Below are 230,406 nucleotides of genomic sequence, written 5' to 3' on the forward strand. Positions count from 1 at the left end.
CTCAGCCGTGCAATTACTTTCTAATCTAGAAGGTGTGATTATAAATGCCCAATATCCAAGAAAATAACTGGAAACATCAGGTAAAGGACGAATTGATCGCCTGTCAAATGAGGCACTTCCAGGATACAAAGCTCAGTTAATCTGCTTTATCTGAGATCGGGTGGGAGGTGTGTATGTGTGACTGGCCTACTTACTTACCACACATAAGTCACATAGAGGCGACTTGAACCAGGGTCTCCTGAGGCCCAGTGTGACACTGCAACCACTATACTATGCTAACTCTGATGGAAAGTGTCTCTGCTGTAACCAAGTCTTTTCCAGGCATATTTGAAGTTCTAGATCACATATATTGCTTCTACACGGAGCTCTTGCTCCATATCCCTACCCCACCAACCGCAGCAGTTTGAGAAGGTGTTTCCATAAGAACATAAGAACTAGCCTGCTGGATCAGACCAGAGTCCATCTAGTCCAGCATTCTGCTACTTGCAGTGGCCCATCAGGTGCCTTTGGGAGCTCACATGCAGGATGTGAAAGCAATGGCCTTCTGCTGCTGCTGCTGCTCCTGAGCACCTGGTCTGCTAAGGCATTTGCAATCTGAGATCAAGGAGGATCAAGATTGGTAGCCATAGATCGACTTCTCCTCCATAAATCTGTCCAAGCCCCTTTTAAAGCCATCCAGGTTAGTGGCCATCACCACCTCCTGTGGCAGCATATTCCAAACACCAATCACATGTTGCGTGAAGAAGTGTTTCCTTTTACTAGTCCTAATTCTTCCCCCCAGCATTTTCAATGCATGCCCCCTGGTTCTAGTATTGTGAAAAAGAGAGAAAAATTTCTCTCTGCCAACATTTTCTACCCCATGCATAATTTTATAGACTTCAATCATATCCCCCCTCAGTCGTCTCCTCTCCAAACTAAAGAGTCCCAAACGCTGCAGCCTCTCCTCATAAGGAACCACTGCAACCACTATACTATGCTGGCTCTGATGGAAAGTGTCTCTGCTGTAACCAAGTCTTTTTCAGGCATATTTGAAGTTCTAGATCACGTATATTGCTTCTACACAGAGCTCCTGCTCCATATCCCTACCCCACCAACCACAGCAGTTTCCATACGGCATTGCTGGATGGCAAGTCATGTTCCAGGGGTCCTGCCCCTAGAGCAGTGGTTCTCAACCTTCCTAATGCCGCAACCCTTTAATACAGTTCCTCATGTTGTGGTGACCCCCAACCCTAACATTTATCCATTTTACAGATGGAGAATACTGAGGCAGAGAGTCTTAGGCGACCCCTGTGAAAGGGTCGTTCGACCCCCAAAGGGGTCCTGACCGCCAGGTTGAGAACCACTGCCCTAGAGAACACCCTCACTATTTTTCTTTGTTTGGGTCTCAGTTATGCCCTTAGGTAGAATGGGCTTAACTGTTTTTGTATAGTATTCCTTTTGGGAAAGGAAAGGACCTCAGCCCAGTATAACAACCTACAGTCTACCCTTAAAATCAGCCATTCTTCTCCAGGGGAACAGATTTCTGGCATTTGGAAATCAACTGGAATTCTGGGACATCTCCAGTTACCACTTGATGTTTGGTGGCCCTTTGGCTAATGCTTCTTCCCCAGCACCCAACAAGCCACACTCACACCTGTGTTACACAAACAGCCCAGGAGCAAGCAAAAGAGGCTTGGCCCTGCTCAGAAGCAAAGCAGGAAGACTGGGTGGGAACTAAAGTGCAGGCTAATAAAAGAAATTGAACAGAGAGATTGCTAGCCTAGCTTTGTCAGAACCTCCGTGAACCAAAAAAATTGAAACAGTTGTGATGAACAATGATTTCTTTATTGTAGGTCAGATAAGTCCCGAACACGGTCCAAGACGTCTTGGCTTGTTCAGCCGAGGCGTCTTGATCCTAAGCACCCGGACAGTACTCCCCCCGCCCCCATACAGTTTCTCAGTGGCACTACTAAGAACCAAACTATTTGGCCTTCACTAGGAGCAAGAAGAGATAAACAGAGATTGAGAGCAGCAGTAACGTAGTTTCACACAGCAAAAGTACACCAGACAGGAATCCGATCCCCCAACAAGTCAGCCATCCCGACAAATTTACAATACCTTGGCATGAGATTCCACACACTGTTGGGAGTTTTAGGCTGGTATACGTGTAGATGCTCACCAACCATTTCCCTAAAGACCAAGCTCTGCCTATTCACCTCCATTATGATCCTGACAGCCATTTATGCTAGCAAGACCTGGAAAGCATTAACAAGTATTAACAAGAAGCTTGATGTCTTCCAACAGAAGTGCCTATGCTGAATCCTGAAGATCTAATATTATGACCACATCACTTATGAAGAGGTGCTCCAAAGGAGCAACATGTGCAAACTCCATACTGTTGTTGCACACAGAAGACTTCGACTGGCTGGCCATGTCTTTCGCATGGAGAACAGACGTCCCAAAGAAGGCAATGAGGGTAGATTTCCTTGGTAGTTTCCCATCCAAGTACTTACCTTCTGAGATCTATAAAGATCAAGCTAGCCTGGGCCATCCAGATCAAAGCAACAAAATAGCCTGGGATATGTTCTAGGTCTCTTACAGTGCTACTGGACTAAAATTTTCTCCTGCAGTTTGTACACACACCCACAATCAAATTGTTCCACTTGATTTTTTATTAATACATGCAATACGTTGTTCTGTATGTTATAGTAAATGTCAGAAACTTGGTGAATGTTGACATTTACCACTAACTCTGTGTGGGAAGCCCTGCCGAAAATGCCAGAAAACATTTGCATCACAAGCCTACGTTTACCACCATATCATGATGAACATACTTTAACAAAAATTGATGGAATGAGGATAGATGATGGCATTTGGACATTTACTGAAGGATGTCCAGCTGGTGCTGACATTTACTGGGAAATATAATAATTTGTGGACATTACTCTTGGTCCCATTCAAACGCTAAATGTCAACATTCTCTAAATTTCTGACACTTACAATAAAACATTTTTTCCAGGCTTGTGGTTGGTTGGTTTCTTTTAAAAAAAATAAAATGCAGCCAAAGCCACAAGGCCCGTCTTCTTGCTTTGCAAATATCTTATGTTAATTAAATGTCTACAGTTTGAAAAAGTAGAAATATAGCAGTTTTTGCTATTCAATGGTTACTTGTTTGAGCATATAACCTCATTCATGATTTCCCAGTTCTCTAAAGATACCAAAAAGGAAAAATGTTAGAGAACTGGGAAATTATGAATAAGGTTATATGCTGTTTTCCTCAAACAAGTAACCGTTGAATAGCAAGAACTGCTATATTTCTACTTTTCAAACTGTAGTTGGTGGAGACCCTTTTCAGACTGATATTTATTGATAGTCAACTGAAGTGCTGTGATCCCTGACACCCACAAAACCAGCCAGAGTTTGACTGAAATAAATGAATGAGGCCAAAGTTTATAGGAACTCTGTACAGTGGAACCTGGGTTAACGTTGCCCTCAGAGATCACCAGTTTCAGTGTTCGCTGGTTGCCCCCGGCCATTTTGTTGCCTCGGTGATCTTCAGTCGCCTCAGATTCCATCGGCTTCTGAGGCGACTTTTGTGTAAATCTGGTGCGCCATTTGAGTTGCACATGTGCATGCGCAAACGGCATTGTGCATGCGCAAACAGCGTAACTCGGACTACGCCGATTTCGGTTTTTGTCGCGTGATTCCGAACGAATCATGGATGAAAACCAAGGTTCCACTGTTTGAGCACTGAAGTACACACAGAATGCTGGAACGGAGCACAACATTTATGCAAATGTCTCAGATCTAAGATTCTATACGGCAGCTCCCTTATTTAACCTTGTCCTTCCATACCATTTGCCTTCAAGGCTGCTTGCTCTTTTCGGTTCCCATATGTTATCTGAGAGCCTGTGTTTGCAGGAATCCCAGCGTCATGACTCTTGAGTTTGCCCATAAGAAAGTGTCCCCTTGAGCAGGGTTCAATGCTAAAATGTACACAACTTCATAACACTGTACCTTAGAGATATGGACTGGATCCAGCTGATCAGTTTGATACATTTAAATAGCCTTAAGTTACCTTAGGAAAGAGTGGCAAATTGCACTAATTCCTCCCTCTTCTTGTCGACCACTTAGCCACTAAAGATGGGGGAGGGGGGTTGCATGGGCAAATTAGGGAGAAAAATCAAACCTTCTGTGGAAAGATTTGTTAATGTGGTTGAATCTTGGTCAATGGACCCAGAAGTCCTCTGTTTATAGTGAATTGATTCAAAAGATCAAGAGGGTAGATTATTTTTGTACATGATTTTTTACTGCAGACTACATAAAGCGAGTTTCAAATTCATATTTGTGCTATAACAATCCATTATTGACTTCCCTTCCCTTTGGGTTTCAATGGAACAAAACCACAACAGAGCTTTCCCATTCCATAGTTCTGCAGTAACTCTGATAATGTTCCCAGTGTTTCATTTCTGGATAGATTTGCTTCCCTTATTTACGACTTATTGGCCACAGATGTGTTAAGAAAAAGAGAGAGAGAGAGAAAGACTGTGTGGATCGAGAGTTCTTGTATGACAAAACTGATATGCGTCCAAACCCGCTGCCTCTGGGTGCCAGCACGCTTTCTGATGACCTTCGTAAAAACCCTCTTTAATCCCACATTCATCCTACGCCTTCTCCGCTCCCTTTCTTATTTTGAATAAACACCTTTGCCTTCTGGTACCTCTTGAAGGGAGGAAAGTTGTTTTGCAAAAAATCAACCCACAATATTTCCCTTGCTTGGTATTCCCTGAACAGAGCATTAGAGGCCCGGTGATGGATTCCTTTGCAGAGGCCAAAGACCATGACAGACGTAATCTATTCCCTTCATAGTCCCGGCCCTAGTTACCGCAAATGACTTGGCAACCAGTCGAAAGGCGGCTGATGAGAGACTACAAAGCCAGACGGTTACCACAGCCCAAATGGTATCCAGTTACACCGCTACAAAGGGGCAATGAGAGAGAAGCCTCTGTGCGAGATTATAAAACGAGCACTTCAAATGGGAGAACTCCAAGGACCCAGAGGAGATCAAAGGGAATCAGCCTGAGGGAAAGAGGAAGCCCAGAAAAGCAACAGTAAAAAACCCCGGAGAGAATAACTGAAGCCGCTTCCCAAGGGAAAGTCATTTCGCTGCAAAAAAAAAAAGAGAAGAAGAAGAATCTCATAGCTCCTGACTTTTAACTCTCTGAAGCGATCCATTATTTTAAAAACGGGGCAATTTAAAAGCAATGAATCAGAAAAAGAATCATACAGATGTGTACACAAAGAAATGTTTCCAAAATGCTGTTTGGATGAATAAGGGGCAAATGTAGGCATAGTCCTGGCAAAGGGGAATAGTGGTTTTAAAGTAATGGCGGGTGATTCATCACTGAAGGTCGCTTCCCAGTCTGTGTGTAAGACAAAAAACAAGGGGGGGGGGGGAGGATAGAAAGAGAAGGAATGCAAGAGAAAAGAAGACCAAAGCAGAGTGAAATATTATTTAAAAATCGCGAACTGGTCCTGTGTCCCTGATTAGGGTTAAAAATGAATCCTGCTGAGATCTTCAAAGGGGCAAACTACACTTGATATTGGAGATTTGTGACTGGATTGCACAGATGTAATTTAACCTCAACATTTAACTGGAGTGTGCGTGTGTGTGTGTGAAATGCTGTCAAGTTGCTTCCGATTCATGGCAACTCAATGTCCTCCCAAATAACTTATTGTTATTTGGATTGGGGCCACAGTACTAAGAAAGGGGAGGCTCTGTTTACCTGAGAGCTATTAGATCTAGTAGAGGGGAAACACAGACATCCTGAGATGATATTGGTCACCATACTATGTGTGCTGTAGACCATTTTTTGTGTTTTGGGTTAGGAGAAGGATAAAGATGGTAGATGAAAGAGACAAAGATGGCAAAAAATACAAAGAAGAGGAGAAAAAGAGAAATAAAAGGGTGAACATGTATAGTCAAAAATACAAATGCTGCCCATGTTGCAGGTTGGAAGATAATTCAAAAACATTCAAAGACAGTTTTACAATGACATCTGAGGCTTATCTGCTGGAATTTATGGATAGATCTCTAGAAAAAAAATATGGAACTTAGTTTTTATATAGCAGCAGGAATTATATGTGCAGAAATGGAAAACTCCACCTATACCTTCAATTTAAAAATGGTGGGTGAAGGGATTAGAGTTGGCAGACAAGGCCAACTTAACTTCTGTACTCAAAGAAAATAACTTAATTAGCTTTATGGGCTATTGGGAATCCTTAATAGAGTATTTAGTTAAAACGGAAAAAAAAATGATGATTAGTGGTTTTGAAAGTTGAGAATTGTTTAAAATAAGAACCAATAGAGAAAAGTTAGACTTTTATCAGTAACTGCACTAAAGATCTAGTTTTATCTAGATAGTTAATGGCAGTGGTGGGATCCAAAAATTTTAGTAACAAACAGGTTCCCATGGTGGTGGGATTCAAACTATGGCATAGCGCCAATGGGGCTGGGTGGGGCATGACAGGGGCGTGGCCGGGCATTCCGGGGGTGGGGCATTCCTGGGCGGGGCTGTGGCAAGGACGCAGCCGCTGCACCGGTCCTTGGGCGGGAAACGAATGCACGCAGGCGCAGGCTGCCACGCACACCGGTGCACCTCCTGCTAGACTGCTTCAAGTTCTGTGCGCTACTGCTGAGAGGAGGGGCGTAACTAAGGCAAAAATCACGTGGCAAAATCACCGATTAGTAACCCCCTCTCGGCACACACAAATAATTAGTAACCTACTCTCAGGAACCTGTGAGAACCTGCTGGATCCCACCTCTGGTTAGTGGTCAAGTGCAGAAGAAACTGGGAGTATTTATAGAATAAGTACTTTGTAAATTGGTGAATTTTTTCTTTGAGTGTGTTTTGGTATTGGAAAGGTTTTGAAGTACTAATTAAAAAAATTAAAGGAAAATAATTCAAGGCTGTATAAGGCCTTGTCACATGTGTGCTATCATTGTCATTTTTTGTTTAGAATTTGCATTAGAGTGTGTGTGTGTATGTGAGAGAGAGAGAGAGGAAGAAACAAAAGAAGTTAATAGATGAAGGGAAATCGGGAGCATACACACACACACACACACACACACACACACACAGAGAGAGAGAGAACAGACACATACAGTAAAGGAAATTGTGATCCCATTTTGCAAGCTGAGATTCCAATTACGTAATGAAGGGGCTGAAAAACCAAAGTTGGTTTCTGGAAACCAGGGACACAAGTAAGACAGTCTAGTTCTATCCAGAATGCTTGTAAGACAGTGGCCAAATAGTACGTCCCATCTTCTGCCTTGACCCCTCCTCATGTGAGAAAATCCTGGTAAGAAATGTAAATCATTTTCACCTTTGCTGAGAATGGAATAATTTCATCTGTAGCCATCATTGTGTATTAATTTATGGACTTGATCAACAGAGACATGGAAGGGGTATGATATACCATCAGCACTAAACGGTTCCAATGGAGCTTTACACACTGTTGTACTTGATTTGGTACAGAGCACTGTTATGGCAGCTGGTCCAAAAGAATGCACATTCTAAAATAAATAAGACTACAGTTATTGGCAAAGGAACGTGTAAGGAAGAATACCACACTTCTGCACCACATCTTTGCAATAAAAGAAGCCTTTAAGCTACAATCTCAACAACACACAGGTCAGACCTAAGACCCAGAAACATTGCAGACTTTGGTCAGTATCGAAAGAAAATGGGAGGGATCAATTAAAAACTAAAGCCCCAACTCCAAGATGCTGGCAGGACAGCAATTGTACTAGAGTCTGTAGCTACACCACCAACACCCACCAATCACTGAATGGCTTGCTGATAAATGCCCCCCTGCCAGCCATGTGTTTCCACCTGCAGGCAGCCATTTCAATGATACTGGCAGAGCATTGCGATGTTATCTGGTCACAGAACACAATGAGGGAAGGAGCAAAGATAACAGCACCAGCTGTTGCAGAGAGGATTTTGGTGTAGCCAGCAGCAGCCCTCCCCTCCTGCAAACAGGTGCCCATTTAACAGTCAGACCACTCGTACTGTATTATTCAGGAATCTCTACAGCCCATCTGGGAGAGGAAGCCCAGACAGAAATGCCACCAACCCACAGGAAAGAAAACTGGAAATAGGGCAAGACTCATCCTTTGGCCAACAAGAATTCAATCAGCGGCAACACAGACAGAAGAAACAGTAGAAGAATTCTCACCTCGCAAACTGCACAGCAGGCCTGTAACCACACACCCTGTTTGACCTGTGTGGGAAAAGACACATAATGGAGCACATGGAATTCACTACTGGCACTGGAGCCAAAACCAACAATATGGATGAAGGCAGAAGAGAACGCAGAGAAAGGTAACTGGGTCCGTCCTCATCAGACTAGCTACCAGAAAGCCCTGAAAGGAATCTCAGGGCGTTTCCCCACTCTAAAAATAACGTGGAGACTTACCGGTTTCGTCTGCTGCGGGACCTTTTCAGCGCGGGGTCATGTTCCCCACTGCAGCTTCCGCCCCTTCCTAAATGAGCGCAGGCAGCCGTGCAGCAGCCAGGCAGGACTCCCCACGATCCGTTCAGGGGGTGTCCTGATTGGCTGCTGCGTTCACAATTTTCCTGCCGCCTGATGACATGGACCCTCCCGTCCAATCAAGGCATGGCGGGGCGTTCGCAATGCAGCGGGAATTTTTTTAAATTTTCAACTGGACGAATCCACGACTATTTGTGGACACATCTTGTCGACATCTTGTGTCCACAAATAGTCAAGGATTTGTCCAGTTGAAAATTTAAAAAAATTCCCACCACATCGCGAACACCCCATCATGCCCTGATTGGACGGGAGGGTCCACGTCATCAGGTGGCGGGAAAATGGAAACCCGGGGTAACCACCCGGGCTTCCCCACTGCTGCACGCTCCGTGCAGGGTCATTCAAAAGGCGCTGTTCCAAACAGCGCCAGAAATGACCCGCGCTGAGGGGGCGCGAGAGCGGCAGAGTCAGGGCGGCTGCGTTGTCGCCGCCCCTGTCGTGGGGAGTGCCGCTCAGTCACTGCTGAAACTGCACTTCAATCATTAGGGATAGACCATTCATGCTACTTGGCTGCGGTAGCTAAGCAGGGTCAGTAACTGGAAGGGAGGCCACCAAGGAAGACTCTGTAGAGAAAGGCAATGGCAAACCACCTCTGCTTCTCACTTGCCTTGAAAGCCCCTTGTTGGGCCATAAGTCAGCTGTGACTCAATATCACTTTACACATAAAGTTGTAGAATCCTCTCACTCACAACATTTATTGATTCCACCCCCACCTTCGGCTGTTGTTTGCCTATAATTAAATTGTGCTCCTTCTTTCACTATCTCAGACTGGAAAAGATTAATTCGAAACTAAAAACTGTGCAGCTCAAGAGAATGGAGGTGAGGTTATCACAAACAATGGAAAGAAATCTATATGTGTGTTCCCCACCACCACCACCCTTAAAAAAAGAATCATTACATGAAAGTATGGTTTTAACTCTTGCTTCTCGACAGCCTTGCAAACAACTTGCTATGCTCTTTGCTTAGTAGTTTAGAATAACACAAATTATGTTGTGATTCCATTGAGACAAAAACTGTCGTGCTTTTAACAATTGTTTCCTTGCAGAAATCATGATACAAGCATCCTCACATGCTAATATCTACAGTTCCAGAGTTGATGTTAAAGGAACTTATATACTCTCTCTCTCTCTCTCTCTCTCTCTCTCTCTCTCACACACACACACACACACACACACACACACACACACACACACACACACACACACACCATTTATATCCCACCTTTCTGCCCAATCAAGGGCACCTTGGATGCTAACAGGAACCAAACATTATAAAAACAGACCATAAAACCAACTAAAAACAAAGCTAAAAATATACATAAAAACACAAAAAAGCTACTAAAACACAAGGCAGGAAGGAAGGATCGTTGCAGGAATACCAGACAAAACAAAACAAAACAAGTCTTCATCAGTGACAGAAGTAACAGGCAAATATCTCCAGAGAAGGAGTTCCATAATTCCAGAAGAACAAAGTCAAGTTGGCCAATATTCCTCTGGTCTTCACAATAAACCCTCAAATGGTTGAGGAACATATAAAATCTATTGCAAGAAGGTCACCTTGCACTGAGCCCCTTTAAGAACTATGCTAATTTAGATTGGACTAGGTAAAACTAGATTAGATCACATTTTGGGGTGGGGGCGGGATACAGCCAATTTCAGATTGTTGGCAACTTTAGTATCTACAGGACAATTTTTTCTGCCATCAATTCTTTAATCAATGAATGTTTTCTTAATGAAGCTGGCAATCAACTTTTTCCAACACATTGCATTAACGTATTGTCAAAGGCTTTCACTGCCAAAATTAACTGGCTGTTGTGGGTTTTTTGGGCGTGTAGGTGTGTACCGGTAGTTTTTGCTCCTAATGTTTCACCCAATCTATGGCTGGCATCTTCAGGGGCATGTCATCAAGTTCCATCAACTATCAATAGATGGTATTTTGGTGCACTTGTGAACATACTCTACAGTGGAAATAGCATATAATGCAGAGGTGGGATCCAGCAGGTTCTCACAGGTTCCCGAGAGTAGGTTACTAATTATTTGTGTGTGCCGAGAGGGGGTTGCTAATTGATTTTGCCACGTGATTTTTGCCTTAGTTACGCCCCTCCTCTCAGCAGTAGCGCACAGAACTTGAAGCAGTCTAGCAGGAGGTGCACCGGCGTGCGTAGCAGCCTGCGCCTGTGTGCATTGGTTTCCCGCCCAAGGACCGGTGCAGCGGCTGCGTCCTTGCCACAGCCCCGCCCAGGAATGCCCCTGCATCCCTCGGGAATGCCTGGCCGCGCCTTCCACGGGTCGTGCCCCAACAGCCCAGCCCCATGTGGCTGCTACGCCACAGTTTGAATCCCACCACCATGGGAACCTGTTACTAAAATTTTTGCATCCCACCACTGAATAATGGTTTTCCAAAACAAGAGTTATTAAAGAAGCTTAGTCCAACTTTATATTGTGTGGATGCATTGGATGTGTGAGACAGGATGCTAGACTCAGAGGCGCAGGGAGAGAAAATGGCGCCCAGGGCAACACCCCAGGAGCAATGCAGGAAGAGACTATATGCTAGTTTACAGCAAAGGAGATGCAGCAGCAGGTTAGCAGCTATGGGGCGAGCTAGAGTAGATGTAGAGTCTTTTCAAGAGCCAGACTAGAGAGCCCTTATTTCACAAGGGAATGGGAGGCTGGCTATAAAAGAGAGGTTGCAGCTAAGCTAGCTTGTGGCAGCAACTTTGTGGTTTAGTTTGCAGGTTTCTTGTCTTGTCTGGAGTCCTTGCTCTGTTCACATAAAACGTCTGAACCTATGTGAGGACTATCCTTGGTTCCTGAGGGCCTGTCTACAACAGCAGCCTGGTGGGGCTGCCTGGGTCATTTGTCCCTGGGTGGCCCGAACGGCGGCCACCTGGGTCATTTGTTCCTGGGTGGCCCCGTTGAAGCTCCGCCTCTGGGTGGACTAGATGAACCACCACTCTGAACTGGCAGGGCCCTCCTTATACTCTTAGATTTGTCATTGAGGGGAAAATCTTCAGGCTTCTGTGGACTGTGAAAGAATTTGAACCCAATGATTTTTCCCCGCATATCTTCATGCTATGCAGATTCAATGAAACCCTAAGCCAAGTCTCTGTATCTCTAGTAAAGGTCTTAACAGCACTGGCAGGTACATTGTGACTCCCTTGTGTATAGAGCATGAGGACATGGCATGTGTGCATTTGAATGCCCGAACAGTGCTAGAGATACAGCAATTATTTCCCTCGGAAAGGGGGTCATTAGAGGGTGAAGTCCCCTTCCCAGATATCCATATAATGTGCAGTTTCATTTCAACTATGAAACAAGCCCATGAGACTTCAGTGTCTCTGTAGACCATGGATACAAAGTCTGAGCAGTGTGCATTATTAAACATCTTTGCTGAAATTCCTTAAAAAAAAAACCCCATCAGGAGCAGTTCAAAGGACAATAAGTTCAGTACTCCATAATTTTGAAACACATTCATTTGCAAATATTGTTTTGCTTGTTACTCTTTGCACCCGTCTCTCACGTTTCAATTCCTTCGCAGGCCGCAACATTCCCCTGGGTAGTGCACCCATTAGACTCCGCTTCTCTAAGGAATGGCAAGAAGAGTGCAACCTTTTAATCAGACTATTGGCACATTTTAAAGGGCAAGAGCTAATACATGCAAGATTTATTCTGAAACTTTTTCACTGGGAGTGGGGGTGGGGGTGGGAAAGAAAGTGGCAACAATTTGTTTCTTCAAAACAGAGAGTGCCAAAAGCGAAAGGAAAAAATACTGACATCTTTAAAGCCTCGAGTCCTGCTTTTCATTTCAAATAGTCAATACGGCTTCCCTCTGTTATCTGGACTTCTTTTGCCTCTCAAACATTCCAGCCGTTGAACAGCGGTCCCGCTACTGACACCGCGTCAGAGTCTCATTAATAAGTCATTCAAAGAATGTGTCTCACTAACGTCCAATTCCTCATTAGTAAATCAAAATCTGCTGTTCTGTCTGGATGTGGGAAGGGGAGGGGGATGCTTGCCTCAGATGAAGAGGCCTTTGGAACATAAATCAGGACGGGTCTTCAAAATGAAACCTAGAACAGCTGCCATTTACATGATTAACATCCCCGGCATTGCTGAAGCCACAGGGAGAAAGCCTCTATCAGGAAAGTCAGTATTAACCACAATACAGATGTGCAATTTGAAAAAGTGGGCGAGTCACTGGAGGAAACCAACAGAGTTGTTGAGAGACCATATTTGATAAAGAATGTAGGAAGAAAAGCACAGAGCTACAGGAATTGTGCTGGGGTTTCCACACACAAACTCACACATAGACTCTAGGAATAATGATTATTTTTTCACTATTGAAGGCCAATCATTGGGATGTTGTTTGGGGGGGAAATGGGCATATATGAAAAACGCCCTTCCTCTTTTTCAGTTTTGCTTTGGATCAAAACAGGACTCCTGAAAAGAGGAAAGAAATAGGTTATTGAATTTCTGGGAGAAAATGGGTGAACAAGAATTGAGAACTAGTGGAAGTGGGGGGGAGGTGAGAAAAAGAACCGTTTAGGCCCATGGTGGCGAACCTTTGGCACTCCAGATGTTATGGACTGCAATTCCCATCAGCCCCTTCCAGCATGGCCAATTGGCCATGCTGGAAGGGGCTGATGGGAATTGTGGTCCATAACATCTGGAGTGCCAAAGGTTCGCTACCACTGGTTTAGGCTGTCAAAGCTTTATTTCTCCTATGCTGTGCAGAAGAAAAAAAGCCAAAACGGTTCTTTTCAAAATGTCTGCAAGACATTCAAATTCCTTTGTGCGGAATGGACCATATATTTGACTTCACTGAGTTTGAGACTAGTTGAAAGATCTTGGGGGGCTAATTGTGTATCCTACAATTAAAAATCTCAATTGCTTATGCTCTTGTCACATCCTGGAGCACCTCAGCCCTGGGAAAAAAGGCGTGGAACATGGGCCTTGTTCTAAGCAGGTCAGCAGCACAGTAACAGGGCAGAAGGTGGAACCAGGAGGGTTGATAAGGGCCTGGCAGGAGCAAATAGGAGGAAGGAGAACCAGGGCCAGTTCCTGAGGGAGAAAAGATTTACTCGGGAGTAAGCACAGGGCAGAAAGAACTGGGCAGGTACAGGAGAGAGGAAATAAAAAGGGCTCAGCTGAAGGGAGTGAGGAGTAGGAACAGAAAGGGAGAGTAACCACTTGACCTGAGCTCTTTATACTTAGCAAAAACTCAGGACTCCCCTAGACTGAGAAGGCAGCATTCCTGGCCAAAAGGTCACAACTACTATCGGCTTGGGCCTGGTGTGCTTAGCTACTGCCAGTGTTAACCCTCCCAGAAGCTGAGGTGGCCAGTGCTAGGTGTTGCCTGGACCATGTAAAAGATCTCATCAAGGGGAGCAGACCTATGGCAATTCTGCACATGAGTAAAATAGGTTCAACCCAGTTCCCTGAGAAGGGTACTGACCTAGGTCGAAGCCATTGTTGTTCCCCACTGCAACCAGCTTGATCCCAGTTCGGAGGGCGGAATCATCCTGTGCCTCTTCGCCGCTCCATTCCGATTGGCTACTGTTCTACGGCCATGTTCCGTCCATCCCCACTGCAGCTAATGACAAAAAACTGCCAGAGGAATGGAGAGGGGCGAAGGTGGCGGCCATTTTGATTGGCCAGCTGCATCGCATGCCGAAACACTTCAGCTGTGATTGGCTGTGGCACCAGAGATTCCAGCACTTTACTGGAATCGAGCTGGAGTCTAAGTGTGGTTCCCTGAAAAAAGTAGTAGTTCCACTAACTGGAGTCGGAATTTGTTGACCGTTACCGCGAGCTGAAGCTGTTACAAAACCGCCGATCCTGCGAGTGGTTTGTCGAACGCAGGTTGAAGCAGCTCGGCCTTAACTTTCGGGCAGGTGCGATAACTCAAGTGCGAAATCGACCCTAGAGTCTGAACGGCGGAACAAGGAATAACCTGGCCCGGCTCAGGGTGGCCGTTAGTCTTGGGAACTGGTGATTACAATGATCCTAAGCAATAAAAAGGGAAACCTTGATGTGATGTTTTTGGCAGCTCTGCTCCTTTATTCCAGGCCAGTATTTCAAACTGCCAAAATCCACCTCAGGACTCGGTGAGGGCAGCAACAGGGAGAAAGGAAGTTCTTGTCACTGCAGCTCCACAGGGGGGAAGAACCTGAGTTATGAAACTGTGCTGTGCTCCTGTTTTAAAACTATGCTGCTTCCTTATTCTGATGGATAGCATTAAGGACAGAGCTCTGGTGACACAGGAGTAATAAAGAACCTCAACAAACAGAGATATATTTGGGAGTTAGACTCTCTCTGCACAGTTCCATTGACTCATTTGGGCAGTTTATTCTCTTTTTTCAAACGTGTGTATGTGCAGGCATTTGTTACTAAGGCTTTTATATGTGTTAGGATGTTTTAAGCTTCTGAATTTGTGGTTGTGGAAAAAAAGGAGGGACACTGCTTTTGTCAACTGCTGTCTTTTGTTGGGACCAGTCTGGTAGACTGCCTCAGTCCACTTCAGCCCTTTCTGCACAACTAAAATAAAATGTCTTGATGATGGAAATCAAAACGGTTTGGGGGAGGAGTTCCACACAGTTCCCCCTGAAATATTTTGAAAATGTTTTATTTCTACTTTAGAACATTTTATATTGCTCTAAACGAGCAATCTTTTCCCCAAAAATGTTTTCAAAACATTTCCTGCTTGCTGTGCAAAGATTAGGAAACATTTTATTTCTCCCACCTGACTTTGAAGCTCTCACTTTAATTTCTCTGCCACCAGCCATTTTTTGCCGCTTCAGTGACTCTTTGTGCTGTTCAGTGTTCACCATTTGCTAAATTCAGTTTTGCCTGCCAATTACATAAACATGCAGTTTCTCTTTTTAACTTGGGTGATTCGATGCTACATAACTGAGATGTCTGAATAGACAAGGCTATTATTATTATTATTATTATACACATAACAACACAGCACAAGTGTCTGGAATTCATCTCTGAATATCGAGTCCTTCCCAAGGACCTAGGATATTAGAGGTATTTGCGTAGAATGTGTGCAGTTCCTAGAAGTGCTGCTTTCTGCAGCATATGGACTGATGTTCTGTCCAAGTTTAGGCTTTCCAGATGTTTTTCAAGATTTCTTGGGATTCCTCCTAGAGCACCGACTACTAGTGGGATTACTGTTGTTCTTTTCTGCCACAATCGTTCAACTTCTATTATTATTATTATTATTATTATTATTATTATTATTATTATTATTATTATTATTATTATTATTATTATTATTATTATTATTATTGATACAAAACAGTTATACACAGCAAACAAGATCAATATGCTGGATTTTTATTATTATCCTGCGTCGGACACTTCCAAGCATCTAGGACTGTGTGATGTATCGTGTAATAATCGTGCAGAGCCAGTAGGGTGGCCTTTTGCAGCTGACATATGGTGATTTTGTCAGCGTAATTGTTACAAGGTGCCGTTCAAGATCTTTAGGCACTGCACCCAGTGTGCCGATCACCACTGGGACCACCTGTACTGGTTTGTGCCAGAGTCTTTGCTATTATTATTATTATTATTATTATTATTATTATTATTATTATTATTATTATTATTATTATTATTATTATTATTATTGTAGATTTCACAGCTGCCAGATCTTTAGCTAGTTGTTGGCCTTCATTACAATTCGAGACTTACCCAGAGGCCTAGGAAGTTGTAATGTATTGGCATAGTATTCGTGCGGATCCCAGCAGGGCTGCCTTCTGAATTTGACAGATGTTAATTTTGTCAATTCAAAGATGTTTCAAGTGCTCCCCTAGTGTTTATTATTATTATTATTATTATTATTATTATTATTATTATTATTATTATTATTACTATTACTACTACTACTACTACTACTACTACTACTACTACTACTACTACTAAGAAGTTTCCTAGATCGCCCAATCCCTGAAGGGCTCTGGGCACAATAAGCAATCAATAAGCAATAAATGTACAAGTGTACAATAAGCAATCAATGTGCAATAAAATACAAATCATGAATAAACATTAAAATCCCTTAAAACACACTAGCAGCATTATCATAAAACCTATAATAATTAATATTAATCATTAATAATAATAGTAATCGATCAATAGTGTCCGGTCCTAAGGTTGGGAGGGGACCAGCAATGCCAGCAACAAAGATGGAATATAAGGCAGTGCCAGATATAGTATATGGTGCAATATAGGGCCTCAGGAGGGGGCAGGCAATCCGCGGTCAGCCTCCCCCAAAGCCCGGTGGAATAATTCAGTTTTACAGGCCCTGCGGAACTCACCAAGGTCCCATAGGGCCCTAACAGCTGATGGAAGAGCGTTCTACCAGACAGGGGCCAGGGCGGTAAAAGCCCTGGCCCGGGTAGAGGGTAGAGGCCAGCCGCATCATTGAGGGGCAGGGGACTGTTGGTAGATTAGCCTCTGCAGATTGCAGATTTCAAGTCTCCATAGCTTCAAAGATATGTTTGTGTTCTTTTTTTTACGAGGGCTGTGTGAAATACTGGCTTAGATTCAACTAACAGAGTCATCAAAACCACCATGTCCTGCAGCTCCACACTTGACATTTGTTTGTTTGTTTGTGTTATTATACTTATATGCCACCCTTCCACTTGTGAGCTCCAGGCAGCCTTCAACATTTAAAATACAAACAGAAAACTATAAATAACAACAATTAAAACCCAGATGAAGAAAAAAAAACCAATTTCCATTAAAATAACCCTCCCAATATAAACAATAAAGGAGAGGAGAAAATGGAGGCCATTTGAATGGTATAGCCATAGCTGCCTCAACCATAAGCCTGGTAGAACAGCTCTGACTTACAGGCTCTGCAGAATCTCATGACGATCCACAGGGCCCAGGTCTTGCTAGACAGAATGTTCCACCAGGTAGAAGCCAGGGCCAAGAATGCCCCAGCCCTGGTAAAAACTAGTCAGACATCTTTTGGGCCAGGGACCCCCAGTAGCTTGTTATTTGCTGATTGCAGCATTTGTTTGGGGACATCTTAGGAGAGGCTGTCCTGTAGATATGAGGGTCGTAGACCGTTTAGGACTTTGAAGACCTACACTGAGTGTTGACTTTAGCGTTGACTCAGTTTTGACAACAAGGATACACTATGCTACAGAGGATGTGGCCCCCGGCCCAGAGGACATCACAGCTCTTTGCATCACCCTCTGCCACTATCCTCAGCAAGCAAGACTAAGGCCACTCAGATCAGGCCTATAAATGAATGGATGCCAGGGGAGAGAGCAGGTAAGCAGATTTGACAGCAGGGGAGAAACTGTGACTCCTGCAAAATAAGAGGGCTTGTCCGCAAGTAAACAGTATTGCTGTGCCAGCTGCAGAATGCCTTCATTTATCATGACTTGCGTGCCCTTCCTTTGGACTTCTTGGCAATGTGACTTACATGGGTTTGTGCTCTGCTATTTTTGCATACCTTTCTGCTTTCAACTAATTTGTGTGTGCGTGTGTGTGTGACTCACGACTAAAATGAAAGAGAAGACCAGGAGCAAAAGGAGGAGGGAAACAAAGGAAATGGGAGAGGAGAGGGCCAGAAAGGGAGAACAGCTGAACAGGGAAGATCCCGAGCCACCCCCCACCCCACCCCCATAACTCTAAACCTTTTTGTGAAATTTCATGGGTCTTTAACTCATGAGTATGTGCATGTGCGTGTTTTTAAAGCCACAGTTTAGACTCACAGTCAGTTGAAAACAGTGATTTCAGAATGCCATTCAAAATCACTGTTTTTAAAACAGATTGCCAGGAAGCTTATCACCTGCTTCCAAGAACGGCAGGAAGTCAAGCCAAGAAACAGAGCTTATTTCAGCCATTACAGGCCTGTAACTGTTAGAGGTCCAGTCCTCACCCAACTGGAGTTGATTGAAAGAGAGAAGCTCCCACAGTTTTCAATCAACGTGTCTTTGACCCTACGAGGGGGCCATTGCTGAAGCCAAGGTTTGAAGAAATGTTACATAATTGACCATAGTTATCTCGGTATGTATTGGAGAGGGAAAGAAACATGGGAAAGCATTATTGCACCAGGTCATTTGTTGCTCTTGCCTCCATGCAACAACCCTGGACTAGCCCAATCTCACCTGCTCTCAGAAGATAAGCAGGGTCAGCCTTGGTTTGTACTTGGATGGGAGACCACCAAGGAACTCCAGAGTCACTACTCAGAGACAGGCAATGGCAGGCCACCTCTGAACATCTCTTGACCTGAAAACCCTATGGGAGTCATTGTAAAACAGCTGCAACTTGACAACTTGTAGATACAGCCAGCCAAAAAACCTTGCTTGCTTAACTACCATGATTGGAAGTTGGGAAGTTCAACTACAGCATTTTTTCCCTAAATGTTCTTTGGGGAAGGGTTGTGTGGCTCAGTGGATAGAGAACCACTTTGGCAAGCCAGAGTCTACCAGTCAATCTTTGCCATCTCTGCTTCAAGAATCTTAGGTAGCAAGAACCAAGAACCTTTATTTGCCTGAGACTTTGGAGAGATGCTAGAAGTCAGAATAATGCTGACTTAGAAAAGCTAATGATCTGACCTGGGGTAGGGTAAGGCTGTTTCCCTTTCTAACTTAAAAGCGTTAAGAATGGAATAAAGTGACAACTTAGTCTTATCTTGGGGAGTATTTTCAATCCTGTGCTTATGCCTCTAGGACAGTGGTGGCGAACCTTTGGCACTCCAGATGTTATGAACTACAATTCCCATCAGCCCCTGCCAGCATGGCCAATTGACCATGCTGGCAGGGGCTGATGGGAATTGTAGTCAAGATTGGGAACTACCACCACTGAGAGACACCCACAGTTTCCACACACTGAATAACCAAGGTTTCAAATTGCCATGGAGGGGACTCTTACAGACCTGGCCGCCCAGAACCAGTCACTCGCCAACTAGGTGCAGCAACTTACAGCCACGGTGGCTGCCCTTCAACAATGTGTGACCTCCGCTGCCCCACTTCCAGCTCCTCCGCCCAAGTGCCAGTTTGCTCCTCCCAATATGTCTAGATAGGCTTTTAGACAGTGCTGGGGTGGAGTCAGCAGTTGTGGTCCACATTGGCACCAACGACATTGGGAAATGTATGAGGAGGTTCTGGAAATAGAATTTAGGCTGCTTAGGAAACAGGTTGAAGTCCAGGACCTCAAGGTGGCATTCTCAGAAATGCTACCATTCCGCAGCGCCCAGAGGCGAGGAGCTAGGTAGCCAGATACAGGAGTCTCTCAATGCGTGGATGAGAAAGGTGGTGTAAAGGCAGAGGGTTTCAGATTTGTCAGGAACTGGGAAACCTTTTGGGACAAGGTAGGCCTGTACAAACGGGATGGGCTTCATCTTAACCAAAGAGGAACCAGGCTGCTGCCGCTCAACATTAAAAAGGTATGGGAACAGCTTTTAAACTTCACTGGGGAAAGCCGACAGAACTGGGGTGACTTCGGTTCGAGGAATACAGTATCTATGGGGATGCAGACAGAGAGGAGGTTTTCTAAATCCAACCACATACAAGCGAGGAACATAGCAATGTGCATGTGACAAGGGATAATGTCTACAAAAGACTTGAGGGTAAAAACACATAGGAAATCCCAGGTTAAGGACAGAGACAAGGGTATACAGGTGTCTCTATGCTAATAGTAGAAACGTACCGACCCACAAAATGGGAAGCTAGAATACAGGTTTTGAAGGAGGGACTTTGATATAGTGGGCATTACAGAGACATGGTGGAATGAGGAGAACCAGTGGGATGCTGTTATACCAGGCTACAGGCTCTATAGGAAGGATAGGACAGAGGCGCGTGGGGTGGAGTTGCCCTTTACATCAAAGAGAGCATAGTATCACATAAAATAGACAATGCAAGGGGAGCTGGTTCCTACAGAATCACTGTGGATATCAATACCAGGTGTGAGAAGGACAGTTTAATAATAGGAATATATTATAAGCCCCTGACCAAAGTGCACAAAGAGGGATTCTGAGATGGAAAAAGAAATTAGAGACCAACAAAACAAAAAATGCAGTGGTAATGGGTGATTTTAACTATCCCCATATAAACTGGGAAAATGCATGTTCGAAAGGTCATTAGTAAGGAGAGGAGAGCATTCCCTGGATATGCTAAATGACTGTGGCAGAGCAGATGGTTGTGGAACCAACCAGGGGAGAGGTGATCCTAGATCTAATTCTATGTGGGACCCAGGACCTGGTGCAGGAAGTCCAGTGTTGTTGAGCGATAGGGAACAGCGACCACAATGCTGTCAGATTCAGTATCTCAGCATGCGAACAAGTGGCAACTACTAATGTAGTTACATTAAGCCTTCAGAAGGGGAAATTTCTCAAAAGATATGAGGGGGATAGTGCATGGAATCTGAAAAGGAAATCAAAGAGAGTCAAAACTATCCAGGATGCTTGGAGGTTATTTAAAAACACAGTAATAAAAGCTCAGCTGGAATGTGTGTTCCACAGGTTAGAAAAGGCAGCACACCCAGTCAAAAAGAAAGCCACCATGGTCCCAAGAGAGGTTGAGGAAATTATCAGAAAAAAAAAATGTCACTAGAAAATGGAAGTCCAGTTTGGCTGATATGAAGAATATGAGAGGGGAACACAAATGGTGGCAAAAAGAGAAGCAAGTTAGCTGTAAGGGAGGCAAAAAAAAAAGAGTTATGAGGAACGATGGCTATGAACATCAAGACCAGCAACAAACAGTTCTTCAAAGTACATCAAAAGCAGGAAGCCAGCAAGAGCCCGGTAGGCCGTTAGATGACAAAGGAACAAAGAGATTGTGCTAAAGATGGCAGGAGATTGCAGAGAAGCTGAATGAATTCCTTTGCATCTGTCTTCACCCAAGAGGAGGTGAGGAACATTCCTGCACCTGAACCAAGAAGCTGTAGGAAGCTGATCCGGGGGAACTAGCAAAGATAGTGGTAGACAAAGGGAAGAAGTTCTGGCAGCCATTGATAAACTAAATGTTGCAAATCCCTGGCCCCTGAATTGCATTCACCCAAGAGTTCTTAAGAGCTCAAGCATGGGGAATTGCTGATCTTCTCACTTTAATATGCAACTTATCCCTGAAATCAGGCTCCATCCCTGAAGACTGGAAGATGGCCAATGTCACACCAATCTTTAAGAAGATCTAGGGGACCGAGGGAAATTACAGGCCAGTCAGTTTGACATCTGTTCCTAGTAAATTAGTAGAGATCTATCATTAAAGATAAAATTACTTATAAAAAACATGTAGAAAGCAAGACCTGCTGAGAAAGAGTCAGCATGGCTTTTGCAGAGGTAGAAATCCTGTGCTACAAACTTACTAGAGTTCTTTGAGGGGTGTAAAGCAGGCATGTGGACAGGGGTGAACCGGTGGACATTGTCTACTTGGATTTCCAAAGGCTTTTGACAAAGTTCCTCACCAGAGACTGTTGAGAAAACTCAGCAATGAAGGAATAAGAGGGGAAGTCCTCCTATGGATTAAAAACTGGTTGGAGAAACAGGAAGCAAAGTGGGTGTAAAATGGGAAGTTCTCACAATGGAGAGATGTCGGGGAGTGGTGTCCCCAAGGATCCGCTTTGGGACCGAAGTGCTCTCTTTAACCTATGCATAAAAGCCAATGAAGCCTGGAAGTGGGTGGCTGATGGTGGCCAAGTTTGCAGATGATACCAAATTATGTAGGGTGGTAAGAACCACAAAGGATTGCTAAGAGCTCCAAAGGACCTTGATAAATTAGATGAGTGGGCTCAGGAAATGGCAAAATGCAGTTCAATGTAGCAAAATGTAAAGAGTGATGCACATAGGGGCAAAAGTCCAAAACTTCACATACACATACACACTACAGGGGTCAGTGCTATCAGTCACAGACCAGGAAAGGGATTTGAAGCGTCTTAGTTGATAGTTCCATGGGAATGTCAAATCAATGCATGGCAGCTGTGAAAAAGGCAAACTCTATGCTGGGGATCATTAGAAAAGGAATTGATAATAAAACTGCAAAGATTGTCATGCCCTTATATAAAGCAGTGAGATGCGACGCGACTTGGAGTACTGTGTCCAGTTCTGGTCGCCGCATCTCGCAAAGGATATTGAGGAGATAGAAAAAGTGCGAGAGAAGGGCAACAAGGATGATTGAGGGACTGGAGCACCTTCCTATGAGGGAGACTTGCAGCGTTTGGGACTCTTTAGTTTGGAGAGGAGGCGGCTGAGGGGGGATATGATTGAAGTCTACAAAATTATGCATGGGGTAGAGAATGTTGACAGAGAGAAATTTTTCTCTCTTTCTCACAATACTAGAACCAGGGGGCATTCATTGAAAATGCTGGGGGGAAGAATTAGGACTAATAAAAGGAAACACTTCCTTCCACTTAGCGTGTGATTGGTGTTTGGAATATGCTGCCACAGGAGAGGTGGTGATAGCCTACAAACCTTTATAGCTTTAAAAGGGGCTTGGACAGATTTATGGAGGAGAAGTCGTTATGGCTACCAATCTTGATCCTCTTTGATCTGAGGATTGCAAATGCCTTAACAGACCAGGTGATGGGAGCAAGCGGCCACAGAAGGCCATTGCGTTCACATCCTACATGTGAGCTCCCAAAGGCACCTGGTGGGCCACTGCGAGTAGCAGAGAGCTGGACTAGATGGACTTCGGTCTGATCCAGCTGGCTTGTTCTTATGTTCTTATGTTCCTAAGTTTGATGGGAAGTGGAGAAACTACTCCATGTTCCTGGCTCACTGCACACTATTTATCATTGCAAGAGCCAGAGAGTTCCCCAATGACCAAGCCAAAGTGAGTTTTGTCAACAGCCTGATGAAAGATCGAGCCACTTGGCAGACCACGCCCCTGCTACTTGTTGGGGTGCCGCCGGCAGAACTAACTTATTTCAATGCTTTCACGGCCAAGATGGACAGTGCTTTGGGGGGTTCTCATAAGGCCGTGGTGGCGAACCTTTGGCACTCCAGATGTTATGGACTACAATTCCCATCAGCCCCTTCCAGCATGGCCAATTGGCCATGCTGGAAGGGGCTGATGGGAATTGTAGTCCATAACATCTGGAGTGCCAAAGGTTCGCCACCACTGTCATAAGGTGAGCCATGCCAGCCAACACATTTGAGCCCTGAGGCAAGGAAGAATGTCTGTTACCGACTATCTTGCCGAGTTCCAGTTCATTTCCCAAGACCTGAACTGGAATGAGCTGGCTTTGGTGGACCAGTTCACAGTGGACTACTGGATAAAATCCTGGATGGGCTAAGCTGAGCTGGATGGCCTTGTACCCTCAATGGGTTATCTCAGCTCTGCCAGTCCATTGAGGACAGTCTAGAACAGCAGTTCTCAACCTGTGGGTCATGACCCCTTTGGGGGTCGAATGACCCTTTCACAGTCGCCTAAGACTCTGCATCAGTTTTCTCCATCTGTAAAATGGATAAATGTTAGAGTTGGGGGTCACCACAACATGAGGAACTGTATTAAAGGGTCATGGCATTAGGAAGGTTGAGAACCACTGGTCTAGAAGAACATAAGCAGGTTGGTTGGTTTTCACTGCTAATTCCATGCATGTATATTTTCCCTTTTTTGTTTGTTTGTTTTCAGTTGGGTGTCTTTGAAGTTACAAAGACTCAATATGATAATTGCAGTCGAAAAACGACATGTGCGCAGAATTGACAGTGAAAACTAACCTCATTAATCTACTTTACCAATGGAAACTGCAGATGGATGAGCTGCAAGCACAGCAAAGATCTATTGGAACTTTCTGCAAATGGCGGGTGGCACGGGGAAGTCTGAAGTGGCACAAAATGGTGAGCACAAGGTGCACAAACCAGAGGCGTAGCTGGACCAAACTGCGCCCAGTGCGCAGTATATATTTTCCGCCCCATGCAGCGCCCTCCCCGCGGTGCCCCCCTTTCCCCCTTCTCACACTTACCTTAGTTCCTTTCCTTTTCCTAGAACTTTTTTCAGGCTGAAAAAAAGGCCTATTCACAGTTCAGGCTTAAAAACGGCCTGATGGGAACTATACTTCCCAGGAGACCTTGTGAGCCCCAAGGTCTCCTGGAAACTGTAGTTCTTCAGGCCGTTTTAGCCTGTACTGTGAACAGGCCTTTTTTCAGCCTGAAAAAGTTCTAGGAAAAGGAAAGGAACTAAGGTAAGTGTGGGAAGAGAAATGGGGGGAGCCACAAGGGGGTGCTGCGGAGGGAGTGGGCGGAGCCTGGGGAGATTTTCCGCCCCGCAGGCGTGCGTTCGGTGCACGGCACCCCCGTCCCCTTGTAGCTCCGCCACTGGCACAAACTGAAAGTGAGAGCTGGCGGTAGGGGGTGGACAAAAGAACCATTATCCCCCGGAATCTTTTTTTCCTGCAGTATGCAGACAAAAAAAAGCCAACAGATTCTATTTAAAACATCTGCAAGACATTTTATTTGGGTTGTACAGGTTAGGCCTTTATGTGAAACTGATTTTTTTTAAGGGGTGTTGCTAGAAATGTCACTGGATAAATGTGACATCACTTCACTGGAAGTGATGTCATGGGATGCACACTTGCACCCCCAGAGAAGCACCCTAAAGTTGCTAGTCTTCAGCCGACAACCCTACTCAGTAATATCCAGTTGCTAGACCTTGGCCTTGGCTGAATCCTGACTCCCACTAGACAACATACGGGAATCTCTTCGTCCCGTTTTCTGTTGATATCGGAAACAATGCCTCTCAGTTATTGTTATTTTTAAAGACAGTTCAGAGCAGATTCCTTTCAGGCCTTGTCTTTCAGGGAGGTCTGTTTTCGCCTGAACATCATCCTCAACAGACATTTGACTAGTGTCAAAGCACATAAAAAGCAAACAGCCGTTGCCTTCACTACCAGCCCACCAACAGCCGCTCCTTGTCTGACTGACAGAATTTGCTCTCTGTGACTACCTTCTTCACCAAACTCACTCTGCGTGTCACAGGAGGGGTGGTGGTATCTGCTCATCCATGACATCTCCTGAGCAGCCAAGCAAGGAGACAAATGAAACTGTTCAGATGATGCCTCAGGGATGGCTAGAATTTTGGTTGTGTGCTTTTCACTCAGTAGATTATGCTGTCAGTACTGGCAATCTCTCTCGATCAAGATAGCTAAGCATCGTCTACCAGTATGCACAATTACAAGCAGGAAAAAACAAACAAACCTGTAGGTAATTTTAGGTGTCTTCGAGGTAAAAAGGGCAATTCCACCAACAGTATAAATAATATTATAGGAAACTTGAATATTAGCTTGTTTATTAAAACGCTTAAACCCTGCTTTTTGATTTGATAATATCCACATGGCTTAAAAGAAACAATACTGATTAAAAGCCAAACCAACAACTGCAATGCTTTTTTTTTAATTTTGGAAGTAGAAAAAAAGAAAATGAAAATGAAGTTCAAAATACAGCAAGACCAGCACAGTGTGGTGGTTAACAATGGCAGACTCTACTCTGGGGAACCGGGTTTTGTTTCCCCACTCCTACACATGAAGTCCGCTGGGTGACTTTGGGTCAGTCACAGTTCTCTCAGCACTGTCTCAGACCCACCAACCTCACATGTGTCCGTTGTGGGCAGGGGAAGGTGATTGTTAGCTTCTTTGATACTCCTTAAAGGTAGAGAAAACCAGAATATAACCCCCCCCCCTTCTTCTAAATAGAATTTAAAGAAGAGAAGAAGAAGAGTTTGGATTTATATTCCCCCCCCCCTTTCTCTCCTGTAGGAGACTCAAAGGGGCTTACAATCTCCTTGCCCTTCCCCCCTCACAACAAACACCCTGTGAGGTGGGTGTTTAAAAACATATACATAGAGACAAAAATACAGTGATGGCAGATTTACACCTGAGTTTCTATAGATGTTTTCCAAACATCTAAAAAGAGGGCCATCTGCAATTGTCCCGCAATTGTCATCTACATACATGCAATGTTTTAAATACTGCTAGCTTTTTAAGATCCTCAATTTGTCGATTTACCAGAAGTGAGCATTTACCTTTCCATGACTGGTGACGCACAAAGTCTTTGCTGCGTAGTGGAAGCCAGTGTTCACCGCAGCAAGATTTCTTGAACGGACCTATTCTCTGGAGCCCCACTTTCACTTCCCACTCTGTTCGCAGCAAGCGAAACCACTTATAGCACAATTGAAATCTTGCTTTGCTGCCGGAGTGGGACAGATTTGCCAGTGGGCACAGCTTTGCCCTGGACCTCTTCTCTCCACCCATGGGCAGTCTTCCCACTCCCCCACAGTGCTTTGCATGTCTTCCCCCTCACCCCCTTCATGCTGCCGACTTCTTCCTGTTTCTCTAAGTTCACTGATCAAACGATTGATAGATCAATCTCTCATATGTATAGTGGGGGGAGAACCCCGCTCCATCTCTGTGTAATGTTTGTGTTCAGTCCCTCCTCCACCAGCCCAACCTCAACACAACCCAACCTCAGTTGTCAGGTGCCCTGGAGCCTTCCCCCTCACTGCCCCTCTCCAAGGTGCCGGCTCTCCAGTGGGTGGAGGCTGGGGCAAGAAAAATTGAACGGTTGGTGGGTCCTGCAAAAATAATCACTTACTCATCCATACTGTGTATAATAAAGATGCTACAACTGTGATCTTTCCCAAAAGATCACATCAAATGAGGTGTGGGAAGGATTGCACCAAAATGGCGGCAAGCTCAAAAAGTTCAAGTTCAGTAAATGCACCAAGTAGATGTTCCAAACAGCAGCTCTATTCCAATTTAGACACAAAACAAGACCAAAGTTTCACACAGAAGCAGCCAGTGTGGTCTTAGGTGGTTTTATTCTTCCCCAGGCAAATCCTTCCAAGCAGTGGCATAAATGTTAGTAAACAGATCCCTGTTTCACCCTGTATTAAATCTTGAATCACAATTAGATATATATTTTTATGTAATGATAATAATGTTGAGATAAGGGAGAAATTCAACGATGAAAGGTAGAGTGTCCCAAAATGCCAAGAAATCTTCCAGCTTATGGGTAAGCACAGGCTGCTCTTAAAATAAATTGGTTTTATGACTGGCAATACACTATTTCAATATTTGGGCTATCATTTGCAGTAATGAGAAAGGACAAGCACTAATAAAACGTAGCGTACATCATAAATACTGATTAGCTTTTGGATGCATTATTAGCCGTGGCATTACGACGTTACCTCTGGCACCATCACAAGCTTGTTCAAACAAAGGTCTTCATTGAGACGCACAAAGGGCTGCAGAGTTTCAAAAGATGCTATCACCACTCTGTGAAAAGGAGACTGAAAACTGATGGCATTTCCTGGGGCGGCATGCTTTATGGGGTAGATTAATCAACTCAAATTTTAGTTGATTAATTGGCGAGGGTCCAGTTGATTAATTGGCGAGGGTCCGTTTTGGTGAGAGTCCATTGGCGAGGAGTAGCAGTGGTGTAGGAGGTTAAGAGCAGGTGCTTTCTGATCTTGAGGAACTGGTTTTGATTCCCCTCTCTGCCGCTGAGCTGTGGAGGCTTATCTGGGGAATTCAGATTAGCCTATGCACTCCCACATACGCCAGTGGGGGACCTTGGGCTAGTCACAGCTTTTCAGAGCTCTCTCAGCCCCACCCAGGTTGTTTGTTGTGAAGGGGGAAGGGCAAGGAGATTGTAAGCCCTTTTGAGTCTCCTACAGGAGAGAAAGGGGGGATATAAATCCAAACTCTTCTTCTTAATCAACAGAGCAGACAGTTCAGAGCATTTGTTTTCACTCTTTGGGCTACTTTTAATTGGTTACACGGCTCCAAATAAGGAATGTGAAGGAAAGCATTTGACATGTGTTTCTCTGTCAAACAATTGGCAGCTGTTTCTCTGTGAAACTGCATGCCATTTTATCTTTACGTTGTTGAGTATGTGTGTAAGTGCCATCAAGTTGTTTCTGGCTCATGGCGACCCCATGAATTTGTCAGCTCTTGCAAACTGAAGACCAAGGGTTCCTCTATGGAGTCAGCCCATCCCATGTTGGGTCTTCCTCTTTTCCTGCTTCGTTCAATTTTTCCTAGCATTATTGTCTTTTCCAGTGATTCTTGTCTTCTCACAATGTGATCAAAGTTTGACAGCCTTGGCCATTGTAGATTCCAGGGACGGTTCAGTCTTGATTTGATCTAGAACACACTTGTTTGTTTTGGCAGTCTGTGGTATCCATGCTATTAGTTGCATATAAATTGTGCATTATCTCATGCTTGTCAATTGCTTTTGGGTGGATTTAAAATAAATATTTCTGTCAGCAGTGGTAGCCTAAAGGGTCTTTATCACTCCACACTCTCCATACATTCTGGTACATGCATGCAATGGTCAATGGTCTACATGAGGAAAGATCACAGTTATCTTAGCTCAGATCAGTGACTATTAGTCATGGCTAATAATGCTGTCACTGTCCTAAGCAGGGTCACATTCTTCCAAGTCCACTGAAGTATATGGAGTTAAAATGGTATAGTCTGTTTAAGATTCCAGTGTGTCAACCGAAAGGTACTGAATATGTGTTAGTCATTGGCTAACTTCTCATTGACTTCAGTGGCTAGCCCAAGGTCACCCAGCTGGTGTGTGTTTTTTTGAGTGTACCAAATCATCCCTTCCTTGTTCCAAGATTTTATTTCTTTTGGGGGGGGGCAGGGATGACCTTGGCCCAGACTTGCTAGCCCCCCTTTAGAATCGCCTGCACTTATCTCCAACGATGCCATCATGTAGCCAAAACTGACTGGCTGTGCCAACTTGCGAGGTCATATTTACTGATGTCTGACATTGTCATGCTTTCAGACCCAGAGTTGTGATTGTGTTACGTTTGCAACCTGACATTTCCCCCCTTCACTGGGATTTATAAAAAAATTGGAGAAGTGTAATTTCTATCGGTGAAACAACCTGGCCCAAATCTTTACCTCTTCCCCCACTCCAGTGTCATGGTTCTAATCCTACACACACACCCTGACACTTTTTAAATAAAAGTAAAAACATTAGGAAATCTGATCACATGTGCATCTGTTGTTTAGTTACCCACTTATTCTGCCAGTGTCGAATTCTATTACTGTCCTTCTTAATGTGAGAGACTAACTGGATTTATAGCTGGCATTGTGACTGCGCAGTTCTCTCTCTTGAGTCAGTGTGGTTCCTTTCTCTGACACTCCTCCCTATTGGTTTCCTCCCTACTTCTTTGACAAAGAGAAAACCTTTCAGCAAAATCCCACGATGATTATTGTTCATCCCTCCTCTGCTGCTCACTCCTATCAGGTGACCCACTTGGTGGGACCGCCACTCCACGTGCCTGACAATACCGCACAATTTATCGATTGATGAACAATTGTTTCTTTGCTTTCTCTGTTCCCTTTTTTTTATCAGCATGTCTCATCTCCATTTCCACTTGAATAGTTCACTTTGGCTTCTGAACAAAAAGAGAAAGAGGGGGTTTTTTGAACACGCACAAACACACACAATCACTTTCCCCCATTGTATGCAGAGGTAGGTTTTTTGGTTTGTTGCATGGGGGATGTTTTGATCACCACAATTGCCACAAGACCCGTGATGCTATTTTAGATGAAAATATAGTTGCCTTTATGCTCAGGGCCCACCCCTGGGCCAAGAAACCCCCCAGATCTGTGGGACCTCCATTTCCATTTGTTCAGCTTTTGAAAACTTCATTTTTTTAAAAGTTCTCAAAGCAGCCACACTGGTGGTGGAAATGCCATTAATTACAGCCACTAATTACAGGAGCAGCAGTGGCGTAGGAGGTTAAGAGCTCGTATATCTAATCTGGAGGAACGTTTGATTCCCAGCTCTGCCGCCTGAGCTGTGGAGGCTTATCTGGGGAATTCAGATTAGCCTGTACACTCCCACACATGCCAGCTGGGTGACCTTGAGCTAGTCACAGCTTCTCGGAGCTCTCTCAGCCCCACCTGCCTCACAGGGTGTTTGTTGTGAGGGGGAAAGGGCAAGGAGATTGTAAGCCCCTTTGAGTCTCCTGCAGGAGAGAAAGGGGGCATATAAGTCCAAACTCCTCCTCCTCCTCCTCCTCCTCTTCTTCTTCTTCTTCTTGGCAGCTCCATGGGGTTTTCAAGGCAACAGACTCTCAGAAGTGATTGCCTCTGCCTGTCTCTGAGTAGGGACCGAGGACTTCCTTGGAGGGCTTATTAGTCCACAGCATAGCCAAGAACAAAAGCCACGTCCCTTCCCAATGTAATTTCTACTGCCTTTGTACCAGATGCACCAACTAAAAATTAATCTCCACGATTGTACAAGAACCACAATGTGCTCAGGAGGCAAAGCAGCGTGGCATGCCCGCAATCTAAGCTAAACAAGGGTGGGGGATCATTAAGGCTGACTCTGCAGAGGGAGGTAATGGCAAACCACCTCTGCTTTGTATGCACGTTGAGTAATTCTCATTTGACAGTCAATGCATGTCTAGCCGCATGTGTAGTATAAGCCACACATTTATCCAAGTGTTGGCTCCTGATTTCATTCGCAAAGTGAGTGCACCTTGATTTCTTCTTACAAACAGACGTGCACATGGACAGACAGGATGTTCACGTGTTCTCTGTTATATGCAAACAGGACTATTGTTTCCCCACATTCCTTTCCATTCCAGTAGCTCCTTCCAACCTCTAGAAAGGTCATTCCTGGGATCAGAGGAGCCATTCAGAGGAGTAAGTGCATGGGTCGGCAGCTGAAGCAAGGGGGAGAAAGCGTTTAAGTTGGCCTCTTTCTTCAATGGAGGTGGACTTGTAGAAAAGGAAGCAGGAGAAATTTTACCCTCTCGTCTTCCCTTGCTCTACCCCTTTCCACTCCTCTCCTACCAGTACATTTGGCCATACAGCTCTGGGAATGGTTTTCTGCAATCAGAAGGGGTTGCAAGAACAGAGAGGAATGTAAGAAAACTCCAATAGCCCTTGTGCAATGTAAAGGAATGTATCTAGACCAAGGGGAGTCTGCAACCCTACGCGTGCTCCCTCCAGGGGATGTTCATGGACTACAGATCCCACTTCAGTCTCTCAAGCCAAGTCACTCTGCCAGCATGACTAGACCCACACTGTTTAAAACAACCTCAGGAGTAAAGGGGAAACCACTTGGGACAATGTGACCAACTTCTGTTTGAAGCCCATTGGAGGGGATGGTCTTGTTATGCTGCAATTCTCAGGGGCCTCAGAAGGTGGAGTGTGTTCTGGTAGTTGAGCGGGATGAATGGGATGACACCACACAACGTTGGGGGACTGAGGAACATGTAAATGAAGTGACTGACTTTCTCATAGAAGTAAGAGAATCCCCCAATCTGTTCTCAGGCACCTGAACCACATGATCAAGACTCTGGGGAACCACAATATTCTGTTATTAAAAAAACAACAACCCAGCAGGCAAGGGTGGAGTGGCCATTGCGGCTACAGGGAACTTTCCTTTAAAAAAATTTTTTTAATTGTATCATTTGAATATTCCATTTTATATTAATATTCTTCTTCATTCGTTTTCAAACAATACATTTTCCCTTCCCCCCTCCCCCCTGTATTTTCTTTATAATTTTATCAAACAGCAGTAAGTTCATTCTTTGTAATCTCTTCTCCCATATCTCCTCATTGACTCCAGCTTCTTTCATCCAGTCCACATATATTGACCATATCTTCAAAATTTCGCTCTACTTATCTTGCCACAGTTTATTTTTTTGTTATTATATCGAAAATGTCCAGTGTCACTTGTTCCCAAATATATTCCAACCATTTCTGGATTGTCCATTTTTTCTTTTCTTTCCAGCCTAAAGCTATTGTTGCATGTGCTGCTTTGATCATTATTTTATACATATAGCTATATTTTTTATCTATACTCCCTTCTATCTCTCCCATTACAATCTCCATGAACATTAAATCTCATTATTTCATCCCCTAATGTTAAATCCTCTTCTACCAGTTTTCTGATATATATAACATTACAGTTGTCCAAAATTTTCACTTCTATACATTCCGTCCACATATAGCGACTCATAATATGCCCTCCCTGAATTCTCCGCAGTGCCAGCATTTAGGACCCTAGAGATCGCTTTAATCATATATGCTATTTGTTTTGGTGTTCTATACCATTACTCTAATGTCACTTCTTCCAACCTCGCCATATATTTCTCAATCTTTATATTTTTCCAACTGTCTATTAAATTTTCAGTTTTCCCAGTATCTAGAACACCTTCCTTCTCCCATTTTTGATTCAATGTTCTTATAATAAAGTCTTTGTCATCAACCATATACTTATACAAATATATGTCCCAAAATTTTCCCTTTACATTTTTCATATAGTTCAAAACATTTAGCCATTATACATTCTCCTCTTATTTGTGACAGGGAAATTTCCTGATGGGCCATTGCCCTGAGGGCTGTTGGGGGCCAGAAGCAAGCAGAACTAAGCCCCAGTAACTCTGCCAGCACATCGGGAGCCACTCGGCTCAAGGCCTTCATTGGCTATGGTATTCATTCATTCATTCATTCTCTACATTCCGTTTCATTTGCATTTGTTGTTTCCATTCGTTTCAATTCTTATTCATTCCATCTATCGATTCATTCATTCATTTTAAATATACAGCCCCTATCCTCAGAGGGATCTGGAAGCGATTATGTACAACATAAAACCGTACATAAAATCATCATAATACAACTTCCATAAATATAATAAAAACAGCAGTTGCGTCCTAAGATAGGCATCCCACCCAAGCCTAATTCTCCTAGAAGGAGGAGGGAGAGTTGGTGGGTCCTGATGGTATTAAGGACCCATAGGTCCCAATAATGGGTCCCGATAATATTGGGGACCCATGAACTGGGGGGGAGGGGCACACTCAGCGGCTGGTTTCTCCAAAGGCCCGGTGGAACAACTCAGTCTTACAGGCCCTGCGGAAATCGCCAAGGTCCCGCAGGGCCCGGACAGCTGGAGGGAGAGTGTTGGTACTAGGTCATAATCATCTTTTCCCTCAATAGTGCCAGTTTTTAGGAGGAAGCAATGGATGCGCTAATACATGTTGTTTGGACCACTGAGTGGAGCGGCCCCTGCTTGTAGCACCATAGGGCTGCTTGGCTTTGCTTGCTACATGGCCATTTTCACTTCCCATTATGTCCCTGGAAACTGTCAGGCCTCGCCATTCTCAGCCTGGCACATAGCACATCCGCATCAAGACCACAGCTGGGCCAGCCATTATCATCGCTCAAGGCTAAGGAGCACCCACCCACCCACCCTCTTTGCATGTAACTAAATAGAGCTTAACTGTCCACTCTTATCACTGCCTTTCTTCAAAGGAGTGAACTGCCTGTCCTTAATGTCTCTGTTCACACCAGTCGTCATTATGCTGATATTATGGGAATGTGAGGGTGGGGGGATTTTGGGATGAGCCATGTGGTAACTTGCAGGTATATACCAGGGTCAGAGTACCAAACTTCAGTTTCGGCTATCTGAGCCTTGGGCTGACATGGTTCCAATAAAGCTCTTGAAACTTTCTTGAGTCGTTTGATGACCGGAGTAACAGACCCTTACATGTAAGCTTGAAGTCTATCTTGATACTAGCTCACTGCCGCACTGAAAATAAGATCAGATTAAACCAAAGGGGAGCATGCACTTGAGCATCATCACGTAGCACATTCAGTGTGGAGCTGCATGTTAGTCTTTTACCTGGGAACACTAAGGAGACTACTTGTGACTTAGCAATAACCATTATGGAGTCACATAGAGTTGCCAACTCTGGGTTGTGACATTCCTGGAGGTTTTGGAGGTGGAACTTGGTGAGGGTGGGGTTTTGTAAGTCCCGCAGGGCTCTGATCTCACCTGGAAGCCTGTTCCGCCAGGTAGGGACCAGAGCCGTAAAAGCCCTGGCCCTTGTAGAGGCCTTTTTCAAGTAGCCCGAGGCGGATCGCGCTGTATGGGGCCAGTGGGATCACCAGTAAGGGTCTCCGCCTCCGATGAGTGGAAGGGGCCTAGGGGAGGCGGTATAGGGGAGAGACGGTCCCTCAGAATGTAAGCAGGGCTACAAGAAAAGGCCAGCGAATGGCTTTGAAAGGTCCAATGCACCATTGTAACTTTCAAACATGACCGATTGCTTCGCATTGGCAGGTACAGTGCGAAGTTGGTATAGGACCGCCGTAATCCGGTCCCTAGCTGTTGCCCAGAGAGGAGCCTGGCTGCTGCATTTTGTACGAGTTTCAATTTCCGGATCATGGCTAAAGGTAAGCCCGCGTAGAGCGAGTTACAGTAGTCTAATCTAGAGGTGACCGTGGCATGGATCACCATGGCCAGATCGTTATCATGGATACCAGCCTCCAAATCAATCTATGTCATTTGGAGACCAGATATAATTTCAGGATATCTTCAGTTTCCTCCTGGAGGTTGGCAACTCTCAGTACACGGGTTGTGTCCTTGTGTCAGGTAAGTTTTTCTCTGTTCTAGCCTGCATGGTGCCCAGTCAGGATCAGGACTATGGCCCGGTTGGGATCTGGGCAAGAGACTTTAGCCTTCACCCTCTGCACCATTTTGCCAGGCTGAAAGTTTTCAGAGGGCACTTTTATTGGGCCTGTTGGGAAAAACCACCTGTATCCCAGCATGGATATCCACAAATTTTGTCTTGGGACTGTAAGATGTTGGGGAAATGGTGCAGGGAGGAAAGCTGAACCTATACTCAAAATGAATCATGTTAATCAATTAATCAAACTCCTCATCCCTCCATCATGTTAATCAATTAATCAAGCTCCTCATCCATATATACCACTGTCCCATTTGGCGCCTGAACCTTAGGTTGCATTCAGACATCACTTTAAAGATAAACTAAAATTAAACTAAGTTATGCATGTGTAACCTCAGCTTGTGGGTTCTGTGGGGCAGAACGTGGAATGAGTTTGCAACAACAAATTTTTAAAAAACAAAATGGTTTACTTTCTTAACATATAACATATAACATCAACATTTAACATCACATTTCAAGGTCCTGTTCAGGTTGCATTTTCAAGTCCTTATATTTACAGTCTACTGATACTGCCAAGTCCAATTCTTCTTTGTAAGTGGGTTGGCTCCTGAAGACTCCAAGGGCTTGATGAACAGGATTCAACATGATGAAGGTTTCCAGGAGAACTCTCACCCATTACAATCACAAAAAGAAACCCTTAACAAGGTGTTAAGGGCTTAAAAAACCAAGGTCCGAGTCTGGTAGCCTTGTCTCCTCCAACTACATGAGGTCTGCAGCCCACTCCTGCTTTGGGTCTCCACCCCTTTCTGGGTCAACCCATTCTGAGCATGGGGGTTACACATGGATCTCGCATGTTGTCAGGCTGTACTTCTGAGAGTGGACATGGAAGGATAGGGTTGCCAACTTCGTTGGGAAATTCCTGGAGCTTTTGGGAATAAAGCTCAGGGTTGGCAGGGAGCGGGAAAGGGAACGGACTCCGTTGGGTACAAAGTCAATGAGTCCACTCTCCATAACAACGACCTTCTCCAGGGAACTAATCTCTGTAGACTGGAGTTCAAGTGTAATTCTGATTCTATAAGGAGATATCTGTACTATCTATCCCATACTGTTAAAAGGAAAAATTGGGTGCTTTGATAGATCTGATTCAGTTTTCCGAGTTTTTGTTTATTACTTGGGAGACTTCAGAAAAAATTTTTTTAAATGGCAGGCCTAAGCTATGTAACTCAAGACTACGGCTTCTCCCATTCCAAAATCAGCAGGCCGTGCTCTAGCACAAAACAGTAGCAGCAACGTCACCCACAATCCACTGTGCTCCTTGTTCTCTTTGCCCTTCAGAATTGTGCTGTAACGCATCCCTCCTCCACATTCTCACCTGCTTTGCTGGCATGGCTGTTATTGCCGTGGGTGTCGGGAAGGAGAGCAGCTAATCTGTTCGCCATGAGTCACCCGTCATGGGGCAACGAACTGAATCAACTCGATTCTTTCTCCAGTTAACTTTGTTGTGAAAGGTTCGGTTTCTGCTCTCAGGTTTGTGCAGCAGAGACAGAGATGCTCAAAACGCATCTATTTATCAACAAGAAGACACAGGGATGGGAGCAACTGGTTTCAGCACAAGAGAGTTCATGGGGTTTCTAGCTAACAAACGGAACTGTCCACGCAGGGCTTCACCCTTTGAGACTAAACTATCAGTAGGAGGAAGGTAAACTTCCATTGTAAAGTGTACAATAAATGTCCCACACTGGGCTTCTGAATACTTAGAGGGCTTGCTAAGTTTTTTTTTAAGTCCAGAATTGAAAAAGACTCCCCCCCCAAAAAAAATTACCTGATAAGTGAGTGTGTTTTATTGCCTTTGAAATGTTGAGAGTTTTTGAGAATACAGGAGGGTGCCCAGGTTGACCCTTTGGGAGTCAATCTCCCACTCGCAGCCTAGGCCCAGTGCTGCCATTTGATCGGGCAACAGGGATGAAAAGGAGGAGGGACAGCATCCTGTGATGCTGCACCACTCCCAGCTGTGTAAACGGATGTGATGCCCCCAAACGCTATGGTTTTTACTATAGAGTTTTGGTGAACTCCTAGAGACCCTTGTGGTGCAGCGATGTAACTCCAGTTTAAACAGCCAGAAGAGATATTGCAACATCTTGGGACATCATTTGGTTAAGTCTTCCTACTCTCTCGGTTTCACTGGGGTTGCCTGCCAAGGATTGGCAACTCTACAATACAGTTGCCAATAACCTGAAGGGGGGAAATGTCCTGTCCATTTAATAAAGGCTTAATGGATTGTTATTTACCATGTAGTGTCATATAGCTTCATGCCCTGAAAATCATAGCTGCCCATTTCTAAACATCTGGCAGTTTCTCCAGGTTGCTGGCAATTCTAGTTGAGAAGTTTTAAAAAAGAAAAACAGGAACATGCGGGAAACAATCAACTCAAGTCCCTGTGCTTCTGCATATCCCACAGTGTGAATGCGACAAACAGATGTTAACATATGTATCATACAGAAGCGTTTAAAGCAGTAGGACTTGCTGTGGCTTCCCCTGGGGTGATGTCACATCACAGTGTTTACGGAGTGGTTTGTCATTGCCTTCCTCAGATGTCTACACTTTACCCCAGCAAACTGGGTATTCACTTTACCAACCTTGGAAGGATGGAAGGCTGAGTCAACCTTGAGTCGGCTACAGCGGTGAGATCCAAAAATTTTAGTAACAGGTTCCCATGGTGGTGGGATTTAAACAGTGGTGTAGCGTCAATGGGGCTGGGCAGGGCACAACAGGGGCGTGGCCAGGCATTCCAGGGGTCCTTGGGCGGGAAACAAATGCACGCAGGCACAGGCTGCCACGCATGCTGGTGCACCTCCTGCTAGACTGCTTCAAGTTCTGCGTGCTACTGCTGAGAGGAGGGGCATAACTTAGGCAAAAATCACGTGGCAAAATCACCAATTAGTAACCCCCTCTCGGCACACACAAATAATTAGTAACCTACTCTCGGGAACCTGTGAGAACCTGCTGGATCCCACCTCTGGTCGGCTACCTGAAACCAACTTCTGCTGGGATTGAACTCAGGTCGTGAGCAGAGCTTTTGACTGCAGTGCTGCGGCTTACCGCTTTGTGCCAGGGGGCTCGTCCATAGCTGCTCCAGAAGATAAACCAAGAGAGTGATGCTAAGCGGGTCCTCTCTGAAACCTCCTCTGGTCTATTCAGTGGACTTGCTTACTCCCAAGAAATTGTTCTTAGCACTGCAGTGCCTGAGGCAACCCCTTGTTCTCTGCATGAGGACATATAAAGTGACTGGCTAATGGGAGAGCCACTGAGTAATCAGAAGTAATACAGAACTTCAAGCAGGCCTGCCGTGGGGAGACAGGAGACCCCGCTTATATGAATAAGTAATAGGTGGTTAAAGTTAATGGCAAGTAAAAAGAACACACAGAGGACTTTAAATATGATCAGGAGCAATTGGTGTATAGGGAGAACAATTACAGTAAGGAAGAGCAACCAGAAGGACTCAAAAAGAACAGGAAGGAAAAGGTTGAGGTTACTGTACTATAAGATTCATATTTAAATTACAGAAACCACACACACACACACACACACACACACAGAGAGAGAGAGAGAGAGAGAGAGAGAGAGAGAGAGAGAAATCTCTTGGATAGTAAATGAAATGAAATGGGTTGAGACAGAAAACCAAATGGGGTTCTCTGGACTGGAGTATTAATTGCTCTTGAGAGAAGACAATTAAGAGGTGTCACAAACAAAGTCTTAAAATTAGCAAGTGGTTATGCATTGTGAAAATGTACTTGGTGATCTGTGTCAGGGCACTGGGAAGGTCAATCTTGGAGAAGTGAGAACTACACAAAGAAATATTTTATAGAGTGGGAATGAGTAAAGAGATTGTTTATTTAGCTCTTTATACCAGGCATTTCTCCCAACAGGGACCCAAAGCAGTGCACAACGTTGTTCTGTCCTCCATTTTATACTCACACCTGGCCTATCAGGTAGGTTAGACTGAGGGTGCATGAGTGGCCCAAGATCACCAAGCAAGCTTCCACAGGTGTGGGAGAATTCAAACCTGGCTCTCCCAGATCTTAGCCTGACTGGCAGAAGCTCTCCCAGTCTTTCCCATCAACGATTACCTGGTCCTTTAGACTGGAGTAACTGAGGGTCAGGTCTGGGGCCCTCTGAATGCAAGGCAGATGCTAAACCTTTGAGCCACCCCCATCCCCATCACTGTTTCAGCATGATAGTATTTGCCTGCAGGGAAAAGTGTTTCTTTTGGGGGGGTGGGGTGGGGGGTTTAGAAAATAGACAGATGGTCTGCCACTGAGCCATTCCCCTCCCCCCTGTGTTTAGCTGAGGGTAAGGGGAAAGACTGACAGGAGACGAGACATGATTACACCCTATAAAAGCAACCACTTAGAGGGCAGAGACTTGTACTCTGGCTCCTGGAGAGGACAGGACTAGATTTAACGGCTGAAAGTTAAAGGAGGGTAGACTTCAAGTGGTACGTTAAGAGAAACTTGCTAGCAGTCACAGCTGCTCAGCAATGGAAGCGGTTATCTAAGAGCACGGTGGATTCTCTCAGTGAAAGCATTCAAGAAGAAGCGGGACAACTATCTAACTTTGGATTTCCTGCACTGAGGAGGTGGTTGGAATAGCTGATGCCTTCCACCGTAGGAAGCGATTACCCTCCCACCGCTAGGATAATGGGTATAATAATATTGACAAACCTCAGCAGAGAGCTTGTAATAAAAAGTGAAGTAATGAAATATAATGTCTATGATGATATCATTGTGAACTTACTCACTTCTGTGGGGCGAACTAGCTGCTTTCCTGCCCTTCCTTTTTCAGTCACTACTGTGCCACCCCCACCCCCACCCCCCCTCTCTCTCTCTCTGTCTCCTTTTTCAGTCACTGCTGTGCCACCCTCTCTCTCTGTATCTCTGTCTCTCTCTGTCTCTGTCTCTCTCTGTCTCTCTCTCTCTCTGTCTCCTTTTTCAGTCACTGCTGTGCCACCCTCTCTCTCTCTCTCTCTCTCTCTCTCTCTCTCTCTCTCTCGGGTTGCCTGAGGTTGACACCACAGGGGTTTATTACTGTAATATGCCAAATAGCGCAAAGGCAGGTGGGTGCAAACTCTCTCTAATTAAACAACTTTATTTCTACAAGGTAAAAAGAGTACTACAAGAACAGCAAGTTACTAGACAATCTATGACCTATCTGGTCTTTGTTAGCTGCATGATGCCCCCCCACCCGCCCAAGTATCTGCAACCATCCTAAGATATAATTCAGTAAGAATGGAATACATGGTGGCAATACACTCCTAGCCAATTCTCATGTGTCTAGGACAGAAGAGGCAGGGAAAGAGGGTGCGCAATCTTGCATGCCAGGCTTCTCAGCCCCATGTGCAAGACTGCCCACCCCCTCTCTTGGACTGAGCGTGCTCAGTACAGCAGTACAGCACGCAAGATTGTTCCCCACCCCTCACTTTGAGGGTCTTGGAAAGTGAGGTGGTTGGGAGGATCGTTCCCTTCTTTAATTTTAGAGGATGTGTCTTCGAAGCTTCACAGATTTGTGAATCGGCATAGATTCTCGTATCGAGACTGTGAAGCTCTGAGGACACGTCCTCTAAAATAAAAGGGGGAAACTATGTATTGCCTCACTGCTGTGCCTGCCAAGAACAGCTGTCTAGAGCCCACTGTATTGTTTACCACAGCGGGCTTTACCGTTAGTCTTTAGGATAATCCCCCTCTGTCATCCTTCATGGCAAAATACACAGGAAAGACATCCCTAATGAACTCCAAAATGAACCCTCAGCCAAAGGACCGGATCTCCTTTTCAGATCCTATAACCACGTGGACTCAAAGGTCCTTAGTCAATCCAGGTGCAAGGTCTTGGGCTTAAGCCCACCAAAACGTGGACCCCCCCCCCCCCAATCAATGCTCTCTACCTGGAGAACAGCATCTTCCTCACATTTTCCTAGTCACAGAAATGCTACTGAGCCCTCCCCTCCTGCCTTTTTATTATTCCCTCCTAATCCTCCTGCCACTACTCCCCACTTTCCTTTGTGTGGGGAGAAAGTTGTATTGACGTGTTTCTGAAGAAAAAGATCAAGGTAGTCTCTTGTCGAGCACTGAGTCATTACTGACCTATGGGGTAACATCACATCTATATCTACAATTTATTTTTATGGCCCACACGACCAGAACAAAAAACAAAGCACATTCAAAACTGCCATGTCAGAGAAACCAAAATTATGCACGGATCAAAGCTATACATAACCTTGCCTATGTATAAATATGTTAAAACAAATCGGCTATAAAAACACAAACCTAGCTATGGATGCGTGACAGCAAAATTTTGCAATACTAGCTTAACTTATAACCCATCAATTTAAATATCAAATCATTTAAAATATACTATGCCTTTGGCAAAGTGCTTTGGCTAAAATCTCCACAACCTAAAGTCCAGCGGCCTCCCAGCTTTTCCTATATTTTCATAAAAGTGAAGAGAACTGAGCAACTATATATGTGTCATTTGGTGGCCCCTGCCCAAAAAACAAAGCCAAATTTAGAATTATTCTCTCTTCAGGGCACTCCAGCCTATGGTTTCTGTGCAGATCTTATCATAAAAAGGACAATTTAAAAAATGCTCGGTTGAATCATTTTGTTAGGTGACATCACATCATAGCACTATGATTATGGGTTGGTATGGTGTTTCTAGACATCCCAAAAATACTGAAGGAGATTTTATGAGGAAGAAGAATTGGGTTTTAGAAGAAGAAGAAAAAGAGTTTGGATTTATACCCCACCTTTCTCTCCAGTAAGGAGACTGAAGATGGTTTACAAGGTCCTTTCCCTTCCTCTCCCCACAACAGACACCTTGCGAGGTAGGTGGGGCTGAGAGAGTTTCGAAGCACTGTGACTAGACCAAAGTCACCCAGCAGGAATGTAGGAGTGCGGAAACACATCTGGTTCACCAGATAAGCCTCCACCACTCAGGTGGAAGAGTGGGGAATCAAACCCGGTTCTCCAGATTAGAATCCACCTGCTCTTAACCACTACACCAAGCTGTAGAAGAAGAGGAGTTGACTTTTATATACTACTTTTCTTTACCTTTAAGGAGTCTCAAAATGGCTTACCATTGCCTTCCCTTCCCCTCCTCACAGCAGACACTTTTGTGAGGTAGGGGGGACTGAGAGAGCTCTGAAAGGACTGTGACTAGCCCAAGGTCCCCCAGTAGACTTCATGTGAAGGTGGCGGGAATCAAACCTGGTTCTCCAGATTAGAGTCTACCACTCTTTACCCCTACATCATGCTGGCTGTCAGTCAGCATTTTTTTTAAAAAGCTGTGATAGCTTCTCAGTTTAACCTCCCCCATTTTCTTTAACTTGGGGGATTTTGTTGAAAACCTGAAAGTTTCCCCTCCAACCCCATATTCATAGAAACATTTTCCTTTCTGTCTTAGCCCCATGTGTGGGTTTTTTTAATTATTTAAATTAAATTATTTTAAATTATTAAATTAATTATTTTAAATTATTAAATTGATTATTTTAAATTATTAAATTAGTTTTTTAAATTATCAAATTAATTATTTTAAATTATTTAAATTAAATTATTATTCCTTAGAAAATTTCTACCTTACCTTCTCCAGGCAAAGTTGGCCTCAAAGCAGCCAACATCTAATAAATACAATTTAATAAATTCATTAACAGCATCAAATCAAAATTTAAAATGAATTCCAATGGTATATTTAAACATTCAAGTGGCACCCCTGCTAGTAATTGGAGAACAACAAAGAATGAGAGGAGGGAGAGAAAAGGAATGGGAAAGGGAAAGAATACAGGGGAAGGGAGAAGGGAGAAGGGCAGGGTAAGGCAAGGAGGCCTCCTGTAGTGAAACCTTCACTGTCTTCAACTGTAGACCTGGTGGAATATCTCAGCCTTTTTTGACCCCACTCTTGAGGCCAAATTCAACATTAACAATGTGTAGGGGGTGGGGGGAACTTGATGTGGAAGCAGCAGGGCCTGCACCGAAACTGTGCTGAGAGCAGGCAGGAGCTAGAGTGTGGCCAGGCAAGCCAGAGTCAAGGTGGGGAGCATATGAGGCATGGTCAACCACTCCGGTATCAAGGCAGGCAGCAAGCAAATGCGTGGCTGAAACCAGTCCAGAGTCAGGGCAGGCACAGGCATGGTCAAGGCAGTTTGAAGTCAAGGTACAGGCAGGAAGGCTGAGAGATCGGCGGGAGACCAGGCACATGGGGAAGGACACTTGTCACACCCAGGCAGACTGGCAGAGCCAAATCCAAGGCAGGGTTTATATGGGAAAGTGTGGGTTACTGAGGCTGGAATCCTGCAAGGACTCAGTCCTCCTCCTCAGATGCTGATGATGCCTCCATTTCACAGAGCCTTCTGCCATACCTAGCATCAAAGCAAGCACTTCTCCTTTTACTCTGTAACTGTAGCCTCTGCCTCCTTTGCTCAGCTCCTCTGAGTTGCCCGATGGCTCTCCCAGTTGCTGTGGTATAAGTCTCTTTTTGGCTATGGGGGATTCTCCAAGTTCGTTGTTTCTTTCTTCTCACCTTCCCGTCACCTGGATCCCCTTTGGAGGCAGCATGGCAGCACAGCTATAGCAGCATCCCCAGCTTCTGCAGCCCTCTGTATTGGGCTGATGGAAATATATACCAGTATCTCTTTTTAGGGATTCTCTGGTAACTTCTTAGGGTTTTAAAATGTAAACCCTGAGGCCACATTCAAAATTAGATGTATGGTGTATTCAGAGGTGGGATCCAGCAGGTTCTCACAGGTTCCCGAGAGTAGGTTACTAATTATTTGTGTTTGCCGAGAGGGGGTTACTAATTGGTAATTTTGCCACGTGGTTTTTGCCTTAGTTACGCCCCTCCTCCGCTCCTCAGCAGTATCGCACAGAACTTGAAGCAGTCTAGCAGGAGATGCACTGGCGTGCGTGGCAGCCTGCGCCTGTGTGCATTCGTTTCCCGCCGAAGGACCGGCACAGCGGCTGTGTTTTTGCCACAGCCCCGCCCAGGAATGCCACGCCCCTGAAATGCCCTGCCACGCCCCTTTGTGCCCCGCCCAGCCCCATTGGCGCTACGCCACTGTTTGGATCCCACCACCATGGGAACCTGTTACTAAAATTTTTGGATCCCACCACTGGGTGTAATGTCCTACAAAAATGGGCTAAACACACACGACCGTTCACATGTGTATTTCCAGAATCATAAACAATACATCTTTCCATTGGGACACTCCTATTTCCAACAAGAATTTGTGCATCAGTCAAATGAAGACCGTGCCTGCAGCAATTAATCTGATAGGAAGATAATGGATTCCATCACTTGAAGAAAAATTATGCCTTTTTAATCAGCTCTGTCAAATCACAGTTAGCATAATCACTTGAACAGCGGCACTTCAGATATTGAACAGCAGCACTTCAGGTTATGTAGGGGAAGAGTTTCATATCGAAGCGCTTTCCTGTATCAAATCCCTGCACACTGAAAACGATCAAGTCAGAAAGACGACTTGGCAAAATATATTTCCTGTGACATGCTAGTTGTCTGCATTCAAATGATTTCCCCACCTGGTGTGGTCTGGTACAATGCAATCCAGGATAACTCTGCGGATTTTGCCAGCCCAAGCAAGGTACGGTTTTGTACACACACTAGTTAGTTCCTGAGCAGTACAACATAGATTTGTGGGAAAATAACATAAAATAACATAATTACCTGGGATACAATGTTCTTTTATCTACAATTTCTTTAACATTAAATATATAATACTTGGCATACTTGGCATCCCTCTATATAATTTACTGGTGAAGAGCGAAAAGGACTACATTAATTTCCTTGATATGACAATTATTATCAATGAATATCATAAATTGGAGTTCAAGCGATTCCATAAGCCCACCAAAAAAAATCGGGCACTACACTATTCATCCTTTCATCCACACCGTTTAAGACAAAATCTTCCGTTTAGCCAGCTGATCAGAGCAAAAAGAAATTCCACTAGGGAGGAGGACTTCTTAAAGGAATCACAACAAATTATGAATAATTATTCGGCCAGGGGATACCCTAAAGAAGTACTAGAAATCGCTTGGAAAAAAGCCACACAACTCAAAATTCACTGCGAGGGATCATAGCTCCATGGAGCAATGTGTTTTAGTTCCATGTTAACAATTGCTGCTCTTCCTGAAAACAAAAAAAAATGCCCTTCTCTTTAAGCTGTCGAGCGGCAGGTGAAGAGAGCAGGCACTGAAGGAAGAGCTGCATTTGCAATTCTGCAGCTTGTGCAGTGTGGCTCAGCAGCAGTAAAAAAAGCAAGCGGGAGAGAAATTTACACCTTGTTCAGGGATCTCCGAGTGCATGCCAGCCGGTTTCTTGTGGATTTCGGTGGATTCCTTCCATGACGAGGATGCAACTAAAATGCAAGTTCTTGGGAGATTTAATTGCAATGGAAAAGCACTAATCAGGCACTTGGGGACTGCTGAAAAACAAGGTGAATGCTTCTTGGAGGGCAGGGAATAATTGCCTGGATTACCAGTGGATTCATTGCATACTATACTTGGCTTTTATCAGCTGCAGCATTTCAAATGATCTGTCAGATGGCTGTGGTGTCAGGATGCACTGTTTCCTCCATTTTTTGTGGGCCCTTAGTAAGAAAGCTCCAATATGCCCTCCTTTAGGGTTGCCAGCCCCCAGGTGATGGCTGGAGAAACCGCGCTGTTACAACTGGAGTGATCCCCAAGCCACAAAGATCCGTTCATCTGGAGAAAATGGCTGCTTTGGAAGGTGGACTCGATGGCATCAAAGTCCCTCCCCTCCCACACCCCACGCTCTTCAGGCTCCACCCCTAACATCTCCAACCGGGGACAGACAACTCTATCCTCCATACAGACAGACACAAGGAACATGTGTATAAAAACAAAATGGAGGCAAGAAACCTACAGATTAATATGCACTCTCACTCATAAAGGTTTATGGACCCATGGTCTCTTTCTTGGTTTTCCTGCCTTCTGTCATGTCCATTCCTTTCTGGAAAGATCCAAGTCCCAGTTTGCTGGTCTGGCTGTGCTCTGAGCTGGCAGCTAGTTGACCCAGAAAGGTGTGTAAACTAGTGGGAAACACACCTAAGCTTGGAGCCCAGTCCACCTAGGCCAACATGGACTGTGGCCCAGGAGATACTGATTCAAATCCCCTTTCTGCCATGAAGCTTTCTAGGTAAACTTTGCCTCGTTGCTCTCAGCTAAAGCTACCATTCAGGGCAGTGGCGTAGTGCCAAGGGGACGGTGTGTGTGTGATGCACCGGGCGCGCACCGGTGACAGGGTGTTCCGGAATGTGGTGGAGGCGGGTGGGGGTGTGACAGGGACGCAGGGTGTACGCTTGTCCTGGGTGCTGTTTCTCCTCGCTCTGGCCCTGATTCAGGGTTGTTGGGGAATAAAATGGAGAAGGGGAGAATGACATCCACTGCCCTCAGATCCTTGAATTGAGAATGGGACTTTAAAGTGTTCTAAATAGATAAACCTGTATTGCTGGACAAGTTGTTACTTTTTGCAGTGTTCTTTGATATAGAAAATGCAGTGGAGTCCTGTTGTTTGCATGTTGTGATCAATGGGTCTTGCTTTCAAAGAAATGTACAACTTTTGAATCTTTCCATCTGTCTGCACAACATTTCTGGGAAGTAGTTGGCTTCCTAATTTCTTCCCATATTATGGATGGGAAAGTAATGCAAAGAGATGCTGACTTGCCCAAGATCTTATTGTGAGCCCACTGCTAAGCAGTGGAGCTGACTCAGATGCGATGATGACGCCTGTCAAATCTACAGTTGGTGGAAGAGGCAAGTGTTAACACTGTAGAAAAATATCAGGCTTGCACACTTTGTGACCCAAGGCAAACACAGTCACTAACAGTCCTGCGAGGGACATGGTGAAACTTCACTTTTCGGCTGCCATGCCTGCCTGGGATCAAGTCCAATGTTCAGCCGACAGGAGAGGCATAAATATGCAGTATGCACTACATCAGGCACCCTCAGTCTTCTTGAACCATTGGCCATTTTTAGAGTTTTTGAGAACAGATGTTGGGCATGACAACAAAATGGCTGCTTTTAAGGGTTCTGTCACAAACTGTTGGAAAACAACACAGTGGAGGAAGCTGTTTCCAAATTGGTTGCCCCACCCACCAACAAAGAAGGAATGCCGGAGGGGCTCTTCGGAAGCACATTCTACTCTTGTGAAGTGGAGAAAAGTCAGGATTGACTCTTCTGTTTAGGGAAAAGATGCTCTGAGGATAGAGTTGTCAGATTGGGCTATAGACCACAAGGGGTGGGGAATTTTTGGTTGTTTTGGGTGAATGCTAGAGAGTTGCCCCAGCACTATGATGTCATTTCCGGGTTGTGCCAGAAGTGACATCCTAGTGTTGGGTGGTGCTGATCCTCTTTCCATTTCCTCTGGTATCTCCCTGCACTGCCTTCATTTGGCTGAGCAGTGGGGAATCAGTAAGGGAGATGTCCTGGTGGGGAGGTCTTCCTAATTGAGAAGGAAGCAACTGGGCACTAGGAAAGACATCTGTGGGCACCAAAGGTGCTGTGTTGGGGCTACACAGCTTAATTACTACAGCACTGCACTACACATAACCAAAATACAAGGCCTTTAGAATTTAGGAAGAGAAAGATCAGCAAAAAAGATAAAGGGAATAGGCAGGGGTGTCCAACTCTGGTGCTTCAGATGTTCATGTTCATGACATGCCAGCAGGGGCTGTTGGGACTTGTAGTCCATCAACATCTGAAGCATCAGAGTTGGACACCCCTGGAATAAGGGATGGCTGTGATCTAAAGCCTTCAGGTTATAAGTATTTAAATTCATTAAAAGACTAAACATTATTAAATTAGCTTGGGGGGGGGGAGGTAATGCTATGGGCCAAATTTGACGTAAGATCTCTTACTCCAGTTCTGTTGTAGGCTTAATTTCAATAAGGGATTGGGTGTTATCCAAGTGACTTCAACATGAAAAGGGGACGTTTCATAAATCAAGAAATCAAGGGTCACAAATTCCAGATGCCGGGGGAACCAAGGGTAGAACAAAACCCCAAATTCCTACAACGCAAGGCTCCACATTGGTTACAATGGAGAAATTGTCCTGATGTGGAGACATCGCTGTAAGGAATATAAATGCACAAAAGAGTTCAAATGAAGGGCCTGAGGCAGGAAGAGGGGGACCTGGGAAGCTGATAATGAAATAAGTGACCTTACACCTCTGGGTCACTGCCTTGAGCACAATCCTGATGGGAAGGGAGATGCTCAGTGACCTGTGCTTCATTAATGTATGACCTTAAGCCATGACCTTGCATGACTCAAGTCGACAGATCTGCTGTTGACCTCAGTGCCTAAAGGAATTGACCCCTGGTGGGGCTGACATCCACATCATGAACATGACCATCATCATTTGTGCTCATACGGATGGGTGCAGGAGATGACGTTCCCCCACCATGAGCATCACTGGAAAAATTAGATCAGCGGTTAGGTAAAACTCAAATTAGACCAATAGAGCATCAGACAATAATTTTTAGTCCTCGGCAGATGTTATAGCAAATGCTACATCCAGGCATACTGGGAGTCCAGCAACAGCAGGGATCTGGAGAGTGTACTAACCGAAATGCTCCCAATATGCACTGTTGGTGTGTAGTTTGATGAAGGGTGATGCATGTATTTTTCATGCACAAACCAGAAACCTAAAAAACCCAGTGGGCAGTTTGCATGTACCAAATGTGTGTTCCTGTAAAATATGCACATTGCCTCAGTTCAGACAACATGGCCACTCTGCTTATCAGAAGGATCTACACAGCACTCAGCTCTGTGTCATGCTCCCAAGCTGCTTTGGTGTGGCAGGGGCACGGTGCTGGCCTTAGTTGGCTTCCAGTACCCGTTCATCTCCCTTGCAGCGGTGGAACGGGCCTTGGAGATATACCACATTTTCTGTGGTCCCTCCTGCATATGCAGAATAACACACTTTCTTTTTTTTATATGAGTTTATTAATTAACTTTTTTTTAAAAAACTTACAGTTACAAAAATATGCAAGATACAGTTACAAATATAACAAGTTACAATACATATCTTCAACAATTAACTTATCTTCTTTCGTTATTTGACTTCTCATTCAGACCTTCTGAATCAGTATTACCGTCAAACCCGACGTTGTTTGACTAACCTCTCACTCATACCCAGATTTGAATGAAAAATGTAATATGTCTCAAGACCTTGCATTACTTCAACTAAATTATCTTCAGGTGATCCAGTTTTTATCTGTCCATTATGTATTATCTCCTTAGGAGATAATTACCGAAAATTGAAAGGTCTTAACTTTTAATAAACAAAATTTCCAAGTTAGTGTAAACAATACCCCTCAAGAGAAAAGAAACCTTACAATTTCCCCTTTCCTGCCTCAATTCACTTTCACAATTGTTTGCAAGTGGATTTTGCTATTCCAGCTGCAAAGTGCATTGAAAGTGGATTGAAAGTGCATTATTCTGCATGTGCGGAAGGGACCTGTGGCATATCTCCGCTTTTTCCTAGGGGAGATTCTGGTGTTTTGTTTTTGCTTTCTGGGCTTCCCTTGCCCCAGGAAAGCCCTTTGGAGGGGGCAGGGTGGCGCCAGAGCAGCACAGTTGCTGCATGCCAGCACAGTCTGGATTGGGCTATTCACCTTACCTTTTGGTCACAATGACCCTCAAAACCACTTAAAGTGATAAAAAGCTCATGAAATACTCACTCACGAACAACAACAAAAATGTTTCCAAATCTCTTTAAAATGGCACAGTAAGAAAAACTGAAAGTTTAGATGACGGTTAGATTAACCTGTTTGTGCATTCATTCATTATAATATTTATACCCCGCCATAGCTCTGCAAACTCAAGGAGGCTAACAAAACAAGAAATCTTCAAGGATACAAATATCATACATGAGAAGTTAAAAATCAATTCACACAGTATCGGAGAACAGTGGGCCTTTCCCCACTTACCGTAAGCCCCGCGCTACTTGCGGAGAGTAACGTGGGGTTCCTCCTCCCTCCCCATGGCAGAGCCATTGAAAGCGCAGCCGCCTGATGCTGTCAGCTTGCTGCGCCCCCTTAGCGCTGGGCTGACATCCCAGGCGCTCTTCTGAACGGGCGCAGCTCTTTGATCTACCTCGGGCGACAGAGCGCGGAGTCGTGGGGACACCTGGGCGCGTGCGGCATAGGGGGGATGGAAGGGAGTGGGGAAAGGCCCAGTAAGGAAAGCCAAGCCATTGAGTATCATTTTCTTAAAATAACTTTAATATAAGGAGAAATTAAAACACCCTGTACAGCCTGTTCTAAAACAAATTAAGATTATGCGACCTTCAGGCATGTTCACAAATTATTAGCTTCTCAATACTGTAAAATATAAGGGGAAGTGTATAAATAGGATAGTCTATCCCGACAGATAGATAACTGCAATACATAAATATCACAAAGCTTGTCCGCTTTTGTGTATGTGCAGAATACATACGTATCAAGCTGCATTTTGATGTTGATCACTGAATTGTGATTTTCTTCTTGTTTTCACTCTTGTCATTGCAATAAAGACTTCTTCATAATGCTATTTTCTTTTTCCAAAAAGAGGCACTCAATATGAAAAGACATTCACGGTCTGGCTGCCAGCAGCGACTTTGACCGGTTTAGTGTTGAGGCTGTATCTTCACAAGTCAGAGCTCATTAACCAAGACATTAAAATAACATTAATAAGTACAATAATAGACTCTTGGATTTTCCCGGTGACTGATTATTCTATTATGGCGTGCGTCTATTATTCAATATAGAACAGGACCTTAGTGTTTAATGGTTTATTTAATACTAGAAATGACAAGCATGCTGTAATAGTCGGTGGTAGTTAGACCATTCCATTTTGGCTTCTTGAGTTTTCTAAGGATAATATTTTGTGTGATGGACTCTTTGGAGAGAGACTTGCCTTTAGTCTTTTACTAGAGAAAGGCAGGTTTAAAAAACCCCCTCCAAAAATCAATAATGAGCATAAGCATTGCATGACAACCAGATTAGGCTAGCCAGATTTTTTTTTCATTAACTCCACAAAGTAGACCCAACTGAGCTGGCTTGGAAACTGTCGAGTTTCCTAACATTTTGGTCAACAGCTCTAGACAGTTTTGTGAGACTTTGATGATCTACAGCCTTTTAGTAAAAGTCAGTCCTTCTCCCGCAGCCAAGTACTCAGTTGAAATTATTGAAAGCTGATGTATATCTTATATTTGCACTAATATAAGAATTACTGACATCTTCATACAATTTGGAAGAAGGTAGCTCAAAAGCTTACGCTAATACAGAATACAGCAGCTTGATTATGATAAGGAGTTTGGTTAACTGAGCTTATTACACTTTCTCCATTGGTTATTGATTAAATTCTGGGTGTATAAGTTATTTATTTAAAAAATGAAGGTGCTACCTCTCCTGAGTTCTGCTCAAGGTGTATTAATCACATTAAAGACGAAGGCATAATTTTTCAACATAAGAAGCCTTTAAAAAAAACTGAACCACCATTTTATCCAATGAGATAGGGAAACAAAACACAGGATTGGTTCTGCTTTGGGGAAAGTACAGGTAAGCCATATAAGGTTAACTCCCACATAGCCCCAGGGTTTAAGCTGCACGCATGCCAAGCCATGTGGTGAATAGTGTTGCCAAGCACATGCCTGAAATCAGAGGTGGGATCCAGCAGGTTCTCACAGGTTCCCGACAGTAGGTTACTAATTATTTGTGTGGGCCGAGATGGGGTTACTAATTGGTGATTTTGCCACGTGATTTTTGCCTTAGTTACGCCCCTCCTCTCAGCAGTAGCGCACAGAACTTGAAGCAGTCTAGCAGGAGGTGCACCGGCGTGCGTGGCAGCCTGCGTGCATTCGTTTCCCGCCCAAGGACCTGCACAGCAGCTGCGTCCTTGCCACAGCCCCGCCCAGGAATGCCCTGCCCCCGGAATGCCTGGCCACGCCCCCGTCGTGCCCCGCCCAGCCCCATTGGCGCTATGCCACAGTTTGAATCTCACCACCATGGGAACCTGTTACTAAAATTTTTGGATCCCACCACTGCCTGAAATCCTGGACTACTTGGGGGGCGTGTGGGATATGCGGAAAAAGGCATTGTGATACATCAAGGTCACCTCCGGATAAAACCCGGAAGTATTATCACCAACACACTAGGATTTTGCTGATCTCTGTGGTAAAAGCCATAGAGATCATCAAAATATTAGAGTATTGGTGAGGCCAGTTCCAAGTTTTAGTCAGAAGTAATGTGGCTGACCAGTCAACAACCTCCTGCTGCCATTTTTTCCCACTGCTAATTTGCACACCAGTTGTCAATGGAAGTGCTTTGGCAAGGGTTTGAGCACTGAAAGAGGGCACTCCTGTGGATAGGGACATACACATGTAAATGCCCAGGTGACTAAATCCATTCAAGGGAACCTTCTACCATGTTCCAGATAACTCACCTGGTCAGAGGGTTGCGGGCAGGGACATGGTGGGGGATAGTATTACAAACATGATGAAATCACTTCCAGGGAGGATGTGGAAACAATGTGGGAGCTCTAGGAATTGTCAGAAGCTCTATGGTTAAAAACATAAGGCTCCAGCCATTCCTATAGATACTACCATCATTTCAAGATTTTTACTGAAAGTGACATCATCACACTCATAATGCTGGTGAGAGAAGGATTAGACACCAAATCCCTCCTCCCTTGGCATGAGTGGGACAGAACCCATGACTGAGTTCACTTGCATAGCCATTTGCACGGGCTCTGGTTCCCATTGGAGATCCTGCGTTCACAGCCTATGCTGCAGGTGTGTGAGCTCCAGGATATGAAGGAGTGGAGGAAGGGAGAGAAAAGATGGTAGTGTTGGATGGAAGGAGACGTCTTGCCAGCTGCTTGCTATGTTATGCAGTCCCATGGTTTGCTTTTGAGATAAGAACAGCTAAAGTAAGTCTGCCAAAGTTAGTTACAAAATGGATGATTGACAAAGACAGGACTTGCTTTATCGGTGGTCATCGTATCTCAAAAAGGATGTTACAGAGTTGGCAAAAAAAACAAAGGAGGTCAATTAATAGGATTAAAAGGTTGGAAAGACTGAATAGTTTTCAGGCCTTTCAGTTTAGAAAAAAAAAAGATGACCAAGCAAGGGCATGGTTGAGGTTTAAAAAATTATGCATGCAGTGCAGAAAGTCAGAAGAGAGAACTTTTCTCCCTCTCCCATAATACCTGATGAAGTTGGGCTACTGGTTCAAGACCAACAAAAGAAAGTAATACGCCACTAAATAAGTAACCAGTGGTGGGATCCAAAAATTTTAGTAACAGGTTCCCATGGTGGTGGGATTTAAACTGTGGTGTAGCGCCAATGGGGCTGGGCGGGGCACGACAGGGACGTGGCCGGGCATTCCGGGAGCTGGGCATTCCTGGGCGGGGCTGTGGCAAGGACGCAGCTGCTGTGCCTGTCCTTTGGCGGGAAACGAATGCACGCAGGTGCAAGCTGCCACGCACGCCGGTGCACCTCCTGCTAGAGCCCTTGACCTCTATGACCAAGTTGGATCACAGGAGAAATTAGTATTTATTTGGGAACGCTGCCAATCAGGTTGTGTCTAAATTGTGAAACGTTCTTTACTTGGTTATCTGAAAAAAAACTTGTTACAAGAGGTATATTGGTGGTTTGCCTATTAGATTTTATTTTATGATGGGTAACTGTATGCCATTCCACACACCAGATTTATATCAAGTTGCAATTGTTATTAATGAACTCGTTTGCCCATCATATAAATGGGAAATGAAATCATTTATAACGATTGCAACTCATTATAGATTTGCTATGCAGAAGGAACCTGTGTTAGTCTATCTATAGCAATAGAAAAGAAGGAAGAGTCCTTTAGCACCGTAAAGACTGACAGAATTTCTGACAGGGTGTGAGTTTTTGTGAGTCAGAGCTCACTTCTTCAGATGCAGCTAAAATGTGAGTCCATCTGTCCTTAAGTAGAGAAGAGTGAATGTAGACACCCAATGGCAATAGTATGTCATTGTCAATAGCAGGAGTGATTGTATTAGGTGTGATAGGCAGATGGGTACTGGTGTGGTGGTCGTGGTGTGGTGGTTAAGAGCAGTGGACTCTAATCTGGAGAACTGGGTTTGATTCCCTACTCCTTCACATGAGTGGCAGACTCTTATCTGGTGAACTGGATTTGTTTGCCCACTCCTATATTCCTGCTGGGTGACCTTGGGCTGGTCACAGTTCTCTCAGAACTCTCTCAGCCCCACCTACCTCACAACAAGCCTGTTGTGGGAAGAGGAAGGGAAAGGAGTTTGTAAGCCCCTTTGAGTCTCATTACAGGAGAGAAAGGTGGGGTATACAACCAAACTCTTCTTCTTCTTTCTCCCCCTTCTTCCCTAGCTAGCAAGACAGATGAAGGCTATCCCTGTCTCTCAACTTTCCTATGGCGGTTTCTGCATGGGCTGAAAGCAACGGCTTCAGCCCGGTAAAACACCGTTTTGGCGGGGACACTTCGCACAGGCGCCGCTGCCAAATCGATACAGCAGCGCTCTGTGCCCGCCAAAATGGTGCTTTCAAAACTCGCTTGGGGAGCGAGTTTTCCTGCAAACTCCGGCTTCCATCCACTACCATGCAAACAGCAGCGGGTGGGAGCCGGCATATTCCCCTCCCCGGCCCCAAATGTCTCCTTACCTCCTGCTGGTTGGCGATGCTCTGAGGAGGCCAGGGGACACGCCTCCTTACCTCCGCCGCTTCAGCCGTAGCTCTGGCCAGGGGGCATGTCCCCTTCCCTCCTCAGAGCAACGGAAGGCAGGGAAAAGGTAGGCAGCTGTTTGGGGGGCTGCGCGGCTGTGCGGAGCGTGCTCCGCCAGCAGTGCAGCCTGTTGCTTGCATTGGCATGATTGACAAGCCTGCATGTGTGGAAACCACCTATCTGAAATTTAGTTCCTTTAATAAACAGTGGACTTTAGCTTTCATCAGCGAGTCTGCCATTTCTCTGCATAATTAGCCCTCTGCCTGCGCAGGCACCTTGGGAATCCCGACACAGGGTGGTGGAAGTAACAACAAAATAGTGGCTGCAGGAGGCAAAGCCATCCACAACTTGCTAGGGGGCGAGATTACCCATAAATCCCACAGACACAGTTCAACATTGAAAGCCTTTTAATCTGCAAAGGCAATTAGAAACACCTGGCTTCACCTACTTTCAAACAACACTGAGTGGGCACCAGAAGAGGAGCTGGCAAGTGCCCTGGAACCCATGGGCACATGTTGGGGACCCCCGTACTACCTGATCTTTACAGCAGGCGTTGCTGGCAATCGAACCTAGGACCTTCTGCATGCCAAACAGATGCTATACTACTGAGCTATCACCCTTTCCTTACCCCTTCTCTGGTCCACTGTATTAAAAATGTTCTCTCTCTTAAGTTGGAAACTTAACTTAATTTCTGTCTGGCACCCCTATCAGTGGTAGAGCATCTGCTTCGCCTGCAGAAGGTCAATCTCCAGCTTCTCTAGTTTAGGTTCAGGTAAGTGATGATGGGAAAGCCCTCATCCTGAGGCCCTGGACAGCAGCTACAGGTATTCTGACATAGCAAAATTAATCAAAGGCTATTTACATACTTGTTACCTTTTTTGCATTGAGCATATGTAACCTCTATCTGTGGGTTCTGTGGGGCAGAACTTGGAATGAGTTTGCAACAACAAATTTTAAAAACAAAATGGTTTACTTTCTTAACACATAACATCAACATTTAACATTACACTTCAAGGTCCTGTTCAGGTTGTATTTTCAAGTCCTTATATTTACAGTCTACTGATACTGCCAAGTCCAATTCTTTTTTGCAAGTGGGTTGGCTCCTGAAGACTCCAAGGGCTTGGTGAACAGGATTCAACATGATGAAGGTTTCCAGGAAAACTCTCACCCATTACAACCACAAAAACCCTGAAACAATAAACTCCAACATTTACAACATAGCAAAAAATAAACTACCACCTTCCCAGTAGTTCCCAACAACATTGCAGTTACCTTAACAAGGTGTTAAGGGCTTATACAAACCAAGGTCCAAGTCTGGTAGCCTTGCCTCCTCCAAACTACATGAGCTCTGCAGCCTTCTGCTGCTTTGAGTCTCCACCACTTTCTGGGTCAACCCATCCTGGGCATGGGGGTTACACATACATTCCCTTTGGGTTGGATTCTCAGGTATGCACATATTTTCCCCTCTTCTGAGTTCACCGTGCTCTCAGATCAGACTCTCCTTGTGGTTTCTGAAACTGGATAAAGTGTGACTTTTTGTCTCCCTTCACAGGGAAAGCAAAGGAGATCAGTGTGCATACACCTTTCTTGTGTTTCCCCATTCTTCCCTGCCTTCTTCTGCCCACACAGCAGCAGTTCCACTTGCTCTTTGGGCCAGATTTTCAGCAGGCTCAGAGGAGCATCTTTAAAAGCACTCCTGTGATAGACCGTGTAAAACCTTTTGGAAAGAAAAGGTGGCAGGCAACTCGCAGCTCCCCCTATGGGGGCTGCAGAAACAAGGTGAGGGGTGAGCAAAATGGTGGCTTGGCTCTGCTGTTCCTGACACCTTGCAGAGTAAACACAAAAAAAGTGGGAAAACCCCACTGCAGTGCAAACAGCCACAGGGTAAGTACTGCATGCATCGATACCCAAAATCTGTTTCTGTTGTTTGGCTATTTGCTGGAAGTACCAAACTGGAAACAATGCTACATTTCCCAGCTGGTTTGGGATGGCAGGGACTCTTGGATTAAGTGTTCCCAGGCAGCATGTATACGCACATTAAGTTGGGAAAACACCTGGCAAGGAAGTTTATATAGCTGACTGGTCCATGAGTCATCCATTGTACAGCCCTACCGATACTTTAAAAAATGGAAGAATAATGTATCCTACAATTTACTGCACAGATGACACACATATTTCACTATGTAGGGAAGTAATTTCCAGTAGGGATTTGCCCTCCTGGTCCTCTTGCCTTGCATATCCATGAAATAATAGATTGGAACACAGATAGCATAGAGGAAAGGAGGTTACATAAGTACTGTGACTCAACAGCCTATGTTTTATTGCAAGAAGGGATTTTTTGTGGTGGTGGTGGTAAAGCCTCTGGCAGTGATTGGCTAAGATATGTTAATGTCACAGAGGAGCAGGGCAGGCAGAAGGATGACATTGGCTGGCTGGATTCAGCTCCAGAGAAATGAGGGCGGGAAATGGAATGGATGGGAAAAGCAAGCACCTAGAAAAGGAGCAAGATCTGAGCAAGGCTGTTAATGATAGGACTTTTTGGAGGGGGTGGGTGAATTCATAGGGTTACGAGTTGGAAGCGACCGGATGGCACTTAATACCCACACACAAAAAAGAAGAAGGCTCTAGTCTCAGAAGGGCAGCGCAAGCCTAAGAAAAGAGGGATGAGAAAGGGCACAGTCCAAAGAAATAAGGGGTAGGCTGTCACTGGGAAATGTAAAAAAAAAAGGCAGCTAGAACAAATAGTGATGATGTTTATTATAATCACTGATGATGTTTATTATCACTGTTAAGAACATAAGAACATAAGAACAAGCCAGCTGGATCAGACCAAAGTCCATCTAGTCCAGCTCTCTGCTACTCGCAGTGGCCCACCAGGTGCCTTTGGGAGCTCACATGTAGGATGTGAACGCAATGGCACTGTTGTATCAGTAGTTATGACTCCTCTGAAACTGGACTCAGATGTAGGAACAGGCTCCTCAGAGGATGAACAGGAGGAATGAGAGGCAACCTGGGGAAGATCATGGGGCTGAGGGAACACTTGATATCACCGAACTCCTTCCAGACCCAAAGCCAGCATGGTGTAATGGTGAAGAGCAGGTGAACTCTAATCCGGACAACTGTCTTTGATTCCCCACTTCTCCGCACGAGCAGTGGACTCTTATCTGGTGAACCAGGTTTATTTCCCTGCCCTACACATTAAGCCTACAGGGTGACTTTGGACTAGTCACTGTTCTCTCAGAACTCTCTCAGGCCCACCTACCTCACCAGGTGTCTGCTGTGGGGAGAGGAAGGGAAGGAGTTTGTAGGCCGCCTTGAGTCTCCTTACAGGAAATAAATCCAACCTTCATCATCATCAACGTGAAGTCTCAGTCAAATGGGCTATCCCTGAAGGCTTGTTGATGACAAAGTGCCACAACAGGCTCCAAGTACTGAGGTGGATAACTCCCTGAGCAGGTTTGGGTCTCCATCAAGGACTCCATGATCTGCTTCAAGTTTTTGCTATCAGAGCCAAAACACCGGTGGAGCTCCAAACCAGTTCCCAAAACCGTCCTCCCCTCTTCCTATTTGTCATCATAATAATAACTCTGCGAGGGGTGTTATGCTGAATGACTGACGCAGGGTTACCCAGTGAAATTAAATTGCAAAGTAGGGATTTAAGCTTGAGTCTCCTCCATGTGAGGTTGACATTCTAGTCCATGTGATCAGCCACAGGCCTGATATTCATGTATCATCATTTGAAATAATCAGTCAAAATTCAAAGCACTGATTTCATATAACACAAAGACCTAAAAGAACAATTGTGGTCCATTTTTATCCCAGTTCCTATAGTTTGTTTCAGAAAAAGATGTTAGTGGGGTTGTATATTCCTCCACCACCGAACAAAGCATTCCAGACATTCTTTTTTTGTAGAATGCTCTGCCTGGGTCCTAGTGCCCACCTCCCCCTGCTTCCCCCCTCCATTTGAAAGTAAAGGTTTGGCAATACAATGAACTATAAATGCTCTTGTATTAAAGAATCATGTTCAATAATGCAGAAAGTAATAGTTTTGATAAAGGCAGCACATAAAAATGAATGATAATTCTCATATTTGTTTGGGACTACATTCTTATGCGGAAGCATTCAATTTTCTCAACTTCTGCAGCTCAACTGACCGCATTAGCATCTTTTTCTGAGACAGAATATAGTTTATCCAGCGTATTTCAGTCTCTTTCTAGATCCTTTTCCGGGATTAAAAGTGCAATCTGCCTTATTTTCTGTGGTCTGTCTATATTTTCTGGATTGCAGAATCATGCTAATGCTGGGAACACTGAAAATCTCTACATGAGCCCATTTTCCTGCAAGGGTGAAGCTATAGACCGCCAATGGGGAAAGCAGGCTCTCCAGTCCCTCATAAAGTTAATGCAAGGTTGAAATGCATTTGTAGCAGAGTCCCAGCAACCAGGTGTGTAACTGAACACTTACTCCCCATCTGCATAAAGCTAATCAGGATGCTTTTAATCCACCCCTCACCTTGGCTTTGAAAACAAAAAGTAGTTTGGGGGAAGGATCAGAAAATGTGAGGGGATCGTGTTTTCGATATCTGCTGATGGTTTCTTGTTTCCACCCCCCAAGTCACCCCATGTTCCAGTTATAATGGAAAATCTGGGCTGTGAGTTCTCGCCCCAAGCCTGAAAGGGGAGAGCGGCATAGAAATTTAATTTTTTTAAAAATAAAATACATAAAATTTCTGCCAGCATGTTTGCCAGTTCGTCCAGCAGAATAACTGAGTTTGACACTGTGCTGTTGAAATCAATGCCAACACGTGTGTTAAAACCAGATCTTTTGCAATACTGATGGATCTCGATATTGTTTATTCTCAAGCTGTGCTGATCCCTGGGACATTTCCTGTACCTGGAAATATTCTGGGTTCGCTGTTGATCCATGAAGGGGCTATGGCTCAGTAGGAAAGCACCCTCTTGTTATGCGGAAGGCTCCAGGTTCAATTCCCAGCGTCTCCAGTTAAAAGGGATCAGGCAGTAGATGATGTGACAGATCTCTGGGTAGATTAAACTGACCTAGGTGGACCACTGGTCTGATTAATCCGTGGTCATGTGATGGAACAGGGAACATGAGAGATCGCTTTTCATAAACTGATATCAGGCCTCAGGAAAATGGTCTCTTTCCTTCAAGCACCTCAAAAAAAGTGTCCTTTATAGAGCCTTATAAAATTGATTAAATGGTTAAAAGACAGAAAGTGAATTGATTCCAGCCTTATTAACATTCATCCCGTTAATGAATTTGTAAGTTTCACTAAATATCCACCGCAAACTTTCACGTCGTCAGGGAATATTACTTCTTCCAGGTATTAAAGGAGCATTTTGGCAGTGGATCAGAGCAATTTAGAAGTCTTGTCTCTGCCTAGCCAAACATTTCAATTTTATGTTCCGAAGCAGAATTAACTGTTTGTTTTTCAAGACACCTTTTCTGATTGATTTTGACAGCAGAACAAGGCACGGCTTCACTAATTAAACATCTGGGATTATTAACTGAAAATTAATCTTCATGCTCAGACTCTGTATCAGTTGGATGCCTACCCTCAAGGGACCCCAAAGACATCTCAGTGGATGTTCCAAGAAGTCCCAGACTCTGAAGGCAACACATTTGCCTGACAGACACAACACATTGCCTGAAACTAGTAGCAGGGAAGAAACAAGTCTAATTTCTTGGGAAAATAAAGATAGCTTGGTTCTCAAGATCAACTGTTTGGTTCCAAAATCCCCCTAAGCACACATGTACAAACATACAGACAAGGAAAATAATTTCCCTATTAAAACTTATTTAGAAATTATCTTGTTATAAAATTATAATTGTTAATCTGGGAGGGTTTTTGAATTATTTTTACTTTTTTGGGGTCAACAGATCTGTAGGTAGGTTAGGATGTGAGAAACCATGTAAATAAAGAGTGTGTTCTCTCCCATTACACCCTTTGGACAAGTTATTTAGCCCCAAGTCCCAATTATTTCCAAATAAATATGCCTGGGCCTGTTTGATTCATATCCAGCCAACACTCTGCCTACTGTGGGATGCCTACAGAGTGTAATTAAGAACAAATAATTACCTTTTTTGGTAAAATGTGTGCACGTGTTTGTGTAAGGCGCAGTGAAGGCGCAGCAAGAGATCAACAGATGTAGTTCGCCATTGTCTTTCTCTGCACAGTGACCCTGGTTTTTCTTATCAGTCTCCCACCCAAGTACTACCCAGAGTACTTCGCTTCTGAGATCCTACAAGATCCATAGATGAAACTTTAAAAACTAGAAAGCATAGCCCGACTGATGTCAGTGCAGGTTTGCACCATAGCTGCTGGACACCTCGGGTTTCAGTTACCCAGTGCTTGACAGCAGAATATTTTTGATTTTCCCTCCTGCCACGGCTTCCGCCCAGCTAGAATACAAACTCTCCCGCGTGCCTTGTTGACCATTGTTGTTTTAACAATCAGATCTTGAAGAATCCTCGTGAACGAACGGTTGTTTTCCGGCGGACTGGGGCGCTGACCAAGCAAACGGTCTGCGCAGGCAGCTCTGGCTCACATTGGGGCAGCAGACTCCCTTGCAGAGATGGTGAGTTTGTCGGCAGAGCATGCACAAAATGCAAGCAAGCAAGTGACAGCAGCAGAGGCGAGCTGAGCCTCTTCCCATCCCTCACCCCCTCCCGGATCCTGCCATTCCTGAAAGCCCTCTGCGCTGGACGCTGGGGAATAATGGATCCCGCTCTTGCTTTCTCTCGCACCGCCTCCCCATCAGTTTTTGTCCGGCTGCTCTCGACCCCTTGCAGCCCTCCCCGCACCGTCCTCAAACGCATGATGGATGGATGGAGAGCCGGCCCGAGCAGCTCCTCGCCCAGCCCCGTGCAATCGGCCCACCGCCCAATCGATCGCGGCATTACCCGCGAGTAAACCGCCACAATTGCAAGCGGCTGCACCGAAAGGAGAACTTCACCCCGGACGAGTCCTTGGGGGTTTCTCTTCCCAGTTTTAGGAATTGCAAAAATAGGGGGGGGGGGAGGGGAAATAATGCGAGGAAGATGCTTTGCTCGTTATTCCAAGGAGAGGGCTCGCGCAAAGATCTCCCCACCCCCGGGACGGAGGACAAATATCGATGCCCAACTGGCTTATTACAGATTCCCCCCTCCCTCTTTTGCTGAGCCGGCAGGAACAAAGAAGGGGGAGGGTATAAAGAGGAGGGAGGACGAGGATGATTCTGGGTTTGGCTCATCTGGTCTGCTCGAGGCAGCGCTCTCTCCCCCCCCCCCCCCGCCGCTATTGATCGCGCTGCACATTTTCACCCCGGGACCGCCGTTTCCAAGCGAGGATCCCGGTCTCCGGATTGGGAGAGTTCCATCACGGGGAGCCGAAAGGGAAAGACGGGGGCCCCCTCCAGCTCTGCCCAAACGATCTTTGCAAAATACGAACCTCCCATGCACTCTTCTCATGCGCCTTTTTATCCTAGAAAACACGTGTGCGTGCATAACACCGACCTCCCATTCATGCAGACTATAAGATTCCCGTTTCCTGTGGTTCTTAGGAAATATGCCTGTGGGGCATCCATCACCCCACCCCCCACCAACCCCCGACATTAGAATTCCCGAGCCCTTTGGTTCTTAGGGATTGTCTCTGTCAAGGCCACCGCAGTTTTATCTGTTCTTCATCATAGGACGACGGACGTCCTTATGTTGGATAAACAGCTATATTATAATAATACAAGGGAGGGGGGTGCACATTTCCCCCCCCCCCCCCCACAGTAATTTAATTTCTTATTTCCCGACCTCGTCGCTGTTTGGTACCCCGCTCGGAACAGAGTAGCAAACCGTGACTACGACGATTTAAAACAATACACAACATGTTGGGTTCGTAATCCGGATTAGTTAATTCGGATCAAGGAATCCCCTTCCGGGTTCTGATTGCACAAACGCGGACAAGGATCTTCATTCCACCCGTGCTCTTTCATCAACACAGCCGGGAAACATCCAGGCTTTAACAACCACCCTGGCCTGTGTGTGACTACGCAGCATGAGTAAGAGGGCGACGATCCACGTCAGGGCAGGTGATGTTGAGCCTGCGCCTTAGAGCCGGCATTGGGAGAGCAACTGGGCTGCCCGGTCGCCCCCAGCCCGTTCCCCCACGGACCCCTCCCGGCCTGCGAGAAGCAGAAGGAAGCGGGCAGAGGCATTATAAAAAAATATAAACTCGGCTGGACTCGAGAAACTCCTCAGGTCTTGGAGGTCGGTGCCACAAAAGAAGAGGCAAGTTTCGTAAGGCTGCCCCGGAGGAGGAGGAAAGAAGACGCAATCAGTCAGCCGACGTCTCTCTGCACGAGTTCCTGTCCGCGCTTGTTTGTCTACGGGATCTCAGCGGACGGGGCTGGCACGGAAGTGGGAGGGGGGTGGGGAGAGGGAGAGAGACGTCGGGCTGGCTGCGAGCTCCCCCTCGCTTCTTGTGTAATTCAGGCTACGCTGGCGAGGCCGACAGCGATGGGAGGAAGGAAGACGACGACGACGCCGCCAGCCGAGGGAGTTTCTCTCCGGGGGGTTGGCAAGAGGAGGAAGCTACACTAGGAGGCCCCGCAACTTCGTCGGCCTGGGGGCGCAAGAGACGCGCGCGGGGAAACCCGGTGGAGCCGGCCTCTGGATCGAGCCTGGCGCAGTCCGAAAAGGAGGAGGAGGAAGAGACCCGATTATTTATCTCTCTCCATCGACGCGCACAAAAGGCGGATTTGGACCGGATTACTCGCAACTGGGCGCCGTGTGTGTGCGCGCGCGCGCCAGCAAGGAGAGAGCCAGCCGGGATCCGGCTCTGATTGGGGTCGCTTCGCATTGGATCGGGATCCGAACCGGAGAGAGGGGGGGGGCTTAGTTTGTCCAGCTGCCGCCGATTCTTGGGAGGAAGGGGCGCAGAAGAGAGCAAAAGCGGGGGGCGAAGGAGGACCCCCGCTGCGTTGGATGCCCTTCGCTTTCCCTTCTCCCTCCAGCACAGCGTGCTCTCTCTCGTTTTAAAATTTTGCAGCGAGGCTGCTGCTGCGTTTGCCGCGGCCCCTACCTTTGTTTTCTCCGTTGCCCTGAATTAGTGTCCCTCCCCCGGGGGTTGGCGAGGGGCAGCTAAAGGGCAGCGGGCTGCCCCCGGGAAGCGCCAGTCCTCCTCTCCCCTCCACCCGCCCCGGCGCCCGTGCACTTTGCTCGGCTGCAGCTGCTCCTCCTCTCGAGGAAGTTTCCTCCCCCCCTCTTCTGCTTCTCCCCCTCCTTCCCCATTTTTCGCAGCCCGGCCTCGCGGCTCCTCGGGGGAAGGGCGGCTCTCTCTCCTCCCCCCCCCCCCCAAGCGGGGCTTCCGAGGCTGGGCCGGGCAGGGACCCCCCGCGGCCCCTGAGCCAGGCCGATGCCGGTGGCCGCGAACTCGCACCCCCGCGCGGCGCAGCAGCAGCAGCAGCAGCACCAGCCGCCGCCCGACGGCCGCCTCCGGGACCCCTCCAAGCCGGGGGGCGGCGGCGGGGCGGAGGAGCGCCCGGAGCAGCCCCGCCACGGCCAGGCCGGCGGAGAGGCGGCCGTGGCGGCCCGGGCGGCGGGTGGGGGAGGCGGCAGAGTGGCGGGGGCGGCCCCTTCCGGCGCCCCTTCTCCGCCGCCCCCCCGGCAGGCTGTCTCCTCCTCGCCCTCACCGCCCCTGGAGCCCCCCCGGACGCGCTCCCGGTCCCGCTCCGGCTTCTTCAGCCTGCTCGCCATGAGCGCCGGAGCCGCCAGCAACGCCGCCGCGCATTTCCAGCCGCCGCCGCCTCCACCTCCACTCCCGCTGCATCTCCAAGGGCCGGGCCTGGCCGAGCTGGGGGCGCGCAGCCAAGGCAGGGGGAGTCCCGCCGGCCACCCGCGAGCCCCGCCGGGAGCCAGGGCGCCTGCGCCAGGTAAGGACTTGGGGGAGTAAAGACTTGAAAAGTGCGGAGGGGGTGACGTTGGGGGAAAGGGCGCAGTTGGAGACCAGGAGGGGTGTGAGGGGCAACCCCCCCTTGGGGGAATTCTGGCTGTCAGTCGCAGCTGGAGTGGGTTTGAAGCTCTTTCTCTGTGTGTGTGAACAAACCGAGGGTGTGAGGTGTGGTGTGAGTGTGTGTGAAAGGACTCGGAAAAGTTGCACCGCCTTCCATCCCCGCGTGTTTACTTGGAAGTTAAGTCCCCACTGAGTTCAACGGGACGCAACTTCGCAGGAGTCGGGAGGGGCTGGCCTTGGTCAGGCTTGCGCTTTTAGGGACTCACCCTCAAAGGCTGGCAGGTTTCCTTAGAAGTAAGTCCTATGGGTTTTTTTTTCGGGGGGGGGGAAGCGGAGTTTGTTCTCCCAGGGAGGTCGTGTTTAGGATTCCACTCGGCGTGGGAGTGGGGGTGAAGTCCTCTCAAAGAGCTTTCCCAGCCTTGCCAAAAAAAGCAGGAAAGAGAGTGAGAAGTTGGGGAGATGTGAAAGGGAAAACCCTGAAGTTGCTTTTGGGGTGGGTGGGTTCATTCCGCAGGGGAGGGAATAAGAGGCGGGGGGAGACAGGATCCTGAAAATAAAAAAAAGTTTGCTATTCACAAGAGCAGCACAACACAAGGAAGCCTCTTGGGGGAACTTGAGGAGTGCCTTTTCCACAATACTGAGTAATTCTAACCAGCCCACCCACACATCTGGATTAAGAATGAAGATCTTTCATGGAAGAGAATGACCATTACCTATTTGCTTTCCCACAACAGTTGACGCATTTTGCAGTCCTTTTCCAGGAGTTTTCCCAGAGGTGCTTGGCTCTCTCCTGCGCTTGTTCACCTGTTGGTGATGGAGCCTCTGCTGGCTGCTTTTCTCTGGGGGGAAGAGGGGGGGAGAGAACTGATGGGCAGGGAGGGTTTCCTGTTAGTGCTCTGCTTCTGCTGTACAGTGTGGGTGTCCTACATGGGAAGGGGGCCTGCGGATTCTACAACATCGAACACGTGTGCCGTTTGCGAAAAACACCTCTTGATGCTGATGATTCCTTGGGAATGAATTGGCATTGGAAGGGTCCAACCTCTGTAAGGAAGCCTGAAGGACTGTGAAGAGTAAATAAAGGTGTTCTGGGAGGGTTGTGTCTGCAGCTGAGCATGTATTCAAAAGAGCAGAAACTTTTCAGGAGTGGTTGGACCAAACAATACAATATCCACCAGCTTGGTGGAGTTGAGACACACAGGAAAAGTATGTAAATGTGGGCTTTTGTGCTGTTAATAACTATCTGGATTTGGGGGGCCGCTCCAAGTTTTGCCAGCTACATTTTAAACATTTGTAGTCTGCAGCTTTTTCTAGACTTATGGTACGTTTCTTTTCAAACAGCGAACGGTGGACCTGCTTTTTAATGTGATTTTTGTAGATGTTGGTTTTTTCATGCCATACAGGACTTTAAGACCACAAAAGGCAACAATTCACACATTTTGGGACACTCAGAATGAGCACGGCCTTAAGTTAAAGATATATTTCCGCTCTGTACAAAAAAAATTGTATTTTAAATGAAGGCGGCTGTCATTTAAGACCTCGTTCTTTTCCATGAAAGATCCTCATTCTTAATCCAGATGTGTGGGTGGGCTGGTTAGAATTACTCAGTATTGTGGAAAAGGCACTCATCAAATTCTCCAAGAGGCTTCGCTGTGTTGTGTTGCTCTTTTGAGTAGCAAACTTTTTATTGTCATGATCGTGTTCCAGGACTAATATTCAGTGAGCCTCAAAGCCAGGCCCTGCCTGCATGCATGTTCTGTTAATCTAGAACACTTTGGGGGAGATGTCAGAGGAAGTTATACTATTGTAAATGTTATGAGGATGTTAATGGTTGAAAAATGGAAAATGTAATACTTCATTCTACAATTGTGCCATTATCTATTTGCTTGAGTTAATGACCATTTTAGATGTAGTTTGCCTTGGATCTGTCTATATGTTCTTAGAAATTATTTACCCTTTTCTGGCTTTTAAAAAAATGTGAATTTGCAGTTGTAGAACTGGAAAGGACCTGAATTTTACCTAGTCCAGCTGTATGTAGGGTTTTGTAAATGTAGCACACAACAACTAGATTATTATGTACTAAACAAATAGTATATGAGAGTGATAACGTATATTGCTTTCTATGGGGCAATGTATTTTTGTAAGTCTAAGCAGAATTGCCGGCGATCTGAGATTTCTTTTTTTTATTTAATTCAGCCTCTTTTCTTGAATTAGTTTTGTGTCAAGTGGTTACTTATAATTTCCTATGAGAGAGAGTGTTCTTCATCCAGCATTTAATAAATAAATGACGATGGTTGCAGTTTAGAATATTTTATTAAAAATTAAAAATGTCTAAATACTACAAAGTCTCAAAATGAAGTAAGTAATGGGAAATAAATGGCAGAATATGTGATAGAATTTGGAGTGTGCAAATGGAATACTGTGGAAAATGTTTAAACAAGCCAGATTTCTGGTGCGTTGCTGGTAATACTGGTACATAATACTGGTACAGTTCCTTTGTTAAAAATAATAGCTTTTCAGGCTTACACGTGCTCAATGAGTTTATATTCATGTTTACTCACAGGCTAGCTCCAATGAATTAAATACTCCTGAGTAAGTGCACTCAGGTTTAGAATTTTAGTAGGGAAGCTAAGGTAATTTCTTAGATAAACACTATACTTGAGTGCATGGTGTTTTCTTGTTTTCCAAATAAATCCAATAAGCTTCCAGTTGACAATGCCTTATAACACTATGAATTCAGTTGTAGATTTTTCTGTGTTCTTAGTAATCCATACAAGCCTAAATACAGCAATTGCATTCATATCCTACCAAATGCCATCATAATTTATCCCCACATCATTTTGGCGTGCAATGCTACTTCACTGAAGGAGTCAATCAATCTGAAATCTATCAATTCTGACTGGCCTTGGTAACCAGCAATTATTTGCAGTCGCCACTACACCCCTGAGTCCTTTGACATATCTAGCAGGCTTAGGAGGGGGAGGGGACCAGCCTCTCGATTCATGCTGGGCTTTGAAGATGCTTAGAAGCAGCGAGGTGCCTCTGGACTGCTTTTGCATGTGCCAAAATAACTTGAGAGAGGATCTGGAGAACTCAGCAGCAGGAAGTAAGAGAGCCTGAGATGTGTGGAGCATGGGGCACTTGCTAGGAAGGGGTCTCTCTTGGCAGTCTTCATCGTTTAAAGAATGGTGGCTGCTAGAATGAGATATGTGATCACTGGTAGGTCTCCCTTGAAACAAATGATGGTGATCTGTTCATTTTTCCCAGAGCTATGAATAGCCTTCCACAATCCAAAGTGGCCAGGGTGGTGTAGGATTTTTTTAAAACTTCAAAGCACCTGATTTGACCAGGTGAGAAGGTGTTCAAGTTCCTTCCTCCCATTCTATTTCCATTATCTGAGTGGACTGTATTGTGGAATAGTTCTGGCATGTGTTTGGTGTCTGTTTTTCTTTTCACCAGTGGTACAGATAATTGAATACGGGGTTTTTAAATGGCCATTTCAGCATCCCTGCTTTTTCAGTCAAATTAGCAGGTTTGTGCAGCTGCGTTATAATGAAGAAAAGGGTATTGGGAGAGCAGTCCAAGAATCTACTCCTTCAAGTGTATTTTGGTGTTGAGTAATGCTGTTTTAGAGAGGGATTTCCTGCAAGTCATACAGAAGAGAAACTTTAGTAGTTTCGTTTCATGCAGCTGAAATTTCCTCATCTGTGAAGCTATGAAAAATAGATTCCTTTTTGTATTTGATAATATCCCCCCTCTCTCCTCCTTTGTATTTCTCCTTACTTCTCTCAAGCATGTTGAGGGCCAAAGCCCAAAGCCCAAAGGAAATGGTCAAGTACAAACTGGGAGCGTATTCCAGTAGCACCTTGCTAGACCAAGAACATCCACAGAAAGGGTGGACAAAATTGGGTGCATGTTTTTAAAGATATAGGGAGATCATTTATCTTTCTGTTAGCCTGAAGTGTTTGTTTTTAAAAACTTTGCGAACTCTTAAGGCCATAACAAAATGGCCATAGCCATTTTGATGCGTACCAATTTTATAATCTTATTTTTTAATAATGACCCAAACCCAGACTGAGTGACAGTCTGCTTTTAGGGGCGATTCTGCACACGAGTAAAATAGGTTCGACCCAGTTCCCTGAGAAGGTTACTAACCTAGGTCGAAGCCATTGTTGTTCCCCACTGCAACCAGCTTGATCCCAGCTCGGAGGGTGGAATCATCCTGTGCCTCTTCGCTTCTCCATTCTGATTGGCTACTGTTCTACGGCCATGTTCCGTCTATCCCCACACACGTTATAAAAAAAACTGCCACAGGAATGGAGGGACGAAGGTGGCGTTTTTTTGATTGGCCAGCTGTATGCATGCACCCAAAACACTCCAGCTGTGATTGACTGAATGGGGGACTCCCTGGCAGCGCAGAGATTCCAGCACTTTACTGGAATCGAGCTACGGAGTTCGAAGCGTGGTTCCCTAGAGAAAAAAAAGTAGTAGTTCCCCAACTGGCGTCGAATTTGAAGCCCATTACGGAGAGCGAGAAGCTGGTCACAAAACGCACGTCGATCCCAGTGGTTGTGCGCGAACACGCACTTAGGTTGAAACGCTTATAGGCTTCGAACTTAGATTCGATAGCGCCATAGTGCGCGGAATGTCGAGCCCCTATGTCATTCAGGGGAAATACTGAAGTCAAACATAAATACCCTTGTTATGAATGTAGGTTTCCTCCTGGGCCTAAGAACTGGCAAATTAGCACAACAATGAGAGATGCAGTAGTGGGTGTTTCGTATAGGCCAAGAATTGTCCACTGACTCCAGCTGGATGATTTTGAACTTATGGGCATTCTTTTGTGTTCATTTCTCAAATTTGAATGTTTATATCCAACCAAGCAATAAGGAGATTAATTTGTGGTCTCCCAGAGGCCCACTGTTTTGCCCAGTAACTACCAACACTTTGGGGAAAGTCATCAACAAATTGATCTCACTTAGTGATCCTGCAGGTGTATGAAGATAGCCTAGCAGAAATCCATTAATTTTACAACCCACCCACCCACCCCTTTCTAAAAAGAAATAATGATTCAATTCAAAAGGTATGCAGGCTATATGATCGTCAGGCCATAATGCTCCGGGGCTTGTATGAAAGTAGTGTATGGTTACGCTGCATTTTAATTATTTATAGAAACCAATTAGTATGCATGCTTTTCAGGAATACGCGTAGCTCGATGGTAAGGGTGCTTGTTTTGCATGCAGAAGGTCCCAGGTTCAGTCCTTGGTATCTGCAATCAAAAGGGTCACAGAGCATAAGAACATAAGAAAGAGCCTGCTGGATCAGACCAGAGTCCATCTAGTCCAGCACTCTGCTACTTGCAGTGGCCCACCAGGTGCCTTTGGGAGCTCACATGCAGGATGTGGCAGCAATGGCCTGCTGCTGCTGCTCCTGAGCACCTGGTCTTCTAAGGCATTTGCAATCTGAGATCAAATAGGATCAAGATTGGTAGCCATAGATCAACTTCTCCTCCATAAATCTGTCTAAGCCCTTTTTAAAGCTATCCAGGTTCGTGGCCATCACCACCTCCTGTGGCATTATATTCCAAACACCAATCACATGTTGCGTGAAGAAGTGTTTCCTTATATTAGTCCTAATTCTTCCCCCCAGCATTTTCAATGTATGCTCCCTGGTTCTAGTATTACAAGAAAGAGAGAAAAATTTCTCTCCGTCAACATTTTCTACCCCATGCATAAGTTTATAGACTTCAATCATATCCCCCCACAGACGTCTCCTCTCCAAACTAAAGAGTCCCAAACGCTGCAGCCTCTCCTCATAAGGAAGGTGCTCCAGTTCCTCAATCATCCTCATTGCCCTTCTTTGTACTTTCTCTATCGCCTCAATATCCTTTTTGAGATGTGGCCACCAGAACTGAACACTGAGCAGGTGGTGGGAAATATTTGTGTGTCTGAAATCATGAAGAGGCATTTCTTATTAGTATAGACAATATTCTGTTATACTCTGTTCCCCATAAAGATGATAGTAGATTGTACAGTGGCATCTCAAAAATTGACGCCTTTGATAATCGTTGATTTCAGTAATCAACGATTGCCAGGCGCCAATTTCCGCACTCGAAAATCGTTGGCTGCCTCGATTTTCGGCAGCTGCCGAGGGTACGCAAACGGCGTTGTGCATGCGCAAACGACATTCGTGCATGCGCAAACAGCATCCCTTGAAATATGCCGTTTTTGGAAATCGCCGATAATCTCCGGACAGATTATCGGTGATTTTCGAGGTACCACTGTATTTTCCTCCACCACAGAACAAAGCATTCCAGACATTCTTTTTTGTAGAATGCTTCTCCTGGGTCCTAGTGCCTACCTAGCCCTGCTACCCCCAAGTAAAAGTACATTTTGACCTAAATGCTCTTGCATCAAAGTACCATGCTCAATAATGCGCAAAATAATGGTTTTGACAAAGTCAGTGTGTAAAAATGAATGATAATTCTCATATGCGTTCAGGACTGTATTCTAATGCGGAAGCATATAATTTTCTCAATTGCTGCACCTCAACTGACCGAACTATCATCTTAGATGGGCTAATATTTAGATAGATATCCAGCCGTGTTTATCTCTTACAGCAAAACAGGAGAGTTAATTTAAATGAACCCACCCTCTTTATATGTTTGACAAGATGCATGCGGAGTGCACAAAATCAACATTAAGAGTAGCCTCAAACAGTACTTTTCTTTCCTTATCAAAGATAATCCAGCTTGGCGTGCAATATGTACAGTTTTTAGGGGGGAGGGAGAGCCAGGTACCAACATGCATTCCATTATTTTTGTCATTCTAAATCCTTCATTTATTTGGTGACTAATATTTGTACACTGAAATCACAGGCCAAACCCATGTCAGTAAGTACAGCTTAGAACTGGAATAGTAGAAATAAAATCACAGAGATGAATAGCTACATACGGATGTACCTTTAGACAGGTGATGGTGTAGAACATTTTGCTTTGCTTTTCTTCCTTCCCCTTGGTTCTGGAACGACATTGTTCACTTCTCGTTTCATGTTCTTTAGGGATCTCTCTGTGTATTTTCCGCCCTTGAAGCACCTGGCATAGTTATTGGCTCTGAAGTTTGTGACATGTTTATTTTGTTAAAGTTTTTTCCCCTTGCTTTTTTTAAAAAAAGTTTCATCTGCTGAGAGAAAGGGGGCTATGTCTTTATGATTGACACAACAGGTGGCTAGACAGTGATGTACCATTCTGGTTTAAGCTGCAAACCAGAAGAACAGGTTTTCCTTGAACCCAGTCCAGGTGAGAAGAATGGATGTGTGTCTAAAATGCAGAGAATGCTTCTGAAGCAGGCTAACCGCTGAGATCATGGTCTTCTGTATGCACTTTGAAGAATCAATTTATTAGACAACTGGTAAACTTTCATATTCCTTATCTTTACAAAACAGCCTGGAGCAGTATCATCACGAGAGTATAACTCACCAGAAAGAGTTACTGTGCTTTATTTATTATTTACTTCAAACAATTTTATGCCACTTTCCCAGAGAACTTGCCCCAGGAGCTGTTATAGGGTGAATGTGGACCGGGGAGGCTGGGGTTCAAATTCTGGCCACAAATATTCTGGGTATCCTTTGAACAAATTAATGTTATCCTTTTTAAAAAAAAGATGCTTAAGAAATGCTTAAATGGATAAACATGATGGCTGTCGAAAACTTTTTTTAAAAAAGCCAAAAGCCTGTCCAAACCGGTGTGTGTTTGTGAAAATCTGTGCTATAGTCGGAGTCAGGTACATTTGTCAGAAAAGGAGTGCGGGTGGACAGACGTCTGCTCTACTTGCAGGAGAAAAATCTGCACCTGCTTCTGGAACGAAGTATGTCCATCTGTAGCCTCGGAGGCCGTCTTAGCAAGGGGCCGCCGGAATGGGAAATAGAGCTGAACAGCTGAGTTGTCTTTCATGCTAGAGGCCTGATCTTAAGAGACAGGCTGAGACACAACCATTTTTCTTTTATAACCGTATTTTCCAAGGGAAGGTGGAAGGTAGAGAAGAGCATCTATGCAAAACGTGAGACTTTCCACATATTGTAGTCAGCTATACCCTTTTCCGCCAAAAGATCTAAGCTCAAGTTGTGAATTAATTCCCCACTTCCTCCGGGAGCTTCTTTGTAGTGGAATGCTTTGTGATATGGCACACCTTAAATGTCAGGAGGGCTCTTAAGTCCTTCATCGTTAGGTCAGAGCACATCGGGCGAACGGATGCCATGTTTATCTCATTGTCCCCCCATAGCAAAGGGAAAAAGATATTAGACCAAACCATAGGCCAGTGATGGTGAACCTTTTTGAGACCGAGTGCCCAAATTGCAACCCAAACCCCACTTATTTATTGTGAAGTGCCAATCCGGCAATTTAACCTGAATGCTGAGGTTTTAGTTTAGAAAAAAATGGTTGGCTCCCTCTTCCTCCACCCCACCCGCTCGAGCAGGGGCCAGCCTGCTCTAGCCTCCAGCAAGTCCCACGCGTACCACTCTGTGCCTCTCTAGCATCTCTGCCTCCTCTGCACCGCCCCCCCCCCGGCAGCAGCCACCCGGAGCACAGGCACCAGGCGTCCTCCCTGCTCACCGTGGTGCATGCACATTGTGCTCAGTGGCCCAGGTCAGTCTAGATGTGTGTGTGTGGGTGATTTTCCGCCCCCCACATGATGAACTCTGTGTACGCGTGCCCACAGAGAGGGCTCCGAGTGCCACCTCTGGCACCCGTGCCATAGGTTTGCCATCACTGCCATAGGCAAATGTGATGCATAGGGAATGCATCTCAGAAGCTTATAGGGCATCAGGTCTGGTTTCACCTAAGGGCATCATAGCACATTCGGTCAGGGAAACAACCACCAATGCCGCACTGTTCAAGAAAGCCTCCATAGAGGAAATTTGTAAGGCAGCCATGGTCCTCTATTCACCAAACATTTATAGATAGGTACAGCTCAGCAGATGCAGCCTTTGACCACACAGTCCTGCAGCATATGTTAGTTGTATAGATTAACACACACACACACCCGTTACTGGACACTTCTTTAAAAGGTTCCAAAAATCAAGATGTCCTCCTGCTCAGGGGAGAACGACCATTGGACAGGTTCTGGTGGGGTTTCCAGGCTGTGTGGCCATGGTCTGGTGGATCTTGTTTCTATCGTGATACACCTCTGAAGATGCCAGCCACAGATGCAGGCGAAACGTTAGGAACAAGATCCACCAGACCACGGCCACACAGCTCGGAAAACCCACCAGAACCAGTTGAATCCGGCCGTGAAAGCCTTAGACCATTGGACAATTACTGCGAAGGGTCCTTCTCCTCTGAGCCAAGGAGGACATCTTGCCCGCCTGGTTTTTCAGCATGTAAATTTAGATAGGCAACAATAGATACTAAAAAAAGTACTGCTATTTGCATTTTCTTTGGAGTTCATCTTCTAGTTGGGTGTTGCTTCTCCTGTTGTATCAGGCTTCACGAGTAGTGAAGGAAGGAGTGTTCCTTCTTCCCCCCTTTTCCTTCTGGTTAAATTTGCTTCTCTACTGTTACTACAATTATTGCTCTTTGGAGTACTAAAACTGAAAAGGGGGGGCGATTCCCACAGGAACAGGAAGCTGGAGATCAGATACTGCCTCTCTAGGAATGCAGCTGCCATCACCCCAAAATCAAGATGTCTTCCTTGGCTCAGGCCTTCACAGTAAGTGTCCAATGGTCGTTCTGTGCACTACTGAACATTTCACTTTGGTAAGAGAGTATTGGTATTTCCTCGAACGGCTGTTGGCGAAACTTGCCTTGCTTCGTAGCAGCTTGTGCCATTTTCTGCCAGATTCAAGAGCCTCCGTGGTACTGCAGTCATTTTAAGTTTCTTCTGCTTGCAGCTCATCCAGTGACCATTTCCGTGTAAAAAGTAGAAAAATAAAGTTCGTTTATCCTGGCGATTCTGCACACATTTGGTTTTTTTCTTTGTTTTTATTTTCAGGGAGGTGTCTTTGTAGCTTTGCAGAGTGTATATTAGAATAGCAGCCACTCAGAGGACTGGTCTACCTCCCAGTAAAAAAAAAGGCACTGAGTAGACCTGGCCTCCGCAGAGGCCTAGTCTACCCATTACTTTCAATTGTGGGTAGACTTGCCCTCTGAACAGCTGCAGTTCTCATATTGACTCTTCAAAGAGTTCTCATTTAAAACAAAAAAAGAGCAAAAAACTACACGTACGCAGGATCGCCGGGAAAGACAAACTTTACGTACCTACTGTTTATATTGAAATGGCCATCAGATAAACTGCAAGCAGGGGAAACTCCTTGGAACAGTCTTAAAATGGCTGCCGCAGAATGGAGGCTCCTGAACCTGGTAGAAAATGGCGGATACTACTACAGAACAATGCAAGTTTTGCCAGTAGTCATTTGAGGAAATAGAAATGCTCTCTTACCAAAGTAAAATGTTCAATAGTGCACAGAATGATGGTTTTGACGAAGGCTGCACTTTAAAATGATTTTTACAATTCTGATAGAGAATCAGGAGTATTTCAACGGTGGAAAGACATTCCTGTCATTTCGGCCGCACCACAAATGACCACACTAAGATCTTTTGGTGGAAAAGCGAATAAGTGCTTGATAACCCTTCCCCCCGGGGGGCTGTATTTGTTAAGTGCTTATAAGCCTGTTGCTAGCTTGGACTGTCCCAGGGTGCCTCCTTCCCTTCCAGTAGCCACAACTTGGCCATGCTTTTTCAATAACTGCTTTTTGATTATGCAACATCAGTTGCAAGGAGATTCAAAGGGCCTTTATTCCGTCTACCTTCTGTACAAACATAAGCCTATTCTTTTATGTGAACATTGGTGCAATTAATTTCATCAGGAGAATGTTATTTCAAGGGAAAGCTGAGTATTGTACTGGGTTTTAAAATTTATCTTTACTTCAGCACAGTATTTTTACAAGGTACCTTGAACTGTGTGATCAGTGGGAAGGGCAATAACTTTTTATAAATAAATGGAGGATGTTTGTGTACAACAATGGGTTAAAGATTAAGAACCGGTGCTGTAAAAAGTACATATGCTTTTGAGAACCTTGTATTCATCTCAGCTTTAGCATGAAATAGCTTCTCACAGTCTCTCACCACACTGTCTTGCCAAACAACTGGTTCAGTGCAAATGTGTTACATTTGAAGGACCACTGGTTGTTTTTGAATATACATAACGCCAACATCTGAAAGTTATAAACCATCTAAAAAGTTGCTGGGATATATAATAGTATTGACAGATGCTGCATGTTTTTAATTGTTGTAGATCTTGCAGTTACACTGTTCTTATGCTGCTTTAAAAGCAGTTGTGTAGTTTTCGTTGTGACTGGGAAACAATCTTAGCGCCTTTAGAGCCAGTGGCATTCTTAAATCTGACACTTCCAATATAGTCATTGTTTGATGTGTTGAACAGCATCTTGATCCTCTTAAACTAAATGTTCTTTCCTTGGTCATAATAAATTAAGCGCATGAATGGCTGAACAATTTTAAAGAATTGTGATTGATTTTTGATAGAGGGAAACTGGACTTCCATCTTCAGACCATATCCAGTCTTAATACATGAACTTAGTCTTCAACAAGTTCTTAGCAAGAACCTTGTATAACTAGGAGCTTACCGAATCTTTCTATTATGATGATAATTCTGTGCTATGAGCTTTCTTTCTTTACTTCCATAGTATAATAATAATTGTATGCTGTCGAGTCATGGCAACCCCAGAACCATGGGGGTTTTGAGGCAAGAGATGAGCTGGGGTGGGTGGGGGGGTGTTCCATTGCCTTCCTCTGCATTTCGCCATTGTCTTCCTTGACAGTTTCCTGTCCAAGTACTAAGCATGGCTGATCTTGTTTAGCTTTTGCGACCTGGTGAGGTAGAATTGGTCAGGGCTGTTCCCTGAACATAAATTAACATGGTTTTTATGCTGAACAGAATTTCCTTAAGTGCGTTTGCTTTTTCCAAAATGAAGAAATGATAGTACTCTTACCAAATGTGCATAGGCACTGTAAAATTTTAACATCTAGAACAGTGGTTCTCAAGCTTCCTAATGCCCTTTAATACAGTTCCTCAGATTGTGGTGACCCCCAACCCTAACATTTATCCATTTTACAGATGGAGAACACTGATGCAGAGAGTCCTAGGCGACCCCTGTGAAAGGGTTGTCTGACCCCCAAAGGGGTCCTGACGCCCAGGTTGAGAACCACAGATCTAGAATCACGTTGTATACGGAAATGTCCTTATTTCATGTAGCTATTGAGAGCCTGTGTGGTCTGAGGACATAATGGTAGGCTGAGAAGAACTGGGATCATGACACTTCAATATGTTGTGAAAACATATTGGATAACTGTTATTTTTATTTTTAAAAACTGTTTATCCTGCTTCTTCCCAGGAGAGATTCATGTACCTGTGGCTCCTGCCAAGAAATGGAAGGTACATTTAATAAATAAATGGATTATAGTGGATACACATTGTTCAGTGTAGCTAATGGGTAATGTGATCTAGAAATGCATACACCCACATGTGAGATTCCCATAGGGCCGACTCATGTACATGTATTTTATGATTAACGCAGCCACATTACTTGGCGATTCTATGGTCAGAAGTAGCATACCTGTTAATACCAGATTAGGGGAAGAGGTGGTGGTTTCATAACTTGCTTGTCAGCTTTCCACTTTGCAAGTTACCTGGCTAGATGAAGCCTTGATCAAATTTAGCCAGGCTCTTATAAGTGGAAATTGGAATGTGTGAATGACTCGTCACAAATGGAGAGTGCACATGTCTTTATGTCTCTTCCCACAGTACTTTTCAGTGGGGCCAAGTTGCAAATTAATTTCTGAACAATCATATGATGTACCTCCATGTCTTAATTAGCCTAGATCTTAACAGTTTATGCGGTTCCCAACCTGTGGGTCGCGACCCCTTTCGGGGTCGAACGACCCTTTCACAGGGGTCGCCTAAGACTCTCTGCATCAGTGTTCGCCATCTGTAAAATGGATAAATGTTAGGGTTGGGGGTCACCACAACCTGAGGAACTGTATTGAAGGGTCGCGGCATTAGGAAGGTTGAGAACCACTGGCTTATGGCTTCATTCCTAAGAATACTTCCTTGGGTGCAAGCCCCATCAAATAAAAAGAGACTTACTTCTGCATAGGCCTGCCCTTGTTCTGGATAAATTGTTGTATGTGGGGGAGGCTTGGTAAATTTAATTGCATTTACCAAATTCAGTTGCATTTCAATTGCATTTACCAAAGTTGGTAGAAGATTGTCAAAGTTCGGCAATCATACTAAGCCTAAAGTCTGCACTACTGCCTTTTAAATACGAGCAAAACACTTGGGGATGAAGAATGGCAAACGGTTGAAATAATTCATAAGCTCACCTCATGTATTGCTAATCGTGTTTCCAGTTTAGGGAGCACATTTCTGAAAATGAAAGCCGGTGTCTGAGACTTTAGGCATTCGACAGATGTAACATAAATTGCACTGTTAAACTAGCTGTGTCTATGAATAATAAAATCTGCAGACAGAGGAGTATTTCATAATTGAGGGGAAGATCTATTTCTGTGCGGTAAATAATTATGAAATATTAGGGAGGGAGGCAGAGTTGTTCATTTCGCTCTGTGTGCATTAGAATCCCCCCCCTTTGAAATATCGGCTTACGCTGCTGAAGTTATGTGAGTGGGTTAGTTGAAGCAAGTCTGCAGCTACTACTGATCTACATGGAAGTTTAGAATGCATTAGGTTTGCTGAATCAGACTGAAGGCTTTAGGAGCACTAGTGTTCCCTTAATGCCGTGATAGTGAACCTATGGCATGTGTGCCCAAGGTGGCACTGAGAGCCCTCTCTGTGGGCACATATGCCGTCATCTCCCCCTCCCCTTCAAATCTGAAACAAGAAACAGGCTGACCTGAGTGCTGCATGTGTTGCTCTCAAACTTACAAAGTACGAGCCATGGTTAGACAAATTATCAGCATGCATACAACAGCAAAAATCACATAAATTGTTCAAAAGCATGCCAAATGCAAACTTTTACCTTTCAGTAAAACATTGTTGTATCATTGAAAGCCCTGTTACTGTGTTTTTCTTTTAAGACAAAATATGTTAATGTATGAATTGTTTTTTTCTAAACTAAAACCTCAGTATTCAGGTTAAATTGCCATATTGGCACTCTGCAATAAATAAATGGGTTTTGGGTTGCAGTTTGGGCACCGGGTCTCAAAAGGTTCACCATCACTGCCTTAATGTAATACTGTGTTCTGAGGTGTAGCAAAGTTCAACGCAGAGTTCAACTGAGTTTGGCACAGCTTTAGTTGGCAGTGCTTCTTAGTGTCAGAACCGCTGTCTTTTGACTGAGGCCTGCCTGATTTTGTTCGAAAGGAGCTACAAGAAATCTTCTTTTTATGTTGTTTATATCACATTTTTCTATCCCCATGGTGCAGAGTGGTAAGCTGCAGTCCTGCAAAGTTGTGCTTGTGATCTAGTTTGATCCTGACTCAAGTTGGGTTCAGATAGCTGACTCAAGGTTCCAAGGCTGATAAAATGAGTACAGCAAAAGAACGTGGGAAAGTTTTGATTTGCTTATGACATTCCCAAGCGAAGGTATTGGCTTTGTGAACTATTAAGGTAAGCCTGGATACAGAAGTAATTGATATGCATAAGATGCCAACATGGTGTAGTGGTTAAGAGCAGTGGATTCTAATGTGGAGAATTGAGTTTGTTTCCCCACTCCTCCACATGAAACCTGTTGGATGACCTTGGGTTGGACACAGTTCTCTCAGAACTCTCTCTGGCCCTACTTACTTTACAGAGTGCCTGATTCAGGGAGTGAAAGGGAATGCAATTGTAAGCCACTCTGAGATTCCTTAAGGTAGAGAAAAGCAGGGTATAAATCCAAACTCTTCTTCTTCAATCATAAATATGTTTGAACGTTGTGACAGCAGTTGAAGATGATATTTAGGTTTCCATTTGTCTTCAGAGAGCAAGAATCTCTTTCGGAGGAGCACAAAAGGAAGCTTTCATGTTTAAGGCACTACAAGCAGCATGAATAGTTAAATAGTTAACAGTTCTTGTTGACTTTAACCTCTGCAGCCACATTTAGGAAACTGCAGTGGCCACTGGCGTTTTTTGTTGCTACTAGGTGCACAGCAAAACAGTGACAATGCGGCTGGACCCAGGTACCCTTGACTGGAAGCACATTTGTATTGATTATTGAGCCTGTATATTCTGTTCTTGTGAAACCTTGATTTACTCAGTTACCTTGCTTCTGACGCAGCTGTCCTGTGATATATGGGGGTTATTTGGGAAGGGTTGGAGAATGAACAACTTAAAAAAATTATCCTCAGAACTGGTGGTACAAAGTAGGAGCGTATCAAAGAAATTCATAAAGCAGCAGTCCTGTACAGGAATTTAGTAATCATGGAAGATGTCCTAGTAGGGTGGGCAAATTCAGTTGGGGCTGGCTTATGCCATTTCTGTTGTAGGCAAATGATAGGTATACAATTTTAACCATGGGTGAAGTAGTCAGCTAGTTGAAAAGGCTAAAATATTTCCTATCGATAAAATATAGGGCTCAGTATCTTGTTACCATATGCTGATAGCTCTGAAAAGTCATATTTTGCAGCTTCAGTGTTTGTTCAGGAAGTCCTGGTGTTTGGAGCACAAAAGTGCAGTAGTTTTCATAACAGCTCTGTGTGTGTGTGTGTGAGAGAGAGAGAGAGAGAGAAGCCAATATTATTACTAGTATTCAAGATATGACTGAGAGCTTGTACAGGGCCCCTAGTGACTTCACCATGACTGTAATATTTAGCAGATGACTCTGTTAGACTAATGGATAGCTTTTAGGGGTGCTGTTTTTAAAATCAGGGGTGCTGTTTTTAAAATCAATTTGGAGGATGATGTTAAAAACCAAACCCTTTTTAAAAAAAACGCAAATGCTCTGGCAAGGCAGAGGTGTCATAACATTCTCGTTCACACATACGTGTGTGGAATGCCTTGTCTGAAATGCCGCATGGCATGCATCACCTAAAAAGAATGGCTTGTTCCCTTCAAAACTAGTGCTTTAATCTTATGCAGATTTAATTAATTATTAACTCCTAAGCTTAATTGGTGACGAAGCTCATTTAGACCTGGCATTTCCTGGCTCACAGCTTTGCCTAGTAACGCCTGTCAGAACAATCAGGTGTACTGTTACTCCAGTCGAAATCTGTTGACTTCTCTGGGCTGAGACTTGGAGTAATTTTGCACAAGATGATCGCACTCTGCGTTCGTTAGACTTGTTTTTCTACCTAATCTTTACAAGCAGGGGATTAGTTGGTACAATTTCAGGGATGTCCCTTTCATTGAAAGATTGTTTTCAAATCAGTGGTGTATTCAGTTCATTTTAAAAAGGAAGTAACACGTTTAGTGGGTAACACAGTGTAGTACTATTTATGCAGTCAGTGGGACTGGGAGCAGGAGCATGATTGAAGTTCTGTTTGTTCATCGATGAGTCGTGGGGCGGTGTAGCGGTTAAGAATGGGGGTTTCTAATTTGGAGAACCAGGTTTGATTCCTCTCTCCTCCACATGAGCGGCAGACTCTTATCTGGTGATCAGAGTTCGTTTCTGTGCTCCTAAACACAAAGCCTGCTGGACGACCTTGGGCTGATCACAGTTCTTCAGAACTCTTTCATCTCACAAGGTGCCTGTTGTGGGGAGAGGAAGGGAAAGGAGTTTTTAAAGCTGTCTTGAGTCTCTTTACAGGTGAAAAAAGGTGGAATAGAAATCCAAACTCCTCCTCTTCTATTATAGAGGGATATATGGTTAAGAGCAGTGGCGTAGTGGTTAAGAGCAGGTGCATTCTAATCTGGAGGAACCGGGTTTGATTCCCTGCTCTGCCACCTGAGCTGTGGAGGCTTATCTGGGGAATTCAGATTAGCCTGTGCACTCCCACACATGCCAGCTGGGTGACCTTGAGCTAGTCACAGCTTCTCGGAGCTCTCTCAGCCCCACCCACCTCACAGGGTGTTTGTTGTGAGGGGGGTAGGGCAAGGAGATTGTAAGCCCCTTTGAGTCTCCTATAGGAGAGAAAGGGGGGATATAAATCCAAACTCTTCTTTTTCTATATGGGGCAGTGCCATGGGAATGATTTTAATAAACATGATTGGAATATCTGTTCCTCCCTCCCTCCCTCCCATATCATATAAAAACCAATTGTGATTTTCTGTAGTTGCATCACAGTACTTCTGTTCTGAAACGACGGTCTTGGCACACAAGGTCTGTATGCCTGTGAGTGTTGTGTCTTTTGTTTTATTTGCACGTATGATTGCAAAGTATTTAAAGCTGGTCAAAATCTTGACGTCCTGATTTTAGCGGAAACTTCACAGAGGGACTAAAATGCGAAGAATGAAGTGCTGTTTCCTCTTCTGTTGGAAGCAAAACACGGAGCAGCCTTCAAAGCTCTTCAGAGGAATGCTGTCAGGGAGAAAAGAATGTCAGAGCTGGCCTTTTGGAAGACAGGTGAACCTAAGGCTACATAAAGATGAAAGAATGCGAGTAGCGAAGCCATTCTGCATATGCACCATCTTTTGCCCACACAAGGAATTTTCTCTCTTGAGTCAAGCTCATGGAAAACAGTTTGCCCACAGAGGAACTCACTGCGTGTACAAGATTCAAAAGAACAAAAAAGGTGAACAGCGTGCCTTAAGGCTGGGATAAGACTAGTAACTGAATTAGCCTTTAAATGGCTGGTGCATAGCTCTGTCAGTCGTCTTCTCCTAGGACAGGGGTCTGCAACCTGTGGCTCTCCAGATGTTTCATAGACTACAATTCCCATCAGCCCCTGCCAGCATGGCCAACTGGTGGGAATTATAGTCCATGAACATCTGGAGAGCCACAGGTTGCAGACCCCTGTCCTAGGAGAAAGATCCCCGCTTAACACTCTCGTTATGCTCAGCCTTTGCAGGCATCAAACATCGTCTTAATGGCAAATAACTGCTTCCACTTTGGCACCTATCCCTTGCTACTTGTGTTGCAGGGGGAGCTGAAATGGCAATTGAGGTCTCAATTTCTCCCCTTGCCGTTTGCTACCCATCTGAAGATGCTGTTAAACGAAGGTTGCTCTTGCCTGTTGCCAAGAACCTTGTGATTGTTGCTGCATAGAGAATTTTGCTTTGATTGTTTCAGTATCCCTTCTGCAGCTGACATCCAGGCTGTGAGACTTCCAAGTCTAAGTGTGGGCAAGCTCATCCCTCTTGTCGGCACAAGTACGTGAATCAGATAGTGTAGTAGGGGAATTCCCAATCTTTTTGAGCCTGCAGGCACATTTGGAATCCTGTTGTGGGATGGTGGGCACAGCAACAAAATGGGGTCGGAGCCAACCCCAAAATGTTTGTCACAGCTTAACTTCAGTAACACAGTGCCGATCCTTGTGCTGTAGTTGCAACTACTGGCAAAGAAACATTTTTTTAAAAAAATCTGTACAATCATGTCGGGGATGTAGCAAGCTTGTTTTCTGCTGCTCCAGAGACCAGAACAAGGAGTAATGGATTCAAAGTACAGGAAAATAGATTCCGCCTAAACATTAGGAAGAATTTCCTGACAGAAAGGGCTGTTTAACAGTGGAATACACTGCCAGGGTGGGGGATGGAGTCTCCTTCTTTGGAGGTTTTTAAACAGACTGGATGGCCATCTGTCAATAGGACTTTAATTGTGTGTTCTGCGTGGCAGGAGGTTGGACTTGATGGTCCTTGTGGTCTCTTCCAGCTCTATGATTCTAATCAAAAGTCTCTCTGAGCAAAGCCCTACCTGACACCACCCACTTCCTGCAAACACTTGGCATGCCCCAAAAGAGATGTTGACAGTTACTGTGGTACTTGCAGGTACCCTATTGGAGACCCCTGGTGTAGTCGGTGGACAACAGGCAAACAGTCAAGGAACCACTTTTGAGGGACACTGGGAGATGACCTTGCAGCAGCTGGTTGTCTTGAAGGCTCTGGGCTATGACTAGCTCTCCAGTTCTCAGGGCGGGAAGGGTTCTGGCTTGTAGTATTCTCTTCTCAGCTTGAATTGCTGTGTGGATCCCTTCTTCAGCCAGTATTGATAGGAAATTGGTGCTTGACACAGGTATGACTGTAACCTGAGTGTGTTGAAGTTTCCTCCACAGTACCCACAGTGCTTTTCTACAACTGTCTTTTGTATCCAGGATCTTCTCTTTAATGTTTCTGCTTGTTGTCCTGTTCCGGAGCTGTTCCTTCTTGGTCAGCCACATTTGGATGGAAATATGTGTGAGGAAGGCTTGGATAGAGATCTTCCTTCATGGTTGTATTTCACTGCTGCCTGATTAACCATTGGCCTGCCATTTCAAACTAAGCCAGCTTTTATGTGGGGCCTCCTTTGTAGTTCTGTGGGAGAACTTTGGGCCGGGGTGGGGTGGGGGGTTGGTGAGATGACGACATGTATAGAAGGATTTCAGTTTAAATCTGTTAGTTCAGAAAGGAAACACATGCCATTTTTACAGCTGTTCTCTCCATTCCTGCTAGTAAACAGACATCTGTTGTTACGTTGCTTAAAGTTGTTTCTCATTTTATGTGGGAATGATAGGGCATGCACACTGCTGCAGTGGGTGAGACCAACGGTCTGTCTAGTGCAGGGGTCTGCAACCCATGGCTCCGGAGCTGCATGTGGCTCTTTCAGCCTTATACTATGGCTCTGCGTGGCCTAGAGGTTGGAGGGTAGCGTGGGCATGTCGCGCCAGAGCAGCCACCATCCTCCCTCTGCCATCCCCGCAGCCACCATCCCCCCTCTGCCCCACAGAGCAGGTGGCTGCCTGCTCCATCGGGCAGAGGGGGTTTCCCTGCCCGGTGCCTCTGCATCCCCTCACTGGAAGGAAAGGTGAGTGGAGGGGCCAAACCAGAGGCGGCTCCGCTCTCCGACTCGGTAGATCTTCGGGGCCGTGGAAAATTGGTCCCAATGGCTCTTTGGGTGGTAAAGGTTGCCAATCCCTGGTCTAGTGAATTATCCTGTTCCACAGCACAGCCAGCCACACCCCCACACCCCACCCCCAAGCATATAAGCAGGGGCAATGCGGTCAAAACTGCCCATATGTAACATACTGGACTATAAATAATATTTTATGCATGGATATTAGTTATCTCTGGCTCATTCCGCACATGCAGAATAATGCACTTTCAAACTGCTTTCAGTGCTCTTTGAAGCTGTGCGGAATGGCAAAATCCACTTGCAAACAGTTGTGAAAGTGGTTTGAAAACGCATTATTTTGAGTGTGCGGAAGGGGCCTCTGTGCTTGGGTTGGTTATTGACCTCTGAAGAAAATCTAGTGAGATAGAAACCCATCAGATCTTTTGGGGGTATATTTTGGGATGACCCTAGCAGTTGAGGTCTTAGGGTTATTTGTGGTATTTTGTGATATTTTATATGTGTTTTTAGATGATTCATGCTTTCTATTGAGATTTTTATATGTAGTTTTTTTATTGGTAAGAGTCAAGCACAGTGCAATAAAATGTATATTTAATATGTTAACAGATATCTTTGGGTTTCTGGCTTGTTTTCCAGGTTGGGTCTGTTTTATTCCCCTTTTTTTCTGTTTCTCTGGCTGCCAAAACTGCTCCCCCTTCCCCTGTTGGCCTTTGACAAGACTAATGTTTTGTCTGACTGTAAGAAATTTGACACTAAAAATTCTAAGTCTCTGACAGAATCTTTTTGTACCTGTGGTCTTACTGGCATTTAGAATGGTTTTACTGTCAAGTAGTTCAGAGCGACTTCATGTGGGCAGACCTGTAATTCCTTCTATCTAATCATTTTTTTAGTCACTTGGAAGAGTGTTACTGTTAAAAAAAAAGAAGAATCTTCAAGTCTGAATCAGTGCTTAATGTCCATGCAGTAGTATTTGAATTAGTAAATAAATTCCAGTTTTCTAACAGTGTGATGAAGTGGCTCTTGCTGTAGCTAAAACCAAGCCATAACATTTAGCATATAGTAATTTAAGATTTAGTGACGTGCCTGTTCATAATACACATGTACATTTCCGTCATGCATTATAAATGTATACTTTAAAACATGAAAGCCTGAATGATAGCTTGATTTACCTTCTGTATTATTCAGATATGCAGGGCAAATGTTGCATAACTTGATGTGACTTTAACTGGCATTAGTTGATTATATTTTCGGGGAAGAAATGACGGGGAAGGGGAAAATGGTAGAATGATTGGCATTGGACTATGATGAGTGTGACCAGGCAGAAGTGAACAGGAGGCTCTACTGCACAAGTGAACGGAAGATGTCCAGGTGAATGAGACAGGTCCGGTAATGGTCCTGTAAATGGAATGGGTGCTGTGCAGACGAAGTGATCAGATGATGTTCAGAATCTGCAGAAAGAACTTCATGCTGCAGAAAACCTTTAAGTACTTGACCATTCTAGATGGGTTTGACTTAAAACTTAAAAGTGTGACTTGAGCCTGTTGTACCCAGATTTAACAAGTCGGACCACAAAACCCAAGTTTGCATATCTCTTCTGGACAAAAGCAGCTCTTTATCCTGACCCTTTGGTACAAAAGCCTCCCCCCCTCCCCCCGCATTTTTAGAGGGCCGCTGTACTTTAGGTGTTCAGGCATTTTAAAAAAGAATTATTTGATGTGAAAGTTAAGATATTGTCCACTAACAAAAAGCAATTTAAAGAGAGAGGCCGATTACTCACAAGGCATCTGCAATGCTGGCAAATGTGAATCGATGCAAGATTTCATGTGCAGATATATTTCCTCAAGGCCCATTTTCACATTCTGTTCTCTCCGTGGCAAGCGAGACGGCTTTTAGCATGAATTTATTTTTGCTTTGCAGCCAGAGTAGGCAGATTTTGCCAGTGGAACGTCTTTCCTCCCCACATAGTCTTATCCCCCACATGCTGCTTTGCATGCTTCCCCCTCACCCTTCTCACTGTTGCCAACTTCTTCCTGCTGCTCTGCTTGTATTGATACTTTGATATAGTAATCACAGAGAGTTGCCTTTTGCAAAGCAACATCACAAGCAGGGTCTCTTTCTGGCTCCACCCTCCTCCCCAGATCTGCTTCTTTTAAAAAACTTTCTTTCAGACAAGCTTTTATTTTAAAAACAAGTCTCTCTTGCAGCAGTGGCAAGTGTGTGTACATGCAAGGGAAGGAAAGAGAATATCAGTGAGATCTGTGCCTTTGGGTGTTGATGTTAAAATATAGGGAAAGTTCACCAGCTGATTTGAAGATGCCCACGTCGCCCACCAGGAGAAGGCCCCTTCACGGTAAGTGACCAATGGACCATTCATCAAATGCTAGTGCAGTATTTTGAAAATGAATGGAGCAAAAAAGGGACATGCCCCTGCTCTTAAGTATAGAATCAGAACTCTTTGTCCAGGATGGCAGCTGGGGGTTATGTCTTTGGCCAGGCCACTAGAATGTCTCAGAGATAATTCTATGCATGCACAGAGCTGAGATGTAAAGCAGAAAATCTCTCACAACTTGCCTTTATTTGACATCTGTAAATCAACTTTTTTGTTAAAGAAAACTCATAGCCTAGAATCTTTTCTTCCCTTTGTTTTATTTTCTCACCCATGCAAAAGCGAAACACTTAGGTTTTATCCATCCCAAAGACAAAACATGTGTCTGTGTGGGGTGCCAGTACTGTACAATTAATTGTAGTGCCACTAGCTTGTTGAAATTCTGAGTTTAAAAGCAATCTGTAAAATTCAGGCTAAATTACTTTTATTGGGGGTCTAGGTGCATTTTAAAGCACTTCTAGTACTTTCAGGAAAATATTTTTAAATCTGTAGATTCCAGCATCAGTTGAATGATCAGGGATTTGGAGATTTCTTTAAAAAGGGGGGAAGCTGTTATGCTTGCAACATTCAAATATTAGAAGTATACCTTCAAATATTAGAAGTATACCTTCAACTTTTAGCAGGTTGCTGTGATCCCTTTGTGGATGGGGTGAAGTAAAAATTCAAATAATGAATAGCAACAGAAAACAGATTTTATATAAAATGTAGCATTATGTGGCTGAATATTCTTCTCGTTTTAACTGTTCTGAGACTCCATTTTAATATGTAAAGAATATACAGACCCAATTTTGAGTAATAGTCTATGGTTGCTGACTAAATTATTTCTTCGTAGCAGCATAAAGAAGAAGAATTGGATTTATATCCCCCCCTTTCTCTCCTTAGGAGACACATAGGGGCTTACAAATTTCTTTCCCTTCCCCCCTCACAACAAACACCCTGTGAGGTAGGTAGGGCTGAGAGAGTTCTGAAGAACTGTGACTAGCCCAAGGTCACCCAGCTGGCATGTGTTGTGGAGTGTACAGGCTAATCTGAATTCCCCAGATAAGCCTCCACAGCTCAGCCCGGTTCTTCCAGATTAGAGTACACCTGCTCTTAACCACTACGCCACTGCTGCTTATTCCTCAAATCTGGTGCGTCTTTATTATTTTGATGCCCTGTGCTCCCTTCCTGTAATGCACATCTATCCAGAAAGGTGGTAAAATCAACAGGACAAACTTGTAGTGGTCAGACAGTCCTTCCCCTGTCAGTTCAAGTTTCATACTGCAGTATTTTTTCTTTTTGAGAAAGAAAAATTGGAGAAATATTGCGCTTTGAGGAACATTGCAGAATGACTGAAAAAATCCCCTATGCTTGGGCATATGGGAACTCATGGGGATCATAGAGAGGGTGTGGTTTGTGGGTTCCAGCCCATCCACAGAGAAGAGGTCATGCATACAGCAGTTACCATTTGTGTGATCACAATAGAAAGAAAAAGCACCATGATTTGTGATGGGCATCAATATGAGTGCCAGTTCTTGCAAATGGCACTTCTGTATACATTCTGTCTAATTGTAGCCCCCACCCCATGTGCTTATGAAGAGGCCAAATATGGACTGAGCCAGAAGGAGAAAAAGATTGTAGTCTGTTTCTTTCCGATGTGCTAGTTTTCTTCAAACAGGCAGTTTTTATTTATTTCAGATATTTATTTACATCCCTTTTGCCACAATGCCCAAAAGCTGCTCGCAAAATATAAGGATACAGGATGAAAAACATGGCTAAAACACATAAACAGTAAACATCAAGTGATCGGCCATTCCTGCAACACATATCACCTCCAGCTGCCTGTCAAGAGACATTCATTAGTTACTTCCACCGAAGTGTTGAAATAATTCCATTTCGCACCTTTTACGGTACGGAAGCGGTGTGCGGAGCTTTCTATAGCTAACCATATGCGGCTGTTTCCGAAAGTGTATGGTAGAAACACGGTTTTGTTTTTCTAAATTTGGGGGAGCATTTTTATCTTCAGTTCACCCACCTGCTGTCTAAAGTATGTTTCAAGAGAGAGAGAAGAAAAGGAAAAAAGCTGCGCTAGTTTCTTGTGCATAGGCCTTGCCTTGGTGTTTTCCCTGTCCAGTCTCTTACATGACTGGAGGTGGAACAGAACCAGAAAGTTGACACCAAATATGTCATCGTACATTTAAGAGAGTTACTAGATTGTGATTGACTGGATCCCACAATAGCAAAAGATCCAGGGGCAAGGATGCACTGGAAGTATGGCAAAACTTTCCTGTTGTCATGCTGGTTGAAAAAGTCCTGAAAAGAAGTCTTTTGGCACCTAAAAATACTTGGTACTTTAAAGAATTAAGTATTTAAAGGCTGTCTTTTTCTGTGTCACCATTTGGGATTACTTGGAATATGAATTTCACAAACCTTTTGGTAAATATTTTAATTTTGGACTGGACTTTTGGAACATAAGTCTAAGGTCATTTCTGCATGCATAGCTTCCTACAGATTTTCCCAGTGGTCAAACTTTGTGTCTTGGAAATGTCTTCTGTGAAAAACTGTTTCCCACATTGTTTGGGGTGACTTTCCCCTGACTCTTCAGTTTCATTTATTTATGCTGCTGCTGAAAACATTATTCCTGATGGTGGTGGGACGTTATATGTGACACAGAAGAACAACCTTCCCCCTTTTTTCTTTTGCGCAAGTGCTTTAGCATTACTGTGTACATACATTTCAAAGTGACATTTCAAAAATATCTCAGTCTCCATTTCTACTATTGAGAACTACCAACTGAAAATAGAAGTCAAAATATCTCCTGGAGGAACAGAAACACGTGACTTGCACTCGATTCACACACACAGAACCATATTTTTAATTTGCATTAACGCATGATCATTACTGCAGCAGTCCCCAATTGCGTGCAGCAATTACTCCTAGCACTCTTTTCAATGCCTCAGCATGTCCCCTTTCTGTCACTGATGCATTTCCCCTGCTTCAACATTGCTGTCTTCCTTCACATTAAATTGCTAGTTCATTATGAAATTGACAGAGCTGATCCAGTCAGCCCTGGTTCTTTGTATCTCTGGCCGTACTTCCGGTGACGGCCCCCCAGGAGAATTTACGCCCGGCAAGAATTCTGCCGGCGTAGGAACGGAGTCCGTTCGCATCGCTAAGCGTCAAGGCGGGCAGGCCTTCCAGGAGAGGCGGCTGAAGCCGGATGACAGGCACCGCGATGGAGCCGCCTCTGCTCCTCTTCTCTGACTCACCTTGTCCCCGTCTTTGGCCTGCTGGCCTCCGAGCTTCCCGCCTTCATACTGGCTGCTTGCGTCCGGACCTCCAGAGTTAGGAGGACAGTGAGGGAGGCCTTCGGAGGCCAGCAGGCCGGTCGACGGGGACAAAGTGAGTGGGAAAGGAAGGAAAACTTTAACGTATCGTTCCCGGCGGTGCTGTTTGCACCGCGCCGCCAAGAGCGGCTGTTCCTTCAAAAAACAACTCCTTTAAAGGGTTTGTTTTGCATAAGGCGACCTGACCGCCGCCCTGAGGGAGGAAGGAGCAGCCAGATTGAGCGCTTCTTTCGCGTTTCAACAGCGCTTGCGCCTGTGCTTGAATCGAGGCCTGGGGGCGGCGTTTTTACTGCCCCCAGGCCGCCGTTTTTGGCCCATGCGGAAACGGCCAGAGTCTCAACATTAACATGGCAAGTACTTGGCTTCATGGTTACATTACTAGTTCCATAGGACAAAGGAAAAAGATTTAAATCCTTTTGAAAAAGGAGGGGGAGGAGAAAATGGCTGAAGGGGAGGTTGGACAACAACATGGGGCATGGATAAGAGCCGGCTGTTCGGTGGCATGGAGTGATGAAGATTGTTTCAACATGGCTTTAGCCAGGATAGAGTGGAGTATAATATAATAAAAATAAATAAAACGTTCTCACACTTAAGGAAAGCTGGTTCATAAATGGTTTGGGAAAAAGTCATGGCTAAAGTGCTCAGGAAATAATGAGAGAAAAAGTGAAGGAAAAATGCTGAAGGAAAAATGTTTCCAGAAGTAGACAAAGGAAAAAAAACATGCTGCATTCAAAGAAAAAATGTAGCAAGACATGGTGTAAATGACACATGTGAAAAAGCTTAACATTCTGTTGTACACGGTGGCCAACCAGTTGTCAGCCACAGAGGCCAAGACTTTCCCCCGATGCTCCCTTCTAGCCCTGGCTTTCAACTGGGTTTTACTTTCAAACTTCCTGAATTATGGAGATTCCCTTACTTTTCAACCACATGGCTAGCAATAGCCAATTTGATAGACGATTCTTATCCCTCCATTTGAATCTCTCTAATCACGGGTGCTCTTTCATTTGCAGGGCTCATGACCATCGCCACTTAATGAGTAGTTCGGCTATGAATTTACTGCCTGTGGAGGTGAAGAAGCATTACTTTTTGTCTGTCCAATATCTATTGCCCATCAACTTTATTGCCCCCCCCCCCGCCCCCAATTTTAGTATCTTGTATATAAGAACATAAGAACATAAGAACAAGCCAGCTGGATCAGACCAAAGTCCATCTAGTCCAGCTCTCTGCTACTCGCAGTGGCCCACCAGGTGCCTTTGGGAGCTCACATGTAGGATGTGAACGCAATGGCCTTCTGCGGCTGTTGCTCCCGATCACCTGGTCTGTTAAGGCATTTGCAATCTCAGATCAAGGAGGATCAAGATTGGTAGCCATAAATCGACTTCTCCATAAATCTGTCCAAGCCCCTTTTAAAGCTAAGAGGGACAAAAACTCCTCTTATCCACTTTCTACCCTGTGCATAATTTTATTAACTTTGATCAAGTCTCCTGCTTCACCTTCTTATCAGAAGTTATGATGCTTCTGTTCAAAAACATTATGTAAATTGTTTTGCTTTTATAGCGTAGTTCAGTGACTTGTTTGAAACGGGAGGAGAAGGCACCGCAAAAGAGGAATCCGTTGCTCTGAATGAGTGATAAAATATGAACCAGCATATTGATTCCGTGCTGTAGTTTTGTAGAAGTACTTCCTGTCTTCAAGCAGAAAGTCGATGGTGAATTTTTTTTTTATCCCCGATCATGACTATGATAGTCTACAGCAGTCTGGTGAAAATAGAATTATTGAGCCTGGTAAATTGTGTTTATCTTTGACAATAATAAGGCCTTGTTCTATCTTCCACGGAGGTTGCCTCTCTTCACCTGCATACACTTCACTGTAAGCAGGAAGCAAGGAGGATAAGGTGTGACAGACTAAAATGAGGTTCCCCAGACATTCTCCCATCTGTGTCAAATTGATGGTCCTGTTGGCCTGTTCAATACCTAATAGCTGAAACAAACTGCTGCATCAGGATTTTTTTTTAGTAGAGTTCCAAATAGGAATGTTGTGAGAAGGCAAAGTTTTGATACACAAAATAAATGTGGCTAATGTTTCTGGTGACGTTTGGTTGGAGGAGCAAAGTGAGCTGGTGGGAAAGACATGATGAAACTTTACGGACACCTGAATCCCAAACATGCAAAAGGCAAAAGCTGCGGGTAGGAGTGAGAAATTAATGTCAAATGCATTTAATTCTGCACATTGGTTCCCACTTTGCGTTTGCCTCAGTTCAGACTACGTGACAAGTTTGTGGGTTGTTTTTTCTTGATTGTCCTACTTTACTTTCTGCCTGGAATTGCGGCGGGGGGGGGGGGAGTAGAATGAATTGGATCACAGATTTTCTTCATTTGTCTCCCTCTTCTGATACACTGTGTTCTGTTTTCCTAACAATGTAAGTTACTCAGTAGAATTCTGGGTTCGGTGACAACATGAAGGAGGTGGGGTGTGTGTGAGGAATTCTTTTGTTGCATCGAAGAAGGTTAATAGGATTCTATAGTGCATCAAAAGCAAAAAATTATCAGAAAGACCTTGGAAAATCATTATGCTGTTGTATAGAACTCTGGGGAGGCTTCTACCGTGGGCAATAGTTTCTGACTTGAGAATGTTTCATTCCCGCAGGGATGGATAAAACTAGGAGTTACACATGAATTACTAAATGGATGGACTTCTTCTAAGATGGAGGTCTCTGTGCTTGCCTTCAAGCAGACAAACAGTTGGTGGGGATATTTTTATTTGTGTATTTACTTCAGGATCTCCAGCCTTTTTTGAGCCTGTGGAACTCTATTGTTGAGGCTTACATCACAGCCCATTCCATCAGAAGCGCAGCCGCAAACACAATCTTCATGAGGAACGCCTCTATTGAAGAAACTTGTTGAGCTGCCACATGGTCATCAATTACGACCTTCACCGACATTACAGAATACATACTGGTACATGCAGATCCTCTGACGTAGTTTTTGCTAGAAGGGTGTTGCAGCACATTCAGGATTCTGAAAATGATCCACCCATAGTGTAGAATCACTTCTCTGGGAGGTCCCAGAAGATGTCCCCCTGGCTCAGAGGGAGAACAACCATTGGATACTCACCATAAGAGTCCTTACGCTTCCTCTTTTACTCTTTTTACTCTTTTACTATCCTGATCTGCTGCTCTCCTGTTATTATTCTAATATTGCAGGAAACCATTACTTTCGTTCTTTCCTGTTGACGTTTTTGTTCAATATTTGCTATGTACAGTGGTGTACTGGGCCTAAATGGCACCCAGGGGCATGACCGGCTCCCTGCACACACACACCCCAGCCTGGCTTCCAGCCTCCCTGTGTCCCACAGCAGGGAGGGCATGGCTCAGGGGTGCTGCCGCAGCAGCCACCTGGGCCGACTGCTGCTGAGCCCTACCCCCTGACCTCCCTGCAGGCTGGCTCCTGCCCTCCCCAGGGCCTGGGAAGGGCAGAAGCTGGCCTTCAGGGAGGCTGGGGGGCAGGGCATGGCCACCAGGCCGGTGCTATGGTGGCAATCCGGCTCCTGCCCTCTCCTGCCTACTGGGGAGGGGGGTGGCAGGAGTCAGCCTGGAGCCATGGTGTCCAGCTCAGCCATCAAGCAGCACGCCAGCATAGGGGGGCGCCAAGCGCCGGCTGGGTTGTCGTGCTGCGGGAGAAGCCAGGTGCAGGGACCTGGTTGGCGCCCCCCCACGTGACGAAGTGGCGTGCGCTTAGGGACATGGGTTACCCCATGTCCCCATGGGCCGTATGTCCTTGGCTATGTAGATAGTTCTGAACATCAATCAGCTGTAATATGAGAGGAAGGGAGATGATCCCATGCCAAACAGAAAAAAAGAATTTATTTCCTTCCTTTCTTATAGGTTAGGGGGAATCACCTAAAAGGTGTAGTCTGAGGAGAGGGACCCTTGACAGTATGTATTCAGTGCTTGTCTCCTGTCCCAATACTAATCAGGGCTGACCCTGTTTAACTTCCAAGCTCTGACGAGATCAGGCTATCCTGGGCTATCCAGATATTGGTAGCAAGCTTCAGTTGCGCAGCCAGCAGGCGGAGCAGTAAAAGCAAGGATGTAAACTTTTAGGCTGAAATAGTGTACTCTTATGGCTTACTGTTATATTTAACTTCTTTCCTTTGCCCCACTTTTTTTTAAATGAAAGGGGAATAATTTGAAAGGGAGGAATCTAGGCTGTCCACTTAGAGATAGCTTTATTAGTTGGAAAACGTGTGAAATAGGCAATACGGAGAATTCAGCTACCCCTTTAATTGAAATATTTAATGTATGTAAGATAGCTCTGCCTTTTAATCTGGCAGATCTCAGTTCAATGTCTGAGAACAGTTGTTCTTCCCCCTTGGAGAAGGGTCATTGAAGCCTAGACTCTTAAATTATCAAGTACAACATGGTCTGAGGTTCTTCCTGTAGAAATGGGATGACTGGCCAGACTTAATCAAAGATAACCATGACCCTAATTACCAACTTTGTGTCCCCCAACTCTTTAAAAGGCTTCCAGAAGCAAAAATCTAAGGCTTAATAGCTATCGTTCATATCAGGAACCAATAAATCAGCACAGGAACATGGGTAATACTGCCCGGAGAATGAGGCTTTGGGTGCTGTGAACACATACTGTATTAAATATATCAGGGGTAGGGAACCTCTCACGGCTCCAAAAGAGCGCGCGTAAAAGACAGCGTTCTGCCACTTTGCAAACCGCGGCTCCACGAGCCGAAGTCGCTGGCTTCATCCTTGCCTCCGCCCTGCAGGTACCAAAGGTGCACCTATTGCCCGCCTATGTCGGCTGGGCTGCTCAGCTGGCTTCTCCTCTCACCTTGGCGAGGGGCGGGCGCTTTCCGGGCGGCCGGCTTAGAATCGGCCCAGCTGCCAGCTTCATCCTTGCAAGGTTCACCCTGCAGGCAGCAGTAGAGCAGGCTTAATTAATTACCACGGGCTTAATCTGGGAAGCCCCATTGGAGCGGGGCGGGCGCTTTCCCGGCGGCCAGGGAGGCTGAGCCGCTGGCCCCATCCTTGCCTGCCCTGCAGGCAGCAGGACGGGTGCATCCATGTGCTTCTCAGAATGAGTGGAGTAAAAGGTAAAAAAGCCCAATATATACAGTGTTATCTTTATTTTAAATGTCAAAAATTATTTGCTGCTCCAAGTGTTTTCTTTTCTTGTGGAAAACGGGTCCAAATGGCTCTTTGAGTGTTAAAGGTTCCCTACCCCTGAAATATATGGTTTCTAGTTTATAGAAGAACTAGTGTTTGGGAGAATGTATGGAATAAAAGAATGTATGGAATAAAACTTAGGCTGTCCATTGAACTGTAAAAACTTCATTGATTATATGCCTGACAGTTGCAAAACTGAGTGCTCATTAACCCATAATGTTTCAGGTTGTATTTTTAATGTGTAAATGGAATCCATTCTTGTAAGGCAAGAACTGGAACATGATTTGAGGGGGGCTTCGCTTTCTGCAGTGCCTACATGCTTCCTTGGTTTTCAGTCAAACAGGTTTTTCATGCTTTTCATACAAAACAGAATCCTGTGAAACCTGTCTCGGAAGCAGAATTTGGCTGGGTTTACCTGTTGTGAGCAGTGATGTCTTTTGCAAATTGCCTTTGATGCTGGGAAAAATCTGCATCCAGCCACAGGGTAAAAGAAGAACTGGTAACATCATTCCGTGAGAACTAAGGGCATGCAATTTTGGGAAAGAAACATTCCCACCTTGGTTTTCAGAATTAAGATAACAGACGCAAATTGCTCTGATCTTGCGCTCCCCCCCCCCCCAGCTGAACATGTGATGTGGGAGGATCCATCTCTGCTTTTGCTTTTATTGAGGCTGCATATGAAGGGGTTGGTGGGGGAAGGTTTTCAAAAACCCTGTCTTCCATATGCAGTTTCTCTCATGTGCATTACTCCCTCCCTTCCACTGCCCCACAGGGGGAACTTAGAAACAGCACATATGGTCTGTGTATATTTTTGGGAGGGAAGGGAGGGGAAAAGTCTTCACATAGCTCTCCTACACCCGAACTGCAGAATTCACTTAGCGTGGATCTCCTTTTAGTCTTGGGACATGACCCTTGGGTTTGGCAAACAGAAACTACCACAAGGGAAGAAAAGCAGAGGGTGTGCTGAATGAAAGATTGATATCAATAGGTCATAAGGCCATTGTTTCACTCAAAGGCTGCTTTAAGTGTGCATTTACATTTCTGTTGAATATTCAGTAAGTATTTTCCCTTGCTATTATGCGTGTGCTGCTAGCATCCCGGTGCTCTGAAAAAAAAGGGTTAAGAGTTCAGAACACGAGCAATTGATGATAAATTCCAGCTTCTTAGGGGTCTGGGGTCGCCTTTCCTCACATCTGTTTCCATTGATGCATTTGCTGCTAGAAACAAATGCCTCGTAGCATATGGAAGCATTTGCACATATTCAGTTTCCCCGATCGCAGCCACCTCTCAGCCTATTGGAAGGATATTACAGTTTAGCAGTAGTCATGTTCCACAACTTCTAATCTCCTGAGCACATTACTTAACAGGTGGGGGGTAGACAAAGGTATCTTAGAAAAGTGAAAGTGCTGAGGAGCTTATACCTCGGTCTACCTTTCTTTCAGGTGTGTTAATTTTATAGTATACTCTGACACTTGGTATGGATAATAAGCTGGGGGTTTGTGGATGAAATGTGGACAGCCCAAAGTGTGCATGATGAATTCCAATATCTCCATTTTCAAAGGAAGTACCAAGGTTATCTCTCTGCGCATTTTCCTCCCTGTGTTCAAGGACAATAATGGTGGTCAAACTACTAGAATTTAAACTGAAAATACAGAATTACAAGCAGATGACCTGCAGGCTAGGTAGATTTAAGTCAAATCGATTTAAATCACTAGTCGGTAAGACTTTATTTAAATCATGATTCCCTACATAAAGACACATTCTTCCTAGTATAATTTTAATATTTACAACCCAATAAAGTTTTCATTTCTAGAATAATAACTTTTTGGATTAGTTTGGCAGTCATATCAAAAATTACTGACTTGATTATACTATTAGAAATATACATATATATAATTATGAAATTATTGCAAGGTGAACTATCTTCAGTTCATTTGGATTATGAGGCCTTGCATGTCTTTGTTGCAGTGTTTACATTTTGCATGCCTGTCTGTCTTATCCATAGGTACAGGAACTTCGTTAAAATATTTCCAAACACGGTCTCTTTTACAGCCTGCTGCCATGATAGATTTTCTCCTTCAGAGAGAGAATAATATGATAAACCTCAGGTTATACACACAAAGATCCCAAAACTTGTGAAGTATTCTGCTCAAAAAGTTTCACTTTCATTTTTTACGTCTTGCCCCGCCCTCCTCACACTTAGCTCCTTATGAAGATCTAGTCTACTTCAAACAGTCTTCTATTTCATTGAACTTTTTGCAGCTTAGCACTTAAGAGATAAGGGGTTGATTCTGTGTACATAGATTTGCAAAGGAACAATTAGATTAAAGTCTTTTTTCTCAACACAGGTTTATTTTATAACATTTTTACTGTGAAGAAGAGTCATTTTATCTCTGGAGACACAAATTCACAGTTTTGAGAACTGCAAAACCAAGCATCTGTGATCATATCTTCTAGATGGAAAAACTGCTCAAAGTGATCTTACAGAAATCTGTGGAAGAGCATGACACTGCGAATGGATTAATGGAATTCATTTACCAAAAAATGTAAACATTGCATGAGTATACTGTATCAAGCTACATAATTGAAAACTAATCCATATTTCACGATGAATAACTTTTGGACTGTAATGTATCTTAAACAGAAAACTATTTAAATTATCTTTAGATAAAAAATTTTTTCTTGAAAAGCATTTTATTTAAAAAATCTGATTTAAAGCAAAAATTGATTTTTAAATAATAATTTTAAAATTATTGATTTTTATATACCCTGCCTGTAGGATCGACAGGGAAGGGAAAGCCCATCCATTCCCCCATGTTTCTGTTCTTCCCATAGGCCTCCCATTGGTCTGCCTTTCTACTCTCTGATCCTTCTGCCAGCCAGATCCCCAATTAGCTGAGCATTGGAGGGATGGAAAGGTTGAATTAGAAAGTGAATTGCTTGCTCTTTCTTCTTGAAACCTCTCACTGCTGCCACTGCGTCCTGTCTGCTGGGGCGGCTTCAGCACCTGTCCGCTATCCTGTCATCAGATGGAGTATTGATAGGTAGAAGCTGCTGGGGCTTGGAAGCAAGGACTTTTTTTTCTCCCTTTAAGCTCTCCACCTCCTCCCAGGCTCCCAGCTGATTGGGGAGTGGATGGTTTCAAGTGCTGTAGCTGTCATCCTCTACCTTTTCACCAGCTTCATTCTTTTCACCTTTTCACCAGTCATTCTTAGTGAGTGTCGTGTTTCCCCAGTACCCACTCACACACAAATACAGAGACCAGTGACAAGTCCAAGGGTAAACCAGAAACATAAGTCCAGAGATTCAAACCAAGGTTGACAGAGCTGATAGCTAAAAGCAGGAGCCCCAAGGTCAGTAGCAATTCATCAGGTTGCTTCCACACAGGTGTGCCCTTTCCAGTTGCTTGTGTAGGTGAGGCTACTCAACTTGTAACATTGTGCACCTGCCGACTGCCTCGGACCTGCTCCTGCAAATACTCCTTCTATGGCAGGGCTGTACCCTCACAGATCGCGGATTCATCTTCACTGTTCATTATTGAGACCCTGCGTGGTCTCATCCTCTGTTCCACGTGTGGGGCTCATGAAGTGAGGGAGGGTGAGCAGGCTGGCGTATCAAGCTTTCCACAGCTATCCTCGGTTCCGCCATAAAGATTATATTGGGTGTATAATTCCTCCTTTTGAACAAAGCGTGCGGTTCTTCTTACTGTTTGTAGAAGATGCAACGGCAATAACGGCAAACTGCTTTATTGGCATTTAGGGGTCAAGAAGAACGCACAACATGCAAAGCTATGGTAGAGTGCTTAAGCCTGGGTCCTGTACCCCACCCTAACCCTGCTCCTCATCCCATTTGAGAGTGAAAAATCGTTTTGGCGCCAGGCGCTTGTATGTTGCCGTATTTCGGCCAAATACTTTTTAAAAAGCAATGGCTTTGTTGAGCAGTGCACATAAGAATCAGTGATAATTCTCCATTCCGGGGATTCTCTGTTATAATGTGAAGGCATGGCTTTAGAAGCTGACTACTTTGCCGGAACAGAGTATAGCTGAGAACACAGGAGGCGTATGGTGCTGGTATGCAGCTGTGAGTTCATGTCTGGCCCCACAGAGATTGCTTCTCCTGTACCGCTTCTACTACTGTTTCGCGCCAGGCAGAAGCCTGGGCTTCTTTGGCTCTCATCCGAGAGGTCTCAATATATATAGTTGATGGGGTCCATGACACTGGTGATCATTACAGTGGGTGGGACACTAAGAGCACAATAGGATAGAGAACAAAATCGAAATTCAAAAAACAGATCAGGAAACAAAACGCAAGTATTAACATGACAAAATGCGTGATGCAAAATTTCATAGGATCCAATAACAATCAGTCAGACCTGCGTGGTCTCCTCCTCCTCTTTCCTGAGGCTCTCATGATGAGGGAGGTGAGCAGGCTGGCATCTGGCTTTCCACAGCTATCCTCAGTTCCATATAAAGATTATAGTAGATTGTATATTCCTCTGCCACCGAACAAAGCATGCCGGACCTTCTTTGTTGTAGAATGCAACAACAATAACAGCAAGCCTTTATTGGCATTTAAGGGTCAGAAAACAAGGCATACAACATACAAAAGCTATGTCGTAGAGTGCTTCGCCTGGGTCCTAGTGCCCACCTAACCCTGCTCCTCTCATCCATTTGAAAGTGAAAATACGTTTTGGCATAAATTTTCTTGTATCAAAGTACCATGTTCAATAATGCACAAAACAATGGCTTTGATAAAGGCAGTGCATAAGAATCAGTGATAATTCTCACATTCCGGGATTCTGTTATAATGTAGAAGCAGCTGTACTTCAACTGGCCAAACTACCACCTTTATGTGGAACAGAGTATAGCTGAGAACTGGAGGGCTGTGTGGTCACTGCACTGGTGTCTGGCTGTGAGTTCATGTCTGGCCCCACAGAGATTGCTTCTCCCTGTACCACTTCTACTACTGACTGTAGGCAGAAGCCTGGGCTTCCTGTTGACTCTTCATCAGAGGAGTCCTCAATACTTTCTGGACCCAGATGGTCCATGACACTGAGTCATTACAGTGGACACGATGGGGACACTAAGAACACAATAGGATGTAGAACAAATCAGAAATTCAAAAACAGATCTGAAACAAAGTATAAGTATTAACATGACAAAGTAAATGATGCAAAATTTCATAGGATCCAAGCTAAACATAGTCGAATAGACCCTAATAATTTGTCCAAGTAATTTTCCCCCCCAAATCTACTGTGTTATGCTAAAGACTTTGTAGAAAACCCCTCTTGATGATTTGAACGAGTTCAGCTTGCATCCCCTGGCACATACTTCTGCTTCAAGGTGCATCAGCAAGATGGCATGATCTACTAGGAAAGACTTAGAAAACTTTCTCAACAAGCTTCAACCTGCAAAATGCTGTTAGTCTTTCAGGAGCTACTGACTTGTATTTTGTCCATTAGTACAAGGTAACACTGTTACCCATATGTAACTAAATGACCAAGGGATTCTAAAGAACTTCTGAGTGACTGCTGATAGGATCTAACCAGTTGTCCTCTGTTGAATGTTGACAATTCTGTGGTGTTTGCCCTTCAGACTGATGTATTCATTTCTGTTTATAATTTCCCCCTGGCCTTTTCCACTCCAGGGCCTTCTGATGTATTGCTTTTATCAGTTCAAAGCGGAATGAAAGATCCACATAACCCTTAACATAGAACAACTGTTCCCTATATCCAGCTTGCATTGCTGATCCTTGTAGGCATTACCAATTTGAGTCCTTTAATCAGTAATTTCCTGTTCTGTCCCAGCAGATTGGTCCTCTTAATTACTTGTTCCCTCTTTAACAGTCTAAGCAATCCCATTATTTGTTTATTTCACCCCCCTCCCTTTTGTTAGTGAGATTGTGTTTTGTTCTCTCCACCCACCTCCCTTGGCTACCACAACAACCTGAATTGGCTTATTTATTAGGCGGCTATTTTTTTAGAAAACAATATTAATGTAAATGGAATAAATGCATTAGTGCAGCTAGCTACCTGTTTTCTTCCAGTCTTGATTCCAGGTGCTGGTTTTGATCTAAAAGGCTCTGTATAGGTTAAGACTTGGGCATTTTAAAGAATGGTATGTCTCTAAAGACCACTGGATTTTCTGTATATAATTACTTTTGGAACAAGGTGGGTGACAGTCAGTGCAATCCTACGAATACTTTCTTGAGTGCAAAACCCACTTAATACATCTAAGTAGGATTCTGGTGACAACCTGCTTAGCATTGGTCTCCATACGTGGTTGGGCCTTATCAGTGGTTGCCCGCCTTTATTTTGGAATGCCTTCCCTATTTTTCTGTGTTTGTCACCATTGGTATCTGTTTTACAGTCAGTTTTTGTTTTGATTAATTGATTGTTGCTTAGTTTGCTGTACTTTTATTCTCTGCTGTTGGCTTTACAGCCCAATCTAGAGCCCTGGAGCGGCCAGGGAAAGCACTGATGTGGCACACCTCCGACATCTCCAGAGGCCTTTTCAGCAGTGTAGCGAGGGGAGGCAGGATACAAAAAAATCCCTCCTGTTGCCACAAAGCCCTTCATTGGTCTCAGTGAGTTTATGCCACCCAAAAGGGTGGTGTAAGTCCATTCCCCAGGCACTAGCATCCTGGGAGGCAAAGCCAGGGTGGAAAACCAATTTCCAGGCATGCCTCTGGAATGCCCCCATTGTGGAGGGTCACAGTGGCTGGCCACTGGCAGATTTGCCCCTCTGCTCGGGGAGGGCCCCTGGGGAGGGCAAATCCATCAGCTAGGGCCCCGCCTCTGCAACTACCTTCGCCTCTCCCTCGTTGGACTGTTAATATTGATTTATTTATTATATTTAATATACCACCCACCCCCTAAGGGCTCTGGGCGGCGTGTACCATACATGTTGAAATTTACAGAATAAAATCGATAACAAATAACATAAAACCATAAATAATAAAATTAAATTGTACAAAATTATTGCAAAGATATCAGATGGCGAGATGACATTACATATATCGCGAGGGTGGTCAAGATGTTACCATCAATCTAGACTAGAATGTCGATTAAATTACAGATTAAAATACAGATTGAAGTACAAGGGATGGCACTCACTTCAGCAGCTACCCCTCCCCAAAAGCCCGGCAGAATAATTTTGTTTTGCAGGCCCTGCGGAACTGTTCAAGGCCCCACAGGGCCCTAATGGATGGTGGTAGAGAGTTCCACCAGGCAGGGGACAAGGCACTGAAGGCTCTTGCCCTAGTGGAGGCTAGCCGCATCATAGAGGGCCAGGGACTACCATTGACCTCTGTAAATTGGCCTCTGCAGAACACAGAGGCTGTGTGAGGACATAGGGGGAAAGATAGTCCCTAGGCCAGGGGTAGGGAACCTGCGGCTCTCCAGATGTTCAGGAACTACAATTCCCATCAGCATCTGTCAGCATGGCTAATTGGCCATGCTGGTAGGGGCTGATGGGAATTGTAGTTCCTGAACATCTGGAGAGCCGCAGGTTCCCTACCCCTGCCCTAGGCCTAAGGTATGAGGGCCCCAGGCTGCGGAGTGCCTTAAAGGCTAACACTAACACCTTGAAGGTGATCCGGTACTCCATTGGGAGCCAGTGCAGCCGGTGCAGCACAGGAGAGTTATGGTCCTGTATAGAGCTACCTGTGAGAAGCCACACTGCTGCATGCTGGACCTACTTCAACCTCTGGATCAGCTGCAAAGGAAGGCCCGCGTAGAGCGAGTTGCAATAGTCTAATCTGGAGGTGACCATAGCATGGATCACAGTGGCTAGGTTGGTCTGAGCAAAGTAAGGAGCCAGCTGTCATGCCTGGCGCAGTTTAAAAAACGCCACCTGGGTTGTATGGGCCACCTGGGTCTCCATAGATAGAGACGAGTTCAGGTGGACTCCCAGGCTATGAACAGAGCAGTAAAGAGACCTCCTCAAGCAATGGCGGCTGAAACCGCTCCCCCCCCCCACCTTCACGACCCATCCACAGGACCTCCGTCTTAGATTGAGTTAGTTTTAACCTGCTTTGCTTCAACCATCCAGCAACCGCCTCCAAACAGTGCTGCAGAGCCGCAGGGGCAGCAACCAATCCTCCATCCATTCACAGAATGTCATCAGCATATTGATGACAGATCATCCCAAAACTCCGCACCAACGGAGCAAGGGGTTATATATAGATGTTAAATAGCAGTGGGGATAATAGGGCCCCTTGTGGCACACCACAATGAAGTGGGCACCCTTGGGAAACCCCGTCTCCAAACCTCACTTACTGACTTCGGTCCTGAAGGAACGAGGCAACCCATTGCAAGGCCACGCCCCAGGCCATGGAAGCAGACAGGCAATGGGCCAAAAGATCATGATCGACCATATCAAACGCTGCTCTTAAGTGCCTGCTGTGAATTATTTAATTATTCATATTTAATTGCTGCTGTATGTTTGTTAGTTTCAAAATTAGTTAAAAGTTTTATATGTTGGTGGATAGTATTGCCTTTGGTGTGTGAGATTATTCTTATTCTGTGAACCACACTGAACGTTTTGGGGAGAAGATATAGAAATATTTTAAATGAATAGTTAAGCATAGAAACTGCATTTTAGGATACGAAAAGCAATGTTTTACTTAAAAAAGGGAATAAGACTTCATCTGTGGGGGACATGACTGTAGCAGGGCGTGGCAATGCAACCAAGAAAGTTGAGAATATATGCAGACAGATGGAGCATTACCAAATGTCTCATGGGTAACTCCCCTCTTTCATCAATACTGTTTAGACCATTCATAGTAGACAGAATGATGCTGGTGTTTCAGTTACATTTGGAGTCAGAAAAATCAAGTTTGGGAAAAGTTGGGAAGACAGCTGGGGAAATCCTGAAATATGCCTGTTTTTAGCAACAACAGTGATTTCCTCACTGGCGATTAATCCTGGGGTAGTCACACAAAATATCCAGGTTCCCTTGAGATCTCGTCACAGCCGAACTGTGGAACACAGATCAGTCCCATTTCTGATGACGCCCCCACCCCCCCAATCACTGCATTTTCCTGGACCTGCTTGTATATGAACCTTTTTGAAAAAAACACTCCAATGGGAGCTAATAGGAGATGGGGGCTACACATTTGAGGTATTTCAATGGCTTCTCTGTGTAGTCTGACGTGGTGGTTGTCAAAGTGGTCCAGAATTTCTGTGTTTTCAAATAATATTCTGTGTCCAGGTTGGTTTATTATGTGTTCTGCTATTGCTGATTTTTTTGGCTGAAATAGTCTGCAGTGCCTTTCGTGTTCTTTGTGTCTGAGCGCTGCATTTGGTGGTCCTTATGTAAACTTGTCCACAGCTACATGGTATGCGGTAGACTCCTTCAGTAGCTAAAGGATTCCTCTTATCCTTTGCTGAACATAGCATTTGTTGAATTTTCTTAGTGGGTCTGTAGATTGTTTGTAGGTTATGCTTCTTCATCAGTTTTCCTATTTGGTCAGTGGATCCCTTGATGTATGGTAAGAACACTTTCCCTCTAGATCAGTGGTTCTCAACCTGGGGGTTGGGACCCCTTTGGGGGTCAAACGAACCTTTCACAGGGGTCGCCTCTCTGCATCAATGTTCTCTGTCTGTAAAATGGATAAATGTTAGGGTTGGGGGTCACCATAACATGAGGGACTATTAAAGGGTCGCGGCATTGAGAAGGTTGAGAACCACTGCTCTAGATGGCTCTTTATCTTTGTTCATATGGCTTGTTCTTGGTCTTTCAGCTCTTCTGATGTCTGTAATAGAGTAACCACTAGCCCAGGGGTAGGGAACCTGCGGCTCTCCAGATGTTCAGGAACTACAATTCCCATCAGCCCCTACCAGCATGGCCAATTGGCCATGCTGACAGAGGCTGATGGGAATTTGGACCCTAGTAGCTGCAGAGTCCTAGCACCTGTAGAGCCCAGTTTAGGTGGTTCAATTCATCTTGAAGGAGGTGGGGTTCACAGATTCTGTTTGCACGATCTACCAAAGTTTTTAAGGTGCTCCTTTTTTGTCCTGGATGATGATTGGAGTTTTTGTGTAGATATCTATCAGTGTGCGTAGGTTTTCTGTATACTGTGTGGCCCAATTGTTGGTTTGGTTTGCAACTGACTAGGACATCTAGAAATGGCAGTTTTCCTTCATTTCCTTTTCATGTATAAAATTTTATTTATTTTCCAATATAAAAACAAGTGCAAAACAACAGCAACAAAAAAAATATAACAATCGAACGCTTTAAAAAAACCTAAAAATAAGTATATGAATATACAAAACCCCCAGAAAATTATTGAAATATACAACATATAAGATGAGTCTTTGCTTTCATCCAAGTTGAGTTTTAAAAAGCCTTTGTCTTATTTGCTTTATCTAGTTTTCTACTGTAATTTTAGCATTTAATCTGAAAATTCTAGCTCTCAACAATACAAGTAAGAATATAAAGTACTTAACACTATCAATTACCTTATCTAGCATTCGTGTGTTATTATTATTGATAGTATTATTATTATTATTATTGTGTGTGTGTGTGTGTGTGTGTGTGTGTAGTGAGAGAGAGAGCATATCTTTATATATCCTTCTATTAAATAAATCCAATTCAGTCATCAATATGAAAGATGGTAACCTAGAAACCTGATGGCTGGCTATCTTTTGAGACATTCCTTCGTTCCTAAAACTACGATGTGTTAGATTAAACATGTGCTGGCATTAACCTTACTTTAAATACCTTGTGTCACGGTTTCGAACTAGACCTGCTGTTCCAGCTCTTGAAGAAATTGTTCAGTTTTGGTGGTTCAAAATTGTTCTGTGTTCCTTGTTTTTTTCTTTTAGCAAAGGTCGATTATTGAATTTATAGCTCTGTGCTAGTAAGCGAGAGGTTTCTGGCATACATGAACAGACTTTTGTGTTTTTGTGCCCATATCCACTTGCTGTCGGTGTAATCCAGTGTTGCTTAGTGCTACTTGTATCATTCAGCACTTTTGTGGTGTTGAGGCAGCTGTGGCCAAGAGGTTGTTCCTTCCTCATTTGGCTAAAACCTGTGACGATCATTCCAAGAACCTTCACTTATTTCAGCTTTGCAATGTCTGTCTTTGTTGTTGTTTTGGTTATCTCTGGAAAAATCAAGTAGATTTTTATTTTCAGTATTCTTTATGTATGGAGAGCCCTGTGTCATTAGCCATGTCTATCCAGACATTCTCAAGTGGATCCAGCAAAACTTGTCTGTTGACTCAAGGAATACCACTGATGGCATATGACCTTTACAGATCTCCCCTCCTGCAGCAGTCCAAAGTGCTCCTAAAATCCTGCTTCTGAGGGTTATGTGAGCTATTAAAGGCCACACTCCATGTGTAGACTTCCAGCACCCATTGGAGCACTTCGCTGGATCCAGAGGTGGTTTGCCAGTTGTTTCTGGAGGGCAACTGTGACTAATTTTTGGAGGCATGTGATCTCTGAATGGGAAGGCTGCATTTAACTGTCGTTCATCATTCTCTCTGTCTCTCTCTCACACACATGCACACACACACACTTTAATGCCATCTTAAGTAACTTTTATCAACAAGCTCCATAAGTTAATTACGTGTTATATGAAGAAGTTATAGTGGCCCCTGGGGCGGGACTGTTATAACTTTGCCTCGCCAGATGCCGTGCTGAGTTTGTCACTTTCCTGTCACCTCAACTGTGTCAAGGATCCCAGCAGGGATAAATGACTAAGATGGAATTTTGGCTTGGCTTTGTTCCTCACCCAAATGTTGAGCCAACAGGTGTGGTATGAAATAAACTTGACAGAGAAGTTGGTGCCTGCCTGCCTGCCTGCCTCTCTCTCTCTCTCTCTCTCTCTCTCTCTCTCTCTCTCTCTCTCTCTCTCTGAATTACCAGTCCTTAAGAGGATCTGTAATCTTACTCCGTGATTGTTCATTCACAAGCATTTGCTAAAGAACTTGGTAAAAGACCAAGCTACTAGATCTTCTCCTTGTGTAAGCTTGTTTTGATTCTCACATACTTTTTAAATGTTTGAGGTAGGAGAAGCCTGGTGTCCTGGAACTCCTCTGACGGAGTCCCCTGACCATGCCACGAAAACATATGGTGTAAATCACTTTTTTCTATGCAGTTTTCCACGCAGCAGTGAGTTCCCCCCCCCCCCCCCCCCCCGGCTGCTTTCTGCACCTCCCGGAACTCCATTGGAGGAGGCGTGGCTGTGCCATTGTGGCGTTGCCACCAGGTGCTGCCACACTGCCCACACTCCTAGATTGGGCAGTTTGTATTTTAACTAATTTACCTGGAACCAGGATTAGGCTAGTTTTGCCTGGTAATTCCTGAAACCCCCTTTTAAGGATCTCTGTTAAAGATCTCTGTTCGATTACCTTCTAATAATTTCTGAAAATCTCGTTTCCAAAGAACCGACATTAAGTCAGTTGAAACATGACTTGGTTGCTAGGTGAGCTAAGTCGAGTCATTTTTCACGGTGGTGATCTGTTTTGTTTGTAAACTGGAGCACACCTAAACAGAAAGCCTCGACTTTTTTGAATGTCTATAAATTATTGGAATGCAAATTTCAGTGTCCGTGTTGAATTTTGCAAACCCAATGGTCATATTGGTTGCTCTGTGTTGAGTTAGTGCAAACCCTTCTGCCAAACTTCAATTCTTGTCCTACAGAGCCAAGAATTTGACTGTAGTTCTTTTTCTGTTTGGAAATTCTTGATAACATAATTCTGCAGTCACAGCGGTGGATGATTTAATTCCTCCTGTGAAATGTTTTGTATCCCTGTTGCCAACATTGGGAAATCAGTTTCCTGTTAATGTTGGACGAGTTTCCCATCATGAGACTTCCTAATATAAAAATAAAACAGGGTAAAATATTGGCAAATAGACAAGGTGCAATCTGTGTATGTAGCAAATGCTCAAACTTGCCATTGCTTCATTAAGCAAAAATATGATTATTACATTCTTGATAAAATTAATTCTTGATCTGTTGGCCTTTCCTGAATGCCACAGAAGAAATATGTGGTGATAAATGCAAGTCTGATTATATATAGGGTCTTTCCTTCCAGCTTGTATCATGGTGGATTAATTTTAAATCTGCCCCTGTCAAGTAGAGTCCCTCAGTCTTTGCCTATATTTGGGGAAAATACAGAGGAAGCCTGTGCGTCAGATTTGGATTCGGCATCTGTTCTTAGGTATCCTTCTGCATTTGCAAGTTTTGAGAGACTCCATAGTTCTTCTTGGATGTTCTGTATATAGTAAAATATCTAGAAGACTACGAGGGCTCCCTGACAGAAACTGGATATACTTAAGGCTGTAAGCAATTAGTAATTCTAGACGGGTAGGTCGGGCATAATGCTGGTTGATATTCTAACCATGGTTGATATGCCAGGGGATCCCTCAGCTCTTGTGATCTGTCATGAATCTCTAACTGCTGCTAAATCAGCTAGTTTCAAATAATGAATAAGAGGAATCTTAGTTGGCATTAGCTTCACAGAAACATTATATCGGCTAAGAGGAGAAATAGGGGGATTCACTTCCAGGATTGGCTGTGGGTGTGTGAGGGAGAGAGGGGCACAGGATGTTTTCGGAACTTTTGGGGATCCCCTATCTGAACACCTTACAGTTCAGGCCTGTTCACATGTGACAGTGAATGCACGTATGCATCTTTTTGTACAAAAGAGCTCTTGAAACCAGGCACCTGCACCTAGATCAATGTGTGGTTTAAATCAATCATTCAGTTGTGCACACATTAAATGTCACATGCGATTTACTCCGCATGCATATAAAGAAAAATTAAATGTTTAAGCGCCCACCGATTGTACATGCTTTTACTATAATTTGTGTGGCTTTTATTGAATTGTTTTCAAGCTTGAAAATGATGCCTATTATGAAAGAAGGTGGACTAGTTAGCAGCTGCTTTACCCGGGCCCTAAAGATGGGAGAATTCTTCTTTGCATTTCAATTTATAAAGTAGAAATAATTTTCCAAGAGATTTTGGAAAAAAGCGTGAGATGCCATAGTGGGACGTGGGGGCGAGGAGGCCACGTAGCACGTGGTTTAGTCTTGCCTCAGAATCCAATTGCACAAGAATGGGTGCTTACGAGGCAATTGAGGACCTTTTACACTATGTCTTGACATGCTTCTTTACAAAGAACTAAGAACCAGATTTGTTAAGAGACTCTTGCCAGCTGCTGCAGGCACTGCGATTGCTGAAAATATGATTTATTTATTGTCGGACATTGATCCATATGTATCTAACCGAGTTGAGCTATTTGCATATACTGCAAGGGAAAATTAGGTTAAATATTGCAAAATGACCTGCATATTATATCATTTTACTGTTATTGACATCTGTTTTATCATTGCTCAAAATTTGCCTTAGGTGAACTTTAGTCTATTATTTGTTAATATTTTTATGGGATTTTAAGCTGTTAGGGTACATTGGTTGTTGTTTTCACACCCCCTTTTTTGCCATATGTATGGGATTGAATTGCTCTGTATATGGAAAGATTGTGAAGGCCTGTGGCCAATACAGTAAAACTTTTTGCCTTGCTTGCTTGAAAAAAAAAAAGTTATAATCATACTGATTTCACTGATCAGGTGAAATCAGATTATAGAGTGACTTCACTACACAATGACGAAAAGATGTGGAAGGCAAGAGCCACTGGGTGCAGAAATGATTTAATGTCACACTGATAGTTAACAAGTTTCAAACATATCATCTTCCTCAAGGGAAATAGCTCAACAGTTGCACAGATACGAAAATGGCATTTTACTAGGATTTACTGTTCAACTTGGTCTTAGCTCAGAATTGAATTAGTTTTCTACCCACAGCTTTTTGCCTTCTGTATCTCCGGGTTATTAATCAGGCACGTTTTGATTTATGCGTTTTTGGTGTCTTACCACTTTGTTAGAGAACATTATTGTTTAAAATAGCTATTATGGCGAACCATCGAAAACTGTTTTGGATGAAAAATACGGAGTACTCCATGACAAGAAATAGGCTTCTGGGTGACAGTGAGGATTTCCTGGGCCGCATATTCAACACAATAAGCACAACAGTGTCATTTGAGCCATAAGCACAACAGTGTCATAAACACAGTGCTGAATCCATGACACAACAAAGCCCTTCCAACATCTTTTTCAGACATTTTTTTCTCTTCAAGAGATGGCACAGCACTATTCAGTGCTGGTCCCCACAGGAAGCCGGGGGCTCCTGTGGACACTGCTTCTCTTATTTCCGTTTTAAGGTGTTGGCCCAGGCAAGCCCCTTCTACTGTAGGTGTGGGGCATCTTGTATGGGTGTCTTCTCCACCAGTTGCAGAGAGGCAGGAAATGACAAAATAATTATCCTTGTACTTCCTGTGCAGTCTCCGGGGTCGCTTTCCCTCAGTTCCCCAGTATTTCCCTGCCTCTGCAGAGAGCAGACGTGTTTTTTGGAGACTCTGGCAAAAAAACCCTCTGTTTGTTTTGTGTCGTTTTGTGTGTCTGTCTGAGAGCTGTCTCAAAGCCGGGTGAGTGCTGCGTTCCGGTTTAGGGAAGGACCTCAGCGTAGCTAGGGGATCTATTGCAGAGTCGCCCCAGGGCAACCACTAACTTTAAAATCGCTGACTTTAGAACAACCCCAAATGGAAGCGAGATCCTTCTCCCCAGAACGGGGAAGACGCCGCTCATGGCCTCGGCGGCCGGAAGCGCACTCGCTCCGTGAACCCCGGGAAAGCTAAAAAGAAGACGGGGGGAGCGTAAAACCTGAAACGTCGGGCGCGGGAGAATCGAGCCCAGGAGACGTCAGCGCGCGCAGTCGGCAGTGACTGCAAAGAAGAGACGCTATGCAAACCGACAGGAGTTTCGCGCCTTCCCAGGGCGCGCCTCTTTATGGGAAACTCCACGGCCGACTCCTCCAACCTTCCCAGGGTTACGGAACGTGTCGTGCCTCTTCAGAGGGCGGCACGGATGATCGCTGCGGTTCTTTCCTGTGTGTTGCTCTCAGAGCAAGACCCGCAAAATGGCAGAGCAAGGAAACTCAGCCCCAAGCCAAAATGACGCCAGCCGGCAAGCTGGGATAAGTCATAGCGCCCCCAGAGGCCTTTCTTGAGGCTCCTCAGCAAACAAATTGACCAAAGCTCTGGACGCCAGAGATCAAAGGTCTTGCTGCAGCCGAGGCCCAATCCCTTTAGATCACGCAGCCCTCACAGGTGGGAGGGCTCCGTTTTTCACAGAAGGGACCTCCTTAGTCTTCCCAGAGGAGGGAAGAAGAGGGGTTATCTAGCCTGGATGAGAGTGCTGACGGAGAAAAATTCTCTGACTCAGAGGAGACCCACTGGAAACAATCCCTCGAACAACCCACTCAGTTTTTTTCAAAACCAGAGGAAATACAAGCCCCTAATTTCCAAAACTATCTCTGCTTTGGATCTCCACGATCCTGAAGACGCATGAAGAACTCCTACCCCAAGCCTCGGCACCTGCCCCACAAAACCAATTAAAGAAGGAGTTCCCCTAAAGGGAAGGCTGACTATCTACCCAAGGATAGTGTAGGAGGAAAATTTTTCCCAGTTCCTGAATACTTTTTAAAAAGGATTCAAAGGGAATGGATGAATCCCACCTCTCACAAAGGCTTGCTTATGTTTTAAGAAAAAATGTTTGATGCCTCAGCAATTCCACGTTCTCTTACAAACCACTCCCGTGGATGCTCCTGTTACAGTTTTACATTCTGGAGCCTTGGTGGCAAAAGAAGGGGAAGGGAACATTAAAGACCCCCTGGATAGGAGGTCGGAAGTTATGCGCAGGTCCCATGAATGGTTGGCAGCGGCCATTAAAATTATGACTCCCTCCTCCACAGTTGGCCAGAGCCACAATGGTTTAATAAAAAGACTCCTGGAAATGATTCCAGTCGAGGAGTCTACCAAAGGTGTCAGGGAGGGGCATAGAAAGAATTCTATCTGCAAACTCCTTTATAGCGGATGCCGCAACCGATGCCATGGCCTTAATTGCGAGATCCATGGTTTCCAACATGATTGCCAGACGCATAGCGCGCATGGATCCGCCCGGTGGCAAGCTGACATTCAATCCAGAAAACGCGTAGTGGCTGGATTTACTTTCTTACTACGGAGAAGCCCTATTTGGGGAAAGAACGGGAGCAAGTCGTGGTCCAAACAGAGGATAACAAAAGGGGAATGGCAAAATCTGTCAGAGTAGCAGACAGAACATCGAATGCTAGCAAATTTACTTTCAGATCTCACAAGGCCATCCCTAGGTCTCAACGGGATGGACAAAGAACAACCTGGCAAAACCAGCGGTCCTTCCGGAACTACAAGCAACCTCCCAAGCAGTTCTACAAACAAGGGAGAAACTTCAGCGCCAACAGAAGCAAGCAATGGCTACCTGGACCTTCCAGTGGGAGGTAAGCCTCCAATTGCAACAGAGTTGGCAAGGGAATCGATGGACAGGTGGACGAGGAAGTCATTTCCACGGAGCTGCGGTGATAGAATTCAGCATCATCCCACGGCGGCATGTGATGATGATCTCACCGGCTTTCAGCGACCCGATCAAAGCCAACCAGAACCCTGGAGGCAGTCTCTCACCTCTCGAAAATTCGTGCAGTCGAGGCCTGTTCCTATAAGTGGAACTGTGCCAGGGGCGTATTCACATTTCTTTACAGTCCCCAAGCGCAATGGGGACTGGAAAGCAATTCTGAACTTAAAACATCTCAACAAATTCATTCGAGTTCCTGAATTCCAAGATGGAAACCCTCAGGTCAATTACAGCATCGGCTTAAGTCATCCAAGACCTGTTGACTTCACTGGACCATGACCGAAGCATATTTACACATTCCGATTCACAACTCTCACAGGAAATACCTGAAGTTGGCGGTCCAGGATCAGCACTACCAATTCAAGACCTTACCGTTCGGGCTGGCCGAGCCCCTCGAACTTTCTCAAAAGTCCTCCTGGCCCCGGTGTTCTTTTAAAGAGAACAAAGAGTTCACGTTTACCCTTACACCGGCGATCTGCTGATCGGCTCGCGATCTGTCGACAAAATATGAAAGATACCAACGTAGTCAAAAGCGTCTTGTCTCAACTGCGGCTTTATCATAAGCAGAGAAAAAAGTTCCTTAACTCCCTCCACGCGTTTGGAACATCTGAAACGCCGTGATAGACACGTTTCAAGACATGCTATTCATCCCAGAAGAGAAGATTTCCAAAATTAGATAGGACTGACACCAAATCATGTCTGCCAAGCGCGCTCCGTGCTGGCTTTAAGCCTGTTGGGACTTTTTTCATATCCAGTAATCGATCTAACCCGAGTGGAGCGCGACTATCGCGAAGACCACTACAACACCTAACCCGGTCATACCAACTGGACATCATCAACAAAAAAGACAAACTTCTAACGCTACCCTCCGAAGTCCGACAAAGTCTGCAATGGTGAATTGAACCGAGCCAACCTGAGGCGAAGGAAAGCGATACCTACATCCTGGAAGCAACAAATATTTCACGGATGCCAGCCTCCCGGGCTGAGGGGCTACACTCAACCAACTTAATACGTCCAAGGCTATTCAGTCCCAGGAGGAATCCAAGCTACACATCAATGTTTTGGAGACTTCGAACAATCCTCTTAAGCTCTTCAGCATTTTCTGCCCCAAATTAAGTCACCAACATATCATCATTCAAACGACAGACAAGCGTAACCGTAAGATGCACATCAACAACCAGGGCGGCTCCAAATCAATAAGCACTGCACTGGGAAGCTGCGAAAATCCTCCATTGGGCAGAGACCAGCTTAGCATCCCTGGAGGCGCTACACATCAAAGGGTCTCAAAACCTCACAGCAGATTGGCTAAGCGGGCAGAAAATAATGCGAATACGAATGGCGACTTCGATCCATCTGTCTTCGACCTCATATGCAAAACCTTCGGACGCCCAGAGATGGAAGCCTGTTTGCATCACAACAGAATGCACAACTTCCGAATTTCATGACATACGGAATTACCATCCACAAACAGAATTTTGCAGATGCTCTGAGCGCAGTGTGGCCGACAACTCTTCTATATGCGTTTCCTCCGTTTCCACTTATTCCTCGACTTCTACGCGGGATAATGGCGGAAGGCGCATCAGTGATAATGGTAGCTCCCGCGATGGCCCAGGGGACCGTGGTTCTCCACAATCCTAGAAATGTCAGTCTTCGAAACCACTGACCCTACCAATCACGCCCGAGTTCCTGACTCAAGGCCCCATAGTTCATCCAGATCCGCATTGGCTAAAACTGACCCGGCGTGGAACTTGAACGGACAAACTTAAAGAGTAAAGAATTACTCAGAACGAAGAGTTACAGCCCGCGATTCTAGCGGCCAGGCATTGATTCTGAGTCAGGATCTACAATTCCTCCTGGAAGGCGTACGTCAGGTGGTGCCAAGCGTAAACAACTTCGACCCTACACAACCGGCAACTACAGTCTTGTTGGAGTTCTTTAACATAGCTACTCCATGGGTCTCAAGTGTTCCACTATACGCAGACAATTGTCAGCTATTGCTACAGTCCTTTCAGTCTGAGACGGTAAGCCAATTACAAAACATCCAGACATCATAAATTTCTTGAGGAAGAGTCAGGTTGTCTCAACCAGCGGTAGATCCACAGGTTCCCCTGGGCGTCTGCATGCAGTCTTATCGGCTCTCCACCAAGCCTCCATTTGAGCCCATCCAAGCGGTACACATCAAATGGGTAAGGATAGAAACCTTATTTCTGATCGCCTTAGCGATAGGCTAGAAGAGTCTCGGAGATTCTGAGCCTTATCAGTGAACAGCAAGTCCTGTGTCTTTCATGTAAAAAAAGACAGAGTGTGCCTCCGATGCGGATCCCACTTTTATTCCAAAAGTGAACTCACAGTTTCACACTTTTCGCCAGGAGATCATCATTCCAAAACTTTTCTGCCAAATCCCACTCATCCAAAGGAAAAAATTAATGGCACACACTAAGATCTTGGCTGGGCTCTAAAGCGTACATTATCAGAGACAGAAAACATTTGAAAATCGGAAGAGTATGTTCATAAACATTCATCCCCCAAATCGGGGAGCTGATGTCAAAGGCAGCTATTAAGTAACACCTTAGAAAGCATGTCATATGCGAAGCGTTACAAAGCGTCTGGTCTCCACCTGTGCCTTTAGGAATCACCGCTCACTCAGTCCGTATCACGTCACGGCTGCCAGCTTGCGACCTTTAGAAATCAATCAACGCATGCGGTTGGAAGGCGATCTGTAAAAGCGGCAACGGTAGATCTATTTCCACCTTAGTGCGTCATTACAAGATCCAGTCCCTGGCCTCGGCAGAATCAATTGCTGGCAGAAGGGTTCTGGAAGCATTATCGAGGGGACTGATGAAACCCACCCGAGTTCGGGACGCACTGCTCTGGGAGGGTCCCATACAAGATGCCCCACACCTACAGTAGAAGGATCCATTGGATACTCACCGTGAAGAAGATCTTTCTACCCAATAGGTTAGTGGGGCATCTTAACCTATCTAGTTTCCCCTAATCAGGTGCCCGATTCTGCTCTCCACAGAAATATGTTTAAAGTTTCCTCAGTAAACTCACCAGACAACAGTTTAGAGTTCTTGTTCAGCAGTTTTGTCTCCATGTTACTGTTATGTGTTTGCGTTACACGTTTAATACTACTGTACCAGGCGGGGGAACTGAGGGAAAGCGACCCCGGAGACTGCACAGGAAGTACAAGGATAATTATTTTGTCATTTCCTGCCTCTCTGCAACTGGTGGAGAAGACACCCATACAAGATGCCCCACTAACCTACAGTAGAAAGACCCTTCACGGTGAGTATCCAATGGATCCATCTCATCAGATCTTGGAAATTAGGCAGGATCAGAACAACAAGGAGGCTTGGGGTTGCTATGCACAGGCAGCCAATGGCAAACCATCTCTGAATGACTCTTGCCTTGAAATGCAGTGGGGTTGCCATGAGGCAGTTGCGATTTGTCTGCCCATTGCGCCAAGCCTTTTCAGCACAAAACACTTCATAGTTGCATGTGCTAAAAACCTTTCGACTCTGTTACTGATGCATATCTAGACCTGTGTGGAAGTTGTGTTAAATAACGTTTTAGAGTGTGCGTGTGTGTTTGATACCGCCTCACTCCAATCTGAGTTATCTGAATTCTTTTGGGTAAATGTAGGTTTGCCTTACATTTTTAAGTAGTGCATAAGTTCATTCGAAGCTAAAAAACTGAATTGATTATAATAAACTGAAAAAGCATAAATGCTTTAGCTTTCTTCAACTCATAGGGTGAATACATCTTATGCTACTTCAGCACATCTATCAGTTTTTTCATTTGAGAGATAAGAAAAAATGGAAGATTAAATTAGTATATATAAAAATAAAAAGTCAAGATGGAGTTTCCAGCATATTTGGATATAAAGTTAAACGTCATAACGTTGAAAAACCAACTCTTTGATAGATTGTTTAATGCATTGCAACATTTATTGTTGCCAAACTAGTCACATTTGAATGAACAATCTATATATATATAAAGCAAACAGTGGCTTTGTTAGTCACTAACGCCGAAACAGCTGGACGGATCGCCCCCAAATTTTCACATGACGTTCCTCCCTGTTGTGGGCAGGTAATGGGACCTTCAAATCGCCGAAAGTCCATACCTGAGCTGGCTGTGTTTAACTGTCACCCTTAGAATGTTTGTGAAGCCTGTCTGTCTGTGGCCTGAGGGCTTGGTATGAGGGCTTAGAATGTTCGTGCAGATGGGCAGAGATGAGCAGTGAAAACAGTAAATAGGTAATACTGGTAGGTAATACGAGTGGAAGTGAAACACATACACACTTTGCTGTGTGAGACGTCAGGGGATGTTTCCCCCCCTCACATGCAGGTAACTTTCACTCTCTGTGCCTCATCCACTGCTACCACACAATACACATCCAGCTCATCCTCACACACCTCACTCTGCCCTCCCTCACATCCAACCACCACTTACCCACTTCCTCACCCATATTCACCACAGCTCTCTTTTACTAAAAGCAAGCTGGAGTTTGCCTTTTTCTTCTAAGAAAATCCACAGGGTGGGGGCGAACCAACACTACCGGCTCTGCTTCTTTTGCACATGGCCCTTTAAGAACCCAGGGAGCTGGCCTCAATCTGAGCGCCCCACCACCCTGCCTCTGCTGCCTGACTGGGATAGCTTCCTTGCCCCAGTTCTGCCTTACCCAAGCCAGGACTGTGCGTGTCAACCAGCCTCATGGACAACGGGATTCACACTCTGGACAGTTCCGTTGTGGAATGGAAAGGGTTACCTTATACTAAAAACACAAGGCACCACCATATAACAATGTGAATTGAAAAGGGAAAGAAGGATTCCATTTGACCACCCCAAAAGGCTATGCTGTGGATCATTGGACCTGCATGGACATCTGTGTGGGTTGTGGACTGTGATGAGAAGGACAATTGCCACAGCAACACGTGGCTGGGCCCCGCTAGTGAACATATATGTCTACAGGATAAAATGGAAGAATAATGTAGGCTTCTTTGGGTCCCCATTGGGGAGAAAATCAGGGTATAAATGAAGCATGTAAATTAATGCAGTGTGTGTGCGTGTGTGTGTTTGTATTAGCACTAAAGCCCATTTTAAATTAAAATAAAATGGGCTCTAGACAGGTAGAGAGAGAGAGCAGGTGGGGGAATCCCTCCCACTTCCCCCCAGGAGAGTGGCCCCAGACCAGCCTCTGCCCCAGCTGGCCTTACCCGAGCCCAGTTTGTCGTCCTGTTTGTTCGCAGGAGTATGGGGGGCAATGTGCTGCCACCATGCTAAATTGCAGTGCTGTTTGGGGTCGGAGAAGGGTACAGTGGGGAGGCTGGTGGTGGACTTGGCAGAGCAGTGGGTAGCAACCCGCCACTGCTCCAGCTTTCTGGTTTGTTATTTTGGGCCAGGGGAGACTCCTGGGTTGGGGGAAGCTGGGTGGGGATGGGATGTCTCCCACCAATTGGTGAGTCCCGCTGGGGGTTCATTGTTGTCGTCGGACATTCCATCCCTTAGGCAGTTATGTATAAGGATAGTAATTATCCAGTGTTGCAAATTGTTACATTAAAATTTCATGCTACCCATTTTGAGAGAGTAAAACCTTGTGTTGAAAATAATTCTACCCATTCCATTTTTTCCCAACTATTCCAAAATTTTCCTGTTTTTCATTGAAGGAATTAAAAGGAATTTAAAAAAAATCTGGAGTAAACAGAAACAAGCCCACATTTCCCCAGGCTTTATTTGACTGGTAGGTACACTTCACATTGCTATTAAAAACTGTTAGTTGGTCACATATATTTTTCAGGACCAGGATACTCAAGGAGACGATGTTTGGACTTTCCTGAAAGAGATGCATGGGGTTAGATGGAACCACCTTTTCTATGGGTGAAAGAGAAGTAGGTGCAGGTTCTCTTTGAGTACTCAAAAAGGATATGCTTGGATCATGTGACATTCATGGACCAAAACCAGCTGGGATGATAAAAAGAAAAATTGGTGAGCTGGTTGGGTTCAATCTTCTTGAACCCTTTCAGTCTGAGCTTAGATCCAGCTTTGGTACTAAAAATCCCTTGGTTTTGCAGATGGACGATGTTCTACTGGAGGCGGAAGGACATCTTGATGCATAGTTTCCAACCCATACTCAGGGAGGCAGGATGTAGAATTTCGTCACTTCCTGTGTACTGGTCGGACATCCAGTAAGATCCAGTTTACTTTCCTGCCTGACAGGGAGAGCAGCACCTTCACCAGGCTCTGCAAGTTTTCTAATTTTTCTCTGTTTTTTCTCTGTAGACTAATTCTCTGTGTCTGAACTTTAACTCCTATCTTTCTGGTCTATCTTATCCCCTTGTCTGTTTCTAAAAGCCAGTTCTGGGAGACTCCCAATTAAGAACAGGGACTCTTCTCGCCAAAAAATGGCCGACCCTTTCTCCCCTCCTCCTGAAACCTTCGCCCGCTCTCTAGCCGAGAGCACCAGGGCAGCCACCCGCAGTGACCTTAGAGGCACCACGGGGAAGGACGCACACAGCTGCAACCAAAGAAGCCGCGCAAGGTGAAAGTTGGCATGGTGTGGTCCTGCTTGTTCTCCCAAAACTCCTATCACCTATCAGTATCAGCAACCATTATGTTCTTCTGGTTCAGCTGGTAAAGATGGATATTTGGAACGTCATGTCTCAGTGACTAACCAGTGCCAGAAAATGATACTGGGGAGAGCCTTGATCATTTCAATAGAACATGTTTCAGGAGGTTCCACAAAGTTGTCTTCTCGCTGTTTCATATCTGTGTGAAACCAATGGGCGAGGTTATGGGGAGTTTTGAAATAAAGTGTCATCAATATGTAGATAATGCTCCACTGTTTTTCCTTTTCACCTAACTTGGGTGTGGCTGAAGTTATGAACTGGTGTTTGGAGTTGATAATGGCCTGTATGAGGGCCTATAAACTGAGACTCAATCCAGGAAAAAAAAAATCATGGTGTCAGTAATTGATGACAGTGCTAAACAGAGTGAGAAGCTGGCCATCCTAAGATGGGAACACACTCAGTCTAAGGGAGTGCATTGTGCCTGTAGCCTATTTCATTTGAGTTGTTAGTTGTGTTAGTTCTTGGCAAACTAGATTTAGCCACAAGTATTTATATTCTGATTGCAACCAGATTAGATTACTGTAATGTGTTCTGTGTGAGGCTGCCTTTGAAGATTGTTTTTCAAATGCAGCTGCAAGATAGCTATCTGACTCGGCTTCATGGGAACATATCATGGGAATTCTACTGGCTGCCTATTTGTCTCTAAGCGTAGTTCAGAATGTTAGTGCTCACCTTTCTAAGCCCCTGCACAGTCTGTAACTTTATAGATGTTTCTCCCATACGTAGTGGAAAGGGCCTCAAAGTGACAGCCAGCTTGCAGTGTCCTGCAGGGTTTTCAAGGCGAGAGACTTTCAGGGGTGGTTTGCGATTGCTTGCCTTTGCATAGTGACCCTGGACTTCCTTGTAGGTTTCCCATCCAAATATTTATTAGGGCTGACCCTGCTTAGCCTCTGAAATCTGATAGGATTGGGCTAGCCTTGGTCCATCCAAGTTCTAAATGAGCATGCCCAAATGTTAAGACCACTGTGTGTGGGGCACTTCCCCTCTCCTCTCTCTTGGGGTGCACTCATTTTGCCCCTGGGCCAGGCCTCTTAGGCTTGGACTGTTGGGGGTGAGCAGTGGGCTGCTGTTGCCACCCCCTGGGTGCCCTTCTGCCTGCTCTTTCTCACCCACCTCCATCCTCTCTCTCTCCCCCTCTCCCTCCCCAAGTCTGAATGCTCTCCTTTCCCTCTTCTTTGCTGTTTTCCCTTCCCTTTTATCCTCCCCTTCATTCCCTGTTTTGGTCTTAACCCCTTACTCTGCTGTACTCTGAGAATGACTTGTGGACCCAGAGATGGACCTTTTCTCAAAGGCCCCTTCCGCACATGCAAAATAATGCGTTTTCAAACCACTTTCACAACTGTTTGCAAGTGGATTTTGCCATTCTGCACAGCTTCAAAGAACACTGAAAGCAGTTTGAAAGTGCATTATTCTGCATGTGCAGAATGAGCCAAAGTGTTTGGCCACTTTCTCTTGGGACCTGCCCCTCCCTGTCAGCTGTCAGGTCTGGGCAGGCAAATGTCTATTGTCTCAGGTAAGCTGTGCCCCATGGGTTGTACCACCCAGCCAGTCTGCTGCTATTCCCCTTTTCTTCCTGATGAAGCTTCAGGTGACCAGAAGGAGAACAGCTGTCTGGCCAGGCGCAGGTAGAGGCAACAGCTATTGCAGATACTGTCAAAATTTCTGCTTTGAGTTCTGCGGTACATAGTTATGTGCCTTCCAAAGATGCTGCTTATTCTGTGTTGGCATCTGTGACAGATCTAAGGAGCAGGCCGAGGCAGAAAAGCCTGATTGTAAAGTGTTAATCCCTCACAGGGCATGTGTGTGTTTGAGCGCCAGGCTGGAAGTGGGTGGAGTTTTAGAAGGAGTCAGAGCTTCTGACAGGACTGGAAAGAGTTTACCGAGAGTTCCAGAGAGAACAGATGCATTTAGTGTCTGTGAAAGACGCGTGGTGTTGGTGGGAAGAGAGCATTCTGGAAGAAGGGACCCTGCTCTAGCCAAGGAGGGGAATTCCTAAACTAGGTTCAAAGAGCAGAGCTGTGTTCATCTTCTGAACAGAGAGAACTGACTTAGAAATAGTTTGTGTCAGAAAGGGAGCATTCTCTAGTTGGAAACAGAATTTACACTGTGAGTGGGAGAAGAATTCCATTTCTAGTTCTTTAGAAGGATTTATTTCAAGCAATGTGAAGTGATCCTAAAGTTTGGAAACTCTGAAGGGAGAGTGAGGTGGGGAGAATACCCCTTTCTGTATAATTGACAGGCATCGGAGTTAATACATGAGCCTCTGAGTGCTAGCTTGGGTTAAATCTGTAAAACATTTTTCAAGTCTGTCATATTTTAAAACATTAAGAAATCTGTGACCATCTTCACCATCAGCCAAACACCATCTGTGCTGAATTTTGAAACCATCTTCATACTTGTTTATAAAACTGCTACTTTCCTTGTAGCCAATATTTCCTCCTATCCTATGTCTGTGAATATTCAATAAAATGCTAATATTTATTTGTTAAACTTTGAAAAAGCTGCTTGCGTTGCTATCTGAGGTAAAAGGAGCAAAAGGAGGGGGAATCAGCTGGTTCCGTTAAACATTTATTTTAAAGAGAAATGGGTGGGGCAATAAAAGACATCCCCCCCCCCCAAGTTATATACATATATAATAAAGCTGACCAGCAGGGAAAATCAGAAGGAAAGAAGATCTTAGGGGAATTAGGGAACATTCTTTGCCTTTGGGTATAAGGGAGGTAGGAGTTTTATCTCTCCTGATCCCCTACCTTCAGAGGATCCCATCTATGCAATTCCTTCATTGCCGATATTGACCTGTTGACCCTTCTATAACTGGCACTTAATGCTGAGTTGTTTATAGTCTTGCAGGCATTTGATGGGTATCATAGTGGGTGTGATAGCTGGCTTGCCTTTTAATCCTGTGCTTATCATCCTCCATTATTTTAACCTATTTTATTGCTGAGTGATACTTCTCAGCTGGAATTATTAATGTTGTGTTAAAAGATAAAACTGTAGATGATGGATTTTGTGAACCACCCCAAGCCTTGTGTACAATGGTCTGTAATTATTCTAATATATTTCTTTCTTGACAACTGGGTTACCTCATGCCACATTTTCTCAGGTTCTGTTTCTTTGGGTTTTATGCTGAGTCCCGTGTGATTATCATCAAAGACCCTCACTGTAGTGAAGTTTGTTGGGCCCTGGAGAAGAAATTGGAACATCCCATCTTTTAATTAAAGTACAAACTATTATTTTTGATAGTGCACAGAACATAGTATCTCATTCCATGTTTTTAGACTGGGTTCTTTCTTTCCTTCTTTCCTTCTTCATTTCCTTCTTTCCTTCATCACTAGTTGTAACTTGTAGAAAGCGGCATAGCCCTACGGATTTCAGGAAGGCGATTGTAGTGATTTCAGATAAGATGATGGTATTGCCTACTGGTTCAGAAAAGTTTAGATTTCTTCCAGTTTTTAAAGTTTCTCATAATCCAAGCCAAGTTGTATTCCAAAACTGTTCAATAGGTCATGTTTAGGGAGGAGTGAGCTTTAGAAAGTGTTGGTAAGTTGCAATAGGTACTAAAGGATAAGGTAGCTTGTAAGTTTCTAGTGGCATTCCTCATGGTTGACAAGTGTGTGTTCATATATATTTGTGTGTGTGTTACAGTGACGAAAGTATATGCTGGCCTTGAATATTGCTCTTCATGAAGACAAGACTGGCACAGATGCTCACTAATTGGAGTGTGTCTAAGACAGACAGGGAGAGTGAAAGTTAATTTATGTTTGACAGGCCATGAAATAACTTTTTCATTTTGTCCCTAGCTTGTCAGTCTGACTTGATTATTAATATGAATTGCTGCACTAAGCATTTTCACCAACTATTAAAAAAATATCTCCAAGATGGTATGGTGCTATTTAGGTTGATCATAGTTGGTCTATACTTTTGTATTAATCATTTGGAGAGGTTAACCTACTTGAGTTTAATAGTGAAATGTGTCACCTGCAGACTATTGTGATGTGTTCTGTGTGGGGTTGCCTTCAAAAATGATTCAGTTACTATAGCTCACAGGTGTCAAACTCATGACCCTCCAGATTGGACTACAGTTCCCATCATCTGTAGTTCCATGATGGGAACTGTAGTCCATAACATCTGGAAGGCTGCAAGTTTGACACCTATGCTTAGTATAGCTGATCCAAAAATATGACTGTGAAGATGGATGGTTCTGGCCACATGGGCCAGATATTTGTCACATATTCACTTTGGCTGGCTCACAAACTGATTCCTTGGCCTAGTTCAAACTGCTTGTGTTGTCACTGGCTCTAAATAATATGAATCTGGGATATCTCAGGGATTGTCTTCTGCCACATGAAATTTGGTGGCTCTTGTTGGAGCTCTTGTTTATCGTGGTCTCATTATCGGAGGTGAGGGAGTGTCTTTAAGACAAAGGGTTGGATCCTACCTGATACTGCCCCTGCTGCAAAAATCGACCCCCTCCCCCTGCACTTTTCCCACATCCCAAAACAGACCTCCAGCTTTCCCCTGAGCTGTTCCTGAAGGGCCCCATCAACCAGGATCAGCATTTAGGGGAGAGTTTGGGGCTGCAGTAGGAGGGGGTAGTCAGGGACGCTGCCCTTCTAAGATGGAAATATTTTCATCCATGAAAAGGCAGGATCCAAGCCAGGGCCTTCTCAGTACTGGCACCTAGTTTATCGGAGCCCCTTTCCATGGGAGGCTGGTGTGGCTCCCTTTGAGTCTTAACAACAGGCCAAAATGTTACTCTTCTGCAGAACTTTTGAGAAGACTCACAGGTAGCTGCTGCTCTGTTGTGTGGAGTTTCATTTGCAGTTTTGTTGATGTGGAGTGCTGTGTGATGCTGCTTTTGCCCTTTTCTGCCTGATATACGCTGCTTTGTGCATCACTGTAAAATAAAAGTAGCATGTAGATATTTTAATGTTGTAATCTGCCTTTAAGAGCCTGGTGAACTAGCATCTCTGAAGGAAAATGATGTGCCCATTATCGACGGAAGCTTCATAAACTCTTTTGAGGCCCTCCCTTTTGAACAGCAAACAAACATGATTTCAACAATATTTGAACAATTACGAGCCCACCTGACTAAAGTTCATAAAAAGAATTTAATTAAACCTGCTGACAATGATAACAACAGCAACAGGACCATAGAATCCATCACGACTCCATAAGAATACTTATTCTAAACTAAAGTGATGATTAAACAACCCAATAGGAAATGGGAGGAAAAGGAAAATCCCCTTCCTTACAGAGGTATGGGAGAGATTATCCCCTTCCTTATCAAGAAACCCCTTTATGATGCTGTGCCATCTGATTTTCCAGTTCCAGTTCCTCTAGAACCCAAAATTCAGATACTCCCTGCAAATCTCACTGTTGTCTCTCCAGCTGGTCCAATTGAAACCACTAGATCTGATAGTCAGTGACAATACCCTTATAGCACTATGAAAATAGTAAATTAGAGTATGGCTGGCTGGAAGACAAAATGCTTTCTCCCAGAGGTTAATACCTTCTTATCTACTTTTGACATTATCTCTGTAAAAGAGACCTGTCTAATTAATACTATAACCTTTCTAGGATATATCAGCTTTTCTAGGGAGTCTCAAAAAGGGGAAAGGGGGGGGAGACCAAGAGGAGGGGGAGACTGCTTTGTATCATCTGCCCTCAGTATCGCCAAATTGGAAATAGTAGCTTCGTCTGAACTAATCTTGGCTATTTTGATACAACTGATTGATTTTGCTCTTACAGCAACATCAATCTAGATTCCTCCAACTCATCATCAACAAGCATTGGCTCCTAATTGGTCTCTCCTTTCGGAAACCTACGATAACTTGACTCGCCAATTTACAAACCATCAGACGCGTAGCTCCAAGGGGGCCGGGGTGCGTGCAACGCACCAGGTGGGTGCCCCTGTGGGGTCGTGGCGTGGCGGGAGTGTTCTGGGGCAGGACGGGGGCGGAGGACGCACCAGTGCACTGGGCGCTTTTCCCCCTTGCTACGCCTATGATCCAGTCCCTGTTGCGGTTAAGCTCAATGCCAGGATTGGCCAAGATGATGAGCATTTGATCAAAAAGTAATTAGGCAGTGAAACAGAAGAAACTATATCCTACTTGAATAACAGATTTTTAAAAGACTAGATCAGGGGCCTGCAACCTGTGGCTCTCCAGATGTTCATGGACTACAATTCCCATCAACCCCTGCCAGCATGGCCAATTGGCAGGGGCTGATGGGAATTGTAGTCTGTGAACATCTGGAGAGCCACAGGTTGCAGACCCCTGGACTAGATAGTTAATGCTTTGGGCCTCAGATTGTTTGACTCCCCTATGTAAAGAGGGCTGATCATTGTGAATGGACAAAAGGAATAGATGGAAAGAGAGTGTTACATATTTTGGTGACAAGGGGGCTAGCCTGATTGATTACTTTATCATAGCAGCAGATCATCTCAATCCGGTGGAGAAAGTCAAAGAGGGGAAAAATCGCTCCCAGGTTCTCTCAGTCTCCATACATCCATAGATAGTTAACTGTGCCACAAGCATATGGTTCCACTACCTAATCATCATACCACACTTGGTGGTCCCCCGCTGTTGAGGAGGCAGTCATCAAATTGTCTGACTCTCAGGAGTTTCAGGAAGAGAAGAAAAACTCCACCTGAGTAATATAAAGAATGACTCCATCACTCTTTTATATTCCTTGTCTAATATTTTTGAAGCTCTGTACCTTAAACCATAGCTAGGGATTTGGTAAACTAATTGACATATTAGTTGGTTTGAGGGTGAGTGTAATCCCCTAAAGAAAGAAATTCATCATAGACACTGTGAATGTAAAAGGAACAGTACATTGCAGATCCTCAAGAAATGGTTGAACCTTGAAGGCCATACAGAAATATGGCAAGCAAGAAGAGAAGATATGAATTGAAACCTCAGTGGTGGGACTTCTGTATTCTGCTAATGTTATTCTTAAGAAATTTAATATTGTGTTTTTGGAAATTTGCTTGTGATGTTTGGGCAGCTTTCCTTAGGAATGAATATTATTTCTTTCTATGTCACATTCTTCTTCTACACTCCATTTCATAGTGCAGAAGAGGAATGTGACGTAAAGAAAAGAGGTCGAAGTGACGGAGACTGATAGGTCACTTGTAGCTACCTTTCTGTATAGGTCAGAGCTAAGGTGTGATTCTCAAGGCAGGATGTCCAGAAGTCTGGGCAGCAAGTATTCTGCGTGGGAGGAGGAGAGAGAGAGCAGGGACAATGTGTCATTGTAGCGAGGAATACATAGAGAAGCAAGCACCGTGAAATGTATCTGTATGGGAAATATTCCGTTGCCACATGCAGGGCCCCTAGTTGTAGGACAGGGAGCCAAGTCCAAAAGCAACAGATTGTTTTCTTTTCTGGCTTAGAAAGAGGGGGGGGGGGGGCAACGGGGTGTCCATGTGCGCAACATGATTGGTTGCAGGCGAGGAAGGAGTGGTTCCGTGGGAATCTTCCAAGAAAGGTAAAATAATTGGATACTATTCGGGCAAGGAGGAGGTGTATTGTCGAAGGCTTTCACGGCCAGAATCACTAGGGTGTTGTAGGTTTTCTGGGTTGTATGGCCATATTCCAGTAGCATTTTCTCCTGATGTTTCACCTGCATCTGTGGCTGGCATCTTCAGAGAGATCCTCTGAAGATGCCAGCCACAGATGCAGGTGAAACGTCAGGAGAAAATGCTACTGGAACATGGCCATACAACCCAGAAAACCCACAACACCCTAAGGAGGAGGTGTATTTAGGGTTATTTGGGGCAGATAGAAGAATGAACCTTTGGTGGACCATTCCAAATTGTCTAAGGTGGTTCACGGTGAATGAGAGTAACTTTTCGGTGTGAAGTGCTAATGGGGTCATTCATTTGTGACTGAAGGCACACTGATTAATTGTTGATTAATTTATTAGCTATCATGGCCAGAGATTTGGCAACACCCCCTACCTAGCAACCTTTTCTAAGCTGGTTATTTGTTGTCTGTGCAACACTTCCATGCAAATGGGGTCCCTGAGGGTGGTGAACATTAAAAGAGTTGAGCAGCATTTAAAATACCAATGAATTAGTAATATAGAAACACACAAACATAGCACTGAAACCAGGGAGGAGGGCCGATTACCATGAATGGTAGTATGCCAAACAAAACAAAAACCAAAGATTAAGCATGCTGATGAGACAAGGCATGGTCCTCCTCCAATTCCTGTATATGTCTAGAAACTTATTTACTAACCTGCTGAGACACTCCCAGCATAGGAATGGAGGAGGAATGTGAGCCAGAATGGAAGCATGTTGGCCAGCAACATCGTCGCTGGAGGGATCTTATAGTCCTGGAGAACATAGATGCCCTGAAGCTGTTGCACAGAGAGTAGGTAACTCAGTCAGTGTTGTCTCCTTCCTGGAAATCTTGGAATTGTGGCTCTGAACCTACTTCTGTCAGTTTTTGATGGATGCTTGTTCCAGAAATGCAAGTCACAAACTACATTGCAATGCCTCTCGGAGCAAATAGTGTGCTGGTTCACACAATTTAGTGTTATTTTGACAATCACCACAACAACCCTACTTGATTTGTAAGCAGAAAATTTCAAACTGCACTCTGAACCAGTTTTAGCGGGCTATGTTCTTTCATGGGCTTGCCTTGATTATTACAATTATTACAACTACAATTGTAGCTGGCGCTTTGGTCATCACTGAATTAAAACAGATGGCAAAAGGTTTTGTTTTTTAAAAAAGCAAACGAATTGGTGCAGCTTTCCACGTGGCTTGTCCACATGAGGCAAACTATTCTTTCCACTACCCCGTTCCATCAGTGTCATTTTCTTTTAATCAAAATGGCAGGCAGGGTGTGTGTGAGACAGTGGAGAAAAAGAATCAAAATGTTCCCAGCAACAATTGTGGCTTCCAAGCAGACATGGATTTTACTTGTTTGTGTTAATTTCGGTTTATACCACCTCTACCTATAGCTCAGGGCAATTTTATACAATGTAAGCATCTCCCTTTTAAAGCTTTGTTGTGTATTCAAGTACATTAAGAGCCTATTCAAATGTGCAAAAGTGTTCAAAAATTATTCTAGCTCTGAATGCAGGATCACTTGTTTGAAGATATCAGGAGCTCTTAAATGAAGCACTTTTTGTACACTTATCTTGTTCGCACATAAGAGCTGAATGTATATATAGTGCTTTCCTGCCTCCAGAAATGGCCTTTAAGCAGTTCATTTCGCAGCTAGAATCGAGTGGCTGTTGCAGTTTTTCCGGACTGTGTGGCTGTGATTTGGTCGTTTTTGCTCCTAACATTTCCCCTGCATTTATGGCTAGCATCTTCAGAGGCATGTCACAGTTAAGATGTGTTTCTTTGCGAGAAACACACGTTACTGTGACATGCCTCTGAATATGCCAGCCATAGGTGCAGGTGAAATGTTGGCAGCAGAAACCACCAGACCACAACCAAACAGCCTGGAAAATCCACAACAGCCAATCATGTCAGATACTTGCAGATTTATGCAGTGACATGTCAGTGGAAACATGTAAGCGTTTGAGCTTTTCTGGAGCCGTGTTTTGTCGGTTAGGCAGCATATTTGTGCAGCCAAGGCAGGAACCGAGTCCAAGTTAGGTGTGGTACAGTCAGCTAGTCTGCTGGTGGAGTGACTTGGGCCTCAAGTGATGTGAATTGGCTGTAGTCCATGAATGTGCAGCCTCCAGAGGCCAAGCACTGGGGTAGGGCGCAGCTTGTTTTCACTGAAGGCAGAGTAACTACTTCATAGCAGAATACTGTTCTTCCAATACTGGCCAGGGAGAACTAATCAGGGGAGAGGAAGAGCTAAAAGTTTAAAAGAAATCTCTATAAATCCAAAACAAGAGAGTACCTAACAGAGCTAGTGACAGTTGCAGAAGAACTTCTACAAAGTGCATTTTCAGCTTTGAGGCATTTTAAGGGAACGTGTAAAGGACCGTCTCTCAGCGAGTTTTCTCTTGCAGTTTCTCTCTAATCGTTGGGCTGGAATGTGAAATGCTTAACATACTGATGCCATTGAGGCAAACCAGAATATGGAGTGTGTGGTGCAATGCTTTTCATTCTTCTAAGGCTAACATGTTAAAAGAGCAAGCTTTCTTGTTACACAGAACTCTTCTTCAGTCACAAGTATTCAAAGCAAAGAAGAAAGTTACACTTGCCCTATGTATTTGACAGCCTGTAGTTCTTCTCCTTCTCCTTCTCCTTCTCCTTCTCCTTCTCCTTCTCTCTCTCTCTCTCTCTCTCTCTCTCTCTCTCTCTCTCTGTGTGTGTGTGTGTGTGTGTGTGTGTGTGTGTGTGTGTGTGTGTGTGTGTGTGTGTGTGTGTGTAAAAAGAATCCTTCATTATGGAGTGTTGGGGAAAACCATTGCAAGTATAAACAGTATCCTGTTTTTAAAGCAGTAGGTGGTTGCGATAGAGTTCTCAGAATATTACCCTTAAAATACTTTATTTTGTATAACATCTTGGTAATAGGTCATTCAGATAACTAATTTAGTTGTATAAAGCCACACTTACAAATATTAGACCTCATATTCCTGCGAGCGGGCCTCTTAAAAGTAATGAACTCACAATACACCTTAAAAACACCATCAGTAGTTTATCTGCTTAATCTGGCAAAATTTATTTACAGCCCAGTCCCGGGGGGGGGGGGGGTTTACTGTCAGAAGGTGGCACAAGCCTACGCCAGCAATTTGCCCTCCCAGGGTACTTACCTTGGTGGAGGGGCAAATCTGGCCTGGCAAGATAGTCTCACCACCTTAGTGGGGGTGTTCCAGAGGCATGGCTGGGGGTGGAGCTGGCTACCACCTTGACTTTGCCCCTGGATATGTGAAAGTCTGGGGTTTGGATCTAAACCACTCTTTTGTTGGTGTACATCCATTGATCCCAGTGGAGTGCTTTTCGGGAACAGGGAGATTTTGCTTTATATTTTTGCCTCCCTGCACCACTTCTGGGGTGGCCCCGCAGTAGCCTCTGAGTTCTTTGAATTGGGCTGCCTGTGTAAAGTATACCCACTTAACTTGTTAGATTAGATTTCTCCATATATTAAGAAAATCAGGTGTGGAGAACTTGTTACCTTCCAAATAAATGTGTATGCCTTTAGCCCCTGCATCATAACCATAGCACCATAATTAGAGTGCCTAGGCTTGATTATATTATTTGAGCTTTCCAAATACATTAATTTTATTCCTGTTTTCTTTGTAGGTGGTGGCAACGCTTCCTTCCCGTACCAGTTTATCCGTCAAGACCACATCTGTACAGATGATAGTGACAAGGTAGGGGAGGGGAAAAATGTCACCAAGTTGATGTCAGTTTTCTGCCACTGGAGACCTTATTTTTGAAATGTTTTCATGTAAAAATGCTTACTTATCTCAGAACTAGCACTACAGCCCATTTTAAATTAAAATAAAATGGGCTTAGGGAGGGAAGGGGACCCCTCTGGGAGAGCAGTTTGGGACGGGTTGGGGGAAGGTGGGTGGAGAGCGGGATGGAATGTTGTGAGTCTTGCACACCCATTGGCTGGGGTTTTGTCATTGGACATCCCATCCCTTAGGCCACAGGTGTCAAACTCGCAGCCCTCCAGATGTCATGGACTACAGTTCCCATCATCCCCTGCCAGCATGATGTTGGCAGGGGATGATGGGAACTGTAGTCCATGACATCTGGAGGGCCGCGAGTTTGACACCTATGCCTTAGGCAATTATGTATAAGGATAGTGTTGACCTTTATGGAAAAGGCATTCCTGTATTCTGGAAACACAATGTTTTTCTAAGAAGAATTTACTGGCGCTCCCTATTGGTCTGTAATGGTCAAAGGATTTGTTCTCTCCCAAAATTCAGTTGTATCATCTTTTGACTCATGAAGCATGAAGAAATGCTAGGGAGAATGTGTCATTTCAAGACTGGGGCTCAGTTTTCAAACTACAAACATTCTGACATCAACCAATTTGATTCGGGAGGTTTTGATCAATTGAGGCCATCCAGAAACAAAGGCATTTCCCTTTCGTAAATATTTTTTTAGTCTAGATTGGTGTCTTTTCTAACTGTGTATGCAATCTTTTGATGAGACTGCTTTTGGATAATGGGGCTGTTGTCATTTTTGGTCCAGTCACTGAGAGCTGCCATTGAGAAAGCATATAGAGACATTGAAATGGAGCTACCAGGCCACATTTGGCAACCCCCTTCCAAAAATAATAATTGGGGGGCATGCCAGTGTTGCACCACTGGGGCTACATCACTTTCAGTTTAAACCTGAAGAGATACTAGGTGATGCTTTAGCATTTTGCTGAAACTGAGGTTTAACCATAGAATTTTTGTGGAATTCTAGAACGTCTTGTCTCACTACTAGTTTAAACCACATGCCAGACCTCCCCCCTGCCCACCCATCAAAGGGAACTGGGAAGCTGCCTGATATAGCAGCAGGCCTCCATTACAATGCTGTTTTAGAGAGACCCCCTTCCATTTCCAAGGCAGTTCAGGCAGATACTCACCCTGCATTGTATTGACTTGAACATCCTGCATGCTCCAGTGAATTTTCTTTGTGTCATTATGCTTATTGCTCTCAAAGGCTTGTTTGTTTGTTTATTGGTTGATGAGATTCTCAACCATTTCTAGCATGGAGTTTACTGAAGAGCCATTAATATTAATTTCTTGGTGGATATTGGGTTTAATTAGAAGATTAGTTGGGATCTCTTTATCTGTCAAGGACTTCGAGATCTTTGGCAACTTGAGCATTTCTCTGGTTTCGCTGACATATTAATCTGTGGGTTTCTAATGTTCGGATTTCTCTGATCTTCAGGAGCAGGACTTTACCTGAAAATACTGTTGCAATATAGTGACACTTGGGATTTTTCATATTTTATAATCACTTACACAGTGCTGAACTTAGTGTGATTTAGGAAATCCTGATCCTAAATTCTCTTTCCCCTTATTCCCAGAATTATGGAATGTGTTAAAGAAGGTTGTTTGTTTATTTATTTATTTTGTTTATTCCATTTTTATCCTGCCAATCCCCCAAAGGGCTCAAGGCGGCTTACAAAATACAGTATCCAACAAGGATTGTGACTAAATAAATTAGTGTCACCTTCCAAGAGAGGAGAATGCTCATGTAACTTGAAAGGTATGATGGAAGAATTGGCTTATCCATTCTAACAACTGTATCGTCTGGCATTGTAGATCTTTTCTGACATTTCAGTACAGTGTTAAATTGAACAGTTATTACCCTATAAAAATAACTCCCCCCTGCCCAGCCTCCGGCTGGTAAATGAAAAAGCTGTTACCTGTTATGTTTTAAAACTAAATTACTTCTGTGGCAAAGTGTCATTGCCTTCTGCTTTCTGGAAGGTACAGAAATCACAAAATGTTGTTTAGTAACATTCCCCTGAGGTGACAACAGACAGGAAATTTTTATCAAGCAAAACTGTATTTTTATACTTTATATTGGTGTGTGAGTGTGTGCAAATGATGGTGTGTAGACACCAGTTTAATTAATTGTAAATGTATTGATCCCAGATCGGGGTGGTGGGGAGAGAACCTTGTTTCTCTGTGCTGCATGTTCTCTATCCACAGATTTCTTGCAAGCATTTTCACCGTGAGACCAGAACCAACAGCTACGCGAGCATCCCTGATAGAGAACTTGCCTGCCTTCTTTCAGTCTTTCTCAGGGTTTTGCAGTAGCATTGGGGAATGGCTCTGTTCATGGCGCACACCTCCTTTCATGTGCAGGTGATGGTGAAACATGAAAGATAACAGTCTGTTCCTTGTAAAAACTGAAGTCTCTATTGTAGAAAACTTCCTAGAATGTTCTGGGGATTTGTGGCAGATGCTTAAGAGTCCCTATTGCCTCATGGTCAGTATGCAAAGTGGTCCCTGCTGGTAAAGAGTTCAAAAACCTCAGTTTTCTTTGGTAATCCGTCTGAAAAGAATCAATGAAAACTGAAATCGATGAAAACCGAGGCAAACTTTTCCATAGGAATCAATGTAAATCCAATTAATCCGTTCTAGGCACTCCAAAAAACATACCAAAAACACATTTTTTGGTGAATAAACATAGTGTTCAATGCTGAAAACAGTAACAAACAATAACACTAGGACCAGCTTCAGAGCCAGTGGACCAATGTTGCACCAGAAAGGTGTGCAAAGAGGTCTGTTTCTGACGCCTCTTTAAGATTTGTCAGAAATGGGGCAAGACATTGTCATTAAACAAGTTGCAGACACGGCCTGCAACAGCTTTGTCTGGGTGATTTTTCTCCACAAACTCCTGCACCTTACTGCAAATTGATGAAAACCGAGACAAATTTTTCACTGAAAGAATCAATGGAAACTGATGAAAACCGAGGTTCCACTGTACATTGCAAAACTTAAAAGAAAAAGCTCTCAGCATCTTTTCTGTTCCTCCCCACCTTCCTCTCTACAAGAGGGTGAGAGGTGTATACAAGTTGTGTGTCTTTTCTCATGGTGATCATAGTCTGTTTCTTGCTTTGTCCCTTCAGAATGAATTGTTTTGGTTGCCAGATGCGTGACTGCTTCTGCTTTGTGCCCTAATTATTAATAGTAAATTGGAGAAATGTATTTAAGTGCCTGGCCCCCTTTTTAACATGACTCCTCTTCTTTATTTAGGCAGAGTTTTGCATAGCTACATGATTTTCTTGCAGCTGTTGCTCTGGGAGAAGTTATCTCTCCTCCGTCCCTCAGGATATACATTCAGCAGCTATGGGGAGCAGAAGTGACGGGTGATATTTATTATTAGCTCCTTTTTGCCACCTGAATCCTTTCTCCTGCTCTCATTTCGAAAAGTGGCAAATGAAGATGTTGGGTTTTTTTGCATTGCTAGTGACTACAGAAGACAGTAATGGATGGCGTTGTTCTCTTCAGTCTTTTCTTGACATGGAAGTTAAGGGTGGTCTCATTTTCTGCACTAATGTTAGCTACACTAAGCCATATACTTACGTGAGAGAGAATAATGGCAAGGGACAGAGAGAGGTGGAGCCCAGGAAAGACAATAGAAATCTTCTATTTTATGTTCATAGTTGTGCAGGATTGAAACAGAGCGGTATGGGAGCAAGAAATACACCCCCAGTCAAATGACTTTTCAGATACTAACCAATACATACCTGTGATGTCAGCGCAGTTATACAGTGGAATACTTTGCTTTCCGTGTTGAATAAAGCAGAATTGGTTACAAGTTTTGTACCAGGGCCCCCTTCTCTTCCTCTGACCACCATTCATGCCTTCCTACACACACACACACACGCACTCCTGCCTGTGTTTCCCTCCTTCCCCTCCCCATTGGTGACCCTTCCTACTGACCGTATAACCTTTCCTAGGAACATCACCACTGCGCCCACCAGGAGTGCCATCATGGGGTTGGTGGGGTTGGTCTGGGGCAGTGGGCTCTTCCAGAAACCCTGGCATCTGCTCCACCTGAGGGTATGCTGATGCCAGCCCTGAGTAAGAATTTACCAGCAACTGGGCAAGAAGACTGAGCACAACAACAGTTCTACTGGAGGCGGGGGACATCTGAATGGGTGTTTCCCAGCTCGTTCTCAGGGGAGCAGGATGAAGAATTTTGTCACTTCCTGGGAACCCGCTGGGCACCCCGCCTGGTCTCCAGTTCAAATCCTGCCTCGTCAGGGAGAGCAGCGTTTTTCAACTTCTGCCTTAACAAGGAATTTTAACATCCTTTTACATTCACCTTCGCCTTTTACCTCCTCCTTTCCTCTTCAACTTCCAGTCTATCCCTCCAAGCCGCCGCTCCCCTCCCTCCTCACATAGTTCCCACTATGGAACTGCCTGTCTGGGGTGATCTCACTTGGCTCTTTCAGTAATGGCTGCTTTACCCCCACCCCCAACACACTTTTGACCCATGAACTTGCAGCACCTGGAAAGATCTTAAATGTTTTTTGGATGAATTCCCTGCTCTTAAAATATTCCAGGGGGAAAAATACCACTACCATTGTTGTTCAGTCAAGGGGAAATCTCCTTGGGGTTGTTCACTGTCACTATTCAGCAGCATCTAATCAGATCAGTTTCTGGAATTTCCCCATACATATTATCCACTGCAACTTCTTCTTCCCACCTGAACCAATAGAATTGCTTGTGGTTCCTATGATCTCTGGCAGGAACATTAGGTAATGCCATGCTCTGCCACAACTGGCAGGCAAAAAAAACCCCCAGGCTGCTACTTAGGCATTTTTGGCTCGCTGCTTGCTCTGGTATTGGCAGCTTATTATGAGGTGTATGTTCAGAGGCATATTCCACTGTCATAAAATGTCCCTTTTTTCTGGCAATACTAAGAAGGTACTAGAGGAGTTCTGAACTGCATGTCTGTCAAGCTTCCATTTTTTCTGCATTGTGGAAGCACAGTAATAATGTTGATGTCCTGTGAGTTCCGTCAGCAAGGCGTGAGCACTTGTCTTTTATGTGTGTGCCTCAATAAACTATGTGGTTGGGAAACAGTTTGTCCCCAGTCTGAGATATAAGATCATTGGATTGTTTTGGAAAAGGTTCAGCAGTTTAGTGAATGGATCTCTGCTCTTTTTGCTGTTCTTTGGTTGTATAATTTTTACTAGTCATATAGAATTTCATTCTGTTGTAGTCAAGAGAGGGAAGCAATCACTTCTGTGAGAAATTGGTAAGCCAGATCAGATTGGACAATTGCCTCCCCCCCCCCCTTCTATCCCTTGCCCTTAACTGATCTGCCACCAGCCGTTATTCATTGTACTACATGAGCCAGTTACATCGTAGGGGAAGGTCCCTGCTGCAAATTTAATTTCTGGTTTCAGTTCTTTCAGATTTAAAATAGCAACTAGGGTTACCAAATTCTAGGTGGTCAAAACCGTGAGCAATGCACAAACAATGGCTAGCAGTCAGTAGGACTGAACATCTTAACACTTAGTTAAATCAGTCGTATGAACAAAGTCTGCAAAACAGAGCTGTGAAACACCTAGTGACCCAGTCTCCACAAGTATACGTCAAAGCATACAATCATTCATACTTTCAAATCAATGTAAGCTTCTCTAAGCTAATTGGAAAACCCACAACGAGCTGCCAGTAGCCGGTAACGCCAGAGATAGCAGCACAGAGAACGACACGGTCCAAATTGAATGGTAAGAACTTCTTTCTATGGGACAAATCCTATGTACATTGAAAATACCACATGTCCACGAGCCTTGAAGATTAATTGGAGCCACATAATTACTGCTAACCATTGTTTGTGCATTGCTCACAGTTTTGATTGCTAGTGCACTATCCCCCATCTTTGTATTCTCTGTGAACCTCCAGGTGGTGTTTGGAGTTCTCCGCTGATCTCCAGACCACCGAGACTAGGTTCCTCTGAGGGAAATGCAACTTTAGAGGGCGAATTTCATGGAATCATATGGGTGCTAATTTGTTCTCCCTCCCTAAGCACCATCCTAAAATTTCCAAGAATTTCTCAAGCCAGAGCCAGAACCGTATATGGTTAGAGCAGCAGTGGCATCGTGGATAAGAGTAGGTGCACTCTAATCTGGAGAACCGGGTTTGATTCCCTGCTCTGCCTCTTGAGCTGTGGAGGCTTATCCAGGGAACTAGATTAACCTGTGCACTCCCAACACACGCTACCTGGGTAACCATGGCCTAGTCACAGTTCTTCTGGGCTCTCTCAGCCCTACCCACCTCACAGGGTATTTGTTGGGGGGGGGGGGAGGAGATTGTATGCCCTTTGAGTCTCCTTCCAGGAGAGAAAGGGGGGATATAAACCCAAACTCTTAGTCGTCGTCGTCGTAGTCTTGACGCAAAGGTTAAAAAGCAGTCTAGTAAAGCAGCTGAACTGCTTATAAAACAGAGAAGTAGCAATACTTGTTGATCAAAATAATGAAGGCATTGTTGTTTAGTGGTTAGTGCTGGACTAGAATTTGGGAGATCTGGGTTCGAATCCCCACCCTGCCATAGAAGATCTTTGGGTATCTGTGTACTTCACAGGATTTTTGTGAGGACTAATAAATGGAGAAACTGTGTCAGCTCCTTTGGATCCCTGCTGAGGGCTGAGTGAAGTGTGAATGAAATAAGTCCCATACCTGGCTTCCAAGAGATGGGTCAATGTGCTTCAGTGGAGGAAATTACCTTGAGAAAAATCAAGTTGTGAAGGTAGGAGCAGCAGTGGTGTGGGAGGTTAAGAGCTCGTGTATCTAATCTGGAGGAACCAGGTTTGATTCCCAGCTCCTGCCTGAGCTGTGGAGGCTTATCTGGGGAATTCAGATTAGCCTGTACACTCCCACACACGCCAGCTGGGTGATCTTGGGCTAGTCACAGCTTTTCGGAGCTCTCTCAGCCCCACCCACCTCACAGGGTGTTTGTTGTGAGGGGGAAGGGCAAGGAGATTGTAAGCCCCTTTGAGTCTCCTGCAGGAGAGAAAGGGGGGATATAAATCCAAACTCTTCTTCTTCTTCTTCTAGATCCCCTTCTTTTCTTCTCCTGAACCTTCTGATAGTCATTGATGAGGGCCAGGATTAGAGTGTTGGACCGGGAGACCTGATTTTCCTGGCGTTGCTTGTACCATAAAGAGAGTCGCCTTCTGAACTTTGGCGTGTGATCATAAGAATATAATGTGCCACTTAAAGCTGCTTTGCAGCATTTGGACGATAAAAAGCTTTCTCACCCCTTTCAGGTTTACTTGATCCCCTTTGAATAGGTCTGTTGCTCATGACTGATATTCACCTTGGATGGTCACTTTGAGTGGTGAATGCTGGCGCCACTGAAGCATAATCCAGTACCTGGGAATTATGACACTGCTGCATCTGCAGTGAGTCCTGGAAAACGTCCGTTTCTTCTGTTGCTCCTAGTCATGGACTTTGCACTAGTTAGTGCAGCTATTCTGAGGACTGGGCTGTAAGTAATTTACACGCTGACTTGGCTTTGGTCACAGACAGCTCACCTGAGGGAATTTGTCAACACCCTTCTCTACCAGATGTGCTGTGCTCAGATTACAAATTCTGCTCAGCTTTACAGCAGGAAAAAATCAGCTACTGCCTAAAACTGCTGTTTTTCCACCAAGGGAAAGATCCACCGGGGATGAAATTCTAAGGAAGACGAATCCTGACTCTTTACACGTTTTGCATTTCCTTCCACGCATCTTGACAGATTATGTTTATTATCTAGAGATTTGCGATTACAATACAGAGGTGGAAAAATGGGAGCAGCTCTATAGGCGAGATGTGGAAAAAATGCTTCTAGTAATGATAGCAGTTACTTGAGTTGTCCTTTCAAGCTCTTAGAAATTTATTTGACTAAGAATTGGCATCCATATAATTGCAACTTGATAGGAGTCATGGATGGCGTTTTTATTATTAGGTCTGTGATTGGCCTGTCTGCCACGGTCTGGGTACAGGCTCTCTGTGCCTCATGCCTCTGTAATAACCCAGTGGAAGAAGTTCTACTCTCCCAGCTTTCTGGCCAGCCTGCAATCCAGCAACCTAAGCCTCAGTCTTGCTAGTTGGGGCATGTTTTAGGGGTTTTTTTTAATGTTTGTGTTCACTGCTAATTTGATGAAACTGTTTGTGTTGGTTTTATATCATTGTTGCCTGCCTTGGGTCTGGGAGAAAAGCAGGTGGATATATATTTTAAATAAATAACTTTTCTCCTATGTAGATGGTGTGGTTCTTTCGTACCCTTTTTCTAAAAACAACAATGCTTTTTTTCCTTCAAAAAGTTCATTGTGGAGGTGGTGTTTGGCCTTCCAAAGCAACCAGATAATTGGATTAGAGTGTGAATAGCTAAGGGGAACTGGCTCCCACTCCAAAACAGAATTTTGATTCAGATTATTGCTTTAGTAAGGAATCCATTTAAGGCTTCTTGTTCTAACGTTGTCAGGAACAGTGTATAGTTATCCTAACACTTCTCTAAAGTTTGAGTATCCCATAACTCATAGTGTCATTTTAAACTTGTTTTGTGGTTCTAGAGTGGAAGAAGGCTGCTTTATTTGTTTTTATTTTTGCTGTTAAGCCCCAGTGTCAAAGAAGTGTAAAGAGTAAGAACAAGAGATTGTTCAGACCAAGGGCACTTTCGCCCATGCAGAATAATGCACTTTCAATCCACTTTCACAATTGTTTGCAAGTGGATTTTGCAATTTCACACAGTAAAATCTGTTTGCAAAGTGGATTGAAAGTGCATTATTCTGCATGTGCAAAAGCGCCCCTAGTGAAGGATATAAAGGGTAACATAATAGTACGTGCAGCTTTTCTTCCACAGGGCCAATGTCAGCAACCGCAATGTTAAACTGCAATCTGTTTATTACTCACAAGCCAGCTGGTATTCTTGACTAAACAAAATTGTAGCTCTAGAATAATCTGTGATGGCTTGCTGTAACTTTATGTGCATCTTTTTACCCTTTCTCCTGAGGGGGAGGGGTAATATGTTAATATGTGTGGATTCCTCATTGCACGTAGGTTGCTTGACTTTCCTCTTTGGCTTAGAGAATTGGAATTTTAAAATGTTAACAGCACTAGGAAGGATCTGGTAAGCTTTGAGCATGTTGTGTAATTCCTCCCTTCCCCCTGTACTGGATATTCGTTTTCAAGAGAATCTGTAGGTTGGGCAGTAGAGTTCTTCGTGTGCCTATTGAAAATACTTTCAGTAACATGCAGAATACTGGTTACCATAGTGTGCTGTATGCTTAAAAAGAAACACTTCTTTCCTTATATAAGTCAAAAGGAGGCCTAGAAATGAACTGAGGCTGGGGCAAGGGATGCCATACTCCAGTTGAGGCCTGGGGTTCCCCTGGATTTCTTCCTCATATCCAAAATACAGAGATCAGTTCACCAGGAAAAAATAGGTGATTTGGAAAGTGGATTCTGAGGCGTTGTACCCCACTGAGATTCCTGTCCTGCTCAGGCTCCATCTCCAAATCTCAGAACTTCCCCAGCTTGGATCTGGCAATCCAACCCCCCTACTGGCACTCAGGGGAGACTTGGCCACCCTAGTTGGGCGTTTGGTGCAAAGCACTCTCGCTTTTAAGCTGCCTTAGATCAAAGGGTCCATTTCCCCCCCCCCCCACACACACACCGGTTCTGGCAAACAGGAGTTAAATATAGTAGCTTTCCCACTTGTCTGCCTCTGAACATGGAGGTTCCATCTACTGTATAGGAAGAGAGGTAAAACCTGGCAAGCAGTTAAGCCAGTAAGAATGGAAGTGGCAGTTGATAAAATGTAAACAGAAAAAGTTACCAAAGTGGAAGGGAGAAGTCCATTCCTAACCATGTGGGCAGGAAAAGGGGGGGAAAGGCTCCCTTTAGCCCCTGTGTGCCGCCCTTCTTTGTTTACGTCATCGCGTTGACGTAGTGGCTGCCAACCATCTGGTCGGGTCTGCGTAACTATGCGAAAACAAAGGAAGGTGCCTCTTGTTGGGAGGGCGGGGCCAAAGCCCGAGGCGGAGCATGTCAGGGGGCAAGAGAGCGCGGCGATTGGCGAGTGAGGTGACATCACAGCTTCCTTATTGACGGAATGGCGGGCGGGGCGGCATGATAGGCGGGGCCAGAGCATCATGGAGCGCGTCGGCGGTTGCCCCGTCAGTGGAGGTTGGCGGGAGCCGGGGAGGGGGGGGACCCAGCTGAGGGAGCGCTGGAAAAGGAGGCACGGGCGGGCGCGCACTGAGCGGGGCGGTGCGGTCGGGTCCCTTTCTCCCCCCTTTCCTGTGATGGGCGGATGGAGTCTGGCTGACGCTCCCGGAAGCCATTGTAGGGGGAGGAGGAGAAGGAGGAGGAGGCGGCAGTGTGTGTAAAACCCGGGCCTGGAACCGGCGGTCGCCTCCGCCCAAAAGGAGGGTTCCCCCTCAGGTACTTGTGGGGAGGGGAGTCTGAGGGGATCCGCCACCCGCCGACTCCGCTAGGCCCTTTCTCAAAGCCTTCCCTCGGTTTCCCGGCAGATATTTCATTGCCTTAGGGCTGGCCGCGGGAGGGTCGCCCAACAAACACCCCCCGTCTCTCTCTTTTTTTTTGGGGGGGGGGGCTCCCCGTGAAGCTGCCCGCCTTCGCGGAATTGGCCTTTTCACTGTTTTCTAACAATGGAAAACAATAATTAATTTTTAAAAACCCGATAAAAATAGGAGGGCTTATTGGAAGGGATGAAAGTCTTTGTGGATACTCTACTCCCAAGGAGGTGTAAGGCTAATACTTTGGAGCCCTCCCTGGCTTTGTCTCTGCTCTTCTCCCTCCCCTTGGATTTGTATTGTTGCTTAGTCCTTACAAAGGCCGTGTAGTGAATTAACGTTCCCTCCTCACCCTATGTGGGTGGTTTTCTGACTATGTATCATGAGCAACATACATAGTTCATAATAGAAACGGCGCATCCTCAGCCCCACGGGAGTCCAAATTTTTGACAGGGAGGAATAAGAGCTGCCAGAATGAGCATATGTGCACTGAATGAACATATATGCATTGGTTTAAGCTTTGTTTTTAATTGTGGGGTTGAAATTTAAGGGTTACACCAGGTATTGTTTAGATATTTAGTAGCCCGCATTTTGGGATTGAAAAAAAAGGTTTAAGTACTAAACCTAAGTGGCAGAAGAATGATGTTATAAGAAAGTAACGCACAAAGTGAAGGAAAATCAAGTTTCAGGGTCTGTTTAAAGTAATCTGAGACAGGATATCTTTCTGAATTCAAATTTTCCTCGGCTACTGGTATATGATGTTTATACGATGCGTGCAAAACATTTTTAGAATATGGATGTATATGGGAGTCAGTGCTGTCGTGATGCCCTTGGAAATATGTGTATCGTCTCAGGGAGTGACTTCAGTTACATTACTAGACTATCCTTTTTCTTCTTCTCTAGCTGTGAGTTGTTTCGAATGTTTTGGGGATCAATACAAAAGAAGTAATTAAAAGGGCTCTGTGATTTTGTACAGCACATACTTGTTAACGTACTTTTTTTAGTGTCTGTTTTAGTCCAGGTGCAAAATGCATTTATACGTTGTTCTTCTGAAATAGGTGGAGTGGACAGAGAGAAAACATTGGAAGGGAGAGAAAGTATTCAGTGAAGAATGAAAAGAAAGGTTGGTGTGAGAGGAGTGTAAGGAACTATATGACAGTGTCTACATAGATTATGGAAAAGATATACAATTTCTTTAATTGCATACTTATCAGTTTTCCTAAAGATACGTGTGTAAAAAGTAGGTCATGTTACAAAAGCAAAGCATAATTTGTTTTAAGTGACATTTCATCTAGGTCAGATCTGTTCTGGATGTTGGGAAACACTAAATATAAGCAAAACCCCATAGTTGTATATGCATGCTCATATTCTGCCATTCATTCTTCAAACAAGAGCAGTGATGTGAGCTTTCTTAGTGTTATAATCTCAATATATAATAAACTGTCCCATTCCAGAAATTTTATTTGAACCATTCCTTTCTTTTAGAGAGCCCCGGAGCATATTTGGTTTGGAAAATAAATGTCAATTTTCTTGTGTGGATATAATTCTATGTATGAAGCTGCAAGTAACCCTCAGTACCGCGTACTTAACATTTCCAGACTCCCATCTAGTCACTTGCCAGCCCAGAGCTGCTTACTTATAAAACAACATCTGAGCACCTTTCAGTTTTATATCCTAATCAACTCTGAGAGAACTGGTGTAATCACTACCTTTTGACTGCTTAAAAAAATGCACACGGGCACAACTAACCCCAGAAAAGAATGTTAAAATGAATGTTTTTGATACACTTAGTCCAAGTACATTCTGAATTAGTGAACATAAAAAAACAGGTTTACTGGAAAGAGAGGATGTAAATTACTGGATTATCATTTTCCCTTCCCTAGATGCGTGTGTGTATCGGCAACCTCATTTGATGATAGCTTTCTGTGCTCAGTAGATCTATTTTGTTCATTTTTGTTATGATAAGAAGGTGTCATAGTGCATGGAATGGTGAATTCTGAATAATAATAATCTGTTGCCTCTGTCCAGGTTATGAACAACTTGCTAACAGCATGTCTTGGGTATTTTCCTTGGATTTTAAAGCTGGCAACATTCCTGTTTTCTGCACTTGGATCTTTTCATAAAGTGGTTAAAACACAATTATAAAGCCAGTCTTGTATATGGAGAAAGGCTGAGCCTCCACTGGTGTCATAGAAACCTCTTAGCCATGAGAACTTTTGTGATCTTTGATGTAATTTATGGCACATTCCTGTTCAGAGTTACTCCAGTTTAAATCCACTGATGTTAATGAAGTTAGACTGGCATAATTCTACATAGGACTGACTGTCAAATAAGCAAAACGTTCTAGAATGGCATGTGTGATAGAGAAGGCAAAGATTAAATTACTTCAAATAACAGCATTGTGACAGAAAGATAAAACCAATAGGCTATACCGTAAAACATTAATTAAAACAGCATTCATAGTGCTAGATGTTTAAAAACTTTGTGTATTGTTACTGTTATTCCAACAAGAACAGCATAATAAGGAGGCTCTGTAACATTTTTTTGAACAAATGACACTGTTACATTAAGAGTAATTCTTGTGTTACTCTGAAAAATTTAGAATTCCATTGTCTAATAATAAATCTTTGAAACAAAGAATCCCGGAATATAACATTGTGGCTTTCCCTCTGATACTATATTATAAAATATTGTATGCCATTCTGAGTATGTTCACAAGAAGCGCTATTTCATAGTCAGTTTTCAATAAAAATCTAACTGGTTATGTTATACAGATTTCCTCTAAGAATAAGCAGTTAATGGAAAGGCAGTGTATAAACTGAAAACTCAAGAGGAAACCGAACTGCAGGAGGGAAGATGTAATTGGTGGTTATATAGACAGTTAAAAGATCGTTTCTAAAGAAATAAAAAGTCTTTTGGATTTAAAACTGGAGCAAATTTATTAGAGACGCAATTACGTAAAAATGATTTACACCTGATTTGGAAAATATATGAGGTTGGTTTAACCTGAGACACAGAAACTGAAGTTATCAAGGAGTTTATGATAATTTGGGCCAAAAATTTAGGATACAATATGAAGTTAGAAACTTGGGGAAAAGTGTGGTCCAAAGGTATGCATTCTACAATTTCTACTACTTATTATATTAAATAATTTTTTTACAAAATGTATTTATCATTGATATATGACATCTCATAAACTACCTAGAGTGAAAGGAGGATCAGATAAATATTGGAAACAGGGAGAGAACACTGGCACCTTTTCCCATGTGGTGGACCTGTACAAAAGCAAAATGGTGTTGGCGACAAATTGAATGATTATTGAAAAGATATTTAATGAAAAGTCGACATTAAAACCGGAATCATATTTACTTGGTTTTGTGGACAAGCAAGGTGAGAAAAGATACGAGATTGAGATACTTATCTACAGCAGCCAGAATTGTTTGGGTGAGAAGTTGGAAATTATCAAGTATTCTGAACGTACAAGAATGGCAAACTAAAGTTATGGAATTTGGTGGGACTGGCAAAGTTGACAGGATATATAATGGATAAATCTGTAAATGAATTCAAATTAGAGTGGAAAGATTGGGTAAGGTACATTGTGTAGGATTAAAATAATGAATATTTAGCAGTGGTATACCTAGGCAAACTGGAGCCCTGGGCAAAACCTGAGTTTGATGCCCCCCCCCCCTCCATGGGCGGCCACCCTCTCCCACCGTGACCAAACAATTATTTTTTCTACCAGGTCATTTCAAAGTCACCATCACATTATAGAACATGCCCCAACTCACAAATCGGAACACAGCAATGGGCCCTGCCACACAGCAGAAATATATTTTTGAAAACATTTTCAAAATGCTCTCAAAATGTTTTATTACTGCTATGAAAACATTTTATGGTGTTGTATCCAGTCCCCCCAATTGGGGAAAACAGCATCACTTTCAATGTTGCTTAAACTGGGGACCCCAGATTCTTCCTTTAAGGTGGATTTAAAAGGAGAATCTGGGCTCCCTAGTTTAAACAAGTGATGCTGGAATCCACCCCCAAACAGCATTATTTTCAATGGTGTTTAAACTAGGGAGCCCAGATTCTCCTTTTAAATCCACCTTAGGGAGAATCTGGGGTCCCCAGTTTAAGCAACATTGAAAGTTATGCTATTTTGGGGTGGATTCTCCCCCACCTTGAAACAGCATCACTTTCAATGTTTAAACTGGGGACCTCAGGTTCTCCCTTTACATCCATGCCAAAGAAGGTGGATTTAATGATGATGATGATGATGATGATGATGATAATAACCTTTATTAGGCATTGAGAGAATAAAAGAAAGAAAGAAAACAAGCATTGGCAGGATGGGGGTGGATTGAAAAGGAAAATCTGGGGAAATTGAGGGGGTGCCTGCTGTCAGGGGTGCAGTTATTAAGAGACATCTGAATGCAAAATGTAACATGGACAGTAAAAAGAAGCCAATTAAACAATAACAGATGATCACATATCAATAATACAAGCAACACCCTGATCTCCCATTCACCTCTATTCACATCTAGTTGAAAACTTAGACCTAGCTGCACGGACATGCAACATGAGTTGGGTCAAGGATCTCCTGGCTGAAACTTTTCCTCTGCCAGTAGTACCTCTGTTTTGTCAGGATTAAGTTTCAGTTTGTGAGACCTCATCCATCCAAAAACTCTCCAGCCACCTGTGATCTGTTGGAAGTGCGCGATAGATCTGAGTGTCATCGTTATATTGGTGGCAACTCAGCCAAAATCCCTGGATAACCTTTCCCAGCTTCTTTGCTTAAAGGTTGAAAGGAACAGGATAGCACTTGAAGGACCCTGTAGGCGAGAGGCCCCCTGACACCGTACTCTGAAATCTATATTTGAGATTGGACCGAAACCATGCAGAATATGCGTCCCAACCCTGAAAGGTGGTCCATCCATAATAGATGGTATGAAAGTTACTGAGCAGTTCAGAAAAAGTTAACAGACTTGCCCATTTCCTGTTGTAGACAAACCACCAGGTTGACAACACCATTTCAATTCTTGAATCAGACCTGAAAGTAGGTTGGAATGGAGCCAAATGATCAGCTTTATTCAGAAATTCCTGAAGTTGCCCCACTGCCACTTGCACATTCAGTCATCTTGATCAAGAATGATACATTTGAGACTGGATGGTAGCTACTCAACAATCCTGGGTTCAGAGTAGAGTTTCTTTAGGAGAGGATGCATCCTGACCTGCTTCAAGGGAGACATTTACTGTCTCCCAGACCTGGTCCAATAGCCCCCCCCCCCCCAAATCAGATTTAAGCATCCAGGAGGAGCAAGCATCACACAATCACGTAGTACTCTCATAGTAATCTCTTCAGTTACATGATGATCTTGTGCCACATTAATTGTGGCAAAATTAGTCATGTATAAACAAATCCTTGAAAATATGTTGTATGTGTCTTCATTGTTTCAAAGAAATATTATCTAATGTCATAGGTTGTTGTACATTAAAGCTGTCATAGTCCACAGCTCCTCGAAAGCAGTCTGAGCGTGCAAACCTCATCAAGTAAAAAAAAAAAAAAGGGGGGGGGGGAAGCAGTAAGCAATCTGTTCTTCCCTAATTTGTGTGTGGTGTTTTTTATGTGATAAGGCTGAGAGGTGCTGTTGCTTTGTAGCCTGGTTCAGTCAAGGATTGTGTATTCAGCTAAAATTGTATTTGCAGCAGGAGGGTAGCAGAGCAGGCTCCACATCTCACAGAATGGATGAACAAACTAACATAATACGCAATAATGGTGATACATAATAGATCACCTGCAAAACTTAGAAGCAAATGAAGTGTCTTTTTTGGACTATAGAGATGAAGGCCCGGGACAGTAAGTGACAGCAGTAGTTATACGGGTAAAGAAAAAGAAATACTATATTTAGTTCCTTTTAAGTTTGAGAATTTTAAACAGAATTTTTGATGAAGTAGGTTTTAGATGTTGACAGCTGTAAGTGAGTTCCACACATTTCTCTTTTCTACAAAAATGTTTCTGCATGCTTTATAACATTTTTAAAAAAGGATTCTGTATTCAGCCTGTTCTGCAAGGGATCGCACTTTCCCACTGAAGACTAAATTCAGTGCTGTATTAGTTCTGTCCCCCAACAAAGGCACACATTTCTCTTTGGCACATAGTGTCTCTAGCCCAGCGGTCTGCAACCTGCGACTCTCCAGATGTTCATGGACTATAGTTCCCATCAGCCTCTGCCAGCATGGCCAATTGGCCATGCTGGCAGGGGATGATGGGATTTGTAGTCCATGAACATCTGGAGAGCCGCAGGTTGCAGACCCCTTCTCCAGCCAATGTCCATTGCTGCATCAGTTTTGGCCCTTCTCTGAGAGGCATGATTGGATGCACTCAACCATGCTCTGGTATCAGCAGCCAAAAGTACAATGGCCTTTTCTGAAGACTGTTTGGACACTTCAGTCGATGTAGAATGCAGCTGCAGCACCTTGCTGATAAAACTGGATACACCAAATCCACGCTGAAAAACTTTGCTTGTTACTTACCAGGTATTAAATGTTTTGGGAACAGTGCTTCTAAATGACTGCATTTTCCTATTTGTTGATTAAGGTGGGCCTTAGAGATGTTGTTCATGTTGTCATTTCCCCTACATCATAGAGTTCAAGCCATTTTAAATCAGGTTCAGGTTCCGGTTGTCGAGCGGAGCAGACACCCGCGGTTAAGCTCCTTTTATTATATTTTTTAAGATAAGCTTCTATTACTTTAGTCATGTATTATTCTCCAGGCTTCTTTTTTAATTGAATGGAGGTAAATTTTAATGATTAAATGAAGAATCAGGCATCTCCTCCACTGTCTTTTACTGTGGGACTTAGAGATGTTGTTCATGTTGTCATCTCCCCATCAACATCGAGTTCAAGCCATTTTAAATCAGTGTGGTATCGCATGAGGGAGAAGTCGGGTATGCAAGCAGTACATTTATCTGTGACTCAGTGGTCATCCCATCCCATCCCATCTTCTTTTCTGGCTATCCTTTGGAACCAGTTCTCTTTGAAGAGATTTTCAGTAGCTGCACTGTAATAGTATAAGTTGTTTTCTGCTTTTGAGTTTTGGTGTAGTGGAGGGAGGGTTTTTTTTAAAATTATTTTAGCTTTGTTTGCAGGGAATTTTATATATTGTGTTTTGATAATTTAGGCCTTTATTGGCATTCCATATTACAATAAAACAATTGTCCATAAAAAACAGATAAATACGTCAAACATATACACATAGTGATAGTCCTGTGTGTAACGTTTGCAGTTCAGACTCTTATCAATAGTATAGTCCAAACGGACTCATCAAAGGTGCCATTCCTACATACTTCTTTGCAGACCAGACAGAAGACTAATCGACAGAGCCTAGATATCATAATAACATACAATATTAACAGTTTTACTATAAAACACAGGAATTGTTGAGGTGACATCAGGTAACAGGTAAAGGAAAGGGGACAAGGAAATGGATGGATTGTTGGTCTGGCTCTAATAGGTTGCCACTTCATTCAATTATTATACCAACTGGCAACCAGTAGTAGAACTATGACATTTTTCTATAAGTCACCCACTGGTTGTTTGACTTTGGATGACTGTAAACCTATAAGATACTGGCAGAGGTGGGCACTATATATCAGTAGCAAATGGTTAGTGAAACCAACATTATTGTCATTACAATGCTAGCAATCTAATGCTTAGTACCCATCTAGGGTTACATCTATAATCTTTAAGAGGTATTTTGCTACGCTTTCGCAAAGATAAGGGTCAAGATTATCTAAGATTAAGGGAATCCTAAAGGCGTCGGTTAAATGATTGTATAGAAGTGGAGTAATGGCGGATTGGGTTATTCTGATCTTGGCGAATCTTGCACAATGAAACAAAGTGTGCTGCAGTGTCTCAACTTGGCCCAAGTATATTGTGTTTTGCTGAAGTTGATTTTATTGTTGGATTTGTTGTATAAATATTTGCATCTTTGATTCGTTACTGGTATTGAATGAAGGTGTGACTGGCATTAAGCTTGCTAAGGTTTTTGATTTTTTTCCTCCAGAGTTTTTATTACGGCTGTTCTTTTTTCCCTCCTTTTACAGATCCACATTTTATCTGCTCTTCCAACAGGCTTTTATGATGAAATGAATGGATTACTTCTTATTGATGGTCAGTTGTCTGTGTTAGGCTGTTGAGAATGTTGATTATTGTTCAAACTATTTATTGAAAGGCACTTCAAAAGTATATATGCCTGGAACTTGCAGGGAATAAATATTTGATTTCAGACTTAGACCTGTAAACACACAGACATCTCTCCAAGAATGTTAATAATACAAACATTCATTTCACTCCAAATGATGATTTTATTTTGGCCATCAAGTCACAGCTGACTTCTGACAACTCTGTGGATTTTCATAGGAAAGAGGTGCTTGCCTCTGTGTTCGACCCTGTTATCTCTTGTTGGGTTTCCATCCAGATACAAATAAGGGCCAACCAACCCTGCTTATCTTCCAAGATCTAATGAGGTGTGACTAGCACAAAACTATCCAAACCAGGGCACAATAAATTTGGAGTAATTTTAAACCCAGAATCTTTGCGGGGTTGACTATTTCTGCCAGCAATTTTCCCTGAAATCCCTGAAACTATTTCTGTTAACAACACCCTCCCTTAAAAAACAACAACACTATTTCTTCCAGCAACTCCCCCTATGATGTCTTGGCCCCCAGGAAAGGGAGTTTGGACTAGCATAGCAGTGGAGAGGCAATTGCTCTCTGGGAGCTTAAATTGCTGAGCCTGTAAGCATGCTGTTCTGGATCCAAGCTATTGTCTGTTTATATGGATCTGCTAACTTTTATTTTTTACGTGGTCAGGAAATATAAATGCTTTCCCATATGCAGTTGTTTCAAGTGTGGAATCCATATGTACCCTTTGTGGAATATGTGGGGAGCATGTGGTATGTATGTGTGTGTATGGTGTACATTTGTGCTTTCCTTCCTATGGCTTCTGCTGGAATGTGGGACTTTGGTCTTCAAGAAAAAGATTCTATGACGAGTGTGTCTTTTTCTTTTTTGTTCATTATTTTCTATTAAGGCTTATTAATTCATATTTGTCAAAATAATTCTGGGCTTTTAAACCTTTTTGGTCATAAGTGTGTTTATCTGATGTTGCCCTCTGTTTTTGGATTTGGCAGAACCTGATTTGACAGTTGCTGATGTTCACTACAGCCACCCTTCTACTGGCAAAGCTTTAGCAGGAATTTAGAGAAGCTGAAATGCTGATAATCCGTGGAGTCTATCCTGATAAAAGGGACATAGGGAGCAGATATGATTGGCTGGTGGGAAAAGAGGAGGGAGTGAAAGATTACAAATCACAAGGGAAAAGATTTCAGCTGTACTCTCAAATTTCACGAAAGCGAATGCATAAGGCAAGGCAATACCTACTTGCATTTTTCCATAGGAAGAAATGGAAAAATCCTAGACATTATTTATTTATTATTAATTTTATTTATTATTCACATTTATATATCGCCCTATCCCCTAAGGGCTCTGGGTGGTGTACAACACAAGAATTTCCCCACAAGATATAGCCAGAACCAAACCCCCCAAAACAGGTGGAGCAAATAAAAACAAATGAATAAATTACAAATAAATAGCATAAGCTCCACTAGCTATAGTTATAAAAACGTAAGATCCATTAAACAGCAATTAATACAATAAAACTGCGTCCAGCAAAAACCCGTAATTTAAAACCCTCCCAAGGGGGAGGGACGGTGGGTCCCATTGATGTTAAGGGACCCCTGATGTAAGGAGAACAGGAGGGGACACTTCCTCAGCGGCTGGTCTCTCCAAAGGCCCGGTGGAGCAGCTCGGTCTTACAGGCCCTGCGGAATTCACCAAGATCCCGCAAGGCCTGGACAGCTGGAGGAAGAGTGTTCCACCAGGCTGGGGCCAGAGCCGTAAAGGCCCTGGACCGCGTGGAGGCCAACCGCATCGTTGAGGGGCTGGGGACTACCAGCAAATTGGCCTCCGCTGAATGCAGAGGCCAAGCAGGGACATATGGGGTAATGCGATCCTGAAGGTACAAAGGTATTCACCCCAGCATCTGAAAATATTTGGTCAGCCCATAAGTATTGACCCCTGTCACTGACTCTGCAAGTTTGAGGCTAGGTAGCAGGGAGCGTGAGCATTTTTACAGGCAGTGACACTCTGCACATAAGATGGTGATGAAGTGTCAGAATATTTGATACTCTTAATGTTATGATGCGTTAAGAGATTATACCGTGGGTGAAGTGGATTACCCCTTCCAAGCAATGTGGTGTATGGTGGGGGTGTATGGCAGGTATGTATGGCTTTGTGCTGTGTATGGCTTCATGTCAGTCTACTACGGTATGAAAGCTCGAACAGCCAGTGTGATTTTAGCGGTTAAGAGTGTTGAACTAGTCTCGGACCCAGGTTCAAATCCTGCCTTGTGTCATAGAACACTGAGTGATCATGGGCCAGTCACACACTCTCTCTCAGCCTAGCCTACCTCACAGAATTGTTCCTGGATAAAAGAAGAGGAGATAAGAATGTTGTATGCTGGTTTTTCACCCATTGAGGAGAAAGGAGGAGTACAAATTAATTAAAAAATAATTTGTAACAGGGCTAGAAATTGATCCGAGAAGCTGGAAATATATTGCTAGATGTCAGTAATTGCAGTGTTTCCTTGAGTGATAAACATTTATTTGGTAGTGCCCAATTTTATTTTCCAGAGAAAGTGTTTGTTGCAGTGATTAGAGTATATTGTATATATACAAAACCAGGTGTCTGTTGGCAGCAAGAGCTTAGTTTATAAATCCCCTCAAAAGTTCCAGTAATTGTTGCTGCAGCAGCTGTGAAGTAGAAGCATTGTTTGGTTCATGTGCCACATCCATCCAAGGATGAAGGACTGTTTCCTTTATAGAAACATCTACCAGTTTAAGCCTAATTAAGTGCCTGTTTCTCCTAAATTCTGGTTGCTAAATTTTCTTCAGGACCTGGGTATCTTCTCATCTCATCCGTCTTCTCATCTCGTGGCTTCAGCGGTTTCTTTTTGTCCAGATGAAGCAGATGTTGCTTCTCTTCTGAAGGTGTTGATGCAGCAGCTTTATCAACATTGATGTGTAAAACTGAAATGAAAAGAAAGATCTCCGATATGCTCTTTCTTCAAATATAACATAGCTAATGTAACTACGTTAACTGTGCCTGTTGTTGCCGTGCTAGCAGTCACAGGTACATTTAGGAGAATGGAAGTTAGCATTATGCATGATGAGAGCAGCAGAGCAATATATTCTGGTTCTTGTTTTTATGCAAGAAGTCTTACAGGGTATACTGTGGAGCCAGACCAGTTTACAGTACTTATTGCTAGTGCAAGTTTAGCTGAAGTAAGTAGTCAGTTTGCATTTTGTTGTGTTTGAAGATGTGCTGATGTTCCGATGCACTAGAAAACCTCTGAAGGACTTATTCAGAAATAGTTGAAAATTCGTACTCGAGGAGTAGTAATTGAGCAGTTTGGTGGTTATCGTCCCATGTTCGTTCAGTTGTGATGCTGTTGATGATATGGGCTATAATTGCTGTGGTGTTGAGTTTGTATCTCTGCAGAGACAGCAATAACACAGTCATTAGGGAAGCTGCCGAATAGGGCTGGATTGTTCAAAATTTTCCCTTCCATCCTAAACTCAAGAAGTTTGCTCTGGCTTGCCTAAACTGGAATACGTGGCAAACCCATTTCCATGGGACAATCTTCTCTTACTCCCTTCTCTTTGTGGCACTTTGTTTGAACAGGCCAAATCAAAATGGCTGGATTAGCGTGATAGATACCATGCATTTTGAATGGGTTTGTCACATTTCTAGCAAAGTCTGTTTAAGTTTGACAACTTGTTTCTAGCCAGTGTTGTGTACTGCATCTGAAACTTTATCAGTGGATGTTTCCGCATTTATCTCTGAGTTGGAAACTTCTCAGTCTTGAATGGCTTAAACTTTTCTCTTAGTTTACTCATTTTACTCTCAGTTTACTCATTTTAACACTTCTTAAAATTCTGCAGGGGTTTTTTTTACTAGAATATTTTGTAAGTTCCATGCTGATGTAACATTGAAAATAAAAACACTTGAACCTGTTATTTATTTGGACCATTATCAAAAGTGTATGATGTTTTGTATGAGGGTTTGAAAATATTTTGTGTGCTATAAAAACATTTTTGTGCTTAAATGGCATTTTGTATTTAAAAGGAATCCGTTCTAGCTCCCCCTTGACCTGCATAGACCATTGGAATTTATTTGGAAAACCTTTGAATTTGCTATTCCCAAATCCTTAGAAACTGCTCTAGCATGTTCATCCAGATGAGGTTGTATATTTTGTATGTCACTGTCTTGAGTATACAAGTAAAAAACTAATAAAAATATAAGCATGATGGTTAGAACTTGCTATTAAACATAATGCAATTCTTCCACCAGTTTTTAGATGAGAAAAATCTGCACAGCCTATCCAAGTGTAACTGCCCACTTTAATTCCATCTACCTTTTCCCCCTTTTTCTTCTTTTTGCCAATCGCAATCCCAACCCCACCACCACTGAGAGCTTCCATTGCTCCTCCGACTCCCCTCCGCTTTTAAATCCCCCGCCTCCTCTGCCTTTAAATCCCCCCGCATGAGGCGAAGGATGGCGACTTCCTCTTTTTCACCAGAGCGGCAGACGTTCGCTCCGTCGCTCATGGAACACACCAGGGCCACCTCCAAAGGGGAAAAGGCCACGAGGAGCAACAAGACCAGCTGGGGGGAAGCTGGAACCCAGGAGCCGCGCATGAAGAAACCGCGACAACCCAAAGCGGCATTAGGAAGGTTGCGAACCACTGATTATCAGAATATTTGAAGTACAATAATAAGAAGAAAATTTGGTTTGAAATTCTCCTTGGTCCCCATTAGACTGTATTCTACGTTTTTGGCCTTCCTAAGATGTCTCCTTAGAAGACGAGATGGCGTAAAAATGGGGAGGGGGGGAGAATAGCAAATTGAAGGTTGAATCACGTGTTAAATATTTGAGGTGGAAAAGTCTGCTTGTGGTGCATCACTTGCTGCAGTTCATATGAGAGCAGCTGTATGAGAAAATGCTTTCTCTAATGGTAACTTCCTAGATTTTCACATGGCAACCTCTCTATCTCCTTGTACAAGTTCTTCCCCACGTGAAAATAAGACCATACAAACTTTCCTTTACTGTCTCAGATATCGGGGGCTGCAAGTATAAGCAGTCTGAGGTTGAACTTAGTGAGTTTCAATTTTGAGTGAATGTCTAGTGGAGAGAGAGCACAATTGTATGCAGAGTTACTCCAGTTGAAACCCATCGAAATGAATGGACTTAGACTGGAGTAACGTGTCTTTAGGATTGTACTGTAAGTTGTACATGAGCTCTTTTTATATGGCCGTGCAGTACTGAGAAAACCGACACTTACCGTGCAAAAGCTTGACTGTTCGAAAGCCACTGTCCCTGTAAGGGTTCCAGTTTGAGTAGCAGTTTTGTGTCTTTTTCTTTTGCACATGTAAAACACAATTTTACCGACAAGCTACTTGAAAGAGGTTGCTGAATGCAGAAAGCTATGCAAAACAGAAGTCCCCTGACCCAGACTAAACAGCATTGGTTCCAGTATGAGCTGTGGTGTGTCAGAGTTCCCTTCCTCAGATATAATGGGAAGACTTACTTTTGCAGTTTGAAAGTACTGCGCTACATCCAAAAAAGAAGATAACATTACACATTTCACCAAGCTACAGGGAGCAAACCTAAGGGGCTTATGCTGTCCTAGAGAAGTTGCTGGTTTCTTTTTCTGCACACGTTTGACCCTTTCACCACACCACAACTGCGTTTGACACTTCCCTCTCCCTTAACCAGTGGTGAGGGGTGGAAAGACTGAGAGTGTCAAAACTCTGGTCAGAAAGAGTTAAAGCTCTGTGTGAGCATGGCGAAGTATGACAGGACTTCCGAGTGAAAGGACCCAGTGTATCAAAGGTGGATTCCACGCAATCTAATCGACAGAGCCTAGATATCCACGCAAGCCAAACATCATAGCTGTAGGATGTTACATAAACCGCTGGGGGTATATATATGGGGACTTTGCACAGGTCCTATTCCCAAAACAAGTTTGTCCCATTTTATTTCCCTCAACCTGGGATTTTTGAAGATTGTTAAACCAGTGATCCTTTTGCACAACCCCGGGCTGGAGGCGCTCCCACGTTAACTCCACAGGCAGGAGACACTTTATTTCCCTCCCTTCTACATGTTTGCTTCAAGTTACACACCATCCATTGTCTGGGAGAATCTGCCTGCCCGCCATTCCGTGTAGCAGGTTATAGGCAGATTCTCTCAGCGCCTCACAGGGTACAAAGTCCCCCAAGCACATTTTCTCCCCATGGCAGTGAGTATAACTGATCTACAGCAACATGTTCATGAGTTCATTATTGCCGGGCCATTGCAGGGAGGTCCCCTTTTGTGTGGGCGTGTGTGTGTGTTGCACATGTGCAGCTACGCAGGTGCAGCCGATCGTATTGTGAGATGATTGGCATGGCTGTGCAGGTTCATTTCTGTATGCTTGCACAACTACGCATGTGTTGCCGAAAACTTAAAAAGAGAGAAGTGTCTCTGTGCAAAGGTGCAAAAGCAACAGGGATTGTTTCCATGGGCTCCAGTTGCTTCCTGAATGGGTGAAAGGCACACATGTGAACGAGAAAAAGGAAAATGGGTAACTTTATAATGACTGCAGTCCGTTACATATGTGCTGGTCAGAATCTGCCAAAGTTCTGTGTGAGCAAGTGAAAGGGAGTCCAAGCTCTGTGTGAGCAAGTCAGAGAGAGACAAAGGTCTGTGTGAGCAAACACTAGCGAGTGTGTCAGAGTTTCTGAGTGAGACATACAGTATCAAAGCTCTGGGAGAGAGGTAGTCAGAAAGACAGAGTGTATACAGAGAAAGTCAGAGCCTCAATAAATTGTTAGGCGAAATAAAGACAGAGTCTGAGAGAACTGTGAGAAGAGAGAGAAGCTGTCAGAAAGTATCAGAGTGAATTTATGTTGAATGAGCCTCTCAAAATATTTGTTATCTCAGTTTGATTTGATTTGATTTTGTAAATATTTTGCCAGAAACCTCGACACTACCTATTAGTTATAAATAAAATCTTACATTGTTTGAAAAAAACATTGGAATCCCATCCTATTTTCCTTAGGACCACATTGCCTTATACGTTTGTATGCACTACCAAAAGTAGATAACGGGTGTTTTTTTTTAAAAAAAAATTATATTCCTGGTGGCAGGTACCACATGGGAAAGAATTAAGGGAACAAATATTAGTTGGCACTTATTTTATATTTATTTATGTATTTTAAAAGTCATGGAAGTTTTATTTGGAGACCTTGAGTATTGGTGACAGTGGGTATTCAGCAGCATCTACTTATGTGCTGCTTTTCAACCTTCCTGTCTGCACTGAGCATTTTTCCTTCTTTCTACATCTCTTGCTTGCTTTCCAGTCTTCATCACCATTTTTGCAGCCCTCTGGTCCCATAAAAATGCTTTCAGAAAACTGGCACATGGTAGCTGGGAGTCAGTTTGTACTGACTTGGACTTTCCAATGGCTATTTGGATGGTGCTCTCAATTTTATTAGAATTTATTTATTTATTTATTTATTTATTAAATTTATAAACCGCCCAATCCCCAAGGGGCTCTAATTTAGGCTCTAATGTGGGAATCCGTAGTCTGTTCTGTGGAGGGAATTGGATAAGTGCTTACTTTTCTGGCGCATTTCTGTGCCATTATGCTTTCGTCTGATGTTTCTGTATTTACAGCAGAAGGGCGATTCAAATTGTTTTATTATGTTTGCTTGTGTAGCCTTGATGGATAGAAAGGAAACATATTTAATAAGTGTATTTGGGGCAGAGAAGTCTGTGGATCTCTAACTGAGGGTGGATTCAAATCACAATTTAAATCATGGCAGCAAGACTCAATTGAAATCTTAATTTTCTATGTAGAGAGTCATTCTTCTTGTTAAAATGTTAATTACAGTCAGATGAAGGTATCGGTTTTAGAAAAACAACTCTTCAGATTATTTTTACAGTTATATCACAAAAATGACTACTTTGGTTATACTAATAGGAATACATAGATTGTTCACCTCACAATAATGTCGTAATTATCTGTCCCCAGTTTCATTGGGGCACCAGGCCTTGCATTTCTTTGTTGCAGTGTTTACATTTTGCATGCCTGCCTTCCCCATAGGTACAGGAACTTTGTTAAAATATTCCCAAACTGTGTCTCTTTTACAGCCTGCTGCCATGATAGATTTTCTCCTCCAAAGAGAGAATAATATAGTAAACCTCAGATTGTATACACAAAAATTTCAAGACTTGCGGAGTATTCTGCTCAAAAGCTTTCACTATCATTTTTACTTAATGCCCCTCCCTCCTCACACTTAGCTCCTTGTGCGGATCTATTCCACTCCAAATAATCTTCTATTGATTGAACTTCTTGAAACTTAGCACTTAGGAGGTAGGGGTTTGATTCCATCTGCATAGATTTGCAAAGAAACTAAGACCATTTTGTCAACTCTGTATGTTTATTTTATAACATTTTTGCTCTGAAGAAGAGGCATCTTGACAGAGGCAAATTCACAGTTTTGAGAACAGCAAAACCAAGCATCTGTGATAATAACTTCTGCCTAGAAAAATTACCCAAAATGATCTTACAGAATCCTCTGGAAGAGCATGAGATTATGAATGAATCGATGGAATTTATTACCAAAAAATGTAAACATCGCATGAATATAATTATGTAGCCTTATGCTACATAATTAAAAACCAATCCTTATTTCATGATGAACAACCCCTTGGGCTATAATGTATCTTAAACAAAAAGCTATCTCTAGATAGATTTTCCTTTAAAACACAGTTTACATTTTTAAAATCTGATTTAAACTTAAAAATCAATTTAAATTTTAAAAATTCTATTTTTTTTAAAAAAATGATTGATATTTATCCAATTTTTTATGTTTTTGATATTTTGCTCAATTAGTCTGTTCTTAGCTGCTGTCATCACAGAAGGGCAGCATCTGTACTTTAGTAAAGGCAAATGTTGCACCAACTAACTACCCCTAGATCCTTGGAGGGAGGTCGGGATAAAAATGTGACTGGTTCACTTACGTCTAAATCAGAAATGCTTGCTCTTCAGGGTAAGTGTCCTTCACACAAAATTTTTGGGGACCATCAATGTTCTTTTTGGCATTACATTGTTAGAACGCACAAGGGCAATGCTCTTGGGAGGGAAGACAGCAACCCCTGTACTAGCATCAGTCCATATTCATTTTTGGTAAACATTAGACTCAATGGTAGTGAGAATAAATACCTGTAGTAAAACTTAAGGAAAAGTGTTCTACACATCTGATACTCTGAATGAAAAGACTGCTCTAGAGCAGGGGTCTGCAACCTGTGGCTCTCCAGATGTTCATGGACTACAATTCTCATCAGCTCCTGCCAGCATGGCCACATCTCCCCCTCCCCAATTGGCCGTTCTGGCAGGGGCTGATAGGAATTGTAGTCCATGAACATCTGGAGAACCACAGGTTGCAGACCCCTGCTCTAGAGAATGCTCCCCCCAGCAAAAAACCCAACCCCCCAATACTGTAATTAATACTGAGGTGAGAAATCTGATTGGTGATTAGATCTACAAGATTTTTGCACATCAGGGAGCATAAAATAATAATTGAACTTTGTCTGTAGATTACAGAGATAAAATTTCCTGAAATTTAGGAGTCACAAATTTAGGGGGGGGGGGTCTTCTTAACACATTTTAACAAATTTAGGAGGGGGGGTCTTTTTAACAAAGACCTGGAAAAGTTGTGCAGGGTTGAAATATACATAGTACTTACTTTCCTGTCAAGTCTAAGCCAATTAACTGCTTTAACATCATACAATGTATCATTTATAACTTGGCACACAGCATTGCAATATGTGACGTCTTTAAGGGATTTAAACGTCATTATTCCTTAGTTTTCTACGAGCACAATTGAAAGAACTGCAAGTTGATTCACTGTATTCTACTTTAGGGCAATAAGCTGCTTGTTCCTCCGTCTGTGAGTATACAAGTCACAGTGGCTTCTCAGATAGGGGATAAGGTCAGCCACAAGGGAAGAGTCAGGTCAAAAGGACAACTGAAGGCAGACACATTCAGCAGTTGAGCAGCAACAAAAGCCCTATATGCTGACTTCATGAAGATTAGATATATTTTAGTTACAGAAATGCAGCTTGGATTTAAGAACTGTGCAGTTAGGAGACTTGTGAGACCCCTTCCGCACATGCAGAATAATGCACTTTCAATCCATTTTCACAATTGTTTGCAAGTGGATTTTGTTATTTCACAGAGTAAACTCCAGCTGCAAAGTGCATTGAATGTGCATTATTCTGCATGTGCAGAAGGGGCTTTGCAGGGGAATCACATCTCCCCCTCCCCATTATAGCTCCATCCCCCCTTCCTTAAGTCCACCCCACATTGTGCAGGCTCAGAGCCTCTCAACATCAGCTGCTGCTGAACCCAGAGCCACTCCAGGCATCCACTGCCACTGTGGCCAGGCCCAGAGCAGCTCTAGGTGTCACCAGGACTGGTGGCCAGGCCTAAACTAGATCCCTGCAGCAACAGCCACCACCATTACAAAAGATAAGTCCATTTGTTGTGTTAGTGCATAGAATGCTTTTTTAAAAAAGTTTTGTGGAGAATTCAACCCCCAGCAGGGTTTTTTTATGTCAGATTTGTGTTTGCAGACCTGTGGGGTCCCCCAAGTGTGCAGAACCATCTGTTTGGGATAAGTGTGATCCCAAACCACACATTCAGACCTGATATACAGATCTACAGCAAGCCTACCTTATCATTAAAAGCATTTCACTGCTTCTAAAAGAGAAAATATTTCATAGGAGATTTTTTCCCCAGTATTCCCCCCTCCCCCCAAATTTGGTGGGGGGAGACCATGGGGAAAATAAATTTCCCAGAAATGTTCTGGATTTTTTTGCAGGCCTTCACATCTCTACAAAAGATGAGTTTTCTCCCAAAAGTGGCAGCATGGATGAGCAGTAGTCACGACACTGGCAGAGTAGATTTCAGGCTTGTCAGCATTTATTTGATCAACATGAGACCAACTTTGCTTCCCCCCACTTAAAATTTTTATTGTTCTCATCAACCTAAAGAACAGGAGCGCTGCTGATACCACCACAGGTGCTAGAGATCAGGGCACGAGCCTTTTGTGGGTCTGCATTCCCATGGTGGCAACATGCCCAACTGGTGTATGATATGGGTGATGCTCGGTTCTGTTTTCAGAAGCGGCACTGACTTCCCAGGGATCCACCAACTGATAAATGGAAGCTACTTTTGGTTATGTATTTTCCAAAGACTGCAAATATTGTAATAACAAGAAAATTGAATGTAAGCGATGTTACAAAGCTAACTTAGCAGAACAGAACTTGGCTGCAGTAGAAATGGCACATCTAGCTGATATTGGTTGCACCTGTTTGAGCTCCATCTGGCTGCAGCTTCTTTCATTCACAAACCTGGAGTCTGTTGGGCATAAAATGTGTGCTTGTCGAAGCGTATTTCAAACCTTATTCTGTATAATAAACAGTTGTAAGTTTGTGTTGTATTGATTCCCCATTGTTAACCTTTTTGCCCCCAGTTCTAGGGATAACCATTAGCTTTCTTTTCCAATTTTACTTTTCTCTGAGGGAGAAAGCCATAGAGAACATGGATAATAAGCAACAGTACGTTACTGAAGAGATGAAAGACAGACGCCCCTTCCACACATGCAGAAGAATGCACTTCCAATCCACGTTCACAGTTGTTTGCAAGTGGATTTTGCTATTCCACACAGCTGCAAAGTGCATTGAAAGTGGATCAAAAGCATGTGTGGAAGGGGCCTTAGACGTTCCTAGTTTAATTTGTTGTCTTTTGAAAATGTGTATTGCTCAGTTTGCATCCTCTTGCTGAAATGGAAGTTGTAATAAATGCTATGATATTCATAACTTGTGGTTTGGGTTACTTTGGCACAGAGTGAAGACAGCCCAAGTCCCAAGAGACAGCGCCTTTCTCATTCAGTCTTCGACTACGCAGTGGCCTCACCAGCCCCATCACCACCAATGCGACCATGGGAGATGACATCAAATAGGCAGCCTCCTTCAGCTCGATCAAGCCAACATCACTTCTCAGGGGAACGATGCAACACACCGGCGCGCAACAGAAGAAGGCAAGTATTTGTTAGGCGCATCTTTCTGGCCACATTTGCAGTGGCAAAATCTGAGAAGCTGTGGAGTTTCAAAAGATGTTCTGAGCTTTCAAATGTATTATTATTGGAGTTTAAAAAATTGTTGCTGGGTATATGGTAGTATGGTCCTTCCTATTGTGCATGTTCAGGTGTATTGTAAGTCCTTGAGGGCTTTTGCCAGGAATGTAGCATCTTGACTCAGTCATTATATTGTAGGCATAACGTAAAATAAATTGTTATCTATTTTGCACAGATGCATATGTGAGAAGATAATTTTCCTTTAGTAAGCATTACATTTTGCTTCTGGACTCCCAAGTTAGTTGGGTCTAGATTTTTTTAATTGTTATTTACAGTTTTTTCCCTCCTTTCTCACACAAACTTATATGCAGTCCCGTCCCGTCCCCGTCCTGTCCCCCCAAATTTTATCTTCATATTAACTCTGTAAGGTCAGCTAGACGAAAAAGTGCAGAGGATTAATCCAGCCCCTACGTCATTGAGCTTCCTGGCTGAGATCATCTGTAGGAAAAACCCTTTAAGGCAAATATGTATCAGGCTAGTCTTGGTGGTGGTCATGTAAATTACCGCTACTGTTACTGGGAGCTGAGGAATCATTGTGGCTAAAATTGCTCTGGGCATTAGGGAAACCAGAAGCATTTGCAGAATCTTGAAATTGTCTGCATTTCTTCTCTTTTGACCTTTGTGACTATAGAGGTGAGGCTTGAAACACCCTGGCAGTATTTGCTGTACAGATTGAGAAGCAGGATGTCCCCAGTGAGGCTCTAATGAAGTGAGGCTCTAATGAAGGGCAAGGGGTTCTTCACCCTGTATTGGTCTCCTTCCCACCCTCCCTTTCACATTTGTGTCCCAACCTTACGCCAAGGTTCTTAACACTGCACATGTAGTGATTATCCGGGTTTTTTTAGTTTAATAATCGTGTGAGGTAGGTTAGATTTAGAGATAATGGCTGGTCTGGCACTTCTTGTCATTTAAACCCAGATCTTCTCAGCCCAAGACCAGCATACTTTCCCCTGTACCTCTGTGGTTCACTTTAATATCTTTCTAGGAGCTCGTTCACTTGACAGCCCAAGCTTTTAGCATCTGCACTTTTTGATTTCCACAGACTGCCTTTTGCCTATGTTGCTGTGGGTTCAAAAGTCACATGTTTTACAATATAGGTGTAGTTTCTTCTGATCTTTTGAGCCTGTGGTGATACAAGAGGAAGTCAGTCTATGCTGCTGTGGTCTCCACAGCCTTTCAAGGTCATGTGAGTAAGCCTTGAGATTTGGAACCCCTCTCTCCTGAGTGAGTTCTTTAATAACCTTGATTTTGCAAAGCGGAAGTAGCCAAATCCATGCAGTAGTCTCTTAAAGTTTACCAGGTGGAAGCAGTACCTGCTGGGGAAAACCTGTAGTCTTTGGCCTCTCAAGTACACATTAAATTCAGCTCATTTTTCACTATTATGCTGTGCAGAAATTAGTGGGAATACAGTAAGTTTTTGTATTTCCAGGGTGACCTTGGAATCGGAAAGTCCCAATGGTATGCATATTCAAGCTTCATTACAGTTTCTAAAGAGTTACCATCGAACAGTCTGTTTGCCTCATAGGACAGTAGTATGAATATACTCAGCGTGTTTTGGCTATAGACATTTAATATGACTTCATGAACTTCAGAAAAGTATCTTTTTTATCTGTCAAAAGGTGCCATGTATATGGTTGTAATACCCTGCCTAATTGATTATTTACAGCCCTCCTGTTAGACGCCAGAGAGCAAGAAGAGATCGATTGTCTCGACTTAATTCCATCAGTCAAGATGAGAACTACCATCTCGCCTATGGACAGCAACAAGCAATAGAAGAACCGCGAGCCTTCCACCCACCGAATGTATCGCCCCGTATGTTGCACCCAGCTGCTCATCCACCACAGCAGAACGCAGTGATGGTTGACATTCATGAACAGGTATGAGAAACAAGGAAAAGCTGAAACAGCGATTGAGGCTCCTGATGGATGAGGCACTTAAGAAAAAAAGTAGAGGCTCAGTTCAACCCAGGGAAGGTTTTCAAGGGTACAGGAACACCAAGTGTCTGACCACCTCAGAGAAAGTACTCTCTGTGTGGGGGTGAAGGGTGCACTGGAAATAACAGTCTGATGCTGTACCTCTTGATGCAAGAACATGGCAGAATGGTCTGCTGTTTGCAGAAGGTGATTGGAAGGAACTTGAGTGACGTGGCAGTTTGCATGCTGCCCTCTTTGTGCATGGATAAATAGGAACTTAACAAAGCAGCCTTATACCAAGTAGAATCATTAGAACAAATGCTTTTTTAACCCAAACTTTGTGCTGTTATAGCACAAAATACCAAAAAGACTAAGAAAAAAGCTATATTGGCTATAGAGCTCAGTAAAGCACTGCTCTCCCTGCTGAGGCAGGAAAAATACTGGGAAATTACCCATCCAAGATGTCCTCATCACCTACCAGGAGTGATCAATGGACCGCTCTGTAGGATAGCCTTTAATTAAAGACGTCTGGAGTCAAACCTGGGACCTTCAGGTATGCTACAACTGAGCAACAGCCCTTCACTTACCTAACGAATATGCTGGGCCCAAATTATTTGTCACCGCATTAAGCAGCACTTCGCTGCATGTCAGAGTGCCCCAGCACATAGGTTGAGAATTTAGCAGAGGAGCCAAAACTTTCTATAACTGAGAAACGTTTTAAGTGCATTGCGTGTTCTGGTGAGGTAAGTTCTTTCATTGTGTTGTATAGTCTGTGCATTTCTGTAACAAAGGTATACAAAATATTTACATGTACTCTTAACTAGTTATATACCCGTTGGTTCAATAAAAAAGACCAGATGCTGTTTGAGGATTAACCACACCGTTCTGGTTAAAAGTCATCTCAATATGGGAGTTTGTTGTTAGTCTGCAAACTTAGAATTGACACATCAATTCTGCCAACCTTATTTTCCCATGTTACATAGTCTAGTTGTTCAGTTGGACACTTGTCTTCTGTTCTTTTTTTCTGCTACAAACTTTCAGTTCTAAAAGGGCATAAACAAAACACGCAAGAAGCAGCATTAAAAGCTGACACATAGCCGTAAAAATCAGATGCACAAAAGCAGCCTAAGCCAAGAAGATATTAGTCAACCAAAGACCCAAGGAAGAAATGTATAACTGGATGCATGAATGACAGTCTTAGACTGTCTTATTCTTATTGGGAGCAGATGCGGGAATCCGCCGCCCAGCCTTCAAAATGAAAACTAAATGTGAGCATCTAGGTAAGAATGTTTCATCAAGATCAATCTGGAGCTAAAAAATAGACCCGCTCTGGTGATTAAGGTCCTGTGGGAGTTCAGTGCTGGTAATTTTATGCATTCGAACTCCAGGAGAGCTTGTTCTGGGCACTGTCTTTTTCAGGGCATTTCTTCCTACTAAGAGCTGTAGGTTGGATGCTGTTCATTAAGAGCAGCTGTGTCTTATTTTGTGGTCTCTCCTCTTGCTTCTCAGCAGACCAATGCAGTGAAGTGATTGCAAGGATCCTAAGCTAGGCAAATGGAAGACTTGGATACCTTTAGTTTGAAAAATCTTTCATTTTAGTTGAGGTGATGTCTGGCAGACTGCCGTAAAAACGTAGCCTCCCTCTGAGATGGATAAGTGCTAAAAAACCGCTTGCTCTTCTTTTGACAGATCCACCAAGGGACAGTACCAGTATCATACACAGTGACCACGGTGGCACCGCATGGGATTCCACTTTGCACAGGCCAGCACATACCAGCTTGCAACACGCAGCAAGTCCCAGGGTGTTCTGTGGTTTTCAGTGGACAGCATCTCCCTGTGTGCAGTGTGCCTCCCCCAGTAAGTAGTTCTTTCGTGTGAATTCCAGTGACAGATTATTAAAACCATTTGGAAAAGCGTATAAGGGATGATGTTGGGGGGAGAGTATTGAAGCCCTGATTCTGTGTGGGTTAGGTTTAGAAGCCAGCCTCACAGAGAATGAATTGCATGCATATAGGATAGCATTCAACAGGAAAAGAGTTGAAGGCTTGTGTATTGCTGCTTCAAAGTAGAATCTTTTATGGCTTCAAAACTGTGTGGGCATGAGTGCAGAGCCTTTCCTTTTCCCCAAGTAGCCTTCAAAATATTAATGCTGGTGGTTGTGCAATTTGTGTGGACAAATCAAAAGCCATGCAGCCCAAAAAATACTCTTGCACTAGTAGTTTCTCTAACAGGAAAAGGGAGAACGGGGCAGTGTTGGCTGTTTCATCCTCTTCGTCACAGCAACGCTTTACTCTTCTGTGACTTTTTCTACACCAGTCCTCTGAGGTCCACGTTTTGGAGGTCTTGGGCTTGCTGGGGGGAGGGTGAGAAAAATCACATCTGCATGCATTTTAATCTACACGTGCCACATGATCAAAACACGACCAAAACATGTGGAATACTTTTGTTTCTAAAGTTACATCTGATCTGTCTTCATCACAGTTTTAGAAACTGTGGAGGGGGATATGATTTTTACCTATGCCGACCAGTAGGTTAGAACCCTAGCTGGAATCCTATTTTGTATTTAAGACAATATAGGTAGGTTTTCCGTAGGATTATCCTGTCTGCTGATAGCTTCTATTTATGTGGTAGTTGGAAACGTACAGCTGATATCCAGAGAGGTTAAAAATGTAATGACAGTGAAAAAGAATCTCTGATATTTTTACTGAAATTCATGTATTGTGCAGCATTTTGATGGTTGAAATAGAGTTCTTGAAGGACACAAACAGAACAAAACATAGCAAGTCCTTTACATAATGAGTATTCCTGCAAATGTCATCACCACCATAGCAATTGGGGGAGTTGTGGAATAAGATTTCGTAACAGGAGCTTAGTTGGTCATTGTTGGAAGACATTCACCCTCCTGCAAGGCTTTTAACTCATAATTAAGTTGTATACATTGAAAGCGCTAAGCTTGGTATGCACTACTTTAAATGATTATTGAGAAAAGCCCATTGCTCCAATGATGTCATGCTGATCTTAAAAGTAACATCGCCATCCAGTAATGCGTACAAGTTTTAGGAGCATAACACTTCTGTTATTTTACATGACCTTTTTCTTCTACTAATCAGGGTGAGGACAGTTGCTTCTGTGGAGAACAGTATTAGCTCTGTAAATAAATCGTCCTTTGTTTTAATCCCGTGCCCATCGTGAACGTGCAGTGAAGCACAAGTGTGAATGTTTCTCTTCTTTTGCAGATGCTTCAGGCGTGTTCTGTTCAACACCTACCAGTACCATATGCGGCATTCCCGCCCCTTATTTCTAGCGATCCGTTCCTTTTGCATCCTCCGCACCTCTCCCCGCATCATGCTCCACACCTGCCACCTCCAGGCCAATTTGTTCCCTTCCAAACACAACAGTCGCGGTCGGTAGGTAGCTTAATTTTTTTTAAAAAAAACCAGTTCTTTTACTGTTCTTCGAGTAGTTGATTCTGGAACAATGGACTCAAGTCAGCGGATGCTGATTGTCTGGCAGAGGAACTGAAAAGCTTGTTCACCCAAAAGGGCTGAGTTTTCATCTAGTGTGATCTGTACAGCCTGATCTCAGAGTCTGAAAACTGTAACCACTTTAATCCATGGTCTTGCTAGGAAAAAAAATTGACCCTCTTGGGTGGGTAATCCTGCAGTGGGTTTGTGGAGATAAGGCTGCGGTATGTGTCTAAGGTATGTGCATGTTGGAGGATTTTTAAAAAGTAGACTGCTCCATCTGGCCAGGGCCATGGGGTAAGCACCGAAGGCCAAGAGCCTATTTGCACCTCTGCCCACACCTAGGTGATAAATACCTGCAGCAATAGACTTAGATGGTTTTAACACTACTGTGCTTGTGAATATGGACATTGAGTACTTCTGGAAGGTGTTCAAGCAACCTGGGTCAGCAGTGTCCTGATTCAGTTAGTAGGTGGGTTCAGAAGGCAGGGCTCTGCTAGCACATACTTCTATCCATGTTGTTTAAATTTAGCATGTCATAGATTGACAGGTGCCTGACAGCCCCAAGTAGCAGCTCTTGACTTCCTGACAAGCAGGGTATGGGGAACGAACGAGTGATGGTGCTAGCACGGTGCTCTTTAAGGTGGCATACGCTTGATTCAGCAGTGGAGAATATGACGTTGTCAACAGGGATTTCCAGTCTTGCTTGTCTTTCCCTGGGGCAGGTTCTGAACACAGCTGAGGGCAGTGGTGGCAAACCTATGGCACTACAAATGTTCATGGACTACAGTTCCCATCAGCCCCTGCCAGCATGGCCAATTGTAGTCCATGAACATCTGGAGTGCTGTAGGTTCGCCACCACAGGCTATGGGGAAGAAGTATTCTGAGCGTAAGTAAGAAATCAGGCGGCTAACTGTCATACTGCAGAGGGGATAGCAAATGACCATAAAAAGAATAAAAGAAACAAATCAAAACATAGGGAGCCACCTGTACTCACTGACATTTCTGTAGCACCTCAAAAACCAGTGCCAATACAGGGCACTGAGGTCATCACACCAGTCCTGGAAGCCTTTCAGAGGGATTAGGAAGTGAGCAGTCAGTTGCTAGAGAAATTAGAGTCACCAGCAGCATCCCTTTCCTTTTTTTAAAATAAAAAGGATCTGTGGGTGTGTGTGTGTGGGGGGGGGGGGGGGGGCTTCCAGGACCAGATACATTATAAATATTCTTTTACAACTTTTGAATTATATAAGTATAGCTAATCTATATAGTTCATGAGTATCTAACTAAGAGTTCACAGTTCTATCAAAGAAAAGAAAGAAGAAAAAGAGAATAGAAGAAATCTCTTAAAGTCAGTGAAGAATTTCTCTATTAAGTTTACAGATAACCTTTGTTTTGTCTAATTTCGTAAAACTGACTTCCCAACCCCCCCACATCTTTAGTTACAATCTATATTTCTATATTTAATTAACTCTAATATAAAAACATGATATTCTTAATTACTATATCTCTCTCTTACAATAGAATGCTGGACGAAATGGACAATGAAAAGCAGCATCTCTTTCCGAGGGATAGTTTAAAGATATGTTAGTAGATGTGCCTACAGATTGAGAATCAAAATTTCAGTCTTGAGGACAGGAGAACATTGGCTCTTGGTAACAGAGATTCTGTCAATATCTGATACCAAGACATACAACAAGGCAGCCGCTGCCTCTTTTTGATTATCAGGAATACTCTCAAGTGAGGGAGTTGATGCCATAATCTGAGATCTGCAACCTTGTTTTTTTTTTTCCTGTTTCTGAATTTGGAAGTGGATATGTGTGCACATACATCCTGCAAATTTCATGTTACAAATAAAGAGGATTTCATTACCTAATGCAGGATTCAATAGATTCAAGGTGCCAGGTTCCATAGCACTTGAAAATTTCATGGTGGCTCCACGTATATTGAGCAGTGATTTTATTATAGTGTCTCTTGGCAATACTTCAGTGAAACATAAAATATATCATTTCAGATCAGAATGCTATGTTGTATAAAAATGCAGGGGCAAGAAATTCTTATGATTGCTTGGTTATGTGGAAGCTTGAGTTCAGTGGTGGTGGATAAATTTCATTTCTCAAACAATTGCATTCTATACTAGCTCCATCCAATATTCAATTAATTGCAGTTTTTAAGCCAATTATAAAAAAGGTCAAGTTCTCCTGTGCAAATACCGGGCCGTTACTGACCCATGACATCACAACATTTACTAGGCAGACTGTATTAGTGGTTTGTCATTGCCTTCTCCAGCCATTTACACATTACCTCCACAAGCTGAGTACTCATTTTACTGATCTCTAAAGGATGAAAGGCTGAGTCAAACTTGAGCTGGCTACTTGAAGCTGAATTCAGTCGTGATCAAACTTACCACTCCTAACCCAGTTATAACTTTGAGAAATAAGGGATGTTAGAATAGGGTGAGAGGTTGTTGTTTTTTCTTGTGGTTGAGACAGCCAAGGTGACCCTACATTTATTTATAGACTATAGCAATTTTGTCAACTAAAATTTTGAGAAACTGCAAAGAGGTTTGCTTTAGGCAAAAATTAGACTGTATGGTTGTTAAAATATGAACTCCTGAAGGCTATGAAATTAGTGCGGCTCTTACATTTTTGGGCTGGCTCCTCAAGCCAAAGAGAATTTGTCGAGGCCTTGCATAATGTACGAAACAAGCACCTCAGAGTCAATATTAATAGATATAGGTACTAGAACGGGGAAATACGTACTGCATGGTAGTGGGGGAGTTGTAAATTACGAGATCACGCAGTATTTACATTGAAATAACATCTGATTTACATTTTGATGAACTGTGTATGTATTTACTCTCCACATAGGGTTCTTAAAAGTTCTGGAAATGTTTAATTTCAAATGAGATGATGCATTTTTCACACATTCCTCCCGTCCACTTAGGAAAAACAACTGTTACCCACAAGACAGCATGACCTACTTAAGATGTGCAAGAAATAATCCAAACAGCAAGTACAGCAACAATTTAAAACTTCCCAGAAGTTACATTCAGACTATTTTTTTTCTCTCCCTCTTTAGCCTCTTCAGAGGATAGAAAATGAAGTGGAGTTGCTCGGAGACCACCTACCTGTAGGGGGCTTCACCTATCCGCCTTCTGCTCATCCACCAACATTGCCTCCCTCAGCCCCTCTTCAGTTCTTAGCGCATGACCCTCTGCACCAAGAGGTGTCCTTTGGAGTAGTAAGTGGCGTCTTCAGCATGTTGCTGTTCATTTTGCATTCTTTTTTCTGTTTTGATTGGGAAGTGCTGATTCTGCTGTATACTCTGCACCTGCTTCAAAACAGCGGTCTTTAGCCTTTCCAGATCTGAGGCTCACCTTGAACCTCGATGGCAGCATGGGATCCACTGGGCCATGATCGTATGACACGAAGTCACATGACAGGGAAGGGTGGCAGAGTTATGACTTCACTGCTTTCCAGTCCAGGACCATGGGCAGCAGAGCAAGAGATTCAAGGACTGGAAACATTAGCTAACACTTGGTGGCATACTGTATGTTTGTGTATAAAGTTGAAGTTGAAATCGGTTTATGGATGCCCTGTAGGGTTGAGAGACCACCTGTTAGCCATTGCCCAGCTCTGCACAACGACCCTGCTGGTTGCCCCTTGAAATGCTAACCAGTGCCAATCCTGCTTACTGCAGCTAAAAACAAGCCTCAGCTCAGAACCATGGAGAATCCTCTATCATTGACCTCACATTGCTATCCTCCTGCTGCTTTCAGCATGCATGTAGGAAGATGTGAGAGTTGTAGCACCCTTGGGCTCAGGACCTTCCAAGGATGAGTGAAAAACATGGCAGCTCTATACACATTCTTGAATCAATGAAGTCAGTGTTGTTTGCTCAGACTTGGAGGGTATCAGATATAGAGGTCTTTCATATGATCTTTTTAAGTGGCGGTGCCCGGGTTCGAACTTGTGACTTTCTGCATGCTAAGCAGATGTTCTGCTGTTGAACTGTAGCTGCCCACCCCAGGCTGATGACCCATCTGAGGGCCCTGCCCCGTCCTTTGAAGGCCAGTGCTGTAGAAGCGAAACCAGTATTTCTGTTATAATTTGATCTGAGTACATTAAAAGGTACAGCTGTTAGAAATGGAAAACGAACTGTGAATTAGGGCAGATGATATCCAGTGGGCAAGTTCACCTAAGTGTCAAGTACTCAATAGTCAAGTTAGGGGAAGTGCGCTGCGGTACGCTAATTCAAAACGTAATCAAAAGTGTTTTCCCCCTACAGGGCCGGTACTGACTCCATGTTACAGTTTATTAGACAATAGCAAATTCTTTTCCTCCCTCCAGCCTTACCCACCCTTTATGCCTCGAAGACTTACGGGACGCAACCGATATCGATCTCAGCAGCCCATACCGCCGCCTCCTTACCACCCCAGCCTGTTGCCATATGTGCTGTAAGTCAGTCTTGTCTTCAGGGACCTACCTTGTGCGATAGCTTTGCAATGAATTGTGTTGTTTTCCTGGAAACCTTGGTGTTCCCCCCTCACAAAAAAAGAGAGGCTAATGTGCAGCCTCAATAACAAGGTCCTAAGGGGAAAGCGTTGTTGTCACTAACAATTTATGGGGAGGCTTTTTGGGTGACTCTCTGCGATCACGGGACAGAAACAAGGGACTCGGCGCTCTGGGATCGTCTTCTGCATCCACTGCTGCAGTATTTGGAAAGCTCTCAAAAGATGTCTTGTGTTCTTAATGATGCAGCTACTGGTGGCACTGAGACTTGCTGAGTACTTTCCCAGGGTTTCTGAGCCTGCAGAGAAGTTGTAAAAATAGTAGCTTTGGCCACCTGTGATTAAAAACATGGATTAGCAGGTATTTATAAGCCCTTAGTCAAACTTCTGGGCCGGGGGCCTCCGCATTTCTGGATCTTTCTCACGTCCTGTCAGCCAGATGTGCACTGGAAGTTCCTGGTAAAACCTGGATTCTCGGACATAGCCAGTTCTGATCAGGAGTGCAAAAAAATAGGCCATTCCAGTACCTACCTCACAAGTTTGTTGTGAGGGTAAAAGGGAGAAGAGGAGAATGTTGCAAGTTGCTTTGGGTCACCATGAGGGGAGAAAGGCAGCATATAAAAAAGTTTTGACAAGTTTTTTTTTAAAGGCAAATAATATAAAATGGTGATGTTTGGGAAAAATTAATAATCTGAATTGGCCATGCAGCAGCGAAGTTTCTTCTGGAGATGCCTAGCACAGATCTGCCTTTCAGGATCCCAGGTGGCGCGTGAAAACTGCGTTTCCCACCCTCTCCCTAAAACAAAGGCATTTTGACAAGTATTAAGAAAGTTTAGTGTCCCTGTTGCTTGTATTTATCCCACCATTTCTCTACAGCTTTTCTTAGTGCAGTAAACATGAACAGCCTGTTCTGGTGCGAAACAAGCAGCATGTACTTGGGTATTCTAAATCAATGCAATGAACTGGTAAAATGTCCCTGTCTTTGCAGTACGAAACTAAATCTAAAACTTACATTCTGGGCATTCTCTTCGAGCTCTGCTTTATTAGCCCTACCAGATGGCAGCAGTCTGTTCTGTCAGGCCATTGCTTTCACATCCTGCACATGAGCTCCCAAAGGAACCTGGTGGGCCGCTGCGAGTAGCAGAGTGCTGGACTAGATGGACTCTGGTCTGATCCAGCTGGCTAGTTCTTATGTTCTTCTTATGTCAGGGCGAAAGAGAAGGCCAGCTGACGTTTTCTTAACCTACCCAGAGCCCCTTTTTTTCTCCTGCAGCACCATGTTACTGCTTACCTTTCGATGCTTAAAAGAGTCTGTTGCGTATGAACAGGTATAAAATACGCACAGCTCTGGATTCAGTCCCCGGTCACCCACAGATTTACTTGCCAGTCAGCAGGGCACCTGTCCTTGGCCACCAATGAGACGCTTCCCCAGCAGTATATGCCCCGGTTCTTGCTTCTTGGAGAAGGTAAGAAACAGGATGAAAATGGCCTTTGTGCTTCAGATCTTCAACCGGTCCTCTGTGACAGAGGACTCGAAAGAGAGGGGGGTGGGGTCTTGTCTCATTGGCACTAGTTTGGAGAAGGTAAGAGAACAGACCCAGTCTTGTTGTTAATCTTTGTATCAAATGGGATACAAATGGGATGTTCTCTCCAAGCCCTCCGCCGATGCCAGAGAACTGAACATGAGCACAATTAGGTGTTATCTAGTAAACCAGGTCAGTGTGGGTGTGTCCTGTCCGTCTCTCTTATCCATTGCTGCCTGTTTCAGCTGGCGATGGATAACTGGAGAAGCCAAGAATGAGACATGCCACTGTGTTCAGTTTGAAATTCATTTGAGTTGTTCTTCTAAAGCTATCCAGATTTTTTTTTACTAAAATGATTTGTGCTGCTACTAAACCTTTGATGTTCTCTTTCTCTGCAGATCGATGCTTCCAGTGCCACCTGCAGTCGGACCCGCCTTCAGTTTCGAGTTGGACGTAGAAGATGGGGAAGTGGAAAACTATGAGGTTAGTTAATATTTTGTATGCATTTGAGGACGTCTAGCTTATGAAATGTCAGATACATTTCCTTTGGGTTTTGTTTGATTGGAACTGGAGCCATTATATAGAATTTGATGTGTGGAGAGTGATGGAATTAGCTTTAAATTAGCAACGTGTGTAGTTCTTTATGCCAGAAAAATAAAATTGCTCCCACTGGGAGTGTAGTGCTGAAGAGCAGTAGGTTCAAACCGAAGAACTGGGTTTGGAGAACTCTTCCAAATGAGTGGCGGACTCTAATCTGGTGAACTGGATTTCTTTCCCCACTCCTACACATGCAGCCTGCTGGGTGACCTTGGACTAGTCACAGTTCTCTCAGAACTCCCTCAGCCCCACTTACCTCACAAGGTGTCTGTTGTGGGGAAGGAAAGGGAAGGTGGTAGTAAGCCTCATTGAGACTCCTTGCAGCTGAGAATAAGCAGGGCATAAATCCAACTCTACTTTTTTTCTTGTAGAAAACCATAGTCATACCGATCGTGGTATCCTGCCTTGAGTCTCGGTGTGAAAGGCAGACTGATAATATAAATAAAATATTGAGCTCTAGGATTTTTTTTTCTTAGCAGAATTTTATACGCCTGGCCACAAATACTTCCAGGCAATTCAGATCCTTCACCTAAGGAAAAAAGTTAATTTCTGCCCTGTGTCCAAGGAGCAGCCAGGGCACCCACTTACCACGGCCTACAGTCCCACTTTCTGGTCCATGACCCTCACAAGGTGTCTCCCCAGGGCTGTCAAGACCAACTTGCAAGAATGCCATCTGCCAGCACTGCGCCCACTAGGGCTCCCTGGCAACCAGCAGGAGATGGGGTCAGGTGGGGAGACAGCAACTACAGGGAGACAGTGATCTTTATCAGGGCGCAATGGTGTCATTTCAAGTGTGACCTGGAAGCATCCGCATTGCACTGAAGAAGGAGTTTGGATTTATATCCCCCTTTCTCTCCTGCAGGAGACTCAAAGGGGCTTACAGTCTTCTTGCCCTTCCCCCCTCACAACAAACACCCTGTGAGGTAGGTGGGGCTGAGAGAGCTCCGAAAAGCTGTGACTAGCCCAAGGTCACCCAGCTGGCATGTATGGGAGTGCACAGGCTAATCTGAATTCCCCAGATAAGCCTCCACAGCTCAGGCGCAGAGCTGGGAATCAAACCCGATTCCTCCAGATTAGATACACGAGCTCTTAAACTCCTACGCCACTAGATGACACTCTAGCACTCACCCAAAAACTCTATGGTTCCCATAGAGAGTTACCCCAGTAAAATGCCTCTGCCTCCAGGTCGTGCCAAAAAAACCACCATCACACCCTGCCAAAGATCCCTGCACCCACTTTGCTGGCCTACCTCTGCCCGCTGACTAGATGAGTGTTGGGGGGCGGGAGGAGGGCATAAGAAAGAATGATCAGGAGAGGCCTTGGAAGTGGATCACTAGCTGGAAAAGGGGTGTGATAACCTCCAAGGGCCATTTGGCCCAAACAGAAAAAGTGAAGACCTATTTAAACCCTTTCAACCCCATGGTGAGAAGGAGATGGTTGAGGCCGCTCCTATCCCCAGATCCACTGAAGAGAAAGGATGAGAAGAGACCTGCAGGAGGCACTTCAACAGGAAGAGGAGGACCAGTGTGCATGAAATCCCCGCCCCTCTCCATATCAGGCCTAAGGGATCTGAAGGTTAAGGCCCCTTTCCCAATAAGGGATCAGGAAGCGGCTCCAACCACTGGACTGAACTCCTTTCTTCTCCACTCTGGTGTCCGTTGTGGCTCCACCCAGCCACATTTTCTGTGGCCCTTCTTCCATGCAGTAGGCCAGCATTACCCAGCCCACTCACATCCTTCATAGATATGCACACTTTTTGTAAGATGTCATTTTGGCAAAGTATTCTCTAGTTCTGCTGGTCAGCACGGGGGAAGATACGGGTATGAGGGCAAGCCACTCAGAGTTAACCGGACTGGAATCTTCTAACGGAAAGGGTGACTTGCATCTCCAGGCACTACTGAACTTGGCAGAAAGACTGGGAGAGGCCAAACCAAGAGGACTGACAAAAGCCGATATCGAGCAACTTCCATCTTACAGGTTCAACCCAAACAACCACCAGTCAGAACAGACTCTGTAAGTACATTTTTGCTAGGAAATCTCACGGCCACACTAAAAGCACAAGTATTTAAAGTAATTTTTTGGCCTTTTTGTTTTATAAACCGTTCCTATTCAGAAAGCATCAAAACAATCCAGTGCTACATGGATCCAGTGCTACATCCAGTGCTACAGTCCCTCTTCATGAGGGACGTGAGGCTTTTCTACACAAGTTGTTGGATAGGTGCCTCGTCTCTGGCTTGGTCCCACTCATGCAGGATTAGTGGATGTGATCAATAAACTTCTGTATATGTCTTATCACCTGATGAATCATATAGGGTAGCTGATTGGTGTCCCACTGGAGGAAACCCCGAGTCTGCTTTTATACGGTAAAAAACGTCTCTTATCACTCTCGACATAGTTTGGACGTGCTGCTGCCACTTGGAACTCATTATGAAAATCGTACTTTGTTGACTCTTCATCACTTCAGAAGTAATCTGAGAATAAGCGTTAGCCTAGTTTGGGCGCTTTCTCTTTCCTCAAAAGCCACAGACTGCTCCCCCTGCCCCCCTGAGTCTGGAGCCAGATATCCACCTTCTGCCAAACAAGAGTCAAAATTCTGTCACAGCCTTTCCTTTGCAAAACACAACGATTTTAACTTCTGTGATGCATTACCAAGCGAGCCCTTTACTCCTTGAAGAAGAAAAACTAGCTTTTCAGGCAGAACTGGCATCGTGTTGAGCCTAAACATATGAGCTACGAGCCGGGAAATTCCCAGTTCAAATTTCATCTCAGTTGTGAATTAGCACAGTGACGTAAAGTGAGTCATTGGAGCTCTTTTTCCCAGGCCCACCACCCCTTTCTGCGTTGTGGTACAGTATTCTCACTTCGATTGCAGGGCTATTGACCAAGATTGCTAAGTTCATGTAGATGAGGTACTTTGAACACTCACAAGGTAATTAGTAAGCAGCATTATCAGACACGTTTCTTCAGTTTCAGATTTAGAGATTTGTTCTACCTGATTTTGTCACAGTAGTCAATGTTCAGAACTAATGGCTTGGATCTAGACTAGCCCTTCCATGGGAATGTGAGCCCATGCAACAAAATCCCCCCTGTGGCAGTTCAGAATTCTCCCTGAAATCTTGTTCCTTGTGGACATGGGGCCCCCTAGGAACAGGTTGGGGTGGAAGTGGAGATTTGCAGTCTGGATCAGGGGTCTGCAACCTACAATTTCCATCAGCCCCTGCCAGCATGGCCAATCAATAGCCCTGCAATCGAAGTGAGAATAACAAATTGGCCATGCTGATGGGATTTGTAGTCCATGAACATCTGGAGAGCTGCAGGTTGCAGACCCCTGGTCTGGATCCAAGGTAGTAGCAACTACCACTGGTTTTTAAATCTAGCTGAAGTGTAATTTTGTTTTTTATTTAAAATGTAGTAAATATTTTGACTTTTTCGCATATTTCTTTTTTTAAAAAACAAACAAACTGTTGTTGCTCTCTTCTAGGTGTGTAGTGTGCATGTGTGATTTTGAGTCCAGGCAGCTACTTAGAGTTTTGCCATGCAACCACGAATTCCATGCCAAGTGTGTCGATAAATGGCTTAAGGTAAGAGTTGATTTTTAAAAGAAAAACAGCCAAAGCTCAATAGCCTAACATCCTGTTTGTGTATTGTGTACCATATTTTATTGCTAGGCTTAGGCAGACGAGGAAAGCACTCAGCACTTGGCAGGAGGGTTTCTCAGTATAGTAGCAATTTATAATATATATTTTTAAGTTGGGGGCTGCTGTCAGCATGGAACTTGTGAATCGTTGACTGATGAAGCTCTGATGTTGTTGGTGTTCATTCAGTATCTCTTGCAACATAACTTTGGCTGATCTTCTGGTTAAGAAGGGCCCAGAACAAAATAGGGCAACACAATTCCAGGGCAACAACACACACAAAATACGCAGCATGAGCATAGCATCAAAATAGGAAATGTTAAAAAACTTTTAAGGAAAGCAGTTGTTTTTGCTGCTGTGGTAAATCTTACAACATCAGAACGGGTAAAGTAAAGGCTGTAAAACATTGATCCTGTGCAAACATTACGTCAGTGGTTCTCAACCTTCCTAATGCCGCGACCCTTTTATACAGTTCCTCATGTTGTGGTGACCCCCAACCATAAAATTGGTATATATAAAATATAAAAAGACAGTTTTCTGATGGTCTTAGGCGACCCCTGTGAAAGGGTCGTTCGACCCCCAGGTTGAGAACTGCTGCATCATGTGCTCCTGGATTTTTTGTTTTTGTCTGCTATATTAAATGCTACCACTAGGTGGCGCCATGGCTCTACCAGATACTGCTCAGCATAGAAACTGCTTCAGGAACTGAAGAACTAGAATAGTGTCTGTGTTTGGAACTCTTTCTGTGCAGTTTTATACACCATTCCCTCAACTTTCAGTTGGATGGACAACATTCTCTGAAGAGTTTAAAATAAAAATGCTCCCAGTTTACATCAGACGCAATGCAGGAACACAGCTATAGTAGCACACACTGGCTTGGAACCAGCAGAGGATTTCTGTGTGTGAAAGGGAGGGTGATTTTTACCATTTGCTCTTCCCTGCAGCCCAAAATTAACCCCTTTCACACTGTTCCTTGGGGTCCCGTTTACCTCTGGAACAGCATTTTGGGGAGCATCTCAGGCTGAGGGGTATAAATGGGGAAAGCTACACACTGTTGAGGCCACCCTTCTATCAGTGGGAACAATTGCTGACTCTAAGCCAGTTTATATGTTCCAAATATCACTTTGGCACCATGTCAAAAGGACATGCTAGCCCAGTGTTTTCCAACCTTTTCGACATCACGGTACCCTTGACCTTACTCTTCATATCTTACAGTACCCTTGCCAAACCCCCGCCCCCCACCTTCCCCTCCAGTTCCCCTGTTTGCCACCAACACCCCACCTTCCCCTCCCAGGGTGAAGGGAAGCACGGGGCGTGGGGGTGGGTGGGAAGTGGCTGCTGACCTTGTGGCAGGCCCTGCCCCCTGGGCCAGCTCCATATCCTTGCTGGTGCTGACTGGAGACACTGCAAAAGTGAGGGGTGGTGGTGGTAGCATTGCCACGGTACCCCTGGGACATGCTCACGGCACCCCGGGGTACCAAGGAACCCTGGTTGGGAATCACTGTGCTAGCCTCTCCTTCCCACAGATGAGACCCACTAGAAAATGTAAGGCAATTGAGGTACAGTATTCTGGTAGAGTGAAAAACCATGTTTGTTTAAACCAAATTTTTCATTTATAAGCTAGTTACTTCCTAAAACAAAAATGCATTTTAATTGGTTTCGATTACCATAAAAATACTTTTTCTAAAGCACAATAGAGTCATTGCGCACTCTCAGAGGGCTCACTAGTAAGTTTTTTCAGTATTTATCTTTTATTGTATTAGAATTGAAAATACAATACAGTTCTCTCTCTTGCTCATTCTCACACACTGTTTCTCATGCAATGTGTAGCCATGACAAGTTCTTGTAGACAGAGGCTAGTTTAAAATCCACACTGAGAGGAATAATTTCTTTCCCGCATCTTCTTTCTGCTTTCTCATGCAATTGCCCTGCCCAACCCAGCAAAATTAGATTAGCTCAACCAGAAGAAGAGGCTGGTGTCAATTCAAATTCAAATTGGAAAGTGGAAACCCATGCTCCTTGGTTCTAACTGGGGCAATAAGGTTATTTGCAGAAGTTATTTATTTATTTATTTATTTATTTATTTATTTATTGGTTATATTTTTATACCGCCCTCCCCCGAAGGGCTCAGTTGAGTATTTCCTAGGCATAAAATAGGAATAAAAGGTCATCTGGACATCTCAATTGACAGCATTTCTGGTGAATTGCTGGTCTGTGGCCTCCAGCATGAAGCCAGAGTGAAAGAAGAAGAGGAGTTTGGATTTATATCCCCCTTTCTCTCCTACAAGAGACTCAAAGGAGCTTACAATCTTCTTGCCCTTCCCTCCCCACAACAAACACCCTGTGAGGTGGGTGGGGCTGAGAGAGCTCCGAAAAGCTGTGACTAGCCCAGGGGTCTGCAATCTGCAGCCTATTGGCCATACTGGCAGGGGCTGATGGGAATTTTAGTCCATGAACATCTGGAGAGCCGCAGGTTGCAGACCCCTGGACTAGCCCAAGGTCACCCAGCTGGCGTGTGTGGGAGCGCACAGGCTAATCTGAATTCCCCAGATAAGCCTTCACAGCTCAGGCGGCAGAGCTGGGAATCAAACCCGGTTCCTCCAGATTAGAATGCACCTGTTCTTAACCTCTTAACCACTACGCCACTGCTGCGTCTAAGAACATAAACTGATTAGATTATTGTATTCAGTTATTTCTTTAAACTGTAGTTTCACATGAGTTCTGACTTGAGCCTGGGATTGTTCTCGTTAGGTTGATGTGGAAGGTAATAAAATCTGCCAGTGAAGACTATTTCAGTTAATACTCACTCAATGATTGTATTACCCTGTATATGTTGGTGGTCTTTTGCAACGTTAAAACTGGTTCCTGGCTAAGGGCTGCCAAGATACCTGTAACTGCGTAAGCTGGCATCACGCTGCTTTTTTTGGCAGGGTGCTACAGCTGTCTTTCACCTCTGCTTACGTCATCCTGCCTCTTAAGTTCCTTGGGGTGGGGAGACATTAAAAGTGTGTTGAAAGTCTATGACTTGCATCTCTGACAGGTCAGTCAGGTGTGGTAAAAATGTAAGCGCTTTAATCCAGTCATTTCAAGTCCTGTTGAAATGATCTTTCTTTTAAAGTCCTGTGTGTCCCGTCCCCCGCCCCCCCCCCCCAAAGTTATCTTGTCATGAGTTTGCCAGTTCAATAAAACCTGGGTTTTTTTCCTCCTAGGCAAATCGTACCTGCCCCATCTGCAGAGCTGATGCTTCAGAAGTACATCGCGATTCAGAATGAACCGTCTAAGAGCACAATTCTACTTTGGGTGTTCCTACTCACATCTGTATATATCTATATATATGAACTCTCCATTGAACTTAACCTGTGGCTTCCAGCCTTCCCTTTTACACAAAAAAGGGTCAATGGACCTTTCTTTGCACTGTGTGATTTAATCAACTATAAAGCTTATAATTAGTCTTCACAATTATGGGATTGTTATACTAACTGTGTGATTGGAACTCCAAAGATGTTTTTTTTTCCTTCTAGCTTAATTTTGTGTGTGCACTAACATTCCCTGGTTTTTGTGTGATCATTCCGAGTGTTGCTGCAAGATTACCGTGGAAGTGATCTTCTAGCATGTGCTTTTATTAAAAAAAAAAGAGGGGAAAAAATAGGAAAAAAATGTGGTAGCTCCAAACAATATAGCAATCTACCTTATATAGAGCCTTCAGATACTGTGAGTGGGAGTACATGGTGCGGGAGGGTGCGTTGATCGCAGGGTGTATGTGTGTATGTGAGCACGCGCAAGTGCTTGAGTGGAAGTGTGCGCGCGAGAGAACTTATATACCAGCATGTACTGAGGATGTGTGTGTGTAGTATTAATTATGCTGCAATGTATAATCTTGTGTGTTATTTAAACAGTACTAGTACTGTACACTGGTTTCTTTCCTTGCGTTTGGCAGTTGCGCACTGAATGCTAAAGGGGTGCAGCAATCATAGGCATTTAATGTTTCATCTCCCCCCACCCACACACACTCACACACACTATGTAAATAACATTAAAAGGCCTCTGATTTTATTTTCAGACACTTCCTATGCTTCCTGCCGATTGGAGATCTTGCCTCATTATAGACAGTCTATTGACTTCTCAGATCTTATTATATACCTTTAGTCAGCCTTGTTTCTAGGCTGCTGGAATTTCCAAGTTTCAATATTTTGCAGGCTCACTGTTAACTTTATAAGGGTTGCAGCATTGCACAATCAAGAAGCAATATTACTTAGCAGCTCATTGAAAGAATGCTAGTCTTCTCAACCTTTTTTTTAAAAGTCCTTCCAACCTGTCTCGATTTTTTAAGTTGATGTTTGAAGCTGATTTTTTATTTGAGATACTGAAAATGCACTCCTTCAACATCCCCCCCCCCCTTATTATAAATCCCTGGAAACAGATGATCCTGAAAAGCCGTGTTCAAATGCTGCTTGTATTGTTAGCCCATATACCTGCTAAATACATGGTTTAGCGCAGGGGTAGGGAACCTGCGGCTCTCCAGATGTTCAGGAACTACAATTCCCATCAGCCTCTGTCAGCATGGCCAATTGGCCATGCTGGTAGGGGCTGATGGGAATTGTAGTTCCTGAACATCTGGAGAGCCGCAGGTTCCCTACCCCTGGTTTAGCGTATGAACCCTGGTACTAAAGTCACATTCCTTGACATACGCAGGAAACCTTAGCTACAGTTAACTTAATGCAAAGGTTATTGAGCTTAAAAGCATATAACCTCATGAGTGAAACAGAACTCTTAGCACTTCGTTATAGAGGTTGAACACGTGGGTCATCCAAATCGCTCTTTACTGCCTGGTAAAAAAATGAGATAGGATAAGTTTCTCTCTTGCCCTACTTGGCAGATGGGATTTGTGTGATCCCCCCCCCCCTTTCTTTCAGACATCCTCTATGTCATATGGCTAGAATGAAGAATATTCATGTTTAGGAATGGGCTGGTATATGAAATCAAGGAAAACAATAATAAATAAATGCTGTGAACCTGGAGTTGATCTCCTTTCGACTGCCTTCTCCATAATGTATTGGGGGGGAGGGGGAGGGGGATGGCATCATTTAACATTTCAGACTGTTTGTGCTTTTAGCGGCTTTTTAAAATACGTAAACGTCTACACATGACTAATAGTTATCTAAGAGATGCACATTTAATTTTTGGATCCTCTTGCTTTTTCCCCCCCTTTTGTTCCTGCACCACAGTTTTTGGTTGCAACAGCACAAGCTCCACAGCTGCCAGTTCTGTGTCCTTTCCAGTGCTTTTGTGTACGCTGCTATTTCAGTCTGTCTGTTCCTCCAGAGCCACGTTTGCAGTTCTCTGTGCTGAATTCCTCTTCTTTCGGAAGGCTCTGCCGATCAGCCACAACTCGTGGTTCTGCAAAATTTTTTGAAAAGCACAATTTTTTTCCTCCCTCATTTCAGATACTGTTTGCCTCTGTTTAGTATCTGGGACACCTCATTATCTGTCCATAGTATTACATACTCGAGAACACTAACCAAGCAAATGAAACCATTTTAACATACTGTGTATGACCGATTTACCAATGTTACCATTTCCCCTCCGCGCGTTCCAAGAAATTGTATTGACATGTCAAAAAGCAGGTTAAATTGCACATAGTAAACTTTTATTTTTTTAAGCAAACAAAATCATGGGTTTGGGATGTGTGGGGGGAAAGGGTATGACACACACGTTTTACAGTAGTTTGGGTCTTTTTATATTGCTTGGGGAAGGGGGGGGGAGATTTTTACCTGTACAAATCTTAATTCCAAAATTACCCACTCAGTGTCTGCTTTGTTAAAGCATGGAAATAAGGCACTTTCTCTAACAAATTGACAAGGCACATAATATGCTGTTCTGAGAAGGTTCTTAGCCATAACCTGGATCCATCCGCCTTGCTGTGTAGCATCTTGCCCCTACATTCCTGGTTTCCCTTGAGCAAGACAGTTAGTGGAGGAGTAGGGAAGCAGTAGGGGTTAATTTGATAATATACTGAACCTGATCCTTGCACTCCCGTGGCTGATCTCTTCTTTGATTGGCCTTTGTTTGCATGAAACTCTTGCCAGTGTGTGCAGAACTATTTCCTGTGGTTTAAGAGTGTTATAAGATGCACACGTTTGTGTGTGTGTTGTGTGTGTTCTGAGCCGGCTCAGGCTGGCTTTGGCAGAATTCTGAAACCATTACTGCTGGAAGGAGCAGGGCGGGCAAGGGGACTCATGCTCAGCAGTTAACTGCCATGCGTCATATGCACATCTGTGTGTCTGATTCCACAGCCCTTAATGGTACCTGATGGTGCCAGATTGTATTGGGTTGCCTGTTCCCCAATTCCCTGCCTCCCCTCCTAAAGGAAGGGGAAAAAGCTGCATTATCACGTTGGCACTGCTGTGGGTCTTTTGTTTGGCATGAGTTTGTCAACTTAATTTAACTTTTCCCCCCCTCTAGCTTTTTAAAACAAATGGGTATTACAGACCTTGTGTATATTTTCTAAGGTCTCACTTCGTGGCTTTCTTTACAGATTATTATTTTGTGCAAAGTAGTTTTCTTTTGTATAGGGGTTGTTTTTTTGTACAGTCTCCAGAATGTGATTTTTGTCGCAGCTGTTAACCTTTACACCTCGTGTAATATTTGGGATTTACCAACTTCTTCTTATTTGCTTTTTGAGAACACAATACCAACTCTGTTAGGCCTTTGAAAGACAGCTGTGGTTCTCTCCTTCTCTGCCCCTCCCTGGTACCTTCAGTTACCTCATTTTGCTATTTTGTGTTGCAAATTTGCTAATGATTATGAAAGTTTATGGGTTTTGTTAGAATCCTATTTGTCAAGTGTTTTCTTTTTAAAAAAATCATACCCCATTGTATCATTTAACATGTAGTTTTAAATGTATTATAAATATCTGTAACCAAATCATTTGAAGGCTTGATAAATTTTTAACAAAATTTGTACATTTTTTATGAGAGTTACTAGTAATGCTTTACTAAGTAGTGCAATGAATTTTTATTTTTAATCCCTGTGCCCAATTTTGGAGTTGAGAGGGTTGTTCAGTAATAAATGTATGATGTACACTTATACAACTTTGTTGCTTCTCGCATCTTGTGCGCAGCTTCACTAGCAATTAATGAAAACACACAAAGTTTTAAAAGTTTTTTTAAAAATTTAACGAACACAAAAGTCATCAATGTATGTCAGAAGAGCGTTAAGAGATGGAGAAAGAACTTCTGAAGGGAAAAACAACTTTAATTCAGTGTAATGTTGCAGTAGGAAAAACAACAGCAGTTAGTATGGGCCAGCATGGCTCCCATTACAATGGAACCTCGGTTTTCGTTGGTAATTAGTCTGAAAATAATTGATGAAAACTGAAACTGATGAAAATAGAGGCAAACTTTTCCATAGGAATCAATGTAAATCCAATTAATCCGTTCTAGGCAGTCCAAAAAACATACCAAAAACACATTTTTGGGTGAATAAACATAGTGTTTAATGCCGAAAACAGTAACAAACAATAACACGAGGACCAGCTTCAGAGCCAGTGGAACAATGTGGCACTAGAAAGCTGTCCAAACATCTGTTTCTGACGCCTCTTTAAGATTTGTCTGAAATGGGGCAAGACATTGTCATTAAACAAGCTGCAGACACGGCCTGCAACAGCTTTGTCCGGGAGATTTTTCTCCACAAACCCCTGCACCTTACTGCAAATCGATGAAAACGGAGACAAATTTTTCACTGAAAAAATCGATGAAAACCGAAACCGATGAAAACCGAAGTTTCAACTGTATTCCCTATGGGCAAGAGTGCCTTTCAGTATTCTCTACAGGTGATTGTGTTTTCCATTATTTCCTTTGGGCAATCATATATTGTCAATGGGCAATTGCTGTCCTTAAGTTTTAATACATTTCCCCCCCCCCCCAACAGAAACTTTGTGAGGTAGGTGGGGCTGAGAGAGTTCAGGGGGAATTGTGACTAGCCCAAGGTCACTCAGCTGGACCTAGGAGTTGGGGAACAAATCTGGTCCACCAGATAACCGTCTGCCTCCCATGTGCAGTATGGGGACTCTAAACCCGGTTCTCCGGATTAGAGTGTACCTATTCTTACCCACTACACCAGGGTGGTCCGCCAAGTACAGTGTGCACTTTTTTACATAGATGTATGCACTGAGTGCTTCTCATGTTCCATTCAGGGCATGTGCAGCTCAACGTAAGAGATGAAAACCGCGCACACGCATTCACTGCGAACACGGTTATTAACCCCTCTCCTGCGGTCCCCTGCTTGCTGATCCCGGTCCTTCGGGCTGCCCAAGGCGACGCTCAGCTCTTCGGCAGAGCCACAGCCCCAGGTCAGAGTCCGCCACACACCCGAAGGCGCCGCAGTTGCTTGGTGCCCAGCAGTGTAACTCGGCTGCCACCGCCCCACTGCACGCTTTTATTTGCGCGCCGGACTTCCCATTCGCGCCTCCACCTTTCTGGCGCTTCAGCTCCGGCAGGGGCTCAACCCGGGCCCTGCTCAGCCGCCCTGACGGGCTCCGAGTGGGCTGGATGGCGGGGCTGGGGCCGGGGGCTTCCCCGGGCGGCGCCTCCTGCGAGCTGTGCGCGGCGCAAAAGCAGCCCGGCGCGGCGGCGGCGTGGAGTTGCCTCACCTGCCTGAGTTCCTTCTGCGGGACCCACGCGCTGCCGCACCGGAGCGGCGGGGATGGCGTCGGTGCGGCTTTCCGCGGGCACCGGGTGCTGCCGGCCGGGGAGGCGGCGCGGGAGCTGCGCGCTCTGCGGGATCGGGCGCAGCGGTGCGGCCACCACGTTGGGCGCCCCTTGGAGCTCTTCTGCGAGGACTGCGCGCTCTGCGTCTGCGCGCTCTGCCCCGCGCTGGGCCCGCACCGCGGCCACCGGGTCGAGCTCGTGCCCCAGGCGGCCAGGGGGAAGCAGGTAAGGGAGGGTATAAGATGGGGCGGGGGGGGGGGGGCTCCCAAAGGGCTTCCTCAACCTGGAAGAGAAGATTTGCGTTTTCTTTGGTCCAAACCAGCGCCCCTCATTTGAGCCTCCCTGTTAGGCACTCGGTGCAATTGGGAAAGGGGCATTTCTCCAGCGAGAGGGCCAACTCTTTCTCCAGCCTTTGCTCCTGTGCGTCTCCAAACTGCAGTCCGGTTTCCTGCCACTAACCTGGGATGATGATGCTTCTTTCAGTGGCGTGGAAACTTTGGCTTGCAGGGCCCTGTCGGTTATCAAGCTGCAGTTCAAAGCGCAGGAGCAGGCCAGTGGCTCTTTCCTTTATGATCAGTTGGCACCCGAACAGTCGAGGATAGTAAATTCCAGAGGGAGAGAAGAAGAAGAGTTTGGATTTCTACCCTACCTTTCTCTCCTGTAAGGAGTCTCAAGGCAGCTTACAAACTCCTTTTCCTTTCCTCCCCCCACAACAGACACCTAGTGAAATAGATGGGGCTGAGAGAGTTCTGAGAGAACGGGGACTGAGCCAAGGTCACCCAGCAGGCTTCATGTGTAGGAGCGGGGAAGCAAATCCAGTTCACCTGATAAGAGCCTGCCGCTCATGTGGAGGAGTGGGGAATCAAACCCAGCTCTCCCGATCAGAGTCCACCTGCTCTTAACTGCTGCACCACACTGGCCCTGCTGGTCTTTGGCTGCAAGATTAAACAGGAGGCTAATTGAAGTTATTCCAGAGAAAACCTGCCCTGAGTCAGGCCTCCATGGATCAGGGAAGTTTGAGTTCAAATAAGTGTTGTCGGTCTTGATAGTGCTGATTGTTGTTTCTTTTCTGTGCTAGATAGGCATCTTTTTTGCAAGTGCTGGGCAAACACATCCTGGCATTTCCCCCCACCCCAATTTTTCTGGATACTAGCAATGCTTCTTGATTCTCCTGCATTTATTAACAGTGGGGAATCTGACGTGCTCTTATTCCTTGGCTCAGAATGATTCCACTCCCCAGGAATCAGCAAAAAAAAAAAAGGGGGGGGGTCCGTGTTAGGGGTTTCCCTGCCCTGTGTAGTGCAGTGATTTTTTTATAAGATGCCCAGATTTTTCATAAGATCCAGTGCAGTGATTTTTTTAATAAGATGTGCATGTACCCTTTTTATGGTACTTTAGGATGTCTTTTGTTCGTCGCTCATTATATCCTAAGGACAGAAATAGCCTTTTTGAGCCTCTGGAAACCTTTGGAATTCTGACAAAAGATGATGGGCGCAACCAGAGAATGGCTGCCACAGGAGGTGGAGCCAACCCCAAAAGGGGTGCTGCAGGAGGCGGAGCCACACACGCACAGGAAGACCAAGTGCAGGGGGAAAGGGGGCAAGTAAAAATAAACTAGGAAGAGGAGTTAGGATAAAACCAACACTGTGAGGACAGCTGCAGCTGAAACAACAGTATTTAATCTGCCTAGCCGATTGGATCTCCAGTGGCCAGTCAGTAGCCATGTCTGGCAAGTGCTTGATCTGGCCTCACCCACTTCTTACCAACACCTGGTGGATGCCAGGAAAGGTGTCAGTGGGCATTTTGGTGCTCATGAGCACCATCTTGGGGACCATCCTCTGGTTTATGCAGTCTGAGTTTGCTTTGGCTCCTTCTGATAAAATATGTATTTTCCTGTTCCTATGTCATTGTTCCAGTATAGAAACTTGCATGGTGACCTTGCGCCATTCACACGCTCTCAGTCTCGACCCTGGCAATTATGTGGAGGGGAGGCCTCCAAGGAATACCAGGGTTGTAAGGCAGAGGCAGGCAATGGCAAATCACCTCTGAATGTCTCTAGCCTGGAAAACCCAACAGGGTTGCCACAAGTCATCTGTGACTACAGAAAAAAAAACACCCAATTCATTCTTCATCTGTTGTTTACTCTTGAGAGAGTAGATGAACACTGTAACTATCTGAGGCTGATTCTGCATGGGCCAAATAGAATGGGTTGAGGCCTTTTAAAAAAATGGGGGGGAGTTCCCAAAGAACTCACCCCCCAAAAGCTTCTAACCCATTGAATTTTCCAGAACCCAGGTTAAATGAAAGTCACTAAGTTAGCAACTTTTTTTTCTTGAACTTGGGTTTCAATTGCTTCCTCCTTGCCTGTGAATTACGGCAAGCAGGAAGCGTTCAATTCCCACCTCCTTCTGTCCACCATTAGGATGGATTCCCCAGGCAGCTGTCATTAGAGTGGATTTTCTAATAGGCGGCCGCCATGCCGTGCAGAGAGGTGGGGACTTTTTGGATTGGGGGGGGGGGGTTCTCGGTTGGGTGGATTCTCTCGTGGGGGATTCTCAGCTCTGCACTTTGCACGGACCCATTATGTTTCCTGTGCGAACCGTGCTGCCTCCTGCTGCTGGGATCCCAGTGATCCGGGCTGGCCCCTGCAGCCGCCATGCAAACTGTGGCACAGGCCACTGAAACGGGTTCCACGAACCCATGTTGCCTGTGCAGAACCAGCCTTAGTTGCTTTGGTGGTGTCAGCGGCCCTGAAAGGAACAGCCCTTTTGCAAATATGGTACAGAAACCTGAGTTCGTTCACGGATTGGTTCACGGATTGGTGCATGGTTCACGGATTGCTCCTCATCTCATTACTTTTTGAACCCTGTTTTAAATGACAAAGTACACTTATTGTGGCATCAATAGTGAATGATGCATGATTGCCTAGGATTGGATTGCTAAAACACGCACTTTGGGTGTATATTACAAGAATAAAATGATGGTTTATATTTTGAAAGTTAATATCTGACACTTTTGGTACCAGAACTAAGAAAGCAAAGCAGAAGTCTGTTTCTGTAAGCCACTGACAGAACTCAGAACTCAAGAATGTAACTCTCTTTTTTTTAGGATTGCAGTGTTACTTAGAAGGCAACTTTTGTTCTTTGACAAGGCACTCTCCTAGTGTTTTTGTGTTTGTTTGCTAGCATTTAGGATATAGCACAAGTCAGAGATTAGAGATCTGACCCATATATCTTTGCTCCAGAGGGCTGATGAGAGCAGACATTTTCTAGCATTCTACCTTCTTTTAAATGTCTCTCTTCATTCAGCTCACAAGAGGTCTTCTTATAATTAAAAAAAAGTCCCTTTAAGTCTGAGAAAGCAATTATTTTCCCCCATGGAGAACTGAGCCACATAAGGATTTAGCCTGTAGTACTACATACATTTAATGCAGAGTAAACTCCGCTGTATTCAGTGAGTCATTTCTGAGTAGACATGCCTAGGATATATTTGCAAGTAATTTATCTCTGGTGGGAGTGAGGTTGGTAAAGAGTCAAAAATAACTTTATAATTAAATTGGTCCCCGCTGATCGGTCGATGGAGACAGACATGTAAAGCGCCACCTGATGCCAGGTAAAGAAGCTTTTGTCAACAGGAAGAGACCGGGCTCTCCTGTTTTGTTACTTGAGGCTGCTGGCTTGTAATGAATGATTAAGATGGGCATGTGCAGGTAGACTGTACCATATTTGCAAAAGTGGAATTACTGTGGCTGTTCCTTTCAGGGCTGCTGACACCACAAAAGCAACTCAGATGGTTACAGGGTTCATCTAATGTCTAATGAACATTCTTGTGGATTGGTTGTGGTGGGTTTTCCGGCTCTGTGGCCGTGGTCTGATAGATCTTGTTCCTAATGTTTTGCCTGCGTCTGTGGCTGGCATCTTCAGAGGTGTATCACAGAGGGAAGTCTGTTCACTGTGTCCAAACTTCCCTCTGTGATACACCTCTGAAGATGCCAGCCACAGATGCAGGTGAAACGTTAGAAACAGGATCCACCAGACCACGGCCACTCAGCCTGGAAAACCCACAACATCCAGGGCCCCTTCCACACAGGCAGAACGTTGAACTTTCAATCCACTTTCACAATTGTTTGCAAGTGGATTTTGCTATTCCGCAGAATAAAATCCAGCTTCAAAATGCATTGAAAGTGGATTGAAAGTGTATTATTCTGCGTTTGCGGAAGAGACCGAGTTGAATCCGGCCATGAAAGCCTTCAACAATTCTTGTGGATTTTTTTTTTTTTGGGGGGGGGGGGGGGGATCTGAGCTAGCCCAACACTGGGATTAGATGGGTTAGAGATAACCCTATTAGCATGTGAATATAAGCAGTTTTGAAACTCTTAACACTTTGGATAATCAGATCTTCATCATAGATAATAGATTACAATTTTTAGAAAAAAGCCTTTCAAATTTGAGTGATCTAAACTTGCCAAAGCAGCTGCTGATGTAGCGTAACAATGAAGACCGAGATGTAAATGAGGAAGTCTCTGATTCGAGCTTTGATGCTGTCATAAAGAACCTTAACACAAGAACCTTCTGTTAATAAGACTGCAAAGAAGATGAAAGGTTGGTTCAGTTGTGTGCTTTCTTACATACGACACAGGCGATCATGACATCATACTTGAAGCAGTTAACAGCGAAGAAGGATCAGGAGGTTGAAAACACAAAGCACATTGCAGAAGCTGCTAATGAACTTAAGGTAAGACAAAAAGGGGAAAGGGTCCTTTATTTTTGATGTGCACATTAGTGTCCATGGATTTGAATATGGATCCCTGGCCACAGGAATTCTAAATTCAGTCTAAATACGCTAGAAGAGGAGACCGAGGGAAAGGTAGATCCTTTGTAAGTTAAACAAAGTCATATACTTGCTGGATTCAGGAAAGGAAGAGGCACTAGAAATCATATTGCAGATTTATGTTGGTGAGAGAACTTCAGACAAAAATCAGCTTGTGTTTTATAGAGGGCAGTGAAGCTTTTGACTGTGTGCAAATACCTGTTTAATTTTTTTTGAAAGGCTGCCGCCTCCATCCCAACATGGTTTATTATTTTAACAGTCCAGCATCAACACTGATTTTTAAATCACCATTTTATTAATTTTCCAGTAACAGAATCTTCTCTCGCAACTGACAGCCGTGTATAGTACCGGTGGGAACTTTTATTTTACAAGTTGTAAAGAATATTGCGTGAATGACAAACAAACCTCGGCTCAAACTGTACTGATGTGTTAATGTGTTCTGGAATATTTTCATCCCAAGCAAAACCTTTTCTTAAAGGGTCTCCCCGTTAGAGGGAAACTTCATTTATGTGGCTAACTTTTCTGTGTGCCTTGCCTTTCTGAACCGTTCTTTTATGGAAGCAACATCTGCACATACACACTTGGAGTCATTTCGTGGTTTGGTAATAATGAATGTGCTTTGTCAGTGTCTAGACCAGGGGTCTGCAACCTGTGGCTCTCCAGATGGTCATGGACTACAATTCCCATCAGCCCCTGCCAGCAGGGCCAATTGACCATGCTGGCAGGGGCTTATGGGAATTGTAGTCCATAACATCAGGAGTGCCAAAGGTTTGCCACCACGGGCATAGGTGGATTATTCTTAAGCTTTTTTGCCCACCCACTTTCAAATGCTTGCCAAGGCTGTCTCTTAATAGATTTTCCCAGAAACTGGAATTAACCTCAGCTGTTGAAACACAACTTGGGAGAGAGGGAGAATTTGTGAGTAAAATTAAGCAAGTGAAGATAACATCATTAGGAGGATTGGGCTGTGCTGTCACCAATATATGGGTGATAACCAGCTCTATCTTTCTTGCCCACCTGATTCCAAGGATTCTGTTGAAATTCTGAGCCAGTTCTTAAAGTCAGTAATGGGCTGGATGAAGGTGAATGGGCTGAGACTTATTGGTCATGCTAGCAGGGGCTGGTGGGAATTGTAGTCCATGAACATCTGGAGCACCATAGGTTGGCCACCCCTGGTTTAAGTGAAGTAAAAATAAGGTGCCTAGTGATACCAGTTTGATAAACACTAATGCTTGGACAGTCACTTCAGACATCCATATAAGTGGCTTTCATCAGCGTTACTGGTGAGATACCTGAAAGCAATCAGTGCTCTGTCCTCTGGGCTCTTTTACATGGCGCAAGGAAAGCGTTCCAATCATTTTACAGAACTACAAAAAAAAAAATTGTTCCTATTCAAAGTGACTTACTTCACCGACATTGCTTTTTAAAGCAGAGAAACGTATTGACAGCCTGCAGGCTCTTTTTTCCCTTTCCCTAAAACACCTTTTAAATATTTAGAATTATTAACTTCCTTTAGTTGTATGCTGCTTTGAGTATACAAATAATGTAAGGGTAAACAATGATGCGGCTGGCCTCCACTCGGGCCAGGGCCTTTTCAGCCTTGGCCCCTGCCTGGTGGAACACTCTTCCTCCAGCTGTCCGGGCCCTGCGGGATCTTAGTGAATTCCGCAGGGCCTGTAAGACTGAGTTGTTCCATCGGGCTTTTGGAGTGCCCAGCCGCTGATCGAGGTGCCCCTTCTATTCCTCCGGTTTCGGAGTCCCCCTGTCATCTAGGGGACCCACTTTTGTTCTGTTTCCCCCTCCTTGGGAGGGTTTAATGGGGGTTATTGCTGACGCCATTTTTACTGAATCTACTGCTGTGTTTTAAATTCTTAAATTTAAATTATTTTAATTTAATGGGGGTTTTGTCTGTATATATTGTATGTGGAATCTGTGTTGTGCACCGCCCAGAGCCCTCCAGGGGTTGGGCGGTATAAAAATCCCACAAACAAACAAACAAACAAACATGCCATTCAAACCAAGGTTAGACATAAAAGCAAGAGCGTTTTGCTTTCTAGAGTTTTCTCCGACTCAATCTTGTTCAACTTTTTTTTGGAAATTTCGAGAACCGATGGCAGAATGTCACAACAAAAGGACTGCCATTGTGGAGGGACGGGGATCAGTCCAGAAATGGAGGTCAGACAGGCTGAGTCCAGTTCATGTGCGCCACAAAGTGCTAGAAGGCGCCAAGCCATGCATCTTGGTACGATGAAGACATCACTTTCCAAACAGGGGCTCCTTGCAGGCATTAAGGAGATGCCTCCTAGGCTCTGCTGAACGGATGAAATCCAGGATTGGCTCTTTGCTTTGGGGAAGAAGGAAGCGGGAACCAGGAAGCACAGTGACAGGTGTCACTGTGGCCAGTTGCTGCCAAAACAAAACACAAAGAAGCAGGCGTCTGCAAATTAGCTCACCAAAGGCTAACATTCCTAGTGAGACGGACAACCGGCAGCACAAGTTCCCTCTGTAGATCTCTCACCAATGCTTTGATTCAACCTTGGCATGGGACAGGATTAGTCTCACCTGTGGCTGTATGCCTTCACTGCACACCGGGGAAGATGAGAGAAATTCACCTTTCCCTCAAATCCTGTTTGCGTGTCCTGTTTGGTTTTGGGTGGGTCTTTCCTTGCTGCAGCTGAGGATTTGAAAGCGATAAGAAACCGCAGGAATCCTTCGTTCTTTCTTGGCAAGCACCAACCAGAGAGGTCTGGGCCTCTCTGTCATGCCGTCTGCACATGCCAGAGGACTTGGGAAAGAGTCTGAGCTTTGAAGGGCGAAAACACACAAGCAGGCTAGTAAACCAGACAAATTTTGAGCCAGCAGTATGATGCAGCAGCCAAGAAAGCCAGTGCAATTCTGGGCTGCATCAATAGAAGTATAGTGTCTATCGAGGGATGTAATTGTACCTCTCTATTCTGCATTGGTTAGACCTCACCTGGAATATTGTGTACAGTTCTGGGCACTGCAATTCAAGAAGGATATTGACAAACTGGAACAGGTCCAGAGAAAGGCAGCCAAAATGGTAAAAGGTGTAAAATCCATGCCTACGAGGAAAGACTTAGAAAGCTTGGTATGTTTAGTTTGGTAAAAAAAAGGTTAAGAGAAGACATGGTAGCCATGTTTAGATATTTGAAGGGATGTCATGATGGTGAGGGAGCAAGTTTGTTTTCTGCTGCTCCAGAGACTAGGACAAGGAGTAATGGGTTCAAGGTGAAGGACGAGAGATTCCACCTAAACATTAGGAAAAACTTCCTGACAGTAAGGGCTGTTCGACAGTGAAATGCACTACCTTGGAGTGTGGGGGAGTCTCCTTCTTTGGAGGTTTTTAAAGAGAGGCTGGATGGCCATCTGACAGGATCCTGCATTGCAGGGGGTTGGACTTGATGGCCCTTGAGGTTTCTTCCAACTCTATCATTCGATGAATATTCGTAAACCCCTACAAAAAGTTTTTTCCCTTGTCATCTGGAAGTGGCCGGTCTAACACAAGATGTTCCAGAGAGCTGTGGTGCATATCACCAAGGAAGTGATATGCTCTGCGCACATCTTGATCTTCTGAAAAGGAAGTACATGGAACAAGTCCGTTTCATAACTCTCAGGAACTGATGAAGTGAATATGAAAGTTGGTGGTTCCACAGATACATTGGGCCTAATACACCGTTTGATTACTTAGAACATTTATATGGCGCCTCTCTTCACACCTGCTCAAGGCAGCTCACAAAGTTAAAACAATGCCACAAAATTATAACATAAGAATTCCCAGTATAGTATAAGCTATAAAACAGCATTCATCAGCTGAAAACGGTATTCACAAGGCTAGAAGTGGACTCTAAATCCCTTTTAAACAAATGAAGCGCTTCAGTTGAAAGCCGGTGGGGGGAGGGGGGGGCATTTCTTTTTGGCACCTACAAGACACTAAAGTGGGTGTCTGGAAAACCTCGGGGGCCTTCCAGAGGGGTGCTACCAATGATAAATCCCTGTCTCTGGTTTTAGGGATTTAACTGGTTTTAGGGATTTAATAACATCAGTGGCTTGTTTGTTTTCATCCTTCATGAAAGCAAACTGGCAGCCGCCACAGAAAGTGATATGAATGATGTTCTCCCCATATTTTATAAAGCAGAAAAGAAGCATTATTGCCCCCTTTATCGCAATACCTTGATATGTCTGCAGGGCAGGTGGTTGAAATCAATTATCAGAAGACCTGCTTGCCTGGGCCACTCCTTTTCACTTGGATTAAAGGTCAGGCAAGCTTCAGGTGCACAGGAGCAAACAGGTGCCTTCCGCCTGGTTTTCAGGTTGGCAAGATGCCACTGCTGCTACTTGGTTGCCAGCTTCTTAGCAGAGGCAGAACAAGCTACTTTTAGACTTGGGATTCAGTTGCCACATCATTTGCATCAAGTGTCATGATCTCTATAATATTTGCTTCTTTTGTAAGCCATATCTACTAAGGCTAATTTGCAACAGGTAGCTATAAAGCTAGTAAAATAGAGCAAGAGTCCAACGACACCTTAAAGATAAACAAAACTGCATATGGTTTTGTGAGTCACAGTTCACTTTATCAGGTGCTTTGCTTGGATTTTACTGAGCAAAAAAAATTACCAAGCCAAAATTTCCAAGGGAACAGTACCCCTGTATGTTTTGCCAGGCTCTGTTCATCTTAGTGCACCAGCTGGAGTAATGGTCCACATACCGGTCTTACTAATGAAACCCTACTGCAAGTTTGGAAGTCCTAAGAGAGTATGCAGATACTAGGTAGAGAGTAAAAATCAGTGGTGAAAGCTTAAGAAGATTTGGTTTTTACACCCTGCTTTTATCTACCTTTAAGGATAAAATGGCCTATAATCACCTTTCCTTCCCCTCCCCACAACAGACACCTTGTAAGGTAGCTGTGGCTGAGAGAGTTCTGAGAGAACTGTGACTGACCCGAAGTCACCCAGCCAGCTTCATGCGTAGGAGTGGGGAAACAAACCTGATTTACCAGATTAGAGTCCACTGCTCCTGTGGAGATGTGAGGAATCAAATCCAGCTCTCCAGATCAGAGTCTACCACACTTAACCACTACACCAGGGGTAGGGAACCTTTAACACTCAAAGAGCCATTTGGACCCATTTTCCATGGGAAAAGAAAACACTTGGAGCCGCAAATAATTTTTGATATTTAAAATGAAGATAACACTGTATATATTGGGGTTTTTTTACCTTTTACTCCGCTCATTCTGAGAAGCGCATGGATGCGCCCACCCTGCTGCCTGCAGGGCAGGCAAGGATGGGGCCAGCGGCTCGGCCTCGCCGGCTGCCGGGAAAGCGCCCGCCCTGCTCCAACAGGGCAGGCGAGAGGGGAAGCCCGCGGCGCGGCCCAGCCGGCTGCAGGCAATTGGTGCGCCCACCCTGCTGCCTGCAGGGCGGGCAAGGATGGGGCCAGCAGCTCGGCTCGTGGAGCCGCAGTGCAAGGGCAGAAGAGCCGCATGCGGCTCTCGAGTCGCAGGTTCCCTACCCCTGCACTACACCATGCTGGCTAAAGGGGGAATTATAGAGTGCATAAAAGCTGGGGAATTAGCTATCTAGATGTGAGACTGATTCCAAGCACTGAGGAATCTAAGCAAGTTACTACAGCTACTTAGCAAGTTACTACAAAGGGAGGAGAGGCAAAATCAATAGCTGGATCATGGGATCCAGTAGAGTCCAGCATCCAGTAGAGTCCGCAGGGAGAAAACCAGGACTTTGTGTCAAATGAGGGTAGACAACGGTAGTTTCAGGGCAGACAAAAGCTCACTGGGGGTGGGGGCAACTAAGTGAGACAAGAAAATTGTCTTTCTAGTCTTGGAAACAGAGGGGTCAGAGGCAGGGGCCATATATAGCTGTGCCACTGGGATAGAATTGGGTTAGTCTTAGAAGGGAGACAGGAGACCAGAGTGCAGTTCCCTTTTCAGGGAATAGATCCTGGAAATGGCTGGTCCGAAAGCAGGCCTAATTTTTGTGTAAGTTAATGGATGTGCTACCGTGTTTCCCCGAAAATAAGACAGTGTCTTATATTAATTTTTGCTCCCAAAGATGCGCTATGTCTTATTTTCAGGGGATCTCTTATTTTTCTGTGTTCTGTTCGCCGGGCATGCTTCCAAACAAAAACTTTGCTATGTCTTACTTTCGGGGGATGCCTTATATTTCGCACTTCAGCAAAACCTCTACTATGTCTTATTTTTAGGGGATGTCTTATATTTGGGGAAACAGGGTAGTAACAATAAGCAAGGTCCAGCTAAAATGGTAAGTGGATGTGTAAGTGGGTGGCGAGAGGGTCTTTCTGTTGCAAAGTGCCCACTGCTGAGATTATGTATCTATTTAATTCATGTCGATCAAGTGTCAGTTTTTCAGCAGAAAAAGAATTGTAAAGCTCTGGACAAAAAAAAAATCTGAAAGCCCCAATAGTTCCAGAGGTATGGATATCCATATTAAGAAGTGGTTTAAAATTTTCTGTAAACCTCTCTGTCAAAGATTTTTTTAAAAAATGCTGCACTAGCGGCACCTGTCATCCCTTAAATTGGCAAAAATATATATATAAAGAGTCTAAAGGGGATTGTTGGATATGAGGAGCTTTCAAGACAAATTTTATGCATTTACGGTGGGAATGCAGTAAAACGATAGAATAATGCAACATGATTTCTAAGGGGATCTCTCAAGGTATAAGGGAAAAAGTTACCATTTCCCATTAATGTTTTCCAGTTGAATTGTGTGGATTTTCTTCCTAAAGAAGTCCATGAATCTGTGCTCAATGCTGTGAAATTGGCAAAGTTAATGCTTGCTCAAAATTGGAAGAAGGCTATAATTCCGAAGGAGGAGGAGTTGTTGGAGAAATTAGCCATGTGCATTTGTTTGTGTAAGCTAATTTTTCTGCTGCGTGGCCAAATGTCCAGAGAGTTTTGAGACACTGGATGTTTTTTTCCTGTTCAGAATGAAAAGTTCCGTTTGAGCTTCTTGAAGTTAATAACAGCTCTGTATTCAGTAATTTGATTTGAGATCCTTGTTTGTATTTGCTTTGTTTTTCAACTTAATTTTTTAAACAACAAAAAAAGATTAGATGTAGGTTTTTAAAACTGCACAGAATGTTTCCTTAGAAACCTCTTGGAATCTCATATTCTAATGGTAGGCTTATGAAATGCAGGGGAAGCTCAGCGCTACTAATTTGCCCCCGTATTTTCTTTTTGCCCCACAGGTGCACATGTCAGCAAGTAAAACCTGGTTGACGGGGAAGTTTGCAGAACTCCGCCTGCTGTTTGATGAGGAAGAAGCACTGACCAAAAGATACATAGAGGAGAAGGGTCAGCAGACCCTGAAGGAGTATGAAGAGCAGATGGAGGCAAGCAAGAAGCAAATAAGGATCACAGAGAGTTTTTCAGACAGGATCAGACAAATTCAGCTGCGACCGGACCCTCTCTATTTACTGAAGGTAGGCCTGTGGTCTCTCTCTGCCTGTCTGAACAACACGCTGAAAACCTCCCCTGGACTGCTTCTGCCACACCAATTTTATGCATATTTCAAAGGACTGCTGTTTTCAATTAGGCTTACTCCTGGGTAAGCATGGCATAGAATTGTAGCTTTAGACCAGTGGTGGCGAACCTTTGGCATTCCAGATGTTATGGACTGCAATTCCCATCAGCCCCTGCCAGCATGACCAATTGGCCATGCTGGCAGGGGCTGATGGGAATTGTAGTCCATAACATCTGGAGTCCCAAAGGTTCGCCACCACTGCTTTAGACAAACCAGTGTGGTGTAGTGGTTAAGAGCAGGTGAATTGCAATCTGGAGAACAGGGTTTGATTCTCTACTCCTCCACCTGAGCAGCAGACTCTTATCTGGTGAACCAGATTTGTTTCCTTTCTCTTCCACATTAAGCCTGCTGGGTGACCTTGGGCTAGTCACAGTTCTTCAGAACTATTTCAGACCCACCTACCACACAAGGTGCCTGTTGTGGGGAGAGGAAGGGAAAGGAGCTTGTAAGCCATCTTGAGTCTCCCTACAGGAGAGAAAGGTGGGGCATACATCCAAACTACTACTCCTACTCCTACTCCTCGTCTTCTTCTCCTTCTTCTCCTTCTCCTTCTCCTTCTTCTTCTTCTTTGTAGGAAAGGTGGGACATAGATGATTTACAGTAAATAAACAAATAAACCTTGGCCATAAAGACAGCATTTATTTCTGGATCTCCAGGACTATGCCACCATTCAGAAGGAAATAGCGAAGCAGAGGGTCCCTGCAGAGCAGTGGTTTGCAGCACCCCTCTCATTTGAGCAACTTGCTAACCACTTCAGACATTTCCTGGAGATCATTCAGTCCACCTTGCAGAAGCCACTTGAAACACGGCTCAAGGAAGGTATGTGAGAAAACACCAAACAGTTGACAACCTTCTACAGAACTGTAATGTCACCTACTGTATTTGTTCTTGTTTGCTGTTACGCAGTTTTGGATGTCTGTGGGTACTGCAGTCAGGGTGGGTTCATTACTTCCGGTTGTGGCATCAGTCATCGCATGGAGAATTGTTAGGGAACCGCTCTACTGCTGCCTCAACTGTGCTCTGAGGGGAGAAAAGGACCCGAACTCCAAAAGGGGGTGTTGAGGGTGGGATTCCACCAGAGTATTTTTCTGCCAAGTAAGAATGTAAGAAGAGTCCTTCTGATCCATCTAGTCCAGTATCCTGATTCGCACAGGTGTCCTGGAGGACCAAAAAAGAGGACATACAATCTTGGCCCTTTTTCTGATGTCCAGAGGTTAGCTGCCTCTGGATATGGAGGTTGTTATTGGAATGTATATGATCATCTCATTCCCGAGAGGATTGTATTTGTTTAAAATGTATTGGATGGATGGATGGATGGATGGATGGATGGATGGATGGATGGATGGATGGATGGATGGATGGATGGATGGATGGATGGATGGATGGATGGATGGATGGATGGATGGATGGATGGATGGATGGATGGATGGATGGATGGATGGATGGATGGATGGATGGATGGATGGATGGATGGATGGATGGATGGATGGATGGATGGATGGATGGATGGATGGATGGATGGATGGAGATGGATGGAGATGGATGGATGGATGGAATCGAATCACTGGGGTGCTGTGTGGTTTCCGGGCTGTATGGCCGTGTTCTAGCAGCATTCTCTCCGGATGTTTCGCCTGCATCTGTGGCTGGCATCTTCAGAGGATCTGATAATAGGAAAGCAAGTGGAGTATATATACCTGTAGGAGTGTCCAGGGTGGGGGAAAGAACCATTGTCTATTAACAAGTAAAAGCTGAAATTAGCAAACTAGATTTACATGTGTTGAGTGGGATCCACCCATGGGTTAACAGACAATGGTTCTTTCCCCCACCCTGGACACTCCAACAGGTATATATACTCCACTTGCTTTCCCACTTTCAGATCCTCTGAAGATGCCAGCCACAGATGCAGGCGAAGCGTCAGGAGAGAATGCTGCTAGAACACGGCCACACAGTCCGGAAACCACACAGCACCCCACTGAAATATTACTCTTATTGAGCAGCTTGTAACGTGAGCAGACAAGATCTGAATTTCACCTTCTGATCTGCTGTCATTCGAGGTTGTGCAGAAAATAAAAAGCAATATGAAAAGTAATTATTTTCATCTTTGTAAAAAAAAAACAACCCACGTGGGGCAGCAAGTAACTGATTCCTGGAAAGACTTTGACTGAACAGCCTTTCCTTTATTTTTGTCCCTTATTTGCGAAGATGTTTTCTGCAGCCTTGACGCCACCTTGAAGAAGAAGCCAGGTGTCTTGATGAAAGTGACCTCTGGCATTGATCGGTCGCTCTTTCTAAAACGTATGTAAAAGCTAGTGAAACTCGATGCTTGCTTCCCCCATTTTGCCAAACCTGGTCACAAACTCAGTGTTTCATTGTGCCTCTTGGGCAGTTCTGGAACATGTTAGTTTTGAAATACAAAGTGTACAGTATTTGAGATCATTCTCCTTTTGGAAGGTGGAACGGGTGGAAAAAGGTAAGGTATTTATCTGTTAGTTGGATTGTCTGGGCTCTGTAGCAGCAACGAGTGACTTCAACAATTCACTGAATAGGCAGAAACTTTCATCTTTTTCGTTGGTGCCCCGCCTGTTGCCATAACAACGTATAATAATAAAATAGTGATGTTGTCGCATTCGAAGCCAACCATTGTATTATTAAATAGGGTCATGGAACTAGGCCTCTGAGGAGAGTGGGGAGAATAGAAAATTGGGGATTGCAAACCCACCCCTGAAATTCCCCCCTTTGGGTAGGGTTGTCTGGCTGGGAGATGGCCGGATATGGGTACTTACTGTGGGGGTGGGGGGCATGATCTTTGTCACTAAGCAGTAACATTGCTTCTAAGCACAAAATTGTGCTGCCCCTCCCGTTTTCCAGCCTACTTCCACCTGACCAGATGAGTGTCAGCAGGTATTGTCAACAATTACCTTCTTTGGTAGCAAAGAAAGAAAGAACGAAGAACAGAGAATAAGGATAATTGCTGAAGTGTGCGTGAAAAGTGCTGGGAAGGGAGCCCACTTCTTTCTTTAGGGGCCAGGATGTGGAGGGTGGCGCTCACCCGCTCCACATTTTTGGGAGGGCAAGCGAAATTGGGGGCAGATGCAGCAGGTCCGGGTATGTCCGCCATTAGTGGGTACCTGGTAAGTCTACTCTCAGATTTTCTGTGAATGCCTGGGCAGGCTGGGTTCCTTTTTTCCTTCAACATGACACTCAGCTGCCCACAACATTCTGTGCTTGTAGATCCTGTTTAGATGTTTTTTTCCCTTTATGATTACCTTACAAAATCCTTTTTTTTTGCTTACCTGGGGAGTTCACCCACATATATATGGGGGTACCTACTTTATCTGTGGGTGCCTTGTGTCTTTTGTTACCCATATGATGAGCAGACACAGTGGAGAAAGCCATTTATTTATTTATTATTGAGTTTTATATACCGCCCTACCCCCGAAGGGTTCTGGGCGGTGAGCAACATAAATAAATAACATATACAATTAAAAGCCCATTAAAATAAACACAGCGGTCAATATAATAAAACGGCGTCAGCAATAAAACCCTTATTAGAAACCCTCCCAAGGAGGGGAGGAAAAGGGTCCCATAGATGGTAAGGAACCCCGAACACAGGAGAATAAATTGGGGGCACTTATCAGCGGCTGGACACTCCAAAAGCCCGGTGGAACAGCTCCGTCTTACAGGCCCTGCAGAACTCGCCAAGATCCCACAGGACCTGGACAGCTGGAGGAAGAGTGTTCCACCAGGCAGGGGAGATGGTGTGGACGGGAACCTGCTCCTTGACACTGGGTAATTAGAACTCATTGCATAATTCCATATCTTCACCTCCGTAGCCCAATCTTGGATTGTGTTTCTTGGCAACTCTGGAAGATGCAAAGATATTGGGCACAGGCTTTGATTAGATAAATAATTTCAAGTTCTGCAGCGCAGTCATTTATGCAATGGTTTATAAAGGAACATATGCTCTTATGTCAGTGATGGCGAACCTTCTTGAGACCGAGTGCCCAAATTGCAACCCAAACCCCACTTATTTATCGCAAGGTGCCAACCCGGCAATGTAACCTGAATGCTGAGGTTTTAGTTTAGAAAACAACAGTTGGCTCCCTCTTCCTCCACCCCACCTGCTCGAGCAGGGGCCAGCCTGCTGTAGCCTCCAGCAAGTCCCACGCGCACCGCTCTGTGCTTCTCTAGCATCTCTGCCTCCTCTGCGCCCCCCCCTCCTCGGGCAGCAGCCACCTGGAGCACAGGCACCAGGCCTGCCAGCCGAGTCCTCCCTGCTCACCGCAGCGCGCGCACAGAGGCCCAGGCCACCCTAGATGTGTGTGTGGGGGGTGATTTTCCGCCCCCCACATGACGAACTCTGTGTGCGCATGCCCCATAGAGAGGGCTCTGAGTGCCACCTCTGGCACCCATTCCATAGGTTTGCCACCACTGCTCTATGTAGTGGTTGATGGAGGAGCATATGCTTTAAATTTCAGCAAGAAGGGAGCAGAGAAAGAGGGAGGAGGAACAAAGGTTAACTCTGCTTAGGCTCGAGCTAGATCAGGGGTTGGGAACCTGCGGCTCAAGAGCTGCATGCGGCTCTTCTGCCCTTGCACTGCGGCTCCACGAGCCGCCGGCGCCATCCTTGCCCACCCTGCAGGCAGTAGGGCGGGCGCACCAACTGCCCGCAGTCGGCTGGGCCGCGCCGCGGGCTTCCCCTCTCGCCCTCCCCGTTCGAGCGGGGTGGGCGCTTTCCCGGCGGCCGGCAAGGCCGAGCTGCTGGCCCCATCCTTGCCCGCCCTGCAGGCAGCAGGGCGGACGCATCCATGCGCTTCTCAGAATGAGCGGAGTAAAAGGTTAAACACCCCCCCCCCCCCGATATATATAGTGTTATCTTAATTTTAAATGTCAAAAATTATTTGCGGCTCCAAGTGTTTTCTTTTCCCATGGAAAACGGGTCCAAATGGCTCTTTGAGTGTTAAAGGTTCCCTACCCCTGAGCTAGATGTACCATTGAGAGATGTATGAACAAACCTTCCACAGGAAGTTAGGAGATATTTGGACTGGACCCATGACTAAGGGCAGTAGTGTTTTTTATATCTTCACATGCACGCGTGCTCACACACACATGTACATGTACACCATTTTCCCAATTTTCATTGCCCCCTGCACCCCCAGGCTCTCTTGCCCTGCTCAGGAAAACATAAAGCATCTTCTGATCTTCTGACCAACACCTGTGCCAGGTATGCATTATACATATCTGTAATTAATGTGCCTGGTCACACTTTGCAGAGGGGGGAGTCAGCCTGTACACTTGTAGTGATGCCTTCACCACAGGCGAGCCAGAAAACTCACATGCTGGAGAGAAAATCGGCACCTAGTAGGGTGAATGAGGACCACTGGTCCGTTCCACTCCTGTGTTAGACAAATGTAATAAGTAAGACTGAAAATGTATTTCCTTGCATGAAGTCAGTATCTTGTCTGCCAGTCTTTTATAGATCAAACACAAATGTCAATACATGGGCATTATTGGGAAACAACACAAAACAAATCAGGAGTCTGTGTGACCAGCTTTTCAGAGCTCTCTCAGCTCCACCCACCTCACAGGGTGCTTGTTGTGAGGGGGGAAGGGCAAGGAGATTGTAAGCCCCTTTGAGTCTCCTACAGGAGAGAAAGGGGGGGATATAAATCCAAACTCTTCTTCTTCTCTTCTTCAGGTTCAATTGTGTTGTCCTGAGGACACAGAATTGTTCAAGCAGATCTTTGAACCCTTGTCAAAATATTTACGCTTGGGAAGTGAGGGCAGAATTTGGTAGGAGATCAGTAGTTCCTCTCTAATCCTTCCCCAGTGCTGCATGGAACTTTCCAGATGATGCAGGGAACGGAGCCACTGGGGAGAGTTCCCTCTGTCGGGTAGCCCCTTGTGGCCACACGCCTTAGCAGCTTACAGGGAACGTTGAAGAAGACACAGGGCTGCTGCTTAAAATGGCATCCTTGTGTATCCTTCTCTCCCTTTTGCCTTGTAAAATTCACCACATGACTTATCATGGCGTTTCCCCAGTGCTTTCTGGATGTTGTTGTCTGTGGCTCACAGCAAATGCACATCGTGATGTCATGTCACTCAGAGGGCTTCACGCCAGGGTGACCAGAAAAAAACACATGGAGATGCTGATTTTCAGCGGCAGCCCTGTGTCTTCTTGCGTGGAAGTTTCACCTCTGTGCTGCCTCTTAAAAGCCTGCTCTTCCCAGTGCTTGATTTGCTTCTTTTCCCGGGACAAGTAGTCTGTGAATGTTTTTTCCCCTACAGATGCAAGAACCCCCACATTGGCGTTCGATAGTTTGCACCCCAGACTGACGTTGTCTGAGGATCTTCTTTCAGTAAGCTACTCCTGGAGGTGGAAGTTTTATGCCTCAAGTCCACAGAGGTTTGACAACCTGTGGCAAGTTCTGAGCAGAGATTCTTTCTATGCTGGGAGCCATTACTGGGAAGTGGATTTGGTCCAAGCTGGCCAAGGATGGTGGATTGGGGCCGCTTACTCTTCCCTCAAGAGAAAAGGCAACTCTGAACTTTGCCGGCTGGGATGGAACCGAGAGTCCTGGTGTATCAAAAGGTTTGATTTTGAGTACTGGGCATTCCACAATGGGGAGAAAATCCCAGTCCGCACAGAAGATGATCCTGAACGGATTGGAGTGTTTTTGGATTATGAAGCTGGGCTCCTGTCTTTCTACAACGTCACAGTCGGGATGGCACACCTGCATACCTTCCGCTCCAAGTTCACTGAACCCGTTTACCCAGCTCTGAGATTGTGGGAAGGGACTATCACAATCCGTACGCTAACCTGAGTGTCGATGGTGCCTTATCATGAAACAATTTCATGTTTTTAATCAGGATTCTTTGACTACTGCACTGAGCACTTAGGGTGTTGAACATGAGAAAATTGGGCAACATCCATTTGATAATATGATCCTGTATCACTTCTTGGATAAGCAAGATATCCCTGAAAGATTGCAGAATTTTCTTGGGGGGGGGGGGGGTTTGCAGTGGCGTACCACTAATGGGAACATGGAGTATCCCATGTCTCCGGGTGCACACCTTTTTGTCATGTGAGGGGGTGCTGGGTTGCCTTCTGCCAAGCCCTGCCCCCCTCTTGGCCTCCCTTCAGGTTGGGTTCTGTACCGGCCTGCAGGGAGGCCAGGGCTCAGCGGCAGGTGGCCACAGCTTCTGCCTGGGCTGCCCGTTGCAGTGCTCCACTCTTCCGGCCAGCTTTTGCCCTCCCCAGGCCCTGGGGAAAGCAGGAACTGGCCTCCAGAGAGGCCGGGGACACGGCGCTGTGGCGGGTGACCCTGTGGCGCCCATCTGAGCTGCCTCCAAGCCCCGCCCTCCCCCAGGGTTGTGTATATGATGGTTGCATTGCAAGCACAGAATCTGGTTTTGATACTGAAGAGTCCCAGCCTCCTAAGACCATAACTTTCTTTTCTGCAAAACGAGCTACTGGCCCTAGAACACACAACGGTGAGGTCGATGGCAGTGGAAGATTCACAAAAAGCCAACCAAATGTGGTTTTGCGCCCACCAGGTGGTCTCAGTTTATCACCACAACTATGTCCATTCAGAATTGTTGATTTCTTTGGAAGTTTTTATATTCAGATCTCCTCCAGACTGTGACGATTTTGCAAGATATTTTGCAGATAAAATGGCTTGTATTCATTCTAGCTTCAGCTGCACCTTCAGCGCATCTGTCAACACTCCTGAGGTCCCATTTCGATGGATATTTTTCAGCTTGTTTTGTCCAAGAATATGTGCAGAGTCCTCTCCTGAGAGAGAGAACACCATTTGTTCTCAGTGGTAACTGAAAACTGTGAGGGAAAGGGTGACTATAGATGGGTTCTGTGGATCAGTAATGCTTTTTCATGGGGGGAGGGGTCCTCTTCCAACATTCTGTGTGGTTTTGGGGTTAAAGCATCTGGCTGCCCATACAGGTTCAGATGTGTCCTCAGCCATGAAACTCAGTGGATGACCATGGGCCACTCATACTCACTCTCTGCCGAACCTAAAATGAGACACTCCCTTTGGGATCTAAGTCCCTCCCACCTGTGTAAGATCATCTGTTCCCAGCAAAACACTCAAGAGTTAAGGTGGCATAACTTCAGGGTATTCAGCATGAAACTGATGTAGATTTTCACTCTGGTATCTGCCTAGGTTACAAGGCAGCAATCTCACCCAAGGACTTGGCTGAGGTTGGTATTCATTAATGGCAGACACCCATTGCTGCCCCTTCCCTGAGAGTGCAGTTACAACCAACTAGAATGATCACAAAGAATGATCAGCATTTGAGCCATTAAGCTGTATTAACAGTGTATTTTAAATGCTTTCAAACGTTTGCTTGATTTAACAAAATGATTGTCTTGAAGGTGGGGCGGGGGGGGAGAAGAAATCTGGTCTCTTAATCCTTCCTGCTATATTTGTATTCAATTGTTTAGGGAGGGGTTTGCTGCATGTTGGTTCTGTGCTGAGAAAGCGAGTCCCAAATCTCAGTTGTAATGGAGAGGCTATAACAGTGATGGCGAACCTTTTTGAGGCCGAGTGCCCAAATTGCAACCCAAAACCCACTTATTTATCGCAAAGTGCCAACGTGGCAATTTAACCTGAATACTGAGGTTTTAGTTTAGAAAAAAAGGTTGGCTCCGAGGCGTATGTTACTCGGGAGTAAGCTTGGTGGTAGTCAGTGACTTTGCTTTGAAGCAACTGTGCAACTCTTCCAATGGGTGAATCACGACCCTAGGAGGGTTTACTCAGAAGCAAGCCCTATTGCCGAGCTTACTCCCAGGTAAAGGATCGTGCTTTAGTTCTTCGCATGAAAATCAGTGGGGTTTAACAGCGCTTGACAGGGTTACCTACACTCTTTCCCCAAAACTAGGTCTTAGGTTTAATGCTAATAATCGAGCCCAGCGGCCCAGGCCAGCCTAGATGTGTGTGTGGGGGGCTCTGTTTGCGCGTGCCCACAGAGAGGACTCTGAGTGCCACCTCTGGCACCCGTGCCATAGGTTCGCCACCACTGGGCTATAAGATGGGGCAAACAACCCCAGCAACTTCCCTGCAACAGGATGACTTCCAGGCACTTTGTAATTCTCTGTCTTGGTATAATGATTCACTGCTGGAGGGCGGTAACTGGGGATTTGCCCTACGCTTAGTCACAAATGTGCAAAGCAGCTCTTAATTTCCAGGAACGGAGAAAAGGATTGTGGGAAAGACGGGTGCTACAGTCACAGAACTCCACTTTGGCCAGTCATAGCAGGGATAAGGCACATAATCCGAAATGATTCTCTGTGGAACATGCAAGACCATTTCTGCACACTGGAGTTACCCCTGCTTTTCTTGGGAGTCGATCCACAATCATTAGAGTCGGTTTGGGCAGGGTTCTTCCACACATCTGCCTCCCTGTGCATTTTTACCGTTGGAAGTCAGTTTATTTTCTTCGGCACATGGCTTAAATAATGAGGATTTTCAAAGGAGGGTGCTGTTGTCGACAGGATCACTGGTGGTGTCAGAGTACTCCCCCCTTTTTATTAAAGGCCCCCAAATAGCAATATAACGCTACAGCGTTTCAATAGCTTAAGCAGGTTCTCGAAATGCCCAGCTTTCACTTTTTTAAAGAAGTAAGTCTCTAAGCTAGGACTTTCTCTCATGGAGATATAAAGTAAAAGGCCTATTTCTGTGAGGGTTGGAGCTAGACTTAAAAAAAGAGAAAGAAAGCCAGGAATTCAGAGAACTAAAGCTATCGTTGTAGCTCTCTGGCATCGTAACATGACTTTGGGCCCTTTAAAAAAAATTGAAATCACTCGTGAGGTTTAATGATGCCAGCAGCCCAGTCATTGAAAAGCAGGCTGGACAAAGCAAATTGATAGATTAGAAGAACTACGTGCTAGGAAAGAGCTGGCTCCAAATCAGGTTCCATGACAATATCTCGATAAAAGTGGTCACAGAAGAAAGTGTGTGTGTGTGTGTGTGAAAATTAAAAGCACAAAAAAGCATGTGGAAATCAGGGAATTAACCAAAACAGTACAGAGCTCGGGGGGGATGCATAAAAGCCCACAGACTTCAACAAGGAGCTGTTTTTAGGAGAATTCTTGAAAAGTGCTGCTTTTTCTAGTTTTCCTTTGCTAGGTGATCCAGCTCTGCACACTGCTCCAGACCATCACACTTGCCTCAGTAGTACATAGAACGATTACACAGCAGTTAGAAAAACCAGGGTAGAAATCACTGTCCCTATAAAGGTGGCCAGTGGGATCTTTTCTATCCTGAGGACTTCTACAAAGTTGTTTTGAATCGCAGTGCCACAACTTCAGCAAACCACAATGTCTTAGTTAAAACACAAGAAACCCAGGTCAAGATTCCGACTATCCATTTCTACTGTGAAACGTGTCATTTCCCTAGGGCAGGGCTCAGAGACTGAAGACAGAGACAGCTGCATCTGATGACTTTTATTGAAAATCGATTTTGTTTTTTTAAAAAATCCACCAACAATTATTTTTAAGGCAGAAGTATTACATAATAGCAAACAATCAGTTATGTGATCCAACGGCTGGAAGAAGGAGTATTGTAGAATCTGATTTTTTCCAGAGGAAGGGTTGAAGTAGAAGCTCCCTGGCATGGCCTTGCCAGTGGTGGCCCACTGCCACCATTTTTCATGGGCTGGTGGCAGTCCCAAATCCCTTCTCTGGTTACTTAAGTAACCAATATAAACCTTGCAGTGAGTTCAGTCCACATGCCTAACAGATTCCAGCCTTGACCCTATCCCTCCCCTCAGCAAAACATGAAGGCTTCATCCACCCTAAGTAGTTCCTTAAGACTTCAAGAGGGCTTCTGACTTGCCAAGTAGAATGGAAGAGTGCAGACCCAACAGCATACAAACTCAGTTACATATCTCAAGTGGTGATAAACTTCCGATGAACTAGTACAATGAACTGTGTAGCCATTTAGAAGCATATTCTATTTCCCCCCTCATCTGATGGGAAGAAGAACTGAAAGCAGTAGATTGGGCACAGTTATTCAACAGCAGGACAGCTGCTCGTGTATTCCAGCTGGCACATCAAACATTCGCTAGTCCTGAATTCTCAGTAAAAGAAAAGTTTGGATTTTATACCCCACCTTTCTCTCCTGTAAGGAGACTCAAGGTGGCTTACAAGCTCCTTTCCCTTCCTCTCCCCACAACGGACACCTTGTGAGGGAGGTGGGGCTGAGAGAGTTCCGAAGAACTGTGACTAGCCCAAGGTCACCCAGCAGGAATGTAGGAGTGTGGAAACACATCCGGTTCACCAGGTAAGCCTCTGCCACTCAGGTGGAGGAGTGGGGAATCAAACCCGGTTCCCCAGATTAGAATCCACCTGCTGTTAACCACTACAGCATGCTGGCTCTCTAAATGGGGGAAGCAGAGCACAGAATGGCCTTCATAAATACAAAACGCTCCACTACAATCAACATTCATGATTGCCGCTCATCTTGCCCCTGCAGAGATATCTTCTTGAAAGCTCCACTTTGCCCTTTGGAAAACTCCCTCTGGAAATACTTTAACCAGGAACTTCAGCAAGAAGTCTGAAGATCATAAACATGTACTATACTGCCCAGTTTCTATTAGAATCCCAGGTGCAAATGATAAGAGGTGTTGGCCTTGCAGTTTTGTTCACCTAAAACAAGAACCCCTGTGAGATCTGCATCCCCTCCACCCTTCGCTCAATCCTTCAAACGCACAATTCTGTGATATTACCAAGGCGGTATCTGCAAATCATACAGAAACTCTTGCATTTAACATTTCACCTTCTTCACGTGATTTTCAATTGCATCTTCAATGATAGTTTCATCTTCATCAATGTTGATCTTGACCTTCTTGCCCTTTAAGTCATAGATATCTTCTGGGGGATATCCTTTGGGTTCAGCCACCTTGACTGTTAGCATGTCCAGGGTCAGTGTGGTGCCTTTGGGGATCCTTACTTTGGCAACAACAGATTTTCCCAACTACAGAAAGACAAATGGGATCAACAAGTCATGGGCTTGTAAACCTGTGGTATGTGCTGCATAAAAGATGGGGCAGTAGTATCGTTGCAGGAAGAGGTCTGTGTTTGGTATACAGGCAAGACTGTACTTCCGACTGCTTCTCTTATACTATGTTGCTACTTGCTTAGGGGGTCTAGGTACAATACCATACCTAAAGCAGGTCTGCAGAAGCAATGTACTGTCCAATAGAGTGGCAATATCTAGTCGTTTATACTTCTGTACAACTCCCAAAGAGATGGCGACACCATGTTAGGTCAATGATCAAAGTTGCGTCAGCCAACTTTGATCACTGAAGAGCCACAACTATGTCAAAGTTCAGAACAAGAGATCAAAGAGTCAGCGTAAGAGAGACCACTTGCACAATTGAAAATATACAGGTCTTTACGTTATTGATCTTTTTAACATGCTGATTAAGCTCTAAGGCTTCTGTAGCCCAAACGCTGCATTACTTTCAAGTTTCTGCACTACTTTCAATTTAGTAACAATCACCTGGAATGAGATGTGTGGTTTGATTTAAATATAACCTGCTAATTGACAGAAGTAGTAACTAATGTTGTTTAATTGGTTGAGAGCCTCAACAAAACTGCAGTTGATTTATCCGCCAGTCCAGCTAATAACAAGATTATGGGTTAGATCCATCTGCTTGTACCACTGCTAGAAAAGGGAGGACCTTTGACCATCCAAAACAGCTGCTATGCTGGGGATCATGCATCCCACACTGACAAATGCAATACAGGACACAGACTGTAGTGAGAAGACAGGGGGGCAGGGTGGAGAATAGCTGGATCCAACCCTATATACATTAGCAAGCATATGCTAGATGACAACCCCAGTTGCCTTGTAGTGATCTTGGCATGCAAAGGCCATTAACCAAGACAGAAGCAGAACTTGCTCTGTGATAGGTGGTTTTGGAAACAACTCAGGAATAGTTACCTTTTCATTGCACGCTATTTCACAGGACAAGAGCTGCTTGCTGGGAGACCCCATGGCCTTCTCCACCATCCGGATACTTTTCACCAGTTCTGCCAACTCGTTTGGCTCCAGAGATGCTTGATGGTCACTTCCTTTCCATGTCTTGTCCAGTGTGATGTGACGCTCCAATACTTTGGCCCCCATAGCAACTGCTGCAACAGAAATGGCTATCCCAGTCTCATGACCAGAATAGCCAATTGGAATATCTGGGAATGCAGATCTGTATGCCTAGGGGGAAGGAAAACCTAATGTAAAAGTTGCTTGCATACGCCATTTTTAAGGTAACAGGAAACAGTATACTTGTGTTATACCGTGTTTCCCCGAAAATAAGACAGTGCCTTATATTAATTTTTGCTCCCAAAGACACGCTATGTCTTATTTTCAGGGGATGTCTTATTTTTCCGCTCCACAACTGCATGCTCTGGTGTTCTGTTTCGACGGGCATGCTTCCAAACAAAAACTTTGCTACGTCTTACTTTCGGGGGATGCTTTATATTTAGCACTTCAGCAAAACCTCTACTATGTCTTATTCTCAGGAGATGTCTTATTTTCGGGGAAACAAGGTAACAAACAAGTTGCCTGTGACATAATCCAGCAGGTTTTAAGGGCGCTTAAGGCCTAAATATCAGCAGGCTTAAGGCCTAAATATCAGCAGGCTTAAGGCCTAAATATCAACAGGCTTAAGCAGTGCTCAACTGGGACCTTGGAGTGCAGCTGAAGAAGAGTGGTTTTTGTATCCCACTTTGACTCCCAGCATGATGCTGGCAGGGGATGATGGTAACTGTAGTCCATAACATCTGGAGGGCCGTGAGTTTGACACCTATGCTATAAGGTGTCTCAAAGAGGCTTACAATGACTTTCCCTTTCCTTCCCCACAACAAACACCTTGTTAGGTAGGTGGGGCTGAGGGAGTTCTGTGACTGGCCCAAGGTCACCCAGCAGGCCTCATGTGAAGGAATGGGGAAACAAACCCAGTTCACCAGATTGGAGTCCGTCGCTCTTAACTGCTACACCACACAGGCTGTAGGTAATACTCAGTGGTCCTTCACATGTTATTGTGCTAAGTGGCATCAAAATCTAGAGGAGGCATCTAAGGACAAGGGCCGGACTGCTGCTGGTATTGTCCATCCCACCCCATTCACTGACCGCTATGACACGAAGGTTGACGTCTTCGGGCTGAAGAGGGTACGCGCTGGTGCACTGTAGGAAGCAGAAGTTTGGGTTGATGGGCTTCACCAGCTGGTAGACTTGCTTCATTGTGTTCATTGACTGCATCCCACTAGAAATCACCATTGGACGACCTGGGAGGCAAAATCAGAGACTCTTTTCGAGTTTTGCTTGGCTCTGCAGTGTTCTCCAATTGCATCAGGCCAATGACTGATCAAAACACCAATTCACCTCTACCAACCAGTTCAGACATAGTAAAAAATGCTATAATTCCAGCTGATACCTGAACACCCTGCTCAACTAGAAGACGGGCTTTTCGTTACTCTGACAAACAACTCACACTGCCCTTTGCAGTCTGAACCCTGCTTACCTGAAAAGTGAATTTCCATGCCCCCCCCCCCCAAATCTCTCAGATGATCAGCAGTGGCGAAATCCTTTTGCTATAATTAAGTTCTATGAAGGGCCTTAGTAGGACCCTCTCCACGGTGACTCCAAGCCTTAGGAATTTATTTGACAGGCAGGCCTAGGTTTCTTTTAAAAACTTTTTAAAATGCAGAATTTGTATAGTCAGGAGCTTATTTTCTATTGTGTTATGGTTTCAAGGACTCGAAGAGTTGCCAGTTTAATTAAGAGCAAATGTTTCAGTTTGCCTGTCAATATTGTAAAACACCCCAAATTCGGCTAAAATTTAGTAGGATTAAAATACCCAGGGCGCTTGCAAATGCAAACCCACCCCACCCCTTTCTGCTGTTTCATGGAACCCAAATGCTTCCCAATCCCAGTGAACCTGAACATATTTCAGAGTCCAAACTGTCTGCAAACATTACTTCAAAGTGGATGGCAGCCAAAGCCAACATGTAGCCTTTACAAGGAGGAGCAAGAGCAGCTTCCTTATCTCCTTTTTATCCTTCCAAGAACCCTGTTAGGTAGATTAGGCTGCTCAAGTATTGAACTGGAGCAAGGCTACCCAACAAAGTTCCCTTGCCAGAGTGGAATTTAAAACATATGAAAAAAAATTTGGGGTAGGGGGAAGACCCAACCTGACAAACAAGCTAGGAACCAACAAGGCTAGGAACCAAGAAGAAAAGAAATTATATAATCAGCATTTGTTGTACAGTCCACACCAATGTGAACTTTAAAAACACTCTCATTAAAAACTGAATGAAAAAACAGTCATATAGATCACGTAAATGCTCACATGTAGCACATAACACAAGGACCTAACACGTTTTGACCAAAACCGGTCTTCCTCAGATGTCAAACAATTACAAGCAGTACAATTCTAACAAAACTGCCGGAAAATTCTTACTCCAGCCTGGAAGGCTGCACATGACTCCTGTAAATGGGAAGAATTAAAGTATAAGAAGTTAAGGCTCATGACGCTACACTGGATCTCTCCACTACCACTCCATGATGTCTACCAGAACACCAGCATCAAACACATTTGACATTTCTCCCTACCCCATTATTGGTAACTTCAGTGTGGGCTGTTGAAAAAGGAACGCAGAAGGCTGAGACATCACAACATAAGACACGTGATGTGTGATGGAAGAGTAGAGGATGGAGATATTGCAACTCATACAATTCCTTTTTTTAAGCACACAGCCACAAACGTGCTTTTTACCCAGGCATATAAGTGAGAACTTCCATCACTTAAAGCTGCTTCTAGCTTGAAGACTGTCTTACAGATAACTTTGAAAGCAGAATGCATTGCTTTCATGCCCTGGGTTTTTTTAAAAAAAAAAACAGTTTGCTCAAAATACTTAATAACTCTTATGATGTTTTAATCATGTTGTATAGTTTTTATTCACAGGAAGAAAGCTGATTAATTTGAAATGTAGTATTGGCCACTTTTGCCAACCCACAGACACACATACACCCCAAAAAACCCCAAGAGGGTCCGAGATCAAATTGAGGCCAGCCTCTCCCTAGAAACTAAAATGACCAAACGGAGGCGATTGGTCACAATATGAGAAGACAAGAATCACTGGAAAAGACTAAGAAAAGCTAAAGACGGCAAGAAAAGAGGAAGATCCAGCATGAGATGAATTGACTCTATTAAGGAAGCCACTGGCCTGATTTGCAAAACCTGAGCGAGACTGTTAGCGATTGGCCGTTTTAGATTTTATTTTATTTATTTGTTCCACTTATATACCGCCCTCCCCCGAGGGGCTCAGGGCGGTTTGTCTGTAATTCTTAGGGTTGCTATAAGTCGGAAGCAACTTGACAGCACTTAGCGTACACATGGTTTTTATTTTGTTATCTGCCTCACCAAGTTCTCTAGAGAGACAGTGAATACGTTTCCTAACTAAACACGTGATTCCTCGGGGGGGGGGGGGGTTACCATGCCAATCAAACCACTTCTCCCTAGATCAACCAGAGATGCAAACATCTCACTGCCCTTCTTCATGGCGCCTCAGACAAACATCCTTACCTTTTTTTGCTGTCTTTTCCAAGTAGGGGAAATTGTTTGTGTCTCCTGATCCTACTTTAAAAAATGGAACATCCAGCTCATGCAGAAATTCCACAGCCATCTATGGAGAGACATGATTTTTAAAACCTTCACAATGACACCCATGTCCCATGCATCTAAAAAGATCTCCAACTGGACTAATGGTTTTCCTTCCACGCATTACAATGACCCATACCCTAAAGCAGGGCTCTTTTGCCCCTCTACAGTGGCTCACCATGACCCATTCCACTGCCCCTCAGCTGACTGGCCCACCCGCCCTTGCAACTTCAGAACTCGGGAGGGAGTCAGCCCTGTTGCAGCTGATGACGCTGGGCCAAGGAGGCAGTATGTGCCAGAATATTTGGCATCTTCCTGTACGTTCTTTCAGGAGTAAGATAGCTGCAACATTTGGTTTGTTTCTGTTAATGCAGGGCAAGTGAGTTGTTAATGGGTTGATTGGGGGTCACCTTCATTGTCTGGATATGATGGTGTACCTTTGTATGCTCCTCCATACCTCTACCTCATTCTCTCCTTTCTCCTTATGCTGCATTATTGATGCCGTTTTTCTTGTTTGATTATTGTGTAAGCTTCTTTGCTCGCTTGTGCATTTTGCACACGACTATTTTTTTGTCATGTCCTCTTTCGTCAAATATATTTTGTAGTCTAACTTTTTATGTACTCAGAATCTTATTGAGGGATAATTCCTTTTTATATAACTCTGTTGCGTTTTACTCTGTTAAAGAACTGGGGCGTTTCAGTTCTTCTGTCAGTATAAACCAGGAAGCATTCCCTGGCCCAATGGACAGGCAACCGCCCACGCAGCTGGCCGGGCCCAACAGTAGGGAGGAGACAGTGGCTCAGTAGGAGAGCATCTGTTCGGCATTCAGAAGGCCCCCTCAGGCACCTTCAGCTAAAAAAGATCAGGACGGAGTTTATGTGAAAGACCTCCACCTGAAATCCTGGATAGCCAATACGGACCCTGATGGACCAAAGGTCTAATTTGTTATAGGGAAGCTTCATACATACATGTGTCCAAAGAAAATGGTTTGCACCGATGCACATTTGGAGCTACAGAACATAAATCCCAGACCTAAATTATGGTATTCACACAAGAGCAAGACCAGATAAGCACACATCCATGCTCTAATGAACCTGCAGGGGATGCAGGTGTCAATGGTGAGAAGGAGGAGATTCCAAAAGTCACCCTCTTGCACTCAGGAGCTCAGAAACTCCCATGTCTGGCTCTCACTGGACAATTCAGTCCCACTCCAAGGCAGTTTCAGCAAGTCAGAACTTACGGGAAACAACGATGGTGACCCCACTAGTAAGGAAGCAGGTGCTCTCTCTGGGGCTCCAGTGGCCAGACTAGGGCTGTACGCTCTCAAATATACTCAGAAATGCCATCTCCTCAACAGAGAATCACCTCACCTCACAAGCAGCGCCCTCTTTTCAAACACCATCCCAACCTGCTTCGCACTCACCTCGTCCATGCCCGAGGCTGTGAAAAAAATGCCAATCTCCTTGGCGTAGCGCTGCAGCTCCCTGTACTGGTCGTGGCTGAACTCCAGGTGGCGCTTATGCTCTCCGTACGTTTGCCCCCATGAGTGCTTGGACGTGTAGGGCCTCGCCAAGGCTCTCTTGTTGAACTTGTGCTCCAGTTCGCTCTTCTGGAACTTGGCACAATCTGCGCCAGACTCCTGTCAAGACACAACCGTTGCCCGTGGCTAAGGCCAGAGAACAGACCACCGCAAACCTTGTGCCTGTACGAGCACCCAGCTTGACAGGTGCTCAGTATTGTATTTAATTGATTTTAATTGTTTTTATGGGAGTGTTGTATTTTAAAAGTTTAACTGATTGTTCAGTTTTTATGCTGTAACCCACCCTGAGCCCTGCAGGAAAGCGCAGGATATAAATTAAATTTAAAAATACACAAAATAGGCAGCTGGCCTGGTCCATTGCTGAAACCAAAATGCATAGAACATGTTTCATTCAATTTAACCAAAATAACACAAGTGTGCAAGCTGCTGAGTTCTCCAGAAGTCTTCATCAGGTCTCTACACCATGCCCTAGATTAGAAGAACATCCCTTTTAACATCCTCCTACTGAAGAGTTCTGGAAACCTTGAAAACCTGCATGCTATATTGTTACTTAGATTGAATAAAAGGTATTGTAAAGATGTTAGTTCAGCCAGTTGAGGCGCAGCGGTTGAGCAAATTGTATGCTTCTGCATTAGAATATAATCCTGAACAAATATGAGAACTATCATTCATTCTTATGCACTGCCTTAGTCAGAGGCATTATTTTGTGCGTTATTGAACATTTAATACAAGAACATTAATGCCACAGTGTATTTTTACTTTCAAATGGATGGGAGGAGCAGGGCTAGGTAGGCACTACGATCCAGGTGGAGCATTCTACAAAGAATGTAGGCACTACGATCCAGGTGGAGCATTCTACAAAGAATGTCTGGCATACTTTGTTCTGAGGCGGAGGATTACACAAGCTACTAACATCTTTGTGTGAAACACAATATAGCTTTTGACACTCCCACTGAATGTACCACACCAAGGCGAGCAACAAAGTCCTGTAACACCTTAAAGATGTTGTGGGCCAAGCTTTTGCCGGCCAGAGCCCAAGTCATTAGAGCGAGGCATCATCCAGAATATCCAGGCACAGAAACAAGAGGCAGTGTCCGATACTGATGCTCCTTCCAGAGTATCTCATGCAACCCAACTGATAAATTGGTTTCAGCAGTGGATCCAAACTCTTTCACTCATATACCCCCTGGCTACCCATTTCCCTAAAACTGTACTCCCCATATGAGCAAACCCATAATGTAATTTTTTCCAAGTATCCACAAAAGCTTAGGAGCATACCCCTGGGGGTAGGTTAGGAACCACTGACTTAAAGCAATCAATGATACCAGACATTGAACTTGGAGCCCAGACTCCCTTATTTATTACAATTATCCAAGGCAAAGCACTTGGAGTGTCAGGTTAAAATCTGCAAGATGCAGGTTCAAGTCCGGTTGAAACTCACCAGGGTCCAATCGCAGTCTAGTTTCCCTAACAACTCATCGAAAGGATCAAACGAGGAGGGGAAATCGACTTCGGCAAAGAAGTGGGCCAAAAATATAGCTTAAAAATGTAAGTAAAACCACAAGTGTTGGTGGGAATAAAAACACACTGGGCCAGCCACGAGGGGCTGCACATTTTAATTATGGGGAAGGAATGTGGAGGCCGAAGGGACTGGGCTTCCCAACGCGCCCCCAAAGCCCCATGAATGAGCTTGGGGCACAGTTGGATGCCGAGGGATCGAGCCCCACCCCGAACTCGAACCCACAGCTCGCCGAGATCCATCCCAGAACAAAAGAAAATTCAAGGCCGACCTCCCCCACCGGCCTCCGCCACACCCACCTTGGCCACGCGGATCATCCGCTTGGCGATCTCCAGGTCTCCCTGGTGGTTCTGCCCAATCTCGGCGATAATAAAGCAGGGCTGGTCTCCGCCGATCACCCGGCCCGGACATAATTCAAACTCTAACGGCATCGCGGGCGACAGTTAACTGATCGACAGAGGTGGGGGAGTGAGCAGGAAGAAGCCGGGAATGACCGGAAACGGCGACCAAACTCCCCAACGGACACCCAAGTCGAACGCTTTCCTCTTCGCGCATGCGCAAGAGCCCAGCCCCGACGCTTTCTTGTGGCACTTCGGTCATTCTCCCGGCCCCCCTACCCACTGTTGGAGCCGGCGGCGCGGTTTGGCCAATCAAAGGGAGGCCGGTGAAAAGAGGTGGCCAATCAGCGCCCGACCTGTCGCAATGTTCCAAGCCGGTAGATGGCGCACGTGTTCTAAGCGCAGCTCCGGGGCACCAGGAAAGAGAAGGAGGAAATCCGCCCTCCGGGTCGGGTAGTGCAGCTTTGCTAGGGCTGGGCTCGGCTGGCGGGCGCCCAGACTGGTTTTACTTCTTGAGGCGTCATTTGCCGAACGTGGCATGGAATTTGTGTGCGCCTGTTGTGAGAGAAAGAAGTGGAAAGTCAACAAAAGCTTTTACTTCCTGGTGTTTCATTCAATCATTTTTCCTCAGCGGGGAGCCAAAACGGCATACATCATTCCCCTTTTTCTCTATTTGTCCTTACGATGACCCTTTGAGCAGTGGTGGGATTCAAATAATTTAACAACTGGTTGTTTACAAGCACCATTTTAATAACCACTCTGCGGAAGTGGTGCGAACCTGCTGAACCCCACCACTGCCTGTGAAGTAGGTTATACTGAGAGAGTATGACTTGCCCTAGGTAACCCAGAGAGGTTGCATGGCATGAGCAGAGATTGGAACTCACATGTTAGTCCGATACTCTTAACCAGGGGTCCCCAAACTTTTTAAACAGGGGGCCAGTTCACTGTCCCTCAGACTGTTGGAGGTCCGGACTAAAAAAAACTATGAACAAATTCCTATGCACAAATGATTGTAAAATGTTTGATTTCACCTTTCAGCCTTTCTGTCATGGTCTATTTTTAGAACAGTGACCAAAGTATGTCAAGTACAGGGTGGGCTCCAAATATTGTTGGGGAGGCTGTGGAATACCTTCCCCTGTAAAAAAAAAAAGCAGAACTTTCCCAATGAAACATTCCATCTAACTCAGGATCAGGTATCTTCCTGGGTTCTTTCCTCCCTAGCAGCCAGCCAGTGATTCGCCAACCTGGCTGATGCCAATGGGAGTGAGGCGGAACAGAAAGCCTGAGAGCAACACATGGAGTAGCTGAGAGGGAAGGGCAGAGCAGGCGTTGCCACATGTAAGGTTTCCAACTCTGGGTCAGAAAATTCATGGAGATTAGGGGGTGCCATCATGTAACTGCAATCAACAGCCGTTGGGGCCGGTTCCTCCTCTCCCTCGAGCCCCCACTGCACATGAATGGAGCCATTGCCGCCATGCCTGGCGGGCCGGATAAATGCCTTCAGGGGGCCACATGTGGCCCCCGGGCCGTAGTTTGGGGACCCCTGCTCTTAACAACTACATCACACAGAAGAAATGTGCTTGCTCTGAGATAAAGGGAGCATTGCAGATCCTGTAGATAGAGAAACCTGTGACACATTAACAAAATGGTGTTCCAGCAAAGCTTTTGTGGTCTAGGTTTTACTTCCTCAAAGGTAATGGCTAATATCCAACAAAGAAGAAGACAGTAGTCCACCAAAGTTTATGCTACGTTGGCCATTATGGTCACCAGAAAAATTCCAGAGGGGCTTATGGCCTCGGAGAGGACCTCATCTCCTGAGCCTGCACACCTGAGACTGCCCAGCTGTAGGTGGGAAGCCCAACCAAGCACAAGCAATGGCTGGGCAGAGGGCAGCCACTGCTTCTACTCAGCCCATTTTGTGAAAATGGGGTTGCCCACTCTGGATTGGGAAATACCTGGAGATTTTGGGGGGGTGGAGCCTGAGGAGGATGGGGGCGTGGGGAGGGACTTCAGCGGGATATAATGTCATGCAGTCTACATCTTTCTAGATGAACTGATCTCTGTCGCCTGGAAGTCAGTTGTAATAGTGAGTCACCGCCTGGAGGTTTGGCCCCTATGTGAAAACCACAGGCTGTGTGGTGGCTGCAGCCAAGCAGGGTACATAGTGCCAACCAGTAGGTCCAGCCAAGGTAGTTGTCTGGTTGCTATAATACAAGTGTGACTTAGAGCTGCCAACTTCCAGGCGGGGTCTGGAGATCTCCTGGAATTACAACTGTTGTCTTGACTTCAATTCTCCAGGAAAAAATGGCTGCTTTGGAGGGTAGACCCTGGCATTATACCTCCCCAAATCTCCAGGAATTTCTCAGTCCAAAACCCCCTGGTAGGTTCATATGTGAATGGTCAGTGGGACAAGGGAAGGAAATGGCTGGTGTGTGGGCAGGGTCGTAGGTTGGTTGTTAAATTATTTGAATTCCACCGTTGGAACCAGTTGTTAAATTATTTGAATCCCACCACTGGTTTGGATGTATTTATAACGGAGGTATCAATAAAAAAAATTCACATCTGAACACAGGAAAATCTTGAACCAATCAAAAACAGTGCTAGAAATAAATTCTGCTAACAAGAAACTTAAGAAAAATAATGCCTTGGGCTATAAAAAAATTATAAGGTTATTAAAACCAGTGATATGGATTGCCCTCAGCCATAGCACAGTGCAATTAAAAGAATGTTCATGCTACCAAATTAAAATCTTCAGCTGGTGCTCCGAAGAACTGCTTGATGGAAAACCATGAGGTTAACTCTCCAGCTGCTATTGTATCTCATACTTCTCTGCCAGTAGGCTGTGATCTGTCAGATATGGATTGCAGAAAGTAATAAACCTGGGACTTAAATTCACCTCCAAAGCAGCTAATGTTGGACAAGAAACTTGTGTGCAAAAATGGGACAGGTCTGTTTGTGTAAAAACTTTGTCAAAAAGGAAATTGGGGTAGGGGTAGCCTGACATGCAGGGAAGAGCAAAGCTCACACCAAACACCCTGTGAGGTGGGTGGGGCTGAGAGAGCTCCGAAAAGCTGTGACTAGCCCAAGGTCACCCAGCTGGCGTGTGTGGGAGTGCACAGGCTAATCTGAATTCCCCAGATAAGCCTCCAGAACTCAAATGGCAGAGCTGGGAATCAAACCCGGTTCCTCCAGATCAGCTTTCTCCTCTGTAGGACTGGGTTTGTCTCCACATACCTTTCCCTCTGACATAAGATCTGACATAAGATCTGGTTGCCCTTAGGTCCCCCCTCACAGCAGATGTATAATGGGTTGCAGTTGGGATCAAGTAACCCGTTTTCCTGTTTTTGCATTCACATGCACCTGCACAGGCAGCAATTGGAGTCCATGGAAACAATATGGGTTGCTGTTTTCACATGGAGACACGGTTATTTTTTAAAATTTACTTCCCACTGGTTGCTAGCTACGCAGGCATGCACAAATGGTCCCCGGCAGCCACAATATGACCATCTGCACCTGCATAGCTACGCAGATGTAAGCCATGAAATTTAAAAAAAGGAAAATAAATGTCTCCTGCCCAGCTGTTTGCTCACGAGCGGCTGCAACCTGGGGATTTTTGAAAAGATTTGCTAATAGCTCAATTCTCCTGAAAACAGTTTTGGGAAAATAATACAGGGCAGACTCATTTTAGGGGTGGGATCTGTCTGAAGTCCCGCCCCCATGGTTTTTTTTACCATCCTACTCCCATGTTTATTGGCCCGTGTGGAACTGTCTTTGCGCCCTTTCCACACATGCAGATTAATGCACTTTCAATCCACTTTCACAATTGTTTGAAAGTGGATTTTGCTATTCCGCACAGTAAAATCCAGCTGCAAAGTGCATTGAAAGTGAATTGAAAGTGCATTATTATACATGTGTGGAAGGGGCATATAGGAGCAAACATAGCATTACCCCTGGTCTGTTGACCATCCTCTTTACAGGACATCCTGTGATATTACCCATATTCTGTTTTGTGCATAGACATGTTGCCCTGGATAGACTTTGAGCTTGGAAGGCAAATGTTAAATCCAGTTAGTAATTGCCCTATCATTAAGCGGGACATTACTGTGACAAGAAAATGAGAACATCTGGGGCATGAATCAGCCACAAAATCCATCTCTCCGCCTCCCACAGGATTCTGGTTTTGCCTGCACTGCGTTTCTGGAAGTTGAAACTCTATACAGTTTTCTTCTTACACAGAGAAAGGTGAAGGGAAACAAGGTGGTTCCGAAAAGGAGAGAAATACTGTGCCTGTATATGCTTATTTGGGAGTCGCTTAACCTCAGACTTCAGCAGGGGACTTGACTAGAGGGTTCAAGAGATAGATGGGATCAAGGCACTGGGCATCCTTTCTCTACTGCTCTGACATGATCCCTTTGATGTGTAGATTGCTCCTCTCAAGGAAATCTCCCCCTCCACTCATGCACACACTCTTCTCCACCTTGCAGCTATGAGGGCAGGACAGAGGTTCTGTGTCTCTCGCCATCCTAGTTAGACTAGATTAAGAAACTGTGTCCACTCTAACCTATCCAGAAATGAAGTCCCTACAATAAATGTAGTATATTTTAATAGACAAAGGCCCTTTCCCCACTTCAAAAGTGAAAGTGGAGGGGACCCCTGCTCCGTGTTCGGCGCACGGTTTCAAAAAGGTGTACTTCCGACCAGGATCCGAAATGACGCGCGCTGAGGGGTGGGAGGAGCGGCAGAATCAGGGTGACTGCGTTGTTGCTGCGTTGTCACTGCTGGTGTAGTGGGGAGTGCTGCAGGACCCCGGGGTATTTGCCGTGAGGAGCGCACATCTAATGGTGGGTGGGGAATCGACCAAAGGCAACTGAGTTATTCTTGTTTCTTGCACTTACAGAGATTAGATGAGGCTCTGCTGCGTACACTAAAGCTTTTATATACTCCGGTAAAATTATTGGATCTAGAATCTAACTGGTTCTTGAGGGAGCAAGATTTTTTAATCCAACATGGGATGCACTTCCAAGTAAACAGATCAGATTGGGCTGCAGGTGATCTTGTATATTTAAAATGTCTGATCATCACGCTCAAGAAGTTGGAGTTCTTTTCCTTCAAAAAATGGGTAAAGTATTGGGAGCTTTGGAGTTCAATAAAGCATGATTAGTAACAGGAAATCTCCACCCTGAGAGGAGGGCTTGGGCAATCACAAAATGGTGGCCATGTGGATTGGGCCAATCATAGAACATTAGGAAGTTTCAACTGAAGCATCCTTCTGTGGTGGAGGTTTCCAATGAATGCCAATGGATTGCAGACAAAGGCAATGCCTCTGTAGTTCCATCAGTACCATGAATCTATCAATACTTAGCTCCAAACAATGCTTCTTTCTTTTTTGTACCATGTCAACCTATGGTTTGACTCCCACAACTGGAGGAATAATTGGAAAGTACTCTTAACACATGTCATTGGGCATTGTGACCTGGCAGCTGCGTTTGATGACCTCACTCCAAGGCACGCAGAGTGAAGTCTTCAACAGCTGAGCAAAAAGCCCTCTATGCTGATTTCTTCTTCCCCAATTCCAGACCAGACTCAGTTACGAAAATGAGAATGCAGTTCACAGAAAAGAACCACAACAGCTTCATGATGCAGGCCCTGAACAAACAAAGAAAGGACAAGGAGTTCTGCGATGTGGCTCTCAGCGTGGACCAGAATATCTTCTATGCCCACCTCAATGTCTTAGCAGCTGTCTCCTCCCATATAAGGAATCTGATAGCCAGCAATGACATGAAGACCGATGATGAACTCTTTATCATCATTGATGCCAAGTTCTTGAGCTCTAGCTTGGTAGAGGAGCTGTTGGACTATTTCTACACTGGGAAAATTCTCATTTCTGAGAAGAACGTTGAAGAATTGCTGAAAGGAGCCAAGTATTTCAATTCCCAGACTCTCAGAAGCCATTGTTCTGACTACCTCCTCAGGTCCCTCAGGAAGGACAACAGCCTTTATTACATGTTCTTGGCTACCACGTATGACCTGAAAGAGGTGGGGAATGCTGCTTATGATGGCGTGCGAGACAACTTCCACTACTGGGCCAGCCCAGAGGGCGTAGGGGACATGATGTGTTGCCCTCCTCCCATCTTCAGCAAGCTCCTGAAGGACGAGAACCTTCATGTGAAAAACGAGGACCAGGTCTTTGTGACTCTCCTTCAGTGGGTGAAGCACAAACTGCCTGAAAGGGAGAAGTATTTTAAGAAGTATTTCGCCTACATCCATTTAACCGCTGTCTCCAACAAGGCCCTGCTTTCCGCTTGCCGGGAAGTGTTGGTTTTTCAAGACCACGCCGGTCCCTTGTCCCACATAGAGAGTGTTTTGAGTGACCGTAAACATGGAAATCCTCAAGGCTTGTTGCTCTACCAAAGGAAAGGGGCACTGGTGGACTCTGTGGTGATTTTAGGGGGACAAAAAGAGCATGGTAAGTTCAGCAACACCGTGTTTGCCTACATCATCGACGAGAACATCTGGCTGAAGCTGACAGAGATGCCGTACAAAGCTGCTGCTCTCAGCGCAACAGCTTTAGGGAAGTATATTTACGTCTGTGGAGGAACCACGGAGCAGATCTCTGGCCTGAAGACAGCCTGGAAATATGATATGGACACCAACTCCTGGATCAAACTTCCTGATCTGCCAACAGGTCTGGTCTTCCACACCATGGTGACTTGTGGAGGAGCAGTGTACTCCGTCGGGGGAAGTACAGCGCCAAGGAAGTATATTTCAAGCATCTTCAAGTACGACGAAGGGAAGGAAAAATGGATTCTGGCTGGGAAGATGAGCATTCCGATGGATGCAACCGCACTGATCACCAAGGAAGACAAGGCTATTTACATTGTTACAGGGAGATGCCTCGTGAATGGCCAGTTCTCTCGAATAGGTGTGGTGGATTGTTTTGACATTCAGACCAGAAATGTGGTGCAATACATCACGTTTCCCATCCAGTTCACTCATAAGCCGCTGCTGTCCTTTCCCCAAGAGAACGTCTTGAGGATCCAAAGCCACAAGGAGAGCTTGGACATCGACCTGCAGAAAATTAAAACCACCAAATTGACTAATCATATACCGCTGTTGCCAAATAGCTACAACTTGGATCTCTCTCACGCGGTGTGCTCTGTCGGGAAGGACAAGGTTTTTGTGTGCGGCGGACTCATCTGTCCCGGCAACAAACGGCCGGTGGAGTATTCCATTAATCGACAAGCATACATGTTAGATCAAAGCACCCAGGAATGGAAGTTGCTCACGGATCCTCCCGAAGCCTTGGATTGTCCTGCTTGTTGTATGGCTAAGTTGCCTTGCAAGATTCTCCAAAAAACTGTAGTTAGTTAAAGAGGAAAAAAAAAACCCAACCCCCCCCCAAAACAGAATTTCTAGCAATAAAGAATGACTGGATTGTAGATCAAAGGTAAACACAAGATTCCTTCTCTTGTTCTCTTTATCCATGTAGACGTATTCAGGTAGTATACTTAGGATGGGACATCTGCTCTGTAAGAACCATTTGGACAAGGATACAAAGATGTCATCATGTAACGTACATGTAATTAACATGCTAAGTTACACACTTTTTTCAAAACGGTAGACAAAGAGTTAAATACCAGTTTATTCAGAGGCTTAGCAAGGGCAGCAGGTCAGGCAGAATGATGTTATTGCAATTTTTTGATCCCTAGGCCTGCACCCTGGCATTTAAAAAGTACATTCATAGCCACTGAATGCTACTATGGTATCAGGAGTGGCACTGTACCCTCAAAATAAGCCTTGGATCCCCCTAAATCAAACAACCTTGGAGACAGGAGGCTCTGCCCTATGAGGAGAATAGGGCTGTTGTGAGAAGAACACAGAGATGGAAAGCACACTGTTGACAATGGCTTCAGGTCCCCAATGGGAGAAAAGTGGGATATAAATATCTAATACAGAAATACAGTGTGGTGTAGCGCTTAAGAGCCGGAGGACTCTAATGGGGAGAACTTAGGTGTGATTCCCCTCTCCTCCACGTGAGCAGCAGACTCTTATCTGGTGAACTGGATTTGTTTCCCCACATCTCTACATGAAGCCTGTTGGGCCAGTTACAGCTCTCTCACCCCGCACCAACCTCACAAGGTGGTGCCAGTTGTGGAGAGAGGAAGAGAAAGGAGTTTGTCAGCTGCTCTGAGATCCCTTAAAGAGCGAGAAAAGTAATGTATAAAAACCAATCCTTCTTATTCTGGGTTATTTAGAGGCTACCATGCAGGTATATTTTGTACTAGAATAGCACCTGGATCCCTTAGGCCAAATCTGGCTCCATGGGGGATCATGCGTGTATAGAAACAGTAAGGTAGTCTATAGAACGTCCTGGCAGGTCACAGGTGTTGAGGGTGAAGACTGGAGAATTGGCTCAGTTCTTCCACCTCTCCTCAAGTGGAAGAGGTCGCTGCAGACTTGCAGGCGACCCTGGCTATGGAGCAGGACTTTAGAAATTCAACTGATCGAGTTTTGCTTAGGACTGCGCAATCAGTTCCAGAGAAACACCACAGCTGCTGAGCCAGCAACTGCTTTTACAAGGAAGGGGAAATGAGAGGCAGGAAATCTTGTCACTGAAAGCAGCTCAGAGAAGCCCTCCTGAATCAGATGAACTGTACACAAGCCTCTAGGCTCCAGCCTCCAAGTGGAGTTTGGAGCTCTGCCAGAAATGCAGTCTACAAAAATCTGTTTCTCTAGAGAAAATAGATGCTTTGGAAGGTGAACGCCATGCAGTTATGCCCCACTGAGAGTTCCCCTGTCCCCAAACTTTCTTTTCCCAGGCTTTTCCTCCAAATCTCCAGAAACTGGCTGACCTGGAGTCAGCAATCCTAATTTTAGGCCAGTATAGCTCCAGGTCTTTGATAACAGGCAAGGATAATGAATTGGGCTTGAAACACACACACAAATAATAGTCTGTGAGCATATGCTGAGTGTCTTTTCCTTTACTGAAGTCGCTTTTCCATGTATCTGGGCTTTTGACATACAGTGTCTGCTTCTGGCTGAGCCCAGTTAAATTTCACTTGGACTACTTTTTAAAATGGAAAAGAAAAATATTACATCTACGTACTCTGCTAGCTACCCACCTACCCACTTATTTTTCAACCACAAGATCCTCAAAGCAGTGTCTTTTTAATGACAATATCCATTTACTGTTTCCTTCCAATATATCATCTTCTTGACACTTTGCTGACTCTGTAGTGCTAGTTGCTAAGTGGGGTATGTTTTTGCTGTTCCTCCCCAGAGATCTGCAAAGCCTTGAGAATTAAAGCAAGGAGGAGGAGTTGCATACAATTAAGGGTTATGTTACAAGCTAATATGGGAGGGCGGGGATATCCCGCCTGTCCCTTTAACAGAGGCTTAATAGAACATTATTAACTAGGCATTAATTGTTTGCTTTCATGCCACTGAAAAGTTTCAGCTGCCTGTTTCCACACATTAAGCCTCTGTTAAAGGGACAGGAGGTGGACGTGGCAACTTTAAGCTTTAGACAGCTATTTATTTAATATCCCATTCCTACCTTTCTCCTCACAGGGACCCAAAGTAGCTTTCATTGTTTTCCTTTCCTCAGTTTTATCCCCACGGCAATACTGTGAGATAGGTTAGATTAACAGTGTGCGACTGGGCCAAGATCACACAGTCCGCTTCCAGGGCAGAGCAGGAATTTTAACCACCACACCATGCTGGCTGTGAGAAATTATACTGCTCTGGATACCTCCACTTTTTTTTTCACTTAGTGACATGCTAAATGTATTTATTCGTTTCGATTTTGTTTGTAGCCTACTTTTTCTCCCCAGTGGGGATCCAAAGCAGGTTAAATTGTTCCCCACTCTTCCTTTTTATATTTGCAAAAACAACCCTGTGAGGTAGGCTAAGCTGAGAGTGTGTGACTGGCCCAAGGTTGCACAGGAGTCTTCTAGGACAAAAAGGGTCTGGGTCTCCAAGAGCTTAGCCCAGCTTTGCCCATACACCCCACTGGGGCACGTGACTGCGTGAGCCTATCCTTTTACATACCTTATAAACTGTTTTGGCTTTAAGGTTTTAGTTTGAAGTCCTAAAAAAACCTGCAAATCAATTTGACCCAAAGACAATGGGTAAAATGAATGTATCTTGAGCTCTGTAACATTGCATTCAAGTCCCTAGAAATCTTTTCCTCTTTGTGAACTCATTCTTAGATTACAGTAGATCTATACTGCCAGAAGAATGGAGTGCCAAAGGAGGGGCACAGTCTCAGTGGTAGATCAGATTGGCCCACTTCAACCAGCAAGAGAGGATTTCACGAATACCATGCAAGCAGAAAAGCATCACATCCGGGAAAAAGAGGAGTGGGCAAGAGCAGGGCAGGCCCAAGGATTTTTGGCACCCTAAGTAAATGACTTTGCCATCCCTGTTCCATGCCATGGCAAAACTGCCCCCACTGGGCAAGGGCCATGGCTTGTGGTGATGCCACACTGCTTGATTGGGTCAAACTGGGAAGCAAAAATAGTCCTGGAAAAAATTAGTGCTCCAACCACCACTTCCAAGAAGTGAAGGAAGAAGAGAAGAGTTTGGATTTATGCTCTGCCTTTCTCCCCATTAAGGAGTCTCAAAGCAGCTCACAGACTCCTTCTCTTCTTCTCCCCACAACAGACACCTTGGGAGGTAGGTGGGGCTGAGGGGGACTGTGACTACCCCAAGGTCACCCAGCAGGCTTCATGTGGAGGAGCAAGGAAACAAACAAGGAAACAGGTGGAAAAGTGGGGAATCAAACCCAGTTCTTCAGATTACAGTCCACTGTCCTTAATCACTACACCACGCTGGAAAGAGCATGCTCACCATAGGTCCCCCACTGGGCCAGAAATGCTGCCCAAGGTTACCACTTAGTGGAGCAGATCCCAATGCCACAGGTGAATGAAACAGTGAAAGGATTGGTTGTGGCATCACTGCACCTCGGGGCCCAGGGCAGTCACCTAGCTGTGCCTGATGCATGGACTGGTCCTGGGCCAGAACCCGTGGGCCTAGTATTGTACTCACCTTTCTCCACACAGGTCAGCGTTCAAACTGGGTGACTCCACCTGCCATCTGAGGGTTGTTCTATTCCAGTGATGGTGAACCTTTTCGAGACCGAGTGCCCAAATTGCAACCAAAACCCCACTTATTTATCGCAGTGCCAATATGGCAATTTAACCTGAATACTGATAATAATTTAGAAAAAAACAGTTTGGCTCCAAGGCACGCGTTACTCGGGAATAAGCTGGATGAAGCAACCGTGCAACACTTCAAATGGGTGAATCACTACCCTAGGAGGGTTTACTCAGAAGCAAGCCCCATTGTCAGCAACCGAGCTTACTGCCAGGTAAAGGATTGTGCCCAGGCCAGCCTAGATATGTGTGTGTATGGGGTGTGTGTGTGTGTGATTTTCCGCTCCCCTTACATGACAAACTCTGCACGTGTGCCCACAAAAAAGGCTCTGAGTGCCACCTCGGGCACCCGTGCCATAGGTTCGCCACCGCTGTT

The 230,406-nt window shown here is 44.5% G+C and overlaps 4 protein-coding genes across 10 annotated transcripts; 3 read left to right on the forward strand and 1 right to left on the reverse strand.

The window, feature by feature from the left end:
• The first annotated feature begins 62,907 nt into the window (after window positions 1-62,907).
• On the forward strand, window positions 62,908-181,137 carry RNF38 (ring finger protein 38). Of its 7 annotated transcripts, none has more exons than XM_048503021.1 (12): window positions 62,908-64,714; window positions 130,980-131,050; window positions 161,750-161,943; window positions 163,706-163,916; window positions 165,642-165,809; window positions 167,189-167,359; window positions 170,495-170,656; window positions 171,766-171,872; window positions 173,848-173,932; window positions 175,938-176,059; window positions 177,528-177,627; window positions 180,891-181,137. In XM_048503021.1, the coding sequence occupies exons 1-12, from the start codon at window positions 64,198-64,200 to the stop codon at window positions 180,951-180,953; spliced, it is 1,971 nt and encodes a 656-aa protein (XP_048358978.1). In that variant the 5' UTR covers window positions 62,908-64,197; the 3' UTR covers window positions 180,954-181,137. The 7 variants fall into 7 exon arrangements, with proteins under 7 accessions (XP_048358978.1, XP_048358979.1, XP_048358982.1 ...); XM_048503022.1 differs by lacking the exon at window positions 62,908-64,714 and adding an exon at window positions 128,029-128,140; XM_048503025.1 differs by lacking the exons at window positions 62,908-64,714; window positions 130,980-131,050 and adding exons at window positions 141,260-141,324; window positions 142,733-142,797.
• A 5,093-nt stretch (window positions 181,138-186,230) lies between these two features.
• TRIM14 (tripartite motif containing 14) lies at window positions 186,231-205,716 on the forward strand. Its single transcript, XM_048504416.1, has 6 exons — window positions 186,231-186,614; window positions 191,028-191,123; window positions 198,462-198,695; window positions 199,453-199,615; window positions 200,999-201,091; window positions 205,085-205,716. Exons 1-6 carry the CDS (start codon window positions 186,231-186,233, stop codon window positions 205,618-205,620), a joined length of 1,506 nt encoding a protein of 501 aa, XP_048360373.1. The 3' UTR covers window positions 205,621-205,716.
• A 4,354-nt stretch (window positions 205,717-210,070) lies between these two features.
• Window positions 210,071-219,100, reverse strand: NANS (N-acetylneuraminate synthase). The gene is made up of 6 exons (XM_048504603.1): window positions 218,836-219,100; window positions 216,901-217,116; window positions 215,402-215,501; window positions 212,947-213,101; window positions 211,762-212,028; window positions 210,071-210,789 (listed from the first exon to the last, which is right to left on the reverse strand). Exons 1-6 carry the CDS (start codon window positions 218,965-218,967, stop codon window positions 210,580-210,582), a joined length of 1,080 nt encoding a protein of 359 aa, XP_048360560.1. The 5' UTR covers window positions 218,968-219,100; the 3' UTR covers window positions 210,071-210,579.
• Window positions 219,101-224,366: 5,266 nt separating this feature from the next.
• On the forward strand, window positions 224,367-226,245 carry CCIN (calicin). Its single transcript, XM_048504643.1, has one exon. The coding sequence runs from the start codon at window positions 224,470-224,472 to the stop codon at window positions 226,243-226,245; it is 1,776 nt and encodes a 591-aa protein (XP_048360600.1). The 5' UTR covers window positions 224,367-224,469.
• Window positions 226,246-230,406: the final 4,161 nt, after the last annotated feature.

The sequence above is a fragment of the Sphaerodactylus townsendi genome, linkage group LG07 (genome assembly GCF_021028975.2).
Source record: "Sphaerodactylus townsendi isolate TG3544 linkage group LG07, MPM_Stown_v2.3, whole genome shotgun sequence".
Lineage (NCBI taxonomy): Eukaryota > Metazoa > Chordata > Lepidosauria > Squamata > Sphaerodactylidae > Sphaerodactylus > Sphaerodactylus townsendi.

What these genes read in the sequence shown, in the direction of transcription:
- RNF38 (XM_048503021.1), top strand. Translation starts at nt 64,198, where the DNA reads ATGCCGGTGGCCGCGAACTCGCACCCCCGCGCGGCGCAGCAGCAGCAG. An exon ending in TGTGCAGTGTGCCTCCCCCA is followed by an intron (nt 165,810 to 167,188) that starts GTAAGTAGTTCT and finishes CTTCTTTTGCAG; the next exon opens with ATGCTTCAGGCGTGTTCTGT. An exon ending in AGCCTGTTGCCATATGTGCT is followed by an intron (nt 171,873 to 173,847) that starts GTAAGTCAGTCT and finishes CTTTCTCTGCAG; the next exon opens with ATCGATGCTTCCAGTGCCAC.
- TRIM14 (XM_048504416.1), top strand. Translation starts at nt 186,231, where the DNA reads ATGGCGGGGCTGGGGCCGGGGGCTTCCCCGGGCGGCGCCTCCTGCGAG. An exon ending in AAGCTGCTAATGAACTTAAG is followed by an intron (nt 191,124 to 198,461) that starts GTAAGACAAAAA and finishes TTTGCCCCACAG; the next exon opens with GTGCACATGTCAGCAAGTAA. An exon ending in TGAAACACGGCTCAAGGAAG is followed by an intron (nt 199,616 to 200,998) that starts GTATGTGAGAAA and finishes TTATTTGCGAAG; the next exon opens with ATGTTTTCTGCAGCCTTGAC.
- NANS (XM_048504603.1), bottom strand. Translation starts at nt 218,967, where the DNA reads ATGCCGTTAGAGTTTGAATTATGTCCGGGCCGGGTGATCGGCGGAGAC. An exon ending in GGATGATCCGCGTGGCCAAG is followed by an intron (nt 217,117 to 218,835) that starts GTGGGTGTGGCG and finishes GTGTCTTGACAG; the next exon opens with GAGTCTGGCGCAGATTGTGC. An exon ending in TCAACCTTCGTGTCATAGCG is followed by an intron (nt 212,029 to 212,946) that starts GTCAGTGAATGG and finishes CCTTCCCCCTAG; the next exon opens with GCATACAGATCTGCATTCCC.
- CCIN (XM_048504643.1), top strand. Translation starts at nt 224,470, where the DNA reads ATGAGAATGCAGTTCACAGAAAAGAACCACAACAGCTTCATGATGCAG.